Source organism: Hemitrygon akajei, chromosome 30 (genome assembly GCF_048418815.1).
Source record: "Hemitrygon akajei chromosome 30, sHemAka1.3, whole genome shotgun sequence".
NCBI lineage: Eukaryota > Metazoa > Chordata > Chondrichthyes > Myliobatiformes > Dasyatidae > Hemitrygon > Hemitrygon akajei.
This window is the reverse complement of record NC_133153.1, coordinates 15,416,059-15,620,555: the sequence shown is the minus strand read 5'-3', so window position 1 is coordinate 15,620,555 and position 204,497 is coordinate 15,416,059. Positions and strand designations below refer to the sequence as shown.

Genomic DNA, 204,497 nt, shown 5'->3' with positions numbered 1-204,497 from the left:
GGATAGTATCAAGTCCAAAGAAGAAACATATAAATTAGCAAAAAAAAAGCGGCACACCTGAGGACTGGGAGAAATTCAGAGACCAGCAGAGGAGGACAAAGGGCTTAATTAGGAAAGGGAAAAAAGATTATGAGAGAAAGCTGGCAGGGAACATAAAAACTGACTGTAAAAGCTTTTATAGATACGTGAAAAGAAAAAGATTGGTTAAGACAAATGCAGGTCCTTTACAGTCAGAAACAGGTGAATTGATCACAGGGAACAAAGACATGGCAGACCAATTGAATAACTACTTTGGTTCTGTCTTCACTAAGGAGGACATAAATAATCCTCCAGAAATAGTAAGGGACCGAGGGTCTAGTGAGATGGAGGAACTGAGGGAAATACATGTTAGTAGGGAAGTGGTGTTAGGTAAATTGAAGGGATTAAAGGCAGATAAATCCCCAGGGCCAGATGGTCTGCATCCCAGAGTGCTTAAGGAAGTACCCCAAGAAATGGTGGATGCATTAGTGATAATTTTTCAAAACTCCTCAGATTCTGGATTGGTTCCTGAGGATTGGAGAGTGGCTAATGTAACCCCACTTTTTAAAAAAGGAGGGAGAGAGAAACCGGGGAATTATAGACTGGTTAGTCTGACATCGGTGGTGGGGAAAATGCTAGAGTCGGTTATCAAAGATGTGATAACAGCACATTTGGAAAGAGGTGAAATCATTGGACAAAGTCAGCATGGATTTGTGAAAGGAAAATCATGTCTGACGAATCTTATAGAATTTTTTAAAGATGTAACTAATAGAGTGGATAGGGGAGAGCCAGTGGATGTGGTATATTTAGATTTTCAAAAGGCTTTTGACAAGGTCCTGACAAGGACAGGAGATTAGTGTGCAAACTTAAAGCACACGGTATTGGGGGTATGGTATTGATGTGGATAGAGAATTGGTTGGCAGACAGGAAGCAAAGAGTGGGAGTAAATGGGACCTTTTCAGAATGGCAGGCAGTGGCTAGTGGGGTACCGCAAGGCTCAGTGCTGGGACCCCAGTTGTTTACAATATATATTAATGATTTAGGCGAGGGAATTAAATGCAGCATCTCCAAGTTTGCGGATGACATGAAGCTGGGTGGCGGTGTTAGCTGTGAGGAGGATGCTAAGAGGATGCAGGGTGACTTGGATAGGTTAGGTGTTTGGGCAAATTCATGGCAGATGCAATTTAATGTGGATAAATGTGAGGTTATCCACTTTGGTTGCAAGAACAGGAAAACAGATTATTATCTGAATGGTGGCCGATTAGGAAAAGGGGAGATGCAACGAGACCTGGGTGTCATTGTACACCAGTCATTGAAGGTGGGCATGCAGGTACAGCAAGCGGTGAAAAAGGCAAATGGTATGTTGGCATTCGTAGCAAAAGGATTTGAGTACAGGAGCAGGGAGGTTCTACTGCAGTTGTACAAGGTCTTGGTGAGACCACACCTAGAATATTGTGTGCAGTTTTGGTCCCCTAATCTGAGGAAAGACATTCTTGCCATAGAGGGAGTACAGAGAAGGTTCACCAGATTGATTCCTGGGATGGCAGGACTTTCATATGAAGAAAGACTGGATCGACTAGGCTTATACTCACTGGAATTTAGAAGATTGAGGGGGGATCTTATTGAAACATATAAAATTCTAAAGGGATTGGACAGGCTAGATGCAGGAAGATTGTTTCCAATGTTGGGGAAGTCCAGAACAAGGGGTCACAGTTTAAGGATAAAGGGGAAGCCTTTTAGGATCGAGATGAGGAAAAACTTCTTCACACAGAGAGTGGTGAATCTGTGGAATTCTCTGCCACAGGTAACAGTTGAGGCCGGTTCATTGGCTATATTTAAGAGGAAGTTAGATATGGCCCTTGTGTCTAAAGGGATCAGTGGGTATGGAGAGAAAGCAGGTACAGGGTTCTGAGTTGGATGATCAGCCATGATCATACTGAATGGCGGTGCAGGCTTGAAGGGCCGAATGGCCTACTCCTGCACCTATTTTCTATGTTTCTATGTTTATTTATTATTTAGAGATACAGTGCATAATGGGCTCTTTTGGCCATTTGAGCTGAACAGTCCACCAACCCCTGATTTAATCCTAATCACAGGGCAATTTACAATGCCAATTAGCCTACTAGCAGGTACATCTTTGGACTGTGGGAGGAAACCAGAACACCTGGAAAAAGCCCTTGCATTCCATGTGGAGGATGTGCAAACTCCTTCCAGAGAATTCCAGGATTGAACTGCCAACTCTGACACCCCGAGCTGTAATAATGTCGGGCTAACTGCTACACCGTAAAGACGAGGCTTGAGAGAGATATTTTTCACCCAGAGATTGATGGGTATTTGGAATGTACTGTAAGAGAGAGTACTGGAAGCAGATTTACTGACAGTATTTAAGAAAGATCTGGATGAGCATTTAATTCATGATGCATTGAAGGCTGCAGACCAAATACTGGAAGGGGGATTAATGTGGATGTGTGCCCATTGGTCTCTGTGGAACGATGGGCTGAATGGCCTGTTTCCATGCTGCATGGCTCTGTGACACTGCACAGTTCAGACAGCAGCTGTGTCTTCACAGGGTGCCAGTCTTTATTTCACACAATTCATTCCAAGATTCCTTGCGATGGGTAAGCTGTGCTACCATTGCAAGAGACACATACATCTGTAACCTAGCAACCAGCAGAGGATGGTCACTTCCCATCGCCAGAACCACCAGCATATTCTGGTTTCTGTACTTGAATAATTTTAACTTGTATCCTTGATTTTGCTGATTTATAGATGTATAGACGGCTTTGTCATCTTTCCGTTTCTTTGAATGTAACATTTAGGGTAATCTTGCTGAATTGATGATTTGTTTCTTGTTCTTAGAAGCAAACCTTTTCATAACCTGGTGATGACATGGTAAGTTGTGAGGTAATGGGAACTTTCAGACAATATAATTAATTTAGGCTGCTCTTGGTTTAATAACGCGTTCTTATTTTACGCCTCTGGTGCATTTATTAAAAATGCAACACAGAATAAAAGGACACTCTGTTTGCAATTTGACCCAATTTGAAGCAATGTCCAACTCTGTTAATACTACTCCATTGTTAGTTAATGCAGTGTGTTTTTTTTTCTGGAACAGTATTAGATTGAATGTTCTGGGTCTGTAATTCAAAAGAGAGTGTGTTAAAGTAGTAAATGTTTAATTTTTTATTTAATTTTTGAGCAGACTTTAAAATAAAAGCTTATTTTTTTTATAAACTTGTCAAAACGAAGAACTGAACATCAACTGCATGTTATGTTGGTTAATTCAGACAAAATATACAGTAATTGCAGTGATTCCTTGGAAACAAGTCTGTTCTTCCGATTATCGCAGCCCTTTCGATCATTCTGAGAATGGATGCATATCACTTGGAACTACTGAGATCCAAAGCAAGGCATGGCGTTCCTCCATTTGGTAGACTGATTTATAGTTGTCACATGTATTGAGGCACATTGGAAACTTGGTTTTACATACCATCAGGTCATTGGCATTACGTCTGTGCATTTACAAGGGAAAAACAATACAGAGCAAAGTGCGACAGAGAAAGTGCAGTGCAGACAGATAATAAGGTGCGTGGCCATGATGAAGCAGATTGTGAAGTCTTACACAGGGATTGTTCAATAGTCTTATAACAGCAGGGCAGAATATGTCCTCGAACCTGGTGATGTTTGCTTTCAGGCTTTCATCTGATGGGCGTGGGGGAGAAGAGACAATGTCTGGGGTGTGTGGGGCCTTGGTTTAGGTTGGCTGCTTTACTGAGGAGGCAAGAACTGCAGACAGAGTCTATAGAGAGAAGGCTTGTTTTTGTAATATGGAGTGCTGTGTCTTCAATTCTCTGCAGTTGCCATACCAAGCTGTGATGCTTTTTCTATGGTGCATCAACGGGTCAACTGAGGTATTCAGAATTTCTTTAGACTCCTGAAGAAGCAGAGGAGCCTGTGATTTGTGTTGGCTGTGATGTCCATGTGGTTAAATCAGGACAGACTATTGGTTATGTTCACTTCCATGAACTTGGAATTCTCAGCCATCTCAATCTCAGATATGAGCATCACACCCCTGTCTGAAGTCAATAACCTGCTTTTTTTTGTTTTGCTTACATTGAGGGAAAGATTATTGTTAGAACATCATTGCACTAGGAACTCTATGTCCTTCTTGTACTCTGACTCATCGTTATTTGAGATTCAGTCCTCCTGGTAATCCTTTCCCATCAGAGGCCTCAGTGTAGAGTGTTTGTTTCAGAAGTCTATCAATCAACTTGGCCTAATGGCATCAACTGAATGAAATTTGATCTTCTTGCTGGTGATGTTTGGCCAGAGAAAGAGAGAGAAAGAATTATTGATGGCGTCCTTATAGCTGGAGAGGACAAGAACCTAAGGAAGCAGCGGGACCCCACAAACCACCATAAATGGTTTCCAAAGGCCAGCTTTTCACACAGACGATGGTGTGTATGTAGAATGAGTTGCCAGTGAAAATGGTAGGGGTAGGTACACGTTACAAGATTTTAAAGAGGTGTGTACAGTTATGTGGATTAGAGAGATTTAGAAGGATTAGAACCAAATGCACACAAATGGGACTAGCTCAGTTAGGCTGCTTGGTTAACACAGAAAGTTGGGCTGAATGGCCTGCTTCTGTGCTGTTTAGTTCTTCGGCTTTATGACTCTATTCACCTGCCCATCTCATCTGGTACTTGCTGTTGCCTCTGTGTCAGAGTTTGCAGTTCCCACTTCCATCACCACAGTACCCACAAAGTAGAAGTGGAAGCAAGTCACAGAATTGGCGGTACTCTCCAGAGCACTGAGGTGCTGTTGTAGGTTGTTCAGGTCTTAAAAACACAGAGGAGGACAGATATCCCAGGTGCTTTGTTATTGGGTCTGAGGTCTTGATCGTCAAACACTTGTTTTCTCCCTCAGCCAAAGAATATGCTAGTGCACAGAAGATGATGGCAAATGTCACCATCGATGTGTCACCATGAACCTATATTGTCAGACAGTGGTTTACACAGTTGGGGGGGGGAGGGGGAGAGAAAGTTGATGAAGGGCCTTAGTTTTCCAGATGCTGAAGTAAGACCTGTCATCAACAAATGACCTGGAGCTCAAACTCAAAACAGGAACAAGTCAAGCATTGTCTGTGGACTGCAGGACAATGATTGGGGTCATGGTGACCTTGGTTTGGAGGTGCAGATGTGGTGGCTTCCCTTTAGCTTCACAGCAGTGGGAAACATGCTGAAAGTGACACGTTTCATCATGGTGAGAAGGCTTGAAAAAAAAACATTGAACAGTGATTCATTCTTGCTTGGTACTGATTGGAACTGAATCTTAGGATCAGAATCAGATTTATCATCACTGACGTGCACTCAGCGGCCACTTTATTAGGTACAGGAGTGGAACCCCGTGTGGTCTTCTGCTGCTGTAGCCCATCTACTTCAAGGTTCGATGTGTTGTGCACTCACAGGTGCTTTTCTGGACACCACAGTTGTAATGTGTAGTTATTTGAGTTACTGTCACTTTCCTGTCAGTTTGAAAGAGTCTGGACATTCTCTCTTGATCTCTCTCATTTGCTAGACACTCTTACCCACAGAACTGCCACTCACCAGATGTTGTCATTTGTTTTTTGCACCATTGACTGTAAACGCTAGAGACTGTTGTGCATGAATATCCCAGGAGATCAGCAGTTTCTAAGATACTCAAGGGATCCCATCTTGCACCAACAATCATTCCATGGTCAAAGTCACTTAGGTCACATTTCTTCTCCATTCTGATCTACAACTGAACCTCTTGATTACGTATGTATGCATTTATGCATTGAATTGCTGCCGCATGATTGGCTGATTAGATATTTGCACTGGCCATTGAGAATATGACGTGAAGTTTATTACTTTGTGGCCGCAGTACACTGTAAGACATGAAATATACTCTAAGTTGCAATATTGTAGATAGCTAGAGTGAGAAAGAGGGAGAGTACAAAAGAGGACTAGCAAGGTAGTGTCGTGGGTTCATTGCCCATTTAGAAATCTAATGACAGAGAGGAAGGAGCTGTTGCTAAAATGTTGAGTAGTTCAATGTACTGGAATCTGGCTCTGTTGGTGGCCCATTGGATACGTTCTTTGCTGGCTTGCCATCATGAAGCAAACATAATATGGAGGGTGAATAACATTGCCTTCTGGTTGATGGATTCAGAGGCTTTAGTGAAGTGGAAAAAATGCCAAGTGTCCTGACATTCTCTGTTAAACTTCATAAAGTCTGGACACTTGAGGTAGTTATTAGAAAAGGGAAACCCCAGCAAGAATGAAGACCTTCGGAGAGCAGAAGTAATTGTGGTAGAGAGGGAGGAGGGTACAATAAGGGCAAGTGTTCCAGTCATGCATCCTCTATTAAAACAAATCTACACAAGCAAGTATGAGTTTACAAAAGTTCTATTTGAGAAATGTGTGAAGCGGAAATGTATTATATGTTGTGTTATAGATTTTTGCTACAGGTTCAGTAAAACTTCACATATTCCACTTTGTGTTAAATTATGACTTTATGTGAAAGCGCTACTTTGTGTTTTTCAGGCAGAGTTACAGAACAATTGGCTTATACTGGGTTGGATCGATTCTGATGAGTACTGTTGTATTCTTATCTGGAAACCTTGTTGGTAAGAACAAACTTAGTTTGGCTCTTCGCGTTTTGTATTTATATTTGATCTGGTATGAGCTGGCCTTACCATTTCTTTGAGTTGTTCTGAACTATGTGCCCGTGTGATCATCTCCATATCTTTCTCACTCATCCTCTTTATTCAGTTATTTTATTAGGTTTGAACTGTGGGTATTAAAGCAACATTTTTATGAAAAAAAAGAGTTAAAAATTAATGTGATCTGGAAGTTTTAAGATTAAGATGTGTAAAAGGATGAACAGAGAGGGATTGTGTGCCCCAACCGATTCTGTGTTTTTTTTTTAAGTTAGTAATTTGTAGGCCATACAACTTAGTTCTGAATCTTTGCTTTCATATATTCACTAGGAAAATACAGCACAAAAGTTGGCCCTGCCAGTCTCCTGATTACTCCTTATCTTCTTCTTCCAATGTGGGCTGTCCTCCAAATTTATAACCAGCCTTTACAGAATGAGTCTGCACCTAAGGTTAGTATCAAGCGTAGTTGCTGAGTGGCTTCCTTTCGAATTAACCTTGGTGCAGGTGGTAATGCACCATTGGCTAAGAAGCAAGCCGGTCAGATCAAGAAGCTTCCAGTTTTGTGTGTTTCTGTTCCACTCTAGATTTTGGAGAGGAATCCAGTGTTCAGGCATAGTTGGAATTGAAGTGGCGATCAAGAAAATCCAAGTTTGGGATCTCCACGTTTCTGCACACTTTGGGGGAAACTACTGACTTCTAGTGGAAGTTTCAGGCCCGCACTTAGATTCTTAAATATTTAGGAATATTGATGAGAAAAAATTGATTTTGCTGTAAAATTTCAACTGAGTAATCACTTCAAAAAGGTTTTGCTATTCTGCTTAGTTCATCATGAGTGTGGTTTTATTTTTGCTTCTGTTATATGGGGCATTGAAACCACAGATACACTTACCATACTTAAGAAGCATTTGGCCATATGTATAAATCGGCAAGGCATAGAAGAATACCATCCTAATAAAGACAAATGGGATTGGGGTAGATGGGTAAAAACGACAGCATAGATGTGCTGGGCTAAAGGGCCCAATCATGTTCTGTACAACTGTATGACTCTCTGATATCTGGAGGACTAACGCTGTATTGGCCTCTTTAAGGAAGAATGTTAGTGTGTTGGAAGCAGACCAGAGCAAGTTTGGAAGCAGGCAAGAACAGACTATGTTAAAGCTGAAAGTGGTGGAAATACTTGGTAGGTCAGGCGGTGTCAGTGACGAAACAAACTGTTAATGTTTCAAGTCATGAGACCTTGCAAAAGATCATTGACTTGATCTGAACTATTAATTCTCTTCTTCTCTCTCTATAGACACTGCTGATCCTGTTGAGTATTCCACATACTTCCTCAAATTTTCACTGTCTATAATTCTTTATCATTTTCATTTGCTAGAACAGCTGTCTTACAATGGAAGACTTCTAGCTAGCCTCGTCCCCCCACCTCACCTTCTAATTCAGGCATCTCATCCTTCTCTCTCAGTCTTGAAGAAGGGTTTTAGCCCAAAACATTGACTGTTTTACTCTTTTCCATTGATGCTGCCTGACCTGCTGAGTTCCTCCAGCATTCTGAGTGTGAGTGTGAGAGAGTGTGTGTGTGTGTGTGTGTGTGTGTGTGTGTGTGTGTGTGTGTGTGTGTGTGTTGCTTTGAACAGGCTGTTGGTATTGAGAAAGCAGAGAGCATGGGTGATTAAAGCATAAGATCCTGAGAGTTATGAACAGGTGTTTATGGAGACAGATGCTTCCTCATGTGGAAGAAACTGGAATTGGGGACCTCTGTTTCAAAATAACGTCTTGGTCATGTTGGACAGAGGCAAACCTTTTTTCTGTAAAGATTGTTGGTCTTTAGAGCTTTCTTCTCAGCAGAGAGTGGAAGCAGAATCTTTGAATATTTTTAAGGCAGAAGTGGAAAGATTCTTGTTAAGCAAGGGGTAAAAGGTAGGGTCAGCAAAAATACAGAGTTGAGGTTAAAGACAGATGAACTACCATCTTATTAAATGGAAGAGAATCCTTTGGCTCCGAGTAGCCTACTTTTGCTTTGAATATGTATGTTCAAATTGTAACCTGCGATACAGATTTAAAGCAACATCATTTTTATTAATCCTGAATGTCACATTGTGAACATGGCACTTCACACATGGGAGACTCCACAGAATTGTTATTACTATTGGTAAATTTTCTCATGGGATCTTGGCAAGTGGCCTAGACAACTAGGTTCCATCACTATTTATTACAAGTGCTAACTTATTCCAATGTAACAAGAGACAGAGCTCAATAACTCAACAAGATCAAAATTATTTATGTTTAATTCGGCTTTCTTTATGTGTATTCTTGTACAATCCCGACTAGGAATTGTTTGTCACCATTAGCCCTTTAGTAATGAAGGGGCTGGCATGTGAATAACCTATTTTTAACATGGTGTAGGGGTTGGCAAGACGTCCAAAGTCATTTGGTGCTGATGCAGTGGAGTCATTTTTAGATGAACTATTTGACCTAATTATATTGTATTTGTGCCCACTGATGTAAAATTTAAAACATAATGTGGTAGAAGAAATGGCTGATGAGAGTGTCTGCCAGAGGCTATTTGTATGTCCCAGTATCCCGTTCTACTGAACTCGACCGTCTTCACAACAAATGTAAAAGCTGGCGAAGGTCCCTTTTAAAAGCAAAGCTCTGCAGATACTGGAAATCAGAAATAATAACAGAAAATGCTGAACATATTCAACAAGTTAGACAGCATCTGTAGAGAGCAAAACAGGGCTTACAGTTCACACTTCAGATCACTTACCTGTCCTTGGATTTGGGAGAAGTGAGAAATCAAATGTGTTTTATGTTGCTAACTGGACAAGGGGAATGTTTGTGATAGGATGGAGATTAATGGCACTACAGGTAGGAGAGAGAGAGTTATCAAAGCTTGTTAATTGCAGCTGTTTTAATCAATTTTGGGATCTGGATGCTCATCACCAAAGGCCAGGATCTATTACTCATCCATCATTGTTCCTGTGAATGTGATGGTGAGAGGTTACTTGAACCCCTGTGGTCCTGCTAATGAATGAGTTTTCATGTTGCTGTTGAGAATTAGTAATGGTGAATGACTGTCAATATATTTCCAAATCATGATGGTGTGGAATTTAAATTGGTAAATTAGTTTATTATTGTCACCTGTAGTTGGAACAGTTAAAAACTTTGATTTGCATATTGTCAGTATGGATTGTTTCATTACAACAGTGTAAAGAGGGAAAACAATAACAGAGTGAAGTTTCACAGCTATAGAGGAAGTGCAGTGCAGGCAGACGTGAAGGTAGACTGTGAAGTCAGGAGACAATAGTACGGGACCATTCAATATCTTAGAACAGCAAGTGGAATCTGTCCCTGAGCCTGGTGGTATGTGCTTTCAGGCTTTGTATCTTCAGCTTGGTAGGGCAGGGGAGAAGAGAGAATGTCCAGGATGGGTAGGGTCTTTGAAATATATTGTCTGCTTTACCTAAGCAATGAGGTGTGTACAAAATCCATGGAGGGGAGGCTGGTTTCTGAGATGTGCTGAGCAGCATCCACAACTTCTGCACTCTCTTGTGGTCACAGGCAGAGAGCAATTGCCATGCCAGATGCGGGTAGGATACTGGCTATGGTGAATTGAAAAATGGTGAGTGTCAAAGGGAACATGCAAGATTTCTTCTGCCTGCTGAGGAAGTAAAGGTGCTGGGGAGCTTTTATTTAGCCCTGATGCCTACGTAGTTGGACCAGGATAAGCAACTAGTGATGTTCCCTGCTAGGAACGTAAGCTTTCAGCCCTCTTGACCTCAGCATCATATATGTAAACAGGAGCATGTGTACTGCCCTTTTGTTTTGATGACATTGAGGAAAGGTTGTTGTTATGACAACATGTCACTAGACATTCATTCCCCTTTCTGTAGTCTGACTCATCATTATTTGAGATATGGCCCACTGAGGTGGTGTCATTCCCTGATTTGTAGATGTAGATAGAGAAGAAGCTGGCTATGCAGTCATATAGAGAAGTGGGCTGAGGACTCAGCTTTGTGGGAACCAGTACTGAGAATAATCATGGGAAGGTGTTGCTGCTTGTGCTTACTGATTGCAGTCTGTTATTTGGGAAGTCAATGATTCATTTGCGAAAGGGGGTGTTGAGTCCCAGGTTTAGAAGTGTGGAGACTGGAATCATAGTATTGAAGCTGGAACAGTAGTCAATAAACAATTGTCTGACATAAGTGTCTTTACTGTCCTGATGCTCCAAAGGGAGATAGCATTGCAGTGGACCTCTTTCGATGGTAGGTAATCATCCAGTGTTGTCTGGGAGACTGGAGTTGATGTGTTCCATGTCTTGAAAGGAACTCGGAGGGAATCTGCACGATGGTTTCCCTTTGCATTTGTAATTATTGTCCAAGGTGTTGGAGGTTGTAGGTTTGGAGTATCTTTGATGAGCAATTGCAATTCATTTTTAGATGATAAAGCTACGGTGTACTGTTGATGGACAGAAAAATTGATGAGATTGCTTTGTCCCAGATGGTGTTGAGCATCTTGAGAGTTTTTGACGTCGTACTTTTCCAACCAAGAGGAGCACACCGACGTGCTCCTGACTTATGTCCTTTAGATGATAGAAAGGCCTTGGGGTGTCATTATGTGGCCTCTGTCCTGCTCTTGCAGTTAATGGTATTTATATGCCTGGTCTTGTTGAGTTTCTGGTCAATGGTGACCTGAAGGACATTGAAGGTAGGGGATACAGTAATGGTAATGCCAAGGGTGTGTATTCGACATTCTCTTGTTGGAGAAGGTCATTGGCTGGAATTTCTATGATATGAATGTCACTTCCTCTTCCAAATCCATGAATTCCCATTCCTAACTTCAAACAGTTGAACTATTCCGGAGGAGACGGAAGTAAAAGGATATGAAAGTGAACACAAGATAGAGAGAGAAAACATTATTGAAACTAAGATATCAATCACAGTAGCTACAGAAAATCTAAAGTAAAAGAGAATGCTGGTCAGGCAGCATCTTTAGAGATAGAAAAATGTTCATGTTACAGATTGATGCCTTTCCACCAGAACTAGCCAGTTCAGACCTTGGAGTGACTGCGTGTCATTACAAGGCTTTTTGAATTCAGTGTTGAAACCTAAGTGTTGTATTGTGTCCAGCTAGAAGACTTCTTTGGTGAAAGGACATTTTTCTAATGGGACTCATCACTGAAAACTTCTGTGAAAAACTCCATTAACTCAATTAATCATTCTTCAACACTTGTTTTGGTTCCAAGTTGAAACATTTCCTGTGGTGTGAATTAATACAGGTTATATGCGCACGGAGTCACACATCTATGTTGCCCAGCTAGTCCCAACTGCCCACATTTGGTCTATAGCCCTCTAAACCTCACCTACTTATCGAGATGGATTTCAAATGTTGCTAATGTGCTTGCCTTAACCACACATTCCTCATATTCCAGCTCTACAGCACCCTCTTTGTGAAGCTGCCTCTGATGTCCCTTTCAAATCTCTCACCTCTGATCTTAAGCCTACACCCTCTTGTTTTAGCACCCCCTCCCAGGAAAAAGGCTATATGTTTCCATTCTGTCTATGCCCCCGATCAGCTAATATGGCTCTCTCAGGTCACCCCTCAATCTCCTATGTTCCAGGGAATAAGTCCTGGACTATGCAACCTCTCTTGTAATTCAGACCCCTATATCCTGGTAAATATGTTCTGCACCCTTTCTAGTTTAATAACATTTTTCCTACTATAGTGTGCCCAGAACAGTGGGGACCAGGTCAGGCCCTATGGATTTATTCAACTTAACATACTTTAAGGCCTTCAGTACATCTTCCATGATAGTTTCTATGCAGTCCAAGGCAGTGCCACTCATCACAATTCCAAAACACCTTTGTCCATTCAGACTTCCTCATCAATATTGAGTGAGGTAATTGGAGCTTTTGGATTTGCCAGCTGCCACAGCATAATAAATATTATAAGGACCTTGCAATTAATGAGCTCTCCTGGGGATGGTGGAAGTGATATTCCAGACTCCTCTCCATGAGTTTATGGAAGTGTATACATATATTTGAACCTTAATACTTAAGATATGGGAGCTCAGATTTCTGTACCTCTGGCCTGATGGTAGGAGCCAGAAGAAGGCATGACATGGACGGTGGGGATTCTTGATAGTAAATGTTGTTGTCTTCTGGCAATGACTCACGTAGATGCTTTTGATGGTGGGGAGGACTGTGCTTGGGATAGACGAAGCTGAGCAGAACTCTCTGTAGCCTTTCGCATTCTGATGCAGCCAGTTAGGATACTGCATTCTAGCTTCAGTCAGTTGGACGTGATACAGGTGACCGATGCCTGCTCCATGTTTCCGCTGTTTTAGATTTGGGCCAGAAGTGGTTCCATTCCTTTCTTGGTGGAATTGTTTTGATGCTTAACCTCTCAGTAACTTAGGGCTACCAAGCAAGATGTTCCATTTTTGAATCCCTCATGTTTTAAGCTAGATTTCTAGCACATCTGAGATAAGTACTGTAACTGGATTCCATTCGAATGAGAGCATTTTCTGGGAGATCAATTTGTTTATCAAATGTGTGATGATGTGTTTTATCCGATATAGAATCAATCTGGTACACATTTATATAAAGCTTAAAAAGCACTCCCTGTCTGTAAGCATTAATGAGATATATTGTGGCTTCACTAATTTGTTTTGCAAAAGGTTATTTAGAATTACCGCTTAATTTTTTGCACTGGTTGGAATTAGTCTTTTATTTTTCTTCATAACATTTTAAAATTGTATGTTTAAGCATTGTAGCTTTGAACCCCTCTACTCTAGCTTATTGTTTAGCCATTCACTAACGTCACATACTGTAAGTCAGTGACAGTAAATCTGATCTCGTTCTACTCAGCTCCATTCGCATTAATTGTACTTGATAAATCCATCAAGATGCATTCTTAATTGTTATACAAACACACAGGCACTGCAGAAATAAACCAGTTGGTCCATCTATTTTGCCTCTTAAGAATGTGATGTCATGTAGCATACACCTCCTATCATGTGATCTCTTGGGGAGGTTAACCAAGACAGAAACCTCAGTTAGAAAGGACATTTACGAAACTCATCTTCGTGTTTCCTCAGGCCACTTCTTCCATCCTTACACTGTTGTAGTGTGAACAAAATCACGGGGTAGGTGCACCTGGTAGATATGAAGTAGTATTTAATATGGCAAGCTGAGAGAGCAAGCATCATATTGAGACCCTTTCGGAAGAAGAGACCTGCTTGACCCAACATTACATGACATTTAATGTGCCAAAGATCAAAGAATGATTCTATACTTACAGTGCATCTACAGTGCTTCCTTTGAAGTACATATAACTTATACACCTCCTTCTTTGCACCCGCACTACAGACAATCAAAATGTATGTTAGACCACATTGTCTGGTTTTTCCAATTAACAGCTCTAGGAGCCTGTTCTCCAGAGCTGCATTTTAAATTTAATCTACAGCCCATGTTCAGGTGCAAAGATTGGTTGCTGAAGTTAATAATTTGCTATACACCAGAATATGGTCTAATATAGACCACCCCACCCTACTCCAGATTACTCTAGAGTATCCTGCTGCTGATTAAGTTTTTGAGGTAACAGAGATAGGAGCTGAACTCTGTCCCAGTGAGGAAAACATCCGTCTCTTAGTTGAATTATTTAATTGAATCATTGTTTACTATTTGCTCCACAGATAAGGTACAACATCGCTTTTACACAACTTTAAATGTCATGAGTCCTTCCTAACCTATTTAGTTGACACAGTTGATTTAGTGCAAAATATATTTTATTATTCTAACAATTTAAAATCTTAATTCATCCCTGGCCTGTAAGTTCCTCTTGCTTGGTAAGAGATGTTACATCAGCAGTGTAAAATGGATCCACGCTCCTTTTCATAAATACAACAGTGGCAATGTTGTACTATGCACAAGTCTCCAGTCTGGTTCCTTAATAATGTTCATGGAAGGAATTCTGCTCTCCTTTCTCAGTCTGACCTGTACTGGACCCCTGACCGCCAACAATTTCATGTCCACTAGAAATGTTCCACTAATCTGCTCACTAAAAATAGGCAATAAATGTTGGATTATGTACCGATGCCCACAATGTGTGAACAAATATATTTAAAAACATGTACCAGATACGTGGGAAGGAAGTCATAAATTGCACAAGCTATGTGATTATGTTGATTTTGCTTGGCAAATTTTTCCATGCAGTACATTTCAAAGCTCTCATTCTTTCAGCCTTTCTGGAGATCAAAGTTACTTGGAGCTGAGAATTACTCTAGTGATCTTTCTGTAAGTTGCTTCCAAAACACTGCCTCGTGAGGAGGTTAAAAGTGAACACAAAATTTCAACCACATCCTGATGAAGGTCTTCTATTGATGCAAAGGTCTCATTTTTCTGCAACAACCCTGTTACTTTAGTGAAAATTCTCCTTTGTATAACTTAAAAACGTGATCATGAGACTTTAGAAACTGAGCTGTACAGACCAGATATCATTCTTACCTCCTCTTCCAGTTCCTTTTCTAGACTAAGTGTGACTTGCTAGTCAGGATTCCAGCGATCTACAGTAGGTCCTGCCACTTGCATGTATCTTAGTATCTTGTTAAAATGTAGAATATTGGAATAAGTACAGTCTAGGTTGAAGCCATTTGGCTAATTAGTTCTGGTGTCCTTCTATTCCTCTGTGTAGAACTCCTGGAAGCCTGTAGGATACTTCAAATGCTGTTTTCTTCTTCAAGTACAAGTACCTCTTCATCTCTCTGCTTGAATCTCCCTTCCTCTGCACCATTTCCCTTAGCAATATCCCTCCTCATTTTTATCAAAGTCTTTCACCTTACACAGTTTTGCAATGTTTAGTCTGTTGTGTGTTCATCCACTCCACCAGCTTGTCTGCACACTTACAGATCATTTCTCATCGATTCGTCATCAGATGTTCAAGTTTTGCTGAAAGTATAGGGGCCAGCCTTTTGCACAACCAGAACCAACATGTGATTACGACTAGATACTTTGAAGAAAGCATTTGCTGAGTGGGTGCTGTAGTAATAATTTGTAAGTCTAGTTTCAGCACACAACACCAATTTGAATTTGCCCAGAGTTTGATCTCAAATCCAGAGACAGTTGCAGTTTAGCACTCAAATGCTGATTAACAGCAATGATGTATATCTGGAATCAGTTCAGAATGACTATCATTGGATCTTGATGCTTTTGCGATCCAAAGATTCTTTGGAGGTCGAGAATGAAGCATAAAACTTGTTGTTTATGGTCGCTTTATTAAGTCTTACAAGAGTGGAAAACAAACAAGACAGAGGAACTGAGAGAACAAAGACAAGGAAAACGCAGTCTTGGTCGTCACATACTCGGTCTAGAGATAACAAAACATTCTGTGTAACAGTTAACCTTCTGTATAAAATAACCAGACTCAAGTAGTGTGACACCTGGTACTGAAAACTAGAGAAATCCATGAGCAGCTGTACCATAATTACTGGAAATTTCACTAAACAATTACATGTATATAGGTGATTATATAAAAATACAAGCAAGTATTGGTAAGTAAAACTACACAAAAAGAAGTTACAATTTGACATCCTGATCTAACACCGATGATGGAGTGGAATGCACTGACTGATATCCAGTTGAATATTTTGAGGTGATTCTGGGACTGAGGTCTCAGGCCCAGCACAGAAAGGCACGATGTGGGAGGTGCAGAGGATGAAGGGGAGGGTGGGTGGGTGGGTGATGACTGGTGAAAACACCCACCAGCTATTGAGGAAGAGACTGTCAGAATTTAATATGTATACATTTAGCACACCTCTCCAGTAGTGGTCAAGTGTAAGCTCATAGGGAGAAGGCCAGATGTCACATGCCTACGTGGTTATGGAGTTGCCCTAAACTTCCTTGCACCCTCACCAGCCCTTCTCCTAGAATCGCTGCTCCTGCTGCTCTATTTCTTCCTTTCATGCATTCCGGAGACAAAGGAAGACCCCAGTGAATTGTCCATGACTGATAGTCCTCTCCTGGCAGTTGTCGCGCAACTATTAACGTAGATCAGCACACTTTCACAAAATCTTCCAGGATACGTATTGCTGAAGTATTGTTGAAATCTTGACAAATTATGTCCACGTCTCCTAGCATGTTTGAGAAATGCTGCTCAAAACTCCAGTAGAAAGCAAAAAGCTAAAGCTGAGTTTGCATTTAAGGAGAGACTAAAGCCCTCAGCGTGACTTCTTCGGTGTTGACAGTTAGGATGGAATGTGAGATAAGCTGGGTGCATTTTTTTTATTGAACACAAGCAGAAATTAGTTCTTTAACCAATTTCCTTGTATGTGCATCCTTTATTAAGATAGCATGTTATGTTTTGAGCCACCTAAGGCCTGAAGTCTGTATGGAAGCTATTTCTAGCCTGTTTCATAGTGGGTGAGGAATAAACTCAGGTCAAAACTTCACTGTGAGTGATCAGGCATGGAGTTGTAGTTGTAGAGCAGTACAGCACAGAAGCAGGCCCTGTGGCTCACCTGGCTCATGCAGAACTCCTATTTTGCCTAGTCCCATCGACCTGCCCCTGGATCATAGCCATACACACCCCTCCTATCCATGTACTTGTCCCAATTTTTTTTCAATATTGATATGGAACACACATCCACTTTGATCTGCAGCTCGTTCTATACTTTTGCTACCCTCTGAGCAAAGAAGTACTCCCTCAGATATCCCCTTAAATATTTCACCTTTAACATATGACCTCTAGTTCTAGTTTCACCCAACCTCAGTGGAAAAAGTCTGCTTACATTTACCCTATCTATACCAATTATACTTTTGTATATCCCTATCAAATCTCCCCTCATTCTCCTATGTTCCAAGGAATAAAGTCCCAGCCTATTCAACCTTTCCGTATTCAAACATTGTTTTAATATTTTCTGAGACATGGCAACAATGAGAATTCAGTACTCCCTGAGAAATAGGCCAGAAGATAGCATCTTACTTACCTAATGTGTGCAGTTTTGGTCACCTTCCTACAGGAAAAATGTAAATAAGGTTGAAAGAGTACAGAAAAAATTTACGAGGAATTTGCCAGGTCTGTAGGACCTGAGTTATAAGGAAAGATTGACTAGGTTAGGACTTTATTCCTTGGAGCGTAGAAGATAGAGAGGAGATTTGATAGAGGTATACAAAATTATGAGGTGTATAGATAGGGTGAATGCAAGCAGGTTGGGTGAGATTATGGGTTAAGAGTGATAAGTGAAAAATTTAAGGGGAACATGAGGTGAAACTTCTTCACTGAGAGGGTGGTAAGAGTGTGGAAAGAGCTGCCAGCGCAAGAGGTGCATGCGAATTCAATTTCAACGTTTAAGAGAAGTTTGGGTAGATATATGGATGGTAGGGGATGGATGGCTATGGTCCCAGTGCAGGTCGCTGGGAGTCAGCTGTTTAAATGGTTTGGCATGTACTAGATGGGCTGAAGAGTCTTTCTGTGCTGTGCTTTTATATGTCTCTATGGTTATAAAACAGAAAGGTGCTATTGGCTCATTGCGTCCATGTTGCTTTACAACTCTATCACTCCGATTCCCACTCTCCTTATTTCCCTTACCATTGCAACTTATTCTCTCACAGATGTCTATCAACTCTGCTTTGATTCTTTGACCACGCACCCCCACAATGGGATCATTTACAACACCCAGTTAATCTGCTCACAGGTCTTTGGGTTTCTGAGGTGATGGGAGCTTGTGTGAGCAGCCCATGTGGTCAGAGAGAGCATGCGCTGTCTTCATCACCGGCAGCCCCTGAGGTCAGCGTCAAACCCAGGTCACTGGAGCTGTGAGTTTGCACCATCTAATTGTGCTGACTTTGTGGTCAGTCATTTGGAGGGTCTTGATCACGGAACCCTCCTACTCATAAGCAAGACTGTTATTCACTGAGTCACAGCCTACTGAAAATGAGCAGTTTCAATCTGATGGAAATACAGGTATTGACTGAATATATTAATGTGCTGGTATTCTCTAGTTATTTTTAACTTTAACAGAACTATTTAAAACAAAGGTTGCTTTCCAACATTTCAGGCAATTGAAATTGTCCAAAAGAAGAATTTGATCCAGAGACCATTTGATCTGGTGTTGGCGATTTTACTCGTATTCATTGCATCCTTCAGTATTTTCAGAGGACTGGTAAGGAAATCCTCTTTATTTCCTCATCTCTGTATTATCACAATATAGTGAGAGGTAAAGGTTATGTAGTTTTCAACTCTGCATTGACTTTATCAATTGCTACAGGTTTGTCCTGAGATCTTCTTAGACAGTCTCTTTTGATCAAGTATAACTGGTTTTGCAGGCTCTGAAACTGTAGATTCTTCCATAACTATGATGGGAAATGCCCAATAAGACAGACAAGTAGTTAGCTTCTGAGATGGTCCATCCTTCCTAGTACTTATGCAGGGTTTTTGTGTGTTCCTGATGCATGGCTATGGGGTATTCAATGCCGTTCCAAATATTGATTCCATACTTTGAACAGTGGCTCCAAGGACCATTGGGAATGTTACATTTTTTTTCAAGGAAGTTCAAAAACATCCTTCAATTTTCCCTTCCCAATCTATCAACGTCTTACCAGCTCAGTGTAGACTGTTTCCATTGGATATCAAGTATCAGACACATGGCCTGCCCAGTATTTCTGACTGAGAGTAACTAGTCTTAAATGGACATAGAAACTTCAATACACTCTAGTAAAACATACACCTGTTTCACTGTGTGAATCAATTGATGGACTGCAATGATTCTCCTCCTGGATATTCTGACCAGGGTGAGTCTCTGTTGAGGTTTTTGGTCTGTGACTATGTTTCAACTGATGATGTAATAAAGCAATTTTCAAGAAATGGGAGGCCATAAATCATTTAATTGCCAGTGACTCCTACCTGTCTGCTTACTTTCGGAGCTGGTGCAGGTTCCCTGGGTTCTGGGGCACGCAAAGGACGAAGTAGAAGCCAGCAGGTGTTCAACTGTGTATCCTCGGCTCCGCCTGAACCAAGTCCTCCACCTCTGGTGAAACGCTTGTAGTCACACTGCAGCTAGTCAGGACTTCTTTGTTTTAGTTTCTCTGCCTTTAACCTGCCCAGGAAGAACGGGCACAAGTTCATCTTTTTTGTCTAAACAGGATGGGAAAAGGAGACCCTCTTAGGACTGGAAAGTTTTCAAAATTTCCTGCTCGCAGGGATGAAAACATTAAAATCTCCAAAACTTCCACATCCAGAATTCTCTTTCAAACATGACCTCGATGAACTCCATTGTTGGCTGTATGCGAATTTTTTTGACTCCTTCCTGGATTCTATCTTTGCTCTGCTACTACTCTGTCACAGAAATAATTGAAACTCCCAGCAATAGACTGAGGCACTCCACAGTAAATTGTAACGTGAGACTAGGTAGGGGTGGTGTGCAGAACACAGGTTGACATTTCCTTAGTCATCAGAATTTATTGTTTTAAGTATGTTTCTCTTGGTCGTAGGTGGCCTTGGATTGCCCTGCCGAGGTGTGCCGCCAATACCTGCAGCAACAAGAGCCGTACCTGAGAGATCCTGCAGCCTATCCAAAGATACAGGTAACAGCCCTGTGCTTCATTATTTGCCTAGTGGGAGGCAATTAGTGGGGCCCCTCACAGCTCCAGCAAGCAACTTTTGATCCTGCCTTTAGATGATGCACATGTGGAGTGTGCACACTTTTCATGACTTCCCCTTGTTCCTCCCACATCCCAAGGATAACTGGCCCCTGTAAGCCACCCCTGGTATAAATTGGTGGAAGGAGAATCTGTGGGGTGGAGTGATTGCTGTGTTAGAGAATAGATTATACTGAGAATAAATAGAAGGATGGGCCTGACAGGGAATGGTCTGAGGGCCAGCAGAAACTTGATTGGTCAAAAGCTGTAAATTAGAATCAAAACTAGTCCTTATAAAGAGGTAATTTTTATAGAAAGATAGCTCAAACTGATTAAAAGATAGACTTATATATTTTTATTTATTGAGATTCAGCATGGAATAGCCGTGTTGCTCAGCAATCCCCCATTTTAATCCTAGCCTAATCCCAGGATAATTTACAGTGGCCAATTAACCTACTAACCATTCGTCTAGGAGGAAACTAGAGCACCCAGAGGAAACCCACGCATTCACAGGGAGAACATACAGATTCCTTACAGATAGCAGCAGAATTGAACCCGCTGTAAAGCGTTGTGCTAATCACTATGTAACGTTCTCGCTCGGGTGTGACGGAACCCGAATTAAATGTCGAGGTAAACCGTAGTCAATGAAAACAAGGTCGCAGTAAGATTAACCATTTACTGTTCACTCTTCACATTAACGTATGGTGAAAACTGTTGATAAAACAATACAAGATTGGTACAGTGTTTGTTTCCTTCTAAATATCACATTTACATCTTGAATACTTGCAAAGGTAAAACTACAATAACTACATTACATTAAAGTGCAGCATACAGTCAGAATCTACCTACTGCATTGACTGCTTTAAATACACTTCAACACAAACTATCCCGACTCTTTAACTAACGAAAACATAAACCTTATCGACCGTCGTTACTTTTAACAGAATCAGCGTTAACATTTTAATTCAACATATCGATTATCTCATGACTTACAGCGTTGCTTTCACTGTGTCTCTGGTGCGTAGAGAACAACCTTACTCGCGCTGAACTGCCACATGTGAGCGCCCCCCACCCTTGCGTTTATCCCAAACCGGTATTTTCCCACAAGACGCGGCGAAACCGGATGTGATGTCATCGGAGCCGCGATATATTACAGACAAATGAATTTACTTAAACAATCCTAACTTTAACTAAAAAATGCTAACAAACGAATTACTAAGCGAAAATATTATAAATTAAATAACTGCCATAAAGGCAGCACACACTATAATACCACGTTGTCCCATTTATCCTTTCATTAATGTGAATGGTAACTGATTGGTTGAACTATTCCTGACATTTGGTACTGTTTGACTGCACCTCCAGGTGATACCTAGTGATATCACAATCAGGAGAAGATCTGCAGTTGCTGGAAATCAAAGTAATTCACACAAAATGCCGGAGGAACTCAGCAGGCCAGGCAGCATCTATGGAAAAGAGTAAACAGTCAACGTTTTGGACCAAGACCCTTCATCAGGACTTCATCAAGAGAGATGACACCCATTCTGATTTCTCTTCTGCTTTTTCCAGTCCTAATGAAGGGTCTCAGCCCGAAACTTTGACTGCCTACTCTTTTCCATAGATGCTGCCTGGCCTACTGAGTTCCTCCAGCATTTTGTGTGTGATACTTGGTGATAAGCTGGTTAGGAGTTGGAAGGGTTGTCACTGAGTTGGAATTGAGGTTACAAACTTGGCCAGTTTTCTCAGCAGTGTCAGAGATTGAGTGGAAGTCAGTAAAATTATGAGTGATGTGGATAGAGTAGACAGTCAGAACTTTTTCTCAGGGTAGAGGTATAAAATAGTAGAGGACATGCATTTAAAGTTTACAGGGAATGGGGGAAGTAGACAGGATTTATACAGAGAGTGCTAGTTGCCTGGAATGGGCTACCAGTAGTAGTGGCAGATGCAGCCGTAGTATTTAACAGGCTTTTAGATCAATGTGCAGAGAATGAAAGGATATGGTTCTTGAACGACCAAAAAAGGATGTGGTTCAATTCAGCCTTGTATTCAGTGCAAACATTGTCGGTTGAAGGGCCTGTTCCTGTACTGTATGTATATATAGCCTGTCCAATGTAGCTCTAATGTAGCAGCAATGTCCATGAAAGGAATGTGATAGAAGTCATCGCCTCCAACCTGTGTGTTTTGACAGTCAGTAAATGGCAAAAATGCCATAACACCGGAGTCCCTCTCATCACACTGCAACAGAAAACACCCTTCTCCATGGGAGAAATAAAGACAGGTGCTGTTTTATTTGGGCAATTTAGATCAGAACATCTGGTGGACTGTGAAGGAAATGTGCTGTGTCTTGCTGTTGAACACAATACAAAGCTGAGTGGGTCAAGAAAGGGATTAGATTATGGTAATTTCACGGAAACCTCAGCAGCTCACAAGTACTTTCAGCCTTCGCACATCTATAAGTGACGTTCATCCTGGTGGTTTATTCCTAGAAGGCAATAGTTTCTACCACCTTTATCCTGGAATCCAAAAACAAGTCCGATTTGCACATTTCCTCGTTGTGGATCCTAACTTCAGGTATACCTTGGCAATGTCCTTTTTAGTTAAAAGCTGATTTAGCTGGTAAAGTGGGCTTTTTGGAATGACCATCAGGGAAAAGTTTGAGGGAATGGGAATATCCTGACATTGCATCTGGAGAAATAATCCAAGCCCTAATCCTAACGTTGGATTTGCACATTGAGTTCTTCCAGCTGCCTATTAATATTTCAACCTGGAGTAAATCCAGTTGGGCTGTGTACTTGGTAGAATAAGGTTTTGAGCTAGTGAAGTTAATTATGGGTGATTTTTCTTTCCTTACATGTTCTTTTGTCTTCCATTAGATGCTGGTGTACATGTTTTACTCTGTCCCTTTCTGCATTGGAACACTCTATGGCCTTCTGGTTCCTGGATGTTCCTGGCTCCCTGACTTGGCTGTACTTCATGCTGGAGGCCTTGCGCAGGTAAAGAAGTGAGATGGGCTGTCCTTCAGGCCCTCAATAGTAGCATGTGTCATATTGTACAGCTTAAATACGTTAAGCTGCTTTTCTTTCCATGAGGACGGAATTTATGCAGGGTCAAGTTCTGAGGAAGAATTATGAAATAGTGTATTATTAAGAGTAATAGTATAAATTGTAGTAGTATAGTATTAAGAGTAATGGATAATACTCTTTATCTGTGTTTTGGGCATGTGTGACTATTGAAAGGCTTCATAGATGAGACTAGAGCAGATGAGAAGTGATAGTCTGGAGTGAGGTGAAGCCATCTTCTCTGAACTTCTTAGCCTCATAAGGAGATTGTATGAGTAACCTTAACATAGATTAGTAATTGGCTTAATATTGTCACAGAAACAGTGAAAAACTTTTATTTGCATACCATTCAGAGGGATTATTCTATACATAAGTACATTGAGGTAGTACGGGGGGGGGGGGGATGAAAGCAGAATGCAGAATTTAGTATTATAGTTACAGAGAAAGTACCATATAGGTAGTCAATAGAGTGCAAGGGTTATGATGAGGTAGAGTGAGTGATCTTTATCATACAAGAGGTCCATTCAAGAGTCTTATAACAGTGAGCTCTCCTTGAGCCTGGTGGTATGTGTTCTCAAGTTTTTGTGCCTTCTGCTCAGTTGAAGGCGGAAGCAGGAAACATAGACAGATTCAATGGAGGTTAAGCAGGTTTTACAACACAGAAGCACCTGCTGGTCTACAGACATCCTGGGGCAAAGGATTGTGTTTTCCAATGCCTTTTATACCTAAACAACTTGTAAAGGAACATGTTTCATTATGTCTAAGAGGGCTTAAGAAGATTTGCTATTTCCTGAAGGCCAGGGATTTGAATATTGTGTTTTATGTATTTCTTATATCAATATAATACATAATTAATAGACAGAATAGTTTGCAAGCAGAGCTAAACTTTCCATTCCATAAAGTTCTCAAAATGTGGATTCTATTTTCTTTATATCAATATAATGCATAATTAATAGTTAGCAAGCACAGTTAACCTTCTCGTTCCAAAAAGTTCTCAAGTGTGGATCATAAAATGTAATTGTAACTCGGCTTCATTCATAACACTGCATAGTCTTGTCTAATCCTTCACCACTGTCAGCACAGAGCAATTGGGTCAATGGGCTTCTGTCTGGCTTTCTTGCCAAGTTTGAGTGGAGTATATTTAGAATTTTTTAATGTGAATTGGTGACTGTGATAAACTGTCCAGATTTATTTCATTTTAGTTCTTTTTCTCAGCCTTGCATAACATCGAAATGGCACATAGAGAGAAAGAAATCATTGTTATTTGACTGAATAGTTTGGTCATTGGTCCAAGCTGAAAACCTGTTAGTATTCACATAGCAATCATCAACATAAAGCTCTTCCTAGCAGGCAAAATTAGTCAACAACAGAATAGGTTTTTCACTGATGGTGTCAAGGTTATTTATTCATTTATAAATCCAGCAGGGAAAAGGTCCTACTGGCCCAATGAGTCAGCAACCCACCTAAGTATTTAACACTAGCCTAATCACAGGACGATTGAAAAGTTTGCTGTATCTCACTCCAGACTCTCACTCCATTCTGGTGGAGAACAAACTTCGAACATCTCTAGCAGTTTCTGTTTTAATTAATTTGATCACAACAGAACAATGTAGCATTGAAGTGATTATAGGTATTTGGAATTTATTTAGGTCTCCATTCCCTGTAGCTGATCAATATTTTGCCAAGATTAAGAGATCAGTTTTAAGAGGAAAAAATAATGAATGTGGCAAAAAAGTTATTGCAATGCAAGGGATTACTTATGTTCTATGATAAGTGGATGTTGTCCATCAAACTAAATCTGTAGGAACAGGGAATGAGCATTTAGTAAGTTGAGGGCTGTAATGCCTACGGGAAGCCTGAGTGGTGTGCAGTAAACATGAGCAATAGTGCACCATTTAAGACCCTAAGACATGGGAGCAGAACTAGGCCATTTGGCCCATCACCATTCTGATATGGCTGATCTATTATCCTTCTCAACCCCATTCTTCTGCCTTCTCCCCGTAACCTTTGGTGCCCAAACTAACCGGGAACCTATCAACATCTGCTTTAAATATACTCAATGACATGGCCTCCAGAGGTAACCATGGGAATGAATTCCACAGACTCACCACCCCCTGGCTAAAGAAATTCCTTCTTATCTTTGTTCTAAATGAAAGTCCCTCTATTCTGAGGCTGTGTCCTCTGCTGCTAGACTCTCCCACAATCGGAAACATCCTCTCCACATCCACTCTGTCTATGCCTTTCAATATTTGATAGGTTTCAATGAAATCCCTGTCATTGTCTAAGCTGCAGAAGGAACAGGCCCAGAGCTTCAAATGCTCCTCATATGTTAACCCTTTCAATTCCAGAATAATTCTTGTGCACCTCCTGGACCTTCTCCAATGTCAGCATATCTTTTCTTAGATAAGTGGTCCAAAGTTGCTCGCAATACTCATAGTGCAGTCTGCCCAATGCCTTATAAAGCCTTAGCATCACATCCTTGCCCTTATATTTCAGTCAATCAAAGTGAATGCTAATATTGAATTTGCCTTCCTTACCACAGACTGAACCTGCAAGTTAACCTTAGGGAATCCTGCATGAGGGCTCCCATGTCCCTTTGCAGCTTTGATTTTTGAATTTTCTCCCTACTTCCCTACAGTATATTCCATCTGCCACTTCTTTGCTTATTCTCCCAAAATATCGAAGTCCATAAGACATAAGAGCAGAATTAGGCCATTCAGCCCATCAAGTCTGCTCTGTCAATTCGTCATGGCTGATCCTGGATCCCATTCAACCCAATTCCCTTACCCTCTCACCATATCCCTTGGAGCCCTGACCAATTGGGAATCTATCAAATTCTGCTTTAAATATACCCACGGACTTGGCCTCAACCGCAGTCTGTGGCAGAGCATTCCACAGATTCACCACTCTTTGGCTACCTAGAGGAAAGCATCCTCTCCACATCCACCTTATCTAGTCCTTTCAATATTTGGTAGGTTTTAGAGGGATCCCACTGCATTCTTCTAAATTCCAGTGAGTACAGGCCCCAAGCTGCAAATGCTCCTCATATGTTAACCCCTTTATTCCCAGAGTCATCCTCGTGAACATCCCCTGGACTCTCTCCAATGACAACACATCCTTTCAGAGATATGGGCCCCAAAACTGTTGACAATACTCCAAGCATGTCTTGACTAGTGTCCTATAAAGCCTCAGCATTATCTCCTTTTTTAATATTCTATTCCCTTTAAAATAAATGCCAACGTTGCATTTGCCTTCTTTACCACAGACTCAACCTGTGAGTTAACCTTCTGGGAGTCTTGCACGAAGACTCCTGAGTCCCTTTGCACCTCTGAAGTTTGAATTTTCTCCCCATTTAAGACACTATTGTTTGTTTTACCAAAATGCATTATCATACATTTCCCAATACTGTATTCCATCTACCACTTTTTTGCCCATTCTTCCAATTTGTCTAAGTCCTGCTGCAATCACATTGCTTCTGTGTGCAAAATTGTGTGCAGTTTTGGGCTCCTTATTTAAGAAAGGATGTGCTGACATTGGAGAGGGTTCAGAGAAGATTCACTAGAATGATTCTGAGAATGAGAGGGTTAACATATCAGGAATGTTTGACCGCTCTTGGACTTTAGAAGAGTTCAGAGAGTTTAGCTCTTGGAGTTTAGAAGAATGAGGGGGGACCTCATAGAAACATTTCAAATGTTGAAAGGCATGGACAGAGTGGATGTGGCAAAGTTTTTTCCCATGGTGGGGGAGTCCAGTACGAGAGGACATGACTTGAGGATTGCAGGGCGCCCATTCAGAACGGAGATGCGAAAATTTTTTTTTAGCCAGAGGGTGGTGAATCTATGGAATTTGTTGCCACGGGTGGCAGTGGAGGCCAAATCGTTGGGTGTATTTAGGCAGAGATTGATAGGTATCTGAGTAGTCAGGGCATCAAAGGTTATGTTGAGAAGACGGGGGAATGGGACTAAAGGGGAGATTGGATCAGCTCATGATGAAATGGCAGAGCAGACTCGATGGGCCGAATGGCCAACTTCTGCTCCTTTGTCTTATGCTTCTTCAATGCTACTTACCTGTCCACCTATCTTCATGTCATCCACAAACTTTGTCACAAAGCCGTTAATTCCACTGTCTAAATCATTGACAAACAACGTGAAAAGTAGTGGTCCCAATACTGACCCCTGAGGAACACCACTAATCACTGGTAATCATCCGGAAAAGGCCTTTATTCCAACTTGCTGCCTCCTGCCTGTCTGCCATTCCTCTATCTATGCCAGTATATTTCCTGTAACACCATAGGGTTTTATCTTGTTAAGCACCTTATCAAATGCCTTCTGAAAATTCATGTAAATGACATCCACTGCCTCTCTTTGTCCACCTTGCTTGTTACTTTTTTGAAGAATTCCAACAGATTAGTCAGGCAAGATTTCCCTTTTACAGAAACCATGCTGATTTTGACCTATTTTATCATTAGTCTCCAAGTACTTCAAAACCTTGTCCTTAATAATAGACTCCAACACTTTCCCAACCACTGACATTAGGCTTACTGGCCTATAATTTCCTCTCTTTTGTTTTCCTCCCTTCTTACAGAGTGGAATGACATTTGTAATTTTCCAGTCCTCTGTGACCATGCCAGAATCAAGTGAATCTTGAAAGATCATGACCAATGTATCCGTTATCTCAACAGCAACCCCTTTCAGGATTCTGGGATGTAGTCCGTCTGGTCCATAACATTAGAATGTAAGCGCATAAGAAATAGGAGCAGGAGTGGGCCATCTGGGCCGTCAAGTCTGCTCGACCATTCAATAAGACCATGGCTGATCTCACCATGGACTCATCTCCACCTAGCTGCCTTTTTTCCATAACCCTTAATTCCTGTACTATGCAAAAATCTATCCAACCTCATCTTAAATATATTTACTGAAGTATCCTCCAGTGCTTCATTGGACATGTGACTTATCCACCTGAAGGCCATTGAATTGCCTATCACTTTTCCTTTGCAATAGCAATGGCACTCCTTCTCCCTGACACTCACGGACCGCTGCCACACAGCTAATGTCTTCCACAGTAAAGACTGAAGCAAAGTACTTATTAATTTCATCTGCCATTTCTTTGTCCCTCATCATTACCTCATCAGCATCATTTTCCAGTGGTCCCACATCAACTCTCACCTCCCTTTTATTCTTTATGTAACTGAAAACACTTTTATTATCCCGCTTTATATTATCGACTTGTTTGCACTCATATTTCATCTGTTCGCTTGTTATGGCTTTTTTAGTTGCCTTTTGTTGAATTTTAAAAGCTTCCCTATCATCCAACTTACCTCGTCAGCCAGGGTTGCCTAACCCTGCCATTTGAGAATTTCTTCTTCTGTGGGATATACCTATCTGAACTATTCCCCAAAAACTTCAGCCTCCACTGTTTTGCTGTCAATCTAAAATCTAAGTAAACAACTTCCACTGACTCTACTTCAGAAGTATTCAGTTGACAAAACTATGACAAAATACTGGGAGATATGCAAAAGGTTCTGTAAGTAGAAGTTAAAAATAAAATACTGGTTGATAAATTTTACTCTCTCTAGATCCATATTCGGTGGGAAGAGAAAGGGTTAATTCTTGGAGATGTGACTCAAAAGAGATCATTAAATAGAATGATTTTTTTTGATGTCTGTTTTTCTGAATGTGTGCGTCATTGGCAAGAGCAGCACTTGTTACCCATCTCTAACTGAGAAGGCAGTGTTGAGAAGCCTTCCCGAACTGTTGCAGATTTCAAGCGATTTTTTTCCATGCTGCTGTGGAGTTGGGGGTTCTTGGACTTAGTACCAGTGACAATGTGGGGGGGGGGGACAAATTTGCAGGTCATATGACCTGGAGTGGCACCCCCCCCCCCCCCCGCCCCCACCAGCTGTTGGTAATAATTGTGAAAGATGATGAGAGGAAGTGACATGAGAAGAAATGCTTATCGTCATTGTAAACATAAACATGGTTGAATGAACAGAAATAGGCAGCTGTCTTCTTGAGCCTGCTCAATCACATTGTGTTCTAATTCACTGACAATGGCAGCCATCTTTGGCTGCACAAGGTCCCACCTCTGATCACATATTTACAAAGGCAAAATGTCAAGGAAACCAACATTAGAGTTGGTGTGTATTTTTTTCTGTTCTTCGCAGCTGTGAATGTGACTCATGTACTAGAATCAGACTTCTCAAAAAACACTACACTAGTCAGTTTGTGTCACTTCTGCTGTTTTATGGCAAAATAACTCATCACTTTTGGCAATTGGCCATGCAAAACATTATGATTGTGTAATTATCAAATAATGCCTCCCAGCCTTTCAAAAAAATTCCAATTAAATTTGCCTTTAAAACTAACAGTGTTTCACAGAAACATTACTGTAAATCTGCAGCAATGGTCATTATGTTTTGTAACCTCAGAAATTAATTGAAAGAAAAAACATGGGAATCTGGGAAAACTTGTCTATTTTGTTTTAATTTAGTGAGGTGCTCACTTACTGTATGACCTTGTGGTTTAATGACATACTTCTTACATACAATCTGCAATGAATTGCGTAAACAAACAATGCTGGCGGGTGAGACATGGCTGTGAAGCAATCGCAGGTTCTGGGGCCACCTCCGTGCTGGTTGCTGGAGCTGAATCTGGGACTGTAGCAAGTGGATCTGACAGCTCTGGACACCTTTCTTCTCTGCCAGGGCAATGCAAGCCATTCCCAGGAAAGGGAGGGGCATTGCTCTTGGCAACTTCTAGATGTGTTGGCATCTTGAAGTAGTGCATTGCAAGCTGCTTGACCTGCTGATCTAACCAAGGCCACCATTGGAAGCTTAGAGCCAGCACTTCCATTTTGATCACGCCTAGATGATCAGCATGTAGCTCCTCCAACACGTTAGCTCTCAGCTTGGATGGTACAACAACTCTCAATACCCACATAAGGCAAAGGGCAAGTTCATCCCGGCACTGGTAAAAATGGGGGAACTGGAATTTCAGCTGCACAGTCCACCATTTTGGGTTGTCATGTAGACCCGGGACAGTGTGGTTTCCCTTTGGATCATCTCTGCCCTAATAGGGAGACTTTTGATTTGCATTAGGGAGAATATGTCAAGAGGAATGTCCTCTTTTGTAAATTTTTCAGGTATTTCCTTTTCGGGTTTCAGGTAAATGGGACAATGCATCAGATTTCCATGATTAGTTGTCCTCTTGAATTCAGTCTCGTTAACATCACTTTATTGTGCTGCTGCTGTTAGTGGAACACCCTTCTGTGGATTGAAAATGGTTGGTCATCAGTAATGAGGGTAAACTCTCTCCCATACAAGTACTGGTTGAACGTTTTACACCCCAAACCAGATTCAAGGCCTCTCTGTCAATCTGGGCATAATTTTTCTCTGCAGTGGTAAGGGAACTTGGTGCAGAGGCTATAGGGCGTTCACTTACACCACTCGTAACATGCGACAAGAGTGCACAAACAGTGTACCATAAGGCGAGGTGTCACAGGCAAGCTTTACTGGATAACGTGGATCATAATGTGTGAGCACAGTGTTTGACGTCACCATGTCCTTTACCTTTTGGAAAGCCAACTCACACTGTTTTGTCCATTGCCATTTCTTCTTGATCTGTAATCATGCGCTCAAGGGGTAGGGCACAGTAGGCAGCTTTGGCAGGGACCTGTTACAGTAATTAACAAATCCTAAAAAGGACTACGATAGTGACATGTCCTTTGGTCTTGGGGCATCTATCTCTGCTTGAATTTTCTCAGCACACTTGTGTAAATTCTTGTGTGTGAATGGTGTGACCACAGTAAGTGATGTCTGTTTAAAGATTACACACTTGTTGCATCGTGCTCTGAGCCCATGAACTTCTAACCTTTTTAACACTGACTTGAGAGTTTGGAGAAGTTCCTTGTTGTCCTTAACAATATCTTTGATTTCATCCAGGTAACACTGAGTGTCTGGGCAGCCTTGCAGCACCTGGTACATAGCTTTCTGCCAGAGTGCAGGTGCAGATACTACTCCAACAATAAACCTATTATAGCGATAAAGCCTTTTGCGTGTGCTTATGCGGAGAATCACTTTGGATTTCCTACACCTCCATCTGTAGGTAGGCGTCAGCTACATCCATTTGCTGAAGCTTTTTCTCTCCAGAAAGGTTTGCAAAGATATTCTCTCCCTGAGCAGAGGGTGTTGATCTACTTTCAGTATTAAGTTGACAATGACCTTAAAATCCCCACAGATCCTGATAGACCCTTTCTTTTGTTCCTGCGACCACTGACCCTTGGAAAGAATTCCTTCAGACTCCATGTGATCTAGCTCAGAGGATACTTTAATCACGGATGGTATAAGAAATCGGACAGGCGTTCTAAAACTTGGGTGTGGCATTTTCATTTATTTTACTCTTGATATATTTGACTTTTACAATGCTATCCTTGAACACACTGCTGTGGCATCATGCAGTACTTCTCTTAATTTGGTTTCAGTTGATTCTGTTGCAGGAGATGTGGCTCGCAAATACTGAATGGATCTCCAATCAAGTTGTATTTGTCTCAGCCAATCATGGCCCCATAATGCCGGCCCTCTTTATTTACCACATTCACATGGCTTGTTGGTTCTTGTATTTCACTGTTATGAATGCCATTCCCACAGAAGTTATCTTTTGTTCCAGTGTAAGTTCTTAGATATCTGCAGGCTTCAGTTAAGTATATTTGAAATGCCATTCAAGCTCTTTTTGTGGAATGACTGAAACAGCCAAGCCGGTGTCCAATTCCATTTGAATTAATTTGCCGTTCACTTCTTTTCTAAGCCATATTGCTTATGGCTGGTGTGGTATACTGCGTCCGGTGCTCCCGGTGTGGCTTTTTATATATTGGTGAGACCTGGCGCAGACTGGGAGACCGTTTCGCTGAACACCTACGCTCTGTCCACCAGAGAAAGCAGGATCTCCCAGTGGCCACACATTTCAATTCCACGTCCCATTCCCATTCTGATATGTCTATCCATGGCCTCCTCTACTGTCAAGATGAAGCCACACTCAGGTTGGAGGAACAACACCTTATATACCGGCTGGGTAGCCTCCAACCTGATGACATGAACATTGACTTCTCTAACTTCCGTTAATGCCCCGCCTCCCCTTTTTACCCCATCCCTGATATATTTAATTTATTTCCCCCCTTTTTTTCTCTCCTTCTGCCCATCACTCTGCCTGTTCTCCATTTCCCTCTGGTGCTTCCCTCCCCCTTTCTTTCTCCCTAGGCCTCCTGTCCAGTGATCCTTTCCCTTCTCCAGCTCTGTATCCCTTTTGCCAATCACCTTTCTGGCTCTCAGCTTCACCCCACCCCCTCCGGTCTTCTCCTATCATTTTGCATTTTCCCCTCCCCCTGCTACTTTCAAATCTCTTACTATCTTTCCTTTCAGTAGTCCTGATGAAGGGTCTCGGCCCAAAACATCAACAGCGCTTCTCTCTATAGATGCTGCCTGGCCTGCTGTGTTCCACCAGCATTTTGTGTGTGTTGCTTGAACTTCCAGCATCTGCAGATTTCCTCGTGTTTGCTTGTGTCTTGTTAGTTTTCACATTGTAAATCTTAAGGTTATGCAATCCGGCTTCACTCTCATCATTTTGAGATTTTACATCAACAGCATGCCGATTAATGCTTTTTTGAAACTGCAGTTTGTCTTTTTATCTTTTTCTCTTCCCTGTGCAGTTCATTTATTTTTGTCTGCCTGACTTGCTTTTTGTAGGTGTTTTTTTTTAAGCCTGCGTTGTTCTGTTGTATGTGAGACCCTGTTACCAAGGTAACACAATTAGTTTGGCCAAGCTGGTTTTGAAAGTTGCAGTTTTGTTCATGCTTACTTCCATTCCTGACTGCGACTCACTTGCGTCGTTGGCTGCTGTTTCCATAGATAGAGCAATTTCAACTGTTCCTTTAAACGCGAGTTGTGCTTCAGTTAGGAGCTGTTTTTGAATGCTTTCTTGTAAGGTTCCACAAACTAAACAATCTCTCAGTGCATCACTGAACTGTCAATGCTTGGAAAATTTCTTCAATTCAGCCACAGAAGTGGAAATGGACTCCTCTTCCCTTTGATTCCACTTATGGAATCTAAACCGACAATTCAATCAACAGTGGTTTCAGTTCTAAATTTTCCTGCATTACTTTCCTGATATCAGTAAAGCTAATTTTGGCTGGTTTGGTTGGAGCAGTCAAACTTCTAAGTAAACTGTATGCTTTTCCACCTGTTATACTCAGTAACATTAGCACTCGCTTTTCATTGTCTATTTTGTTTGCTTCAAAATATTGTTCAATTCATTCAGTATACATCATCCAGTTATCTGCTTTTCAAACAAACACATCTATATTTCTGATGCCATTTCTGATTTATTATATTTATTATTATTATTATCACCTGATACTCACTGTTAATGAACCAATAAACTTCATCCATTTTCTGCCTTTTTAAAAAAATCAGCGGTCTCTCTCCCTTTGCGAAGAAACCTGTGTCGCATTTACTTTTATACTCGAATCTCTCTCTCTTTCCTTGTGAAGAAAAGAATGTGCTGCACTTCAACAGTTAGGTAGTCATTTCAGGTTTGTTTTAAAGCTTCCTCATTGCCTCTGTTATGTTTTGTAACTCCAGAAATGAATCAAAAGGAAGACATGGGAGCCCAGGAAAAAATGTGTACTTTGTTTTACTTTAGTAAGGCACTCACTTATGACGTGGTGCCATAATGATGTATGCCATTCATGTACTTCTTACATATAACCTGTAATGGATCAAGGAAACAAACAAAGAATGCTTAATCAAACAATATATTTACAATATTACTGACATATTAAATACACAACAGTAATATTCACTGCTTTCATTTACTGTAATGTTCCAGCTAGGTTATTTTGTGTTAACCAATGTGGTGATTCCATCTGCACAACTGACAAATTCTAATTATCCTTTTAATATATTAGTCATTATATCAGTGAGGGTGTTGATAAGTGGCTTAAGTGCTGTAACCTGAAGAATAATGCAGTGTTTAAATTGCATCTCTATTCTTCTGAAGGGTTAAATATAACGAGCTGAACCATGCCTATTACTGCCTACAACACAATAACACTGAAAACTCTTACCTTTTCTTTTCACCTTCCAACCTCAGTATAAGTAATGTGGTGTTACCTTTTGTTTTAACAAAATCATTCACAGGAAATGGATGCACAATAATATTTATTACCCATCTTCAAATGCCCTGAGAATCTGAACCAAAATCAGGTGTAATATCACAGGCATATGTAATGAAATTTGTTGCTATGAGGCAGCAGTACATTGCAATACATAATAATAAAAATCCTGAATTACGGTAAGATATATATATGTTAAATTAAATAAGTAGTGCAAAAAGAGAAAAAAGAGTAGTGAGGTAGTGTTCATGGGTTCAATGTCCATTCAGAAATCTGATGGTAGAGAGCAAAAAGCTGCCCTGGAACGTTGAGTGTGTACCTCTTCCCTGATGGAAGCAATAAGAAGGCGGCGTGCTGATGTTTCTCTTTTTCTTTTCTTTTTACAATATTTTCATTCAGAAGAAAAAAAACAAGATTTACAGAGTGCAACACATAGATACATCTCAACATAACTTGTGTACATTCATATATTGTAATAAAATTGATCAAAATGTTATAGCATAACACATAAAGATATACCACTCTGTAATCAAAAATTTAAAGATAAGTCATACATCATAAAATAAATTTTTTATATAAAAAAAGTCAACCCCCTACCAACTACCAAAGAAAAAAGCTGATGGATGACAATGGATAATTAGAAAAAAAAAGACATATTCACTTAAGAAGAGAAGATAAAAATATACATAAAAGTCTGTGCACTGTTAAACTTTATAAATTGGAAAAGTAATTTAGGAAAGGTCCCCAAAAATCATAAAAAGATTGTTTCGAATTTAAGACTGAGCAGCGGATCTTTTCTAAATTTAAATAAGACATAATATCACGTAGCCATTGAAGATGTGTAGGAGGGGTAGACTCCTTCCATTTAAGCAAGATTGCTCTTCTTGCTAAAAGAGAGGTAAAAACTAAAACCTGTAGGTTAGGAGTATTTAAAGTTATCTTCTCTTTTTCTAATGGTTAATGTCTTGCGGGAAACACTTAACGAACAATTTAATTTTTATTTGTTCGGACTCTTAAATTCCTTGGAGTAAAAGGACTGCGGTGCAGGAGAGCCACCAAGAACATTCCGGAGGCCTCGCGGTGGCTGTGGATCTGGAGGGGGGGATCCGTGGATTAGTGCACCACTTGGACACAAGTCGGGGGCTGACCACCCCCGGCTGGGTCGCCCGGGCGAGGGTGTCTGATGATTAAAGACCCGAAACATCTTACGACCCCGGGTTCATCACCGAAGACGTGTCCAAGTAGCACCAGAAGGTGTATTCTACAACTTTCTTTTATTGAGTATTGCTGGTAAGGGCAACGTTTAATACTGATTTGTAATTGAGAAGGTGGATGTAATCTGCTGGAGTTCCTACGGTGCTGATTGGTGGGGAGGATTTAGTACAAGCAATGATGAGGGAACTGTGGCAGATTTTCAGATGATGATGGTATGTGAGGGGTGGAGAGGGGCCCTGCACAAATTACTGTTTGCCCATCCCTGAAGGTCTTGACTATTTTTTTGGTGGCAGAGGTTGTAGGTTTATTAGGTGCAGTCCGTGATGAGGAACTGCATTGTAATTTATAGGTGGTATAGTGTGTGGCAGTGGTGGAAGGATGGAATGTTTAAGGTGCTGATTGGGGCATCAGTCAAATAGGTTGCATTGGTCTGGATGAAGTTCGGCTTTTTAAAATGTCTACCAGGAAGTGAAAAGTCTTCCATCACAGTATTAACATGTGTCTTACAGAATTGGAAAAGGCTTGAGTTATTTAGAAGCGAGTCACTCACTCCACCCTCTGACCTGCTCTTGTTTCTGGTCCATTTCTGATCCCCAGAATATTGACGGTGTTCACTTGGCAGTGGTAATGCTATTGAATATCAAGGCAGGTGGTTCGACTTTTTCTTGTGAAGATGATTACTGTTCAGGTGTTTTGAGACAAACTATCAGCCCATGCTTGTGTGTGTGTTTTTTTTAAGTATTGATTGTTGTTCAGGCAGGAGTTAATTCTAGCAATGACCAACCTCTCAAAGCACTCTGTCACAGTAGATGTGAGTGCTACGGGGTGTTAGTCATTGAGGCTGCTCACCCTGCTCTGTTGGGCACCATTATGTTTGATACCATTTTGATACTATTGTAACCCAGATGACTGCTAAGATGCACTTTCTTTCTTAGTGTGACAGTCTAATATCCACATTGGAGCTCACGGTTCCACCCATTCCTTCCCCATCGACCTCCTCCGAGCATCGCTGACCCTTGGACCCTTGTTCCAAGTCCACTCCGTCCGGCGGCCTACCAACTCCCTCCACTCGCATCTTCTCTCTTCATCTCTCGCCAACAGAAGACTGTGAAATCCCTTCTATCAGCCCCACAAGAAAGAACACCATGTCTCTCACTGAGTGGCGCACATTCCAAAGCCCCCATTATCTCTAGTCATAACCCAAACATTGCTGCAACAAAGAAACCATTACATTAGCAGTGAAACCTTACAGAGAGGCCTTTACATTAGGATCTGGTAGACATTGATTAGACATCTAAAATTGTTTCGAAGACAGTCAATCGATCATAAAAGATACACAATTGGCCTAAAGTCTTCAGTAACCAGAATTTATTTTGCATCTTGATAATCTGAAAAACAAGTTGATCAGTTTTCACTTGCTTGGGAGATGTAGTGTTAATCCTTTACAGCAGGTGTGGATGTCATAGCTCAGCACCATGGAATGAAAATATGGAATATTTCAGGGAGATGTATAAATGGTTTCTGTTGTGTTAATCTTGTCTCAGTCGTTCACAATAAAGAACTAATGGCTGGATTACGAACAGGTCTGAGGCTTAAAATATTTAAAACTGTAATCTGACCCTTATCACAACCTGATGTCAGCAGTACAGATCTAGTACATTGTACGCCTCTGTTGAAATTCACCAGTGGTATCAACTGGGAATGTGTTTCCCAGGGCAGATATTATCCCCAAGTCTTGACTGCTTGGTTATGTACAGAAGATTGATGTGTTATCCAACATTTGTCCCTTAACTAACACTGATAAAATATTTCCTTTGGAATATTGTGCTGTGTCATCTTGGCTTCTGCCTTTCCTAATTTCAGGTTAACTTGCTAGAAAGGGTTCATTTAGTGTGAGCTTGGAGAATGTCGTTTCTTCCTTGTTTTAACTAGGGAAAGTGAGGCAAGAAGGTAGTTAGAAAATGGTAACTCTTATAATTTTGTGTCAGTTTTGATCTGAAATCTCAGATTGATTGGATCCATGATCTAAACCCATTTCAAGAAATGTAATCTTCATATTCTTTATTTTGGATTCATTTGGAAGAGGAAACAGTTCACATCCTTAGGAAATCCTGAACTGAATCTTGGCAAAAGGCATTGTACAGGTGCTTCACACTGCACACAATTGTACTGTGGTGGAAGGGAGAGTGGTGGGATAAAGAAAAGTTGCTATGGGAACTCCAGGCTATTGAACTGTTGCTTTGAAAAAATAACGCAGTTTTGTATTTGAATGATTTACAGAAACTACACACACTAAAGATGTTCTTGGAACAATACAAAATTTTTTTGACAAGAGCAGGCCATTTGGCCCAACAATGCTTGCCAAATTCCTACTCACAGAGTGTGTTGAACTAACTATCGGGCTTGGATTTGAAAGTCTCTAGGGTACTACTCTCAACTACCAACTAGGTAGTTAGTTCCACGTGTAGAGAAATGCTTCCTGATGTTAGTCTGAAATCACCCTTTAACCAGTCTCCCCCTATGGCCCGGTATCCTTGATATCATTAGAAGAGAGGAAGTAAAAAATTAGGTCAACAGCAATAGTACAAGTGATAACAGATTAGATGAATGGAAACTGTTTTCAATGGCAGCAAAAGAGATGGCGATGAATAATCCAAGTGGCAGATGTTTATTTTACATGATCATAAAAAAGCTCCAGACCACGGAAATCTGAAACAACACGGCTCTGTTCCCCAAGGGGCATCAGTGAGGCAGCAAGTGTGGAAAGAGACGTCGAGTTAATATTTCAGCTCAGAGAATGTTTCCAGCGTTTTCTGTTTTGTACTTTGTTTCTACACAGTGCTGGTGTGCTTTAAATGGCTGGTGGTATCTGTTTCAATAGCAATGTGCCTGATGTATTAGGAACTTAAAGGTTTAATGAGAATGAGGAACTGGAGGGACTGAGTATTAGTGAAAAAAAAAAACAACTTTAAAGAAGTTGGTGAGATTTAAAACTGACAAAGCCCAAGGACCTAAGATCAACATTTCAAGGCTTGAAAGAACTGACTTAAGAGATAGTGACTGCTCTTTGCAGAGATTAAAAAAAAAACCTCCAAAGTTCTGTTAATTCTGGAATGGTTCTTATGCAGGATAGAAAATGCATCTCCACTATCTGACAGATGACTTGCATCTGACACGTTCAAAGACTTTTACACTCTTTTGAGAACTTTAAAGAAGGGCGGGACTCTGGTCCAGTCTTGCTTCTTGCAGAGAGTTGTTGGGGTGTTTCATTTGTGGGAGTGGTGGTCCTCACCTCACCCAGCTGGAGGATCAGGAGGCTGAGGGCATTGCCCGCACCAGGTTAGAACTGGTACACAGCCACAGCTCAAGGCCGACCAAACTGAATGCAGCCTGGCCTTTTTATATGCATTTCCCTAACATTAGCATCACTGACATGGCTGCACATATTACCCATCTCTTGCTACAACATTATTAAGATATGACCAAAATTTGTGGAATTAGAACCACATGTTGGTTGGACGTGTGGAAGGCTCTGTTCCCCAAGGGTCATCAGTGACAAAGACCCAACAGCTTTCAGTCACTTTTCCAAAGCAGTTTCACTGAATTAAATTTTACCAAAGGTCTTGGTGAATTTGAACCATATTCATACAGCACAGCCCAGGCCTTTTGGCCCTTCAAGTCTTGGATTAGCTATCAAGAATCTATTTAAACCATGTCCATGTTATTCCTTCCACATTCTCATTAGCTGTTGCCAGATTTTGCCTCTCAACTACACACTGGGGACAATTCACAGAGGCCAGTTCACCTGGCAGCCAGCACATCTTCGGGTTGCGGAAGAAACTCAAGCACCAGGAAGGGAACCAATGCAATCGTAGGCAGAGCATGCAGACATCACAGTATTGGGGTTGGGAGGAGGGAGGTCAAGATTAAACCTACTGGAGCTGAGTGACAGCACCTCTTTGAGCTGCACCACTACGGTACTCCTGGTTGTTTGCTAAATAAAGCCAAAGGTGTGAACTTGATGAATAATTTCTAATTCATATATATTTGACAGTTTTTAATCTAAGTAAACAAAAGGAAGGATCATCTTTACGCACTGGTTTAACCACATGCATTTAATTAGATAATCACTTCCATTTGCTGGCGAATTCACAAAACCGTATACTGCAATTACTTTTACAGAGAACCCTTGCAAATTCCATTCCAGTCTTAATCCCACATTAAAGGAAAACTCGCATTTTGGAACACCTTTCAGATATTGAAGTGCTTTACAGCTGTTGAGGTACTTCAGACACGAATCACTGTAGAAAGCACGGCAGCCAGTTTACAGACAGTACAACCCCATAAATAGAAATGTGATAATGCCTTGATAATCTGTTCTAGTGAAAGTGACTAAGGGATAAATTTTGGAAAACCCCCCCTGCTGCTCTTCAGTATTGTAACCTAGGATCCATTGTGCCTATCTATGAAGCAGTTGGTTACTTAGCTCACTAGGTTACCAGAGGCCTGAATGGCATATCACTGGAGTGGGGCTTGAACTCACAACCTGCCGCCTCAGAAGCAGAAGTGCTACCGCTAAGCCACCATCTCCTATGCTGGCATTCAAAACAATGAATGTATTGGAAACCATTGATACTGTAATGCTTAAGCTGTTATGCACCCCCAGTCATCTCAGCTCCCCACCAGTGAGCATTTTAAAAAATGGAGAGGAAATGTTTATAAACATGATGCATGGATGAATATACTTTGACTCCATTGGGAAGCACGTTACTTATTCCCTATTATGCATTCTATTTATAAGATGTTGAGGTCACAAGTGTTGTAAGTAGGCATGGAATGTGGATAGTGCATTCAGTTATGAAGTTCTGGCCATAGTTGGTGAAGAAAGGGTTCTGGGGAGGAGTGAATGAAGACAGTTGGTTAACAATAGATAGCAGGAATGTGAAAGTGGATCAAGGACAAAATAACTCAGCAATCTTAAGCTGTACTTTGAGAGTCTCCATGTTCCACAGAATGAAGCAAAGTGCAGGGCTGCGCTGCATTTCTAATTTAAGATATTATTTGATCTCCTGCTTGCACTCTGTTGATGTTACAGAGCAAAATAATGGCCATATCCAATCCCAGATACAATGATGCTATTTTAAAAGTCAGCTGCCTGCAATAAAAATAGTCACAGAATGGTGTAAACCTTATAGCTTGATCTGCCGTGGAGACCAGACTATTTCACCAGCATCAATCAGGAAGATTAATTTAAAGATGCTAACAAGATAGACACAATTAGGCAAAATATTCTTCACAGCTGTCCTTGCTGAATTTTGCAATAGAAACTACTTACCTTGAAATTCTATCTCTTAACTCAATGTTTTCTGTACGCTGTGATGGAACTTTGTGAAAGACACAGTCAGTAATGGTGACTGTGTGCACACACTTGCGACTTTATTCCGGATTCTGTGTATCAGATGTAAATGCGTGGACTGTACTTGATACATATTGTGATATCAAACAGTGGAACGTGCTTATTGTAACTTGGCCAAAGCAGACCCTAAAGAAGGTGAAATGTCCCTTGGTGTTATTTGGAAAATATCCAAACTCAACTAGACCATAGACCGGAAGCCTGAGGTTCCTATATTCTTCAGAAAGCTTTCTCTCAGACTTTCTTTTGTGGGTGTTCCCAGCGTACTGAAATCAGTTTTCAGGGCTGCTGATTTCAGACTCCCCAATCATATGCCCACATCGATCACCACCTCAGTTAGCACTTCAACAATGATCCTTTCTTCATGATCTTCTTTATGCCTCCGCTCCACAGCCATCTCTCACAATGATAAACCACCCCACCTCCCATCAGCTGCCCAACTCAGTTTCTTGGAGAACTCCACGCTCTGCAATGGCTGGAACTCATGGACTATAGACATTGATTAAGGGCTGTCCTAACATGCACTAAGCATAACACTGGGGGTTCAATCCACCACATCAATACTCTATTGTGCATTTTCAGTCATCTTACAATTTCTAACCTGTTTTGGCTGGCGAAGTTGGTATTGTGTGATTCCTTCATGCATACAAAACATGACAAAAAGAGGCAGGAGCCATGCATTCATCCGCCTTCCCTGTACTAACGCCAAATCTCATATCCCATGATTAAAAGCTACACATCCTTAAATATTCTCAATGATTGAGCCTCCACAATTCTCGGAGAAGAGACATTTCCCTCTGGGTGAAGAATCTTCCTCTCATCCCTGTCCTGAATGACTGTTCTTTTTTTTTCCTGGAGATTATGACTCCCGGTTTCTGATATTTCAGCCAGGGAAAATATAAAATTTGCATCAATCCTGTCTAGCTCCAGAAGAATTCTTGTACATTTCGATAAGGTCACCTCTCATTCCTGTCAGGCTTAGAGGCACAAGCTCTACAAGTGACAGACCCCCTTCCAAAGAATCAATCTGGTGACTCTATTCTGCATTCCTTTCAACACAACTATCTCCTTGCTTAGGTGGGGGAACAAAACCTCAGAATAATTGGGTTTTCTATGGTTTACATGGACTATTTTGCACCAGTTCTAAACACAAACTTAACCCTCTCTCTGCAATGTTGAAATAAGCTTCTACGAAGATATTTACTGAGACTGGGGGCTATTCCAGGTAAGTCTCGGGAGCTGGCTGGATGGGGGAGGATTCTCCTATGACTTCCTGTTCAATGTTTTCACACATTGGAGTACAAAATTGGAGGGAGGTAACCCTGTCCTTTTCTATCTGCATCTTGATACTTGCCACGTTTTTGGGACATGCGTTACATGATAGAGGGCAGGGGAAATCTTTAATATCTTGGTCCCTGCTAAATCTCACTGGTTCCCCACTGGAGAGGGAAGGAATGGGCAGTAGTGGCTCGAACAGGGCATTTCCTGCCATATCAGCTCATTCCACCAGTTCTTCTGTAGCAATTTCACAGAGAACTATTTTCCTCCATAGGAAAAAAATACATCGCTTCATATACTTCTAATAGGAACAGGCAGAAATGCAAATATATCAGACCCAAGTTTGTTCTCTAATCACTTCATTGATTGGTATTGCATTTCTTGTATTTATTAATATGTGTTTTCTTTAATAAACAGGCACAGTTTTCACACATTGGAGCATCCCTTCATTCCAGGACTCCTTACACATACAGAGTACCAGAAGATGCCTATCTGTCCTTTCTATTAATAAATGGACTGTATGGTATTCTGCCACAGTTACTTGCCTACAGATGTATCAATAGCCCAGAGTTTTTTCTAAAAAGGAAAAAGGACACAAAGACCATGTAGACCCTGATCGTATGAAATGATTTATTTTTATGTCCAAATATGCATAATTGTTAATTAAATAGGTTTGCATATTTAATATTAGAGGAACATTACTAGTAGAAAATTGTATTGGTGCCTTGTAAATGAAGTTCATTTTCTATTTTGGTATTAATACTGTTTTATTTTCCCAAGTGTACTGTTGAGTAAAATTAATAGATTTGTGTATTTAAGAATTGTAATCTAAGTGCCAAACACAATGCACTTATTATACATTAGCCAATGACTGCAGCTGTGAAATCTGCATCAGTCACATCAGTTTCGATGCTTATCCTGTGTAACACAATAAGTTACCAAGTTTGTCTGTGCAATAAGAACCAGGAGGGGCTGTGAATATCAGTACAGCAGTCTGGTATAATTTTAGATTGTGTACTTTCTGAAAATGTGGCAAAACTATTAATAATAACTTTTAACAGGGAGTTGCAGAGAGGTTTGAAAGGAGAGGGCTGTAGAATAATGCTGAAGAAGCAGAGCTTGCATAGAGCTGCCATTGATAAGATGGGCTGAATTGTCTCAGTCTTATGTGCTGAAAGCAGTGAAGATATCGATATTAGAATAGAATCATATTATTGATTGCAACAAATCATCTGCTTTGAATATATTTGAACTATATACAGTAGATCCTGTAGTTCATGCAGCCAATGTTAAAATGACTGTTTACGTAAGATGACCAGTGTGGATAAGAGTACAATGCGAAACATAAATAAATAAATAAACAAACATGAATCTAAGGGACATTCTGCCTCAGTTTTTAAAAATCTGTACTCATTTCTGAAGGATCTTCATTATATAAATTTGAGGATTTTAATACAATGTAGATGTCTAATTCTGTCATTGCACCCAGCTAGAATTGACTGCTTCATTTCCCTACTGCACTAATCTTGGGCAAATCCTGAGGAGCATTGCAAGTTTCAAGTTCAAGTTTACATTTATTGTCAAAGTAATACACGTCCAGGGTATAACTGTCCTGAAAATCAGTTTTGTTTTGTACCAGCAGCTCAGTACTTTACAAACATGACGAACATAAATTACATTAACTTAAATTAACATTAATCACACATAACTTACATGCCACAATAAATAAAATTAAAATGATCTAAACCATGGATCGGGGGCTGAATATTAATGTAATTTGAGGGAAATGTAGTCTGAGGCAGTATTAGGGTTTGTCAGGCCAGTTTAGGATCCTGATGGCAGCTGTTGCTGAACCGTGAGGTGTAGGTCTTTAGAATCCTTTACCTGGCAACAATGAGAAAAGGTTATGACCAGGATGGATGTTGCTACTTAATCTCCTTTATCTTCCAGTCCATGAGATCTCCGTGTTGTCCAGTCCTGGTCTCCTGTGTTACCTGAATTTCCATTGCTCCGCTTTGAGAAATTGTGTTTTGAGCAGTTTGGACCACAAAAGCTTCTAGGACTTTCTTCCTAAACTTTGCTACTCAGCACCTCTCTTCTTTGAAGATGCTCGCAAAACCTTTCTTCATTCATCAGACATATAGTTATTTGTTACAATGGTCCCGAGGGGAGCTCTGTGTGGTAAGTTGGTTGAAGATGAGGGGTGCTGTTGCAAGCTTGGGAAACCAGGAAGAGTGGGCTTCTCCTTTGCAATTCCTGCCTTCCAGCTGTGTGGTTGACAATTTGGATGCCCTTCAAATGGGAAGTTTGATTTACAGGGCTGAAGTTAATGGGAACAGGGGAGTGAAGGGATCAGGTAAGGAGCGTGGTTCCAAATTTTGAATAGTGGATGTGAATCTTCAGGAATCCTAAACAAAAGGAAAGGTCCAAACAATGGAGCAGGGGCTTGATAGAAAAGTGCTCCAATGTTGGTTAGGCAGCTCATTACCGGAACAGAGGATATTTGAGGCCTATTTGTGTATAGTGGAGCCAGCAGGCCATGGAAGGTGGAAGTGGGTCAACTTCTACAGGAAAGACCTTTACTCCCTCTGATCTACAAACTGTGTGGTATAGACACTATTTCAAAAATCCAGCATTGCAACGGTTAAGTAACCACCTGCTTAAACTGGACAGTCGGCCTCTTATCAGACAGGAAGGGGATGAGCTCAAGGAGGGTTCAAGGTTGGGTTGCAAAATCCTGTACTAGATTTTAATCTCTAATGTGGCAAAATAGTTCCTGTACAAAAATTCAACCTTGTATATCCTTAAGTGGCATGTGGCTCATGTCAAATGTTGTCTATTAAGACTGCAGTGATTACAACGTTAAAAACTGGTGCATGTTGGAGTTGCTGGTACCTTAAAGAGCTATGTCACACAGTTAACCATTGCACCACTCCGTCTACTGTGTTTCAGGCAGTTAAACATCTCTGCTTTAATAAACTGATGCGTTTCTCTGATGCTCTTTGTTTAACTGAATTATATAATATTCAACAGTGCAAGCACTGTCGATGGAAATCGTCTCCTACAACGAGAGTCTGCATGAAAAGAGCGATATCAGTGACTCTGCAACTTAGCGATTGTAAGTGTCTTCATCCTGTTCTCTGGGACCCGGCCATGCGTGTGCAGAGGCCCCAACAGGTCGTGTGGACAGGAATGGTGGGAAAGCCTACCACTGTCATATGAACAAATGATCACAGATGGGAACTTGGAAAATTGGAGATGATGCATGTAGGCTGGAGAGTGTACAGAAATATCTTTAGATACTTGGGTATTAATGGGAGTGGCTGCAAGGTAGACATAGCATGCAGCCCTTTGACCTGAATTGTCCATGCTGAGCAATCATCCCTCAGTCAGCACAAATGGGGCTTGATAAATAGTTAATATAGTACAGAGATTTGTTCAATAATTCAGACAATGTGATCATTGGGTACAATATCTATATCTGTCTGGAGGCCAAGGCCATTAATTGCCTTCCCAGAATTATGTCCTTTTCCCTCAAAGCAGAGGTGCATAAAGTCCAACAGTCCAGCCTGTGAGTGAAGGTCTGGCATAGTGAGTGCATGGTCCCAGTTCAGGCCTGAAGCTGGACAAACTTTTGCAGTCGTACAGTGACGATGTTCACTTCCAGCAGCGTAAACCAGAAGTCAGCAAACTGCCCCAAGGCAGCCCTCCTAGCTTTGGGGCTATAACAACATTGGACAGACCACGTCATTCACCAGTGTCCAGAAACAGACACTCTATTCTTGAACCGAAAGGGTTCACCTATGTTCTCAGAGCCTCTTGATTACTTCCTCCAACACATTCAAGTGCTTCTGTTTGGTCCTCATTTCAATCAAGATACTCACTGGACAGGAAACAAAATATATCCTGCAATATTCGAGGGGTGATTGATAAGTTTGTGGCCTAAGGTAGGAGTCAATTTTAGAAAACCTAGCACATTTATTTTTCCTACATTTACACACTTAGTCCAGTGGTCGTGGAGCATTTGGATCCCTTCTTCATAGAAGTCGATGTCTTGGACCTCCAGAAGTGGTCCACAGCAGGGGTGATTGATAAGTTTGTGGCCTAAGGTAGAAGGAGATGAGTTATTAACTTCAAACTTTCTGCATTTTCACTCAAAGAGTTGAGCTGCATGTGCATGTAATGAGAGCTGCATAACTCATCCCTTTCTACCTTAGGTCACAAACTTATCAATCACCCCTGCTGTGGACCACCTGGAGGTCCAAGACGCTCTCATTACATGCACGTGCAGTTCTACTCTTTGAGTGATAATGCAGAAAGTTTGAAGTTAATAACTCATCTCCTTCTATCTTAGGCCATGAACTTATCAAACACCCCTGCTGTGGACCACTTCTACAAAGAAGGGATCTGTATGCTCCATGACCGCTGGTCTAAGTGTGTACATGTAGGAGGGGACCATGTTGAAAAATAAATGTGCTAGGTTTTCTAAAATTGACTCCTTCTACCTTAGACCACAAACTTATCAATCACCCCTTGTACAGTTCATTGCTACCCCAAGTATCTTAGGATCTGATTTGCACTTGTGACAGCTCTGTAAAGGCAAATATGTGTTTATGTTCAGTTGGCACAGACTCCGTTGATCTACAGTCAGTTGGGTGCAGTCACAGGACAAGACCAGGCTAATTAAAATCTGATTCTTGCAGTTCAGCAAAACGATCCCGAAATATGATCAGTCAGCATCCACAGTTTATTCAGGATTTCTTTGTCTTCTTAGGTAGCTCCTTGGAAAAGTGCCACATCCCTCAGGCACAGGGAACACCTAGCACAAGACTGCTTTAGATGGAGGAAGAATATTCAGGAAGGCGCAGGAAACATCAAGTATCTTCCTCACAGCATGAGGGAGCTTACAAGGAAGTGTGGAAAAGGCACATTACCTCCCCAACTTACCAACCCATCACTCCACTGTGCAGTTCCCACACACCATCCTCATCAGGACCCACAGAAATGGAATGGAAGCAAGGCACCATGGAATCCAGGAGACCAGAGCAACTCATTGGTTACGGCCTGTGGTTTCATTCCCACACCTTGCAGATGTAACCTCACCATGTGTTTATCCAATTCACAAGGCCACAATGGAACCTGCCTCCTTCACAGCTGTAGTACGTTCTTCCCAGATGATGCAAAAAAAATTTCTCCACATGTCATTTTTTATCCTGTCCTCTTTTACTTTGTACCAATGATCTCCAGTTCTTGACCATTTCTACAATGGGAACATCCTTCCTTCTCCACTATCATTGAATGTATTCTACCAAATCTTCACTGGGTCTTTTCTCGGGTTAACAGTCCCAAACTTCTCTAATCTCTCCTTGTTGTAGTAAACTATTATCAAAATTCATACAAACTAATCTTCCATCGATTGACTCTGTCTACACTCCCAGCTACCTCAGGATAGCAGTTAGCGTAATCAAGGACCATCCCAAGCTGGGCATCGCCTCTTCATCCCCCGCTTATTAGGAGAAAGCCACAAAGGTCTCAGAACATGAACCATCAGACTCAAAGTCAGACTTCCATGCCACTATTATCAGACTCTTGAATAGGCTAAAAGATGGACCCTTGAAATCTTAATCTAGCCCTTGCACTTTATTTTTCACCTGCACTGCACTTTCCTGAAATGGCAAAATTATATTCTGCATTCTGTTTTTTTTTTACCATCTCTGTGTAATTATATATGGCATGATCTGTCTCGATGGCGGGCAAAACAAAACCTTTGCACTGTATTATCGTACATGTGAAATTGAACCAGTACCAGTGCCCAAAACTTTCTGATAGCACCACATGCTTCATATAACGAGGTAAATGAACGTGATACTCCATTTGAGACCAGACCAATGTTAAAATCAGAATCAGGTTCAATATCACCAGCATATGTCATGAAATTTGTTATTACTTGGCAGCAGTGCATTACAATACATAATAATAAAAACTGTAAATTACAGTAAGTATATATATATATATATATATATAAAATTAAATCAGTAGTGCAAAATGAGAAAAAAAAGTAGTGAGGTAGTATTCATGGGTTCAATGTCCATTCAGAAATCAGACGGCAGAGGGGAAGAAGCTGTTCCTGAATCATTGAGTGTGTGCCTTCAGACACTGTACCCCCCCACTCATGGAAGCAAAGAGAAGAGGGCATGTCCTGGGTCATGGGGATCCTTAATGATGGATGCTGTCTCCTTAAGGCATCGCTCCTTGAAGATGGCCTGGGTGCTGGGGAAAGCTAGTGATCCCCTGATCAAGCTGACTACGTTTACAATTCTCTGCAGCTTGCTTCGATTCTGTGCAGCAACCCCCCACCAATACCAGACAGTGATATAACCAGTTAGAATGATCTCCACGGTATATTTGTAAAAATTTGCAAGTGTCTTTGGTCACGTACCAAATCTCCTCAAATTCCTAATGGAGTGTAGCCTCTGTCATGCTTTCTTTGTAACTGCATCAATATGTCGGGCCCAGGATAGTTCCTCAGAGATGTTACCACCCAAAAACTTGAAATTGCTCACCCTTGACAAGGACTGGTGTGTGTTATATTTTATTTATTGATAAAGTTCAGTTATGCATGTTCCTTATTAACCTTATTCACAACCTGACCAACCATGCTTAATGGTTTTGCACATATAATCCCATTCCCTCTGCTTTTGCACCCCTTCTAGAATGGCTTCATTTAATCTATATTCCCTCTCCCCATTCTTCCTGCCAAATGCATCACATGACTATTTTATAGAATAAACTTTACTGCTCATTCTACCACCCTATTTTTGTTCTGCTTTCTCATCTCTGTACACTTCAGAATCCACAATACTGCCAAGTGTAACATTGAATTAAAAACAGGAAATGTTGGGAGCAGGCCAGGCCACATCTGTGGGAAAAGAAACAGACTTAATGTATCATGTCTGAGAGCCCTTGTCGGACTATTCTGACAAGGGTATTCGACCTAAATATAAACACAAGGGGTGTTGGAAATCTGGAGTCACACACACAATGCTGGAGGAGCTCAGCAGGTTAGGCAGTATTTGTTGAGAGGAATACACAGTCGACCTATCAGGCTGAGAACCAATGAGGGGTCTTGGCACGAAACGTTGACTGTTTATTCCTCTCCATAGATGCTGCCTGACCTGCTCAGATTCTCCAGCATTTTGTTTGTGTTGCACGACCAAATTGTCAGCTTTTTCTCATCCCACAGTAATGTTGTGAATTATTTGAGTGATCTTATATATTTGTTGTTTGATGAAGCATTCTTCTTTGGTTAAATAATTAATTGCAACATATAAGTAAAAATATGTTATTTTGTATATGTCATCACGCTATCACGTGATACATGCATGCCTCACTTAAAGTTAAGACCAAGTTAAAAGCATGTTTTCAGACTCCCCGTGTCTTCCTTGAATTAGTTTAATATTTTGAAGTTACAAAACATAACAAGTAAGGCCTGAACGGCTGAGTATTTCCAGAATGTTCTACCTCCATTTAAGAGTTGCAGTATCTGCATTTTGTTTTGATTTTCACAGTACTGTTGACTAGACCCAAGGAGTATTGAAAAGACAAGTTTAACTAAAGTCAGATATGCTGGCTAGATTCAGATTTCACGGAAATGGAAACAGTTTATTCATGCCTGTGGCGTTATACCACTTAAGATCTGTCTGTGATTTATCCATGACGTATCTCTGTCCTTGGTAAAGCGCATGAATACCTAGCGTTGACGCAGTTCAATAATGTCCTTTGAGTTGCTGCGCAGATTATACAATGAGTGATGATGAAACCAGTGACTCAGAATGAACATGTCTGTCAGCTCCCTCCTGTGGCTCAAATAAACAAGGACAACTTGTATTTATTACGTGCCTTTAGCACAAAAATACCAAATCACTGGGTACTTATGCCAAGTTTGACACTGTGCAACATGGAATATTTTGGTAGTTGTCTAAAAGATTGTTGACGGACAGGGCTCAATGAATGCATTTAAGGAAGTAAAAGAGGAGCAAGAAGAAAGGCAAAACCATTAAGTGTGGCTGGACAGGTTGTGAATGGGTTAATATTTCTGGACTTTATTGATAAACACATAAAGTATAGCTGGAGAAAATTTATGCTGAAATATTATGAAACATTGACTCCAGAAAGGGTAAGATGGGCCAGCACACAGCAGTCCTCATAGAAGGATTAGAAATGGAAGGAGTGAGTAATTTTTAAGTTCCCGGGTATCAACGGTTCTCAGGATCTATCCTGGCCCAACCATATTGATGTAGTTACAAAGAAGGCATGATGGCGGCTATATTTCATTAGGAGCTTAAGGAGATTTGGAATGTCATCAAAGACACTTGCAAATTTCTACGGATATACAGTGATAAGCATTCTAACTGGCTCCATCACCATCTGGTATGGGGGGGGTGGTGGTGTTGCAATGAACAGAATCAAAGTAAGCTGCAGGAAGCTTGAAACTTAGCTCCATCATGGGTACTGGCCTCCCCAGCATCCAAGAGGTCTTCAAGGAGGTATAGAACCCTTGCCTTCCCCTGAGCCTGGACACCCAGCAGATCATTCTCCGTAACTTTCACCCTCTTTAATGGGATCCTACCACTAAATGCTCCTTTCCCTTGCCCCCCCACCCCCTCTCTACTTCCTACAGGGATTGCTCTCTCAATCACTCCCTTGTCAATTCATCCACTGATCCCCCTCCAGGAACTTAACCTAGAAGTTCTTCACTTCCTCCCTCACCACCATTCAGGGCCCCAATCAGTCTTTCCAGGTGAGGCAACACTTCACCTGCAAGTCTGTCAGGATCACTTATTGGATCCAGTGCACCCTGTGGAGCCTGTTCTACACTGGTGATGGGGGCACCACTTTATTGAGTAGCTTCGCTCCATCCTCAACCTCTAAGCTTCTTCATCCCCACTACCTTATCCACCCACCTTCCCCTCACTTGACATCACCTATCACCTGCCAACTTGTACTCCTTCCCCTTGCCCCATCTTCTTATTCTGGCTTCTTCCTGGCTCCTTTCCATCTCATCTCCTTTCCATTTCCTTTGATCTCAGCCCAAAGCATCGACTATTTCTTCCTCTTCATATACTATGTGCTGCCTGATTTGCTGCATTTTGTGGGTGGTATAGGCGCCTTAGATCACACCACCAGGTTCAGGAACAGTTCTTACCCTACAACCATGAAGCAGCATGGATAACTTCTATCACGTTACTCTGAACTGATTCTGCAAACTATAGGCTCATTTTCAAGGACTCCTTACAACTCATGTTGTCAATATTTTCTTATTTGCACAGTTTGTCCTCTTTTGCACATTGGTTATTTGTCAGTCTTTGTTAGTGTCTAGTATTTTTTGTAAAATTCTATTGTATTTCTTTATTTCCTGTAAAAGTCTGCAAGAATATGATTCTTAAGGTAGCTTATGGTAATGTATATGTACTTTCATAATACGTTTATGTTGAACTTTGAACTTTTAGTGCCTTGATAGCTGATGGAATGCCTACCAACCATGGAGTGGTGAAAACCACCTGACAACAATGATAGGGTGGTGTAAGTATTTTAGAGTGTGGTGAAGCTGCAGGTTGTTTTGGAGATAGGGAGGACCAGAGCAAAGGGGGAGATTGTAAACTAGGTTGAGAGTGTTACACTGAGGTGATAATTCAGAGACAACAATGAATTGCATTTGATGCAAAATAGGACACGAAGTCATTCAGAACTGTGTTGTTGAAACCTAGGAAGGACAGAATGAGGACAAACTGCCTGGATTTGTAAGGGAATCCCTATGTCTTGGAGTCTTCTAGAAGAACAATCTCATCATTCCCATTGTCTGCTCCTTGTCTCAAATCTTGTTTATCATTTTCCCTCCAGAGTCAATCACTTTCAAAAGTCCTGATCAGCTGTGCTACCATCATTTTCATTGTCCATCTCCTCCACAGGTCCTCTCAGCCTTCTTTGCTCTAAGGCATATAGACCTTGCTTCTCCAGTTTGATACACTGGTTGAAATCACTCTTTGGAAACTTTGTATGGACTATTTTCTGCCTTACTTCTGGACCTTCATGTCCTTCCTTTAGTGTAGTCTCCAGAAATGGACAAGTGTTGTGGCCTGACCGGTGATTTCTACAGGGTCACCATATCTCTTCTGCATTTATACCCCTTTATGAACCCATGGATATAACGGAGTTGGAAATGTACTGCCTCATGATGTCACAGTTAAATTTAATTCAGTGAAATTTGCCACAATATCAATATCAATTATAATTCTTCAGATTAATTTAGGGTTATATTTAAATTGGTGCTGACATGATTGATGAGATTGATATTTCATGGATTAGGAAAAGGCAAATCAGACGTTTTAAAATGAAATTAAAATAGTGGTGGAGGAGATAGATAATGTTATTTTCCATGTATACAAGTCATTGACAAATGTATAAGATCACTTTTGGTCATTGTAAAGGCTGATGTAATAATGACCTTTGATGAAAGGAATCCAGAATACAATTGTGATGAAGTAAAGGACCTTGTACAAACACTGTGAAACTTATTGGAATGATTGCATTGATCATAAAGTGATGGAACATGTATTCACCAGAATTATATCGGACATCAGAAGTCTTCTAATGGGGATAAAGCTGCATTGAATTTGCTTGCAATCTCCTGAGTTGAGAAAGTTGTGAGTAACCAATTTTAGTTATTTATCATGATAAAGGGATTTAGTAAGGTAGATATAGAGAAAATGTATAGGAAAATTAGATCTAGATCTTTAAGGAAAGAGTTCTTTATGCTAAAGGACTCAATTAGGAGCTATTTCCTTAACAAACTGTCGATTGAGTCAACTGAACATTTTAGGACTTCTTTCCTTTGGTGGACCAAGAAATAAGGAATAAAAGTAGTAAAGGGAACTATAGGAGGTATGACTTTGATATGTAGACGTGATTTAATGGAAAAGTAGAAGGGAGCTCAGGAGGTTGAATGCTTATCTTGATGTCTTGTGCATTTTCTGCCCAGTGTATAACTGCAAGAACTAACACCCTCATAATAGGGTCACAGAGGTATACAGTATGGGAGTAGTTCCCTTCAGCCCAACTCATCGGTGCAAACCAAAGTGCTTACCTGAGCTAGTTTCATTTGCCTGTGTTTGGCTCATTTCCTTCTATCATATACCTGTGCAAATGTCTTTCAAATATTGTATTTGTATCCACCTCAACTGCTTCCTCTGGCTCCATATACAGACTACTGTTTATGTAAAAAACCGATCTGTCAAGTCCCCTTTAAATCTTACCCCTCTTATCTTAAATTGACGCTCACTAATTTTAGACATTCTTACCCAGGAAGGATTCATTTTATCTGTTCCCCTTTATGATTCTAGAAATCTCAGTATAAATCTTGGTAAGGTCATCCCTCAGCTTCCAATGCTGCAGGAAAATCTGTCGCAGCTGATCCACTCTCTCCTTATAACTCCAGCCTTCCAGTATCCGGAACATCTTTGGATACAACTGGTTATTCGCAGATAGCGGTGAATGATTCCTTACCCTTGGAATGTTGTTTCCATCTATTCATCTTTTTTCCAATGTGGGAGTTGTTGGCAAGGCCAGCTTTTATTGTTTGTATATAATAGTACAGTCTCACTCACTAAAGTTGATAGTGAGTCACATCTTGGACCAGTGCAGTCCTTCTGGTATGATTCACCTATCGTATGATTGGCTTGGAGTTACAACATTTAGACCCCGTTATAATAAATAAACTACAATATTTTTCTAAGTCAGGATGGCATATGCCTTGGAGGGGATCTTCACATGATAGTGTTCTCAGTCCCCTTAATGCCCAGTTATAGCAGTAGGATAGTTATAGCAGCAGGCTGGATAGTTGAACGCCCCTCTTGCAGGATGTCAGACAGCAGGGAGATCTCCAGAGTCCCTGAGCTCTTCACCAGCAAGAAGTGCATCCAGCTGCAGCTTCCAACATTCCTAGTAAAGGAGCTGGAGCTGGAACTGAATTAACTCTGGATCATTTGGGAGGCTGATAGACAGGGAGGTAGTTACACCCAAGGTGCAGGACACAGGTAGCTGGGTGACAGTTTGGAAGGTGAACAATGGTTTTTGACAGATATTGGGGTTAAGAAAGTAAAGAAGGTGAGTAGCAGGTATCTTAGGGAGAATCCTAAGGACTTCCACAGATATGTTAGGAGCAAAAGGATTGCAAAGGACAAAATTGGTCATCTGGAAGAATAGAATGATAGTCTATGCATGGAGTCATAAGAGATTGGGGAGATCTTAAATGGATTTTTTGCATCTGTATTTAGTTGGGAGACAGACACAGTCCATAGAAGTGAGGCAAAGCAGCGGCGAAGTCATGGATCCTATACAGATTGCAGACGATGAGGCGTTTGCTCTCATGAGGAAAATTAGGGTGGGTAAATTGTCAGGGCCTGACGAAGTGTTTCTCGGACCCTGGGGAAGGCAAGTGTAGAAGCTGCAGGGGCCCAAGCAGATATTTAAATCATCCTTAGCAACAGGTGAAATACCAGAGGACTGGAGACAGCTAATGTCGTTCTGGTGTTTGACAAGGTTCTGCATGGGAGGTTCAGTTGCATGGCATTCAAGACGAAGCTGTAAATTGGATTAGACATTGGCTTTGTGGGAGGAGCCAGAGAGTGGTAGTAGATGGTTGCCCCTCTAACTGGAGGCCTGTGACTAGTGGTGTGCCGCAGGGATCAGTGCTGGATCCGTTGTTTGACATCTAAATCAATGATCTGGATGATAATGTGGTTAACTGGATCAGCAAATTTGTGGATGACAACAAGGTTGGGATGGCAGTGGGCAGTGAGGAAGACTGTCGAAGCTTGCAGTATGATCTTGCCCAGTTGGAAAAATGGGCTGAAAAATGGCAGATGGAAGTTAATGCAGACAAGTGTGAGGTGTGAACTTTGGAAAGACTAACCAGGGTAGATCTTACATAGTAAGTGGCAGGGCACTGGGGAGTGTGGTATAAATGGGAATATAGGTCCATAGTTCATTGAAAGTGGTGTCAGAGGTAGATAGGGTAGTTAAGTAAGCTTTTGGCACATTGGCCTTCGTAGATGAAAGTATTGAGTACAGGAGAAGGGATGTTATGTTGAAGTTGTTTAACACAATGCTGAGTCCTAATGTGAAGTGTTGTGTAGAGTGTTGGTCACTTACCTACAGGAAAGATGTAAATAAGACTGAAAGAGTACAGCAGGAAATTTACAAGGACGTTGCCAGTACCGCAAGACCTCAGTTATAAGGAAAGATTGAATAAGTTAGAACTTTATTTCTCAGAATGTAGAAGATTGAGGGGAGATTTGATAGATGTATACAAAGTTAAGAAGGCTATAGATAGGGTAAAAGCAAGCAGGCTTTTTCCACTGAGGTTGGGTGAGACTACAACTGGAGTTCATGGGTTAAGAATGAAAGATGAAATGTTTAAGGGGAACATTTTTCACTCAGAGGGTGGTGGGAGTGTGGGCTGAGCTTCCGGTGCAAGTGGTGGATGTAATTTTGATTTCAACGTTTAAAAGATGCTTGGCTAGGTAGGTGGATAGGAGGGGCATGGAAGACTATGATCTGGCTGTAGGTCGATGGGACTAGGCAGCATGGTTCAGCATGGATTAGATGGGCTGAAGGGCCTGATTCTGTGTTGTAGTTTTCTATGACTCTAATGCTTTTGCCCTTCCCGGCAGAAGAGTTTGCAAGTTTGGGAAATGCTGCAGGATAGCCTGGGCAAATAACTGCAGTGGATTTTGCAGATGGTACAGGTTGCAGTCACTGTGTTGGAGGGAAGGAATGTTTGGGATCCAGATTGGGTACCAGTCAAACAGGCTGCTTTATCCTGGATTGTCTTCCCCTTTAGGGTTGTTGAAGCTGCACTCACTATGTCAATTGTCTATCACACTCCAATAGATGAAAGGGCCTTGTTGTGATAGGAGATAATTCATTTGAATCAGAATCAAGTTTATCACTGGCATGTGTCATTAAGTTTGTCAATTTAGCAGTTCAATGCAATACATAATATAGAAAAAAGGGTAAAAATAATAAATAATTAAACCAATTACAGTAGATGCATATTCAATAGATTAAAAATTGTGCAAAGACAGAATAGTATATATTAAAAAAGTGAGGTAGTGTTCAAGGGTTCAATGTCCATTTAGGAATCGGATGGCAGAGGGGAAGAAGCAGTTTCTGAATCGTTGAGTGTGTGTCTTTAGGCTTCTGTACCTCCTACCTGATGGTAACAGTGAGAAAAGGGCATGCCCAGGGTGCTGGAGGTCCTTAATAATGGACGCTGCCTTTCTGAGACACCATTCCTTGAAGATGTCCTGGATACTTTGTAGGCTAGTGCCCAAGATGGAGTTGACTATGATGCAGAACATTGATCCTCTGGTCTGTTAAAGGCTAGTTTCTGTTCATTTTGTTGAGTTAATATAATAGAGCCATAGCTGATAGAATATATTCTTGGTAAATGTAAGGTAATGCATTTTAGGAGGACTAATAATGATAAGATAAATAAAATGAAAAGGATCAAAAGGAGTACTGAGAAACAGAGGGGTCTTGGTCCAAAAATTCCTGATGGCAGCAGTACTTGAAGAGCAGGGATGTTATGGTACTGTTACATACCCCATGGGTATCTTGTGACTGTCTTATGATCTAATGATCTTATGATCTCATGATCTAATTGAGTATCTGGTGAGCATGATGTAATGGTCTTGTGATGGTGAGGTGGCGTAATTTCCCGCCTGTGTGAGGTCACGTGATGACATGTTTTCAACAGGTATAAAACTGGAAAGCCTGCTGTGATGCAAGAGCTTTTGTGTTGGGACATCGTTTAAGTCGTCAGTTACTCCGTTATGCTGTGTATTTGGTTTCATGATGCAGTTTTGTTTTAAAGTGGAGTTTTAATTTCTACTGTAAAGTACATGATCACTGTGTCGGCAATTTTTAAAATCACTGCCAGTTATGTTTGATGTATCTTTGATTTAATTTTAAAGTCTTAAGAATTGGGGAGTGAAGATTTTGCCAAAGTATGGGAACCCAAAGGATCGAGTGAAGTTCGGTGGTTTAATACAGGATCAACCTTACTGGATCTTCATTCAGGAAATAGTAACCTGTATCGGAGATAACCCCTGCATGTAAGAGTAGAAAGGGTTGGGGCACTGTTATTCGCCAAGGAAAAGGTCAGTTCCTTTAAGCCGTTTTTATTTCCTTCATCGTGAGTCCTTCAGGCAAGGCAAATTTTGGTTGGGATCAGCAGTAATGTCACGCCGTCGAGGAATTCGTTACTTCAGGAAAGTCTCTCCTAATTGACTGTATAAATCATTTGGACTTTCGCATTTACCACTTTAAGAACTGTTCGATTTCCCGTATAACAGTTAACTTCCGGTTAAGTTAGTCATTTGTTTACTTTTCATTTTTGTTGAACAAAGTTAAATAAATGTTTATTTGTTTATAAAAAAACCTGTCTCAATTTTATATTCATTGTTGCCGGAGACGTACCGTAACAGTTCAACTTTAAAAGTTAGTTAGGACGCAGCTGTACAGTTCTTGTTACCACATAGTAGAAAGGATGTGATTTTACTGGAGAAAGTGCAGAGGAGATGCACCAGAATGTTGGTTAGCTGATTTGTTTCCTTTGCAGCTGAGAAGCCTGAGGGAGCACACGATTGAGGTGTTCAGTCTATGAGGGGCATTGACAGGGTAGATAGTTGCAGAGCTCTCCATGAACGGGGGTGGAGGGGGCAAACATTTTGTGCAAGGTGCAGGTGAGTTAGAGCAGGGACTCCCAACCTGGCATCCACAGCCCCCTTGTTTAATGGTATTGGTACATGGCATAAAAAAAGGTTGGGAATTCCCGATTTAGAGGGAATTTGATAAGGAATGCTTTCACCTGGAGTATGATTAAAATGCAGAACACACTGCCTGGGTGAGGCAGGTATGCCACAATATTTAAGGAGTATTTGGATAAGCTCTTGAAATGTCATGTTATAGAAGGGACGAGTTCTGGTACATGGACTGGTAGTTGATAGCTGGCATGGATACAATAGGCCAAAGGACCCATTTCTGTGTCGAGTGTGTCTCGATTGATGCTGACTTCGGGGTTTTGATGATGGTGTTCATGGGGATGGTAATGCCCCTGAATATAACACTCTTTTGTTGGAGAAGGTCATTACCTGCCCTTTTTGAGTACAGATTTTACTTGGATCTTGTTTGTGTCGTTCTGCATGCAGGCACCGGCTGCTTCATTTTTGAGAACTTACAAACGGAATTGAATGATTTGCAATCTTCTACAAGCATTCCCACTACAGAAACTATGATGGAAGGAAGGATCTGAAGCTGGCTGAGCACAGGGGACAGTCCTGAGGAACTTCGGCAGTAATGATAGACCTCTAGTAACGACAACCCAATGACCTGTGTTATTAGTGCTCCTTGACAGCACACTCAGTCAAAAACTATCTTGACTTTAATGACAGTCACTTTTCTCTAACCTGAATGTGGCTGTGAATGTCTCAGCCTTACCTTTTGCACTCATTTGCTGGGTCCTGTCTTCATTCTGAATAGGGATATTGAGGTAGTCTTTCCCTCCTGTTTGATGTTCAATTGTCCAACATGATTGGATGAGGACTAACCAATCAGTAGAGACAGAAGACTGGAGTATATATATGACCGGACTAGAAATGCCCAGAAATGCCCTAATGAAGATGGGAGAGTTTGCCATTGAAATGTTGATATAATCGATACCTGCACCCTGCTGGAAGCTCAAGAGGAGTTTATTCATCATATACGCTGAGAAAGCATGAGATCCTTTGTCCAACATTATTCATGATTAGATCTTGAAAGACTATAGAAATTTGAGCCGATCTTAGAGCTCTACTTTTTATTATGGATGCATTGACTCATTTAGTAGAGCCATTCCCTCACAGCTCCAATAACATGGCTGTGAGCCCGACTTTGAGTCTTTCTATGTGAAGGCAGCACACTCTCCTTGTGACCACCTGGATTTCCTCTGAGTATTCTGGCTTAATCCCACATGTCTCTAAACTACAGTTTTCTCCCACAAATGTATAAGGATGTTGCTGGGACTGGAGATTCTGAGTTATAAGGAAAGATTGAAAAGGTGTTCCTTATGCAAATACGTTGAGTGAACTTGACCTTTTCTCCTTGGAGCGACGATGAGAGGTGACCTGATAGAGGTGTGTAAGATGATGGGAGGCATTGATCGTGTGGATAGCCAGAGGCTTTCTCCCAGTGCTGAAATAGCTAACACGAGAGGGCATAGTTTTATGGTACTTGGAAGTAGGTACTGAGGAGATGTCGGGGTAAGTTTTTTTACGCAGAGAGTGGTGTGTGTGTGGAATGGGCTGCCAACAACGGTGGTGGAGGCAGATACAATAGGATCTTTTAAGAAACTCTTAGATAGGTACATGGAGCTTAGAAAAATAAAGAACTATGTGGTAGGGTAATTCTAGGCAGTTTCTAGAGTAGGTTACATGGTCAGCACAACATTGTGGGCCAAAGGGCCTGTAATACGCTGTAGATTTCTCTGTTCAATGTTAGGACTTTATTCCTTGGAATGTAGAAAATTGAGGGTAGTTTTGGTAGAGATGTAGATAAAGGTAAATGCAACCAGGCTTTTTCTGCTGAGATTGGCTGGGACTACAGCTAGAGGTCATGGATTAAGCATGAGATGTGAAATGTTTAAGGGGAACATGAAAGGAAACTTCTTCACTCAGAGGGTCGTGAGAGGATGGAATGAGCTGCCAATGCAGGTGTTGCATGCAAGCTCAATTTCAACATTTAAGAGAAGCTTGTATAGGGGTAGGGGTATGGAGGGCTGTGGTCTGGGTGCAGCTCAATGGGTGTAGGCATTTTAAATGGTTCAGCATGGACCAGATGGGCCAAAGGGCCTTTTTCTGTGCTGGATTTTTCTATGACTCTGAATTGCCCTTGAGTGTAGGTGAGTGGTAGTATCTACGGGGAGTTGGTAGGAATGTGGGGAATGGAAAAGAGGGGGTTGTTATGGAATCAGTGCGAAGATGGGTGCATGATGGTTGGCGCAGATTTAATGGGCCAAACCGGCCTGATTCCACACTATATCTATGTCTCTGCTTTATGATGTTTAGCAGGAAAGTAGCTTCACCAGGTTGACACTTACTGTTCCCATCTGCTCTCCTCATTGTAGCAGGGTTGATCCCATCTGGGTTGCAGCTGATGTAGTTTAACTCGGCTGTTGCATAGTACACGCTGTCTGAATTCAGAGCCTTCCCTGTTAGAGTATCAGATAATTTGCACCTTTCATTTATGGGATCACAGTTCCCATCAGCTCTTCTGCGGCTCAACCCCACATTAATGCTTTAAACTAAAATGTCCCATTGCTCACCAGACTGCACCCATCTTCTAAAAACACGAGCATTCCTAAAACCAGCCTAATATATCCCAGTTTGCACCAGGGGAAAGTGTGCTGTCTGATCCACACATCAGGGTGCTCTGAGCCCCTATGTTTGATGCATAAATTTTCCTTGTGTTTGAATCCTTTCAGGGAGGCAGGGAGGCACAGCACCCAGACCTGCGTTCCAGCTTCATGCACACGGAATTGATCCTGACCCCTCATCCTGTGTGTTTTTACACGTGTGTGCGTGTATGTGAGTGTAGAGTTTGGCCATTCGCCCTGCAACCAAGGGTAGTTTTCTCCCACCTGCCAAGGACATGCTGGTAGATCAATTGTCCATTGTAAATTATTCCATACTAAAGGTATGTGACAAATGAACCCAAGGGGAGATTATGGTTGATGAGAGAGAATGAAGCAAAGAGGAACTAGGACAGATAGGTCAGAAGACGAAATGGTCCAGATGGGCTAAGTGGCTTCCTTCTATGCCATAATAAATAGGCAAATCCCTTTCATTTCTCGTCACCTCCTCCAGCCCTACAATGCAATAACAAGAGTTCTCCTGTACTTCTGGTCCTGTTTTTCCCTCTCCACTCCACCACCGGCAATTTCCCCTCACCCCTCTTAGGACTTAAGTTTTGGAATTCTCTAAGTAACCTCTCTTCATAAGACCATAAGATATAGGAGCAGAATTAGGCCATTTGGCCCATCGAGTTTGCTCCGTCATTTCTTTCATGGCTGACCTATTTTCCCCCTCAGCCCCTATCTCCTGCCCTCTCCCCACATCCCTTCATGCCCTAATCAAGAATCTAACAACCTCTGCCTTAAATATACCCAAGGACTTGGCCTCCACAGTTGCCTGTGGCAATGAATCCTACAGATCCTGGCTGAAGAAATTCCTCCTCATCTCCTTCAGCTTACCTCCAAATGATGCTTCTTTTGTCTTGCTATCAGTTTTTAGCCAATAATTCCTCTTGGGACATTTTGCAATATTTAAAGCATCTTATGAATGCAAGTTATACCTGCTGATATGGTCTTCTGACAAAATCCATTGGTCTGGGCTTCAATTACCTCCATGATTGGGCTCTGGATTATCTTCATCAGCCAGTTAGAACATACAATGCAGCACAGATGTGCCGACATTTTAATCGATCATTCTAAGGCTTCCCTCCCACACAGCCCTCCATTTTTCTTCCATCCATGTGCCTATCAAAGAGCCTCTTTTACATGTCCGTTATGTATCTGCCTCCACCACTACCCCTGGTAGCACATTCCACATCATTCGCAGTGTAAAAGCCTATCTCAAACATCCCACTTGCCCCCCACTCACCTTAAACCTATGCCCTCTTGTACGAACCAGTTCCACCCTGGGAAAAGGTGCTGGTTGTCCACTATATCTATCTGTCCTACACACTTCTATCAAGGTATCTCTCATTCTCCATCACTCCAAAGAGAAAGGCCCTAAGCTCACTCAACCTTTCCTCAAAAGACATGCTCTCTAATCCAGGTGGATTCCCGGTAAATCTCTTCTGCACCTTCCCTAAAGTTTCTATATCCTTCCTATAATGAGGTGACGAGAAATGGGCACAATACTTCGTGTGGTCCAACCAGTGTGTTATAGAACTGCAAAATTACTTTGCAACTCTTGAACTCAATCCTCTGACGAATGAAGGCAAATACAACATAAGCCTTCTTAACCACCCTATCAGCTTGCATGGCTACTTTGAGCGATCTATGGATGTGGACTCCAAAATCCACACAGCTAAGAATCCTGACATTAACTCTGTACTCTGCCTTCAAATTTGACCTTCACTCTTTCCTGGATTGAACTCCATCTTCCAATTCTCAGGCCAGATCTGCATTATATCAATATCCCATTGTAACCTACAACATCCTTCTACATGATCCACAACACACCAATCTTCATGTAATTTGCAAACCTACCAAGCCATCCCTCCACTTCCTTATCCAAGTCATTTATAAAAATCACAAAGAGCAGGTATCCCAAACAAATTCCTGTGGTACACCACTGGGTACCGACCTCCAGGCAGAATGCACACCATCTACAACCACCCTTTTTATGGGAAAGCCAATTGTGAATTCCAGTTTCCCTCGATCCCATACCTTTGGATGTCTGAATGAGTCTACAATGAGGTACCTTGTGGAAAGCCTTACTATAATCCATATACACATCTACTGCTCTACCTTCATCAATTTGTTTTTTCACTTCCTCAAAGAATTAAAACTTATGAGGCACAGCCTGCCCCTCACAAAGCCATGCTGACAAAGAGAGTTAATATTTTTAAGCGTTGTTTTTCGTTTCCAGCAAAGAGGATCCAAATCTGGAGGAGAGGAAATGAAGGCAAGTTACTTACTTCGCATTAATGTCATGAGAAGGTGGGAATAGGTTAGAAATTAACATACTTTATGAAACATTTTGAGTTCCTAACTGGTTGCTAAGTGTAAAAGAAGCACTGAGATTGAGGAAGACGTGAATGTAGCATATAATTAAAACAAAACCATGAATGTATTAGCACTAAATGAGAACACAGTAGTGAAGGTGTAAAAAAAAAGTTAGTGGCTAGTCAATGCAATTATTGCACTTCATACCCGCAGTGAAGACCTAGCTAAAGACCAGATGCTTTCACAGTCACAGAGCTGCAATTTTCTGGGCAAGACTCTAGTTTCTTAGAGCAATCGTGTCCTGACTGGTTGCACCATGGTCTGGTATGATTTGAATGAGCAGGTACGTAAGAAGCTGAAGAGAGTAGTGGACTCTGTACAATATATCATAGTCACATCCCTCATCAAAGATACCCTTCATCCAGGCCATGCTATCTTCTCCCAGTTACCCATCAGGCAGGAGGTATTGAAGTTCAAAATCCCATGCCATGAAGTCCAAGAATAGCTCCTTCCCTCAAGCATTTGGTTCTTAAACCAATTGGCACAATCCTAAATATACAATGACCAGTATGCACTAAAATATGATTTTTTTTGTTCTAATTGTGCTCTTTCTTGTAAAAATTGTGTTTAATGCATGTTTAAAGTATGTTTTTCTTGCCTATATAACGCCCTTACTTCTTTAGGAGTTGCGGAGATTCAGCATGACTTCTAAAACTTTGAGAGACCTCTATAGATGTGTAGTGGAGAGTATATTGACTGGCCGCATCATAGCCTGGTATAGAAACAAAAACGCCCTTGAACGGAAAATCTTACAAAAAGTAATGGTTATGGCTCAGTCCACCATGGGTAAAGCCCTCCCAACATCTGAGCACATCTGTTGCAAGAAAGCAGCATCCATCATCAGGAACTCCACCACCCAGGACGTGCTCTCTTCTCAATGCTGCTATCACTAAGGTACAAGAGCCTCCAGATTCGCACCACCAGGTTCAGGAACAGTTGCCACCTCTCAACTATCAGGCTCTTGAACAAAAGGGGATAACTTCACTTGCCCCATCATTGAAATGTTCCCACAACCTATGGCCTCACTTTCAAGGACTCTTCATCTCACATTCTCAATAGTTGGTGCTTATTTATTTATTATTATTGTTTCTTGTTTTTGCATTTATATAGCTTGTTGTCTTCTGCACTCTGGTTGAACGCCCTAGTTAGGCAGTCTTACATTATGTTATAGCTCTATTCTCTATATTTGTTGAGTATCCCACAAGAAAATGAATCTCAGGGTTGTATATGGTGATATATATGTACTTTGATAATAAAATTTACTTTGAACTTTGAACTATACGCCTGTGATACTGCTACAAGTAAGATTTTTTTATTGCACCTGAGCAAATGGGTACTTGTACATATGATAATAAACTCTGACGTTAGTTGTATCTTTGCAGAATTTCATAATAAATAGGTTGCAGCATCTACACTGGTGGCACTGTTCAATTCTGAATTCTAGCATGATAGTAACTTCATTCACCATTTCATTATATAGTGATCAACCAGTCCGAGATCAACTCATACATTCGTGACCTCTCCCGAAGTTTCTAGCACTGCGATCTGCTTCAAAATAAGTAACACCAACATTCATGCATTCCATTAATTTTATTCTACCAGACAGTCATTTCTGAACAGCAGTAGAACAGACATTTTTGTGTAAAGATACTAAATAAATGCATAAAAAATCCCATAAGACAAATGGCACAGGGAAGAATAAAACTAAGCTGAGTACAAGAAAAAAAAGTTTATTTTTCACATTTAAAGCAAGCATCAAAAATAAATATTGTATCCTCTCTCAGTAACAGAACAGCTAGGCAGTTATAAGAATGAAGTACTGTAAAGGGTGGATGGAATGCTGCTCACGACATTCCAGAAGAGGGAAAATATAAAATGCATGACGTTTTCTCGGTGTTTTACTGACTGGCATGTGCGCAAAATTATAATCGGGAGCACAATGAAGGAAAGCCTGCACAAAATGCTGATGTCGACAGAGACAGAAGGAATGATTGTATGTAAAATGTCCAGTCATGGACAGCTGAGACCTGGTCCTCCGTCCTCAGTGGCCAGAATTCAAATGATCGAAGTCTGAAATGAAGGATTCAAAACAGTTAAAACAACTACAGCAGATGCCGGAAACTTTAAAGAAACACCAAATATCCCAGAAACGTTCCAAACTTGCGAACAGAGAAACAGTTTTAAAATCAGAACATGATGCAAGCACTCAGCAACTTTCGAAAGTGAACCAGAGTTAGAGGGCTTGGAACTTGCAGCCGGAGTGTTGATCACCTTCATTATTCATTGAAACAGAACATTTTACCATGTTTGTATCAATGTTCGGAAATCTAAAAATGGTGTTTCCTATAGTGGCAGAGTCTAGGAGCAGAGGGCACAGCCTCAGAATAGAAGGAACAGAGATGAGGAGGAAATTCTTTAGCCAGAGGAATTCATCAGCCACAGATGGCTTTGGAGGCCAAGGCATTGAGAATATTTAAGGTGGAGGTTGGTAGGCTTTTGATTAGTATGGATGTGAAATGTTATAGGAAAGAGGCAGGAGTATGGGGTTGAGAGGGATAATAAATCAGCAGTGGTGGAATGGCAGAACATACTTGATGGGCTGAATGGCCTAATTCTGCTCCTATTTCTTAATGTCTTCAGGATTTGATGTGATCCTGCCTGCTGTGCATTGAATTTCAATGGAGGAGTGAGATCTTAAGCTAATTACCCAACACACTGAAGATTTCACTAGACATTTGAGTGTCATATCTGAGCAGTTGCAAAGAATGTTGGCCAAAAGATTTCACTGGTTTTGAGAGACTCAGGTAATAACTTGTGAATTTATAAAGACTTCCCATGGTCTACCTTTCTAACTAAAATAAATCAATTTAATATGGTTACAAAAGAAAAAGCAAAGGGCTGTCTCTCCCAGCATCTGTCATTATCTTCCCCCACCTGCCCGTCACGCCACCTCCCTCAGCTGAATCCACCCATCCACCTGCCTCACTACTCCCCCTCACCTCTTTACACTGGCCAACTCCCAGTTCTGATGCAGAGTCTCGACTGCAAAACATCAATTATCCCACCGTCTCTAACTCCGACAGCCCTGGACGCCTCCAGACCACCAGCACCACCATCACCAACCCCAGCTTGCTCCAGACCATGGATCCCACTGTTATCTAACCCCAGTTCCGATGACCCTGGACACCTTCAGACTGTGAATTATGCAGCCGACAGCTCCGGGCCTGATCTCAACCGCCTGCACCTCCAGGCTGAGACCTTTCTCACTGCCGTTGAGCCCTTGGATACCCCTTTCCCCACCACTAGCTGCAACCCTGGGTCTCTCAGGCTCCTCTGTCACCTCTTGGGTACTTAGAACCTGCATCTTCCTCCCACCCCACCTTCCCTGAACACCAATCCCTCCTCCCTTTACTGATGCCACCACTCTTTACCTCTTTACGATCCCAGGTCTAATCTCTGTCGTGCCTTCATCATTCCATCTGACCCACTCCTCTCTGAGGTACAACGTTCTGCCCTCAGCATGGGCCGTACCTTTGTTCCCCTTCACCCGCCCCTCAGTGAGTTTTATGCCAGTCACTTTGAAGGGCCGATTCTAAAACTTTCACATTAACATTCAATAAAACTCTAACAATAATGCATTAGCTTGTCGTATCCCAACATCAAATCATATTGTTTTCATGATGTGAACTGTCCTGAATGTGAAGAATAAGGAATCTAAATTAAATACCTTTCGTGTGTGTGTGTGTGAGAGAGAGAGAGAGAGAGTGAGTGTGTGTATGCGTGAATGTGTGTGTATATGTGCGCACATGAGTGTGTGTGTGAGCATGAGTGCGTGTGTGTGAGTGCATGTGTGTGAGTACGTGTGTGTGTGTATCATTCTCCCTGAAACATTGGAAGCCGAAGGACAACCTGGCAAAAGTATATAACATTATGAGAGGAAGTAAAAGGTAAATAATCAGAGTCTTTTTCCTGGGGCAGAAATGTCAAACGCTGCAGTGCATAGCTTTAGGGTGCAGTTAAAGTTAAAAATGCTCCTCAGACAGGATGAAGAGGTCAATACTCCCCAATGCCATTAGGCTTTACAATTCTACCGCCAGGACTTAAGAACTTTTTAAAGCTATTATTAATGCTTTTTGAGATGGTGATTTAGATGCATATCATATTTTTTTTTTACTGAGTTAAGTATTGTATGTAATTAGTTTTGCTACAACAAGTGTATGGGACATTGGAAAAAAGTTGAATTTCCCCATGGGGATGAATAAAGTATCTATCTAGCTATCTATCTATCTATCTATCTAAAGGAAATTGATGAGGTTGTGATGAACTGAGGCAGTGTCTTCGTGTCTGTGGACAGACTTTCTTTCATGGACTTCAGTTCCCAATGCTATCTGCTTGCTTTTATTGTTTGCTCAGTTTGTTTTCCCCCCCGCCCCCCCCCCCCCCCCCGCACATTGAGTGCTTGACAGTCTTTTTTTAATGGATTCTTTTGTTTCGTGGCTGCCTGTAAGGAGACGAATCTCAAAGTAGCATAATGCAGACATACTTTGATAATAAATGGACTTTGAATGGGTGCCTGAAACTTGCTGCTAGGAGAAGAAGTAGAAGCAGATTGAGACAGGAATAAACAGAAAGTGGAGGGATGCAGACCATGTGCAAGCAGATGGGATTAGCTTGGATTGGCATCATGGTTGGCACAGACATCGTAGGCCAAAGGACCCGTTCCTGTGCGGTGCTGTTCTCCGTTCTAATTTCAGCCAGACATGAACTGCTTTTCTGCGGCCCATTCTATTCGGAGGGTAAGAAGAATATAAGAAATGTCAGTTCTAAAGAGTCCAAAAGCAAAAGAATGGAAATCTGGAATAAAACAATACTTTGTGGGCATGCTCGGTAGCTGTAGCAATAACTATGGAAAGAGGACATAGGCAATATTTCAGGTTCTGAAATCTGATGTTAGTGTTATTTTTCTAGCCACAGATGCTGCCCAGTTCTCAGAATATTTACAATATTTTCTGCTTTAACTTTAAGGCATCAGCTATTGCATCTTGAAACAATATTCTTTTGCAGTCTTCTTCAGTTTCTTTCACACAAGTACAAACACATACAAACTGAGTTCTATACAAAATATATTTGCAGATGAATTAATGAATTGAGGTGGACTGCTCACAGCAATTTATTATCACCAGTTCTCATAGCTGGGAGCACTTGATATCAGTGGATCCAGGTCTATTTCTGCAAGGTAATATGCAAGAACCGATGTTCCAGATCTTAAAGATATTCCTGAAATTGGGCAAAGTGAAGACAACACCAGAGAATGAGCAAGACTAATGGGATATGTTAGGGTTAGTTTTGGCAAATTTAAGTTGGGTTGAACTGATGACTTAAGTTAGAGGAACTCAGGGCTAATGCTCTGACTACATTATAAGATGATGAGAGGCATTGATCGTGTGGATAGTCAGAGGCTTTTTCCCAGGGCTGAAATAGCTAGCACGAGAGGGCACAGTTTTAAAGTGCCTGGAAGTACGTACAGAGGAGATGTCAGGGGTAAGTTTTTTTTACGCGGAGAGTGGTGAGTATGTGGAATGGGCTGCCGGCGACGGTGGTGGAGGCAGATACTATAGGGTCTTTTAAGAGACTCCTGGACAGGTACACAGAGCTCAGAAAAATAGAGGGCTATGGGTAACCCTAGGTAATTTCTCAGGTAAGGACATGTTCGGCACAGCTTTGTGGGCCGTAGGGCCTGGATTGTGCTGTAGGTTTTCTATGTTTCTACATTGCATTTTGAGACTGACCTTCAGATGCTTGATATTGCTGAGCTAGGGAGCACCTCTATAAGAAATGTGCATTTCATGATACAGTAACTTTGTGTGATGTTCGGTGCACAAGAAACAGAAATATAACCATGATATGCTGCGTTCCTATATAGGATCGACTCACTGAAACTTGAAAGGGAAAACCTTTCAAAACTACAGAGATATTTCAGGGGAGGGAATTACTGGACAGTTCTTTTAAAGAGCAGGCACAGTTGAATGGCCTCTTTCAGCGAAAAAAATAATCAGATCCCTAAAACCTGTCCAATTGTGTCAATGTGTGCTGTATTTATCAATTTCCCTTAACTACCAGTGTCCTGCTCTAACACAGCCTCCAAACCTGAGGAAAAATCTCACTGGATGTTCTAAAGCATTAACACTGTTACCTCCTCATTCACTTGCTGATACTCCGCAGCATTTTTTGCATCGCCATCTGCCTCTCCTGTCTCTGAACCACTCTTATCCTCTTCCTCCTTGATATCCTTATCAGCTTCGTCTTTGCCTTCCTGGTCAGTGGATTTCCGCAACTGCTTTGCAGATTTCTGGAAAACACAGATCTCAGAAGTTGAAATGATCAGGGGAGAGAGCTTGCTTTGTCCCGAGTCCACATTGCGGAGATTCGCAGAAGTTCTGTTTATGAACCTGGAGACGTCCCAGGATCGAATATAATATTCAACATCAGCTTTTGAAAAGGTTTGACAGTTCATTTGATTTTTCAAGTCCATAAAATAAGATCAGGATACAATTATTCTCTCACTTATTTTCTGATGTTTGTTTCCAAATATAAATCAATTCTATACATTTTTAATCTGTTTGACAAACCCCTGAAATTCAAACCTCAGCTGCCATAAGCATCAGTGAGAAGTGACAATGTGGTTGCCAAGCTTCTTCTCGTGAATTCATTTGTCATGTAATATAACAATTATAATATGATTCATGGGTGTAGCTGGTTTAAATTATGGAGCAGCCAAATTCAATGAGTAGACATCATCAAACTTTACCGGCAGGCATCATCCGGTGCTAGAAAATCAATGGTCTCTCGCAAAGATTGGATTTAAATGGCTAGAGTTATGGTTTACAGCTTGACTCGGAATGCTTGTCCTTCTGTGGTAATTATTTAGCAACAGGGTGAATCATTCCTCAGCTGTCAGGATAGGAGACCACCAAGGTTGAGTGGCTCTTAAATAAGACAAGATATATGGCAAACAATGTGTCAGCTTTAAACAATCAAACTCTCAGAACAACCTCAGAGTTGGAATAATGCCTTCAACTTGGATTTCTTGTATATCAGTAACCTTTACTCCCACTCTGGGCAAATGCATCTGCTGCTCATGATCTCTGTGACCAAAAGGGGAACAAACCCCCTCCAAGTCATCTATTCAAGGTCATCTCTTATCTTTTTAACAGACTTAGCACTTTCCTAGATTCCTGTAAATGTGGGTTCTTTGTTCCTGTCTTCACTTTAAAATTGTACCTTTCATTTATTTCTCTTTATTTTCCTATCCAACTGTAATCACTTTGCATTTTCATTTAAGAATACTTGCTCCAGTCTGCCATTGCTGTCTTGAAGTCCACAACAGCCATCCCTCTCAACAATCCAAAGAACAACTGCTTGGGACTATTCACCTCCTTTAACCAATTACATATAGTCCCTTCCATGCTTCAATTATACTAATAAGTCTGATCTTAGAATGTTCCAGTGGGGCAATGTGGTGGCGTAGCAGTTAGAGAATTGCTCTACAGTGCTTGTGATCATCGATCAGGTTTCTATACTATCTGTAAGGAGTTTGTACGTTCTCCCCGTGACTGCATGGTATGGGCAGCTGGTGCATATCGCGTCCTGGTTATGCAACCATTGATGCCAGGCAGACAATCTCTGAAGACGGCCTGTAAAGACACTGCCCAGACGGAGGCAATGGCAAACCACCTCTGTAGAATATTTGCCAAGAACAATCATGGTTATAAACCATGATCGCCACATAGTGACGCTGATGATGACTGTAAATACTTAGCGTTTCATAGAGTATCTATGGAGAGGGGATCAGAGTGCCTTCATGTCCATGACATTCTGGTAGGTCTTCCATTTGGAACATTTCTCTACCCTCCTCCCCCAAAGTCACCTAACCCACAGTCCGTCTCCCACAGTTTTCATTTCATTTCAGATTTCCCATAACTATGGCAGCTTGTTCTAGTGAGGCTGACAGATCTCTATTGGTCAGGGTTAAATAGATACAGAGAGAATGAAGTTACCAACATTATAACTCAAAACTTAGTTGGCTGCTATTGGCAAGTCTCAGGCAAAGAGTTAAGTGCAGCCCAGATACTGCTTGTTATTTAAAAAGTGCAACGATGTAAACTTAAAACACTGCTTTCACAGATGCCCTCTGTAGTTTTAAACAACTTTGACAAATGTGGGTATGTTTGCCAGCTGACAAATCGTGTGCATTAATCTTTTTCCCATTAAGAAGTTTTCTCTGTAAGTGCTTGTCACTGTGGCAGTCAGGAGGTACTGTGTCCTACAGCTGTTCAGCTTGAGGTGAAACTGGGATTAGATCTCTTGAGGGTCGATACTGGAAAACTCTCTGGGGTGAAAAAGCATATTGAACTGACCTCTTACAGGGGAGCAGGTTTTCATTCAAATATGAGACCTCCCTTCTGATTATGGGAATAAAGTTGAGGGGCAGCATTTAATTAATTAGCAGATGATGGCTGGGGCTTCCCATTTCTGTGGCACAATATAAAAACTGGGAGAGAACCTGCTGGAATTATTGTCCCTGTGCCATACCTACCCAATTGAATGGCAAGTAAACAAACTCATTAGCCCTTTACATCCCAGTGACATGATCCGAGCAACGATAGGGCTACCAGGCTCAGAATGGGGAAGCCCAGCTCCCAAAAATCCCAGAATTCTCTCCATAAATGGAAAAACAGCTTTACTAAGTATTAAAGGCACAGGTCACATCTTAATATCTCTATCATCCAGAGACTTGTAAAAACTATTAAAATTGATGCAAAATTAAAAATCTAACCTAATTAGAACTAAATAAAATTGGTTAATAAGTAATATACATGATTTGTTTTAAAAAAAACATTAAGTGAGATAAATTATCTTCTCCATCCCGAAATTCCTTTTTGATGTTAATATGATGTTGGATCTGGGAGGTGACCCTCCAGCATAAAACTAGGAATTCCAGCAAGAGTGGGTGTGCTACGTAACACAATAAAATCCCAGTGACAGGTTTGATATTCAGAATTTATCAGTAAGTTCTTGATTTCTACATTTGACAGGCAATGCATTCACATCACTAAATGCTGTCAGTTCTGTTTAGAATTGTTGAAAATAGACAGAGACATTCAGTGCAGTTTAAAGTGTCTGTCAGGAAAAACCTTTTTTATTTTTCACACTGAAAACTACAAGTAACCATTTTGAATCTGCAGCAATCCATGCAAACTGAGCCCAAAATGTCTGCTGATTTCTATTTATGATGCATTATGCTGCAAATCTTGTTAATACACAGTAAATTCAGACATCGGTTTCAGAAACCAGAGCCACATATCAAGCATTATTACTTTATAAATTGTATCAGCTACATACTGCCTCACAAAATGTCTCTGTCCCTCTGTAGATCTGGCCATTTGCTGGTTTAATTTACCCTTCCACTGGTTGTGGACAAAGAAGCAAATACTTAGTGGTACCACACTGAGATTGCCAGCAGGTGGCAGCACTACTGTGCATCTCCATTATGTATAATTACCCAATATTTCCTAGAAGAAGCATCTCATTCTACTGTGGCCATCTTAAGGTTAAACCTATTTTCTACCTGGAAGTTACAGGAACAAACTGTGAAGTGGGATACTTGGGAATTCTGTGGAGGACAGAATTGCCAATCTACAGGCACAAAATACCTACAGTATGACTGAAGGGCTGGGGAGGGAAAAGGAGTAATGGTGCGGGGGGGGGGAGAGGGAGAGGGAGAATGAGGGGAGAGGGAGGGGGGAGAGAGAGAGAGAGGGAAGGGGGAGAGAGAAAGACGAGAGGGGAGGGAGAGAGAAAAGGGAAGGAGAGAGAGGGGAGAGGGAAGGAGGAAGAGAGAGGGGTGAGAGGGGGAAGGAAGGAGGGGGAAGGAGGGAGAGGGGAAGGAGAGAGGGGGAGAGGAGAGAGGAGAGAGGGGGAGAGGAGGGAGAGGGGAAGGAGGGAGAGAGGGGAGGGAGAGGTGGGAGAGGGGAAGGTTTGTTACATAGAGAACGGCACAGGAAAAAATACGTAATATATAAAAAAATTATATCTCCCTTTTCTGTTCTATGTTCTAAATTGAGAGGTCACTATTAAATTTCTTCCTATGTGGAATAGAGGGGTTGATTGACATTGCAAAAGCATACATTTCTTCTTTAAACAGGTATTTACTCTATTTAGCCTTCCTACGAGCAGCTCTAATTTACCGAGTTAGCAGTGCAGGACACATGTGCAGATGTTATTACCTAATGATATCTGTGTGGAAGGTGAGAGCAAGCCACTGATCCCACAAAGACAACAGTAGAATGGCACAATTTGTTTACCAACTCTTCAGAGGAAACTACTTTGCCAGGCTTTGTTGGATAAAGCTAAGTGTAATTAAATAGCTAGGAAAGAAAATACTGAAAATACCCAGCAGGTTAGGCAGCAACCGTCTTGGAAGAATCAGAGTTAATATTTCAGGTTGAAGGTTCTACATTAGAAATCCCACCCCCCACCTCTCCTTAACTGTGCCCTGACCTCATGAGTATTTTCTAACTCTCATTTCACGGTCTCACCATCTGCAGTTTTGTTTTCGTTTCAACTAAGCTGCTGCTACTAGGGGGTGGGGGCAGATTCTGAGCTATTTAATGAATCAATATGATTTGACAATCACTGCCTTACAAGTGAGTGTCCTTCCTGATTAAAGAATTTAATTTTCCTGAGGCCCTCTCACCAAAGACAATAAACACTATCCAATGTCCAATAAAAGCAGTAGTTTGATGGCTTGTTTCCAACCATGTGTTGGAAGTTTGATTTAAAATAAATGTTTTCCTTTGGATTCAGAGGTTAGGGGCTGTTCAGGTGCTGTGAATTTCAAAATTTGCTGAATCCCGGCTTAATAGTTTCCAAAATTTTTTTGGCTCAGTTCATTTATGCGGAAGGTGTTGTGTTGCACTGATAATTTAATAAAAGAGTGTCCCCGTTAGAAAAATCTGATTAGTAACATAGTAAATTTGAAAACTTGTTCTAATCTGTGATTTCTGCAGGAAAGTAACTACCTGGCTTGGATGGTTAGGTTTTTACAGCAACGATCTGGATTTTGATTTTTGATACCATGTAAACATTAGAGGGTATGAGATTCGTCTAGGAACATTTGGTGGGCTATTTTTGGAGGCTCACGTGTGTGTCATTTCAGGCAGTTATGCAAAATATTGCTCAGTCATGTACACCACTCATACAGAAATAAAACTCTGTAATTAATCTCCTACATATACCACTTTGCAAACGTAGGAGGAGGCCATTTGGGCTGTTGAGTCTGTGCCAGCTCTCAGGACTTTTCCATCAATTCTGTTTCCCCATTTGCCTTTCTGTAATCTAGCCTTCCTTATGCCCCCGTTAACCCTCCTTGATTCTCCTGTCATCCATCTAGAGGTAGGGTCAACCAAATAGCCAATTCACCAATCAGCATGTCTTTGGGATGTGGGAGTAAACCCAAGCAGTCACAGGAAGAACATGCAAACTCCATGCAGGCAGGAGGTCAGAGTGGGTCGTAATGTATGATACACCACCAACCACTGCAGTGCTGTGTTGACACCCAATGACAAAAATTATCTTGGAGACGCAAGCGACTACAGCTGCTAGAATCTGGAGCAAGACACAAGCACTGGGAGTCCAGCGGCATCAGTGGAGGGGTACGGGCAGTGGAAGTTTCAGGCTGAGACCCTTCAACTGGACTGAAAGAAAGAGGGTGAACAGGTGTTATAAAGAAGGTGGAGGAAGACCTGGCAAGTGATGGGTGGATCCAGGTGAGCAGATGACAAAAAAATTGTCTTGTTCCATGTGGCTCATGATAAAGTGTGGAAAACAGAGTCTCCAACAGAGGTGTGAAGACCAACACATTACCTAAAACTGACTTGGATGTTGCACCCGAACTTTACTTATTTCTCTCATCTACCAGCCTCTTACCATTCATCTACCTAACCCCACTCTCCCACCATCCTATTTCTACTGATCGTTTCCCAGTCTCTCCTGTTCCACCTACCTTGTTACACTGATCTAACCAACCCCTTCCAATACCCATAATCTTCTTTCCCAATATTTCTGAAGACCCAAGAGATTGCAGATGCTGGAATCTGGAGGTACAAACAAAATACTGGAGGAACTCAGTGGGTCAGGCGGCATCTGTGGGAGGGAAAGGCACAGTCAACACTTTGAATCACGACACTTCATCTTGGTCTAAGGTGAAGGGTCTTGATCCAAACATCGACTGTCCATTTCCGTCCACGGATGCAGCCTGATCTGCTGAGTTCCTCTAGCATTTTGTCGCTCTGATTTTATATATACACACACATACATATAACCATATAACAATTACAGCACGGAAACAGGCCATCTCGGCCCTTCTAGTCCATGCCGAACACTTACTCTCACCTAGTCCCATCCACCTGCACTCAGCCCATAATCCTCCATTCCTTTCCTATCCATATACCTATCCAATTTTACTTTAAATGACAATACCGAACCTGCCTCTACCACTTCTCCTGGAAGCTCATTCCACACAGCTACCACTCTCTGAGTAAAGAAGTTCACTCTTGTGTTACCCCTAAACTTTTGCCCCCTAACTCTCAACTCATGTCCTCTTGTTTGAATCTCCCCTACTCTCAATGGAAAAAGCCTATCCACGTCAACTCTATCTATCCCCCTCATAATTTTAAATACCTCTATCAAGTCCCCTCTCAACCTTCTATGCTCCAAAGAATAAAGACCTAACCTGTAACTTAGGTGCTGAAACACAGGTAACATTCTAGTAAATCTTCTCTGTACTCTCTCTATTTTGTTGACATCTTTCCTATAATTCAGTGATCAGAACTGCACACAATACTCCAAATTTGGCCTTACCAATGCCTTGTACAATATTAACATTACATCCCAACTCCTATACTCAATGCTCTGATTTATAAAGGCCGGCATACCAAAAGCTTTCTTCACCACCCTATCCACATGAGATTCCACCTTCAGGGAACAATGCACCATTATTCCTAGATCACTCTGTTCTACTGCATTCCTCAATGCCCTACCATTTACCATGTATGTCCTATTTTGATTATTCCTACCAAAATGTAGCACCTCACACTTATCAGCATTAAACTCCATCTGCCATCTTTCAGCCCACTCTTCTAACTGGCCTAAATCTCTTTGCAAGCTTTGAAAACCTACTTCAATATCCACACCACCACCTATCTGCAAACTTACTATTACCACCCCATTTACCACCCATTATAATCCAGATCATTAATGTATATGACAAACAACATCGGACCCAGTACAGATCCCTGAGGCACACCACTAGTCACCGGCCTCCAACCTGACAACCAGTTATCCACCATTACTCTCTGGCATCTCCCATCCAGCCACTGTTGAATCCATTTTACTACTTCAATATTAATACCTAACGATTGAACCTTCCTAATTAACCTTCCATGTGGAACTTTGTCAAAGGCCTTACTGAAGTCCATATAGACAACATCCACTGCTTTATCCTTGTGAACTTTCCTAGTAACCTCTTCAAAAAATTCAAGTCAAACATGACCTTCGAACATACACATGCTGTATATATATTTTTTCTTCCTTACTCAAAAGGGCAATGTTCTGCTGGCTGGCTTACAAAACTTCTCAATATACATCTTTTGAATTATTCTCACTACAATCTACAGCATGTAATTTCCCTTTAAGCAACATACTTTTGAACTGACTTAATGAACTACAGATTTCACGATCTTCTCAAGGACTCTGCAGAGTTAGCTCTCAAGCACCTTTAAGCAGGTGAGGGTTTAACACCATGGCCAGGTACAAGGTGGGGGGGGGGGTGGGAATCCAAGCCAGGCTGAAACACAGAGCAATGAGACCCTCTCTACCCAGCATTTTGTTAACAATGTGCTGTAACAAGAGCTGTATAGCTCATCTCCTTCTACCTTAGGCCACGAACTTATCAATCACCCCTGCTGTGGACATTTTCTGGAGGTCCAAGATCCATATGCTCCACGACCGCTGGACGAAGTGTGTAAATGTAGGAGGGGACTATGTTGAAAAATGAATGTGCTAGGGTTTCTAAAATTGACTCTTTCTACCTTAGGCCACAAACTTATCAATCACCCCTCGTAAGTTGGCTGAGGTCGTCCGCCGAATCAAAGGTGGTGACAAGTCAGCATAAAAGAAGGAAATTGAAAATCCGGCTGAGTATTGCCACAACAATGACCTCTCATTGAGTGTCAGCAAGACCGAGGAGCTGATTACTGACTTTGAAGCAGGAAGCTGGAGGTCCATGAGCCAGTCCTCAGTGGGGGCTCAGAGGTGGAGAGGGTCAGAAACTTTAAACTCCTCATTGTTATAATTTCAGAGGACCTGTCTTGGATCCAGCAAGTAAATGCAGTCACATAGAAAGCACGGTAGCGCTTCTACTTCCTTAGATGTTTGCAAAGATCCTGTAAGACATCTAATACTTCAACAAATATCTATATATGTCTGGTGGAGAGTATATAAGACTGTAAGACATAGGAGCAGAATTAGGCCATTTGGCCCATCAAGTCTGCTCTGCCATTTCATCATGGCTGATCCAATTTTCCTCTTGGCCCCAATCTCCTGCCTTCTCCCCATATCCCTTCATGCTGTGAACAATCAAGAATCTATCAATCTCTGCCCTAAATATACATAAACGCTTGGTCTTCACAGCTGCCTGTGGCAAAGAATTCCACAGATTCATCACTCTCTGGCTGAAGAAATTCCTCCCCATCTCTGTTCTGAGGCCTTATCATCTGGTCTTAGACACTCCCACTATAGGATGTATCCTCACCACATCCACTCTATCAAGGCCTTTCACCATTTGATAGGTTTCAATGAGGTCACCCCTCATTCTTCAGAATTCTAGTGAATACAGGCCCAGAGCAATCAAAAGCTCTTCATATGACAACACTCTTCACATTGACTAGTTGCATTATGGCTGGGTATGAAAACATTAATGCTGTTGAACGGAAATCCTACAAAAATAGTTGATATGGCCCAGTCCATCATGGGTAAAGCCCTCCCCGTCACTGAGCAATTCTACATGGAGTGCGGTTACAGGAAATCAGCATTTCAATGCCATACTTAAGCTGGCCGAGAACACCACTGTCATTGGGCGAATCAAAGGTGGTGACAAATCAGCATAAAAGAGGGACATTGAGTATTGCCACAACAACCGCTCATTCAACCTCACCATTCGATAGCTTTCAATGAGGTCACCCCTCATTCTTCTGAATTCTAGTGAATACAGGCCCAGAGAACCCCCCCCCCCACCCCCCACCACCGCTACCCAGCACATCCTCTCTTCTCACTGCTGCCATCAGGGAGAAAGTACAGGAGCCTCAGGACTCACACCACCAGGTTCAGGAACAGTTATTATCCCTCAACCATCAGGCTCTTGAACCAAAGGGGATTCCAGTTCACTTGCCCATCACTAAACTGTTCCCGCAACCTATGGACTCACTTTCAAGGTCTCTTCAACACGTTTTCAATACTCATTGTTTGTTTGTTTATATATTTATTAATTTTCTTTAGTATTTGCACAGCTTGTTGTCTTTTGCACGTCAGTCGTTTGTCTGGCCTGTTTGGTGCGGTATTTCATTGACCCTATTATGGTTCTTGGGTTGACTGAGTATGCTCGCAATGGTGTGTATACAGTGTGCTTGGATAATAAACCTACTCTGAGCTTTGAAACTCTGCACTTAAATGGAGGGGGGTTTTAAATGAGATGATGACTATTGTTACTGGAACAGGAGTTCTGAAGCTGCTTAACAGCACATAAAGGGAACAAACGGAAAAATACAAATTAAAGACAGATCATTAAAGCCCATTGGATTTGCTGTCATTATTTGACAGACTGATATTGACCCCCAACAGTAGTTCCAAGAACCTCAATTAAGTTGCTCCAGCAATTTGCCACAAAACAATTAAAACATTAAATATTCTGGGTAGGATCAAATTTTGAAGATTATTTCTCATTTGCAAGAAAATTGCACAGAATTAATCCCAAGAGGGGTTTGGACAGAAAATATCTGAAGATGACATTGAAAGCTGCACTTGATGCTATATTTAGAGAACGCAGAAATAGTTAAATATTTTACCTTGAAAGCAGCTTTTTTCCGTTTGGAACCTGCTTTTTCATTTTTGCTCTTAGCTTTTCCCTCCTCGTCCATTATCTCTGGCCCTTCACCTTCACTGCTGGCATCTGCTGTATTTCCCCCTTCCCCTTCTGTCTCTGAAGAACTCTGTTGCTGTATCGCCTGAAACAAAGACACAGCAAGGTATCAAAAAAAAAATCATACATGCTAATAAAATGAGTATGTTTAAAAATAACCATCCATTAAATGTTTTATAACAACAGATGAAATCTATAATGTTTTCATCTTGGTGAATTTACAGTGTATTTTTGCCAATGTGAGTCCTTTATCTATATAGAGGACATTGTGGGTTTACTCTTGAATCCTAGAAGACCCTGTGGAAAGGTGTAAGGGTAATTCCGTCGAGCTCCTTTCTCTCCTTGAATAGGCAGGTTTCCTTGCACCAAGTAATGCCTTGCTGGAGAAAGGTATTATATTGAGATGAGTGTGAATTTAAATAAAATATGCCACATCAATGTGTCTACATACATATCAATAATGGAAAGTATGCTGAATAATCATGTGGAATAGTGTTGTCAGATTATCAAGGAGATCTGCATGATTTCTAGCAAGGTCAATTTTGTGGTGGCTTCCTGCTTCAAGTTTAACTTATTGCTGTGGTCATACTTCACACCCTGGTCATACTTCACTGGCATCTGTAACACCTTACATTGATATAACTCCATACACAACACCAAGGCCACCACATCATTTACTACATTGAGATTTTGACCTGTAGCACTGTTGCGATGTAACAGGTGTGGCAGCCAGCTGACACACAGCAGGATCCCACAAGTGATAATAGCTAGGTCATCTATTCTAGTTACGTTAGCTGATGGATAAATATTGCACAAGACTCTTTAAAGAATGCCCTGCTCTTAAGGAGCCCAATGAAATTTCTATAGGTGAATACCACAGATAGCATTCTGACTGGCTGCATTACCGTCTGGTAATGGGTGGGGGGGGGGGGGGGGTGTTGTACTGCATAGGATCGCAGTAAGTTGCAGAAAATTGTAAAGTTAGTCAACTCCATCATGGGTACTACCCTCTGTAGTACACTCTATCCTCGTTATATACATCTTCAGACAATGCAGATTCATAGTTAAGCGTCGAACCTATTTCTACCAACTTCTCCTTATATGTGGCCAAAACTCACAGTTATGCGAGGCTCTTGGGACGAGAAGCACCGCTTTCCCGCCAATACAAGTCACGTGCGCACGCCTCACTGTCTCACTCCCACCGGTCTCGCATTGGTTTTGGCTGCACATGAATGTGCGATCTTGTGCTCTTAAACGTTTGTTGTTATTACCTATGGTGTACTGATTTTCTGCTTGAAATATTTAACTATGCCTCCTAAGCATCCTATGTCAAGTCCTGGGCCATCAGCCAAGTGGCAGAGAACAGCTTTATCACTTGAAAATAAGTTGGAAATTATAAACAGGGCCACGTCAGGTGAAGGTAACACAGCTCTGGGACGCTACTTCGGCCTGGGTGAGTCCACAATCAGAAACATAAAGAAAAGTGCTGAGAAAATAAAAAGTGCAGTGATTGATTCATCAGAAGTGTCTTCAAAGGTTGTTACCAAAGTGGGTAACCCGATTATGACAAAAATGGAGAAAGTGTTGAGTTTGTACATTGAGCATGAAACAAAGAGAAAAAACAACACTCAGTTCCGATCATCTTCGTGTGAAAGCTTTGGAAATTTATGGTCGCCTTTGTTCAGAGGCTAGCAAGGTAGTGTCAAGTGATATTGTTAGCTTTAATGCAAGTAGGGGATGGTTTTCTAAGTTTGTTAATCGTCACAGGCTTCTCAACTTAGCTGTGCGTGGTGAGCAAGCTAGTGCTGATTATGAAGCTGCTGAACGTTACCCTTTGCAGTTGTGGACTATGATATCTGAGTTAGGCATCACACCAAAGCAGGTGTTCTGTGAGTCTTCCTTCACCCCTTGCTGTCCTTGATGATCCTGATGACCCACAACCATCCACCTCATCCATGTAAAGCTGCCTGGCACCACTGCACAACCAGTCATCTCCCGGAGCCTACACATCCGCCACTGTTGGTGAGTACTGTACACCCTAGTATGTTAGCTTTCTATGACTTATTACGCTGAATATTACCTTAAAATTGATGAAATATAATACGAATGTTGCCTTGTGGTACTGCTTTTGTGTCGTATTGGTATGAAAATGTGAATAAATTACAGATAAAACATATTTAGGAAGACCTCCAGAACGCACCCCTATTTTCTCCATTTAAATAATTATCCACATTATGCGTTTTCCGTACTATGCGCCGACCGCGAGGAACGTATCCCCAACATATAACGAGGATAGGGTGTACCCAAGATACCTTCAAGGAGTGGTGGCTTCGGAAGGCAGCATCCATCATTAAGATCCCCCACCACCCAGGACGTGCCCTCCTCTCCATATTACTGTCAAGAAGGAGATACAGAAGCCTGAAGGCACACACTCAGAGATTCAGGAACAGCTCCTTCCCTTCTGCCATTCAATTTCTGAATGGACATTTTACCCAAGAACACTACCTCACTACTTTTTCTTTACCTCACTGTTTTTTGCACTACTGATTTTAACCTGCTATTTGATAGCCATATATACTCTCTGTAATACAGCTTTCTTTCAGTATTTATTATACTACTGCCACAAAGTTAAACTTCACAATATATGCTGGTGATATTAAACCTAATTCTGATTCTGCTCTCTGTTTTGTACCCAAAACCATGACTTGAAATCTAAACAGAAAATTTCTATCCCAACGTTGCAGCACTGCCTGAGAATATCAGTGAAAAGTCAACCTAGAATTAGGAACACGTAAGAATTAATTATATTGTGTATCATTACCATGTACTGAATTTTATTTATTTTGATGTTTCTTAAATGAGCATTTTATCATTTGACATCAAATTAGGGTTACGCTTAAGATAGCTACAATTTTAAAATCTGCATCTCTGCTTTGTTAGCGGATTTAATGCTGAACTCATCAGGCACACTTATCTGTATGTGCACAAGGTTTTAACAATTTTTCCCTTCAGTAACAATAACACAATCTCTGACACTCTCTGAATAGCTTCTCCTGCACTGTTTGGATCATTTAATTTATTTTTGTTTTAAGATATTTGGCACACTAGTGATGTAATCAGATATGGCCAAAACTATTACACCTTCTGACATTTTTGTTGTTGCAAACTGGAGCTTTTAACTTTCCCCAGTTGACAGTGACAAAAGTTAAGTCGCTGCGAAAGACACAGAATATAAAAACAAATGCAATTGGAAGTGAGCAGGGTATAAATCGTCTTAAAGAATATACTTACTATTCCAACAACTGCAATGCAAAATATTTTACATTAAAAATTAAAGAACTATTATGACACATCAAATTATACTTTACTTTATGAGGTGCTGACATAACTAGTTTGAAATTTACATTATTGAAGCTAGCTATTTCAGGAAGAGCAACAACTCATTCTATTTGGGAGCCTCCATTCTGATGGCATGAACATCGATTTCTAGAACTCCTCTAATTTCTTCCCCCTCCCACTTCTCTCTTTTTCCAGTTGCTACTCTGGCTCCCCTCTACCCCGTCTCTTCTCCCCACCAGACTATTACCTCCCTCTGGTGCCCCTCCTCCTTCCCGTTTTCCTATGGTCCTCTCTCTGCTCCTATCAGATTCCTCCTCCTTCCCCTCTGTACCTTTTCCACCTATCACCTCCCAGCTTTTCACTTCATCCCTCCTCCCCACCGGACTTCACCAATCACCTTGCGGCTTGTACTCCTTCCCCGCCCCCTTCCTCTCCAATCATGATGAAAGGTCTTGGCCCAAAACGCTGACTCTTTATTTTTCTCCATTGATGCTGGATGACCTGTTGAGTTCCTCTAACATTAAATGCACTACTCTCGATCTCCAGCATTTGCAGAATCTGTTGTGTTCAAGTTTACATTATTGCGATGAGCATGCATGCGTTAGGGATATATTTCTCTGACGTCTAATCTAACCAACATTGTTGATTCGTCAATGGGATTTTTCACTGCGATTGATGCAGCAAAGCAGAAAATAATCAAAGCTACAGTTTGTCATTGAAGTTTCTTCCCTTAAGACTAATACACAATCTTCAAAGAGCTTTGTGAAACTGATAAATGAAGTGATCCAGATAACACCAATTTAAACATACCACCCAACTTTCATTTCCTTTGACTGCTCATCACTCAACCTAACAAGGTTATTTTAAACAGCAGAGAATCTGCAGATGCTGAAATGCCAGAGCAATGCACATAAAATGCCGGAGGAACTCAGCAGGTCCGGCAGCATCTAAGGAAATGAACAAACTGTTGATGTTTCAGGCCGAGCCCTTCATCTGGACTGGAAAGGAAAGGGAAGAAGTACAAGCAAGAAGGTGGTCAGGTGAGGTGATAGAGGGTGCTGAAGTAAGAAGCTGGGAGGTGATAGGTGGAAAAGGTAAAGGGCTGAAGAAGAAAGAATCTGATAGGAGAGAAGAGTGGACCATAGGAGAAAGGGAAGGTGGAGGGGCACCAGGGGGAGGTGATTGATAGGAGAGGAGAAGAGGTAACAGGCCAGAAGGGGGAAGGGGAAAGTGGGGGGGTGGAATTACCAGAAGTTAAAAAAAAATGGATGTTCACACCATTAGGTTGGAGACTAACTAGATGGAAAATGAGGTGTTGCTCCTCCAACCTGAGAGTGGACTCATCATGGCAGAAGAGGAGGTCATGGACTGACATGTTGGAATGGGAGTGGGGATTGACTGGGCTGAAATGGAGATGGAGTTCAACCCAGATAAGTGTGAAGTGGTTAATTTTGGTAGGTCAAATATGAAGGCAGAATATAGTATTAATGGTAAGACTTTTGGCAGTGTGGAGGATCAGAGGGATCTTGGGGTCCGAGTCCAAAGGAAGCTCAAAGCAGCTGTGCAGGTTGACTCTGTGGTTAAGAAGGCATATGGTGTATTGCTTCATCAGTCATGGAACTGAATTTAGGAGCCGAGAGGTAATGTTGCAGCTATATAGGACCCTGGTCAGACCCCACTTGGAGTACTGTGCTCAGTTCTGGTCACCTCACTACAGGAAGGATGTGGAAGCCATAGAAAGGGTGCAGAGGAGATTTACAAGGATGTTGCCTGGATTGGGGAGCATGCCTTATGAGAATAGGTTGAGTGAACTCGGCCTTTTCTCCTTGGAACGACGGAGGATGAGAGGTGACCTGATAGAGGAGTATAAGATGACGAGAGGCATCGATCGTGTGGCTTTTTCCCAGGGCTGAAATGGTTGCCACAAGAGGACACAGGTTTAAGGCACTGGGAAGAAGGTACAGAGGAGATGTCAGGGGTAAGTTTCTCACTCAGAGAGTGGTGAGTGAGTGGAATGGGCTGCCGGCGACAGTGGTGGAGGCGGATACGATAGGGTCTTTTAAAAGACTTTTGTATAGGTACATGGAGCTTAGAAAAATAGAGGGCTATGGGTAAGCCTAGTAATTTCTAAGTAGGGACATGTTTGGCACAACTTCGTGGGCTGAAGGGCCTGTATTGTGCTGTAGCTTTTCTAGGTTTCTATGAACTTAAAATGGTCAGCCATAGTTAAATCCTTTTTTTTGTGGATGAAGAGAAGGTGCTCAACAAATCAGTCCCCTGATCAGGTGCCACAGTGGTTGGTGCAATGCTATTACAGCTTGGAGCATTCTGGAGTTCTGTGCTAAATCCTGGTACCGCCTCTGATTTCCTCCCACAATCAACAGACATACCAGGTAGGTTAATTAGTCATTATAAATCGACCCATCATTAGGTTAGGGTTAATTGGGGTTGCTTAGGTGGTGTAGCTTAAAGGGCCGGAAGGACCTACTTGGCAACGTATTGGTGAATAAGTACATCTACCTTGGGTCTCACCAGTGCAGAGGAGGCTGCTTCAGGAGCACTGGATATCGTAAATGATCCCAACAAATTCACAGGGTAAGTGTTGCCTCCCCTGGAAGGACTATTTAGGGCCCTGAATGAGGAGGTGAATGGGCAGGAACAGCACTTCTCCTCCTTGCAGGGATAAGCACCAGGAAGGGACGAGTGGACAAGGGAATGAAGGAGGGGGTAAACCCTATGGGAAGCAGAGAGTGGGAGTGGGCAAGGTAAAGATGGCAGAAGTTGTGGAAAATGATGTGTTGGGAGGCTCATGGGGTGGTAGGTGAGGACAACAGAAACTCTCTCAATGTTAAAGGGGTGAACGCAGATGTTGAGGAAATGGAGGAGATGCAGATAAGGTTAACATCAATGGTGAAGGAAGGTAAGTCCCATTCTTTGAAGAAGGAAGGTATTTTTGAAAACCTTATCCTGGGCACAGATGCGGCAGAGATGAAGGAACTGAGAAATGGTTATTCTAAGGTTTCCTCATGCCCTCCCCAAAGGCCTGTAGGATACTCATTATGTGGTTATTTCCTCAATCACTTTCTTTGCTTTCCCAATGATCAGACTGACTTCAAACAATAGAAAATCTGCAGATGCTGGAAATCCAAGCAACACACACACACACACATAAAATGCTGGAGGAACTCAGCAGGCCAGGCCGAGACTCTTCGGCAGCCCTGCCAAAGGGTCTAAGCCTGAAACTTCGACTGAACTTTTTTCTGCAGATACTGCCTAGTCTACTGAGTTCCTCCAGCATTTTGTGTTTGTTGATAAGATTGACATAGGCATTTGATAAACCTATCATGTATTACTTGGCTGTAAGGCACCCTGTGCTATGTCTTGCAGAGCTACACACACACACACACACACACACACACACACACACACACACACACACACACACACACACACACACACACACACACACACACACACACACACACACACACACACACACACACACACACACACACACACACACACACACACACACACACACACACACACACCAAGTATGTATTCCTGGAAACATACCAAAGGAAATCCTCACTTAATGCACTCTGCAGGAAATTCACTGCCTGTGTTTGATAGCTTTTCATAAAATTATAACCTGATAAAGTGCACTGGAGGATATTCAGCTAAATGCACCAATGCAGGCTTTCTTTAGATGCCCTTAATAGTTTGGTTCAGCAGCACACCAATAACTTGTTTCCTATGAACTAACTGCTTTGTCAAGAGCTGCTAGTATTAAATATGCACAGTTAGCACTGGCCACTAGTTATACTCACTCTTCTCACACTTGGCTCCCTTAACTGAGAACAACTGGTGTGGAGGGAGCTCTAAGGACAGACAAAACACTTGCTTACACTTGCAAGCACCCAAAGATGAATTTCTCCACTTAACGGGTGAAGGTTGCCTGGCTCTTCCATCCTATCCTGATGCTCTAATTTTGATATCAAGATCCCTCGTTTTAAAACCATTTGTTGTACTTAAGGGGGCTGAGAAAATGTTCAGGGCAGTCCCAGTTACACATCATTATGAATGCAGCAGCTGGTCAGCCTCAGGGCACGTTCCAACCTTGTTCTACTTTCACTCTCATTCAGGCCAAGTTCTGGTTCTTGTACGCCACGGCTACCTTCAGCTGTAACATATTTTAATTGTACGTGACTCAGCTTGTTGCATTTGCATCCTTCAAGAGTTTAAATGTTATAACAAAACTACACTCAATGGCCACCTTATTAGATATCTGCTTGAAATTGGCCACTGAGGTTTCTGCTGCCATAGGCCATCCACTGCAAGGTTAGACATGTTGTACATTCAGAGATGCTGTTCTGCACACTACTGTTGTAAAACGTGGGTAGTCAAGTTATTGTCACCTTCCTGTTAGCTTGAACCATTCTGGCCTTTCTCCTCTGCCCTCTCTCGCTAACATTGTGTTTTCACCCACAGAACTTTAATATGGGCACCGTGCTAGCGCAGCAATCAGCGCTATGCTATTACAGCTCGGGACACTCCAGAGTTCCAGTTCAATTCTGTCACCATTCTGCAAGGAGTTTGTACGTCCTCTCCGTGGAATGTGTGGGTTTCCCCCGGCTGCTCTGGTTTCTACCCACAGTCCAAAGGCGTCCTGGTCACTTCCCCATCTACAGGTTGATTTATTATAGAGCCCGATGGTCGAGACATACTGGTCATTGTAAATTGTCTCAGAATTAGGTTAGGGTTAACCAGGGTTGTGGGGTTGCTGGGGTAGCATGGCTTGAAGGACCGGAAGGACTGACTCCACGCAGTACTGCTAAAATAAATAAATTGCTGCTCACTGGATGCTTTTACTTTTTGCAACATTCTCAGTAAACTCTATAAAGACAGTGGGGGAAGCAACAGCGGCCGCGCCTCTGGCACAGAGTCTGGCCCTGTGGCTCAGAAGGGTAGGGAAAGGAAGAGGATGGCAGCAGTGATAGGGGACTCTATAGTTAGGGGGTCAGACAGGTGATTCTGTGGACGCAGGAAAGAAACTCGGATGGTAGTTTGCCTTCCAGGTGCCAGGGTCTGGGATGTTTCTGACTACGTCCAAGATATCCTGAAATGGGAAGGAGAACAGCCAGAGGTCGTGGTACATATTGGTCCAATGACATAGGTAGGAAAAGGGAGGAGGTCCTGAAAACAGACTACGGGAAGTTAGGGAAGAAGTTGAGAAGCAGAACCACAAAGGTAGTCATCTTGGGATTACTGCCTGTGTCACGTGACAGTGAGTATAGGAATAGAGTGAGATGGAGGATAAATGCGTGGCTAAGGGATTGGAGCAGGACACAGGGATTCAGATTTCTGGATCACTGGGATCTCTTTTGGGGCAGGAGTGACCTGTACAAAAAAGGACAGGTTGCACTTTAATCCCAGCGGTGCCAATATCCTGGCGGGTTTGTTTGCTAAGGCTATTGGGGAGAGTTTAAACTAGGATTGCTGGGGTGTGGGAACCAAACTTATGAGACGGAAGAAGAAGTGGTTGGCTCACAAATAGAGAAAGCTTGGAGACAATGTGAGAGGGAGGATAGGCAGGTGATAGAGAAGGGATGCACTCAGTCCGATGGTTTGAGATGTGCTTATTTTAATGCAAGGAATATTATGAACAAAGCGGATGAGCTTAGAGTGTGGATCAGTACTTGGAGCTATGATGTTGTGGCCATTTCAGAGACTTGGATGGCTCAGGGGCAGGAATGGTTACTTCGAGTGCCAGGCTTTAGATATTTCAGAAAGGACAGGGAGGGAGGCAAAAGAGGTGGAGGCGTAGCACTGTTGATCAGAGATAGTGTCACGGCCGCAGAAAAGGAGGAAGACATGGAGGGATTGTCTACAGAGTCTCTGTGGGTGGAAGTTAGCACCAGGAAGGGGTCAATAACTCTACTGGGTGTTTTTTATAGACCACCCAATAGAAACAGGGACATTGAGGAGCAGATAGGGAGACAGATTCTGGAAAGGTGTAATAACAACAGGGTTGTTGTGGTGGGAGATTTTAATTTCCCAAATATCGATTGGCATGTCTCTAGAGCGAGGGGTTTAGATAGGGTGGAGTTTGTTAGGTGCGTTCAAGAAGGTTTCTTGACACAATATGCAGATAAGCCTACAAGAGGAGAGGCCACACTTGATCTGGTATTGGGAAATGAACCTGGTCAGGTGTCAGATCTCTCAGTGGGAGAGCATTTTGGAGATAGTGATCATAATTCTATCTTCTTTACCATAGCATTGGAGAGGGATAGGAACAGACAAGTTAGGAAAATGTTTAATTGGAGTAAGGGGAAATTATAAGATTATCAGGCAAGAACTTCGAAGCATAAATTGGGAACAGATGTTCTCAGGGAAATGTATGGAAGAAATGTGACAAATGTTCAGGGGATATTTGCGTGGACTTCTGCATAGCTACGTTCCAATGACACGGAAAGGATGGTCGGGTATAGGAACCGTGGTGTATAAAGGCTGTTGCAAATCTAATCAAGAAGAAAAGAAGAGCTTATCAAAGGTTCAAAAAACTAGGTAATGATAGAGATCTAGAAGATTATAAGGCTAGCAGGAAGGAGTTTAAGAAAAAAATTAGGAGAGCCAGAAGGGGCCATGAGAAGGCCTTGGCAGACAGGATTAAGGAAAAGCCCAAGGCATTCTACAAGTATGTGAAGAACAAGAGGATAAGATGTGAGAGAATAGGACCAATCAAGTGTGACAGTGGAAATGTGTGTATGGAACTGGAGGAGATAGCAGAGGTACTTAATGAGTACTTTGCTTCACTATTCCCTACGGAAAAGGACACTGGTGATTGTAGGGATGACTTACAGCGGATTGAAAAGCTTGAGCATGTAGATATTAAGAAACAGGATGTGCTGGAGCTTTTGGAAATCATCAAGTTGGATAAGTCACCGGGACTGGACAAGATGTACCCCAGGTTACTGTGGGAGGCGAGGGAGGTGATTGCTGAGCCTCTGATAATGATCTTTGCATCATCAATGGGAACGGGAGAGGTTCTGGAGGAATGGAGGGTTGCAGATATTGTTCCCTTGTTCAAGAAAGGGAGTAGAGATAGCCCAGGAAATTATAGACACGTGAGTCTTACTTCAGTGGTTGGTAAGTTGATGGAGAAGATCCTGAGAGGCAGGATTTATGAACTTTTGGAGAGGCATAATATGATTAGGAATAGTCAGCATGGCTTTGTGAAAGGCAGGTTGTACCTTATGAGCCTGACTGAATTTTTTTGAGGATGTGACTAAACATATTGATGAAGGAACAGCAGTCAATGTAGTGTATATGGGATTTCAGCAAGGCATTTGACAAGGTACCCCATGTAAGGCTTTTTGAGAAAATAAGGAGGCATGCGATCCAAGGGGACATTGCTTTGTGGATCCAGAACTGGCCTGCCCACGGAAGACAGAGTGGTTGTAGATGGGTCATGTTCTGCATGGAGGTCAGTCACCAGTGGTGTGCCTCAGGGATCTGTTCTGGGACCCTTACTCTTAGTGATTTTTTATAAATGACCAAATGACCTGGATGAGGAAGTGGAGGGATGGGTTAGTAAATTTGCTGATGACACAAACGTTGGAGGTGTGGATAGTGTAGAGGGCTGTCAGAAGTTATAGCTGGACATTGATAGGATGCAAAACTGGGCTGCGAAGTGGCAGATGGAGTTCAACCCAGATAAGTGTGAGGTGGTTCACTTTGGTAGGTCAAATATGATGATAGAATATAGTATTAATGATAAGACTCTTGGCAGTGTGGAGGATCAGAGAGATCTTGGGGTCTGAGTCCATAGGACACTCAAAGCTGCTGCGCAGGTTGACTCTGTGTTTAAGAAAGCATATGGTGCTTTGGCCTTCATCAATCATGGGATTGAGTTTAGGAGACGAGAGGTAATGTTGCAGCTATATAGGACCCTGGTCAGACCCCACTTGGAGTACTGTGCTCAATTCTGGTCGCCTCACTATGGGAAAGATATGGAAACCATAGAAAGGGTGCAGAGCAGATTTACAAGAATGTTGCCTGGATTGGGGAGCATGCCTTATGAGAATAGGTTGAATGAACTCGGCCTTTTCTCCTTGGAGCGATGGAGGATGAGAGGTGACCTGATAGAGGTGTATAAGATGATGAGAGGCATTGATCATATGGATAGTCAGAGGCTTTTATCCCCAGGGCTGAAATAGCTAGCACGAGAGGGCACAGTTTTAAGGTGCTTGGAAGAAGGTACAGAGGAGATGTCAGAGGTAAGTTTTTTTACAGAGTGTGGTGAGTGCATGGAATGGGCTGCCAGCGACAGCGGTGGAGGCGGATACCATAGGGTCTTTTAAGAGACTCCTGGACAGGTACACGGAGCTCAGAAAAATAGAGGGCTATGGGTAACCCTAGGTAACTTCTAAGGTAAGGACATATTTCGCACAGCTTTGTAGGCCGAAGGAGCTGTATTATGCTGTAGGGTTTCTATGTTCTATGTTTCTATGACTGTGGTGCATGAAGAGCCTGGGAGACCTGTAGTTTCTAAGGTGTTCAAACCACCCCGTCCAGTACCAGACATCATTCCGTGATCAAAGTCACTTAGATCACATCTCTTCCCCATTCTGATGTTTGGTCTGAACAACAAAAGAACCTCTTGACCACGTCTGCCTGCTTATATGCATTGAGCTGCTGCCACAGAATGCAAATTCTCAATTAAGTTTTTGAGGTGTTTACTGCATTAAAAATTCCAAGCCTTTGTGGTATGGTAGCGTAGTGGCTAGCACAATGCTTTACAGTACAGGAGACCTAGGTTCAATTCCTGCCACTGCCTGTAAGGAGATTTTAAGGTTTTCCTGTGACCGTGTAGTTTTCTTCCAGGAGCTCCAGTTTCTTCCCACAGTTTGATGACATACCAGTTGGTAGGTTAATTGGTCATTGTAAATTGTTGCGTGATTAGGTTAGGGTTAAATCAGGGGATTGTTGGGTGGCATGGCTTGTAGGCCAGAAGGGCCTATTCCACCTGTATCTACAGTCGGCCCTCCTTCTCCGCCGGGAATTGGTTCCGGGACCCCCCGTGGATACCAAAAAATGTGGATGCTCAAGTCTGTGGACTTTAGGACCTGGTGGAGCACCTGGGTTTATTTAACTTGTCTCAGCGCGGTGGAATTTAGGACCCAGCGGAGCACCGGAGCTTAATTAACCTGTCTCAGTGCGATGGACTTTAGGACCCAGTGGAGATCAGGACCCACAGCCCGCAATGTTTCTGTTCCGGAAAACAATCATGATTGAAAATAAAGTGGAAATAGTAAAGCGATTGGAAAGAGGTGAAACACCATCAATCATTGGAAAAGCGTTAGGCTACACTCGGAATAAAGTGAGAATGATGGAGCACGTGAAAGCCCTGCCCCAATGAAAGCTACAATTATTTCTAAGCAACGCAGTGGTTTAATTATTGAAATACATCCGTTTCTTAAGTGTTTTATATACATAGAAAGGTAAAATATATGCTATATACTAAGATACTGGATGTACCTGTTCTGACTTGGAGAACTTCAGTTTTTTTTCAATTCCTAATCCGCGGTAACCTGTACACATCCTCCCGTATAGTTTAAATCATCTCTAGATTACTTATAATACCTAATACAATATAAATGCTATGTAAATAGTTGTTATACTGTATTGTTTAGGGAATAATGACAAGAAGGAAAAGTCTGTACATGCTCAAACAACAAGTGTTGGAGAGAGAACTTCTGGGTTTTCCCGATCCGCGGTTGGTTGAATCCACGCATGCGGAACCCACGGATAAGGAGCGCCGACTGTAAATACACACAGAAATAAAGGCACATCCTTTTTGCTCCTTGGAGACCCGACAGGTTAGAGATCAACTGGAAGTCTTTGATGGGATGTCTTGATTATTGGTTTAGAAGCCTCTAAAAGCAACAGGCTTTCTTCATCACACCCTTGTTGGGAGACGGATCTGCACACTGATATTTAAGTAGCTTGATTCTTCAGACAACCTGAAAGGGACATCAATTTTTTTCTTCATTTCTGTTACATTTCTCTCCATGAAGTCACACAGTCAGGAGCTTGACCTGCTCCAGACTCTTTATCAAGTTAGTTAGCTTATGCAAGTTAGTTGCATGAGCTAATTTTGTTGTAGGCCAATTGAGTGATCCTCAACTCTCATCCAGAACCTCAACTTAGGCCGGATTCCTTAATGAATGGAGGTGCTGGAGTGACATAATCAACTCACCTAGTGTTTGACCTCCTCACATCTCCAGAATTCTAAGGCCCAAACCAGATGAATTTCCTTTTCCGGACCTGTGCTTTGGGGAGTAAATGTTTCTCTGCTTCATAGAAACAAACACTACACTTCCTTCCACACAAGGACAACCACAAATTATAAGCATTCTAGAAGCTACAGTACAGAGCGGGTTTAGAAGATTAATTGCAGGTTGAATATTGCATATGAAATGGAAATGGAGAATTGACACAGGTGATACAAAGTTGGACAGTTTGCAATTAATTTTCTCTCTGGGCATGTAAAATACTTAAGTCAGGACATAGATTTCATGAAATTTTCAGTACAAATGCATTTGTAAGGGCAGAGGTCAAATAAACAACAGAAAACAATAAATAAACAACCTGCACAAAGCTTTTACAAGTTCATTAATTGTTCAACTCGTGTGTTCAACAAAATTATAGTACTCTAGCGATCATTCAATTTCATCAGTCATAATTAGAAACTTACTAATAGCTTCTCCCTTCAATAAACTGTTCAAAATCTATGTGGATGGGTAAGAGAGTATATAGAAAATGAGTAACTCTCGAAGAACTGAGTTAATTTATTAGATAAGCAATCCATTTATTTTCATTGAGCCCATGCCAAACCAGCATCAAGCAATTGGCTGGAGGATCTCAGTGGGTCAAGCAGCATCTGTGGGAGGAAAGGAATTCCTGATGCTTCAGGTCAAAACATTGCCTGATGCAGCATTTCAACCCAAAAAATCCTGCTAATAGTTTGATTCCCCCAGTACCATACAGGGGTGGGCAGTGCCCATAATACTAAGAATAGAATTCTGTTCATACTTTCAAAGTTCAAAGGACATTTATTATACAACTTTGAGGTTCATCTGTTCACGGGCAGCCACAAAACGAAATATTATTTTCTTATTGTTGAAAGTGCACTTGTGTATTGGCCCTGGTAATGCTAAAATAGCTGTCTGTGCCTTTAAGAGAAAATGGTGACATCATTATGCACCTGCAGAGTAGAAAGTAAGTTACAATGTTCTACTAGGCATATGGAGTGCTTTTAAAAAAAATTGTTTATATATTAGGGAGCCGCTTTTCCCCGGCGTGGTGGTCGTATAGTGAGGAAAGGTGAATACTGTAATATTTGTTTATACTTGTTTGTAAATCTAGAATATCAGTAATTTGACATGTTTTACGTGTGGATGCTTTAGATTTTCGCAGGTAAGGTATTAGTGCTGGATAGCGTGGTCGTGCAAGTTCCTTATCAGCCTGGTAGGTTAGTCTTTCTAGTAACTTAACTACAAGGCAATATATTGTAAAGGTTTATTTATGACTTACTTTTATTGTCTCATGACCGAATATGAATGTAACAGAATAATGTAGAAGTGTAATCTCTGTTCACGTAGCGTAAGTGAAGAGAACTCGTTTCAGGGTCTAGCCTATACGTGTTTGGAAGTTAAGCACTTATGTGCCAAAGTGAGTAGTATCTCTTAGTTAAGATGAGAAGTATTTATTTATATTTTTGATGTTGTGTATAAGGTACAGTGTTGGTGGGATTCTAATATAGTTTGTATTTTTTTTTAAGAATTGTCACTACCGTATTTGTCTTGAATATTTTGATTTATTTGTTTTCATACTGTATTCGTAATGAGTTGATAAACAAGTGTGTGGATTATTAAACTTAAACTGAGATTGTAACAGCAGGAACTGTTGTTTTAAACCTCATTTTGTTGGTTTTATTTTTATATCATCTTTCTGCATTACAAATCTAAAACAGATATAGGAAATTAATGACCTGAAAAAAGTGTTTGTTGTCCTGAGAGTGTATTTTTCCCAGGCTACAGAAAACAAGAGAAGACCATCAAACATATCAATGTGAAGAGAGAAAAATAATTGTGCAAACAATAAAAGTAGGCAACTAGCTTTCAGAACTGAAGTTCATGAAAGTAAGTCCACAGCCAGGCATCATTGCAGCTGATTCAGAAGCCAGTTAGTTGCAGGCCACAGCCTCAGTTCAGTGCAGAGACGAGTGAACCTCATTGAGCAGAGAATGGAACCAGCCTCCTTCACCACTGGCTCTACACCCTGACCATTTTTTGATCTGGCCCAGCGCTCAAATCATCCAAACTCCGAGTTGTTCCTTGTTCTCGGATCTGGGCACTGTCTGGGCATCATCACGCTAGAACCCACTTTATATTCACCCTTTACTCCTCTCTCCTCCAGCTCTCTTGCCACTCACACCAACCGGAACCCTTCCTGATGTTAGTCCCGCCGACTTGTCATCTGACATGAATAATACCTCAAAGCCTGTCTCGAGAAAAATAACAAGCACTAGATATTTTCACCTCTGTTTCTGGAAAGCTTGTTCTGCCCAGTGGATATTACTGGACTGACAATCAGATGGTTGGCTGGTCCTCCCCCACCCCTACCATCTACACTCTGCAGATTAGACTCCAGAGAATAAAGCCGAAAACCTAATCAATATCAATCTGCCAAAGAGGTTGTAATGTGTTGTCATTAATGTTAAACATTGCTGCATTGCACACATTTGAGGATTTCTCCTGGGTACAACAATATAAATCAGAAATGATCCATTCTATGCTCGAATTGATGGAGTGATGCTGTACTAGCAGCAATTAATTAACTGTCATGACTTTCAACATTATTTTATACAAGAGACATATAAACCTTACCACTCAGTAAATGTTGGCCAATAATTATCCCTCTAATCAATGTCCATACTACAAATTATCTGGCCATTGTCACTTTGCTGTTTGTGCAGACTTGTTCTATGGTAATTTGCTGTCTCACTTTCAACAACATAATAGTGCCTTCATTTCAGATAAAGAAAATATTCATGCTGAGAAAACAGAAAGAGGAGTTATAAGTGGTGTTATTTTTTTGCTTCTTACAATGAGGATTACATTTCACTTCTGAGCTCCGCGTCTTTGGGTAGTCAGGGGACCTGTGAGTCTGTCAGGGTCAGCTACTGTATGTGGTACTCCCGGTCTGGCCTCCTGGATGTCGGTGAGACCAGCTTTGCCGAGCACTTCCACTCCGTCCGCCACAACAAGCAGGGTCTCCCGGTGGCTACTCATTTCAATTCTACTTCCCTTTCCCATTCCAACATGCTAGTCCATGACCTCCTCTGCTGGCAGAATGAGGCCACAAAACCTCATATTCCTGGATAGCCTCTAATCTGACGCCATCAGCACCAATTTCTCGAACTTCTGTTAATTGTCCCACCCTCCCCTCCTTCACCTTTCTTCATTCCTGTTTCCCTCTCTCACCTTATCTCCTTACCTGCCCATCACTTCACTCTGGTGCTCCTCCCCTGCCTTTTCTTCCATGGTCTTCTATTCTCACCAATCAGATTCCCCATTCCCCAGCCCTTTATCTCTTTCACCAATCAACTTCCCAGCTCTTTATTTCACCCCTCCCCCCCCCCCAATTTCAACTATCACCTACCACCTTGTGCTTCTTCCTCCTCTCCCTCCATCTTTTACTTCGATCTCTCATCTTCCTTTCCAGTCCGGCTGAAGGGTCTCGTCCCGTACTGTCGACCATGTACTCTTTTCTATAGATGCTGCCTGACCTGCTGAGTTCCTCCAACATTCTGTGTGTTGAGCATGGGGCAACAGTTTCCTGATCTTTGTTAAAATTTCTCTATGTGCTCTTAGGTCTGTTCATCTGTTCAATGAGCTGAAATATAAGCAGCAAAATATTTCAGGAAAAACCATCTATGAAATGGAGGCATGAGGAGAAGATCTTTGTAATTTGCGAAGAGACAGATAATATTGATTTTCCATTAATGAGATGAGCTTTCAAAACTCCTGTCCCTATGAATGCATATAGTCATCTGCTCTTGGTCAAATGAGAACCAGGAACACTTCTATTTATTACTGTTGAACTTTATATTTAGATGGATGCCTTTAATATAAATTAAGACAGCTAGAGATATGTCACTGACTGCAGTCAATCAAAAATGTTTGGTCAGAGAGTGCTGTACAGTACCATTGCTACAACAGGTAAGTTAATTTATACTTATTTCGAATATAAGTTCAAAATGAGTATCTGACGACCTAAACTGGGTCCAACATATTGATGTACCTGCAAAGACGGCACAGCAGCAGCTATATTTCATTAGGAGTTTGAGGAGATTTGGTATGTCACCAAAACCACTCACAGATTTTACAGATGTACCGTGCAGAGCATTCTAACTAGCTGCATCACCATCTGGTAAGGCCGGGGGGAGGGTGGTACTGCAGAGAGTTGTAAGGTTAGTCAGCTTCATCATGGTCGCTAGCCTCCGCAGTATCCAGGACATCTTCAAGGAGCGATGACTCAAAAAGGCAGCGTGCATCATTAAGGACCCTCATCACCATGGATTTTCCCTCTTCTCATTACTACCATCAGGCAGGAGGTACAGAAGCCCGAAGGCACACGCTCAATGACTCAGGAACAGCTTCTTCCCCTCTGCTATCCAATTTCTGAATGGGCACTGAACTATGAATAGTACTTCACTACTTATTTAACTATTTAACATGTATATTACTGTAATTCACTGTTTTATTTCTTTTCTATTACGTATTGCATTGTACTGCTGCTGCAAAGTTAGTGATATTAAACCTGATTCTGAAACTATTGAGGCTTTGGCAGAAGCTACAGGTTGCCTGATGATTGCAAGCATTTGCGTGACTTTTTTTTTGATGGGGATAAGCCTTTGTTCTTCGAAAGCAAGTCCCGATGACAACAAAAAAAGAGGGCCAGCAACTGACACCGGGAGACGGGAAAAAGAATGGCAGCTCTACTTGTTTACATCTGTAGGCCAACTTCAAATCAAATGAGAACACTTGATAGCAGCTAAGCAACTTCTACATAATTATATGTAAAAGCTGGAAAGACTTACAATTCTTAAATTTTTGGAATAGAATTGGCCAAATAGGATCCCATGGGATCGTGTGGGTAAATTATCTTAAAGACAGTTTTGTGGAACCATGACATATATTTAAATTGGACTCCATATTGAGATGAAAATGTTCATTAGATATACAGTTAGCAATTTAAGACAAATTTCAGGCAACTGATTAAAACCTTATTATGATAATTTCCATAATATCTCAAGATGTTTTGCTGTCTGCATAAAATTCCATGTAGAAAAATAAATTAGTTAGCTCTTTTGATTCCCAGAAGAAAACCAAGGTTATTAACCTTTTCTAATAGAGGAATCAGTATTTTTCTACAAAAACAGATATTTATTGAGCTGAATTTCAAATACAGCTATTTAAACTCATTGGCTCAGTCCACATAGCACTGGCGTTCCTAATAACTTTTAAAAACCCAGTGGATTCTTGTAGCAATAATTTCCCAGCCATATGGTAATCCCTGCAGAAAGAGCAAGATTAAATTTGATGTACTCCTTCACTGAACAAAACAGGTTTTCATATTTAAGGATCTATCTAATAAGGCTCTGTTTAACAGTCTTTTAACAGGATAAATATCATAGAGATTTAGCTTGAGTGAGAGCTGGTTTGACTGTGGAAAGTAAATTTTGTGATAAACAAATGCCTATAGTAACTTCTGCAATTCATGAGCAATACTAACCGGGCAACTCTAGTAAGGAACATTATCTGTTGTTTACTAACCACTTCAAGAAAACACTGGCCTCTTACCTCTTTTCACCTGCCTGTCACCTTCCCCCCCCCATTCCCTTTCTCCCGTGGTCCACTCTCCCCTCCTATCTGATTCTTTCCTCTCCAGCCATTTTTCTTTCCCACCACATGACCTTACCATCACCACCTAGCAATCCTCCACTCCTTTACCCCCATCTTTGTATTCTGGCATATTCCCCCTTCATTTTCAGTCCTGAAGAAGGGTCGAGGCCTGAAATGTCAACTGTTTATTCAATTACAGACTGTAGATGCTGCCTGACCTGCTGAGTTCCTCCAGCATTTTGTGTGTGTGTTGCTCAAAGAAAACTTAAGAAGATTAGAAATTTAAAGAGGAGCTGATAAATGATTCACTGATCAGGAACGCTTGAACTGGAACATTCAATATTAACAGTGCACAGATCTCTCTCTATATATTACATGCTACTTTACACACTCATTCTACTCAAGTGGTTAAGGCGTTGGTCTAGAGATCTGAAGGTCGCTAGTTCGAGTCTCTGCTAAGGCTACATGTTGTGTCCTTGAGCAAGGCACTTAACCAGATATTGCTCTGCCATGACACCGGTGCCCTGCTGTATCGGCCCTTGCCTTTCCCTTGGACAACATCGGTGGCGTGGAGAGGGGAGACTTGCAGCATGGGCAACTGTCGGTCTTCCATACAACCCTGCCCAGGCCTGCGCCCTGGAAACTTTCCAAGGCCCAAATCCATGGTCTCGCGAGACTAACGGTGGCCTATTTCTACCTGGACTGTATGAAGTAAGGTTTTACATTCATAGGATGTGGGAGTCACCAGTAAGGCCAGCATTTATTGTCCATCCCTCATTGTTCTTGAGAAGATGATGCTGAGCACCCCTGTTAGACGCAGCAGTGAACATGCTGATGGTAATTTGACAGTACTTTTGGGTATAGCACCAAGAGCCGATGATGATATAAACACAGGAATGTAAGGAGAAACAGAAGCAGACCAGGTAGCTGCTTGCACCTGCTTTACCATTCAATAGCAGCATCCTGATTATCCACTTCAGTGTCATTTTCCCATGCTCACCCCATTATCCTTGATTTTCTTAATTATTTATAAATATTGTCCTTGGTCTTGACTGCACTCTGTGACTCAGCCTCATCAGCTCCCTTGGGAAAGGAGGGGGGGAATTCCAAAATTTTACTCACATCCAGCTGAAAAAAATGAATGTTTTTCACCAATACATCCACCCATCTAGTACTTCCAGTAGAAGTGGTAGAGGCAGGTTCGGTATTGTCATTTAAAGTAAAATTGGATAGGTATATGGATAGGAAAGGAATGGAGGGTTATGGGTTGAGTGCGAGCCAGTGGGACTAGGTGAGTATAAGTGTTGTCACGGACTAGAAGGGCTGAGATGTCCTGTTTCCATGCTGTAATTGTTATATGGTTCTCTCTGTAGCCTCTTTCTGTAAGACCCCATGATGTAGACATGAGATCCAAGGGACTTCTCCAATCTTACTTAGCTTCTTCTCGCCCTATAGCTCTCTTGGTTATCTATTATGATTGGAATGCTTTTAGCAAATTCTGCCATAAAGACTGATCCAAAGTAATTAGAATTACGTCCCTTTCTTTCTTTCTTTCCCAGAATTATTTCATTCTCTGAAGCACTTATGTTTAGTTTAGTAACTCACTTTCTTCTCATACATTTGTAGAAACCCTTACTGTCTGATGCTATAGTTATTTGCTAATTTACTCTCAAACTCATTCCTCTTCTTTATATATTCCTCTTCTTTAGTTATCTGTTGCTGGTCTCTAGAATGTCCTCAATTCTTTCGTCCATCTGTAATCTTCACAACATCGCATTGTATATCTTTTCATTCAATCTGATACAATTGTTTATGTCCTTATTTAGCAATTGCTCATGCTTCCTTCTGATAAAGTATTTCTTCCTTTCTCACTGAAATATACTCCTAATGATATTTATAAAATATCCTTTGAAATGTTTACTTAAATATCTGGCTACTGCTAATTTATTATCATACACTTTCAAACAATTTTTCCAGTCATTTTAGCTATTTTTTCCCGCTCACCCCCAAGTTATTGATTTTAATATAAGGCAATAATCTCAGGCCTGAGTTTCTCATCTTCCATCTGAATTTGATTTTCTATTAGCTATGAGTACTCTTTCCTACGGAATCTTTTACCGAAGGCTTCTCAATACATCGGATAACAAACTGCTGATTCTGAAAAGGCAAAAGGTGGTGCACGTATTTCACGATGAACTCTCTGTAGTGCCCTGGTGTGGCGGTTTCGTGTTCCCTGACCTGGAATACCTAACGATCAAGTGCTGACGGTTCTTCTCAAAAATCATTTTCTTCTGTGATCCTGACCACAGTTTACATACCATGATTGGCCGACTGTAATCAGGCACTTGAGATACTGCATGCTGTCATCACCAGTCAAGAAACAGTCCAGCCCGACACAGTTCAACCAGGCCTGTTTGAAAAAATCTCTGGCTTATTGCTATCAGCATATAAACTGTACCACCAGAGGTCCCAACACACTAAACCACAATAAGGAATGCCTACCTCCCGCGACCACCACTTTGACGTCCTATCTCTAGAGCTTTGCTCTTTAGCCTCTGCCTGTATGCCAGTCGGAGAAGGACAGCCGTGCGATCGGATTTCCAGGAATGCAGTCTGGGCATGGAATGATAGGCATTCCTTAAACATAGAATAGCAGCGATCTAGTGTGTTGGGACCTCCGGTGCTACAGGTTATATACTGATGCCCATGCCCAGACTGCGCTTCGGGAAATCTGATCACCTGGCTGTTCTTCTTCTACCTGCATAGAGGCAGCGGCTAAAGAGCAAGGCTCCAGAGATGAAGAAAATGAAGAGGTGGTCGCAGGAGGAAAAGGAGCAGCTGTGGGATTGCTTCGAGTCATTTGAATGAGCTATGATCAAAGACTCATCAGTGGATCTGAATGAATACACCAGTTATCACAGACTTATAAAAACAGTCGTAGATGAGTGTGTCCTCACAAAATCATTCAGAGTCTTCCCCAACCAGAAGCCCTGGATGAACCATGAGATCAGCTTCTGCTGAGGGCCAGATCAGTGGCTTTCAGGTCTGGTGACCAAGTAAGATACAAACAGTCCAGCTATGGTCTCTGGAAATGCATCTCATGGGCAAAGTGGCAATTCCAGACTAAACTTGAACCAATGAAGGATGCTCGACAACTGTGGCAGGGCTTGAATGCTATTACCTCTGACAAAGTGAAATCAAACAACATAGGTGGCAACAGGGCTTCACTTCCAGATGAGCTCAATGCCTTCTACGCTAACTCTGATAGTTAAAACATGGAGGAACCTCCTTGAACTCCCACAACCCTCAATGGCCCTGTAATTTCAGTCACATGAATTGACGTGAGAGTATCTTTCAGGAGGGTGAACCCATGGAAATTATCCGGCCCAGCTGCAGTACCTGGCTGAGTACTAAAGATCTTTGCTGATCAACTGGTTGCAGTGTTCACTGACATCTTTACCATCTTCTCACTTTGGCACCTGCTTCAAGAAGACTTGAATCATAATGGTGCTAAAGAAAAATGTGGTAACCTGCTTCAATGAATATCATCCACCAGCACTTATATCCACAGTAGTGAAGTGTTACGAGAGTTTGGTGATGAAACATATTAACTCCAAGCAACTTGGATCCACTCCAACAGGTCTACAGCAGATGCCATTTCATTGGCTCTTTACTCAACCCTGGGGCATCTGGATAGCAAAGGTGCCTACATCAGGATGCTCTTTATCAACTACAGCTCGGCATTCAATACTGTCATCCCTTCAATTCTAATTAATAAGCTTCAAGACCATGGCTTCATAACTCCTTGTTCAATTAGAACCTTGATTTCCCCACTTGCAGACCACAGTCAGTTCGGATTAGCAATAACATCTCCTCCATAATCTCCATCTCTTGAAAACCATCTCATGGGTAAAGTGGCAATTCTGGACTACTCTTGACAGTTGTGGCAGTACTTGAATGCTATCACCTCTTATAAAGTTAAATCAAGCGATATAGGTGACAACAGAGTTTCGCTTCCAGACGAGCTCAATGCCTTCTATGCTCGTTTTGACCATCAAAACATGGAGGAACCTTCACAAACTCCAACATGCCCAGAAGATCCTAAGATTTAAGTCTCTGAGACAGGTGCGAAGAGCCTTCAGGAGGGTGAACCCAAGAAAAGCATCTGGCCCAGGCGGGATTCCTGGCCGAACACTGAAGATCTCTGCTGATCAACTGGTTGGAATAATCACTGAGATCTTTAACCTCTTCCTTTGGCAGTGTCTGATACCCAAATGCTTCAAGCAGGATTCAATTATATCAGTACCCAAGAAGAGTGTGGTGATCTGCCTCAATGACTATCACTCAGTAGTACTTACACCCATACCAAAATCCAATACAGAGTAGTGGATACAGCCCTGTCCAACATGGGTGAAACCCCTCCCCTCATTGAGCACATCTAAATAGAGCATTGTTGCAGGAAACTAGTATTTATCATCAGGGATCCTCACCACCCAGATCATGCTTTTTTTCTCACTGCTGCCATCAGGAAGAAGGTACAGAAGCCTCAGGACTCACACCACCGGGTTCAGGAACAGTTATTATCCCTCAACCATCAGGTCTTGAACCAGTGACAATAATTACACTCAACTTCACTTTCCCCATCACTGAACTGCTCCCATAGAACCATAGAACATTACAGCACAGAAACAGGCCTTTTGGCCCTTCTTGGCTGTGCCGAATCATTTTTCTGCCTAGTCCCACTGACCTGCACCTGGACCGTATCCCTCCATATACCTCTCATCCATGTACCTGTCCAAGTTTTTCTTAAATGTTAGAAGTGAGCCTGCATTCACCACTTCAACTGGCAGCTCATTCCACACTCCCACCACTCTCTGTGTGAAGAAGCTCCCCATAAGGTTCCCTTTAAACTTTTCCCTTTTCACCCTTAATCCATGTCCTCTGGTTTTTTTTCTCCCCTAGCCTCAGTGGAAAAAGCCTGCTTGCATTCACTCTATCTATACCCATCATAATTTTATACACCTCTATCAAATCTCCCCTCATCCTTCTAAGCTCCCACAACCTATCGACCCTTCATCTCATGCTCTTGATATTTATTGCTTAATTATTATTATGTATTTGAACAGTTTGTTGTCTTTGGCACATTGGTTGTTTGTCAGCCCTGTTGGGTGCGGTCTTTCATTGATTCTATTATAGTTCTTTGATTTACTGAGTATGTCCACAAGAAAACGGATCTCAGGGTTTTATATGGTAACATACATGTACTCTGATAATAAATTTACTTTGAACTTTGAAATCATTACGTAATCTTGCATCAATACTGAGTACCAGACTCAAAATAGCTTGCTCCCTATTTGGTCTTTTAAAGAAACTATTCCAAATGCACTCAATGAATTTGTCCTCCAGATACCCTTGCCAATTTCACTTGTCAAATCCAGAAGTTAATTAAAATGGTGCCTGATATTTTTTTCCACCGGAGCTTTATTTATTCGATTTTATTCATTGGAGTGCAGCAGATTAAGAAGTGATCATACAGAGGTGTATTCAGTAATGAGAGGTATAGGTAGGGTGGATGTACACAATCGTTTTCCAACGGTTGGGAGATTAATGACTAAGAGGGCATAGGTCTAGGGTGAGGCTGAAGAGATTTAACAGAAACCTGAGGGATGATATTTCCTCTCAAAGTGTGGCCAGTGCATGAAGAGAACTGCTTGAGGAAATGGTTGAAGAGGGTACATTAACAACATATAAAAGGCACCTGGACAGGTATATGAATAAGAAAGGTTGAGAAAGATCTGGCTAAATCTAGGAAACTATGACTAGCTTAGACAGGAATCTTGTTCAGCATGGATCAGATGGGCTGAAGGGCCTGTTTATGAGCCACATGTCTTTATGAGGATGGCAGTAACTTTCTTCCTTATCACAAATATTAATTGATTCATTATTATCCTTCAGTTTAGTTAATTTAGGAGATAGACACTATTCATACCTCATCCCCACCCAATATGACTCCACATCTTGAGTTAAAGAAAACAAAATAAAAACTGCAGATGCTGGAAATCCGAAATAAAAACAGAAATGCTAGAAACACTCAGCACTTCAGACAGCATCTGCGGAAGGAAATACAGTTCTTTATTTCAGGTCCCAGGCCATTGGTCAAAACTCTGACGAGGTTCCCAGACCTGAAACGTTAGCTACCTCTTCCTCCATCAAATTGCGTGACCTGTTCAGTGCTTCCAGCATTTTCTGTTCTTAATTTTACATCTTGAAGTTCTGAGCTAATATCGTCTTTGCATCACTGAAGTGATTTTGTCATTTTGCTCACAGTGCTCCTCCCATTTTCCTTTCTATGCATCTTCCCGGAAACTAAAATACTCCTAGTCCTAAGTCTTGCAATAACATCTCTGTAATGATAAATTAGATCATAACCATTAATGTCTACTTTGCCTTTGTATTTATTTGATTGAGAATACAATTGAGAGCCTTTAATTTTATCTCATCATTTTTTCTTACTCTAATTGTATTTGCCAATGTACCACTTAAGTTTGTATGATCCACCCTGTCCTTATACAATCAAATCATCAAAAAAGCCTTCACAGCTCTGCATCATCACCTTTTGTTTTTTTTGTTTGCCTTCTAATAATAATTGCTTATGTGAAGGCCTATCCACTATTTCTAGGCGAACTTTTCTCCCTGATGATTTTACCCTCATTTCCCCATGTCGTTGACAAATTAGGCTAAAATTTATACTATGAACAGCCTACCCCTGCGAAGATACTGTCCCATACCTACTGTATTCCTCATTCACTTTCAAAGATAGTCATCCATTATTTTCCAAAAGGTTTACTTCATCTTTTTCCTTGAAGACTGATGTAAGATATGTGTTTACTTCCTCCAATAATTTTTTTAAATCATTTTTCCTATATCAGTTAGTAAGGCACACACATTAACTTAAGCATTTTACATATCTGCAATAGCTCATACAAACTTTTTTTGGTGTTTTGTTAGCTTTCTTGTTTTTGAATTCCATTTGGTGTCTCCCTCCACAGAGGCTTTTTGGAGAGATATACTGTACATCTTTCTTGTAAGATATGTAATAATTCTTTACATGTTATCTATTGTTTGTTTTCTATCCCACCCCAGTTTAACACAGCCAACTCGTGCTTCATTCAGATTTAAAATCCAGGTTTCTGATTCCACTGAATCTTATTTAACTTTCATGTTGTGATCGCTGTTCCCTGAAGGCCTCTTAACTACCAGATCATTAATTAATCACTTTTCATTACGCAACATGAGATCCAAAATAGTCCATTGCCTTGCTGATTCATCGACAGACTGATCTAGAAAACTCCTTTATAAACTCCTTCCATTCACATTCATCACAATCACATTTAGTTTGACTTTCTGAGTCTGAAGTTCCCATGATTAAGTACTGTCCATGCTGTTTCATTTCTTGGGAGTACATAGCGAGTGAGGCAACATTGAGAGAGACTGGGAGATATAGATGGTGAGAGATAGAGACAGAAACAGAAAGAGAGAATTGAAAATGAGTCAATTCTAATGTAAGTTTATCAATCTGGAACATTAAGGTTTTGCCTGGCTGACACTGCTGGCTATTTCTGTTGTTTTTTTTTCACATTTTAGCTATGATTTCCATGATGCATTACATTACCATTTCAGTTTGGGGCTTCGGTACGCTCTCATCAATGCCATCTTCCCCTTATCTTTTCCTCGTTCCACCAAAATTGACTCCTCCATTTTCTGAGAAAAGATCCTTCCACTCTGCTACCTTTATCCCATTCTTTAGTAAAGGGTTATGCTGCCTCCTTCTCCGTTATGCTTAACTCTTAAGTATCTTGCAATATTTAATTCTCAAACTTGTTCACTGTGCAAACACATTTCTGTGGTGGCTAATAAGTTAAGTTACTGATTTTTATTTATGTGAATCTTGTTTGGAATTTTTCATGCTTTCAGATAAAGAATCTTCAACTTTGTTTTTGAACTATATTTCCATCTCTGACTCCAATTAGAGGTTAATCCTTATATTTAACTGCTCTCTTCTTTCCTGACAAATTCTGGTTATTATTGACAATCTTGTTACTCTGCATAATTCCTTAGTTCTTTCTCTTCCACTTTCTAAATTTCCCCTCACTAGAACCCTGCAACATTAGTCATGTGATGTGCTCAGACACTGGTTCCAATCCAATTCAGATTAAGCTCGTTCTAACAGGGCAGCTTCATCACTCCCCAGGACTGTTGCCAGCATCCCACAAACTGAAACCTGCACCAGTCTTTGAGCCACCCATTTACTCCTCCAGTCTTATTCCATGCTAATTTGTGAATGATTTGGGTAATAATCCAGTGATTATCATCTTTGCATTTCTGGACCTGAAATCATAATATTGGTTCTGCAATATTTCCCTATCCTATTTTTACTCATTCTCCACTAAGATCTTCGCCAGCCCTCATCGGGATTCTCAGCATTCTCTTTCATAACTATAACTCACAGATCCAGTTTTATCCCCACTCTTTCTTTCTTTCATCTGACCTCATTCTATTTGCATCTACTCTAGACAGATGATTCGCAATTACAGCGCTTAACCTCCATCTCACAGCCAGTAATATGGTTATTTGCATCAAACTCTTCCTTGGCTCCATCACATCCCATACATTCTACTTGTTCCCTTTGCCTTACCCTCCTTGAGAACTGAAAACAGCTCACGCTCTGACCTATTCCTGGTTCGGATGTAAAGTTGTCACTCTGAATCGTTAATACTTTCTCTCTCTACAGATGCTGTTTTCAGCATATTCTGCTTTTACTTCCAATTTACACCTAGTTTTTTTAAAAAACATTTTGTTTATTGTGCTTTTAGTTGGCTAGGCCAACACTAATTTTGAATGAACTTACATGAATTAACCAGCTCTTGCTGATGACCCAGTTATATGGGAGAGTAAAGACTACTTGTCAACCACTTCATATCAGTGCAATTTAAGAGTACAGGTTGAGAGAACTTTAGTATAAGTCTAAACAGGTAAGTGATTCAATTAAAAATAAAAATCACCCCATGACTCACTGAAGTCCACAGTCTCTGGATACTACACTAAGGGTACTGTGAAAAAAAAATGCAAAAAATCATTTTTATTATCCACTCTCCTCTCCTGTCAGATTCTATCTTCCCCAGCCCTTGACCTTTCCCTCCCACCTGGCTTCACCTCTCATCTTCCAGCTAGCCTCTTTCCCCTCCCTCCACCTTTTTCGTCTGCATTCTTCCCAGTTGTGAAGAAGGGTCTCCGCCTGAAATGTTGACTTCTTCCTCTTTTCCACAGAGACTGCCTGACTTACTGAGTTCCTCCAACATTTTGTGTGTGTTGCTCAGTATATTTTAAAACCAGTATAGTGTGCATTTTGGGGAATTTCCAGGTGCTAGTCTTCCAATGCATTTGGAGTGCTTCTGCTTCCAGCCAGTTTTGGTTAGAAATTTGAGACGCAGCGTTAATGATGCATTGTGTAGCACATTTTACAATAGCACACAGTGTTGTGATTGGTATTTTCAGGAGCTACACACAAGTATTAACTAATGTATGTTAGAGTTGGCTGATTCAGCAAATACGAGCCTTACGATCAAGAGAGCAACAAGGTGTGGATTAGTGAGTTGTAGAATATATTTGCAATGGGGAAAAGTTCCTCTGTTCAGGACATTGACCACAGCAGGTGTATAAATAGGGCCCACAGGATCATCAGGGACTCCAGCCACCCCAACCACAAACTGTTTCAGCTGCTACCGTCTGGCAAAGCCTACCACAGCATTAAGGCCAGGACCAACAGGCTCCGGGACAACATCTTTCAGATTAATCAATACACATTGATCTGATTGCATATCTGACTGTACACTATTGATCTGATTGTGTACCTGACTGTACATACATGTATGCAAAACAATTCTGTATACAACTTTAATGTTTGGGTAATATCCTCTCACATTTCCCGTCTTGTTGCTCGTACATTGCGATGGAGATGCAACATAAGGATTTTTACTCCCTTGGATGTAATAAGTAAATAAATGCCAAGTATCAAATGCATATCTATAGTCGTCTCACTTAACAGACCTTAGACATTTGTTTGGTAAGTTAAGTTCTTGTCCAGTTGCTTCATAAAGGTGAGAGTACCTGTTTCCACCACCTTTCCATTCAGCCACTCGTTGGGTGAAAAATGTTTTCCTCAGGTCCCCTATAAACACCTTACTCCTCCTCTTAAACCTATGTCCTTTAGCATTAGATACATCTGCCAAGAGGAGGTAGTTTTTTTTAAAATATCTACTCTAGCTATGCCTCTCATGAAGTACTTATCACTTTCAGGTGCCCACTCTGTTCCAAGGAAAACAAAACCAGTCAGTCTCGTCACCTAACTAAAACATTTCATCTCATGCCACATGCTGGTAGATCTCTCCCACACCCTTTCCAGTGCAACCATGCCCATCCTGGAGTGTATAGAGCACAGCCACACATAACCAAAATTGTACAATCTTATAAATCTATGATCAAAGCAATTCCCTAAAAAGTTGTACCAAAACCTTCATGCTCTTATGCACTGGCTAATAAAGGCAACAATCCCTACTACCTTTTTCACTATGCTATCTATCATTTCTGCCACCTTCAGGGATGTTTGGACTTGGATCTAAAATATCTGCACAAGGTACCTGTATTTAAAAAAGGCGATCAGTGGATTTTGATATGGATATAATTACCATTGATTGAAAGTAGTTATCAATAAAACTAATCAAATAAAATGACAAACTTCATGGGTATTTTGGAAATGTATGAGTATACTTTTCCTAAGCCGGTACTTTCAGGTTAAGATGGTGCTACTGAAGACGTGACAGCTTACTGGTAGTTCTAAAGCAAAGGAGTTTGATTAAAACCATTAATAACACTTTTTTTGAAGTAAATTGTGGTAAACTATCACTGCAAGCAATGAATAGGCGAGTGGAGGCACAGCGAAGTAGTGGGATGTGTGCTGCAAAACCAACGCACTTGGAGTTGGAGCCACGCTGGTTGGAGTGAATGGTTCGGAGGGGACAAGACAGGACAGAGGAGTTGTAATGTCCATGCAACTAACCCAGGTACAAGGGCCGATCACTTTAAACACCAGGCCAAATTGGAGAGGTCGAGAATGGCTTCTTTGGCAGCAAAATCCAGATTCAAAGAGAATTGACGGACAGCTTGTTCAAGGCCTGGAGCAGGCCCAGTTACAATCCGCTATTTTATTGACTGGAAAAGCAGGGTGCCAAAAGTTGAATGAGGTTGGATCGCTCTGGGCGCAGAGCTGATGTGGAGAAGTTGAGAACGGCTCCTTCAGCAGTGAAATTTAGGTCTGGAGCAATTTGTTGGTGGCAGGGCTTGGGTCTTAGTGCGAGGTTCAGACATTTTAAACGTTGGCCCAGATAGCCTGGGGGGTTTCTCCCTCGGCAATGCTCAGGCTGCGAGACTGCCCCCAGCTGCTGTGCTTTGTGTCTGGTGAACTTGGTTGCGATTTGCAGCACTAACATGATGAACTGAGTAGCTAGGCTTTGGGCCTACTCTGGGGATTTGGATCTGACGACTCAATTTAGTTCAGAATGTTGTTGTCGCTCACTTCTATTGTTTATGGTTTGTTTTGTGTTTTTTTTTCCTCTTTTCTGTGGGCATTGGGCAATGGGTCTAATTTTTAAAATTGAGTTCTTTTGGGTTCCTTGCTTTGCGACTGCCTGTGAGCAAACAAAGCTCAAGGTTGTATAATTTATACATTCTTTGATAATAAATGCGCTTTGAAACTTTGCTTTAGAGTTCTGCGTATAGCTTTGGTCACTTTGTTAGCTAAACTGGAGAGCGTGCAGAAAAGATCTATGAGGATGTTGCCAAGTGTAGAGGGAGAGGTGAGCCAAGGTAGATCTTTATTCCTTATAGCATTTAAGAATTAGGGGTGATCTTAAATTTACAAAACCACGAGGAGCACAAACAAGATGGACGGTAGCATTCGCTTCCCCAAGGTTGGAGAGACCAGAACAACAAGGAATAGATTTAAGGTGAGAGGGGTACGATTTAAAGAGAATTTGAGGGGGCAACTTATTCAGAGGTTGGTGAATAATGTGAACAAGGTGCCAGAGGAAGTGGTTTAAGCAGGTACAATAATATAATTTAAAAAGCACTTGGAATAGGTAAATACAGAGATAGGACTTGGGGCTTAGATCAGGGGTTCCCAAGGGTCCACAGACCCCACAGTTAATGGTTGGGAACACCTGGCTTAGCGGGATAAGGGCCATACACAGGAAATTGTGACTAGATGGGTGGTCACGATGATCGGTGTGGATGTTAGGCCAAATGGCCCATATTTGTGCTGCATTGCTCGATGATGTTATAATGTATGAGACCACAAAAGGCATATCATGTGCATCTTTGGGTATTGTATATTTAAAAGTACATTGACACATTGGAGAAGATCAGGGGCTTAATTCCCCACACGGTCATTAAATTATAAAACAAGATTTCCTGAATTGAACTTATTCATCTGAAAAATTGTAAACTGAAGGGGTTCAAAACCCATCTCTTTAAAAGGTAGAAATAATATAGGTATGGGCAGGTTATTTAATGTAGACTGTGATGCAAGACAAGGAAAATACATGACAAAACTACAAGCCTGAAATTAGGTTAACAATCTGAAGGAATGTTATTCTCACTCAGTCACTCTGATTCAGAGTCCCATTAAAAGGTAAATGTATGATTTAGCTAATCTCTTATAAATTTCTGCATGAGTTTCTAAATGAGTTGTCTACAGATTACAGGTTAAGTGAAGAAACCGATGATCAGATTCACTGTAATTCACTGTGGTAATAGGTCAGCAAAATTAATTTGTATTAAAACTAATCAAAACCCGAGTGTTAATTCATAAACAGAGAATATTTACCACAGAATTTCAGCACAAACTTTCATAGAACTCTTCCCTTTTGTGAGTTAGTCAACTAATTCCTCTAAGATCTGAAATAGACAGGGTAGATGCTTAAGAGGGAAAATAGTGTTGGTTTATCTTAAAAGAAGAGACCCATTTTGCTGAATGACATTAAGCTTCCAATTTCATGAGTTTTACCGATTTCATTGCTGGTAAAACAGCACATTTTCAATGGGAATGCAGCACTGGTAACTATGTCACTGATTATACACAGTTGTAAATCATGGCAAATAGTAAAGTTTAACTACCAGTTTACAAACACAAGCAGGCATGTCGTGAAATATGTGCTAACTGTTCCTTGTTGCACATATAGCAATTATATAAAAGTCTTTAAAAATGCTGATATAAAGTGAATTTTTGTTGGCCTAACATATTATTACTAAAATACTAAAGCATCCACGAACAGTCCTTACCTGATATCCTGTGAACTTGACACCAGGATTGTTTTCAATCTCCCACAGACCTTCATTGAAGCCTTTTCGCTTGTTAGACTTTCCAAATTTTTCTTTATATTCTTGGTATGGTAAAAGGTCTTTTGGTCCCAGAAAGGCACTAGAATAGAAAACTCAATTACTGATCTCAAATGAGTTTCTCCGAGCTTCGTGGGTTAAATACAGTACACATCAGAACACTATGATGACTCTCTATTCCTCTCCACAGATGCTGCCTGGCTCCTGATAGCCTCCTGAATTTCATGTGTTGCTCTGGATTTCCAGCATCTGCAGAAACTCAGTTGTTTGCTGATGACTGATCTTACTTATTATCTTCAGGTTGAACTACTGTAAGCCCATAGACCAATTCTCTGCCATTTCTTTGAAGTTCTATGATTGAGTTTTGTGGGAGACTTGACAGAGTGAGTGGTCTAAAGGGGTAGCAACATATTCCATTTCTATAATACATGGGTGATACAGGATGGTACAACAGCAGCTGAATTTATAGAGATTGGGGTACCTAGCCAGACCAAAGAACGTTGGAGCTGAATTTCTGTCCTTATGTCAACACTGAAGATGGGCCGTGTTTGGTTTGCAATAGACAGTAGCAAGAATGATGGTCCAAATTCAAAATAAAAGGGTGACATTGCTTCCAGGAGGAACGTAAGCAGCTGTTTTTGATTAAACCAGTCTAAGTGAAGGGTTTCAACCTAAAATATCAACTGTCAATTTCTCTCCCACTGAGTTCAATTTATTGCCTGAGAATTTTAATATAATTTTAGATTTTTTTAATATAGTTGCTGCCTCATTCGTTACAGATTAACTCCAGTACTTTTTGAGTTAAGTTTTAATTTTCATTTTGTGTGGCAGTGCTTCTTTGGTGTGAGATATATAATAAATAACATTTTTGCAAATTTTTTTGTGTGTTCCAAGTAGGGTGTATTCTAGTTAATTGGGACACATCAGGACCAGTACATTTTGGCCCAATTAAACGGCTCTCCCAATGAGCTGAAGTTTCATGGGAATAGTTAAAATAGGTTTTAAAAAAAAGACAAACAACCATTTAACTAAGTAACAAACTATGTGCTTAAATGAAATACAGAACAAATTAGAACACTACTACAGTACTATAAGCTGGCTGGTGGCGTAGCGGCATCAGTGCTGGACTTCGGGGTTCGAATCCGGCCGGCTCCCTTGCACGCTTTCCATCCGTGCTGGGTTAAGAGCTGGTGATCTCTTAAAAAAAAAACCTCACCCGGCAGAAGGCAATGGCCAACCACTGCTATAACTTGCCACATAAATGATTTCTCAATATGTCAGAACGGCGTGGAGGGAAATCATCCGCCAAATGGAAATTCCAGATGCGACCTACCGACGACGGCAGTACTATAAAACTGCATATTAGTTCCTGATAGTTATTGATGGGGTGTCTAGAGAGGTTTAGTACCACTGGTGTTGCGTCCACTCTTGGACAGCTCACTTCACTTTGAGTCCCACTTGGAGCTCTCACCTGTGGCTCCAAGTAACTGCATGCAACAGCGGCCACACCACAGTACAATACTTCAACAGGCGGGCTGAACCAGGTGAGGGTAGCCAGTGGGCCTCACGCCCCGGTGAGAGAGGGGCATGCCTGTAACTAGGCGGATGGGGCAGATGAGACTTACAGTGAGATCCAACGGCCAGGAAGGTGGTTCTGCAACGTGACGTGGAGAGCGAAGGGCTTGACAAGGCACAGAGGATGTCACGGTCATCCACTGCAACCAAGGAAGACCCCAGTTTGTAGCAACCACTTGTACCACTGGACCCAGACGTCTGAAGTCCATTGAGTGGAAGTGCCCCTGTGTAATGGCTTTTCCACTTTAAAGACTCTCACACGCAGGTCTCCCATCATTGTTGGATACGACAGACAACCAGCAACAGCTCTCAACCAGGCATTCATCGAGAGTTCACTGCCGAGTTCTCTTGATTAACTGAACAAAATCAGCGCGGACCCCTAATGCAGACATAGACTGCCTTCATACAATGCTTTCAACGACAGTATTCTCCAAACCTTCATTTTCATTGTAGCATTACTATCACCCCCTCAAAATTAATCAAGAAGCTTCAAGACCTCAATTTCCTCACTTGCACCGTGTGCTTAGCCCCCTGCTCTATTTGCTTTACACATCACTGTGTGGCTAAACACAGCTCCAATCCGTTATAGAGGGATCAGAAGTGGAGAGAGTGAGCAGTTTCAAGTTCCTGGGTGTCCAGATCTCTGAGGATTTTACCTGGTCCCAACGTATCGATGCAGTTATAAAGAAGGCAAGACAGTGGCTATACTTTATTAGGAGTTTGAAGAGATATGACATGTCAACAAATAAACTCAAAAACTTCTACAGATGTACCGTGGAAAGCATTCTAACAGGCTGCATCACTGTCTTGTATGCAGGGGCTACTGCACAGGACCGAAAGAAGCTGCAGAGGGTTGTAAATCTAGTCAGCTTCATTTTGGGTACTAGCCTACAAAGTACCCAGGTCATCTTCAGGGAGTGGTGTCTCAGAAAGACAGCGTCCATTATGAAGGACCTCCAGCACCCAGAGCATGCCCTTTTCTCTCTGTTACCATCAGGTAGGAGGTACAGAACCCTGAAGGCACACACTCAGCGATTCAGGAACAGCTTCTTCCCCACTGCCACTCAATTCCTAAAGGACATTGAATCCTTGGACACTCTCTCACTTTTAAAAAATATACAGTATTTCTGTTTTAGCATGTTATTTTAAAAATCTATTCAATATACGTAACTCATTGACTTGTTTATTTATTATTATTTTTATTTTATTTATGATGGCAGAATATAGCATTAATGGTAAGACTCTTGGCAGGGTGGAAGATCAGAGAGATCTTGGGGTCTGAGTTCAAGGACACTCAAGGCTACTGCGCAGATTGACTCTGTGGTTAAGAAGGCATACGGTGCATCAGCCTTCATCAATCGTGGGATTAGTTTAAGAGTCGAGAGGTAATGTTGCAGCTACATAGGACCCTGGTCAGACCCCTCTTGGAGTACTGTGCTCAATTCTGTTCGCCTCGCTACAGGAAGGACGTGGAAACCATAGAAAGGGTGCAGAGGAGATTTACAAGGATATTGCCTGGATTGGGGAGCGTGCCCTGTGAGAATAGGTTGAGTGAACTCAGCCTTTTCTCCTTGGAGCAACGGAGGATGAGAGGTGACCTGATAGAGGTGTATAAGATAATGAGAGCCATTGATCGTGTGGATAGTCAGAGGCTTTTTCCCAGGGCTGAAATGGCTAGCACGAGAGGGCATAATTTTATTGTATTTGGAAGCAGGTACAAAGGAGGTGTCAAGAGTAAGTTTTTTAATGCAGAGAGTGGTGAGTGTGTGGAATGGGCTGCCAGCGGTGGTGGTGGAGGCAGAGGCGATAGGGTCTTTTAAGAGACTCCTGGATAGGTACATAGGTACAAAATAGAGGGCTATGGGTAAGCCTAGGTAGTTCTAAGGTAAGGACATGTTCGGCACAGCTTTGTGGGCCTAAGGGCCTGTATTGTGTTATAGGTTTTCTATGTTTCTATTACTATTATCTCTGCAAGATTAAGTATTACATTGAACTGCTGCTGCTAAGTTAACAAATTTCACATCACATGCCAGTGATAATAAACCTGATTCTGACTTTGATTCTGATTTAAGTTTGATGACGAATCAGCATATAGGAGTGAGATTGAAAATACGGCTGAGTGGTGTCACAACGTGATGATGATGACATCGACTCAGGCCTGAGAGGCCAGTGTCTTACAAGGCGCGGAACGAAAGACTGTGGCGCGCCACTCCTCACACAGACATTTCGCAGTATTTTCCTTTATTTTACGAGGTCGAGTTGCGGGCTCAACACTCAACCCGGCACGGATGGAAGGCGTACTCGGGATCGGCCCGACCGGATTCGAACCCGGGAACCTCCGTTCCGGAGTCCAGCGCTAATGTCACCGCGCCACCAGCCGAGCTGGTAACAACAATAATCTCTTACTCAATGTCAGCAAGACCAGGGAGATGATTGTTGACTTCAGGAGGAGGAAACATGATCCAGTCCTCATCAGGGGACCGGAGTTGGAGGGAGTCAACAATTTTAAATTCCTCGCTGTCATCATCTCAGAGGACCTGTCTTGGGCCTAGCACCTAAGTGCAATTACAAAGAAAGCATGGCAGCACCTCTACTTCCTTAGGACTTGGCGAAGATTCAACATGACATCTAAGATTTTGACAAATTTCTATGGATGTGTGGTGGAGAATATATTGACCGGCTGCATCGCAGCCTGGTGTGGAAACACCAATGCCCTTAAATGGAAGATCCTACTAAAAGTAGTGGATTTGGTCCAGTCGATCATGGATAAAGATCTCCCCACCACGGAGCGCTGCTGCAGGAAAGCAGCATCCATCAGTATAGAAGGTCTGCACTATTGTAACTGGGCAACCCGGAAGTGGCAAAGTGACAGATGAGAGCTTCAGTGCATGTAACTCACTGTTTCGCATTTGCAGAGGAGGTAGGCTGTATTGCAGAAGTTGTTAGGCGACATATTATGCATAAAATCATCTGCTGGAGATCTAAAAGTAACTCACAGCTATTTAAACAAATTGGGATAGACGTTATTGTAAGCAATTTTCCTACAGTCATTTTAATAGGCATTAACTGATTCAGAATAAATGGTCTAACATTTCCCTTAATGTAATAAACAGAGAGAAATTTCAATAAAGAGCTGTTCATTAATATTGTATCTAGCCAGTTATAGACTTTGTAGTTTACAAATTCCATTTATTGCCTGAAAATTTTAATTAAATTTTACAGTTCATCTTTTGTAGTTACTGTCTCATTCTTTATGCATTAAATCAATGCCCCATCTTAAGTAAGATATCTCTATATTGAACTAGCCTTGATGATAATTTTCCTATAATGGACTTCTGTCCGACTTTGGAAGATACATGGTGTTTTCTATTTCTTCTCTCAGAAACCATTGCTTTGTTCTGATCCTCAGTTCCACAGGATTCAGCCAACACTTAGACACACTACAAGCTATTGGGTCTTCACAGCCTGGCAACAGATTATCAGGACACTGGACCAGACATTGTCAACAGCCATACTTCAACTGGAATCAAGAAGAATAAATGAGAGAGGTAATTGTGGCCTACTTTTTTTTCTCCCCTGACCCTTTTGGTATAGGGCCCATTTCCAGCTATAGCAATCCCAGCCCTGCCAGTTCAGTTAACCTATGATAGGAGATCAAAGCAGTACATTTGATCATTCATTAAATGAATTGATTCAATGATACAATCTAATACTTTAAAACAATACATTAATAACTAAAAAGGAGATTCACACACACAACTGGAACATTCAATCCCTTTTTAAATGGGGCATTAATTTACTTGTATTAAGCAGTTTACACTGCCTTACAATGAAGGAAATATAACTTTATCTTGACATTCTAAGAATTTGTATACTTAAATATGTTAGTGATTCAAGGTTAGGCCTGAAGACAAGGGCATTATCACTATGGACATGACACTCACTGAAGATTCTCTTAGCCATTCATTATTCCACAAACGTTTAATTACTTGCCATTGCGGTATGAAAATCAGCACTTCACACAATATATTTTAGGAAGAAGGTTAGATTTTGTTGCTGAACTCTTTCCAGCATCTGTTCTGAGTTTAATAGCAGAAGAGGAAGAGATTGTTTTAAACAGAATTTTAACTATTTGAGGACTGAAATAGAATTTCAGCAATAAAGGACAGCTCAAATTGGTTTATACTGTCAGGAGTTTGTGAATAAAACATGCAAGAGTCGTTTTATGTGCTTAATAAAAGCAGCAGTCCTTTACTTTCAATATGACCGTTATTACGCCAGACACCATCTCTTAAACTGATCTCAACAACTCGATGACAATGTTTGTGAATTATGTGGAACAGGTTCTATTATGAATAATATGCATCATCTGTCACCCATTATGTTACCCTAATCGCAGCCTCCCCTACCCTCCAGGATCTGCCAAAACTGGCATTGTGAGTCTGTCTGGAGCTCATAGCAGCCGCCCGGCTCAGGGCTTATGTGTGGTGGTTTGAGAACTAGCAGGTGCCTCTAGCTTGATTAGGGTCATGTTGTGATACACAGAATACGGCAGTGGAACCATCCAGGTCTTGGTGGACTGGCATCAGGCGATCTACAAAAGTGCATTCATGTTTAACCTTCCTGTCTACAATAAAGGTCTTTTTGCCCTGTTCCAAAATGCAGAACGGACCATTGTAAGGGAGCTAAATGTGCATCACGGTGGATAAAAACAAACGAGGTAGAATGTAGGTCAATTGGAACCCAAGAGTGCTGTAATGTCATGATGGGAGGTAGGAATAGGTGTAAAAGAATTGAGTTTACTATGGAGGACTGAACGCTGCTGAGATGCTGACCAGATGGTCATATTGTCAGGAATAAAATTACCCAGCACCCTAGCTGCAGCCCATACACCAAATTAGCTGTGGAGGGCTGCAGGTCCTCTTTTGGAGTCGTTCTGAGCCCCAGCAGGACCCACAGGAGATGATCGTGCCAAAACCCGTCCGCCAAGGAGGCCCTCAGAGCAGCCTTTGTGGAACAGTGGAACCTCGTGCACAGGACATTGGACTGCAAGTGTTACGCCGTGGTGTGATGCAATTTAACGTCAAGGCCCAGAGATCTGAGATCTAAATCAGAGACAGTGGTCGGTAGAAATGCAGATGGGACGCCGAACCAAGGGACCCAGGTTTTGATGAACGCCTGAACAATGGCCACAGCAGTCAGACGCTAGAGGGACAACCTCTGGCCCCCTGGTGGTATTGTCCACCATGGTAAGGAAATATGTGAAACGGAGCGAGGGGAGAGAGAACCAACTAAGTTCACATTGACGTGGTCAAACCATTACTCAGGGATATCAAAAGCTACTAATGGTGCCCGAATGTTACGGTTAATTTTTTTGCCTGCTGAAACACAACACAGGTTGTGCACTCCAGTCTCACACATTTTTCCTAAGGCTTTGGCAAACTTTAAAGCAACCAGATTCCGTGAAGCCTTCCAGCCCAGATGCAAGAGGCCGATAATAGAGTTAAAAGCAGTGTGCGTCCAGTTTGCAGGCTCTATGGGGCAATGGACAACCAGGCGTGTGAATTCACATGTGGTGGTGAATGTGCTACAGAGTCATCATGGAGAATTTACTGGGGTAGAGGGTAATGACCCAAAGTCTTTTGCGTCCACAAACTGGCAGTTCTTAAGATCTACTAACAGTCCTTTGGTGCACAGGAAATCTGTGCTGAGCAGAGGTCTAGCAACATTAGGCAAGACAAAGTCCCATGTGTAGCTTCATCCACTGAAGCAGAGTGTCATGTGTCACGTCCCATAAGTCCAGATCCTACTGCTGTTGACCCTTCCAGAAAGGGTCCTTCGCTCTCTGCCTTATAGTCAATGGGCAACGCTGGCTGCACCCTCTCTTGAGAGCCTGTGTCACACAGGAAGAGTCACCCTAATAGGGTGTCCATAATGAACAACAGACAAGCCTGACAGCTGGAACCCATGGTGTTCACAGGCCTTTGATATCCCGATGCGCAGGCACTATCAAAGCTGCGTGGTGATCAGCACTTTTCGGCGTCCGTGCCGAAGCATGTGCGGTGACAATATAGACGCAGCATTTTCTGGTTTGGAGCCATGGACGTGAGTCTGCTGGAGGCTCTGCTGACAGGGCTTATTGAGACAGGGAAAGGAGGAGGAATGGCGCAACTCCGCCTGGCTGAGTGTAGACTAACGGCCATTTTAGCAAGCTCCCATTGTCCTTCATGGATGCATTAGTGAGGGCTGTGTGAATCTGATCAGGCATTTGTTGCATAAAGGGTTCTTTAAAAATAAAACTAGGATGGTGATTTCCCAGGAGAGATAGCATGTAGTCCATTAGTTCTGAAGGCTCAAGGCTGATTTATACTTCTGCGTAGGCTCTACGCCGCAGCCTACGCATGGGGCTTATGCTGTTGTGGCCACATATACTTGTGCGTTGGCTTGTCTGCGTCGCTCTGCAATTCACCACCAAAACGCTAGTTAGTGGTGGGGTTTCTATGCCACTGTATTGAGTTTCTTTGTGCACTTCAAACAATACCTACTGAAACTGAGCGCATCATGATGGAGTTGGAGCGAGTAAATGTTGAACAAGAATTACTTTTATTGAAATTACTGCAACACAGAAAAGAGAGAAGACGTCAGAGAAGATGGTGTGTATGACCATTGAACGGATTGAGGCAGAAGGAGGGTGAATTTTCTGTGCTTGTCCGGCCACTGAGAGACATGGACGAGGAAATGCATTTCAAATATTTTCGGATGTCGGCAGGTAGATTTGACCATTTGACGAGAAGCAGCAACCGGAAATGCGTAGGAGGAAATGCGATGCTACCAAGCGGACCAATCACAGTTGTTGCAGTCTGCATCGCCATGACGCATAGTTACATTTTTGGAGAGGTGTGCGTCAGGCTATGGCGTAGGGTACACGGCTACGCCGTACCTACGACATAGATTTGACGCAGAAGTATAAATTGGCCTTTAGCGTCACCCAGGCTGGACAAGAAGAGCAACTCAGACAGTCCGAAAGGTAGTTTTCAATATTTATCACATGCAAGCAGGTCTTCTTGTAGACTCCACTCTGTCTGCAGAGGAACGACTTAGTGATGCTGCGACATACTCAAATTTGGTACTGTCTGCGGCAATTTCTCGTAGCGTGAACTGGGCCTCCATCTGGGCAAACCACACAGTAGTGGACTGCTCCTAAAACTCCAGCAGCTTCAAAACTACTGCGTTGGTCCAAGAGAGTCAGGGTCGACAATGTAAGATTTTGTGAATAAAATATGTGAGATCAGTTTTATGTGCTTAACAAAAGCTGCAGCACTTTACATCACGAAGAAAATAAAAGTATTCACCTTACACTGACATCATTACATCAGACACCATCATTTAAAGTGAACAGAACAACTCAATGATGGTGTTTGTGAATTATGTGGAACAGTTGCTATTATGAACAATATATATCATCAGTCACCCATTATATTACCTTACAATGCCATCAAGATAATAAATTGTAACATATTCTGTCCCATCTCCTAATTCTGATTATTAATAATCTAAGACAATCCAGTGAAAGGTTTTGCAGGTATTGCATTGATGAAGACAAATTATTCTGGTGACTGAATTCAGAAGTATTTAACCTCCATTTTTCTTTGGCAAATTCAAGCCCATGATGTCCCGCCTATACATTGTCCTCTCTCTGATTCTTAGATTGTCCCTGTTTCCTCCCACATCACAAAGACAAGCAGGGTGGAGGCAAACAATTTTGAACGAGGTTGGAGGCGACATCGGATGTACAACAACTCTGGCAGGGCTTGCAAGACATTACTTTCTACAAAGCGAAACCCAATAGCATGAATGGCAGCGATGCTTCACCACCAGGTGAACTCAAAGCCTTCTATGCCCACTTTGAAAGGGAGAATACAACTTCAGCTGTGAAGACCCCTGCTGCACCTGATGACCCTGTGATATCTGTCTCAGAGGCCGTTGTTAGGCTGTCTTTAAAGACAGCTGAACCCTCGCAAGGTAGAAGGTCCCGATGGAGTGCCTGGTCAGGCTCTGAAAACCTGTGCCAACCAACTGGCAGGAGCATTCAAGGACATTTTCAACCTCTCACAGCTATGGGTGGAAGTTCCCACTTGCTTCAAAAAGGCAACAATTAAACCAGTGCCTAAGAAGAATAATGTGAGCTGCCTTAATGACTACCGACTGGTAGCACTCACATTTACAGTGATGAAATGCTTTGAGAGGTTGGTCATGACTAGACTGAACTCCTGCCTCAGCAAGAACCTGAACCCATTGCAATTTGCCTATCATCACAATAGGTCAACGGCAATCTCAATATCTCTCCACATGGCTTTAGACCACCTGGACAACACAAACACCTACGTCAGGATGCTGTTCATCGACAATAGCTCAGCATTTGTTACCATCATTTCCACAATCCTGAATGAGAAGTTGCAGAACCTGGGCCTCTGTACCTGCAATTGGATCCTCGAGTTCCTAACCGGAAGAACAGAATCTGTGCAGATTGGTGTTGACATCTCCTCGCTGACTATCAACCTCAGGCGTGTGTGCTTAGACCACTACTCTACTCTCGAAATACCCATGACTGTGTGGCTAGGCATAGCTCAAATACCATCTATAAATTTCCTGACGATACAACCATCGTTGGTAGAATCTCAGGTGGTGACAAGAGGGCGTACAGGAGTGAGATAGGCCAACTAGTGGAGTGGTGCTGCAACAACAACCTGGCACTCAACATCAGTAAGACGAAAGAGCTGATTGTAGACTTCAGGAAGGAACACATATCAATCCTCATAGAGGGATCAGAAGTGGAGAGAGTGAGAAGTTTCAAGTTCCTGGGTGTCAGGATCTCTGAGGATCTAACCTGGTCCCAACATATAGATGCAGATAAGAAGGCAAGACAGCGGCTATGTTATTAAGAGCTTGAAAAGATTTGGTATGTCAACAAATACACAGATGTACCGTGGAAAGCATTCTGGCCGGCTGCATCACTGTCTGGTATGGAGGAACTACTGCACAGGACCAAAACCAGCAGCAGAGAGTTATAAATTTAGTCAGCTCCATCTTGGGTACTAGCCTACAAAGTACTCAGGACATCTTCAAGGAGCGGTGTCTCAGAAAGGCAGCATCCATTATTAAGGACCTCCAGCACCCAGGGCATGCTCTTTTCTCACTGTTACCATCGGGCAGGAGGTACAGAAGTCTGAAGGCACACACTCAGTGATTCAGGAACAGCTTCTTCCCCTTTGCCATCTGATTCCTAAACGGACATTGTACCCTTGGACACTACCTCACTTTTTAAAAAAAATATAGTATTTCTCTTTTTTTTGCATGATTTTTAATCTATTCAATATATGTGTACTGTTGAAAGTATACTGAATAAGATTTATTTATTATTATTACTATTTTTTTTCTTCTATATTATGTATTGCATTAAACCGCTGCTACCAAGTTAACAAATTTCACATCACATGCTGGTGATAATAAACCTGATTCTGATTCTGAGGTTGATAGTTAAATTGACTACTGTAAATTGCCTCAAATGAGTGGTAAAATCTGGAGAAGTCAAAGAGAAAATGGGGAGAGTAAAAGTTGAGCTTAATGTAGTAATAGTTTAAATGGGCAGTTGAGTTGATGGTCAGCGTAAATTTGGTGGGGCCCAAGGCCCAGTTTCTGTCGTGTCTTTATGAGTTTGAGGAGAATTGGTAGGTCACCGAAAACACTCGCAAACTTCTGCCGATGTATCGTGGAGAGCATTCTAACTGCATCACCGTTTGGTGTGGGGGTGGGGGCTGTTTTACAGGATTGAAGTAAGCTGCAGATAGTTGCAAACTAGGTCAGCTCTGTAATGGGCAATAGCCTCAGTTCTATCCAGGACCTCTTCAAGGAGCGATGCCTCAGAAAAGCGGCCTCCATCATTAAGGACCCCCCCCCCCCCCCCCCCCACCGCCTCAACCCAAGACATTCCCTTCTTCTCCTTCCTATTATCAGGAAGGATGTACAGAAACCTGAAGGCACACACACAGCAATTCAGGAACAGCTTCTTCAGTTCTGCCATCCGATCTTTGAATGGACATTGAACTTATGAACACTACCTCACTACTCTTTTTAATTTCCTATTTTTCGTACTAGTGATTTAACTTAACTATTTAATATGCATATATTTACTGTAATTCACAGTTTTTCCCTCTATTATCATGTATTGCATTGTACTGCTGCTGCAAAGTTAACAAATTTCATGACATATGTCAGTGATGTCAACTCTGATTCGATAAATTTATATAATGGTTTTTAAAGAAATCTACACAGGTCTCGCTTACTTGTTTTTGTATTCCCACAGCAAAGGACTAGCTTTTTAAAGTGGGCACAGATTTGTTCCTGAGGCAAGTAACTTCTGCAGAGAAGCAAAGAGAGAAAATCTTTGTTGGAAGTAAATGGTCATCAGAGGGAAACAATTAGGAATAGCAGGCCTATTGATCACAGATGGCCTTTTAAGGAGATGTGGTTGATGATCTAGCACTGACTGATGATGTGCTATGGAACCAGAAGGCAGGAGTCTTCAAAGAAAGGATAATAGCTGATCTTGCTTGACTAAAAGATGACAACTGAACATTTTGTAACTCTCCATAATGTATATAAAAATACATGCCTTATCCAATCAGTGAAAATATGCGTGTGCGCCCACCTAAGAGGTGACTGGGTCCTTCTTCTTCCTGCAGTTAAAAGATCAATTGATCAAATATGCTTCTGTTTAACCTGAAAGTGTACTTGTGCGTACAATTCTTCTACTTCACAGCAGCTGATAGGAAGAGGCAGCTCCAAAAAATTCAACATCTTCAATGATAGTGTAGCGTAGAACTTAAAACACAAAAAATAAGCGCAGGAGGTTGCATGTCTTCAAGTTTGCCCCACCACCCAACATGACTATTACTTACTTTTCCCAGGCACCCACCTTTCCTTTTTTTGTACATAACTTTAGTGCCCCACAATGCCAGGCATTAATCATCTCCCACAAGAGAAGGTTTAATTGTTTCCTCTTGATCGTGAATTGTCAAATGTGATTTGATTTTACATGTAAAGCCTCTGATACAAGTAGTGAATCATATAGCATCTTGGTAGTATGCCCCTGCCAACCTGTAAGTGATCTCTTTACTCTGAGTTAGTTTTCAAACTGATGGAATTCCCTATCCAACACTGTGGAAGGACCATTTACCAGAGAGACTGCAGTAGTTCAAGCAGGTAGATCGCCATCCTTTTCTCAAGAGAAATTAGGAAAAAGGAATATATCTTCCCTTGCCCATATCTGGTAAACGATAAAGTTAAAGAGTGCATTCATGTGTGAAATACATGAATGTGAAATTCCCCCCGATGGCTGTAAATGACATGTCCTGAAAGTTACAATGAGCTCAAACAATTATTATCCATTAGCAGCATCTCTGGACTATCTACCATAGCTATTTGGGAAAATAGCTTGTCTTGACTTAACAGATATTTAAAAATATACAAACCTTTTTAGTTTTAAGGTAAATATCTGGCTGGAATTTCTTCAAAAAGATTTCTATTAGATCTATTTTCAGAAATCTCCATGAAGATTCAGATTTGTAACAAATTACTTTTTCTCTAACCAAATAAATAGCTCTGACCATTTCCATCTTTTATTCTTTGAGCATACTTACGTCTCATGAGTTCCAAAGAAGAAAATAGGATATTTATTTGCTGGTGGTTTCACAGCTCCCTCCGGAAGCTCGTCAATCTGTTAAAAAAGAGAAGGGTGTCACCACAAATGGAAGCTTCAGTAGATGATGTGAGAATAAGGCCATTTGGCCTATCAAGTCTGTGCCTGCTCACAGGGCAATCCCATTTCTCCTAATTTTCCCTATAACATATTCTTCCAATATTCCCATCAACGTTACTCCCCAGATGGGCAAGGGATTTGGAGTCAATTAACTTATCAACCTAAACATCTTTGAGATGGGGGAGGAAACTACCCAAAGGAAATAGTGCAGTCACCAGCAGAGCATTCAAACACTGTTTTCGCCAACTTCCGGTAATTTAGTTTCCCTTCACCCCTTCCCTATTCTTCAATCCCCCACTCTGACCTCTTACTTATTTTCCTCACTTCTTGCCTATCATCTCCCCAGGTGACCCCCCCCCCCCCCCGCCTTTCCCTTTCTTCCATTCTCATCTCCTATCACATTCCTTCTTCTCCTTTGCCTTTTCCACCTATCAACTCTTAGATTCCCATTTCATTCCGCCCTGGCTTCACCTATTACCATCTACCTTGTCCCCCCTCCCCTCTGCCCATACTGTTACTCTGGCATCTTTCTCCTTCCTTTCCACACCAGATGGAGGGCCTTGGCCTGAGACATCGACTGTTCATTCGTTTCCACAGACCTGCTGTGTTCCTGCAGCATTTTGTGGGTGTTACACCATTAAATAATCATTTTTCAAGGCAAGAGATTATTTGCTAATGGCATTATATATGAAAGTTAAAAACATTTAACATTTGTTTTGCTGCATTCTTTGCTATTTCTGCTTTTTGCACAACCGTCCCGCTAAAAATTGCAGGATCAAATACACAACCGATATGAGAGTTTATTCCTTTTACTTAAAGTTCCCTGGTTGTTTACCATCCATCATAGCATTGAATTATGTGACTTAATCCTTCATCACTAAGGCAACTCTCCTCCCTCTATCCATTTGCTTGTATTTATTTAGAGCCTTTAATCTTCGGCGCCATGGTAGCACAGCAGTTAGCACAACACTACTATAGCTCAGAGTTCAGAGTTCATTTCCAGCGTCCTCCATATGCAAGTTTCTACGTTCCTTCTCACGTGCGCACAAGTTTCCTTTGGGTGCTCCAGTTTCCTCACACAGTCCAGAGAGATACCGGTTAGGAGGTTAATTGGTCTTTGTAAATGATCACATGATTAGGCTTGGGTTAAACCAGTGGGTTCCTGGGCAGGGGGCTCGAAGGGCCAAAAGGGCCCTCTTTCATGCTGTATATCCAAGTAAAATCAATCAATCTATAAATAAATATATCCCAAGGCACTTTGCAGGGGAAAAAAATCACTAGGATTCAACTACAAAAAGATGAGACCAGAAGGAAAGTCAATTCCAGAGATAAGTGCCAAGGCATCTGAACACTAATTGCAAGTGGAAGTTGGGATGCGCACAGACATGAGTGCAGAAACCCCACAGGGCTGAAGGACTGAGGAAGTTGCAGAGAAAGGAAAGCTCACTGTCAAGATGGCAAATACCGGTAAATATAAGACGAGCAGAAGTCAATGTAGATCTGCAAAGGTGGTGGGTGAATGGGGTTTGGTATAAATTAAAGTATAGGCAGCAGAGATTCAGTTGAGCTGAGCTTCATAGATGCTGCAAGGTGCAAGGCAGGCTGGCTGAGCACAGATTTTGTCAGTCCACGTTGGGAATTATTAAAAGCATGATTCTCTACAACAGGTTACAAAGGCATGGAGAGAAATAAACGACATTACTGAGATGGATGTATGTAATCTCGCTGATTGGCTCAGATCAGAGTCAAAGAGGACATTGGCACTGCGATGTTTTGTCAGTGGCTGGAGACAGCAATGGAGGTCGGTTTGTGACACGGTCAAAAGACAATCACAAAAAGTCAAAATCCAGCCCTTTGAAGACAAAACAAGATTCATGATGGAGAAGGAAGCAAGAATATTTCTGATAAATTACTTTTGAACCAGAAGCTCCACACTTTGACCTCTGACACAACAAACTGTACATATTCATTGTCAATCTGCTAACAGGAGTGCTTGTACACAATTTCTGAATTGCAGGTGAACACAGAAGTAAGAAGGCTGGTGCAATTATGTCATTGAGACAGCAGCTGGAATATTGTGATGTTATGTTCTATTTGGCTAAGAAGTTATGGCCTTGCCAGAAACAAAGTGCAGAGAGATTGGTTCTAGGAATGGTGTTTGTAATATATGTGGGAAGATTGAGTATGCTGGAACAGTGTTCTTTAGAGTTTAGAAGACTAAAACAAGATCCCATCAAAATGTACAAAATACATAAAAGGCTTGATAAGCTAGATACAGGGAGAATGCCTCCTCGGCCTAGTACTAGGGAGAAGAGTTTCAGAAAAGGGGATAAATTATTCAGGACTGAGATGAGGAGGAACTTCTTCACTCAGGTGGTGGAAAACCTCTGGAATTCTCTTAATGCAGAGGGTCATGGGGGCTCGATTGCTGAATTCATTGACAACAATAGCTTTCTGGATATTAAAGAAATTGAGAGATATAGAGACAAGACTAGTAAACAGTGGGAAGGTAGAAGACCATTCATGATCTTTATGAATGGCAAAGCATTCTCAAGGGGCTGCTTGGCCTAATCCTGCACTGAATTACTTAATAGCCTAAAGGGCAAACCTGTTTTCTCTCAGCTGTGCCACTCTATAGCTCCCAGCTACGTTTCAATTAGTGACACAACAGCCTGAAGCTTTCTCCAATCAAAAGTACGAATACTGAAAACTCAAGCCATTTCAAAATAGTCTATACATATAGTTCTAACTGGAATTCTAAAAATACGCTGGGAAAATATAACTTGTCATTGCTTCCGATTGCTGTACTGAAGCACAATTAAGCCTATCTACAATACCATTCATCTCAAGGTTAAACAATATATCACACGAGGTCTCAACCTTCCTCAGTGTATATAATTTAGTGGAAAATTAGATATAAATGCAATGAGGAGGCTATCAGATTGCATTTATGCAACTATTTAAGAAAATCATTGAATAGCTTCAGTGAATTTATTTACTTCTTTGTTCTTAATTTTTTTTGTAAATATTGTGTACGCTTAGTTCATGTTTTTCTTGCAAATACTGCTTATATTATTCTATATGCCTGTGGTGCTGCTGCAAATAAGTTTTCATTGCACCTGTGTATTTGTAGATACGAGAATAAATTCGATTTTGACTTCAGAGAAAATTATGGTTTAATAAATTTAAGCAATTCTTAAGCCTTATCAGCATTAAATAGGATTTTTGTTTGCTGGCATCCATGGATTAAATTCTGTTCCTAATAGGATATGTGTTGCATTGAGAGGGTAAATATTCAAATGCAAAATACCTTATTTCAATCCTTCTCTGAATGAAAACTTTACAGTGAGCATAAACTGATCAGAAACACATTTATATACTGATACCAGAAAATATTCATTATTTACTTCTTTAAGTTCAGGGAAAACCAAAACAACACCCCAACCAATTTTCAAACATTCGCAATGGTCCTCGAATACTTCCTCAATGATCTTCCTTCCACCATTAGTCAGGGGTTCAAGTCCATTTGAAACCCTGAAGGCAATGAACCAATTTAAAAGCAAGACCTTGCAAACATTCAAGCATGCCAACGAAAAGGAATCAACCTTCACACCACACAATGACCATCTGTAGCAAGAGACTACTGAAGCACCTGCTCTTGACTTTCACCAACATTTGCACTGAGATCCCCACCCTAACACCAAGGAAGGGATCGTGAACTTAATTAGCCCAGCGACATAAATACTGTGGTTACATGAGCAGGAAACCTGTGGTGAGTTACTCACCTCCTGGTATGTAAATGCTTTTTGACAATTTGCAAGGCACAAGGCAAGAGTATGATCAAATATAATGTAATAGCCTACATGATTGCAGTTTTAAATCAATATCTTGATATCTTCCAGGACAAAACAGTTGCTTGCCACCCCATCCATCACCTGAAACATTCCCTGCCTCCTCCACTAAATCAATATGGTTGCTGTGCATGATTTCTTCATAATTTCTCCAAAGTTTCTCCAAAAGAGCCTTCCAAACCTGTGACCCCTATGACCAAGGTCAAAGATAGCAGAAGCAAATCATCACCAGCAGTTTCCTTTCCAAGACGTACAACATCCAGACTGGGATTAATTCACTATTCCTTCATCACCAATACATCTAAATCCTAGAACTCTTCAGTATCTCGGTGGGTGGGGGGGGGAATGCCTTCAACTCTAGTTAAGCCACACTTGGAGTACTGTGTCCAGTTCTGGTCGCCTCACTATAGGAAGGATGTGAAAGCATTGGAAAGGGTACAGAGGAGATTTACCAGGATGCTACCTGGTTTAGAGAGTATGGATTATGATCAGAGATTAAGGGAGCTAGGGCTTTACTCTTTGGAGAGAAGGAGGATGAGAGGAGACATGATAGAGGTGTACAAGATATTAAGAGGAATAGACAGAGTGGACAGCCAGCGCCTCTTCCCCAGGGCACCACTGCTCAGTACAAGAGGACATGGCTTTAAGGTAAGGGGAGGGAGATTCAAGGGGGATAATAGAGGAAGGTTTTTCACTCAGAGAGTGGTTGGTGCGTGGAATGCACTGCCTGAGTCAGTGGTGGAGGCAGATACACTAGTGAAGTTTGAGACTACTAGACAGGTATATGGAGGAATTTAAGGTGGGGGGGGGGTTATATGGGAGGCAGGGTTTGAGGGTTGGCACAACATTGTGGGCCGAAGGGCCTGTAATGTGCTGTACTAGTCTATGTTCTATGTTCTAACATTGCTTCAAAACAGCAGCTTAACACCAGGGGCAATTAATGATGGACATTGGAAGTTTGTCAGCAATTATGTAGTATTTTAACTAAATTTATCAGAAAAAAATACAGTAGGCTCTTATGAATTGCTCTCAGACTAAAGACCAGATTAACTGCTTTGAAATACATTGATCTGAAATATTTGTTCTCTTTGCCATCTGACCTTCTGTTTATGTTTCAGATTCCCAGCATCCGCAGCTAATGTGCTTCTTCATCTCTGTATTTTTAAATCATTTTTCAGGATATCGACATTGCAGGCTATGCCAGCATCTATTGTGTATTCCATTTGCCTTTGAGAAGATAGTGGTGAGCAATCCCGTTGAAATGCTGCAGTTCAAAGTGTTTGCTCATAGATTTATTTTGTCTAGCACACTGTTGTGGGTGGGGGGGGGAGGAGTTTAGTGGGGAACTCCTTCTCATTTTGAAAATGATGCGAGATCTTTAATATTACCCCAAGAAGGCAGACACTCAAATAACACTCAAATAGTACAAGATTTCATCATAAGTTGCAAATAGTATTCCAAACCAAAAGCAAGATATTTTCACATTACAAGTCTTGAGAAAGGTGAAGATGGTAATTTTAGATAATCTGGGCAATGAAAAGCTTTGAAACCTTATATCAGAGTCCATTCTTAGTACTTCTTTTCCAGGATAGTGAATAGTACCCACAAGTATTCACACCAAAGATTGACAACCAAATAACCAAAATGGTGAACATTCCATAAATATAATGCTATAAAGCATGATTCAGATATATAGTTAAAGTTAACTAGCAACATTATGCAATAGCAGAAAGCAGGCAAAAATACACAGTCTATTAAAAAATAATAACCAGCAACATGGACCATTGTGAATATGCAACTGGATTAGCCATCCAGCTGCAAATGTCTACTAGAGATTTTAAATTCAGTTAATTAAATAAATCTGGAATTTAAAAAAAATTGGCATCAGTAGTGACAGCCACATAACTACTGAACTATCATAAAATCCCAGATGGCTTTTTAATGGCTTTAAAGGAAGGAAGTTTTCAATTCTCACCCCATCATGTTTATCTACAACTCCAGAACCTCAGCAAGGCAGTTAACTCTTAACTAAAGGGACCCAGCATCCATGAAGTTCAAGCTTAATTAAAGGAAAACAATAAATGTTGGTTATGGAGTGATAAAGCCATTGGGCCCAACATATCTACACTGACCAGAGGGCATGCAGCATTATTGATCCCATCTTCCAGCACTTGGACGACTGCATTGTGTGAATGTACAATTCAAGTGCAATTCATCATCAGATTGGTCATATGATGCCCATCAATATTCTGTTGGAATTCTTTCAGGAAATAACAGGCAGGATGGACAAAGGAGAATCAGTGGATGATTTACTTGAATTTTCAGAAGGCCTTTGACAAGGTGCCACACATGAGGTACAGGTGTAGCAAGGTTTCTTTACAATTGCACTACAAACTTCTCTGTGTAAAATCTAATATGATGTATATTTTCTAACTGCTTGCTGCACCTGCATGCTAACCTCCTCTATCTATTTACAAGGGGGCACCTCTCTGAATGTCAACAGTTAAATTGTGACATTTACAAGATAACAGCACAAAGTTACTAGCAGGGACAGAAGATTGACTGACTGGCAGAAGGCAAAGAAGGGGAATAAAGGGGAACTTTTCTATTTGGGTGCCGGTGACTTGCGCTGCTCTGCAGGAGTTGCTGTTGGTCTGCTACTTTTCACATTATATGTTAATGATCTGGATGACAGAATTGATAATGTTGTGGCCAAGTCTGTGGATAATACAAAGATGGGTGACGGGGCTGAAGAAACTGGGAGATTGCAGAAGAGCTTGGACAGATTAGGAGAGTGGGAAGAGAACTGGCAGATGGAATGCAGTGGAGGGAAGTGTGGTTATGTACTTTGGTAGAAAGAATAAAGACAAAGAATTTTAAACAGAGACTGAATTCAGAAATCAGAGTTGCAAAGGGACTTGGAGTTCTCATGCAGGATTCCATAGAGGTTAAATTGCAGTTGAGTCAATAATAAGAAAGGAAAATGCAATGTTAGCTTACATTTCTAGAATACAAAATATATAATGTATGTAATGCTGAGACTTTATATAAGGCATTGGTCAGACCACATTTGGAATATTGTGAGTAGTTTTGGGCACAATATCCAAGGAAGGATGTGCTGACACTGGAGAGGGTTCAGAGGTTTATGAGAATGAAAGGGTTAATGTACAAGGAGAATCTGATGGCTCTGGGCTTGGATTTGCTGGAATTCAGAAGAATGAGGGAGATTTCCTTGAAACCTATTGAATGTTGAAAGGGGTGAATAGAATGAGGATGTTTTCCATTAGTGGGACAGCCTGGAACCAGATGGCACAAAAGGACATTCCTTTAAAACTGAGATCAGGAGGAATTTCTGTTGCCAGCAGGTGAGAATCTGTGAAATTAATCATTATAGATGGCTGTACAGGCCAAATCATTGTGTTTATTTAATGGAGGTTAATAGTTTCTTGATGAGCAAGGGCATCAAAGGATACTGGGAGACAGCAGGAGAATGGGGTTGAGAGGAAAAATAAATCAGCCATGTTCAAATGGCGTGGCAGACTCAATGCGCCAAGTAGCCTAATTCTACCTTTGTTTAAAGGAAGGACAGTCAAAATCAAAATAGAAACCAAAATATGTTTGAAATACTCAGCCAATCTGGAAGCAACTATGAAGAAAGAAAATGTGTAAGTAAATGTTTCAGGTCATTGCAACACTTCCTGACTCTTCTCCTTCCACATCCTTAAGTGCAGTTTTGATGTCCCAGTCTCTGTTAAAATCAATAATTCCTCCCATCCTAATTTCCATATCACAGTCTTCATCTTTCTTCCTTCATTGTCAGAGCATATTTGAACAAATATGGTAAAAAAAAAGTTTAGTCTTTTATCATTATCAGAGATCACTGAAGCATTCAGTTTCTGCTCTTACATAAGAAACCAAAAATAGGAATGGACAATAAGCCCCTCCTCAACCTCCTATGAGATAGTTCTACTTCTCAACATGTTATGGTTGATCTACCAGTTACACTTTCCTGACCCCAATGTCACAAACCCCGTAACTGGGTCACTTACCAGCAAAGATAGAGAGGTCCAGCATCTAAACAGTTAACGATTACTTTGTCACTTCCTTTAATATCTCAACATCTTGTACCTTACTAAAGTCTTGTAGCATCAGACTTCAATTGGCTAACCACCTATTTTTATTCCTTTTCCTCAGCAAACAAAAACTAAAGAGTTGTGATCTTAGCTTACGTGTATACTACAAAAGTTCATGCAAATACTAATCTTTATGTTACTTTCAAACTGAACAGTCAAACTTCATGGGGGTTGTCTTTATTATTCACATGCTTTGTCTGCTTCCTATATGTGTACAACTGAGAATCTAGGTTCTCTGAGTGAAGAAATTTCTCCTGATATTAACCCTTAATCATTGATACTTGTCTCGAAGCTATGTTGCGTGAGTCTAGATTGTTGGGCGAGTTATTCTCTGTCCTTGCCAATTTACTTGCAAATATTTTGTCACCTTGTGAGGAAACATCGTCAGTGTGTTGTGGATTGTGGTGTGTCCTCCAAAAGATTGGCCTTTATACACATTTCAATCAGCTGATTGACATCATTGCGGAAACTCTATTGTGATGTGGGGAAGAAGCCTCATCGCTGATTGGCTGTGTGTAGCGAACTTTGTGCATTGTGGTCTGGAATTTTGCCCAGATTGCCTCAAAAATAGGATTGGGTCAAAAATAGGATCGAGGTCAATGTGTTTGTTTACAAAATTGTTTGTGGAAAAAATCACACTTCTAGGAACTCTTTCATATGCCGCATGTTCACTTGCTCCATGACTTTCAATGATGCCCAGTCGAATTTGTGCCTCTCTCAGTTTTCATGGGTAGACTCTAGATTCTCCAGACATACGAAAACTCCCTTTCACTATTCAGACCATCGAGCTCCTTCGGAACCCTATGCTTCAATTAAACAATTTAGAATTTTTCTTAACGTATAGAAAATACGGGTCTATTCCTCTCATCCCTTCCTCAATGGGTATCCTCTTCATCCCAGATATTGATATACCACATCACAAGAAACAATTTTCTCAAGATAAGGAAACCAAACTCTGAACAAAGCCCCGTACATGTGTAGCAAGGTTTCTTTACAATTGCACTACAAACTCCTGTGTAAAATCTAATATGATGTATATTTTATTTTCTAACTGCTTGCTGCACCTGCATGCTAACCTCCTCTATCTATTTGCAAGGGGACACCTCTCTGAATGTCAACAGTTAAATTGTGACATTTACCCTTATTGGATTATTTGGAAAGAACAAAAGGGTAAATTAGATTATTTATCCTTTTGTTCTTTCCAAAGATGCTGTCTGACTCATTGTCTAATTCCAATTTTTTTTGTTTTATTTTGGACTTCCAGCATCTGCTGATTTTTTTCCCCAAAAATTTAAACATTTACATGATACTCCCATTTTAAAAAGAACATTTTCTTGCTTTCTACTGAAGTGAATAATCTCACATTTACCAACATCACACCTCACCTGCCACATCCGTCCCCTTTCATTTAGCTACTTACTTGTTTTTATATCTCACTTTTATATTTCATATTTCTCACTGATTAGTTTTAGCAGAGCTTTGCATTATCAGTAAAGTTGGAGACAGTACAGTTGTTCCCTTTTTTAAGTCAGTCCTACAGATTGTAAGGATCTAAAACACAATTCTCGATCCTGCCAGAAAGCAAATGGTCCTTCATTTCTGCTTTTTTTAAAATTCTGTCCATTAACCCATCCTCTCTCCAAATCAATTTCACTTCAGTCATTCTTTTATTTTTAAATCACTAAAAACATAAGGAATAGGAGGAGTAGGCTACCTGATCTGTTGAGCCTGCTCCGCCATTCAACAAGATCTTGGATGATCTGGCCTGGACTCAGCTCCATCTACCCCATAAATCCTTGCAATCCTTGGTTTACTATTTTTCATTGAAACATTATAAGTTTCTTTCTCTAACACTAGCCTTTCTTTGCCAAAGTGGAATAATTATTATGTGGCGCTTTCACACAACAGAATTTAGCTGCTGAAAATGTCTGCATTTTTCTTAATATATCGTTGCTCTTCCACTGTCAAACCTTCTAATCTAACTTTGCAATTTACCTTAGTTTGCTTACTCTTTGCCATATTCTTTCACGATTACCCCTGTGTCCCTAAGCTGCTCCAGGGTCGTGCTGGAATGTAAATACAACAAGTTTCTTCACTGCAAGTAATCTTCTGCAACTCATCATGATCTTCTCTTTCACTATCAAGTCCATCCAAAATGCCAATGTCACCAAGACTGAGGCATTATGGACTACTTCCTCTACTGCCCCTTCCGTTCTTCTAGACTAGAGAAAAGCCTCTGAGGGTTGCCCAAACCTGGTTCTGAATTTGCATCTTCCTCTACTTCCTTTCAAACCTACACCAAGAATCAATTGCAATGATTTAACTTCCCATTGTCCTGTAATCTATGCACACAAGAGGAATGGTTGAAGAACTTCAAGGGGGTTAAGTAATCATCATGTTACGCAATAATTTCATGCAAAAATAGAGAGCGGCATTCTTCAGTATGAAATCAGACTCCTATCACTAATTCCAGTATTGTTCAAGGATCTGCCCACAAGGCCATCCTGGTTCTTATTTACATCTAACTTCTTAGCAACATCACCTGGATACACAGCACCATTTGCACACGTACCCCAATCATACCCTGCTCCATTCACCACCATCTCCCTCCACTGCTCTCCTGTGTACAACTTGTCAGACTGTTTAAGAACTGCACTGGTTCAAGAATGTGGCCCTTTACTGATGGTTGTTGCACTATTAGGTACAAACAAATAAAGCTGGTCTCACAGACAAGAAGAAAAATAGTATAATTTTTTCTAATTCCAAGCAAAATGAACCGTCCACTGCTGATTGAGAATGATAGAAACATAGAAAATAGGTGCAGGAGTAGGCCATTCGGCCCTTCAAGCCTGCACCGCCATTCAGTATGGTCATGGCTGATCATCCAACTCAGAACCCTGTACCTGCTTTCTCTCCATACCCCCTGATCCCTTTAGCCACAAGGGCCATATCTAACTTCCTCTTAAATATAGCCAATGAACCGGCCTCAACTGTTTCCTGTGGCAGAGAATTCCACAGATTCACCACTCTCTGTGTGAAGAAGTTTTTCCTCATCTCGGTCCTAAAAGGCTTACCCTTTATCCTTAAACTGTGACCCCTCGTTCTGGACTTCCCCAACATCGGAAACAATCTTCCTGCATCTAGCCTGTCCAATCCCTTTAGAATTTTATATGTTTCAATAAGATCCCCCCTCAATCTTCTAAATTCCAGTGAGTAGAAGCCTAGTCGATCTAGTCTTTCTTCATACGAAAGTCCTGCCATCCCAGGAATCAATCTGGTGAACCTTCTCTGTACTCCCTCTATGGCAAGAATGTCTTTCCTCAGATTAGGGGACCAAAACTGCACACAATATTCTAGGTGTGGTCTCACCAAGACCTTGTACAACTGCAGTAGAACCTCCCTGCTCCTGTACTCAAATCCTTTTGCTATGAATGCCAACATACCATTTGCCTTTTTCACCGCCTGCTGTACCTGCATGCCCACCTTCAATGACTGGTGTACAATGACACCCAGGTCTCGTTGCATCTCCCCTTTTCCTAATCGGCCACCGTTCAGATAATTCCATACAGAATTCCATACTGTATAAGCCTATAACCTCTGCAACTTTGTCACTTCCTTGAATAACTCAGGGTGATCTAGATCAGGGGATCTATTCATTTTCTTGTAAATCCTCTTTAGCACCGTGTATAAATTTTCTCCAACTAAATACAAGAAAATTTGAAGTGATGCTCTTTGGTTCTATCACAAATTCAGATTTAGAGTCACCAAATTCATCCCTCTCCCAGTTGGAAATTGAACTAAACAGTTCACTACCTTGGTGTTATACTGAACTCTGAAATGCAGTTGGTACAGTATTTCAGCACCATTGCCAAGACTACCTACTTCCATCTCTAGAGATGGCCTGATTGCCCAACCTCTAGTTCACCCACTGCAGAAACCCAGGGCCTTATTACTTTTTGATTTGACATTTATTGTGCTCCTGTCCAGGGTTTCAACTATATAAAGTTAAGATTATCCAAAACTCTACTGCATCTGCTTGCTATCCAGTACATATTGACTTGTATTGGCTCCTCATTGAACAAAGTTTCAATCTTACATCCTCACTCCTGTTGTCAAATGGTCCGTGGTTTCACACTTCCCCATCTCACTAATCTCCTCTGGTTCCAAAATCTTCTGAAACCTTGGCCCTCTTGTTTACTGGTGCCTTGATCAAATTTTATTGCCAAACATTGGCAGTCAAGGCCTGGAATGTTCTAGCTCAACTTTCTGACTCTTTCCCCTCCTTAACCTTGCCTCTTTGATCAACACATTAAAGGTTCAAAGGTTCATTTATTATCAAATTAGGTATGCAGCTTACAACTCTGAGATTTGTCTTCTCCAGATAGCCACGAAATAGGAAAATCATGGAAGTTCAAAGAAAAACAGCAAATCCCCTCCCCAGCACAAAAAATGGATCGTGCAAATGGCAAGAACATCAAACCCCAACCACCCCCACAAAGGAATTAGCAGATCGCAGCAAACAGCAACAAGAAAGAACGGGCAAAAACACTGAATATTAAAAAAAACATAAAACTGAAAGTCTAATTCATAAATTACAGAACTTCAGTAACATCCTTCAACAGCACCGAGGGAAAGAGAGACCACTCAAACCCTGAGGCAGAGCAGTGAATGGTTGGCCGTCACACATAGACAACTTCCCTCAGGAGCAACGAATGATAAGCCTTCACACACAGACACCTCATCCATTAGCAGTGGGACATCCATCACAGCAGCGAGCAAGAGACAGGTTGTTGACAGAAACATAGAAACATAGAAAATAGATGCAGGAGTAGGCCATTCGCCCCTTCAAGCCTGCACCGCCATTCAGTATGATCATGGTTGATCATCCAACTCAGAACCCTGTACCTGCTTTCTCTCCATACCCCCTGATCCCTTTAGCCACAAGGGCCATATCAAACTTCCTCTTAAATATAGCCAATGAACCGGCCTCAACTGTTTCCTGTGGCAGAGAATTCCACAGATTCACCACTCTCTGTATGAAGAAGTTTTTCCTCATCTCGGTCCTAAAAGGCTTCCCCTTTATCCTTAAACTGTGACCCCTCGTTCTGGACTTCCCCAATATCGGAAACAATCTTCCTGCATCTAGCCTGTCCAATCCCTTTAGAATTTTATACATTTCAATAAGATCCCCCCTCAATCTTCTAAATTCCAGTGAGTATAAGCCTAGTCGATCCAGTCTTTCTTCATATGAAAGTCCTGCCATCCCAGGAATCAATCTGGTGAACCTTCTCTGTACTCCCTCTATGGCAAGAATGTCTTTCCTCAGATTAGGGGGACCAAAACTGCACACAATATTCTAGGTGTGGTCTCACCAAGACCTTGTACAACTGCAGTAGAACCTCCCTGCTCCTGTACTCAAATCCTTTTGCTATGAATGCCAACATACCATTTGCCTTTTTCACCGCCTGCTGTACCTGCATGCCCACCTTCAATGACTGGTGTACAATGACACCCAGGTTTCGTTGCATCTTCCCTTTTCCTAATCGGCCACCGTTCAGATAATAATCTGTTTCCTGTTCTTGCAACCAAAGTGGATAACCTCACATTTATCCACATTAAATTGCATCTGCCATGAATTTGCCCACTCACCTAACCTATCCAAGTCACCCTGCATCCTCTTAGCATCCTCCTCACAGCTAACACCGCCGCCCAGCTTCGTGTCATCCGCAAACTTGGAGATGCTGCATTTAATTCCCTCGTCTTAATCATTAATATATATTGTAAACAACTGGGGTCCCAGCACTGAGCCTTGCGGTACCCCTTTCTCATTTGCGTCAATGTTTCAATCTTCTGCGACACTAATTGGTGATTAATGGATGTTTTAATTGTCGAAATGAAGTTGATCATGGGCTCGCGTGGTCTAAGTTTTGCCTCATGCCCACTCTCGCCTCCTGGCATTTTCTTGGAGACAGCAGAGCACTAGATCACTCAATTGATCTCCAAACTAAATAGCAGACTCTAACAATTCCAGAAACACATTTAAGATAAAAAGAAAGATGTAGAAGAAGTGAAATTAACAGTTCCGCGGACTATGTGGAAGATGTTGCCTGAGGAAGTGTTATTTATTGGTGTCATCTTGACTGGCTTTATGTGACCAGTCACTTATCTTTCAATAAATATTTCTTATATTTATATGTATATTTATATTTATATTTATATGTCACTTATATTTCAATAAATGGTTAGGTATCAGTTCTGAGAAGCATGCTGGGATGTGTTGTTTTATTAGAGATGCTGTATATACAGCATAAATAAAAGAAGTTTGTTATTGTGGTGCACTCTTTCCAATGGCATTCGCCTTAATACTGGCATCTGCTCCCACAAGTCATCATACGGTTACCCTCCAGAATTCTCCTTCGATATTCTTTCGACTTTTAAAGCCTCTTGAAGGTCCATTTCCTTCTTCTAATCTGTGCCTAGAGTTACTTTGTTACCTGAAAGGTAATGTGGATATGCTCTTCTGATATCCAACTGCATGAAATCAAGGTATATTCTTGAGAGGATAACATGATGCATTACACATGTCAGAGGTTTACTCTGACTTCCCTGATTATTATTTGCTGCACTTGTCACTGCAGCCTGGACTGGTGCCATTTATAAGTTGCTGGCTATCCTTTTTATGCTCCTCCTCTCCACTGTCAATGAGCTCCATTTGGAGGCAATCAAAGATTACAGCTGTCATTTAGTGAAAAACAGGCAACTGAGCAGAAGTGTATGTTGCACTTGGTATATCAACCATGGCCAGAAATGCAGTCCATGTCACACGTCCTGCAGGACCAATCCTGAAGCTTCGCCTTCTAAACAGATCCAATGAGTCTTCCCCTTCAAGGAAAGACGAGAAGCTTGAGGCAGCCAGATCTTGGCATACTGTGCTGTTGTTTATCCCCCAAGGAACTGCTTCACAATTGTTTTTTCAGATGGGTATTTTGCTGCAGATTATGGGAACAGCTGGATGAATAAAATCATGGTCCATCTGGTTTAGGTTCCCTATCCTGATAGTTCAAAGTGCCTTGATAATATAGTTATTATATAATCAATGCAATTTAAATAACTTACTCGATTCTGCTGCACTCGCCAAAGACAATTAATTTTGACCCTTAAAACAATGTGATTAAAATTTTCATTTTCAGCACTTTTGAACATAATTCACAAAACAGAAAAGTGTATAATGGTAAGACTGCAACAGGCATTAATAGATACATTGTATGCACAAAGTCTACATTTTCTACAGCTGTAAATTAAAATAAATGATAAATACAGTTTCATATTGCTTTTTCAATTATGGAAATGACATTTGTTTCTGTACCAATATCATTTCAAGTAGATATTTGGAACTGGGATGAAATTCTATTGAAAGACATATTCATAATTATGGGTTTAATAGCATAGTCATTTTGTGCTGCATCAATTCTGCTGTAAAAGGCATTTGAATGAAGAGCTGATGCCTGCCTAGAAACTATGGCATTGGCTCGTTGGACAGCTAATCCACCCTTTGGACTTTCATACCAAATTTGCAGAAGGCAAAACTGATTTGTGATGCTCGATTGCAGCTAGATTTGTGCCAGTTGATAAGCAGGTGAAACTCTTGAGCATTTTAATCTGCACGAGATGGGCGAGGAGACAGTTAACACGATCGCAAAAAAGTATTACCACAGAGTAAACTGAGAGTCCAAGAGCAGAGCCACTTCTCGGAAGAGGGTAATATTAGTTCCCTCAAATAGTGAATAAGATTTTTTAACACTTACTTAAAGGGGCAGAGACATAGGGTTTCACAATAAAACAAAGCACACCCTCAACTCAAAGATATAGCTAAACACCCAAATCCGACTGTATACACTTTGAGATGCAGCACTTGGGTGGCTAAGCTGAAGAAAGGGCCATAGGTGTAACTCACATTTAGAAAAGCACTAGCTGGAGCTATTAGGGCTTTTCCAGTACATTGACATTAGTGAATTTATAGTCCAGCATGCTATCATGAATGTGACTCCCGACATGTTTAAATATACAACTACTTTAGTTCATTCCTCCGCAGAGCAGCAGCAAGGGTAAACAGTAACCAGCAATGAATGAATTCCTAAAGTGAGAGCCGTTAGTGACCATTGTAACCCAGCCCTGACCACACTAGGTGCAAACGTTAAACATTAAACATGCAGAAGAATATCATTAACCTGCAGAACCAGAACAAAAGTCACGAATAAATTCAATAATGAATTACAGGCTATTGAAAAATTTGCTAAAACAATGGACAATCTTGTCTTTCTTCTCATTAGATAATATCCGTACTCTTGGCCAAAGTGAACTACGTACATTGGTCCAAAGAACTGTCCCCACATTTACTTGTGGCTACAATCAAACACTATAACACTTTATTCTGTAATTGCTTTTCTCTTGTACTACCTCAATACACTGCTGGGATGAAAAGATCTGTACGGATGGCATTCAATTAATTGCAAAAGTATATCAAGCAAAGTGAAATTGTGAAAAGCAAGGATTACTTTGAACCATAGAATAATGTAATAAAAATATTCACAGAGGATTCCTTTAACTGGCATTTTTAACAAAATTGCTAAGATACTCAACAAAATTCTACAACGTTTTAAAGTTCCCGTCCCACACCAAAATGGTGCATTGGGTGGCAATCCTGCCATTCATTTCCTTTGTATTTGTATGGCTTACAAGGCTGAGCTGCTAGCTTGCTGCTCCACCCAGCACAAGCAGAACTTGTGCAAGGAGTGGGCCGGCTTCAAACCCAGGACCTCTCACTCCAAAGTCTGATGCAGATGCCACTACAGCACCAGCACAGACATAATGTTTTAAAATATATTAAAATGTTGATACACGCAATGAGAAGATGAGTACCCTTCTTTCAGCAGCCATCCGAAAATTGCACCAAAAAAAAAGTTTTTGGCTACATGCCACAGTATCAATTAAGTTAGCGTTCTTTGGAAAATTTGACATTTGTAATTATTCAGCATATCATGTCTCTCAATAATATTAACAAAATTTCACAAGCTATCGCAAGTATTCATTACCATGCTGGCTGTAACTTTGTCATGAAATTTATTTTGGTGATTTTGTTTACACCTGTAACATTTTGTAACATCTGGCTAGACAAACTGTCCAAATTCTAGATGGTGTCAACCCTGATATTTCTATTCCGTCGATACAATCTTGCACAATTGAGTTTTTGTTTATGTTAGTTATATCTGCACTCTTTTTGCTGTTGCCTTTAAAAAGAAAGTACAAGATCCTCAGGACTTTGCACTACCAGCTAGGGGAACAGTTACTACCCCTCAACTGTCAGGCTCTCGAACAAAATGGGATAAATTCACTTTCACCATCATTGAAATATTCCCACAACTCACTTTCAAAGACACTTCATCTCATGTTCTAGATACATATTGCTCATTTATTTACATTATTGTTTCTTCTTTTTCTATTTGCGCAGCTCGATGTCTTCTGCACTCTGGTTTGATGACTTAGTTGGGTGGTCCTTCATTAAGTCTGTTATAGTTATTATTCCATAGATGTGTTGAGTCTATCCTCAACAAATTGAATCTCAGAGTTGTATATGGTGACATATATGTACTTTGATAATAAATACTTCGATAATAAACTTTACTTTGAACTTTGAATTATATTTCACATATTTCCAACTTTTGTAAAGACCTGTTGAAATCAAAAAATGGGCTAAAATCTTAAATAGCACCCATCATTTAAATTGCTCTCCAATGGTACATCAATTTTAATCTCCTCTTACTAGCAGACAGTAAAGATATGAGAGAGAGGGGAAAAAAGCCATGGAGCTTGTCCAAGAGGGATGTGTTACAGATTGTACAACTCAAATACCATTTAATATTACTGCAACTTCTGTAATACAGCACATTTGCCAGTCCCAAATGTCTACTCACTTACAAATCTGGAGGTTAGCACAGATAACACAGCTCTAAACTCAAGTAAGAACGGAAAAGCATTCTTCTAATATGTCAGCAGTGAACACAGAGAAGCACAGAGGACTTAAAGTGAAGTTGTATCCTAAGATAGAAAAATTGATAAAGATCTTGCTATGATTTTTCAAAAGTATTCTCAGAAGTACTGCAATGGTGGGATAATGGGAAGGAGGGAAATTCCCAGGAAGAGTGATACAGTTAAAACACAAATGCAGGGAATATACTAAGGAGGTTTTTGAGGCACAGGTTTCTGGCTCTGACGATATTCGTCCTATTTTTCAGAACAAATCTGCTCAAATAATTGTAGGAGCTCAATCAGATATTTTCTCTGGACTCCTCCCAAAGCCCAGAGAACTAACGAAAGCAACATGACTGACTCCCATCATATTCTGTGAAATATGCAGTTGGCTCCCCCCTCTGCATCTCAGAGCTCAGCCATTTAGATAATGCGCTCTTTTATTATTTTTCATGCCAAAGCGGACAATTTCACATTTTCCCACTTTACATCTACAATCTAGATTTTTACCCACTCACGTCAGCTATCCAGAAGCGCGTTCCTATCAGCTTCCAAAATATAGAACCTACAACAGAGAATTACACATACAACAGGAATTAGAACGTACAGCACAAAATCACTGAATGCTTGAGGAACAACTCCTTCCCCTTCTTCATCAGATTTCTGGTCCATGATGTGATTTATAAACTTACGACCACACCCTCATCATTCCTTTTCTTAGCACATGTTTTGGTAATTTATAGTGACTTCACACCTTTGAACAGTACTGATTTTGCAAAACAACAAATTTCATGCCATTGCAAGACAGCGATAATAAACTGATTTTGTTTCAGCATAGCACAGGAAACAGGCTCTTCAGCCCATGATTTTATGCTGTACTAATCGAGCTAACGATGCCTAAGTAAAACAGTCCTTTCTGCTTTCACTTATCCATGTCCCGCCATTCACCGTATATTCTTAAACACCTCCATTGTACCTGCTTCCCCAACAATCCTAGCAGTACAGTCAAAGCACCCACATTTCTCTGTGTAAAAGTCTTGTCTATCTTTTGGCAAGCATCTCATTATTTTCCTTTTCTAAAGCATTCATATGTTCAGTAAAAAGTTGAGTTCATAACACCATTATCTGTGGCACACCACTTGTAACATTCTGCTAAGCAAAAATCTTATTTATTCCCATTCTTTTTTATGTTTACCTAGTCAACCTACCACATACATATATTACATTCCTTATCATAAGCTTCTCTTTTCCATAGTAACTGTTAGAAACATATAAATATAGAAAACCTACAGCACAATACAGGCCCGTTGGCCCACAATGCTGTGTCGAACATGTACTTACTTGAGAAATTACCTAGGGCTACCCACAGCCCTCTATTTTTCTAATCTCCATGTAAAAGACCCTATCATATCCGCCTGCAGTACCGTTGCTGGCAGCCCATTCCATGCACTCACCACTCTCTGCGTAAAAAACTTACCCGACATCTCCTCTGTACCTATTTCCAAGCACCTCAAAACTGTGCCCTCCTGTGTTAGCCATTTCAGCCCTGAGAAAAACCCTCTGACTATCCATGCAATCAATGCCTCTCATCATCTTAAACACCTCTATCAGGTCACTTCTCATTCTCCATCGCTCCAAGGAGGAAAGGCCAAGTTTACTCAACCTATTCTCATAAGACATGCTCCCCAATCTAGGCAACATCTTTGTAAATCTCCTGTGCAGCCTTTCTATGGTTTCCATATCCTTCCTGTAGTGAGGTGACCAGAACTGAGCACAGTACTCCAAGTGGGATCTGACCAGGGTCCTATATAGCTGCAACATTACCTCATGGCTCTTGAACTCAGTCCCATGGTTGATGAGGGCCAATGCACCGTATGCTTTCACACAGTCAACCCGCACAGCAGCTTTGAGTGTCCTATGGACTTGGACCCCAAGATCCCTCTGATCCTCCACACAGCCAAGAGTCTTACCATTAAACTATATTCTGCCATCAAATGTGACCTACTAAAATAAACCACCTCACACTTACTTGGGTTGGTCCATCTGCCACTTCTCAGCCCAGTTTTGCATCCTGTCAATGTCCCGCTGTAACCTCTGACAGCCCTCCACACTATCCACAACACCCCCAACCTTTGTGTCATCAGCAAATTTACTAATTTTTACTAAATTTACTCGTCCCTCCACTTCCTCATCCAGGTCATTTATAAAAATCACGAAGAGAAGGGGTCCCAGGACAGATCCCTGAGGCACACCACTGGTCACCAACCTGCATGCAGAATATGACCCATCTTTGCCTTCTGTGGGCAAACCAGTTCTGGATCCACAAAGCAAGGTCCCCTTGGATCCCATGCCTCCTTACTTTCTCAATGAGCCTGGCATGGGGTACCTTATCAAATGCCTTGCTGAGATCCATATACACTACATCTACTGCTCAATCTTCATCAATGTGTTAGTCGCATCCTCAAAAAATAGACCCTTCTGCTTGCTGTCAGAACTGAACTATGTAATCTCACTTCCTAATCTTATTATGCCTCTCAAAATGTTCATAAATCCTGCCTCTCAGGATCTTCTCCATCAATTTACCAAACACTGAAGTAAGAATCACTGGTCTATAATTTCCTGGGCTATCCCTACTCCCGTTCTTGAATAAGGGAACAACATCTGCAATCCTCCAGAACCTCTCCTGCCTCGTTGATGATGCTAAGATCATTGCCAGAGGCTCAGCAATCTCCTCCCTCACCTCCCACAGTAGCCTGGGGTATATCTTGTCCGGTCCTGTTGATTTATCCAACCTGATGCTTTCCAGCACATCCTCTTTCTTAATATCTACACGCTCAAGCTTTTCAGTCCGCTCTAAGTCATACAGTTGTTGTGGTATCTTACTAAATCACGTCTGGAAACTCAATAAGCCACTAGTATATATATCAAGAAACTGTGTAAATGTCATCCTGAGTAGTCTACAATATTAATGTTGAGAGAAGTCTGATGCAAAATCAGGCAGTTGCCTGGTAGAAGGATGGTGCTGACATTGAAATTATGGCAAGAATCAAAGACAATGACCATGCACCCATACGTAGGGAGATGGTTCACTACAGACTAGATTGGCTGAAGGGCCTGTTTCTGTTCTGTACTTTTCTGTGGTTCTATGAAAATTCTGTTAAATCTCCAATGGATGCAAGGCGGTACTGACATCAAGGAAGTCGTTGCTGAGGTAGATTTGGGATTTATCATTGTTCATGTGGAAACTAATCTTGCGTCTTTGAGTAAATTTATAAATAAGAAACAGGCATCATTCAATAATAGTCCATAGAACATCACTGTTAACTGTGTGGAAGCTGGAAGAAAACCCCAAGCAGAGTTAATGCTAGCTCTGAATGGATAGACAAGAATGAATCTATTTGATTGTAATTGGCATCACCCGACAATGCTAGAAGGGTTTTCGAGGAAGGAGCATGATGAACCATGCCAAAGCTGCCAGCAAGTCAAAAGAAAAGTGGCAGGATAGTTTGCCTTTATAAAAATTACAAAGTATTCCATTTGATCAAAATTGTTTCACTATTGAGACAGGGTGGAACCTGTAAAGCTTTTACTCACAATGAAACAAAAGCAGAAAGAGCCGCTGAATAATCTGTTCAATTGGCTCACAAACAAAAACAATCGTTGCAACAAATATTATAATATTTGACTGTGCAAGTCATACAACATGAATATGCAATTTGTAACTGAAGCTGGCTTAGTTGGTCAAACAAAGAAGTGACAGCGAGATTACATAGTTCAGTTCTGACAGCAAGCAGAAGGGTCTCCTCTTTTAGCCGTTTTCTTGAATTGATCAAGGTTTTAAGCCAAAAGGGGTACAGAATGGCAACAGATCCGTCTCAAGGAGTTCCACATAGTTACCTTTGTGGTCCTTTACTCTGCTCTGGAGAGTCTGTTTTTATAATTGATTTAAGGGGCAGGGGAATGCCTCTAAAATCAATCACCATTACAGGTATATTTCTCAACTCACCTTCTAATTGTAAGAGATAGATTGCATGCTGAAAATATTGGCTCAGGGACATACCAGATAACTATCTTATTGCTTAGATGTCTACTTAATTTCTTAACGGATGTTAGCTAAGCAAGAGGGTCTGAAAAACATCATACTCATGTTTTTAAATAATCTTGTGCATGATTTACCAAAGCTAGCTTTCCAGCCAATGGCCTATTTCCACCACTAAGTTTCATGAAGTATTTGCACTGTATCTTGCAGGGCCACATGCTGACCTGGTAAACTAATGGGTCACAAAGAAATTCCAATCCCATGCGAGTGGAGGCATGTAAAACGAAATTGGCCTCCTCTCAAAATGTGAATCTCTGATGGGTCTGCAGATTTTCTGATCAGACATATTCGCCCATAGCGGCTATTAAAGTAGTCCTTACAATTCACCATATAGAGAGTGAGATGTCTCCTTTACATTTCCAGAACTAAACCTTTATTAATTTACTAATTTCTAAATTATTAGCTTATTCTCAAATGTCTTCATTTAAATGTTGTAAATAACTCATGTAATCAAAAAAAAATCAAAAATACATCAATGTAAGTGTTCACATAAAATATTCTCTGGTACTAATTTCCACCCTATAGGCGATTGTTACCAAATATTAAACACCCTTAATTCAAAGCTTACCCTTATTCTCCAACAATAAACTCCATATGTTTTAGGCAAAAATTGGATAAATTTTATATCTCACCAGCTCGTGTAATTTGCTACAACAATTCAAGTCAAAGAAAACTACAACAGGACAACATAATTATACAACCAACAGGTCATTCACACAATAGCTGTGGCAATCATTTCAAATACGCACAACAAAACCTCCCACCAAGCAAAGTGATCTTCCACTATTAACACAATAACGAGAATGGTTTTAGCACTTACAGAAAGACAAATAAAGCTACGTATTATATCTTGTGCTGTGACATATATTCTGGAAAGCAACTTGTTTTTGATTAACTTTAATGTTTCTCCATAATTTAACACCGATTGAGCAGCTGCTTTCCCTCACAGTTATTTCGTTTTATCTCTGAAGTACACATCTCAACCTTAGCAGCAGAATGATCTATATGGCAACCTGTCTTTAAAAGCAACTAAGTCATCCAATTTGCAGTTAGCAAAGCCACAGTATATTGCTTTTGAGTAAAGTATACTGTTATCTATAATATCATAGCAGGAGTAAACTAACACAAATTTTCTGTTGGTCGCATATTGAAAAATCATTACTGGAGGTGAAAGTTTAAATGACTTTGCAAATGAAGTACCAACATTAAAATCCTTTGATGCAATTCACCATCTGGTATGGGGAGACTAGTACATGCTCTTTTCTTACTGTTACCATTAGGAAGGAGGTACAGAAGCCTGAAGGCACACACTCAGTGATTCAGAAACAGCTTCTTGCCCTCTGCCATACGATTCCTAAATGGACATTGAACCTGTGAACACTACCTCTTTTTATTATTTCTGTTTTGGCACTATTTTTAATGTAACTATTTAATATACATATATACACTTACTGTAATTGATTTACTTATTTTTTTTCTATATTGTTATGTACTGCATTGTATTGCTGCTAAGTTAACAAATTTCACGACATATGCCGGTGATATTAAACCTGATTTTGATTAATTGATCTAGTATTTCCAATATAGCATTACAAATGACTACTTTAAAAGAATGAAAGGAAATATGAAAGTGAAGGGAAAGAAATTACCATTATCATTTGATATCACAATAATTTTTCTATGATCTACAAAGCCAGTCAGGAATGTGTTGAATTCACATCACATGGATCAGTGCAGCATCAACAACACTCAGGAAGCTCAACTGCATGTGGACAAAGTAGCCCACTTGGTATCCCAAAAACCAAATAAACATTATTTTCCTCCACCACCAGTGCACAACGTCATCTACAAACTCTGCTGCATTTTTCACCTTAGCTATTCCAACAGCACTGCCCAAACACACAGCTTCCACAATCACTGAAGTTAACAGCTGAAGGTGTAGTTGAACATTCTCTCAGGTTCCTCAGCAAACTGCCCTGATTCAGAAACAATTACTATTCCTTTATCACCACAGATTTTTTAATTCAGGAACACTCTTTCCAAAACACTGTGGAAATGCCTTCACCAGCACATAAAGGCAATGGCATACCACCGCGTTCACTGGGCAGTTAGTGAGGGGGGCAGTAAACAGCAGTCTTGCCTGTGTTTCTCTTATCTCAGAAAGCTAATAAGAATCAAGACTGCAACTCCTAGTTAGTGGAGTTGACTTGCTGAGCAGTATGCCCTGTCTGTTGAAATGTATTCCACTGACTTCAATAGTGGAAGCACGTACTGTAATTCCTCATATCCACATACCCACCAACAGCCCAATTACCTCCTGGCAGAGAGAAACGAAGAAAAATAATCACTTATTATGCAAATCACGAAGCATATTTTAGCTTTCCAGTAGCTACTGTATTTTATTGTTTCAGATGACCTCAATGACCACTGACCATCTTCTTCACTTGTCACCAGCTTTTGTTTGCTTTGATAGTTATCAGCCAGAGCCTGGTGAAATCCTTTTTGAATAGTTGTAATGAATTTTTGCTTATTACATTAGATGGAAACATGCTTTGACAACTGATGATTCTCTGCAAAAAGAAAAACCTCTGACTTCTAATCTAGATCTAAGCATATATAACTTATGAAATAACACTCACTTGTTCTCTTTAGTCAATCTAATTAAAATTGCTTACCCTCAGGGACACAGTGTAGGTCCTTTATTATTCTGAAGGTTGAAATTGAATTTCCATTATATCCATGTTTTTTTAAGAATAAAAGGCACATCATTCAACTTATTATGATCAATGGTATTATAGAGAATTAGACAATATGTTGTTTGTTCAGAGTCAATGTGTTACATGTCAGGTTTAAGATGATAAAATGTAATCCTTAAAATTTGGATTTCCACCACAACTGCTAGGAGTATTATTTCTTCGTATCAAAGTCTTTTTTTCTGAAACCTTTATATGAACTGACTGCAATCACAAAGGATTAAGAAATTATGCCACTATTCACCAAGAAGTAACATCTGGGGAGGAATGACAAGCAACATTTAACAAGTATTCGACTGGAAAGTCTCAGCATCCATAACATTTCACTTTTGTACTTCTGGACTCAGGGTAGAAACACTAAATATCCAACTACAGCCAAATATGATTGTACATTTCAATCATAAGTACCACAATGCAAACATAAATACGGCTTTTACCCCACATGTTTAACATGATCCTTAAAAATAAATTGCCAAATCAAACTTGTAAATCAAAAGTACAAACAATATTCTTCAGTAACTTGTGCAATGAAACTAATTAACAAGGCATCACGAGATTTTTAAATAGGGACTTGTTTTCAAACGGAGCTTAATGTCTTAAAGTTTTATGTGATAAGTCTGCCATTGAACTTGTGTCTGCTGTCTTTTGGCATCTGCCCCCTGACTTCAGCATGTGTAAGCATAAAGGTTATTGATCTTGCTTTAACAATATTTTTTATTACTTGTTTAACGATATAGTGCGAACTGGGTCCTTCCGGCCCTCTGATCAGTGCCGCACCAACAAACCCAACAACCCCAATTTAACCCTAACCTAATCACAGGACAACTTATAATGACCAACTATAATTAATTGTGGCAGTAAACAGGAGCACCTAGGAAAAACTCACACATTCCATGGGGAGGATGTACAGACTCCTTACAGAGGACCATAAGACATAGTGCAGAATTATACCATTCAGCCCATCAAGTCTGCTCTGCTATTCCATCATGGCTGATCCTGGATCCCACTCAACTCCGTATACCAGCCGTTTCACCATATTCTTTGATGAATTGACCGATCCGGAAACGATCAACTTCCGCCTTAAATATAGACATGGACCTGGGCTCCACCACAGTCTATGGCAGAGCATTCCAGAGATTCACTACCCTCTGGCTAAAAAAAAAATTCTTTCTTAACTCGTTCAAAAGGGCCGCGCCCCCCCCAATCTTGAGGCTGTGCCCTCTAGTTCTGGATACCTCTACCATAGGAAACATCCTCTCCACACTCACCCTATCTAGTCCTTTCAACATTCAGCAGGTTTCAATGAGATCCCCTTTCGTTCTTCTAAATTCCAGTGAGTACAGGCCCAAAGCTGCCAAACACTCCTCATATGTTAACCCCTTCATTCCCAGAATCATTCTCGTGAACCTCCTCTGGACTTTCTCTAATAACAACACATCCTTTCTGAGATACAGGGCCCGAAACTGTTGACAGTACTCCAGGTGCAGCCTGACAAGTGTCTTATAAAGGCTTAGCATTATCTCCTTGCTTTTATATTCCATTCCCCTTGAAATAAATGCCAATGTTGCATTTGAATTCTTTACCATAGACTCAACCTGTATATTAACCTTCTGGGAGTCTTGCACAGGGACTCCCAAGTCCCTTCGCACCTCTGATGTTTGAACCTTCTTCCCATTTAAATAGTAGTCCATACTACTGTTCCTTTTACCAAAACTCATTATCATATATTTTCCAACACTGTATTCCATCTGCTACTTTTTTTCCCCATTCTTCCAATTTGTCTAAGTCCTGCTGCAATCACATTGCTGCCTCAGCACTACCTACCCCTCCACCTATCTTTGTATCCTCCACAAACTTTGCCACAAAACATTATTTCCACCATCTAAGTCACTAACAAACAATGTGAAAAGTAGCGGTTGCAATACTGACCCTGTGGAACACCACTAGCCACTGGCAGCCAACCAGGAAAGGCCCCCTTTTCTCCCACTCACTGCCTTCTGCCTGTCAGCCATTCCTCTATTCATGCCAGTACCTTTCCTGTAATGCCATAGGATTTTCCCTCGTTAAGCAGCCTCATTTGTGGTACCTTATCAAACACCTTCTGAAAATCCAAGTAAATGACATCCACTGCTTCTCCTCTGTCCACCCTGCTTGTTACTTCCTTGAATAACTTTAACTGATTAGTCAGGAAAGATTTCCCTTAACAGAAACCATGCTGGCTTTGACTTATTTTATCATTAGTCTCCAAGTACCTCAAAAGCTCATCCTTAATGACAGACTCCAACACTTTCCCAACCACTGAGGTTACACCAAATGGCCTATAATTTCCTTTCTTTTGCCTTCCTCCCTTCTTGAAGAGCAGAGTGACATTTGCAATCTTCCAGTCTTCCGAGACCATGCCAGAATCAAGTGATTCTTGAAAGATCATGACTAATGCATCCGTTATCTCTTTAGCAACCTCTCTCAGGACTCTAGGATGTACTCCATCTGGTCCAGGTGACTTATTCACCTTTAAACTTTTGAGTTTGCCTAGCACTTTTTCCTTTGCAATAGCAATAACACTCACTCCTGCCTCTTCAAGCTCTTTACAATCAACCTTGGCTACTATCTGGAGGTCTATATATGATTCCCTTGCAATCTCTTAACTCCACCTACAAAGATTCAACTTTCTCGGACCCTATACCACCTCTTTCTAAGGATGTAATTCCATCTTTTACCAACAGAGCCACACCACCGCCTATGCCTTCGTGCCTGTCCTTACAATACAAAGTACATCCTTTGATGTTAAGCTCCCAACTATGGCCTTCTTTCAGCCATGACTCAGTGAAGCCCATAAAGTCATACCAACGAATCTCTAATTGTGCCACGAGTTTGTCCACCTTATTCTGAATGCTATATGCATTTAAATACAGCACCTTCAGTCCTGCATTCTTTGCGCTTTTGAATTTTGCCTGTGTGGTACAATTTAATGCCTTGTCTGCATTTGTACCCAGTCATCGGCTTGTCCTTCCTTACATTCATGTTACATCCATCATCGCCAGGACTGAGCTCCGAACTCCAACATCCCATTTCATTGGAACAGAGTTACATTCCTGGAATACCTCAGTTAACACCATTCAGGATAGTAACACTGCACGGTAATCAAAGACTTATGATAAAATTAGCATCACTATTTGGAGGATTTCACACAAATTACAAACTTGTGCTGGAAACTGTTGCTTGGAAATTGGATTTCATGCATCTTTAGTGCACTAAGTGGGCCCAGTGTATCGCCCAAAAGCCAAATTGGAAAAGGAAAGTCACAAAATCCTTGGTTTATAAAGTTGTTATTGTGGCTTATTGTGTATCAGAATCAGGTTTATTATCACCGGCATGTGACGTGAAGTTTGTTAACTCAGCAGCAGCAGTTCAGTGCAATACATAATCTAGCAGAGAGAGAAAAAATAATAAATAAACAAGAAATCAATTACGTATATTGAATAGATTTTTAAAAATGTGCAAAAACAGAAATACTGTATATTAAAAAAGTGAGGTGGTATCCCAAGCTTCAATGTCCATTTAGGAATTGGATGGCAGAGAGGAAGAAGCTGTTTCTGAATCACTGAGTGTGTGCCTTCAGGCTCCTGTACCTCCTACCTGATGGTAACAGTGAGAAAAGGCCATGCCCTGGGTGCTGGAGGTCCTTAATGGACGCTGCCTTTCTGAGACACCGCTCCTTATAGCTGTCCTGGGTACTTTGTAGGCTCGTGCCCAAGATGGAGCTGACTAGATTTACGACCTTCTGCAGCTTCTTTCGGTCCTGTGCAGTAGCGCCTCCATACCAGACAGTGATGCAGCCTGTCAGAAGATTTTTGAGTTTATTTGTTGACATGTCAAATTTCTTCACACTCCAAATAAAGCATATGTTTGTGAACGTGTAAGTGTATGCATGTGAAGGTGTAGGCATATTCGTGTGAAGGTGTAAGCGTGTGAACGTGTAAGTATATGCGTGTGAACGTGTAAGTGTATGTGTGTGAACGTATGGGAGGAAGGAACAAGGCTTGTTTGGCTGTTGCATTATTGCTTGTGTTCTGTGTTTTTCTGCCAAGCATTGTGCACATGCTAGTCTGGCGCTGAAATGAGTGACAACACTTGCAGGCTGCCCCCAGCACGCCCTCAGGTTTGTTGGTTGTTAATGTAAAATGAGACATTTCACTGTACTCGTGATAAATAAACATGAACCTTGAATCTTTCCCCCTATTAAAACACGATCTGTGCAATTATAAGCAGGCAGTCGTCGTGGCATTGATACTGACTCATGGTAATTGTATTGACTGTGAGAGGAAACCGGAGCATCTGGAGGAAACCCAAACCTTATGGGGAGTACACATAGAGACTCCTTGCAGAGGATGCTGGGATTGAACTCTGACCTCTGATGCTCGAGCTGTAATAACATTGTGCTAATCGCTATGCTACCGTGGCACCCATAAATCTTTGGCTATTGGGCCAAAATATACTGGTCCCGATGTGTCCCACTTAACTGGAATCCATTGCACATTGTAAAGACTAAGGAGATTTCTGAAATCAAGAAACAATGTCCCAATAGGAATACTTTAAATCACACAACCTTCAGCAAGATGTACACTTTGTTTGAATAAGGGATAATCACAAAGGTTATGGATCTAATTTATTGCTGGGCTGCTCACACATCGATGACACCATCCTGTGTGTAAAATAGAATAGGCGTATGATATCACTGCCGGGGGATCCGTGGAGGGAAATGCTCATTCCAATTTCCCAATGAACAGGCCTTCAACAGAAAATGGATGGCAAAACACATGTCAAGCATTTTATTTGCACCAATTACAGCATAATTTTGAACAAGGCATGAATGGGTCCATTTTCTAGGCACTTGTCAGTAAAACAAACCACTCATATGATTTTCAGTGTGAAAGTAATTACATTGATAAATGAACATTGTCAGAAGACAATAATATACTATTGCAGAATAACTTCAAATCCAAAACTAAAGGCAGCTGTGGAACAAAAATATAAACTGGAATAAAAAATTCTGCAAGTACTGCTGTCAAAATCTGACATAAAAATAAATGATGTAAGGAAACACTTTTTCCATGTACCGACACATCGTATATGCTGGAGGATCTGGAGCTCTTCGGTTTTCAATATACTTGAGAATTGCAACAGGTTGGTAACCTTTGTGTGATTAGAAAAAAGTAATCATGCATTTTGCACTAAATGACCACTTAGATTTTGCTTCTAGTGTGCTACACAGCTTCTGAATTAAGATGGCAATGGTGAAGCCCAGCAATTACATATTGAAGGCAAAGCATACAACTAAATACTTTATTAAATAACACTTTTCCTTGTAAAATTTATGGTAAACGATCAATGAGAGGCTCAGTCAAGGGTCAAAGTGTGCAAGTGCCAGGTGAAGTTGGGGCAACGTTGCAGCATACACAAGGCCAAGTCTGGCTGAGCGGAGTGGAGCAAAGCTGAGGCAGATTTGAGGCCTGTCCACCCAAACCAAGATCAAGGTTTGATTGATCCAGGCTCCAGGCTGATTTGGAAGGGTTGGGTACGGGCCAAAACATGGCGGTTGTGTCCAGGCTCAGAGTGTATTGATGCAATGGGGCCTAGGACCTAGGGCTCCATGGTGAACTGAAGTTGAAGCTGTGGCCTGCTCCTGGCTTCATGCCTACGGATTCGCTTCGGTTCTGAATACTATTTGCTTACTTTTACCGCTTGGACGACTTGTTTATTTTTCTCTCTCTGCACATTGGGTGTTCAACAGTCTTTTTTGTCGGTTCTTCGAGGTTTCTGTTTTACGATTGCCTGTGATTGAGATGAATCTCAAGGTTGTAAAATGTATACATACTTTGATAATAAATGTACTTTGAACTTCAATACCATGGATGCTACTGTGAATGTTCTGAAGGAACTGGCCAAAGAGCCATAGAAAGGCTCTGCACAGAAAAAGACCTTCAGCAGTTCAAGTCCAAGCTGATCATCATCTAGCCATTTACACTGACCTTATATTAATCTCCATGTTCCACCACTCAACAGCACATTACTGGCAATTTATAATTGTCAGTTAACCTCCCATACCAGGCAGTGATGCAGCCATTCAGGATGCTCTCAACTGTAGAAAGTCCTTAGGATTCAAGGGCCCATACTAAACTTCTTCAAACATCTGAGGTGAAAGAGGTGCTGTTGTGTCTTTTTCACCACACAGCCGGTATGTACAGACCATGTGAAATCCTCAATGATGTGTATACCAAGGAACTTAAAGGAGGGTAGAATTTGGTTCCATGGTGCGCTGGGGCTTGGAGGGGGGAGGGACAGTAGTGGGGAATGGTGACTGAAGAGTAAGTTAATCAGGCCTCTTCCAACAGTGCTTTAAAAGCTGTTTGTTGAACATATAGGTAAAATTCCAGAAATTACAAGCTATAAATATAGTGTTGATATAGCTCCTGCCCAAAATAATTTGGTGTTAGGAACATTGAATTTATTTATTTATTCATTGAGATATAATGCGGAATAGGCCCTTCCAGCCCTTTGAACTGCGCCACCCAGCAATCTCCCGATTTAATCATAGCCTAATCGCGGGACAACCTCCAATGGCCAATTAACCTACCAACCGGTATGTCTGTGCACTGTCGGAGGAAACCAGAGTACCTGGAGGAAACCCACATGATCACAAGGAGAACCTACAAACTCCTTACAAGCAGTCGTGGGTATTGTTAGTAAATTTAAATGAAGTTACTTCAGATTAGAATGAATTGCCCAAATGCGCAATTTGTATTCAATGGCCAGTTGGGGAAATGGTAGGAGGTGATTGGAAGGATGACTTAACCCTCCAACAAAGATGGCAATACTGGAATGCACCATGAGCTGAAATATATCCAACGCTGACTTACTGGAGGTCAGCACTGAGCCATGCATTTTTAAGGTATCATCTTCCAGATAAGGAATTCAGCCAGTATTCTATCTCATCTAACAAGTGGATGCAGAATGTCCTCTGGAAGTTATGGAAACTTTAATAGACCACTCCTAAGTAAATTTGTCAAATGGTAAGGGGCTAATCTCAGTTGGATGTGAACGCAGCCAACTCTGGTAAACTGGATGGATGGTCTCCCTACCATCCATCAGGGACACTTATCAGGAATGTTGTGGATGCAGGGCCCTTAGTATAACCAAGGATCCCACCCATCCATCCAACATCCTCTTTGACTTTCTACCATCAGGCAGGAGACTCTGATGCATAAAGACAAGTATGGTCATGATGGGAAACGGCTTTTCCCCTCAGGCCATTAGGTTTCTGAGCTCCCTGCTGCATTGCATTGGAAGTGTCACCAGATAATCTGTGCTGTACCCTACAATATTTAATTTGCACACTTAACTTTGTTTATCTCATTTGTAGATTTAATTCTTACTTTCCTAAGTTAATGTGTGTTATGTGTGCTATTGCGCCTTACACTCTGGCCCAGAGAAGTATTGCCTCTTTTAGTGATATACATGTACATTTTAAATATCAATAAATTTGGCTTGACTTGTCAGCAAATGCAATTGAACAATGAGAGAGTTTTAAGGTGAAGATGTTACATCTGCAATCCAAGAACATTCCCATGGGAGAGAAGAGTAGGGAATTTAAAGACAGGTCCATGCATGATCAAAATGACAGAACAAAATAGAGTGAAATAAAGGAGCACAAGCCAAGAAAGCAGATTGATAACATACGTGAAATCCCTGTTGATTACAAGAAGTTCGGTGAAGAAGTGATATAAGACACAAAGAAAGCATGAAAAAAATCTGGCATCAAACATGACGTACGGTGCAAAAATATTCTATAAGCAATGGAACAGGAAAAAGATAATAAAGCAAGAAGTGGGACCAATCAAAGACCAGAATGAAAATTAACTTATGGAGGTAGAGGTCATAGCCCAAATAACAAGTGCATCTTCACCATTGAGGATGGTGCTCCTGGAATTTCAGAAAACAAAGATGTGGTTAAAAATCTGTGTGATATAAAAATTGATGAAGAGTAGGATCTAGAAAGGTTAATTGCCCTCAATGTGAATAGGTTATCTGCCCAGATGCAAAAGACCCTAGAATGCTCAGAGAAGGAAGGCAGTGATACTGGCCAAGTTCTTATGAACACCCACAGATTCAAAGATCTGTCCTTGTTCAAACATGGTTGCAGAGATAAACTCAAGTGACTCTAGTCAAGTTAATTTAAAATCTCTGATGAAGAAAGCTCTAGTTTCTTGAGAGAAGTAGCAGTCACTTGGGCAAGTGTAGATTGATTGCAGGAAGATAGCACCGATTTATCAAATGCAAATTTTGTCTATCTGGATAAAATGTTTTAATGAAGCATTTAATGAACAGGAGTGAAGAAGGAAATGGTGTTGATATGGACTGTATCTACTTGAAGACAGGCAACACACACAAAATGCTGGAGGAACTCAGCATGGCCAGACATTATCTATGGAAAAGAGTACAGTCGATGTTTGAGACCCCTCAGCAGGGCTGGGGAAAAGAAGCTGAGGAGTAGATTTGAAAGGTGGGGGAAAGGGAGAAAGAAACAAAGGGTGATAGGTGAAACCTGAAAGGGGAGGGATGAAGTAAAGAGCTGGGAAGTTGATTGGTGAACAAGATACAAGGCTGGAGGGGGAGTCTGATAGAAGAGGACAGAATGTCATGGAAGAAAGAAAGGGGGGGGAGGAACACCAGAGGGAGGTGATGGATGGGCAAGAAGGTGAGAGAGGGAAAAAGGGATGGGGAATGGTGAAAGGGGGGGCATTACTGAAAGTTCGAGCAATCAATGTTCATGCCATCAGGTTGAGGGCTACCCAGATGGAATATAAGGTGTTATTCCTCCAACCTAAATGTGGCCTCATCATGACGGTGCAGGAGGCCATGAATAGACATATGGGAATGGGAAGTGGAATTAAAATGCGTGGCCACTGGGAGATCCGCTTTTTCTGGCAGATGAAGCAAAGGTGCTTGGCGAAGTGACCTCCCAATCTATGTTGGGTCTCACCAGTAAACAGGAGGCCACACTGGGAACACTGGACACAGTATACGACCCCAACTGACTCACAGGTAAAGTGTTGCCTCGCCTGGAAGGACTATTTGGGGCCTTGAATGGTAATGAGGGAGAAGGTGTAGGGGAAGGTGTAGCACTTGTTCTCCTTTCAAGGGTAAATGCCAGGAGGGAGATCAGTAGGGAGGGACAAATGGACAAGGGAGTCAAGTAGGATTTCCAGCATCTGCAGATTTTCTCTTGTTTGTGATTGGATTCTCACAATTCAGTCTGCCCGCAAGTATTGTGTTGTCAGTAAATTTTGAAATTGTACCCTACACAGCCACATCCAAATTATTAATATACAGCAAGAAAAGCAATGACTGCCACAAATGAGGACTTAAAATACATATATTCTTGTAATTCAAGAAACAACCTTCCACTCCTTCTCCCAATTTAATGTTACTTGATCAATTTTCTCTCCATCCTTCTCCAAACTTTTTATTCCTTTTCCTTGAACTTGGCAACAGGCCATTTATGAAGATTTAAGCGCTGGACTGAAAAAGTCAAGGTGTCGGAGCCCGAGGTGAGGGACGGGCTGGTTCAGCTCACTGCTCTGCAATGTTTACTCAACTCTGTTTGTGTCTTCGTGTCTGTGGATGGACTTTCTTTTGTGAACTTCAGTTCTGAATGCTATTTGCTTGCTTTAATTGTTTGTACAATCTGCTTTTACTTTTCTGCACATTGAGTGTTTGACTGTTTTTTTAACAGGTTCTTTTTTGTTTTGTGGCTGCTGGTAAGAAGATGAATATCGATGTTGTATTGTACGGATAGATGGTAGAGGAAATTAAGTGTTAAGAGATGCAAATTTGTAAAGGGTTTTGAAGAGGTTTTGCAGAAGAGATTTACTAAAAAGATTACTGGGATGAGGGCATCAGTTTTGTGGATAGACAGGAGATGTTGGGGTTGTTCTTGGAACACAGAGAAGTGGCGGGAGATCAGTAGAAGTACTTGAAATAGTGAAACATATAGACAGAAGACAAGCTGTTCCCATTGGTGAAAGGATCAAGAACTGTGGGACACAGAATAAAGGGTGTTGGTAATAAAAGGAAATCTAAGGTGACATGAGGAAGAATTACACCATGTAGTTAGGGTCTAGAACACATTGCCTGAGGTAGTAGGGGAGACAGAGTCAACAGCAGCATGCAAAAATTAATTTCCAGCAATTTCTCCCTACTCCCCCCACTCTCTTCCATTCCCATTCTGACTCTCTTATTACCGCTTCTCTTCTCCTCACCTGCCTATCAACCTCCCTCCTCCTCCTCTTTCCCCCCATAATCCACTCCTATCAGATTTCTTCTTCTTCAGCCCATTACCTTCTCCACCTCCCACCCTCCTGCCAACATGCAAGGATTATCCCCTCCTCCGCTCTCCCACTTATTCTGGCTTTTCAACTCCATTCCTTTCCAATCCTAATGAAGAATCTCAAACGGAAATGTTGACTTTTTATTCCTTCTCCATAAATGCTGCTGAGCTCCTCCAGTACTTTCTGCGTGATGCTCTGGATTTCCAGCATCTGCAGAATCTGTTGTGTTTATGAACAGACTTTCTGAAAGAAATGAAGTTGCAGGGCTCTGGGAAGAGGGTGATGTGAATTCCTCATGCAAATGGATGGTGTGGTCTAAGTGGGCCAAACTGCCACTTCCCTTATGTGAATTAGAGGAGAATATTTTTTAATCACAGGATCCAAGTCATTAATTATTAACCAGTTTATAATTGGGAATAGACTGTTTATAGATTTTGGAAGCATTGCAGGCTATGATAGGACCTTGTAGCAACACATATATCCTACATTACAATAGTGACTACACAACTAAAAATAGGAAGGACTTTGGTATGACCTGGGGCTGCAAAAGATGTTCTGTAAATGCAATTTATGTTGATTTTCACCACTGTATTTGCCTTTAAACAGCAGTAGCAAGTTACCAACATGAAGGGCATATGAAACTAATGACTATCTTACCAGGGGCTTGAAGAAAGGTATTCAATATAATAATAATCAAGTATCGTCCTGTTGCAAAATATTCAAAATGGAATTGGTTATGGTAGAAAGCAACAACAGAGAATGTAGAACAAAACACACAAAATGCTGGAGGATTCCAGGTCAGGTAGCAACTATGGAAATGAATAAATGGTTGACATTTCCGACTGAGACCCTTCTTCGGGACTGAAAAGGAAGGGAGAAGATGTCGGAATAAAAAGGTGCAGGGAAGGGAAGGAGGCCTAGTTAGAAGGTGAAATGTGAAGCCAGGCGGGTGCGAAAAGTAAAAGAGAGGGAGAAGAAGGAATCTGAAAGGAGAGTGGACCGTAGGAGAAAAGAAAGAAGGGGGGGGGGCACCAGGGCAAGGTTATAGGTGGCTGAGAAGAGGTAAGAGGTCTGAGTGGGGGACAGAAGAAGAGAGAAGGAGGACAGATTTTTTTTAAACCAGAAGGAGAAACTGATGTTCATGCCATTGGTTTGGAGGCTACCTAGATAGGATATGTGTGTTGTTTCTCCACCCTGAGAATGCCTCATCGTGGTAAAAGAGGAGGACATGGTCTGACATATCAGACCAGCAATGGGGATAGGAATTAAAATAGCTGGTCACTGGGAAATTCTGCTTTTGGCAAATGGAGTGGAAGTGCTCCATTAAGCACTCCCCCGATTTACGTCAGGGTCTCACCAACATAGAGGAGGCCGCATTGGGAACACTGGATTGGGAACAATAGACTACCCCAACAGATTCACAGGTGAAGTGTTGCCTCAGATGGAAGGACTGTTTGGGGCCATGAATGGAGGTAAATGGGAATATATAGCATTTCTAACATTTGCAGGGATACATACCAGGAGGGAGATTAGTGGGGAGGAACGAATGGACGAGGGAATCATGGAAGGAGCAATCCTTGCAGAAAGTTGAGAATGGGGGAGGGGTAAAGATGTGTTTGTTGATAGGACCCCTTCGAAGATGGCAGAAGTTACGGAGGGTATTGGATGCAAAGGCTGATGGGGTGATAGGTGCGGACAAGAGGAACTCTAGCCCTGTTAAGGCAGTGAGAAGGTGGGTGTCCGGGAAATGAAGGAGACGCAAGTGAGAGTAGCATCAATGGTGGAGGAAAGAAAACACTGTTCTTTGAAGGAGGAGGACATCTCTGATGTTCTGGAAAGGAAAGTCTCATCCTGGAAACAAATGCGGCAGAGGCATTTGGTGGTGTGCAAGTTGGAGTCAAAGTTGATCAACAGTAGCAATGCATTTGTCAATGTTGCGCAGGAAGAGTTGGGGAGCATTATCAGTAAAGGAACAAAGGATGTAGATAAGGTAAACCCAGTGTTGCCTGTTTTTCCTAAGTTGTTTGCAGAAAAAGCTTAAAAACTAATTTCCTTCATATTTTGCAAATGGAATGTTAATATTGTTTTTAACAGCTGTTTCATTCATCAAGAAATGCAAAATGACGCAGCTGCAAAAAATACACATTATTGGTCATTTAAAAAAAACAAGTTATATAGGTTCAGAACACAGCTCTGTAAATTACAAGCATAATGTCCTTTCGATTTTAAGATAATGTGACCTTAATAATACATGATGTTTACAATAAACCAATAAGATGATACTGTGTTATAATGCTATTCTTGTTTATAGTTATTACGTCAATCATGTTATTTTTTAAAACTGCTAATGATTTCATCTGGAGTATTGCAGCTAGCACTGGAAATTTATCTCGATGATCCTAAATGAACTACAGTAATATTCTGCCAAATTATTTCCAACCACTCTCTGGAATGTACAGAACATGTGAAACAGACTGATCTGCTGATTCCTCGGTGTTGATATGATAGTCGTCTGCCAATACTCATTGACAATTTAGTTCTCACATGAGGAAATCTAACCCAGTGATCAGGCAGCAGTGCTCTTGCGATGATGCCACTGCAATGTTTATGATAGTGTAGCTTCGCATTCCAGACACAAGGCTAAATTAAATGCCTAGAAACTATAGCAATTCTGAGCACCGAGCACAGATGAATCTCTCTTTGTGCTAAGCACGCTCATTAATCCTTCATTTAATTCCTCGCTGAACAATAATAACACATGCTAACCCAAAGGAAGCAATGCAGTAGCAGGCACAATACTTCAGGTCTACAGCTTGCTGATAGCTCTATACGAAGCTATTTAGACCCCTTTAAAAAAGGAAAAGAGTAACTAAGTAAGCTGTTTACCTGACAATGTTCTATTATTAAATGGAGCCTTTCTATTAACTGAGAGCTGGATAGAATCTACAGGGATTGAGAGGCAGGAACCAGAGAAATAACAGATAAGCCAATATTGCCTCCTGCATGCAAGGTCTGTAGGAGGGTCTGGCATGTGACAGGACTTGATGCACACTAGTAAAATAAGAATTATTCATGTATTACATACCTAGAATGCAGCTATATAACACATGATAAATAAAATAACTCACAAATATTCAGAATAGAGGCAGATGGAGTTTAATCTGGAGAAACGTGAAGTGAAATAGAACATTACAACACAGTACAAGCCCTTCGGCCCACAATATTGTGTTGCCTTTTAACCCTTTCCTTCAACACAGTCCTCCATTTTTCTTTCATCCGTGTGTTTTCTAAGTCTCTTAAATGTCCCAAATGTACCTGCATCTACCACCACATCTGGCACTGTATTCCACACGCCCACTTCTCTGTACAAAAATAAACTACCTCTGACTCACCCTTACACATTCCTCCAATCACCTTAGAATTATTAGCCCTCCTGGGGGGAAAGTGCTGGTTAGCCACTCAATCTATGCCTCCTATTATCTTGTACACCTCTATCAATTGACATCTCATTCTCCTTCACTCAACCTATCGTCACCTGCTATAATATCGTAGTCAAACAGTAGGGAAATAGGCCTAGGTGACCAAGACTTCCATCTAATGCAGTCCCATTTACCTGTAGTTGGCCCATATCATCTCAAAACCTCTCCTATCCATGTGTTTCTCCAAATGTAGTTTAAATGTTGTTAATAAACCTGCCTCAATAATTTCTTCGGGCAGCTCATTCTACATACCGACCACTCTTTGAGTGAAAAAGTTGCCCTTTAGATTTCTATTAAATTGTATTTTATTATTTTGTACATTATTATTGCACAGTGTTGCACATTGGTAAATTATTTGTATATATTATTATTCTGTACTGTATCATTAGTTAACATTAATATTAAATTTATTTTTTATTATTCATTATTACTAAGTGTGTTTTTTAATTGCTGCTGTAATGAAATAATTTCCCATTCAGGATCAATGAAGTACTTATTGTTGTTGTTATTATTATTAATAATAAATCTTTCCCCTTTCACCTTAAACTTATGCCCTCTAGTTCATTATTCCCCGACCCTGGGAAAAAGTTTGTGCACATTTATGCTATGTATGACCCTCATAGTTTTATGCATCTCTATAAGATCACTTCTTATTCTCCAATGAAAAAAGTCCCAACCTGCTCAACCTCCTTCCAAACCTCGGTACCTCAAGTGCTGGCAACATCCTCATAACTTTCCTCTATGTTCTTTTCATCTTAATGGCATCATTCCTCTCGCAAGGTGACCAAAACTAAACAGAATATTCTCAATACTAAGGTGTTGTACATTTGCAGCATGACATACCAGCTTCCGTACTCAGTGCCCTTTCTGATGAAGGCCAGCATTCTGAAAACCTTCTTCACCACCAGGTCTACCTGCCACGCTGATAGACAGGATTTATTTCATACTTAGGCACAAGAGGCCAAACGAAAGTAAAACTTCATATAAACACAAGAGATTCTGCTGTTGCTGGAGTTCCAGAGTAACAAACACAAAATGCTGGAGGAACGCAGGAGGTCAGGCAACATCTATTGGGAGGAATCAACAGTGACATTTCAGGTCGAGGTCTTTCATCAGGACTGGAAAGCGAGGGGGAGGGGGTTGGCAGATGATAGATGAAACCATGTGAGGGGGTAGATAGGTGGATGGGTGGGGGAGGGGGTTGAAGTGAGAAGCTGGGAGATGATAGGTGGAAAAGGGTAAAGGGCTGAAGGAGAGGGAGTCTGATAGGAGAGGAGAGTGGCCCATGGGAGAAAGGGAAGGAGGAGGGGCACCTGGGGAGGTGACAGGCAGGTGAGAAGAAGGGGTACGAGGAGAGCCAGAATGTGGGAGGGCAGAGAAATTAATGAAAGTTAAGAGAAATCAATGTTCATACCGTTACTTTATCCATTCCTGTCAGTCACCTTATTTTCAGATACTCCTGTACCTAGGGCCACATTATGTACATACAATCTGTCTATGTATATACAGTATGTTTTAGAAAGTCAAACTTGAAGGCAGAGTAAAAGGTTAATGGCAGCATTCTTAGCATTGCGGAGGAAAAAAGGGATCTTGGAGTCCACACCATAGATCCCTCAAAATTACCGTTCAAGTTAAGAAAGCATATGGCATATTGCCCTTCGTTAGTCTGGGCCTGAGTTATAGAAACACAAGATAACATTGCAGCTCTATAAAACTCTGCTTAGATCACATTTGTGTTCAGTTCTGGTCACCTCATATGGAAGGATATGGAGAGGGTGCAGAGGAGGTTTACCAGGGTACTGCCCGGACTAGAGGGCGTGTCTCATGAGTGAGGGTTTTCTCTTTGGAGTGAAGGAGGATGAGAGCTGATTTGATAGAGGTGTACAAGATGATAAGAGGCATAGGTAGAGAGGACAGCAGGAGCATTTTTTCCTAGGGCAGAAATAGCTTATGAGAGGACATAACTTTAAGGTGTACTGGAAGAAAGCAAAGGAATGGGGGGGGGAGAGGGAATGCCAGAAGTAGCTTTCTTTTGTTTTTTTACATACACATAGAGTGGTGGGTGCATAGAATGTGCTTCCAGGAGTAGTAACAGAGGCAAACACATTACAGATCTTTAAGAGACTCTTAGGCCCTTGGAGCGCTGCAGTAGTGTAGTGGCTAGCACGACTCGGGGCATCGAACTTCAAAATTTAACTCCTGTAAGGTTTGTACATTCTTCCCGAGTGCAAGTGTGTTTCCTCTGGGTGCTCCATTTCCTCCCATAGTCTAAAGACATACCAGGTAGAAGGTTAATTGGTCATTGGAAATTGTCCTGTGACTAAGCTAGTGTTAAACCAGTGGCACACAGAGTGGGCCTTTAGGGTCTGTTCCTCTCTGTATCTCTAAATATTTTTTTTAAATGGAGGGCTATGTGGGAGAGATGCGTTACATTAATGCTAGAGTAGGTTAAAAGGTTCTGTGTTCTATGTACGTACCTTATGCACTGGCCTTTAAGAAAATACAGAAAAGTCATCTTTGAAATAATAGAAAGCAGAAGACAGCAAAACTGGATGCATTATGATAATTAGCATCGGGACATTTGTTTTTGTCGCCTTGAAAGAGGAACAACATGAAAGTTCAACCGTTGCCCCGAGCAAAATCATACATCATGGAGAGTCTAAGACCAGAGGGCACAGCCTCAGAATAGACGGGCGTCCTTTTAGAATGGAGATGAGGAGGAATTTCTTTAGCCAGAGAGTGGTGAAACTGTGGAATTTGTCGCGAGAGGCAGCTGTGGAGGCCAAGTCTTTATGCATACGTAAGACAAGGTTGATAGATTCTTGATTAGTCTGGACATGAAGGGACACTGGGAGAAGGCACGAGACTGGGGCTGAGAGGAAAAATGGATCAGCCATGATGAAATGGTGGAGCAGACTCGATGGGCCAAATAGCCAGCATGGTGAAGGACTGGCTGTATTGTAACTAGCAAAAGTAACAAACAGTAAGGGTCAACAGAGTCTGCCATCAAATATTCTTGCAGTCTTATCATATCTAGTTATTGTAAGCAGCAGATAATTAAATAGCTGATGTAAAGTAGTATCTTCAAGAACATCACATTCTCCTCATTGATGATGGAATACAAATCTGTGTGCAAAAGACAGGGCTGTAATTCCATAGTTCTATTATACTAATTTTTGGCTTCATTTTCATTCCATGCAGAGGCATTGCACCTGAGATACTCACTAGCTGCAATCTCAGTCAAAGCTGCATTAATCCTGACCAATATATTTCCTTATGTTTAATAAAGTTTGTACCTTCAAGGCGCTTTCTCATGTGGTTTTCCTGAATAATGTCAACCAACTTCCCTAACTTTCACCTTTTGTCATCAATTTGTCCTTCCTTCAATTCCCTAATTAAAGCTGTACAATGCTACCTACTCTGGAAGAATATACTGTTGAGGCTTTTTAAAGCACTGATGAGGCCTCACTCGGAGTATTGTGAGCAGGTTTGGGCCCCTCATCTACGAAAAACGGTGTTGACATTGGAGAGCACTCGGAGAAGGTTCGTGAGAATGATTCCAGGAATGAAAGGGTTACCATACGAGGACCAATTAAGGCTCTGGGGCCTGTACTCACCAGAACTAAACAGAATGGGGGCGGGGAATCTCATTGAAACCTATCGAATGTTGAAAGGCCTCAACAGAGTGGATGTAGAGAGGATATTTCCTATGGTGGTGGAGTCTAGACCAGACAGCACAGCCTCAGAACAGAGGGACGCCCATATAGAATGGAGATGAGGAGGAATATCTTTCCAGCAGAGTGGTGAATCTGTGGAATTTGTTATCACAGGCAGCTGTGGAGGCCAGGTCATTAGGTATGTTTAAGGCAGAGGTTGACAGATTTTTGATTAGTCAGGGCGTGAAAGGTTAAGGGGAGAAGGCAGGAGATTGGAGCAGAGAGCGAAATGGATCAGCCATGATGAAATGAAAGAGCAGACTCGACGGGTAAATGGACTGCTACTCTTATATTTTATAGTCTTATGGCCTCTGCACAGACTTGTCCAGAGCAGGTAGCATTGTATCGAAGAAAAAACTCCTTCCCCTGTACTGCAAACCCACAATACCCTCTTACTGTCAGGTGGTAACTTTTCTGAAATGGGTATCATTTCTATTATTCTGTCCTTCACAAGGTCTTCAGTTCTAGAATAGCACTATAATTTGTAAAAATGCGTATCAAGCCAGATGTATACTGCTGATAAAGCATCTGTGATATGAGATATTGTTTTTCTTTCTGCTGAGCTGTAGACTGCCTCCAGGTTTTATATCAGCTTTTCAGCATCTGCAGCTTTATTGAACTCTTCTTTTACTGCTCTCTTTCTGTCTTGATAGACCATTCAAGAGGGCTGGTTTGGCACATTTTCTTCCTTGAAAGACATCAGAGAAGCCTGTATTAGATTTTTTTCCCTACAATTCTACATTAGTGGACTGCTTTGCCAAGTGGCTTTGTTCTGCTACAAAAGGCAGGATCTCCCGATAGCTACTTTGACTCCCCGTTCCCATTCTGACATGTCTGTGCGGGGCCTCCTCTACTGCCAAGATAATGCCAAATTCAGGTTAGAGGAGCAAGACCTCACATTTCATCTGGGTAGCCTCCATCCTGATGCATGAACATCAATTTCTTTAAATTCCAGTAAATTCACACTCCTCCCTCCTTCTCTCTTTCTATTCCTCATCCTGGTTACCCCTTCCCTTTTCTTCCCAACCTGCTCATCACCCTCCTCTGGTGCCACTTCTCTTTCCCTTTCTTCCGTGATCCACTGTCCTCTCCTATTAGACTCCTCCTTCTTCAGCCCTTCAGCTTCTTCACCTATCCTCTCTCAGCGTCATACTTTATCGCTATCCCCTCCCTCGCACGCCCATCTCCCCCCTTATCTGGTCTCATCTATCACCAGCTAGATTATACTCATTTCCTTCCTCTCAAGAGTCTTACTCGGACTTCCTTTCCAGTCCCGATGAAGGGTTTTGGCTAGAAAAGCTCACTGTTTATTCCCCGCCATAGATGCTGAGTTTCTCCAGCATTTTGCGTGTGTTGCTCAAGATGTCCAACCTCTGCAGAACCTCTTGTGTTTGGAAAAAAAGGCAATTAGTTTGAAACTAAGCGAATTGCACAGAAATACCAGATGATTAAAAAGTAATTAGAAGCTGCAAAAATAAGAATAAAATAATGTTGGTAATATTGAATCACTACATAATTTACAAAATGTACATACCAATTTAAAACACAAAATGGCAAAATGGTCCAACAATGGCTATAACATTGTCAGAAAGAGTGGTGAGCCTAAGGTTTGGGAAATTCCAGAATTTAGCAGTAAAGTATCAAAAATAAGACAATGAAAGGCAAAGCAGTAAATAAAATTAAGTTATCAGAAACATTTAAAAAAATATTGTAAAAGCTTCTGTGGATATGTTATAATGAGGATTGAGAGAAAGTATAATATGAAGTAACAGCGTATGCCAGAGAAATGAAGTGAAAATTTAATAACTGACTTCATAGAAGACACAGAAAGCCTCCCAGAAATAGTGGGGAGCACCTGGTCTTGAGTAAATAAAGAGTGGAAAAAACAAATAGTAAAACATAGTTTTGGAGAAGCTAATGGACGGAAAGGTGAAAAATCCATCGATGTCCATGACCTGTGTCTCTAAAGTTTTAGAAAAAGGTGGCCATGTTGACTACCGATGATAAGGCTGCTATCTTCCGAAATTTCATGATTCTGGAATGGTTCCCACAAACTGGAAGGTGGCAAATATAACCACAACATTTAAAGATGATGTCGGGGAAAAATATTATGATGTTCTTTTCTTGGTATTAGATGTTCTTTGCTTTCCATTTATTAACCAATTCTCAATCTACACCAGTATATTATCCCATGTGCTCTAATTTTGCCTAGTCCAAAAAATATCAGAGAAGCCAGCTCCCCCTCACCTATTCAGTTAGATTCAACCTCAGAACCTTAACAGATTTGTCAATCATGATTTCACTCTCCGCTAATTGTCAAATTGTATTTTTTTTCTAAGTGCCTCTATTATCACTTCTGTAATTGGAGATTCTGCTTTATTGGTAGCTTAAAGGCCAGTTTCCTTATGGAAAAAAGGAATAGAGTGATCACATCTGGTTGAGAGGTTGTGACCACTGAACTGTCGCAAGGATCAGTAATGGCACCCCAGTTGTTTATAGTTTATATCAATATACTTGGTTGAGGATTGCCAAATGGTAGTGGGTCATGGAGGATACAGAGAGGGATATAAACAGGACACCTGAATGGGCAAGGACTTAACAAATGGAATGCAATGTGGAAAAATGGGAGGTCATCACTTTGAGAGAAAAATGAATCTAATAGCCAAATATTTTTCAGCTGCTGAGAAGCAGAAAGGTATGTGTGCAGAGGGATCTATGTTTATTTATATAAGAATCACTAACATGCAGGTAGAGTAAGAAATTAGGAAGGATTTCTATACAAGTGAAAATATACATCTATAGAGGGACTCTAGTGAGATCACACCTGGAATATATCCTCCTGTTGTAAAGAAGGATATACTTGGAATACAGGGAGTGCAATAAAGGTTCATCAGATTGACTTCTGGCATGGTTGCAGTGAGGTAGAAGAAGGGAGGGGTGATCTAACAGTCTAGGCCAATACTGTCTTGAGCAAAAAACCAATTACTGGAGGTCAAAAGGAATTACTGAGAATGGAGTGGGGAGCTAGCTACATAAAGAAGGGATAGGGAAGGATGAGACAAGACCCAGTCAGTGTTAAGTCCACTGAGGAGGGAGGAAGGTTGATGTGCTGATGAAGCCAGCTGGGGAAGGGTGAGTGAGGAGACACAAACAGCTGCTGGACAATGATACGAGGGTACACAAGGGCTACAAGTGAAATCTGATAAATAAGGAAGGTGAAAATGGGAACCATTAAAGGAGAGGTGGAAGACAAATAGAACCAGGTAGGGGAGGGGATCTGGTAGGTGAAATGTTGATAGCAGTGGATGAACCCAGGAGGAGGAGAGGCCAAAAATGGGCGATGAGGGGCTGGGGACAATGGGAAAAGGGACAAAAATTGTGTGTTTTCAGGCTGATTGAGCGATCTGATGCTATGCCGTCTCCGAGAGGGTTTGTTGAGCTTTTGAGCGAAGTGTGCGGCCTCCAGGCCGAGAAGTTTGGAGACAGGGCTCATGATTTCTTGATGATTAAAGTGTTGAGGAAGGTTGAAATCATCGGAACCGAAAGCGGAAGGCAGACGGGTATTCACTGCCATCTACCAGCTTCTGGCCTGCTGCTGGAGGAAGGTGACTGTGTGTGATGTTCTCTCTCTCCCCCTCTCGTTTGATGCACCCGATGCGCTTGAAAGGTCTCCACTTGATGCTACTGGAGGGTGGTACCTGAGTTGGGCAAGGTTTAATCAATGCGCTTTGTAGATTGGACTCTAGTTCACGCAATGATGTGTTTCAGATTGCTCCTTTTTTTGATGTTATTCTGTGTTAATTGTGATCGGGGCAGCCTGCAATAGCAAATGACACAGTGCTAAATTGAACTGGACAAGCTGTACTGAATATGCCTGGAATCTTTTGATGACTTTGTGGGTTGGTGTTTTTATATTCTGTGTTTTTCACTTTTTTTTTTGCATGTTGGGGTGCGATGTTTTCCTTTGACAAGGTTCCATGGTTTTCCTTGTTTCATGGCTGTCAGTGGGAAGACGAATCTCAGGGTTGTCTACTATATGCGTACTTTGAATACATGATAGGCAGAGGATCGGAAAGAGAGAGGGTCAAAACACAGGGATAAGCATTACATTGAAACTGAAGAATACATTGTTTATACAATATGATTGGACACGAGCCAGGTGGAATAAGAGATGTCGGTCCTCTAGTTCGCATTGAGCCTCACTCTGGCAGTGGAGAAGACTGAGGACAAACAGGTCGCTGCAGGAAAGGGATAGGGAGTAGAAACAGCATACAGCTAGGAGCTCTGGATTGCCAATGTAGACAAGGCACAGATGCTCAAGAAATCCTTCACCTAGTTTGTTCTTGGTCTTGAGGATTAAGAGGCCACATGGAATACCAAATACAGGTCCGGCTTCTATAGTTTCTTGTGTTTCTACTTTACTCTCTAGAGTTGATAAGAATGAGAGGCAATCTCACTGAAATTTTTATGGATATATGGAGGGTGATGGTTCCTCTTTCTGGGGTGCCTAGAAAAAGTGGAGGAATCAGCTTCAATATTGGTGGTGAGGGGTGGATGGTGGAAGTTCTGTCATTCAAGATTGTGCCAGGAAAAAAAAATGTCATCCAGAGAGTACAAAATCTTTGGATTTTTCAGCTCAAGAAGGTCCCTGAGGCTCAGTTGTTGAGTATATTCAAGACAGGAATTGATAGGTTAAGAAAAGAGATATGGGGCTAGTGCATGATGGTAGTGCTGAGGTAAAAGATCAACACATTTGTACAAAATGGCCAAGAAAATATAAGGGGTTAAATGGAAGATTGCTGCTTGTTTCTTGTGTTATTGTTTGCAAGGCACAGCAAAACTAACACCTAAAACTTTATGAATTTAGGCAAATAAGGATAGTGAACTACAATGTGGCTCCCCTAGACAATTTTATGTGTGATTAAATAAATTAAATTGATGAATAAGAAATTGAAAGCAATTAATGAAATAATTATAACAGGTGAGAGGACAGACTTTCTAATACTGAATCAGGTTTGGACACACGCTGCAAAGATATATAAATAATACCAGTGAAGAAAAAATAAATTGACAATGAAAAGTGACACACAGCTGGCCTAATTTATTTGGAAGGGAACACTAGCAGGGATGATGGAAGAACAGCAATGGCTGGAGTTTCTTTGGGCGATTCAGCAGGCACTGTATTCATCCCAAAGATGAAGAAGTATTCTAAAGGGATGTTGATGCAACTGTGGCTGACAAGGGAAGTCAAAGACAGCAAAAAAGGACAAGAGGGGGCATATAATATAGCAAAAATTAGTGGGAAGCTTTTAAGAATCAACAGAGGGTAACTAAAAAGCAATAAGAGAAAAAATGAAATATAAACTAGTAGCTTAGTTGCTGAGTAGTTTCAAGATAGGAGTTTATATGTTAGTAGTTGATATAAGGAGGATGCCAAATGTTCTTTTTCAGACATTAAGAGAGAGGCAAAAGTGGACATCACCCTGCAAGAAAATGACACTGTAAAGGTAATAATGGGGGACAAAGAAATGGTTGACAAACTTATTAAGTATTTTGTGTCAGTCTTCACTGTGGAAGACACAAGCAGTATGCCAGAAATTCAAGAGTGTCAGGGGGCAGATGTGAATATTGCTAAGGAGAAACTGCTTGAGAAGCTGGTAGGTAGGACCAGAAGGATTACACCCCAGGGTTCTGAAAGGGGGAGCTGAAGAGTTTGTGGAGGCGTTAGTAACGATCTTCCAAGGATCATTACATTCTGGAATGGTTCTTGTGAACTGAAAAGTTGCAAATATCACTCCTCTCTTTGAGAAGGGAGGGAGGCAAAAGAAATGAAATTATAGGCCAGTCAGCTTCACTTCCGTGGTTGGGAAGATGTTGGAATCCATTATTAAGAATGAGCTTTTGGGGTACTTGGAGGTACATGATAAAATTGGCCAAAGACAGCATGGTTTTCCTAAGGGGAAATCTTGCCTGACTAATCTGTTGGAATTCTTTAAGGAAATAACAGGCGGAGAGAGAAACGAGAGTCAGTGGATGTTCTTTTGCTTGGACTTTTAGAAGGCCTTTGACAAGGTGCCGCACATGAGGCTGCTTTACAAAACAGGAGCCCATGCTATTACAGGGATATGAGCATGGATGGAAGATGGGCTGACTGGCAGAAGGCAAAGTGTGGCAATAAAGGGGGCCTTTTCTGGTTGGCTGCCAGTGACTAGTCATGTTCCACAGGAGTATCTAATGGAACCACTTCTTTTCATGTTATATGTCATCGATTTGGATGACAGAATTGATGGCTTTGTGACCAGGTTTGCAGACAATACGAATATAGGTGGAAGGGCAGGTAGTGTTGAGGAAGCAGGGAGTCTGCTGAAGGAATTAAGACAAATTTTAAGAATGGGCAAAAAAGTGGAAGATGGAATAGTGTTGGGAAATGTATGGTCATGGACTTTGGCAGAAGGACTAAATGCATAGACTATTTTCTAGGTGGGGAGAAAATTCAAAAAAAATCAGACGTACAAAGGGACTTGGGAGTTCTTGTGCAGGATTCCCTAAAGGTTAACTTGCAAAGGAAGGCAGATGCAATATTAGCATTCATTTCAAGAGGACTAGAATGTAAGAGCAAGGATGTAATGCTGAGTCTTTATAAGGCATTGGTCAGACACTTGAAACATTGTGAGCAGTTTTGAGCCCCTTATCTTAACGTTGTGCTGGCATTGGAATGGGTCCAATGGAGGTTCACGAGAATGATTCCGGGAATTAACGGGTTAATATATGAGATGTGTTTGATAGCCCTGGGCCTGTATTTGCTGGAGTTTAGAAGAATGAGGGGGATTTCATGGAAACCTAGCAAATATTAAAAGGCCTAGATGGAGTGGATGTGGAAGAGAATGTTTCCTATAGTGGGTGAGCCTAGGACCAGAGAGCACACCCTCAGTATAGAGGGACGATCACTTAGAATAGACATGAGGAGGAATTTTTTTAGCCAGAGGATGGCAAATCTGTGGAATTCATTACCACAGACACTGTGGAGGCCAAGTCACTGAGTATATGGAGAGCTGAAGGTTGTTATAGGTTCTTGATTAATCAGGGCATCAAGGGTTATGGGAAGAAGGCAGGAGAATGGGTTTGAGAGGGATAATAAATTAGCTATGATGTAATGGTAGAACAGACTTGATGGGCCAAATGGCCCATCTCTGTTCCTATGCCTCATGGTCTTAAAGGGTTTTCTTCCTATATACTTAAAGGAAGTAGAAGAGAACAATTTAAGTGCCCTAACCATTATTTTCTTATATTCTTTCAGTTCAAGTACTGTTCCTACTGAGTGAGTAATCCACTCTGACTTTTTTTTTTAAAAAGGTGAGCATGGAAAACCAGTCCATTATAGACCAATTAGTGTAACATGTATTGTTGAGAAATCACTAAAGACTATAATTAAGGATCATAAAACTTCTCAGCTAATCAAGAGCCCCATTATAAATATACAGAGTTCCATCATGTCTGACAAAACATTTTGAATTTTTTTCAAGTAAATTCATCTCAGGGGAATGCCTGCGAGTATTATTTATTGAACTTCAAAAAAAAAACCTTTCCCTCATAAAAGACAGTTACAGTAAAGCCAGCGGAATTGAGAACAAATTCCACGCCAGGTTAGCAGATCAGCAAACAGCCGAAAACAGCAGAACAGAGATAATGGCCAGGTATTGTAATTGGCAGAATAGCACTTATGGTGTCCCACAGTGATACTATATGTGTTGGCACTGCTGTTACTATTCATTATATTTACTAATGCTTTAGATTAGATAGAGTGCCATATGTCCAAATGTGTATTAGTTATAATATCAGGCAATAGTACAGACTTTATCAGGTCTGGCCCAATTCGTAGCACCCTTGCTCTGAGTTGCATCTTCAGCAGTAGGAGAATGCTGGAAGTCAGAATTGCCATCCTTTAAATGAGATGTTAAACCAAGATTCCTCTGCCCTCTCAAGATCAAATGAAAATAAAATCATAAAGAAGAGCAGAGAGGTTATTCCCAGTATTTTAGCCATTTCAATATGACAACACTATAATAGATTATTTGATTATCTTTATATGGTTATTTATCTATACAGTGGCGCCATATTCCCTGCATTAAATGAGTAAGATTAATCAACATAATAAATGGTATGAACTGTGGAAAATGGGATTCAATATAAGCAATTGAGGGATTAACATAGAAAGGATCAAAAACTTTCAAATGAATGAAAAGATGGAAAATAATCAAGTCCAAATTGATGTTGGCTAATAAGCAAATTAAGATGTCATGTACCAGTACAGAAAGTGATTTTAGAGTCTAATAGAAAACTGGACTTTATATCTACAAAACAGACAAAGAAGGAGCTAGATTGTTTTCTACAGTTGTATGGTAGTGGTTTGATGATTTCTGAAGAAGTATGAGCTGTTCCTAACACCACAGGGATGTCGTATCCATCCTGGGGAGGGACTGTAGCATCAGTTAGCAGAACAGGCCACCTACCTAAAGGAAAGATCTCGATAAGATTGAAAGAGCACAGAGAAAATTTATAAGAAAACTGCCAAGACTTGAGGACCTGAGTTTTAAGTAAAAGTTGAGTAAGTTAAGACTTTATCCCCTGAAGTGTAGGGAAATAAGGGGAGATTTGATAGAGATGTACAAAGTAATGAGGGGTATAGATAGGGTAAATGCTAGCAGGTCTTTTGCCACTGAGGTTGGTTGCGATTAGAACTGGAGGTAATAGGTTAATGGCAATAGGTGAAATATTTAAGAGAAAACCTGAGGGGAACTTCTTCACTCAGCGGGTAGTGTGAGTGTGGAACGAACTGCCAGTGGAAATATTGGATGTAGGTTCAATTGCAACTCTGGAAAGGTCTGCATAAGTACATAGATGGAATGGGTATGGAGCACTTTGGTTCAGGTGTGGGTCAATATTATAGGCAGAGTAACAGTTTGGCACACATTAGATGGACAAAAGGGCCTGTTTCTGTGCTGTACTGCTTAAATGATTCTATGTTTCTCCTAATTTAGGAAGAAGGGTTATAATCTGTGGAAAAATGCTCAAACTGGTGTTGCACCCCTGGATTTCTGAAGATTACAGGGAGCTGATGGAGCAGATGGAAAGTAAGTATTACCGCTGGCTTTGAAAACTTGAATGGCAGGACATTGAGTAAATTTGTCAGGCCATCTGCGGATAAATTTAGGAAATAATTCTCAATAGAGGTAGAACAAAATCTGGGAGTTCCTGAAACAACAGCTGATGCTGGGTCAGTCATAATTTTTAATGCAAGGCTAGTAGATTATTGCTAACCAATGACATTCAAGGAGAAAATACTTAAGAGTTAGGTGACAGATCAGCAGAGCTCTGAATGGCATACTTGTCCCTACGTCAAACATTAAATCTGAATGATATCAAGCCTGTCAACAATTCTGAGTAGAAGATGAGCAAACTGTGTAAACCACGTGGCGTCGCTTCACAACATATTGCAGAATGGCCTGCACTAAGCAATGAACTTATGTAAACTTACATTACCACACAACTTACTCAGCAAGGTCATCTGTACAAATACCAAACATTATACTCATGTGGAACAACTGGAGCAGAGAAAAGTCTTCCACATCATGCTTTTATGACAGTTTAGCATCATCACCACTGGAGTTTGGTTTATACATGTTGTATTGCAGGTTGGACGCTTGGAGGTCATACTATTCAAATTACTTGACTTGTAGTGGAAGTCAACACACAGGGGAGTGGAACCAAAATATCAGGCTGTAGATTTGGTTCAAAGAAGACACCCTTTTTTTCACAGAACTTGAAGACAACAAGTTGTAAGAAGCAAGGCGCTGGAGCCAATCTTGCTGATATTTCCTCTACATTTGCGCATGTTACCATTTTGCTAATTGTTGATTGCTCAAGGCTTTTTGCACTATTGTTTGGTAAACTGTTGGTTGTTTTTGTGTTGTCCGTTATGGTACTGTCCTGTGTCTTATGCTTGGCATTGAACCACAACCAATTCTGGTATGCTTCACATACTGACAATTAGCGATTCCGATTTGGATAACACAGTGGCTTTCATATTATGAGTGGGTATGCAACAGATTTGTACTTTGGTGGGTAACCCACTTGAGAATTTTGATAATGTTCTATTTACAGTGTATCAAGTCATTTCTCAGTCTTTAATATGTTGGCAAATTGGATGGGGAAGCTTGACACAATGATTCACTGTTCTCCCTGCTCCTCGGTGGGCTTCTACTACACTGATCGCTGGATACCCCAAGGCAGTGCCCAGCATTACCAGGAGTTGCCACAAATTAGGGGATCTTCGCTCCAAGAGTACCCTCAATGTCCTTTTAGTTTTCCTTTCCCTTGCCTCTGAAAGGAGAATTGGCACACCAGAATTCAGGTAGGACCAGACACTGATCTTAATAAGATATGGGATTGCATACTGGCCCATCAAGATGATGCCATATGAGTTAGAGGTACCCAAATCCAAAGGAGCTCCTGTTGATCTCCTGTTCCCAGTTACCTCACAAATTACACCAGGGGCAAGTAGTAAAAATACAAGACTAATCAGAAGCACAAAATCGTGAATTTACACACAAGCACTGAAAGGGAATAAATGGATGGAATAAAGGGTTAAGTAACTATATGTCAAAATGCATTATGTGCAGTACTCAAACAGGTGAAAAAAACTATGTTGATACGGATGGTTTGGGCACAGTTGCAAAATGAAAGCTGAAATATCATTTCTACAAACAAGGTATAATGGATGTTCCTCAAGGAACATCCTTTTAGCAAGTGCATCCCACATTTCAACAACCAATACACTTTACTGCAACATAAAGCATTTTAAGACATTCAAATCATGAAGGGCATTAAATAAATGAACGTTTAAAAAAATTTCTCTGTAGATTTGTTCACAAATTCCATATTTAGTTCTCTCTGTACTGGAAAGCTGCATATACCACTGTTCAAAAAGTAAACAGGAAGTTCAAATGGGCTATGGGGTTGAACATCCGGGAAGCAGGCCATTTGGCCCACCACCTCCATACTGACCAGTAGGCATCCATCTGTTCTAATCCCATAATCTCCTATGCCTATACAATTGAAGTCCTCATCTCCACATTTGTTAAATGCTGCCAGTGACTTGGCTTCAATTTCTCTGGTGGGCAGTGCATTCAGCTCCCCACTGCATGGGTGAGAAAGGCCCCTCTCAGAATCCCTTCCACTTTCATCCTAAGTATGATTGGTTTACTTTTGATATGGGATAAAGTTCCCTGGAATCTACCCCATCTCCAGTATATCCCTCATAATTTTAAATACTTTGACCAGAAGTCCTCTTATCCTCCTCCACTCCACAAAGTACAGTCTCTCCTCATAACTGGCCCTGGCAATATGCTAGAGGATGCACAGATCTCTGCATGTATGATTGCTTCAAATGACTTAGTGGACCAATTGGTTTTCTACTGTGTTTGGATGAAATCCATCATCAAGGGCCCCCATCACCCAGAACATGCCTTCTTCTCATTGCTACCGTCAGGAAGGAGGTACGAGAGCCTGAAGGCATACCGTCAACGAGTCAGAAACATCTTCTTCCTCTCTGCCATCTGATTTCTGAATGGACATGGAACCCATGAACACTACCACACTACTTTTTTTAATTTTTAGTTTCACACTGCTTATTTAACTATTTAGTGTATATACTTACTGTAATTCGCCGTTCTTTTCCTAGTTTTATGTATTGCATTGTACTGCTGCTGCAAAGACAACAAAGTTCACAACATATGCTGGTGATATTCAACCTGATTCTGATTCTGGAGATTATCGTTGGGGATTATATGACAAAAGATTCTTCAGTGCTTAAGTTTCAAAAGACCGTTTCAAGGTGCCACTGATTATGTTCTTTAATGTTCTGTTGAAGTCTGAAGTCAGCATAACAGTATGATAGAACTGGCAACAACACAGTGCTTTTGGTATATCGTAGTGAAACAATAGGTTCAAGATTGTCAACATTACACCAAATTGTGTAATGCTGGTGATGTCAGAAAAATTTAAAGGCCTTAATGTTGTTCATCAGTAGGTTGTCCATAGTATCTGCTGAAATCCTTGCAGTGAATGGAATAATTCTTCAACAGCTCTTTACTATCCAAGTACATATGACAGTAAACACGTTCTCATTGTCAGAGACAGATCACAACCAGCAAATAAAGTAGGATTGAGTAGGAATTCATTCTACACCATCTGAAGCATAACAATAATTAGGTCATATGAAAATAAAATTATGTTAATTTAAATATTATTATTCTTTTAACAACTCATCGAACAGGTATAAATTCAACTGGCCTCTCGCTGCTTTCAAAATGGTCAGCAATTAAATACTGGCAGAAATGCATGCTGGAAATAAAACTTGGCAATGTCCTAATTTGGAATTAATTGTAACATGCACACATTTGTGTGAAAATGTTACACAGCTGTGTAAAAAAAAAACCCAACTTGCTCGCAGTTTCTGTGGCGCATAGTTAGACTTGGCACGGAGTGTGAGAGGTACAATGTTCTGGCACCCATCTCATGATCGATGCTTTTGGAAGCCTCCTCCCACATCGGGTAGAATCTGCCCTCAGCAAACGCGCTCTGCTAGATTGATGTTCAATATTCATTCAAAGGCAACACGTTTCAGAGCCACCTTGTCAACAGCACCTGACTTACATGAGTCAGAGTAACGTGATATTGATTTAAGAATGATGAACACCATTCCCTGCTTCTTGTTTACCACTTGTCATAAAGCAAGAAAATTACTAACAATGCACTTCCACGCAACCAAACCACAGCTGTAACGTGTAATCACCATCTTTCTTTTTTCTTCCCTAGGATCAATGAAAATACTTGCCAACCACAAAAAAAAAGGCTGCCAAGATATATTCCCTAACTGGGAACAGTAACTACCAACAAACCCTTAACTGGAGGTATCCAGGATCGGTTTATTTACGGCCTCGGTGCTCTTAGTCAACCCATGTGGGATTCAGACACATACATCGATGTTTGTAATCTGTGGTCCTTCCCCCCACCCCGTAAGATCCCCCATACTACGATGCAGGAATCTATATTAAAATAAAACAGTTTAACGGTGGCAAAACCTTTCAATCGGCCTTCTTGTGGCGGGCAATTATTTCCTATAGGTGCCGGGAGATTATATAATCATTTGAAAGCGGCCCTTCTATGTTCCACATCTCAGGTACTCGCCTGTTTCTTTTTTTTTTGTTTTGTTTCATGGCATTAACACACACCAAAAAAAATAACATGTCAAGCGGCGGCCGAGGAGCGGGCAGCTTGCGCCGCCTTTCCCCCGGCCGAGCCGAGGTGCCCGGCGGCATCGCTCGCCGCCCCGCGCCGTCCTCCGTACCGGCTCCACTCACCCTCGCTGGCCAGTGCGGGTAGCCTTTCATCTTGGCGAACACCAGATCGCCAGCCTTGTAGTCTCTCGGCCTCGGTCGAGCCATCGCTGCCTGTCTGTCTGTCTGCCTCTGCCCCCTCCCCAGCCCCCAACCACCTTCGACTGGAAAACCAGGCTTCAAACGAACCGAGATCCACCTCCAAGCCGGCGGGATGAGGAGGATTGGGGAGGGGGGAGAAGGGCAGTGAGAGGGAGGGGGCAGGAAGGAGGGCCCCGAGCTGAACACCTCCCTTCCACCTTATTTGTGTTTTTTTATAAATTATCGCACAAGTTCTTCCCCCCACTTCTTGATTTCCGCCCCGAGAGCAAAGCGAAACAAACCCTCCTCCCCCCACCCCCCGGAATGCGGAAAGCTCCCGCGGTCTCGGTGCCCTTGGCGGCGAACTGCTCCAGTCGGCGCTCGCACACTTTAACCCAATGCTCAGGCGGTCGGCGATCGCTATACCTCCCTCTCGCTTCAAACGCAAGCCTCTAATTTCACGCTTTTATGTATTATGCATCAAATGCAATCCACACAGAGAATAAGTATCCGAGGCAAATGGTTACTTTTATTTGTAAACATATTTATTTGGTTACAATGTTGTCATTTCAACACCCCCCCCCCCTCCAGGAAGTTTACTCACTGTCCTAAAAATAATGGTGACTGTTCGACTGTTAAGAGATGGTGGGGGGGGGGGGTTATTGCCCCTCCATCCCACCCCTTACGTAGAAATCTTCGTGGATCGCATTCTTAATGAACAGGGAGGAAGCAGGAAAGGGGGACATTTATGTTCGCAGAAAAACATTTGTTCGTGTGTGACGATCCAAGCGATGTTTACACAAGCATTGCAATTAATAAAAAGGACAGCACAGGCAACGCTTGTGGCTGGAACCTCAAGGATTAGGAGAGTCCATTTAATCCTGCTCTTCCAGGGGCGCAATTGAACGGAGTACGTATCTCACAAACCCGGCAAAATCCTGGTGATTCCAACTTCTTTAACTCATTTTGTTTACACATTTTGTTTACTTATTCAAATGATTGGATGATTATTTGAATAAGTAGAAAAGAGTGATGTAAAGTGGAACATGAATTATCAGCCAATTCAAATCAAAAATATAAAACATAGTAAAACCAATTTTGATGAAAGGTCATTTTCCAGGAACGTCAACTTTATTTTTTCTCTCTCTCTCAGAAGCTGCCTGGTTTGGATGTTTACAGCAGTTTGTACCTTTTTCATGCTTCCACCAGTTAGAATGCCTTTTACTTTCAGTTTTTGCATAATTCATGGACAATATCTCGTTACAATTCATTTGATTATATTTTGAATCTTTGTTGTAACTTGGCAAAGTTGATCTATACACCATAATAGGAGGGAAACACCATAATGTAATGTTGTTACACAGGAAAAGCAGAAAGCTGCTGTAATACAAACATGATCTTGTTTGTGTATTGCTGCTCCATTTTAATAATCATTTTTTTTTCATTGTAGTCATGTCAGATATTATGCTAATTTATAATTTATGATATTACTATTCATCATTTTAATTCATGAACAAAGTTTGGACCCTTCCTTATTACAATTAGATATAACTTCAGTTTGTGTTTAAGTATTTGATCAGCAAGACAAAATTATATTTATTCATATAAACCAGAACTTTAATTTAAAACAATAGATATATAGACAGATACTTTATTGATCCCAAAGGAAATTGTTGTGTTACAGTAGCATTACAAATACAAATACTTTATTGTCACCAAACAATTGATACTAGAACGTACAATCATCACAGTGCTATTTGTTTCTGCACTTCGCGCTCCCTGAAGTACAAATCGAAGTAAATATAATAAAAATTTAAATTATAAATCATAATTAGAAAGTAGAAAAGGGAAAGTATGGTAGTGCACAAGTGCACAGATATACAAATACTAGAAGAGAAGTACGAAAGAATAAAAAATAAGTTACCTCCAACAGTCTAACAGGAGGGGGTCATCACTTCCCCGGCTATAGGTTGACTCATTATAGAGCCTAATGGCCAAGGGTAAGAATGACCTCAAATAGCACTCGTTGGAGTAACACAGTTGTCTTAGTCTATTACTAAAAGTGCTCCTCTGCTTAGCCAAGATGGCATGCAGAGGATGAGAAACATTGTCCTGCGTTGCCAGTATTTTCTGTAGTGTAGAAAATGAATGTAGAATATGGGGGGGGAAAAGTACACTGATAACAGGTCAAGAAATGTAGATCTGGCGCAATCTTTTCAATCACCTGGACACTGAATAGTTTGTAATTATGCTAAAAATTTAAACTATATTCACCCTTCCAAGAATATCAAAGAGTAAGGAGAAACTGCAGTAGTCCTCTGATCTTGTCCTGCCATAAACATGAAAATTGAAACAAGCCTTTAATGTTCTTTGGCCTCTTACTACTTTTCACCTGTCTATCACCTCCCCTCGGAAGGGACGTTCTTCTGCCCTTTCTCCCATGGTCTCCTCTCCCCTCCAATCAGATTCCTCCCTCTGCAGCCCTTTACCTTTCCTGCCCACCTGTCCTCACTTACCACCTGCTAGCTATCTTCCTTCCCCTCCCCCACCTTTTTATTCAGGCATCTTCCCCCTCCTTTCGAGTCCTGAAGAAGGGTCTTGGCCCAAAACATCAACTGTTTACTCATTTCTATAAATGCTGCCTAACCTGCTGAGTTCCTCCAGCATTTTGCATGTGTTGCTTTGGATTTCCAGCATCTTCAGATGTCCTGGTGTTTGCTACTTCCCTTACTCTACTTTCTCCTCAAGAAACAAAAGAGAGAAGCCATTGTGGTAGTTTCCCTTTGTTTCTGCTAGTCTGACTTATACAGTATAGCCCAAATTGTGATGAAGTGGGAATCCTAAATGTAAGTGAGTTACAGACTATTAAACAGGTTTAGGATTCCGTTAGCCTAGATCAAACCCTGCCTACAGAACTGGCCACACCCCCAGATTTAAACTGTGAGAATCTGCCAGAGTCATTGGTTTGGAAGGATTCCTGATGATGTACTGATTTTCTTAGTCGTCCAGTCCCCAATAGGCACTTTGTAAAGTACATCATTTGTATCAAAATATATCTCAACTCTCAGCTACACTGCAATCAAAATATTAATGTTAAGTACTTAAAAATATGTTTCCAGTCATGTTAAATTAGGTTACTTAAAGGTAGTGCACTTGACAACCTTATTTAAAAATACATATATTAACAATAAACCAATTTCAAATACATAATTAAACTATGCCAGGTTAACACAATTAAGTTGGAAAAGAATACTTAAATGAATAATGAAATTTGATCAGAGAATTCTGTTATTACTGTTCATTTTTGCAAAGCTCTTACTTCACGCGGTTCAAAAGTAGAATTAAAATCAGGTTTATTATCACTGATGTATGTTGTAAATTTTGTTGTTTTGTGATAGCAGTATAATGCAATACATTAAAAAATTACTACAAGTTACAAAATAGTGCAAACGCCAAATAACGTGATAGTCTTCGTGAGTAAGTGAGGCATATACTTATGATGTGGTGACATGTCGATGTATGCCATTCACATACTTTTATATACAACCCATAATGAATTATGTAAACAAAAAAGAATGCTTAATCAACAATACATTTACAATATGACTCAAATATTACAAGGATGTTGCTGGGTCTGGAGGACCTGATTTATAAGGAAAGATTGAATAGGTTATGACTTAATTTCTTTGAACATCAAAGATTGATATGAGATTTGATAAAGGTGTACAAGATTATGAGGGGTATAGATAGATCAGGGCATTGGAAGAATCTCAGTTGGAGATGAGAGGGTGTACAGAAAGGAGTGAGGTATACCAGCTAATTGAGTGGTATCACAACAACAACATTGAGTGGTATCTCAATGTCAGTAAGACCAGGGAGCTGATTCAGGACTTCAGAAAGGGTAGGACGAGGGATCACAAACCAATCCTCATAGAGGTGTTAGAAGTGGAGGGAGTGAGCAATTTCAAGTTGTTGGGTTTCATTATCTATAAGGATCTAACCTGATCCCAGCATATCAATATAGCTGTAAAGAAGCCAAGACAATGGATATATTTCATCAGGAGTTTGAGGAGATTTGGTTTGTCACCTAAGGCACTCAAAAACATCTATTGTACAGATGTACCTTTCAGAATACAGTCTGCATCACTGTCTGGTCTGGGGGTGGGGGCACTGCACAAGATATAAAGAAGCTACAGAAAGTTGTAAAATTTGTCAGCTTCATCTTGCTACTAGCCTCAAGACATCTTCAAGGACCAGTGTTTCAGAAAGGCAGCATCCATCATCACCCAAGACATGCCCTCTTCTCATTGTTACCATCAGGAAAGCGGTACAGAAGCCTGAAGACACACACTCAGCAATTCAGGAACAGCTTCTTCCCCTCTGCTATTCAATTCCTAAATGGACGTTGAATCCATGAACACCACCTCACTTTTATTGTTTTTTATTGTTTCTATTTTCAGATTCAGATTCAGTTTATTGTCATTTAGAAACCACAAATGCAATGCAGTTAAAAAATGAGACAATGTTCCCCCAGAATGATATCACAAAGCACATGACAAAATAGACTACACTAGAAAATCCACATAACATTTGGCAATCCCCAATCCAGAGTCCGGAGAGGCTGCTGCGTATTAATATCACGCTACCATCTTAGCGCGTTCCCCGGAAAGGAGCTCCAAGTCCACCAGACAAACAAGACCAAAAACTAAAGCTACAAGACCTGCACAAAACCACATAATTACAACATATAGTTACAACAGTGCAAACAATAGCATAATTGATTAAAAAAAAACAGACTATGGGCACAGTAAAAATAGTCCAAGATGTTAAAGGACTGTAAGTTCAAAAGAAATCACCACAGTTTCCACAAGTCCCCAGGGTCCCGAAAGACTCGCCATCCCACATCAGCGGCAGAAGGGAGTACCCCCGCTATGGACTTCCAAGGCGCCGCCTGACTCAGCCTCGCAGACACAGCACACAATGGAAGCGCCGTCGAAACCAGCCTCACAGACGCAGCACACACCGAAAGCAACCTGAGTCCATTTTGGTATTTTGGCACTATTTCTAATTTAATACATACACACACACACACGCACACACACACGCGCACACACACACACACACACACACACACACACACACACACACACACACACACACACACACACACACACACTTCTATTGATTTACTTATTTATTATTATTTTTCCTATATTATCATGTATTGCATTGTGCTGCTAAGTTAACAAATTTCACAACATATGCCAGTGATATTAAACCTGATTCTGATTCTGATAGGGTGAATGCAAGCAGTATTTTCCCACTGTGGTTGGGTGGGACTAAATGGGCCGAAGGGCCTTTCTCTGTGTTGTAATTTTTGATGACTCCATTACTCTAAATATTAAATGCGCAACAAAACCCAATAGAACCGATTAAAAAATACCATCAAACACCCAATGCATGAAAAAAGAACAAATCATGCAAACAATAAAAAGTTAACAAATAACATTCAGAGCAAAAGTCCATGAAAGTGAATTCACGGCAACAGAGCCAGTTCATTGCTGCAGCCCATCCAGGAGCCCATTAGTCGCAGGCCACAGCCTCAGTTCAGTACAGAGACGAATAAACCTCCTGGAGCAGTGAGCTGAACACTGGCCAACCCTTCACCTAAGGCTCTGACACCCCGACCTTTTCAATTGCCCCTGCACTTAAACTGGCTGAAGATTGGCTCATTCCTTGCTCTCAGGGCTGGGCCATGCAGCTTCGATTCGGCCCTGTCTTCTCCAGCAATGGCCAGACGTCAGCTTGTTCCTTGTTCTTAGGCATGGACCACACCGCCCCGATTTGGCCTGTACCTGCTGCGCTGCCACAACCATACTGCACCGTCAAGACTCCAGTTCACCAAATGCCCCAGAACACTGCAACAATGCCAAGATGTGCCGACGTTTCAAAAGCACAACTGCAAAAGGGAAGTTACAGGCTATTGGTTTCTGTGATTGTTATCGACTCTTTTGGGTTAAATACGTGGGTGATTTGCAGGTGGAACCAGGTGGGAGAGGAGTGAGAAACTGGGGAACAGATGGCTGGGTGGGGGGAAGGTAGTAGCATGGTTGAGAGATCTGCTTGGATCAGAAGGAGAGAGTAATGAACAGAGATGGTGCAGTTTACCCAATACTGGAAAACTTAATATTTACACTACTAACTTGGAGACTGTCCAGATGGTATACAAGACACCGTTCTCTGGTTTGTATTTGTCCTTGCCTTGGCAGCAGAGAAGGCCAAAGACAGACATAGCAATATGGGAACGGGAAGGGCAGTTGAAATGGAATGCAACCATGAGGTCACGATGGCCATTGTGAGCGGAATGCAGGTACTCACCAAAGTAGTCACCCAGTTTATGCTTGATCTTGCCAATGTAGAGGAGGGCGACATCAGGAGCACCTCATGCAATAGTCGAGGTTGAAGGAAGTGTATCTGCCTCACCTGGACGAGTTATTTAGGTCCCTGGGTGGGGGTGAAGGGCGAAGTGTAGGGACATATGTTGCATCTCTTAGTTTGCATGGAAAAGTTTGCCTGAAGTGAGGGTGGGGGTGGGGGCGGATGAGGAGGAATGGATAAACCAGGGATTCACAGAGAGAGTGGTCTCTGCAAAAGAGGTAGGGAGAGGAAGGTGTGACTGGTAGTGGGATCACTTAGCAGTTGATGGAATGATAGAATGAAAGGTGAGGATCAAAGGAACTCTACCTATGTTCTGTCTGTGACGAAGCAGGGAAAGAATAGAAGTGTGGGTAATGAAGGAACTGAGGTTGAGGGCTCCATCAACCGCAATACAGGGAAGCCATGTTTACTGAAGAAAGAGGACTTTTCAGATGTCCTGCATCATTTTCACAAGGACATCCTTGAAGATTAGGATTGAACATGGTTGTTGGAGCTATGAGTCAACAGCCATGCCATTGTATCACTCTTATTCTAAAAATTCTTATCGTTGGATCAAATTCCTTCGTGCCCTTGTATCACCTACTTCCCGCAGTCCTCTGAAATACCTGTATTCCAGCAATCCTTGTTTCTTCTGTATCTGCAAATTAACTTAATCCAGCATACACAGCTGTGCTTTCAGTATTCAAAGCCCAAGCTCTGGAATTCCCTTCCCAAATTTATTTGCCTCACTGACAGGCATCTTCTCAAAGATGCTCCTTAAACCTCAATACCATTGACCAAGCTTTTGGGTTATCTGTCCTAATACTTCTCTGGGCAGATCAGATTTTAATTTTAATTTTTCAAAACTACTCTAGCAAAATGCCTCGGATTGTTCATACCAAATACAGTATTGTGAAAGTTAGCAAAGTCTTTCAAAATGTACTAGTCCTTGTGATTCTGCAGTAATGTCTCACAGAGTTGTGTGTTCTTTATTCAGTTTCTGTAATCTAATGTAAGTGAGGAGGAAAATTATCTTCAATGAGACAGTGAAGCTCTATGACCAATACCTTGATGTTGTTGGGAAAGCAAACTAGTGTTTAAGGTGTGTCATGGGGACAAATAAGGATAGGAGGTACTAGAGCGCATTATAGAAACCTTTGGTTCAGCTGCTGTTCAATTATGTGACAGAACTGGCCTCTTCATGTAGTGGGGAGGTAGGAGAGAATATTGAAGCTTCAAGAGATATTACTGGGGTCTTTTATAGAAGAACGAAATTGCCTTTGTACAGTTGGCTCGTTCATATGGTTCCAAAGGGGAACTGCAAAGACATGGGATTAAACAGTGGGAAATTACTGCTCCTTAGAGCAAGTCACCAAACTGAGCAGTGAGAGTCAAAATATTGTAAATAATAACAAAGCACCGGTACAGGTGTCTGTGTTTTCAAACTATTTTTGTTTATGGAAAGCAGCTTGTTAATGTTTCCTGGTATCAGGCACTGTAGCCTTTACTTGATTGTTTGGGGTGTCTGCTATTCTTCAACAAATTTTGACGACATTTCCTATGGTTCTCCCATCCTAGTATTTTACTTGGCTGTGGGAAGTGGATATGAAATATGGTGTTGTGAAAAGATGTATTGGACATGTAGGCTGCGTGGGAGGATGTCTTTGGGAGCTAGGTTAAAAGTTCTATCCAATTTTTTCTTAGATGACCTCAGACAATTTTTCAGGGCCATACAATTACATCACAATTCAGAGATGGTACTAGGCCACAGCAAGGTGTTCATGCAGATTATCAGTTCTGAGAACAAGAGAAAGGATGCACTGTGTGGGTAAAAATTCCTAGCCATATAGGTTGCCATGGAGATGAAGGCAGTGGAGGAAGAACTCCACACAAGGCCCGACCTCTTTGGCTACTGCTGGTAGTTTTGAACAGAACCAACAATATTTGGCATTTGAAACAGCAGAAAGTACAAGACATCTGCGAATATGCTATTAAACACAACAAAAAAAGTCCTGGCCGTACTGACAGATTTGGAAGGTGGGCCCATCCTCACTGGAACTTTCATATAGTATCTCTATTATGCTAATGTATTCCCTACTGACTGATGTGTAAGTGCACAATACTGGTCTGAAGTTACATATGGCATCGCACGCAGCAGCCAATCTTTCTTAACTTAGAAAGCTGTATGTATTCTTAAATGGCTGGAAGAACCTCAATGGCAGGTATTTAAATAGATCACAGTTTATGGGTTTATTATTTCTGGCTGCTTATTGACTAGCAATCATATTTGGATTATCACCAGAGCTGTGGGAAGTTTCAGTAATTACTAGCATAAGGAGTGGACTTATTTTGATAGTCCTGAAGGGTTTTACCTTTTGTTCTAAAACATGGTTGTATTTTAGGGGCCCGGAGGACATAACAGAGTGGTGCAGCAGGATGAATGGAGGACACTCCAGCCACATCTCCACAAAAGATCTTTAAGGAACATTTATCCCACCTCAACCTCGATATACGTCAATGAGTGAAGTGCCTTTGCTTCATCATGGGCATTTTCACTGTGCTGTCTCATCTGCTGTTCATCCAAATGCCAGCCTGAAAGCAGGGTAGCAATCAGAAAGATTATACTGTAGATGATTTATATTTATATAGAGTTATAGGCTTACTTTGGAAGTGTTGGTGTCATCTCCTCATTTGCGGTGCACTGTTGTATCAGTCAGCTCATGGAACCACTTCAAATTAAACGTCTATAACACATTCAAAAATGTCCGAGAGAAAAGAAGCAAGAAGAGTGAGCAAGAAGTTTCATCTGCATATTGATCTCCTGATGGTAGAGGGTGAAGATGTTTGCATTGGCATTGCCTTGCACCTGCTTCATCCAAGTCCTGCAGTCTTGCTCCGCAGAAAGTGGTTCTTCTCCCTCAGTGTTCAGTTAGCATGTGACCCACAGTGCACATTGTACACCGGTGCCCGGTGTGAGACCAGTAGTCAATGTCCCTTGGTTCTCCAACAGTCACCTGCTCCCTGTTAGAGGCCATCTAATTAGTGACAGTGGTGACTTTCTCCCCATTCCATTCAGCAATGGTGGACATGTACCCAATAAAAGTACAGTAAGTGGCATGTTGTTACAAGGAGCAAATGAATGGCATACATAAAAAGATTCTAGGTCCAATCAGGAAGAAACTTGCAACAGAGCGTTGATTGGATATCCAGTTTCAGAAAAGGGGGTTGTCTTTTTAAGGTGGACATAAGGAGCAATGGCCTCTCCTAGAAAGTTTTGGAGCTTTGGAATCTTCTGCCCAAGATAACTGCCTAGGGAAAGTCATTGCATATATTCAGGCAGACAATGACCAACATTTTAACTGCAAGGGAATCAAGGGGAATAGCAAAAAGAAGGAGAAAGGTTTTGGTGGCAAGGTTAGATGAGGCATGATCTTATTGAATGCTCTTGCTCCTGCTTCATTTTTTCTTATATTCCAAAACACAAAGTTCATTTGTCATTGTCAAACATACACAGGAATACAGCCAAATGAAAGAGCATCCCGCTCGGGCTAAGGAGCAAAACACAGTACCGAAAGTCACCCGCTGCACATAGCACGTATAATTATGATAGCAGAAAAACGTGCAGTTACACAAAATATATCGTCCAAGTCCCTGAGTGTCACAGCCTTTAGATTGACGGTGCATAGATGTTGTCCTGGAGCCATGCTTCTGCAAGAACAAGCCGCAACAATTCCTCATCTCATGCAAGTGCAGCTGCAGCAATCTGTGCGCGGTAAATTCAAACTGCTAAAATCTCTTTTTCTTTTTCTCACGATGCTCAGAGAGATATAACCTCTTTCCTTGGCTTTTCAGTTGCATTGAAGGCTGAGATACTTTTATCTGAGATAGTTTTATTAATAATCTCTTTTATTTCACTCAATTCCTCATTCCTGAACTTTTGCCCGCTTTCCCTTCCTTTGTTGTACTCTCCTTGGGAGGATCTTCTTCCTCTTCCTCACCAGGTAGACATTATTTCTGGACTGTTGATGTAATATAAGATTGATTGTATTTTTGTTTATCCATTTTAAAGATATGAGCAGAATTGTCTAGGCCTAACTTTCCTTAAGAAGTTTGGAAGCTGAATCATTGAATATATTGAAGCTGCAAGAGAGCCAAGTGTATGTAGAAAGAGTTGAAACCTCACTTCAAGGTCAAGATTAGAGCAACCTTGATGGTACTGAATGGCAGATATCCCTGGAGGGACCAAGTGTCTTGCTCCAGCCCATGTTCCTTATATTCTTAGTTATCACCTCTCAATCTTCTCCTTTCCATTGAACAGAATGCATGATGTTTAATCTTTGCTAACTTGTGTATTCTCTAAGTTCTGGCAACATATTTGTAAATATTTTATGCACATTATCCAGTACTTTAATACCTGGTTTATAATACTGAAGTCATGCCAGCCAACAGATCTAATCAGGGTTTTAAGTGAGTATAATTTTTTTGTATTTTACTATCCCTCTAAAGCTTAACTGCAGTTCTGTGTTTCGATTCTCAATGGCTCCTTAACTTGTTTACTACTTCAACTAATTTGTATACTTTACTCCTACAAACCTCTGCCATATAATCCTATTTTTCTCTACTTTTGAAATAATTATATGGCTTCCCATTCTCTTTTTGAAATGCATCCCTTATATCTACTCAGTGGCCACTTTATTAGGTACACCTGTAATGCAAGCATCAGCCAATCATGTGGCAGCACCTCATTGCATAAAAGCATGCAGACATGGTCAAGAGGTTCATTTTTTGTTCAGACCAAACATCAGAATGGGGAACAAATGTGATCTATGTGACTTCGACTGTGGGCTGTTCGTTGGGGGCAAGATGGGGTGGTTTGATTATCTCAGCGACTGCTGATCTCCTGGGATGTTCATGCTCAACAGTCTGTAGAGATTATGGAGAATGATGCGAGAAATAAAAACCAAAAATAAAAAAATCCAGTGAGCGGCAGTTCTGTGGATGAAAATGCTGTGTTAATGAGAGGGCAGAGGAGAATAGCCGAATCAGTTCAAGCTGACAGGAAGGTGAGTGTAACTCAAGTAACCACGTGTTACAACTGTGGTGTGCAGAAGAGCATCTCTAAATGCATCGCACATCAAACCTTGAAGTGGACGGGTGACAGCAGCAGAAGACCACAAACATACTCTATGTGACCACTTTATTAGGTACAGGAAATAACTAATAGAGTGGCCACTGAGTGCATTTATGTTGAAGTTAATTTAATTATTAAATGCACATTCTGCAAATTCATTTATGTGTTTAATATTTTGATTCAGTCTTCCTTTGTACTATATATCTATCTCCCTCAGTTTGAAGTCAACTACAAACTTTACCTTTGCTCTTCGAACACTGAGTCAAAAATTGTGAACAAAGGTAATCCCAGCACTTATGAGAGACATAATTTCTCAATTCTTTCTCCTGTTTGTACTCACTGAGAACATAATCTTGCTATATTATAGCCTATTTGCCATCTACTCTGCCACTTAGAAAATACTTCGCATCATTTGGTAGATGGTAGCTTTTATTAAGGACCTTTTGAAATTTTGCACTACTGTCTTGTCATTATCTACTGCTTCTTTGAAAGAAATCAATGATTTTGGCTAGGTGTGATCCTTCTTCTTCAGATGTTTCCATTTTACAGTATATTGATTTGATTTTAAAGATTACATTGTATTTCCTTGTACCTATATTAAGCTAATTGGTCAATTGTTCATTGGATTGTTTTGAGCTTCCTGTTTTAATACAGGAAACACAATAACTATCCATCTGTCCCCTGCATCACCACTATGTAGTAATGCCCCTGCAAAACTTTCACCATGTCCTTTGCTTTAACAGTGATCTCCTCTTTAGGAATTGAAGAAATGAGTATGAAGATGATGAAGAGAGAGGCATCCATCATGGCAGATTCTATCTGTCATGCTCTTTGAGACCACCTAATTACAGAGCACTATGGTTGATCTCAAGCAAACTTCATGATTTTCAACTAACCTTCCCCTGTCACCCATCTGTCCTTTTTAGTTTCCACCTCATTGCATTCTCCCCCATGTCAATCCATTTTTAATCTCCCTAATAAGAAAGCAGATATAAAATCCAACACCAAAATTCAACCAAGTGTTGCTAATATAATAACAGAATCAACTTGATACCTGACTAATCATCCTTCCCCATTCCCCAACCCTTTTGTTTACCTTTCCCTCTTCCTGTTGCTCTTTTTAAGGTACCGTGCCTGAGGTGAGCAGGTTACGTATGACTTTGGGTGAATGACCACAGACAACTATGAGGCTAGACACTGCACCACCTTGGCCTGACCTACAGATATTTGAGTTTGGAGCAGGTCCAGGCTCCATGCTTCTCCATTTAATTAGATTGTGGTTGATCTGACTCTAACCTTATCCATACATTCCCATCTATCTGTGGTCATTGTTCACCTCTTTGCTTACTTGTCTTATCACTGCCTGTAAATATTCAAAGATTCTGCTTCCATTGCTTCTTGAGGAAGAGAGATTGTTGTATCTGCTCACCTATAACTACTGATAAGACCAGAAGCCAACTGACAGGACAAAGCTGGAACTCAGAATACTTCTTTTTTCAGTAAAAACACGTAACTACAAACTGTCAATTCTAAGCTCAACTGTACACCCCGAAGCATGACTATTTAAATGGTTTATCAGTGTATTCAAGACATTGATTGGAATAATGATCAATTAGTGAAAGTCAGCCTGGGATTTGTTGTCAGCTAACCAATTAGCTTTGGTTGTTTCAGCTCACTGTTACACCTCCCTCTTGAAAATGAAGATGATACTGCGACTCTGGGCTTGAATGTCTTCAAACGTTGACCAAGGTCTGTTTGACTGCCTTTGTGCACCTGACCATATGCTGTCTTGGACACTGGACACTGTGGCAGCATTTCATCCAACACTGAACAGTTTTCTTCCCAAAAGCAAATTAGCTAGTGACATTTCCTCAAGGCCTGGATCTGGTGTAATTAGCAGAAATGTGTTGAGGGCCTCGGTCGATCTTCCTTTCCCTCTTGATTTCCGATAGCATCTCTGCTATCTTATTGATGCCTCCACCATCAGATATCAACACTTTACAATCATCTTTGGGTATGATCAGCCATTATTCTGCATCTCTCCCTGCAATGCACCAGCTGTTCGAAAAGGGCATTGTAGCAGTGATGTTTTCGGGATCTGGGTCACCACTGTGCTCACCTAGGGTGAATCCCAGATACATGGTTGAAAACATCAGGAGGCTGCACTTGTCTGCTGGAAGTTGCAATCGAAGGTCTTGTAGTTGTTTAAAACATGGTGCAGGTGTTGGCGCAGTTCTGTCTGATCCATACCCATCACACTGATGTTGTAGTGGTAAGCAGTAACACCACCACTATCTCTTAGCATGGTGCCTATAAGCTGTTAGAAAATTGAAGGAATCGCCTTTACCCTGAAAGGCAGATGGAGGAAGAAATACAGCCCCTTATGGGTTTTAATGGTGAGAAGCTCCTGTGAATTTTATGCCACTCCTACCTGGAGATAGGCTTCAGTTAAATCCAACTTTGCAAAGTAGCAGCCAGCATTCCATTTTGCAGAGATCTGCTGGTACTGGTAATGGGTACTGTACGTCTCCAGAGCTGCCCTGAGACTAGTAGAGAAGTCTACATACAAGCTCAGTGTACCCTCGGTTTTTTTGCTAATTGTTCTGTATGTAATATTCCAGTAATACTTGAGTAGTATTGTAAATATGTTGTTGATTAAACATTCTTTATTTGTTTAAATAAATCATTATGGGTTATATACAAAAATATGCGAATTGCATGCATCGTGACGCTACCATGTGAAGCATGCACGTCTCGCTAAAATAAAAAACAAAGACTCGCATCTCTCAGCTCCCTTTCTTCCCTTTAGTTAGCTTTATGTTTTGGAGTTATGAAACAACAGTCGCGACGAAGAAATTTTAAGCACCTAACTGTGGAAGTGCAGTGAGGTGTTTGAGTTTTTTAAAAAGCACAGAGAAACGTTTGAGTTAAAAAATACACAGCATATGTTATCTGGAAGGAAGAAATGTTCGAGTTTAAAATAAAGGCAGTAAACGGAAGAATTCATGGATTTATAAACAATGAGTATTGGGTGATAACAAATCATAAAAAAGAGCAGAAATGGCTGGTTAAATCAGAAAGATTGACAGATTAGATTCCACAACAGATAACTAAATTTTGTGCACTGAGGAAATTGAGCAGTATTTTGAAGCAAATGAAATAGCCAATGAGAAACAAGTACTGGGGTCCTAGAAGAGATACAGTATTCAAATCATCCTTAGTGACAGGTGAAGTGCCAGAAGATTGGAGGATAGCCAATATTGTCCCGCTTATTATATACCCCTAGGTTCATTTTTCTGTGGACTGTCACTTTAAAATTCCAGGAGCATGAGACTGACTTTTGGACACTGTTTGAGCTGCTCCATGGAGAGAGAGAGAGTGAGTGAGAGAGAGAGAGAGAGAGAGAGAGAGAGAGAGAGAGAGAGAGAGAGAGAGAGAGAGAGAGAGAGAGAGAGAGTGTTATTTGATGGACAATGAATGTTTATGGTTTCTTGCGGCTTGTTTTGAATATACAAGGACACACAGACATACACAGCTAGAGTCAAGATGGATTCAGTCAATGGAAGACACCAGTGAGTCGGTTGCTGGTTTAAACTTTCAGTAGCGCAACAAGGGGTGAGTTGAGATCGATCCAGAGTATTGATAAATGACTCTCACAAGTGCTGCAACTAGAAGAAGTTTGCAGAGAAGAGAGGAGAGGAGAGGAAGGTTTGAAACAGAAGAAACCTAGTGACAAAGGGATCATTGTTTGGACTCTCTCTCTCAGTAGCCCGTGAGGGTGAGTTTGTTTCCATTCGGCGACGAAAGTGTGATAGTTACTTAGTCAACCCACAGGAGTGGGTTCTCTGGTGAGGGGAAAACCTTTGTGCATACCACATGTGTGTTTACCCTTTGTCTGGGCGTGGTAGTTAACTGAAGAAAGGCACCCCTGTGGCAAATCACTGTTGGAGTTATTTTGTATGTCGTGGAACTGGATAAGTGGCTATCACATTGTGTCTGATTGGGTAACCTTGTGGAATCTACTGGTGTGTCGACCCTTGCCTGGGTGGTGGATCCCTTGAAGATGGTCCCCTTTGTGATAATCCGTACGTGGATTCTGTTTGAGTATTCTGTGGCCACCACTTTGGGATGTACCGTAGCTGAATTTGGGTGTGGTACCACGTGTTGAAAGGATATTCATTGAAGATCACTGTCGGTGATACTTCATGTGTGGAGTGGAACAACTTCGGAGATAAAACCTACTGCTATTGTTATCTTGTATTGCTGTCGTGGAATCTATGGAAAATCAACGTAATTGCCTTCTCACAACATTTGCCTTTGGATTACAAACATCTCGCATTAATTAACCTGTGAACTGAACTAAATTTTCTTACAAACCATTGTAAGACTGTACCTCTTGCCACCAGAGCTTGAATAAGTTTGGGAACTTTATTTTTTTTACACCTTTATATACATAACACAGTTAACTCTTGATTTACCTGGTTTAAGTTACTGTATGATGTAGTTACTAATAAAGTTGTGTTTTGTTCACAGCAAAACCAGACTCCAGGTGTGTTCTATTGTTGTTGACACTTTTACAGGGTTGTGTGTACGTAACACACTGTTTAAGAAAAACTCTGAACATAAACCAGGAAATTATAGGCCGGTGAGCCTGACATCAGTCATAGGAAAGTTATTGGAAGATATTCTAATGGACTGGATTTTTGAGTACTTGGATAGATGTCGACTGATTAAGGGTAGTCAGCATGGCTTTGTGTGTGGTAGGTTATATCTAAGCAATCTTATAGAGTTTTTTGAGATAATTACCAGGAAAGTTGATGCAGGCAAGGCAGTGGATGTTGTCTACATGGCATTTGTCAAGGTCCCACAAGGGAGATTAGTCAAGAGGGTTCAGGCACTCGTCATTCAAGATGTGTTAGTATATTGTATTAGACATTGGCTTTGTGGGAGAGGCTAGAGAACGCTAGTAGATGTTTGTCTCTCTGATTGGAGGCCTGTGACTAGTGGACTGCTGGAGGGATAGGTGCTGGGTCTGATGTTGCTTGTCCTCTATATCAATGATCTGGATGATAATGTGGTTAACTAGATCAGCCAATTTTCAGATGATACCAAGATCAGGTCTGACGTGGACAGCAACGATAATGATCATGGCTTGCAGCAGGATCTGGACCTGTAAGAAAAATGGTCTGTAAAATAGCAGTCAGAATTTAATGCAGACAAGTGCAAGTTGTTACACCGCGAACGGACCATCCAAGGTAGGTGTTACACAGTGAATGGTAGAGCACTGAGGAGTGTAGAACAGAGGGATCTGGGAATACAGGTCCATAATTCATTGATGGTGGCAGCACAGGTAGATAGGGTTGTAAAGAAAGCTTTTGGAACCTTGGCCTTCATAAATCAAAGCATTGAGTATAGGAGGTGGGATGTTATGTTGAAGTTGTATAAGATGTTGGTGAGGCCTAATTTGGATTACAGTATTGAGTACAATTTTGGTCACCTACCTACAGGAAAGATCTAAGTAAGGTTGAAAGAGTACAGAGAAAATTTACAAGTATGTTGCCAGGACTGGAGAACCTGAGCTATAAGGAAAGATTGAATAGATTAGGACTTTATTCCTTGGAACGTAGAAGACTGAGAGGAGATTTATACAAAATTAGGAGGGGTATAGGTTGGATAAATGCAAGCAGGCTTTTTCCACTGCAGTTGGGTGGGTCTACAACTAGAGGTCATGGGATAAAGGTGAAAGGTGACAAGTTTCAGGAGAACATGAAGAGAAACTTCTTCATTCAGAGGGTTGTGAGAATGTGGAATGAGCTGCCAGCAAATGTGGTGCATGCAACCTTGATTTCAATGCTTAAGAGAAGTTTAGATAGGTACATGGATGGTAGGGATATGTAGGTCTATGGACCCAGTGCAGGTTAATGGGAGTAGGCAGTATTAATAACTTGACCCACACAAAATGCTGGTGGAACACAGCAGGCCAGGCAGCATCTATAGGGAGAAGCGCTGTCGACGTTTCGGTCTCGGCCCGAAACGTCGACAGCGCTTTTCCCTATAGATGCTGCCTGGCCTGCTGTGTTCCACCAGCATTTTGTGTGTGTTGATGTTTGAATTTCCAGCATCTGCAGATTTCCTCGTGTTTGCTTAATAACTTGGCATTGACTTTCTGTGCTGTTCTTTTCTACGACTGTATGATTCTGTGACTCTACCAATTTTACTGAGTGCAATGGATTTAAAGGCATATGGTTTGCTCCAACTAAATCAACTGAAATGAGCTTTGCTGAAATTGTGAATGTAATGCAGGAAAGTTAGAACTGAAACCATTGTTGTTTGCAGAACTCTAGATTTCATTAGTGGAATCAAAAGGGAGAGTCCATTTTAGCATCAGTGGCTGAATTGAAGAGATTGTCTGAGCATTGTCATTTCAGTAGTGGGTTTAAAGATGCACTGAGAGACTGTTTAGTTTGTGGAATAATTCAAGAATCGATTCAAAAATAGCTCCTAACTGATGCACAACACATATTTAAAAAATCATGGTATCAATGGAAGCAGCAGACAGTTACAAATGAGTTGGCAAAACAAATTGTATTACAGTTGAGGTAGTGTTACAGTTGTTGCAGGAGCTTACATACACCAGACAAATGTAGACTTAAAGGCAAAACTTGCAGAAAATGCAACAAAGTAGGACGCAAAGCAAAAGCATGTAGGACAGACAAACAAAATGGACTGTACGGGAAAGAGGAAAAGCTAAAAAGTCAAGTTACAGTTTCAAAAAGATCGCTAATCTGCATGTTGCTGATGAAAAATCTGATAATGATGAGAGTGACACAGGACTGGGTAGCCTTCAAATTTATTATGTGAAAATTAACAATTGACAAGCAATACCAGAAGTGAACAGCAAATTAATTAAAATGGAATTAGACACTGGCTTGGCTGTTTCAGTCATTCCACAAAATGACTTTGAATGGCATTTTAAAGGCATGAAAATAAAGCCTGCAGATATCCAACTAAGAAGTATACTTGAGAATAGATAATTCCTGTAGGAATTACATTTGTAACAGTAAGGTATAAAAAAACAACAAGCTACATTGGGCTAGTATGTAGTATAAACAGGAGGGCCAGGATTGTGCAGTCATGTTTGGCTGAGACAACTACAAATTGATTGAGATTCATCCATCATTTGCATGTCACATCCCCTGAAAGCAAATTAAGAAAGCTATTCAAAGATGCCACATCATGTTCAAGAATGGCATTGGAAAACCCAAACCTATCAAGGGTAAAGTAGTATTAAATGAAGATGCCACACCCAAGTTTTGTGGAGCCTGTCCAGTTACTTAAACCATCTGTGATAAGGTAGCATCCCAAACAGTGAGCTAGATCACATGGATGCTGAGGGAATTCTTTCCAAGGTTGGGTGGAGCACTTGAGCAATGCCAATGGTCCCAGTAGCCAAGAAGAATGGGTCTGTCAGGATCTGTGGGGATTTTAAGATCACCGTCAACCAATACTGAAAGTAGATCAATACCTTCTGCCCAGGAGATCTTCACAAATCTTTCTGGAGGAAAGCACTTCAATATAGTGCACTTGCCTTATGCCTACTTACAGATGGAGATGGAAGAAGAGTCCAAAGTGTTTCTCGGCATCAACACTCACAAAGGGCTTTATCGCTACAATAGATTTAATTTTGGAGTAGCATCTGCATCTGCACTCTGGCAGAAAGCTATGGACCAGGTGCTGCCAAGGCACTCAGTGTTATCTGGATGAGTTCATTGTTACCAGTAAGGGTGAGAAGGAACAGCTCCAAGATCTCAAGACAGTGTTAAAAAGATTAGAAGATTATGGGATAAGAGCACGAAGTGTGAATTCCTTAAATCAAGCATCACTTACTGTGGTCACACTATTGATGCACAAGGATTACACAAGTGTGCTGAGAAAATTCAAGCAGTGATGGGTGGTCCAAGGCCAAGGGAGGTGTCACAGTTGCAGTCCTTTTTAGGATATCTCAACGAATATAATAGGAACTCAGCCCTACAGATTGGGAAGGAATGGTAAAGACCAAAGCAGTGTGTGGTGGATTTCAAAAAGGTAAGGGAAATGGTGATGTCAGACACTGTACTCCCATAGCCTTTGCATCACATTTCCTTACCACTGTAGAGAAAAATCATGCACAGGTTGACAGAGACGCATTGACTCTGGCTTGGGGTGTAAAATATTTCAACCAGTACTTGTCTGGGAGAGAGTTTACCCTCATTACTGATCATCAGCCACTAGTGCCCATTTTCAATCCACAGGAGTGTGTTGTGTCCACTAACAGCAGCGGTATCGATGCAGGGTTGGGCTCCGTTTCTTGGAGGACATAATTACAAGATTGAGTTCAAAAGAGTGACTAGTCATGGAAATGCTGATGGATTGCCCTGTTTACTCTTAGAAAAGGAAATACTAGAAAAATTTACAATAACAAGACACCCCTCTTGACATATTCTCCTTAACGTAAATCTCTCCCTATTACAGTAGAGATGATCAAATTGGAAACCAGAAAAGACTCCATACTGCCTCAGGTCAATGTGGCCAGCCAAAATGGCTGGAATGTGCAGAAGAAACTTCAGATTTCCAATTTTTACCAGTATCGGGATGAACTGTCCCTTGATGGAGGTTGCCTTATGTGGGGATTGAGTGTTGCACCATTCAAGCTGAGTGTGAAGTGCTGGAGTAGCTACATGCCAGTCATCTATCCGTGATGAAAATGAAAGCGTTGGTTTGAAGCTTTGTCTGGTGGCCTGGGATATATCAGCAGATTGTACAGCTTGCCATTGATTGTTTAGGATGCCAACAAGTCCAGAAGATGCTAAGAACAGCATCTCTCCATCCCTGGGAATGGCTTGCATTGCCCTGGCAGAAGACTCATGTGGATTTTGCTGGACCACACAAGGGAACAACTTTCTTAGTAGTAGTAGTAGATGCAGCTACAAAGTTGACAGAATTTCCAATAAACTTAACTACAGCTTTGCACACTGTTTATGTACTGAGAAGCCTCAAGTGTTCCAGAGTACTTGGTCATTGATAATGGACCACAAAGATTGTTGGAGAACAGTTTCAGTCATTCCTGAAAATGAATGGAATAAGACATGTTACATCAGCACCGTGCTACTCAGCTTGGTGGAAAGGTTTGTTGAGAGTCTGAAGAACACTCTGTGAGCATTGTCAGCAGAACACACTACACTGACACCGAATCAGAAGCTCACCAATCTCCATCTTGCATATTGCAGTGTAGCACACACCAAACAAGCAACTCATCCCTTGTGTTCACACTTGGATCTCTAAAACCCCAATCTCAGAAGGAGTATGCAGGGCAAACAGCTGAGACAAAGTGATGGCTTCTCAAACAAGGAGGTTCTATGGTTCACTCCTGAATAAGCAGTCCTGGCAAGGGACAACAGAAGTGATCAGAGTGGGTACCTGGGTTCCAAGGACAGAACTGGACCACTCTCCTACACATTAGAGATTCCATCTGGAGATGACTCAACAATCAGCTGAGGACAGCAGAGTCCATTGTTAGAGAACAAAGGCGGCTACCGCTGTCAGAACTACTTCCTGCAGTCCCAGGATCAGCTCCTACAACCACCACGGAGGAGGCTCCAGAACCAGAGATTGTTTCACAGCCACAAGTCTCTCTGCCAGAGTGACCCCTCTCCCCCGCACTCACCCACCGTTATCCAAAAAGAGTAAGAAAGCCTCCACAGCGATTAAATCTTTACGACTGAATAGGGCAATCTAAAGTTTACTATGTTGTGAATGTCTATATGCAGTTTAATAGTTTTATTATGAAATATACTGTGTATCTGGTTGAGATGCACTTTCTGTTGAGTTAGAGTTTGTAGATAAGCATTGAGGAGTGTTGTGTAGTTAATATTTTATTAATACTTCAGTGATATTGTAAACATGTTGTTTAAGCATTCTTTATTAGTTTAAAGAATTCTTTACGGGCTATATGTAAAAATATGTGAATTGCATACATCATGACACTATCATGTGATACACGTGTCTTGCTAAAGTAAAAAAAAAGCAAACAAAGATTCGCATCTTTTGGCTCTCTTGTTTTCCTTTGAATTGGATTTATGTTTTGGAGTTACAAAAGATAACAATGATGACTATTGGAGCTGCCTAACTTGAGTAGTTGATAGCTTTGTTCATGGCAGCTTGTTGTGGGCGATCTAACTCTTGCTCCATGATTGGTAAGGCAGCTTATTATACCGGTCTTTTGGGACAGAAGACCGGCTTTGCATCTGGATGGAGATGGAGTTCTGCTTGCAGTTTGGTGCAGCACCCTAAACCTTCTTGAAGCACTGCTGCATAGTACTATTGCAGTTGTTGTATGGTCTCACGTACTGATGGTGGTATGATGTTGATTGACATGATATGAATCGCCATTGTCATCATATAGACCTCATCCAGAAGGATGCTCCAGAGATCAAGCTTGTCCATCCAATCAATACCAAAGACACTCAGATCTGGCTGGACTGTTAGGTAACACATACCATTGATCAGTTATTGTTCAGCTTCACTATGCAGTGCATTTCCACCCAATTCACTGCAGGCAGTGATGAGTTGATTGGACTGATGGGGATCCAGTGCCTGCCACATGCATTTGGAGATACTGGTGATGTTTGACGCCACATCAAGTTGTAGCTTGACCAACTGATTGTTGATAATTATGTTGACATAACTTCTCCTGGGGGCAATGTCAACTTTGACCATTAAATTCCCTGTAGATTTTATGGAAAAGAGGAAAAAGTCAATGTTTCGGATCGAGACCCTTCATTAAGCCTGCTGAGCTCTTCCAGAAATTTGGGTCTGTTGCTTGGATTTCCAGCATCCGCAGATTTTATTGTCTTCTAGATTTTTGTCTTCTAGATTTAGATGACTTTTGAAACTTCTTGTCTTTGTGTTTCACTGGCCTAGGAGACAGTGAAGGATGGCAAAAGCCTTCTTTATGACCGCAGCACTGGCATTTGCTGCAAATATGTTCTTTGTATTGTGTAATGGGCTGGGTTGATCAGACCTAAGCAATTTGAGTATCCAGGAGATCTGGAAATAGGTGTCCAACAAAACAAAGTAACTTAAGCCTAATTTATTATCATGAAATAGAAAGCACAAATAAACCACACAAACACTATGTAGTAATTTACAAAGATTTTCACAAAGATTTCAGGGTTCACGATTCTTAGTCACTGCTTTATTGTTGCTGTTGTTGGCGGGGCTCC

The 204,497-nt window shown here is 41.2% G+C and overlaps 2 protein-coding genes across 3 annotated transcripts in view; one reads left to right on the top strand and one right to left on the bottom strand.

The window, feature by feature from the left end:
* LOC140718828 (transmembrane 6 superfamily member 1-like) overlaps nucleotides 1-43,838 on the top strand; it is a 50,960-nt gene extending 7,122 nt beyond the window's left edge. For both annotated transcript variants that reach the window (XM_073033029.1, XM_073033028.1), the window contains exons 5-10: nucleotides 6,585-6,667; nucleotides 7,031-7,149; nucleotides 18,756-18,860; nucleotides 20,188-20,280; nucleotides 23,208-23,327; nucleotides 42,880-43,838. In XM_073033029.1, the coding sequence (XP_072889130.1) occupies nucleotides 6,585-6,667; nucleotides 7,031-7,149; nucleotides 18,756-18,860; nucleotides 20,188-20,280; nucleotides 23,208-23,327; nucleotides 42,880-43,071 (712 nt within the window). In that variant the 3' untranslated portion in view covers nucleotides 43,072-43,838. The remainder of the gene's footprint in view (nucleotides 1-6,584; nucleotides 6,668-7,030; nucleotides 7,150-18,755; nucleotides 18,861-20,187; nucleotides 20,281-23,207; nucleotides 23,328-42,879) is intronic.
* A 21,089-nt stretch (nucleotides 43,839-64,927) lies between these two features.
* Nucleotides 64,928-182,014, bottom strand: LOC140718829 (hepatoma-derived growth factor-related protein 3-like). The gene is made up of 6 exons (XM_073033030.1): nucleotides 181,632-182,014; nucleotides 125,647-125,723; nucleotides 112,316-112,454; nucleotides 79,534-79,692; nucleotides 69,546-69,701; nucleotides 64,928-65,422 (listed from the first exon to the last, which is right to left on the bottom strand). The coding sequence occupies exons 1-6, from the start codon at nucleotides 181,713-181,715 to the stop codon at nucleotides 65,408-65,410; spliced, it is 630 nt and encodes a 209-aa protein (XP_072889131.1). The 5' UTR covers nucleotides 181,716-182,014; the 3' UTR covers nucleotides 64,928-65,407.
* Nucleotides 182,015-204,497: the final 22,483 nt, after the last annotated feature.

What these genes read in the sequence shown, in the direction of transcription:
- LOC140718829 (XM_073033030.1), bottom strand. Translation starts at nt 181,715, where the DNA reads ATGGCTCGACCGAGGCCGAGAGACTACAAGGCTGGCGATCTGGTGTTC. An exon ending in ACCCGCACTGGCCAGCGAGG is followed by an intron (nt 125,724 to 181,631) that starts GTGAGTGGAGCC and finishes CTTTTTTAACAG; the next exon opens with ATTGACGAGCTTCCGGAGGG. An exon ending in TCAAGTTCACAGGATATCAG is followed by an intron (nt 79,693 to 112,315) that starts GTAAGGACTGTT and finishes TCTTTGTTTCAG; the next exon opens with GCGATACAGCAACAGAGTTC.